Source organism: Podarcis bocagei, assembly GCF_964188305.1.
Source record: "Podarcis bocagei genome assembly, chromosome: 14".
Taxonomy (NCBI): domain Eukaryota; kingdom Metazoa; phylum Chordata; class Lepidosauria; order Squamata; family Lacertidae; genus Podarcis; species Podarcis bocagei.
Genome location: NC_138139.1, coordinates 42,743,900 through 43,030,545, shown reverse-complemented (window position 1 = coordinate 43,030,545; position 286,646 = coordinate 42,743,900). Strand labels below are relative to the sequence as shown.

Below are 286,646 nucleotides of genomic sequence, written 5' to 3'. Positions count from 1 at the left end.
GAAAACAAGTCCAGATCAAAATGTGGTTTAAACCAGGGATGGGGGAAGCTTTGTGGCTCCATGGACCAGATACTTATTCAGATCTAGCATTGTGGGTCAAATTTGCCAGGGGTGGAGCTACCCACCTGTCAATCACTTGGTGTCGCAATGACAACATCATGTCCGATCCAGCAGTTTACAGTCAAAGCTTGCTTTCTCTTGCCAATGCACGATTGGGAGAGCAATTTAAGGCTCATGGTTGTACATTGGTAGGTGGGCACGATTTGAGGAAAACAGCCTCAAAGTTTAAGCCAGGGTTTCCCAAACTTGGGTCTCCAACTGTTTTTGGACTACAATTCCCACCATCCCTAACCGCTATGGATGATGGGAGTTGTAGCCAAAAATCAGCTGGAGATCCAAGTCTGGGAAACCCTGGTTTAAACAAACCACATTTTCCTTGGGTTTTGAGGAAGTGTGACACCATGGGAAACTATGGCTTCCAGCCTCATTCTTTGGGGACTGAAAAAGGAGGGAGAGAGGAGGGGAGTGCATAAGCTAGATGCTTGCCAGTACTAATTTTTGTAGTCAGCACCATGGCTCCCCACTGCATCTGAACCAAGCCTTTAAACAAATTCCGCTAAATGATACCTTTGAACAATAAATAGAAACATTTTAACTCAGAAAACTTCGCCCAACTACCTGCAGAGTAAGGCTCCTGCTTCTCAATGTAAATGAACTCTTTCCTTTCATATTTGGCTCTGATCCATTGTTCCCGTAGCAGCCTGTGAAAAATGAAATAAAGGAAAAAGTGGGGGGGATCAGATATATGGTCGGGAATCAGCCAGGAATGTATTAATTCTGCGTCAAAAGCAGCACTGTACAGGAACAAGTTAAAACACAGACTGGAATCCTGGTTCCATTTCTGTTTCTTCTCTTAACATCTTGAGGGGGGAAATATAACAGATTCCCTCTCTGAATACACAATTGATTTTAAAAAAGAGAAATAAATAGAAGTCGGCTCCCCAGCTACAACAATAAAACTTTGCAAGCATCACACACTGTTTAGATTTTGAAACGCTGGCCCAGGAGGCAATGTCTTTCTCAGGCTTCAGATGTTTCCAGACTGGCGCTCATTTCGGGTAGGACTGAATCGCATGCTGGCAAATTCAGATTGGGCCATTATAGTCGCTTGACAGGCATTGCGCAACAAACCCACTTCCCCAAAAGACCGGACTTTGTGTGATAAGGAAGGTGACGGGAAAATTCTTTGGAAAGTGCAGGTTAAAGACAAGGATAATAATAATAATAATAATTTATTATTTATACCCCGCCCATCTGGCTGGGCTTCCCCAGCCACTCTGGGCGGCTTCCAAAAGAATATTAAAATACTATAATACATCAAACATTAAAAGCTTCCCGAAATAGGGCTGCCTTCAGATGTCTTCTAAAAGCCTGGTAGTTGTTGTTCTCTTTGACATCTGGTGGGAGGGTGTTCCACAGGGAAGGCGCCACTACCGAGAAGGCCCTCTGCCTGGTTCCCTGTAACTTGGCTTCTCGCAGTGAGGGAACCACCAGAAGGCCCTCGGTGCTGGACCTCAGTGTCCGGGTAGAACGATGGGGGTGGAGAAGCTCCTTCAGATATACTGGGATGGGCAAACCTGCCAGTTTCGGATGGGCAAACCTGCCAGTTTCGGTTTCTCTGAGTTTCTCATTTTTCCAATCGTTAGTTCAGTTCTCTACATTTCCACATCAGTTTGCTTAAAAAAACCCCAACCCAATTCTTCATGTAAAGACATCAGCATTTTAGTGAGAATTTCTCCTAGAACTGTAGAGTTGGAAGGGATCCCAGGGGCCATCCAGTCCAACCCCCTGCAATGCTGCTAAAGAAGAATGAGAGTCCACCATTTTCCAAGTGAGTCCCTTTTACTAAGGCAACATATTTTTTGTTCGCAATATTACCCGACATACACATCTTTGCGAGGCACTTTCTTTTAAAACGATGGATTTTTGTGTGGTATTTTCCCTTCTTTTATGCACACGTTACCCTACTACATTGGTTCTGGTACAAATTACTTGGCCGGGGAACCGCACTCAAAATTTGGAGGTGCACAAATTTCAAGGAACTGCTGAACGACAGTTCATGTGTTGTTTTGGAAACCGGGGTTGAGTAACTTCGCCTCGCAGAGCTACAATTCCCAGGGTTCCCTAGGAAAAGGGGTTGTTTATTAAACCACTCTGAGAACTGGTAGCTCTGTGAGGGAGCAGAGAAGTCTCTTAACAACTTTCAACACCTCAAAATAAAATAAAACCCTACAGCTCCCAGGATTCTTTGGAGGAAGCCATGACTGTTTAAAGAGGCACAGCACTGCTTTCCTCAGATAGTACAGATGGGGCCTAAGACAACTTCCTATGTTCAACATCTTCTTCTGCTCTGAATACGGTATACCTGAAGGCCTCGGTCAGTATACCTGAAGGAGCGTCTCCACCCCCATCGGTCCAATTGGACATTGAGGTCCAGTGCCGAGGCCCTTCTGGCGGTTCCCTCACTGCAAGAAGCCAAGTTACAGGGAACCAGGCAGAGGGCCTTCTCAGTGGTGGCACCTGCCCTGTGGAACGCCCTCCCATCAGGTGTCAAACTACCTGACATTTAGAAGACATCTGAAAGCAGCCTTATTTATAGAAGCTTTTAATGTTTAATAGGTTATTGTATTTTAATATTCTGTTGGAAGCCGCCCAGAGTGGCTGGGGAAACCCAGCCAGATGGGTGAGGTATAAATAATAAATTATTATTATTATTATTATTATTATTATTATTATTATTATGCAAAGGAAGGGCTCTGCCACTGAGCTATGCTAGTCAGTCTTGATCACAAAACATGGCTCCTTCCAGCTCCCCGGCTGCTAACACCCCAAGTTTTATGCAGTATATCCTCCACCCTGCTCTGCTTCCCTCTTTGGCTCACCACAGGCTTCCTGAAAAAGCCCTTTACGAGGGCTCCTGCAGCACAGCGAAATATTTCAACAAATATAATTTTAACTCGGCCGCTTCCTTTCACGCACGCCCTGAGAATGCAGCAGTCTGCAATTTTTTTACTTCATTTAACCCTGAGCAATCCACTGGAAACTCTGTGTGTGTGTGTGTGTGTGTGTGTGTGTGTGTGTGTGTGTGTGCGTGCATTCAAATCATCGCCTTGGAGCACATTGGTGTCTGTCCTCCCCACCCCCCTGTGTTTCACAGCCCCCCCCCCCGTCTGCTGCTGTTCACATCAACATGGCTTCATTAGTGTCAGATTCGTTTCTGTTTATGTATACACCAGCGGGCATTGATGGGGCAGGGATGTCTCTGCCCTATGCAAAGGCATTCACGCCTTGAGTAGAGACGAATTAGGAGCAGTTTAAAGGCTCTAGTCCGTCTTAAACTAGTTTGAGAACACGTGAAACAGAAGTATTCATTAATGAAGTACAGGATGTGTATGCTTTTGGATAATGCTGTATGAACGCAGATTAAAAAAACCCTGGGGGTCATCTAGTCCAACCCCCTGCAAAGCATCCATCCAACCTCTGCTTTAAAAACCTCCAATGAAGGAGAATCCAACACCTCCTGAGGGAGTCCGTTCCACTATCAAACAGCTCTTATTGCCAGAAAGTTCTTCCTGATGTTCAGTTGGATTCTCCTTCCTTGTAGCTTGAAGCCATTGGTTCGAATCCTACCCTCCAGAGCAACAGCCTTGCTCCATCTTCCATGTGGCAGCCTTTAGGCCATGGGTAGGCAAACTAAGGCCCGGGGGCAGGGTCACGCCCAATCGCCTTCTAAATCCGGCCCGCGGACAGTCCAGGAATCAGAATGTTTTTACATGAGTAGAATGTGTGCTTTTATTTAAAATGCATCTCTGGGTTATTTGTGGGCAGTGGCATAGCATGGGTTGTCAGCACCCGGGGCAAGGCAAATAATTTGCGCCCCCTAACCCGTGGATTTTAGTAGGGGCAGAGAGCTGCGAGTGCGAGCGCCCCCCCCCCCCAGATGTTGCGCCCGGTGCGGCCAGCCCCCCTGCACCCCCCACGCTACGCCACTGCTTGTGGGGCATAGGAATTTGTTCATTTCCCCCAAAAAATATAGTATGCCCCCCCAAGGTCTGAGGGACAGTGGACCGGCCCCCTGCTGAAACGGTTTGCTGACCCCTGCCTTAGGCTATTTGAACATGGCTATCATATCTCCTCTCCATCTATTTTCCAGGCCAAACATACCCAGCTCCTTCAACCATTCCTCATAAGGTTGCCCTCCTCCATGCATGTTCCAGCTTGTCAATATCCTTCTTAAATTGTGGTGCCCAGAACTGGACACAGCATTCTAGATGCGGTCTGACCAAGGCAGAATAGCTCCTCTCTCCCCTTCTCCATCCTTCGGCACCATTATCAGCTTTTTAAAATTTTCTTAAAGCATTTTTTAAAAATAGCGGCAAGTGCTGAGGAGGCAAGGCTGGGGGCTGGAAAGGAGACCCCAGGGGCCAGAGCCTTCCTACCTGTGTCAATCACTACATCACCATGATCAACAGCAAGCCCCATATTTATGCTGCTAACCAAATTGGCCCTACAAGCCACTAGACCTCAACAGAAGTGCCTGTTGACTCAAAGCTCAAGACGCAAGCAGCTTCAGCTGGGTATCAGTCCATTCCTCTCCCTCTCCTTTCTATCCCGGGAGAAGCTAAGTGGAGATGGGGGCGGGGTTAAGAAAGGAACATAAATAATGTTATGTCCGGAGGCTTCCAAGAAGCTACAAATAGCTCGCTGGGTTCAATCCAAAAGCGGGAAAGGAATTTTTGCTGTGTTTTCCACTCAGAGACTGACAGGGTTGTGCAAAGAGAGGGAAAACAGAGAACCAGAGAGGCTTGAGAAAGTCCCGTTGAAACCGAGAGGTGGCAAACTATGGCCCTGCAGGAATGAATGACATGGGGAAGCTCAGAAGCAAACCCTTGCTTACTCTCCTGCATGAATTCTTACTCAGGCCAGGCAACTAGACAGGTGTATTGCTAAGGAGGTGGTTGGAGGATGGATGGCAGCTAACAGATTGAGGTTGAATCCTGACAAGACAGAAGTACTTTTTTGGGGGGGACAGGGGGCGGGTGGGGGCAGAGGACTCCCTGGTCCTGAATGGGGTAACTGTGCCCCTGAAGGATCAGGTGCACAGTCTGGGAGTCATTTTGGACTCACAGCTGTCCATGGAGGCGCAGGTTAATTCTGTGTCCAGGGCAGCTGTCTACCAGCTCCATCTGGTACGCAGGCTACGACCCTACCTGTCCGCAGACTGTCTTGCCAGAGTGGTGCATGCTCTGGTTATCTCCCGCTTGGACTACTGCAATGCGCTCTACATGGGGCTACCTTCGAAGGTGACCTGGAAACTGCAACTAATCCAGAATGCAGCAGCTAGACTGGTGACCGGGAGTGGCTGCCGAGACCATATAACACCGGTCCTGAAAGAACTACATTGGTTCCCAGTATGTTTCTGAGCACAATTCAAAGTGCTGGTGCTGACCTTTAAAGTCCTAAACGGCCTTGGCCCAGTATACCTGAAGGAGCGTCTCCACCCCCATTGTTCAGCCCGGACACTCAGGCCTTCTGGCGGTTCCCTCACTGCAAGAAGCGAAGCTACTGGGAACCAGGCAGAGGGCCTTCTCGGTAGTGGCGCCCACCCTGTGGAACACCCTCCCATCAGATGTCAAAGAAATAAACAACTATCTGACTTTTAGAAGACATCTGAAGGCAGCACTGTTTAGGGAAGTTTTTAATGTTTGATGTGCTATTGTGTTTTTAATATTTTACTGGGAGCCGCCTAGAGTGGCTAGGGAAACCCAGCCAGATGGGCAAGGTATAGATAAATTATTATTATTAATAATAGGAGTAGTCAAAGGCAAAAGAGTCCTCCCCAATATCTAAATCAGCTCCTCTCTGTCCACTGGGTCCCTTCCCAGGATTCAGTTCTGCACTTCCATTCTATTCCTCCTGCCATTTTGACCAGCCCTGCCAAGACATCTCCATGGGGCTCATTGCAAAGTGTGGCTTGGTGTTATGTACAAACTGGGCCTTTGAGATTATTTTATGAAGTGGGATATATCTTTCTAAATAAATACAGTGGTACCTCGGGTTAAGTACTTAATTCGTTCTGGAGGTCTGTTCTTAACCTGACACTGTTCTTAACCTGAAGCACCACTTTAGCTAATGGGGCCTCCTGCTGCTGCCACGCCACGATTTCTGTTCTCATCCTGAAGCAAAGTTCTTAACCCGAGGTACTATTTCTGGGTTAGCGGAGTCTGTAACCTGAAGCGTATGTAACCCGAGGTACCACTGTAACTCAAAGTGGTGATTTAAAAAAAAAAAAAACAACCAGTGCTTTGTTTTGTTTTTAAACTTGCTCACAGCTGGCTTTTTCATAACCCAAGACAGTCCGAAATAAGGAAAGGAAAACAAAGCCATTGATTTCTCCTGAAACATCCAGGCATAAGAGAAGTTATTTGCTGAAGAGGCACTGCGATGTGCTGAGCTCCCCAAAGCATCTGCAGAGGCCAGGGATTCTCAGGGCCTTTTTATTAAATCAAGCCCCACCAAGGGATTAAAAATTCAGCAGAAACAAGCAAAATACAAATTGCAGATGGTGCAGCTGCACGCACGGCTTTTCCCACCGCTGCAAAATTATATTTGGGGGGGGGTACTTACAGGCAGTCCGAAAACGTTGGCTTGTAATAAAATGGTGGGATTTTCGATTCGTATTTTGCTTTCGACACGCTGTTTCCGCTAGAAGCCATCAGCTGTAAGAGAAAAGTTTGGTTTAAGAGAGAGAGATGAAAATTTGCCATCCAATTTCCTTAATTCTATAGCAGGGATGGGAAGCCTAGGACCATACAGGTGATGATGGAATCTACCTCCCCAGCCCAACATGGAGGGCTGCAGGTTCCCCGCCCTTGTTCCTTATCAGGGCTGCAGCAGCTTTGGCCCTCCAGATGTTACCGGACTACAACTCCCACCATCCCTAACCAGTCGGGCTGAGGATGATGGGAGTTGTAGTCCAACAAAAATCTGGGGGAACCAAAATTGCCCCAGTATTCCTCCCTCACTTTTAAGGGCTGCTATGTCAGAGATGGGCAGAAGGTCAACTGAGATCTATTTCCAAAGAATCAGCAAAGGTTTTTTACTGCCAAGTGTGTTCTTTTGAACAAAAAGCCCTCCTCACAACAAGATAGGTTGCTATAATTCTTGATCTGAATGAACACAGATGCAGAGTTTATTTTATAAAGTAGTTTACATATACTTAAGTATGTAAGTAAAAGGGAGGGGGACATTAGGGATATAAAACACCATACAAGCTTTCCCGTACAATGACTTTTGCAGCTTTTTACACACAATTACAGTGGTACCTCAGGGGTTAAGAACTTAATTCGTTCTGGAGGTCCGTTCTTAACCTGAAACTGTTCTTAACCTGAGGCACCACTTTAGCTAATGGGGCCTCCCACTGCCACCGCGCTGCTGCCGCACGATTTCTGTTCTCATCCTGAAGCAAAGTTCTTAACCCAAGGTACTATTTCTGGGTTAGTGGAGTCTGTAACCTGAAGCGACTGTAACCTGAAGCATCTGTAACCCGAGGTACCACTGCATATGAGAGTTCAGGATTACCCACAGCCAAACCATGGAGAAATTTGATTCAGTTTGCATATAAAGTTGAATCTATATGCTAGAAATTGCCAATACCTTATATGCAAACAATTAGAGAAGGGCTTTAATTTCAGCAATTAAAGAATGGTACAACAAAATAAGAGATTATATAGTAACAGCTAAATTAAGTTATTAAATCAGATTTAGAGAATATAATGACAGTTACAGAGATGTTGTTGTTAAAGTGGAATCTATTCACTGATTCTTGGAGTTTATATGAATTACCTCCAAGTGCGATATATGGATTTTCAGTGTTTTGATGAGAAGGCTATTGGAATATTGTGTTTGCAATGGCATAACCCTCACTGTTTTTTCAGCTGCTGTTGTAATGTAATATGAAAGCCAAATTTATGGAATCTGCACTTTCGGAAACAGTACAGCTCAAAATTCGCACTCATCTGAATTTTGCAAGGCAGATCTCCGCCCAAAGCTTCTAAAAATGTACATATTACATTAAAATTACTATGTTAATGAAATAACAAACAAAAATGTATGGTATTGGGGGAAATTCTTTGCACAAATCTGCACATCAGTCAAAACTGCGTGCAAAATGTGTATTTATTAGGAGAATTCACATTAAAATGCTGGTGAATTCTCATGATAAATTAAGTAGAAGAAAATCTTCAAAGTGCTGCAAAGTGTAGAGAACTGGATTTAAGAATGGGAAAATGAGAAACTAGGGCTGTCATAATTCAAGAAGTGATAATTTGGACACCGATAAATTGAGATATTTTTTTTTAAAGTTCCCAAAGTTGTTAAGCTTTTTTTTCTTGAAAAACACACACACATAAAAGTAATGTCCGGGAAAATCTCGGTGTATGGCAACCCAAGAGAAAATGAAACTGAGAGTACCTAAAGGGACAGATCCTTCCTTGCCTAGGGTTGTGGGAGATCTATGGTCAGATCTCGTGACATTTTATATTTACTTAAAAGCAGCATGGGATAGGGCCTCGAAAACTTAAACAAAAAAGTGGGTAGATAAGATAATCACTCCCCTGCCCCTAAATAAAGCAGCTTTGATGTGATCATAAGCATGATTAAACCAAGATTCTTGCGTGTGCTGTTTTAGCAATACAGTGGTACCTCGGGTTAAGTACTTAATTCATTCCGGAGGTCCGTTCTTAACCTGAAACTGTTCTTAACCTGAAGCACCACTTTAGCTAATGGGGCCTCCCGCTGCCACCACACCGCCGGAGCACGATTTCTGTTCTTATCCTGAAGCAAAGTTCTTAACCCAAGGTACTATTTCTGGGTTAGCGGAGTCTGTAACCCAAAGCGTATGTAACCCAAGGTACCACTGTAATGTGTAAACCAATGGAGAATCAGGTAGGAGGGGGAATGAAACCAAGTGGCTGGATTTCTAAAAAGAAACCATTTCAGTCCATTTTGTTACAAGTCCTGGTCTGTCCCCCACCCCTTAAAAGACACAACATCCTTTCCTTTGTACATACCTCAACTTGCACATTGTCCCATTCATCTAAACGGACAGATTTCACTTTGCTGACATGTGGGATGTTGCGGTGGATTCCCGAACAATTTAAGCAGATGAACACTCCTAAAGTATGAGATGCCCAGTCTGGATCTGGAAGATATAAAGGAAATAATAAGAATTTTAAAAACAAACAAACCCATACCTCAGCCCATAGGAGCTGATGCCTATGAACTAGTGCAAGATGCAGTGACTTGGCTTTTAAATGGAGCGGTTAGTCGGAGCCATATTGCACCTGTTCTTAAATATCTGCATGGGCTGCCAACTCAATGGGACTTACTTCCAAGTAAAGAAAGATATAATTGCACTGTTAGCCACTGTCTTGCTCTGGAAAAAGGCCCCAGCTGACAGAAACTGCTAAGGAATTTGGTTGTGCGCCAGCACATAGAGTTTTAAGTAAAATCTTTCTATACAAAATAAGGTAAAGGTAAAGGGACCCCTGACCATTAGGTCCAGTTGTGACCGACTCTGGGGTTGTGACACTCATTTCACTTTATTGGCCAAGGGAGCCGGGGTACAGCTTCCGGGTCATGTGGCCAGCATGACTAAACTGCTTTTGGTGAACCAGAGCAGCGCACAGAAACGCCGTTTGCCTTCCTGCCGGAGTGGTACCTATTTATCTACTTGCACTTTGACATGCTATCGAACGGCTAGGTTGGCAGGAACAGGGACCAAGCAACGGGAGCTCACCCCGGCGCAGGGATTCAAACTGCCCACCTTCTGATTGCCAAGTCCTGGGCTCTGTGGTTTAACCCACAGCGCCACCCGCATCCCGTATACAAAATAGACCTATCAAAAAGGCCATCCTATTGCATTTCCAGGTTGTCAAGAGTGTGTGTGGAAATTGCTGGTCCTTGTCACTTCTACACGTGGTTAATCAGCTTAATGGCACTTATTCCACCTCAAGATCACCATGCCAACATGATCATGTAGCTATGTGCCTAAAACATTTTCAAGTTCAGGACCCCAATTTTCCAGTGACTGTTTATGAAAAGGAGGCACTCAGCTCTTGAGGCTCCCGGTTAATGGGAGCCACCACCTCCCCCGGCAGAATTCAAGCAGTTTCAGAACACAGAAGATAATTAATACGCCGTAAAACATTATTATCCCTAAAAAACACGAATAAGCCAATGCAAGAGGAATCACCAACAGAGGTAATTAACTCAGAAGAACAGGCATCTGAACCAGGTTAGTTCCCACCACTGAACAGAATTCCAGCTTCGGAGCTTACAAATATCTGACTGGACAAGTGCCATTTTTGCTGTATACACAGCATACATTTAAAGCACATAGTTTCCCCCCAAAGAATCTTCCCAAAGAATCTTGGGAACGGGAGTTTTCCCCTCAGAGCTACAATTCCCAGCACCCTTAACAAACTACAGCTCTCAGGATTCTTGGGGCGGGGCATGATGTTCTTTAAATGCATCGTGCATACACAAACTTTGATTTCGTGGATCTCGAATCCCTGTTTTGGACTGGAATTTCAGAGTGCTGCAAAAGCGATACAGTGGTACCTTGGTTCTCAAACTTAATCTGTTCCAGGAGTCCATTCGACTCCTGAAACGATTTGAAAACCAAGGCGCGGCTTCCAATTGGCTGCAGGAGCTTCCTGCACTCAACTGGAATCTGTGGAAGCCACATTGGATGTTTGGCTTCCAAAAAATGTTCGCAAACCGGAACACTTACTGGAACATTTGTTTGACAACTAAACCGTTCAGGAACCAAGCCGTTCGGGAACCAAGGTACCACTGTATCCCACTTTAAGCCAGTGCATGACCCCCTTGGGTTCTCAATCACGGAGTCACCCATGGAGTGTTATTGCTGCTACTCACTAGGTAAGCCTCAGGGCTTTTTGCATTTTGCTCAAGCCTGGAGTTTGTGATAAAGGACTTAGGATTCAACTTGTTTCCTTTCCCTTCCCACCAAGGGGTTTCTAGTTCTGCTGTTTCTGACTCTTGAAAAGGTTACAAATGTGATGGCTCATTTTTTGTTGGGTCTTTGCTTTTCTCAAGCCACAGAAGTAATAAAGGAATGAAGCCAAAGTGATCTGAAATCACGGGGAGTGCCCATGGATTTCAGTGCATCATCTGCTGCCGAGCCTCTCCAGCAGCCTCCCTCAGCCTGTCCCCTTCCAGATGTTTTGGGTACAATTCCCAAAAAGTTCAAAACAGCTGGAAAGGCACCAGGTTGGGGAGAGTTGCTGTGTGGGCAAAGGCATTAAAAGCCATGCAGAATCTCAGACGCATTAAATTTTCTAGGAATGTATTGATAAGCAAGAGAACAGCAGAAAAAGGGAAAGTGGGGAAAGCCCTACAGTGGTAACTGACAGGGGAATGACTAATGGACAATTTGTTTTAAAATAAAAATAAAAAAGTGTTATTATACCATAGTCATTGTAAGGGGTGGTGTGGGGGACAGAAATGCATTGTGAGAATGGGAGGCAAAACACAGCAGGAGAGATCTGCTCTAATATCCCATTCTACCCTAATGTCAAGAGACGCGGGTAGCGCTGTGGGTTAAACCACAGAGCCTAGGACTTGCCAATCAGAAGGTTGGTGGTTCAAATCCCCACAATGGGTTGAGCTTCCGTTGCTCGGTCCCTGTTCCTGCCAACCTAGCAGTTCGAAAGCACGTAAAAAGTGCAAGTAGATAAATAGGTACTGCTCCAGCGGGAAGGTAAACGGCGTTTCCGTGCACTGCTCTGGTTCGCCAGAAGCGGCTTAGTCATGCTGACCACATGACCCGGAAGCTGTACGCCGGCTCCCTCGGCCAATAAAGCGAGATGAGCGCCGCAACCCCAGAGTCGGCCACGACTGGACCTGCTGGTATTCCCCCACCCCTCGTGTGTGTGTGTGTGTGTGCGCGCGCGCATGTGCGCACATGTGGTGTCCTTTTGGCTACATAAGCAACTACATCAGAGAAGGCGTTTACTATTTAGGGCCCCTCTGGACGGGTGGGTTTCGTTCGTTTGCTTTTTGTGGATATATGGCCACACCCACAACACCCACATAAAGCACTATGATATTGCTTTTACAGTCATGGAGAATCCTGGGAACTGTACTTTGTTTAGGGGGCTGGGAACTGCACCTCTGTGAGGTCAACACCCTCAGCAACCTACAGTTCCCAGGATCAGTGGTGTAGCATGGGTTGCCGGTGCCCGGGCAGCTGGGCGGATGTGGGATGGGAGGGAGGGAAACAGAAGGAGTACACATGTGTATTCAACTCCCTAATGGCATCTGCACCACCCAGGAGATCACAGCTGCAGAGATAAGAAAAGAAGAGTTGTTCCATTATCTGGAGTGGTCACTTCCTGGTTCACTTGGAGAAGCTGTTTTCATCGGAGCCCAGTGACAGAAGCATGCAGCTGTATTGAGGCAGCATCGGGTGCTGAAATTCTGCACCCCTAACAATTTTGCACCCGGGGCAACCATCCCACAGTGCGCCACTTTCCAGAACATTCCATCACAGTTAACGTCGTGCAATAGAGTGTTAAATATGGGGTGCAGACATGTGTGTATTCTGCACAATGTTACTGATACAATAATCGTGCATTTGAGGCCATCCACACAATGTTGTGTTTTCTTAGTTGTTCTGTGATGCTTCCCCAAGGTTACTGCAGGATGGAAAACAAGCAGGAGCACCCATTCTGCTGCACCTCCACATTCAGAGCAAGCCAATCGCCCACTACAGAGATGCAACAGAAGAAGCCTGTCCCTCAGCAACAGCTACATAGCTAGAAGGAGGCAGGGCTAGAACAGGTAGTCACAGAGACACAGCAGACAGGCCCCTATGTTGGCAGGCCTTTGGGGCTCAGGGGAGCCTCCTAAGCCTGGAGCCACATCACGTTTTCATGGCACGCAACCAGTTCTCTCACAGCACGTGGCTTGGGAATTGCACAAGTTCTTGATCAGGAAAGGAAAGGCAAAGCTCAACAAGGTCATCACTGCAGTCAGATTCAAGCCGGGCCCAGCAAGATGTCATTCGTGTCAGGTTAATAAGGTTACATGGAAGCATCAGCTGGCAGAAGCAGAGGGAGGCAGCAGGCTCATAGAGCCGCAATGCAAGAATTCAGGGGAAGTGGCTGGATGTATTTGCCAGGGCTCATCGGAGCTGACCAGCAGTGCCATCAAAAACAGAAGCCCAGGATCCCACTCAGCAGAATGGGCAGCAGGGTTGCAAATGCCACAGAATGAGCCTGACCACATCTGGGAGTGCGCCAAGCATTACTGCTACATTCATATCCTGCTTTTCCTCCCAGGAATTCAAAGCGGCTCACACAGTTCTCTCAAACTCCATTTTATGCTCACAACAACCCTGTGACAGGTAGGTAGCCGTGTTGGTCTGCCATAGTCAAAATAAAAAAATTCCTTCCAGTAGCACCTTAAAGACCAACTAAGTTAGTTCTTGGTATGAGCTTTCGTGTGCATGCACACTTCTTCAGATACACTGAAACAGAAGTTGCCAGATCCTTCTATATAGTGAGAAGGTGGGGAGGGGTATTACTCAGAAGGGTGGTGGGAATGGGAGATTGGCAGATAGCTGAGATGAGCCTGTTGACGACTCTTAACGACTGCAATAGGTCTTCCAGGAAAAGGCAAGGCAGTCGTTAAGAGTCGTCAACAGGCTCATCTCAGCTATCTGCCAATCTCCCATTCCCACCACCCTTCTGAGTAATACCCCTCCCCACCTTCTCACTATATAGAAGGATCTGGCAACTTCTGTTTCAGTGTATCTGAAGAAGTGTGCATGCACACGAAAGCTCATACCAAGAACTAACTTAGTTGGTCTTTAAGGTGCTACTGGAAGGAATTTTTTTATTTTAACAACCCTGTGAGGTAGGCTAGGCAGAGAAACAGTGTGACTGGCCTAAGGTCACCCACTGAGTTTCAAAACTGAGTCAGGATTTGAACCCTGGTCTCCTGGGACCTTTGCCACTACATCACACAGGTCCTACCATCTAGGCAAATCTAGAGAAGTCTACAATTGCCCAACGGAGAATGCAACATGTCAAGGTCAGGGATCCACAGTTGAGAGTGGTCCCAGAGATCTGGTTCACACACATATGTATTTCTCAATTGCTTTTTCATTTTCATTACACCTGTCCTCTAAGGGGTCCAGGATGAACACAACACTCTCCATCTCCCCAGGTAAATCATTCAGATCAGCTCCCAGCCTCGCAAAGCGGTGCAGGGCTGGTAGGGCAGCGTGGGAAGGATGCAAACCCAGCATCGGCCTCACTTTGCAAGGCTGGGGTCAAAGGGCACATGGCTGCTGCATCCTCCTCAGGGGTATTTGCCCACAAAGGCCATGTCATTCAGCCGGGCTTCCCCGGGCGCCGGCAAACCACATTACACCACTGCTGGGTTGCCCCAATTTATTCAAACAAACAAAACATCAAGCTAAAAGTAATTTTTTAAAGAAAAAAACAGCCGTAAAAGCAGGAAGAATAAAATCATCACCTTCTTTAAAAAGAATGAGTGGTGTAAAATATATCCCACAGCGGAATACAACGTTCATATTTGCAGCAAACATGCCAAATGATCACGAACATTGCCAAATAAAGTCATATTTAGTGGGATTGTGCCAAACACGAGATTGTTCAGTCATCTAAATCACAAACACCCCCAATCAGAAGCAAAGGCGGAGGAGTCCACATTCCCCCTGGTGGCACGTGTTGTATGAGTTAGGTGTTTGTAGCTCCCTGCTCTTCCTCATGCATGTGGTGCCTGAGGACGTTACCTCACTCTGCCTAATGATAGGGCTGGCCATGTTTTTGTCCTGCCCAGTGGCGTAGCGTGGGTTGTCAGCACCCGGGGCAAGGCAAGTAATTTGCGCCCCCTAACCCGTGGATTTTAGTAGGGGCAGAGAGCTGTGAGCGCGCCCCCCCCCAGATGTTGCGCCCGGTGCGCCCGGCCCCCCCGGCACCCCCCACGCTACGCCACTGGTCCTGCCTTTTCTCTAAGGATGGACAGACTGCCTTATAAAAAGTCAGCGCATTGGCCCACCTAGGTCTGTGCTATCTACACGGACTGGCAGGTTTTCAAGAAGGACGACTTTTGCAGCTCTCCCTGGAGATGCCAGGGAGCAAAGAACCTTCTGAACACAGAACTTCAGTCCTTTTCCTTGACTGGAATGGGGGAGCCTCAGGCTCTAGGGTCAAATGTGGCCCTCCAGTCATCCTTACCAGGCCCTTGGGACCCTCCCAAGGCCATGCCTCTCACCAGCCTCGCTTCACACCTTCCTCCAGGACTTTTGCCTGCCTGGAATGTGTCCTTGAACTCTGAGAATGACTCTTGTTTGCCCGGATGGAGGAAAAAGCCAGGTGCATTGTGTATGTGTAGGAACTAGCCTATACAATTAATTTGGTTGCTCCGCCCACTTTTGCTCTGGCCCCGCCCACCACTGAGAGGTGGCCCTCAGGAGGTTGCCCAGAACAAAAAGTGGCCCCCAGACTCAAAGCATCCCCTACTCCCTGCCCTAAAGAAACAAATTTGTGTTGTTCTACTGTTCATCAGAGTATATAATCCACATTTTTTTATAAATTGTGTTGTTTTAAAATCAGTGAGTTGCAGATTTTTTCTTATTTAAAAAAAGGCAACCCGGCAATGCAGTCAGGAGCAGATGGGTTCTTGTTTGCCTTTATTTTTAAAAAACACAGGTACACAGTCAAGTTGTGGAGCAAAGTTCAGCGTGCCGTGTGCCTCTCGGAGGTCTCTGCCAACAGTCGCAGAGCAGTGTTGTGTGTTTATTATCTTTGCTGGTGAAGGAGTGCCTGGCAGGAAAGTTGCAAGGGCAGGAGGCCTTCTCCTAGGCAGGGCATGGCAATGAAAAGACGGGAGCAGCCACACAGTGAAGGACCAGTAAAAAAGGGCTCCTAGGTTCAGTTCCCCAGACTTCCAGGTAAATGGGTGAGGCAGCTGAGCTGGAAAGTTTCCATCTCTGCCTGAAACCCTGCAGGTGCCGCTGCCAGTCAGAGTGGGCAGTGAATATTGCCTTCTACTGAGTCAGACCCATCTATTGTCTATGCTGGCTTGCAAGGGCTCTCCTGGGTTTCAGTCAAAGGTATATGGAGCCGTATATGGAGATGCCAGGGATTTAACCCAGTGGAGGCTGGTGCCAAGAGGGCAGAAGGCAGGGAGGACAACAAGGAGGACAGGCAGAGCAATCTAACTGCAGTTCGGTCCCCATCCACCTCCTCTCTGCTGAGTTCTGTGCTGGCAACACTGAGACTAAGGAGGAGGAAGCTGAAAACCAGTGTCACCCCCTGGACTGGGGTTAAGTAGGAAGGCAGACAGCTGAGGACTGGCTAAGGCTGTGTTCTCTGCTGCCTCCCATGCTATTTTTGCAGTGTTGGCAGCACTGAAGTGACCTCCTTGGAGCCCAGTCCTGGAGGTCCTGGGCTGCCCAGATGTCAAGACCACCCCTCTCAGCCTTGCAGGTATGGTCCAAAGGAAAGCAGGGCAATATGCTGGGCACCAGCTTAGCTGCAGGAGTTGCCAGAAGGAGGTGTACAAGATGTCTTAGGGACTCCACTCCAAATTTGTGTAGGGTTTGCTCCTACATTGGCTCCCAGTACATTTGCGGGCACAATTCAAAGTGTTAGTGTTGACCTTTAAAGCCCTAAACGGCCTTGGCCCAGTATACCTGAAGGAGTGTCTCCACCCCCATCGTTCTGCCCGGACGCTGAGGTCCAGCACCAAGGGCCTTCTGACGGTTCCCTCACTGCGAGAAGCAAAGCTACAGGGAACCAGGCAGAGGACCTTCTCGGTAGTGGCACCCGCCCTGTGGAACGCCCTCCCATCAGATGTCAAAGAGATAAACAACTATTTTACTTTTAAAAGACACCCTGTGTAGGGAAGCTTTTACTGTCTGACGCTGTATTGTTTTTAATATTTGGTTGGAAGCCACTCAGAGTGGCTGGGGAGACCCAGTCAGATGGGCGGGGTATGAATAATAAATTATTATCATTTTTATTATTATTATAAACAACTACCTGACATTTAGAAGACATCTGAAGGCAGCCCTGTTCAGGGAAGTTTTTAATGTGTGACATTTTAATGTATTTTTAATCTTTGTTGGAAGCCGCCAAGAGTGGCTGGGGAAACCCAGCTAGATGGGCGGGGTACAAATAATAAATTATTATTATTAGTATTATTATTTAGCCTTTTCTTCTCCCAAAGGTGTCCTCAAAGATAGCGGGTACAGATTGTTCCTCAGGGTTTACTCCCCAAGCCTTTCTCATGAATGAATGCAAGGCAGTGGAGGTTTAGGACCAGTTTTCCGTCTCCTGGACGGGCTCCCCTTCCAAGTTGATGGGCCCAATCTGCCCCTGTGTGCACCCTCCTGTTGATTGTGCACTCACTGAGTTTCAAGCGCCAGGTTTCAATCCATGCTGACACACAACAGTTCTCCAAAAGGGCCTATGGATCCTTGCAATAAAAGATTAGCAAAGGAGGTGGACTCTCCTTTGTTGGAGGTATGTAAACAGAGACTGGATGGCCACGATTCCTGCATTGCAGGGGGCTGGACTAGATGGCCCTGGGCTCCCTTCCAGCTCCATGAGTCTGTGACTACTGTTGGATGTGTTATTTCTCAAACAAGCTTTACAATGATTGGGAAGCCTTGATTTGTTTCCTGCCAAGGCATGAGCACTTCTGTGTAGGGTGAAGTCATCCCTGCCCATCTACGTCCCCCTAGTTTGTATGCAAACATACAGTGGTGCCTCGGGTTAAGAACTTAATTTGTTCTGGAGGTCCGTTCTTAACCTGAAAATCTTCTTAACCTGAGGTACCACTTTAGCTAATGGGGTCTCCCGCTGCTGCCGCGCGATTTCTGTTCTCATCCTGAAGCAAAGTTCTTAACCTGAGGTACTATTTTTGGGTTAACGGAGTCTGTAACCTGAAGTGTCTGTAACCTGAAGCATCTGTAACCCGAGGTACCACTGTATTTATTTATTTATTGGCCGCTGTATAAGCCAAGCTATATTTGTGGCCATCTTGCAGGGATTAAATGGAACAAAATTTACAGTAAATCAGTATAATGCAGTTTATACACAGTATAATACACATTGTAAAATAAGGTACAGTGGTACCTCTGGTTAGGAACTTAATGCGTTCCGGTGGTCCATTCTTAACCTGAAACTATTCTTAACCTGAGGTACCACTTTAGCTAACACTAACAAAGCCATGCTGATGTGAACAACCAAGGGGCAGAGGGAACCAGCAACTTCACTACACTCTAAGGTGTTAATCAAACACGCCCTAAGGTCAGTCTGAGGTTGCTGGGACAGTGCCCCTTGCATTCCCATCCACCAGGCTCCACAGATTGGAAGATATAAAATAAGCTTATTAGGTTTACTTGGGTCCATTTCTGTGCCCCCCTCCTGTCTTTTGTGCAACTCTCCACCCCTCCAGCCTATCAGCTCCTGCCTTGTCGCTGCCAGTTTAAACAGGCATGCTTGCCTCCTGCTTCTTTCAGGAATTGCAGCCTGCACTGCAGTTCGCAGCAGACGTACAGCTTGAGTCCCAAAGTAGCATTTGGTATGACATCAGCACTTCCAACTCAAGCCAGGGAGAAAGTGAGAGGATGGGGAGGGGTCGCCTGAGTCAAGAGAGACATCTCCCTGCCTCTTCTCATAGTATGTTGGGGGGGGGTGCCTGACCTCTTCCACAAGCTGTAAGGTTGCCACCAACACACACACACACACACACACACACACACACACACACACACACACACACTCCTGCAGCTTCCATGCAGACTTTGCTGTCAGTCCTCCACAGCCAATAAGGGCACCCTTTCTGTGCTGTGAGATGCCTATCCTGCCAATTTCAGCACATTCAGATCAATGACAGGCGCAGGATACCCTGGATAAGTTGGCATCCTTAGTTCACACCAAACACCCTCTTTAGGTGGGAAAACAGACTGCACCTCCCACCCCAATGAAGGTGGCTATTGACTCCCAACAAAACCAGAGAGAAAGAGATTGTTATGTAGGACTCCCAGCATATTTCAGATATCATCTCTCCACCCAATGCTTCGATTCCCTTTGTCATTTAAGTTGGCATTGGATCACACTCACACCAAAGCTATATCTATCATCTATATCTCCAGTGCAAATCCTACTCACTGAAATGAAAAGGGCATGGCTAACCTTATTTCTGCAATAGTAAGTCAAACTGCTTTTCATATTGTGTTTCAATTGCTGTAACTGGCTCAGGGTCATGAATTAAAGCAGCAAATTGGAGCCATTCATCTCAATAGGTCTACTCGGAGTAGGGCTAGCCTTGGACAGAGCACACACTTTCTCTAAGAATGAATAATGGGATGACTTGAGATTCCTCTCTGGAAGTTTTTTTTGGGGGGAGGGGGGGTTTCCATATACTCAGCTTACAGATATCCATCCCCCCCCCCCTTTCTCAGCGCAGCGAGGACGCTCTTCCCTTCCACCGGCTACCGGTTCCTCTTTCCTGAATCTTGCAACAGCCTAGCAGAGACCGAGAAGAGGAGGAGAAAGAGGATGGGGAAACCGGAGGGTGGCGGCGGCGGGGGGGGGGGCGGGTTAAGAAAGATAGGAAGGAGCTTCACCCAGTCATCTACCACCCTCCAAGATAAGGCTGAGGAACAGGGTCGGGAAGGGAGACCCATTTAGCGCCCCACCCTTAGCCGCGGGAGCAATTTGATTGGGAGGCTGGAGGGGGGCGGTTAAAGGAAAGTTGGGGTGCGGGAGGGGTAGGGGCTGGACTGCTGCGAGGAGCAGGTGCGTGCCCCCCCAAAAAACCACCTCCCTCCAGGGTGTCCCTCCCTCGTCCCCCACCTCGCAGCTCAGCCCAAGAAAGGACCCCCCCATCACCACCACGCGCCCCCACCCCACCTTTCTGTCTTACCGGGCGCATCGCAGTCCGCACACGCGTCGTTGCCCTCCCTCCGGAGCAGTTCCAGCAGAGCCTTCTTATATTTCTCCTTCGCCATGGGGGCGCTCGTTGCGGGTGGGGGGCAGGTGTTGGGGGGGGGGGGAGAAGCAGCGCCCACTCTGCCCTAAGCGATCTTCATAGAGCTCAGCTGCCAGCGAGGGAGAGGCTTACAAGCCGGGGTGGGGGGTGGCGGGAGGGAGGGAGGGAGGGAGAGGAGAGGGCAGGGTTGTCGATTTCGGGGAGGGGGCTGCTTCATGTAGGACCCCCCCCCGCGCTGCTGGCAGCAGCCCTTAGGGATGGGGGCGAGGGGAGCGCGGCGTCCCTCCCCGTCCCTCCTGCCCTTTCAGCATCACTCCTGCAAGCAGTAGCAGCCCGTCTGCTTTGCACGGGGGAAGGTTCCGCATTCCTCCAGCCGGAGAGAGCATTCTGCCTTTAATAAGGGAGGGAAAAGAGAAAATTAATCCAACTCTTCCCCCCACCCCACCCCACCCCGCGCTCCACCCCACCTCCCGCAAGGACAGAGCGTTGCCCGACGGCGACCCCTCGCGGCCGCGGCGCCTTCCTACACCCTGACCCTGAGAGAGAGAGAGAGAGAGAGAGAGAGAGAGAGAGAGAGAGAGAGAGAGATGGGGGTCCCCGATATAGCAAGGAGTTTTAGGCTTAAGGTTGCTCAGACTAGTTTTCTTCGTGTCTTTCTCTTCCGGCAAGGCTGCTGCGTGGTGACTTGAGCTGGGATGCGGGCATCGCAGGGGGTGGGACTAGATGACCCTTGGGTCCCTTACCAGTCTATTATTCTAGTACAGTGGTACCTTGGGTTAAGAACTTAATTTGTTCTGGAGGTCCGTTCTTAACCTGAAACTGTTCTTAACCTGAGGTACCACTATAGCTAATGGGGCCTCCAACTGCCGCCGCTCCGCCACTGTGCGATTTCTGTTCTCATCCTGAAGCAAAGTTCTTAACATGAGGTACTATTTCTGGGTTAGCAGAGTCTGTAACCTGAGGCGTTTGTAACCTGAAGCATCTGTAACCCGAGGTACCACTGTATGCTTTTTTAATTTAAAAAAAGGGATATAATTAAGCCCTGGTTTAATTGTGGGATTTTTTAACACACACACACACACACACACACACACACGAAGAATTATGCAATACAGTGGTACCTCTGGTGAAGAACTTAATTCATTCTGGAGGTCCGTTCTTAACCTGAAACTGTTCTTAACCTGAGGTACCACTTTAGCTAATGGGGCCTCCTGCTGCCGCCACACAATTTCTGTTCTCATCCTGAAGCAAAGTTCTTAACCTGAGGTACTATTTCTGGGTTAGTGGAGTCTGTAACCTGAAGCGTCTGTAACCTGAAGCGTCTGTAACCCGAGGTACCACTATAGCTGTCAACATTTCCCTTTTTTTAAGGGAAATTCCCTTATTCCAAATAGGATTCCTCGCAAGAAAGGGGGAAAGTTGACAGCTATGGGTACCACTGTAATTCAAACTTCCTTGGGAGAACAAAAGGGGATCACAGCCCAGTGTCGGCTGGGTTCCTTTGGTGGGATGGGAGGCCAACACTAGGTGGTGCAAGAAGCAATGACAGGCAGAGCCAACTCCTAGAATCCTAGAGTTGCTGAGTTGGAAGGCACCCTGAGGGTCATCTAGCCCAACCCTCTGCAATGCAAGGATCTCAATTAAAGCATAAACAGATGGCCATCTCCTCTAGGTCTAAGGAGGTGGAAGCTGGCAGCAAATGCCAGCCTGCTTGACTGGTTGAAAGTAGGGAAGTAGGTGGGGACTGGCTAAGGGCAGAGCTGATGTTGCTGGGGCCACACTCACCCTAATGGTCCAGGTTCAATTGATGGGCAGAGAAAACCACTGCTGCTAGAACGGCTCCTAAGCCTGCTGACGTTCACTGGAATGGCTATACCTGTTTCATCATAATGCAGCCCTGGGGGTTTTAAAATGCAAGTAATTTTAAATCAGCATAGCTTCACACGTGTGAATATGTGGTAAACCACTCCTGATTAAAAACACACTACATCAAAATGTTCTCGGTACTGTGAAACGGATGCAGTCTCATAAGAATGCGATGTGCCGAGTTCTCGTCAGGGAGGGCAACTAAGAGGAAAGGGCTTTTTAATATTAAATAAATAAGCACACAAATCAAATTTTGGCTTGTAGCTTTTCTGTGGAAGTTTATCGATTTTCTTTATTTTATTTTAAATCTGGTTGCTAAGCAATCCCTCTCTCCTCCCTCCGCAATGGGAACAGAGGAAGGATGGGGGGGGCAAGGAGAAATTTATATCTTGCAATAAAATCAAATAAGGAGATGGGAACATTTCCTACCTTCGGAAACCTGTCGGGGGGGGGAGGATGCAAAGATCAGTCAATATTAACAAGCATCATTTCAGCGAAAAGAACAATTCGGTTTATAGACAGCATTGTCCTTACATAGCATCAATGATTCACTCGGCAGCTGCTATCGCCGGGCCCAGAACCAGCAGGGCAGCTCAGATAAAACAAAGTCAGATGCTCAGCTTCCGCCTAACCAAAGTCTAACCTGGCCTTTGCCAACCTGGTGCCCGTCCAGACACGTTGGACTACAACTCCCATCAGCGTGTGGTGGCAGGGGCTGATGGGAGTTGTAGTCCAAAAAATCTGGAGGGCCCCGGGTTGGCAAAGGTGAGGCATAGATGCTAAAGAAGGCAATCAGGTTAGGTAGGAGGCCAGGGTCTCACTAAAAGCGATGGAATTCAATTCATTTCTCATTTAAAGGCAAGCCTACTTCATTCACACCTTCTGGAACAAATCTTCCCAGAGAGCTGCTGCCAGCCAGTGTAGACAATATTGGCCTAGATGGACCACTGGTCTGGTGACACAGCATAAGGCCTCTTGCTATGGTCCAATGTAATATGTGTACTGAAAAACAGCCATCCTTCCAAATTTACACTTTCTGAATATAGATTTGCAATGAGGTTCTCCGGCCAAGTCATGTGCAGAAAACACATTGCTGCTATTGTTGCTGTTACAGCATTTATTAATTTTTTATGCCGCTTGGATGCCCAAATGCAGATACTGTGTTAAAGGGTGCATAAGTGAGAGCTGGACCATAAAGAATGCTAATTGCTGAAGAATTGATGCTTTTGAATTATGGTGCTGGAGGAGACTCTTGAGAGTCCCATGGACTGCAAGAAGATCAAACCTATCCATTCGGAAGGAAATCAGCCCTGAGTGCTCACTGGAAGGACAGATCGTCAAGCTGAGGCTCCAATAATTTGGACACCTCATGAGAAGAGAAGACTCCCTGGAAAAGACCCTGATGCTGGGAAAGATGGAGGGCACAAGGAGAAGGGGATGACAGAGGACGAGATGGTTGGACAGTGTTCTCGAAGCTACTAACATGAGTTTGACCAACTGCGGGAGGCAGTGGAAGACAGGAGTGCCTGGCGTGCTCTGGTCCAGGGGGTCACAAAGAGTCGGACACGACTAAACAACAACAACAACACATTGATTTATTGAAATGATGCACCAAAATGCGTCCTATGGGGGAAACCTGCCTTGCAGAAATGCATTCGGTTAGGCAAAAATCACACACAAAAATGTGCATTAGAAGAAATCCACCCCAGTGGCGTAGCGTGGGTTGTCAGCACCCGGGGCAAGGCAAGTAATTTGCGCCCCCTAACCCTAACCCCCAGATGTTGCGCCCGGTGCGGCCGGCCCCCCCTACACCCCCCATGCTACGCCACTGATCCACCCTAAAAATGCTGATGACTTTTCATAAAGACCCTTTTTATTTTATAAAAAAAAAAAACGTGAAAAGTTGATGTGGAGATGTGCAGAACTGACAACTCTTCCTCCTAGCAGATTGTAGACACGACTTTAAGAAGATATTATCAAAAGATGACCAAGGCAGATCCTGATGTCTTTTTCTTCCAGCCACAATGCCTTCTGCTTTTTAAATTGCTTGCGTTAGACGATGGGCAAATTATTTTTTAGTCCTTATAGCTAAAGCTGATGGAGGCGGCATTTTCCACCCTGAAAGACTGCTTTCTGGCTCAGAATGGCCATAAAAAAACCTCTCCTTCTGTCTGCAGCCATCGACAGCTCAGTGAAGTTATTTTAAAAACCAGAAATCTATTTGCCTGTTGTCGGGAATAGCAGATGGAGAGAGATCAAAGCAGATTTCACAAAATGAAGGATGTCCAAAAAATATATAAATGGGGGTGGGGACCCAAAGTATTGCTTCAGTCTGCAGGAAATAGGATTGAAGTCAGCAGAACCTGGTGATATAATGGAAGGATACTAAAGGAGTGCGGCTTGGAGACGTTTTCAGGTGCAATGATGCCTGAGTGTCAGGGCTCTAGCAAATGAATGTGGGGATAATGAGTCTTTCAAGTCTGATCAAATTCACGGGAGAGAAGGCAATCAGCAGCTGCTGGCCACAAGAGCGATGTTCCACCTCCACTGTCAGGAAACACAGAGGAGCAGAATGCTGCTATGCTCACATCCAGCTTGGCGGCTTCCCACAGGTATCCAGTGGGCCACTGTGAAAACAGGGTGTTGGACTAGGTGGATTATTGGCCTGATCCAACGGGCTCAAATTATGCTCTTATGTTCTCATTGTCATTTGTGCCAGAGAAGCATAGAAGAAATCAGAAGTCAATTTGGGGGATGAAAGAATGTGGCATGTTGGACTCCTACAAGAAATTCACACAGACTACGTATTTAGCACCAATATACTTCTTTTTATGCTATTTTGCAAATACACACATTTTTGCAAAGCAAGCTTCCCTAATACAAGTGCTTACTGTATGTTATTTTCTCTAATATATGCATTTTTAACGCACATTTACCCTAGGATGTGCATTTCTGTCCATACCACTTGGCCAGAGAAGTGCATTGCAAAATTCAGAGAAGTAGGAGTTTAGAAGGATGGCTGTGTTATGGTCTGTGTATCATTCCTGAAAGTGTGAATTAAGTAGGGTGAAATGAATTGAATCTCTTGCCCATCTTCCCCATCCCTACTTAGAAGCAAACACTACTGTTAACAGCAACGACTGAATTATTCTCCTTGTGATACTTGTGCCGCTGCTGCTAAAGGTGACTCACAGACTAGGCTGCCTCTCCTCCTCCTCCTCCTCTTCCCCCTACTTCTCTCTCTGCCACACACACACTTTCTTGCTTGTGACAGAGCCAGATAAGAGACAAGCTGCACAAAGCACAGCGGCAAATCAGCCCTTTGTCCTGGAAATCACTTTCTCATTTTGCTCCGTTTCCAGTCATTTGAACTTTTCCCGTTCTGAGGTGGATCCTTCCAGGAACCGCTCCCGGAGTCATTCAAGCAGATCGATCCCGCTGCGTGGCGTCATGGCTTTGTATCAGGGAACCAGAGCGAAAGCAAGTGCCAAGGGGTCTGGAATGGCCTGTGCCATCTGCGGCAACAGCTTGCCAACTCACTGAAAAGCAAGGAAATGGAGCCATCAACTCGCAAAAGTTGTGAACACCACGGGGTCAGTCTGCCCTCCACACCAGGGATGAGCAGCCTTTTCTTCTGCTGAGGAACAGATTCCCTTGGGGGTAGTCTGTTGGGGTCATTTGCTGGTGATTGGCAAAGTCATAATTGTCAGGGAGTGGAGGCTGGTGGCATTGCCAGATGACCTGTTGATGGAGCATTCAGCTTGATTTGTTTTGCAAGGAATCAGATGATGCTGGCTATTTAATAATAATAAGTTATTATTTATACCCTGCCCATCTGGCTGGGCTTCCCCAGCCACTCTGGGCGGCTTCCAACAAAATATTAAAATACAGTAATGCATCAAACATTAAAAGCTTCCCTAAACAGGGCTGTCTTCAGATGTCTTCTAAAAGTCTGGTAGTTGTTGTTCTCTTTGACATCTGGTGGGAGGGCATTCCCCAGGGTGGGTGCCACTACTGAGAAGGCCCTCTGCCTGGTTCCCTGTAACTTGGCTTCTCGCAGTGAGGGAACCGCCAGAAGGCCCTCGGTACTGGACCTCAGTGTCCCTGCAGAACGATGGGGGTGGAGATGCTCTTTCAGGTATACGGGACCGAGGCCGTTTAGGGCTTTAAAGGTCAGCACCAACACTTTGAATTCATTCTGTTTCCCTCACAGGGAGATGAGATGGCATTGTGTTAGAACGAGTGTGGTTCCTGGGAATACAAAAAGGTCAGAAACTATTGGGAAATGATATATAATGGTTAAGAAACCAGAAGCATTCCTCCTAGGTATTTTAGATCAAGAAATAAGAAAAGACAACTGGAAATTATTTATGTATGCAACAACAGCGGCAAGAATTGTACTAGCACAAGCATGGAAGACAGAAGAAATCCCAACGAAAGAACAATGGCAACAGAAACTTATGGAATATGCAGAATTAGCAAAATTAACAGATAAATTACATGAAAGGGACAACAAAGACTTCAAAAGAGAATGGGAACCACTTACAATATATATTGTAAATGTATTAGGAATTAACTGGGGAAATAATACGCAGGATGAATAAATTGAAAGTAAAACAAAGTGGAAGTATGAGGGAAGTCCAGGGGAGGGGGGCAGGAAAAAAATGGAAAATTGTTAGAGAGGTATTTCATAAAGGATGTATTTATTGAAAAACCAATAAAAAATAATTTTAAGGGGGGGGGGGGAGAACGAGTGTTGTTCCACACCTTCCAGAGCATTGTAGGACCACTTTCTTTATTTCAAAACGTTCAGTCTTTTGGAGGAAATGCAAGACTTTCCCAATCAGTGAAAATGATGCAGCCTGAGTTGGCCAGTAAGTCACAGAGGCTGTGTATCCGCAGCAGCTTAAAGGGGATTCGGCATGTCCCATGTTTCCAAATTCTTCACATCGCCCATACAACATTGTCCCCCTCCAAGTGACAACATGCACTTTCCATTAAAAAGAAATCAAAACGCACGTCAACATCCTGCATTTCTAGAGAGGCTTGCCTATTGTTTATTTTGTTTATTCATTGCATTTATATCACACCATTTTTTTCTATGAAGGAGTTCAAGGTGACACACATCTCTCTCCCCCCTCTTCATTTAATCCCCACAACAACCCCATGAGGTAGGTTAGGCTGAAAGGCAGTGAGCTTCGTGGCTTTACTACTGTGGTGAAGCCTTTTCATTTTAATTTGCTTGATGTAGATGTTGCATTTACCATGGATCTCTGAACTGGACCCCTGTGCAGTTCCAAATATATATATATATATATATATATATATATATATATATATATGCAGGTTTTGGTGTTTTCGGGTATCTTCCCGTGTAAGAGTTGGGGTGTCTAGGCGACGTTTCGACGAGGTCTCACTCGTCATCTTCAGGCTGGTGCTTTCGGCTTCTTGTTACTAGAAGCCGAACAAGAAGCCGAAAGCACCAGCCTGAAGATGACGAGTGAGACCTCGTCGAAACGTCGCCTAGACACCCCAACTCTTACACGGGAAGATACCCGAAAACACCAAAACCTGCATTCCTGTACCCGTGAAAATCTACGAAAGCATATATATATATATATATATATATATATATATATATATATATATATATATAATTAACGCAGGTAAATGGAAGCAGCCAGCAGGTAAAAGCTCCATTACGTTCCCTAATTCATTTCCGCAACATCTCCTATTGCGATGCATTATTAATGGCATTCTGCATCCTGCTCAACGCATCCCTCATCCTCAGATTCTCTATGAGGATGTCTGCATTATTTGTGGTCACTGTTAAGTGAATACAGTATTGAGAGTATTGAGAACAGAGGCAAGAATTATTTTAGCCCCAAAATGGAAACAAGTACCAAGGAAAGAAGAGTGGCAGATGAAGACGATCGACTTTGCAGAACTGGCAAAGCTGACAGAAAAAATCTGAAACCAGCATGACCAAGTATTCCAAAAGGACTGGAGTAAATTTATAAGATCTCTGAAAGGTTAGTGTAAACAATTAACATCACTAGCAGGCTTGCCTGAAGTCTTGTAAGGAGAAATTTTCTACCTTTCTATGTTTATTTAAAATTTGAGCTATTTTGTAATGAATGCAACTAGAATTTGAAAACGGTCAAAATGCAATGATACAAAGGTTAGTTTTGAAAGCTATGAGGCGGGAGGGAAGTTGATAGGCTCTAAAGAGCCAGGGAGGTAAAGTGGATAATAATGATGTGAATGTATATTATTAAAAAGGAAAATAAATAAAAATTATATATATATATTAAAAAGATAGAGAATATTGAGAACAGCATTCTCTTTCAGGCATATTATATTGGAATTGGCTTGTTTGGATAGATGCTGGCGATGTCATGCCGAAAACGCCTCTCTGAGGCATATGATGCGGGCATTAACTTAGTTCTGGAAAGAAAATCCTTCATGTTTATGCACTTTGAAATTACTTTCCTGTGATGTGGGGACTAACAGATGGGCAAGGAAAGTGGACCCTTATGGTGGCAAAGAAACACCCACCACCTATGACTTACTCAGTGGTCTGCTCATCTTATGTCTCACTGCTCATCCTATTTCTGAAGATATAGCTTATACTCAACCATCTCATTTAGAAGCCTGTTATTTTTATTTTATTGCATCTATAGCCCGCCTCTTCTTCAAGGAGCTCAAGGAGGTATACGTGGCTCTTCCGATCCACATTTAACCCCCACAACAACCCTGTGAGGTAGGTTAGGCATACAAGCAGTGAATGCTCCCCACCCCCAAGTGAGCTTCATAGCTGAGTGGGGATTTGAACCCTGGCCCAACAATCTTCTAACCACTCTACACCACATATGGTCTGCTTATAGGAACTTATATGTTGAAGTCAGCATTGATGGGACATCGATCAGACATTCTTAAATGTCAACTGATGATGCTTCCATCTTTTCTTCCTGTTAAACCAACATTGTTGTTGTTGTTTTTAAAAAAGATTGGGTTGTACCCAAAGCTAGTCCTCCTTCAGTATGACCAAATGAAGTCCATTAATTTCAATGGGTTTGTTCTAAGTAGAATCATAGAGTTGGAAGAGGCCACAAGGGCCATCGAGTCCAACCCCCTGCCAAGCAGGAAACACCATCAGAGCACTCCTGACATATGGTTGTCAAGCCTCTGCTTAAAGACCTCCAAAGTAGGAGACTCCACCACACTCCTTGGCAGCAAATTCCACTGTCGAACAGCTCTTACTGTCAGGAAGTTCTTCCTAATGTTTAGGTGGAATCTTCTTTCATGTAGTTTGGATCCATTGCTCCGTGTCCGCTTCTCTGGAGCAGCAGAAAACAACCTTTCTCCCTCCTCTATATGGCGTCCTTTTATATATTTGAGCATGGCTATCATATCACCCCTTAACCTCCTCTTCTCCAGGCTAAACATGCCCAGCTCCCTTAGCCGTTCCTCATAAGGCATCGTTTCCAGGCCTTTGACCATTTTGGTTGCCCTCCTCTGGACACGTTCCAGTTTGTCAGTGTCCTTGTTGAACTGTGGTGCCCAGAACAGGACACAGTACTCCAGGTGAGGTCTGACCAGAGCAGAATACAGTGGCACTATTACTTCCTATTACACTATTATTATTACACTATTACAAAGTAAAGCTTTGTTGGATGCAGCCCATTTTTAAGAAAAACGGCAGCAACACACAATAACATAGAAACATGGGTGCCCCCTGGAAATGTCGGGTCAGAACCTGAACCCTCATTGGCCTTTCCCCTGAGCTTGAGGAACCAAATGCCTGCCCCAGGAGGTGGAGAGAAAGACAGACAGATAAAGATGTTGGCTATTTGCAGATTAGTTGCGCTGCAGAGAGCTTGCCGGGGAGACCACACATTACAAGGTACGCAAAATAACTTTAGCTAGATTTTAATAACAAAAACAAAAACTCCTTTTACATTAATTATAATATATGAATAAGCATGACCCAACCAGCAGCCCATCCACCAGGGAACTGAGAGAGCTAGGTGCTGCTCTCTATATACTATCCCAATTGCTGACACAGCTTAATCAACACAACTTAACAGCATATACTGCTTCACAGCTGTAAAACTAGGTAATGTTGTTTGCTCTGGCCCTTAAAGAAACACACATCTTGTGGAACAATAATGAACCTTCAAATTTAAAGAGACCATTCAACAAGACACACACACACACACACACACACACACACAGAGAGAGAGAGAGAGAGAGAGAGAGAGAGAGAGAGAGAGAGAGATGCTCTTGGAGCTATCCGTGGTTCTGAAACCCAACCAATGCTTTTCCCTTTCCAGGCTCCAGCATCAGACCAGGACATGACATTACAGTCCATGGTTCAAATTCCTGCTCAGCCATGAAGCTCACAGGATAGTCACAGACAAGACACTGTTTGCTGAGTCTTGCCAGGGTTTTTTTGAGGTTTTTAAAAAAGGGGGAGGATCTATGCCATCTCAAGGTAACCAGGATGTCAGGAAAATGAATAAACCCTGTATTAACTGAATCTAGCGGTTAACTTACTTTCTTGTTCTTTAGCTTTGTGATTTATGCATATTGTCAACTGGGCGAGGATTGCAGTGGTAATTAATAATAATAATAATAATAATAATAATAATAATAATAATAATAATTTATAACCCACCCATCTGGTGGGGTTTCCCCAGCCACTCTGGGCAGCGCCCAACAGAATATTAATAATAATAAAGTGATGAAGCATCAAACATTAAAAAACTTCCCTAAACAAGCACAGAGTACATTTCGTACTCCAGTCAGGAACGGCAACAAACACAGGCATATCACGTAACGTGGTGGTGGACAAGAATGGGGTTTCCCCACCCCAGTTAAATGTCCAACAATTCACAGACAAAAAAGACAAACAATTGAGCATGGTCAGGAAAGCAGATGAAAGATTAAATAAATGAAACTTGTGCAAAAGAGGCAATATGGCAGTATTTAAAGACAAGACAGAAACAACAGATAAAATACTCATGTAATCAAAAACAGTGCCAGATGAAATCATATTTGGATGGAACTTGCCATCTGTATGAATGTGTTGTTGAATAAGGTGTACTAAAAAAAACCAAGCCTCAGAAACCCCAAGTTGGTGAGTCAATTTCTCTGATGAAGTGTTTTCAGATCAGGGAGTCTGACTTCCAAACAGGTCTGAGTGACTGCCAAAACACCCTCTTCTTACTCCTTAAACCCTAGCTATGTCGCTTTAATATTTCACATGGAGGGTTCGAATACTGACCCATTCACAGGGCACAGAGAGGCTCTCTCTGAATTGCCAGAGACGACAGCGCATGGAAAAGCCGAAAGACATTAGCTGTGACCAGCAGCTGATCTGGCTCATTTTGGATTATGTCATCCGTTCCACCGAACCAGTGTGGGAGCTGATGAGCAAATGGAAAGCGATCTGCACATGAGCGCACCGTGAACCCTTGCTCCAGTTCTACTGCCAGTGAGAACATCTTCCCAAAGTGGAAGATTAATCATGCGCTATCTAGTGGGCTCGTGCAGCAGGGAGAGCGCATGAGAGAGGGCGGAAACAGGCCAGCAAGATCTACGAAAGCCCACGGTAAACAAAACTGCTTCTCCACTATCAAGAAAAGTGAGCAAAACAAATCATGGGGCCATTGTTAAAAGCGGGACCTGCAACAAAGAGTTGCAAAGTGCTCCTGGTTCATGGTCCCAGCCAGCCATGCCCTTTCAGAATTCTCCATTCCATCTCCCACCTCCTGTGTTCAATTTTCCTGCAACATTGCCAGTTCTGCACATTGAAGTGTTCAAGTGGGTATATATAGGACAAGGTGATATTGCAAGTAATTAATTACGAGTGATCTTCAATGGATCTCAAAGAAGGGAAATGTTTAAAAAAGAACCCTCATTTTCACCCCAATTCTTCCATAACTTCCCCACAAGGGGGAGTTTTCCTACTGTTTTGCAGTAAAATTAGAAACCACCAGCTCTGCAGCAAGTAGCAAGGGAGAAATTTGCTTCGATGCATGTTATAGGCAAAACAGTAGCAAAACAAATCACAGCTCTCTTTAGAGCTTCACTTTCCTGAATTTTTGCAGTTCCCCAGCCAAGTATACAAGAATGAAATGTGTGCAAGTTGTTGGAAATAACATACAAAGATTGGCTTATAGTATTTTTATTTTATTTATTTATTAAATTTGCATACCGCCCTTCACTTGAAGACCGCAGGGCAGTTCACAACGTAAAAATACAAAATGGAACATTTGCTTAGCAAAAAGAGAGAGGGGAAATTGGGCAAAATTGCAGTAAGAATGTGTTAGAAGAAATTTGCGCTAAAATGCTGGTGAATTTTCATGAGGACTATCTCTCTTCTCTCTATGCAGACTGATGCAGAAAAGTGCAGAACCAAACTTAAGATTTTTTTTGGCAGGGGGGAGAAAGAGAGAAATAAAAACGGACAGATTTGCTCATGCCTCTTTTGCAGCACAGTCGTAATCCTGTTATGAGGCTCTCTTTGCTCATTAGAGGCAATAAAGGGTTGTGTGTGAAAGTTTTAAAGAAAATATAAATAGCAGTCTTGAGGGTGTAGTTAAAAATGATGGAATTTGCCCCCCAAAGGAAGCAGTTATGGCTGCCATCTTGGATGGCGTTGAAAGAAGATTGGCCAAATTTCTAGAGGTAAAGGCTTATCAAAGGCTAAGAGTCATCATGGCTACGTTTTGTCTCCACTGTCAGAGGCAGCATGGCTCTGAATATGACCCAGAGTCCCAAGTGGGGAAGAAGAAGAAGAGTTTGGATTTGATATCCCGCCTTTCACTCCCCTTCAGGAGTCTCAAAGTGGCTAACATTCTCCTTTCCCTTCCTCCCCCACAACAAACACTCTGTGAGGTGAGTGGGGCTGAGAGACTTCAGAGAAGTGTGACTGGCCCAAGGTCACCCAGCAGCTGCATGTGGAGGAACGGGGAAGCGAACCCGGTTCCCCAGATTACGAGTCCACCACTCCTAACCACTACACCACACTGGCACACTGGGAGAGGGGTCTTGTGTTGGGGTCCCGCTTGTGGGTTTCCTGCAGGCATCTGGGCGGCCACTGTGAGATCAGGCTAGATGGGCCATTGGCCTGATCCAGCACACTCCTCTTCTCGGACCCAGCCAGCAAGGACAATGGTCAGGGATAATGGGAGTTGTATCAAAACAACATTTGGGGGGGTTGTTCCAGCTTGGGGGAGCTGGCACTGCACAAATGGTTTGCAGGGCGTGCAAAATGGGCCATCGCCGCCCAAGCAGCAAAGCACCACACCAGCCCTTCAAGAAGCAAGCAATGATCCTTCCATGAAACATTTTCCTCCACATTTGTCCTTGGGCTTTATCTTACGAATGCTGGAACTAATGTACCTCTCCCCCACCCCAGTGATTTACCTGGGTCCTCATAATAGCTGCTTCTTTCCATTTAACACACAGGATAAAAATCTAGCAGACACCCATTTAAGAATGGCCACCATTGTTTGTCAATTGCAGGCAGTGCCAGTAAGTGGCTTCCAGTCATAGCCTTGAGCAGATTCTCTTCATAATACCCAGACAGCACAGAGGCAAGAAATGCCATTTATCTTCTTGGAAGGTACTGGAGATTGTTTTCATACTTTCACAGCGTTCTTTGGAAAAGGGAGGGATGTCCCGTCCTCTGTTTTAGCACAAAACCTGTTTTGGCAATGAAAGCACACTACCGCTTTTATTACGTTATTAATCTGAAACGATCGTGCTGCCCTCAAAAATGGTAGGGTTAGAAAAGGTTCAGGAAAAAAAGAGCAACCAAAATGACCATAGGAATGGAACGAGGGGACTTCTTAGTTCAGAGAAAAGGCGAGAAGGAAGTGCATAAATTCATAAAAATCATTCATGGCAAGGAGACAGTGGAGAACATATTTTCTCCCTCTCTCGTAGCACTGGGCACCCAATGAAGCTGAACATTGAGAGGTTCAGGATAGATAAACGTTGAACTATGGAATTGTTGTTGTTGTTGTTTAGTCGTTTAGTCGTGTCCGACTCTTCGTGACCCCATGGTCCAGAGCACGCCAGGCACTCCTGTCTTCCACTGCCTCTCGCAGTTTGGTCAAACTCATGCTGGTAGCTTCGAGAACACTATCCAACCATCTCGTCCTCTGTCGTCCCCTTCTCCTTGTGCCCTCCATCTCTCCCAACATCAGGGTCTTTCCCAGGGAGTCTTCTCTTCTCATGAGGTGGCCAAAGTATTGGAGCCTCAGCTTCACGATCTGTCCTTCCAGTGAGCACTCAGGGTTGATTTCCTTAAGAATGGAGAGGTTTGATCTTCTTGCAGTCCAGGGGACTCTCAAGAGTCTCCTCCAGCACCGAACTATGGAATTAGCACCCACAATAGACAGGTATAGCCACCAGCTTCAATGGCTTCAAAAGAGGATCAGACAATTTCATGGAGGCATAGACTATCAATGGCTACTAACCACGATGGCTATGCTCAGTCTCCACTGTTGCAAGGCAGTCATGCTTCTGAATACCAATTGCTGGAAGCCATAGGAGGGGAGAGTGCTGAATTCAGGTCCTGCTTGCGGGCTTTCCCCCACCCCCAAGGCATTTGGTAGGCCACTGCGAGACCAAGATGCAGGACTAGATGGGCCAATGGCCTGATCCAGGAGCCTCTTCTTGTGTTTTCACGCATTCTTTAAATAACTGAAGGGCCATCACATCAACCTCCTGCAAGACTTGTTGTCTGCTGCCCCAGAGGGCAGAACTAGCACAAAGAGGCTCAAGTCACAGAAGGGTTAACTTCCTAACAGCAAAAGCAGTTTGACAATTGGTGCCAACAGGAACAGGAGGCTGTACCCAATGCTGTGCTTCTTATAGAGCAGACCAATTAGGCCCATCTGCACTATAAATTTATAGCAGTGTCGCAGCCAAAGAATCCTGGGAAGTGTAGTTTGTTAAAGATGTGAGTCATCCCCAGAACAGCTCGGTAATCAACCCCACTTCCCAGAGAACTGTGGACACTGTAGCTCTGTGAGGGGAGTGGGGTCTCCTTCAGCGCTCTTTTTCAAAATTAAAATATATTTTTCATTTTCACATTTTACAAGCATTTTTAACGAGAAAAACAAAATCTTTACAAATTTAATTTGCATTTCCCTCAACTCCCCTCCCCTCCTTTCTGTAGTTATTTAGTTTATATCTTTTTATTACTGTATATCCAATTCAAACCTATTTACCAATTTTCCTTTATCTTCCCCTTTAATTATCTCTTGCTGCATGTGTTTATATCAATGCTGCTAACATTTTAATTTATTTACAATGTATCTTCAAATATAATCAATTATTTCCCCCATTGTGTTTTTAAAGAATCTCTCATCTTGATTTCTAAGTCTTCCAGTAAGTTTTGCCAATTCTGCATACTCCATCAATTAAAACTGCCAGTCCTGTTTTGTTGGGACTGTTTCTTCTTTCCATCTTTGTGTGTAAATCATCTGGGAAGCCGTGGTAGCATACATAAAGTTTTTTTCCTGTTCATTGCGTACCTCTCCGCCAATTATACCTAGAAGAAAAACTTCTGGTTTTTTTACAAAAGTGATCTTCATTCCCCCCCCCCAACTCATTATAAATCATTTCACAGAAAGCTTTTGCTAACTCACATGACAGTTCTCAGCATTCTTAACCAATTATGCTTCCCACGATTCTTTGGGGTGAAGTCAAAGTGATATGATACTGCTTTAAATGTATGGTGCAGAAGGACCTTGGGTCCATTCATTTCAGGAGTTCTTACCACTGAATGAAGCTGAGTTGACTATACAGTGATACCTCAGGTCAAGAACTTAATTCATTCTGGAGGTTCGTTCTTAACCTGAAACTGTTCTTAACCTGAGGTACCACCTTAGCTAATGGGACCTCTCACTGCCGCCACATGATTTCTGTTCTCATGCTGAAGCAAAGTTCTTAACCCGAGGTACTATTTCTGGGTTAGCAGAGTCTGTAACCTGAAGCGTCTATAACCCGAGGTACCACTGTATTTATTTATTGGCCGCCGTAGAAACCAAGCTATATTTGTGGCAATCTTGAAGGGATTAAATGGAACAAAATTTACAGTAAATCAGTATAATGCAGTTTATACACTGTATAATACGCCTTGTAAAATAAGGTACAGTGGTACCTCTGGTTAGGAACTTAATGCGTTCCGGCGGTCCATTCTTAACCTGAAACTGTTCTTGACCTGAGGTACCACTTTAGCTCATGGGGCCTCCCACCACCACCGCGCAATTTCTGTTGTCATCCTGAGGTACATTTCTTAACCCAAAGTACTATATCTGGGTTATCAGAGTCTGTAACCCGAGGTACCACTGTAACCTGAAGAAGAATAGGAAGCTGCTTTTTATGGAGCCAGGCCATTAGCAGTGTAGTTATCAGCTACACTGATCGCAGTGGCTCTCCAGGGTTTCAGAGAGGGGTCTCTCCCAGCCTTCCTTGGCAGTTGCTGGGCTTTGAAGCTGGGACCCTTTGCATGCAAAGCAGACCCTCCATCACTACAGCCTGTCCCAAGAGCACTTTGACAATGGTACCAGGTGGCCCCAAAGGTGGCAATGGACTCTCCCTGGTTGGAGGCCATCTGTCAAGGATGCTCTTCTGCCTCTGGCGTTCCTGCATTGAGTAGAGGGTTAGACTATGAGACACCCCTCTCCAACTCCATGGTTCTCTGGCAATCTTAGTAAGGGCTGTTGAGATTATCGCGGTTGGTGGGAACAATGCGTTGGAATATTGGTTGCTGGAAACTGCAGGAGGGCAGAGGAATCAAGTCCTACTTCTTAAACAAGCTTGGTTGGCCACTGTGAGGACAGGATGCTGGACTAGATGGGCCATTGGCCTGATCCAGCCTGGTCCTACTTAAGGCATTCTTAGGGTTAACCCAGACAGCATCAGCTGAGGTGCCAGAGTGGGTGGGAAGATGACAAGGAAGACGTCCTGCCTCTCTTGCGAAGGCAGCTTCAAGTTGCAAAGGAAAGGGCAATGTGTGGGTTGTAGGTTTCAGTTAGGGTCCTTCCTGTCTCCCCACCCCACGCAGGATAGGGTCCTTCCTGTCTCCCCACCCCACGCAGGATACGAACGCAGGAGAATCACCTTCAAATCAAAGGGTATGCCGTTCCTCAAACAAGCTCTTCAAAACAATCACATATACACACCCCATTCAAAGTCATGCATATCGTGGCCACATTTCAGCACACAATTAGTTACATTTCTGCGCATTACGGGCTTAAGTGTGCCTCACTTTGCCCTGGATTGGGGCCTGTATTTCTCACTGCCTCATTTACCAATGTACTAGAACACACTGCATTTTCTTTCTGTTTTAAGACAGCAACAACAAAAAATCTCAAAACAGGCACATGCATTTCTGAAAGGGACAACAGAGTTACATTTTCAGAACTGAAACTGAAAGAAATGGAGAGGAGGGCTGGATTCAGGAATGAAATGATCAGAAACAATCTGATTCAAAAACAAATTATTTATTTACATGCCTATCCTAGAGGTCTTTCATTTGGATGCAAATCCCAGTGAATAATTTCAGCACACCTTACTTCTAACCAAGTACACTTAAGATCCTAGGAAGCATTTCTCTCAAATAATAATAATTTATAATAATAATTTATTATTTATACCAACTGTATGAAGAGAAGCTGAACCCAATGCACAGTGCAATGAGCAAGTACTGGGAGCTTGTAGTCCAAATCTGAATATCCAAGGAATATTTCCTTTCCCACACTAACAGCACATACATGTCCTCATATGGAAACACACTGAGTTCACTGGGACCAACTAGGTGGGGATAGCATCACAACAATCCGATCCCTTTACTTGGGCGTAAGCCCTATTAAACTCAGTGAGATTTACCGCTGAGTAGATAAGTGTACAAGATTGCACTGTAAATCTTCTACTTGGCAACAGCTTCTTCCAAGGAGCACTTCATAATAAGATAGGATCTGAAATGTACAATATGTACCACAGCAGATTTGCTCCTTTCTATAGGAGAAGGTTAGGATTCTCTTTATCTTCATCACAATGTCTCCTGTTGGGTTTCTGATTTTTCTTCTATTAGGTCTTTAAATCCCAATTTTGCCAGTGGTTCTTTGGCCATAAGTTGTCTAAACAAACAAGCAAACAAAAAACAATTTGAAAAGCATTAAACTTGAAATTGGCATGCTTAGCAATTTCATTTCCTGAATAATTTTGTGCCCCTTAAAATCAAATAAAAAATAAAAAACCCCAGAAGATTCACATGATTCTACAGGACTACAGAGGAACCCCTGGCAAATAATTTGTATAATTAAGGGTGTTGGTTTGCTTTCTTTTAAAGGAAGGTTCCTGGCTTATGGATATAAAAATATGCTTGAAAATTTGTGGGCAGTGGTTGCTTAAGAATGCACAGGAGTTCACAAACGGTAATTGCCAAGGATGTCAGTTTTCCTTTTAAAAACAACAAAAGGTTTCTAGTCCATTGGACCACTCAGCCGCCCTAGAAACACAGGGACATAGGAAGCTACTTTATACAAAGTCAGGTCAAAAACAACAAAGTGATTTAACAATCAATTGTTCTTCTCAGGAAACTGTAGCTCTGGGAGGGAAACAGGGGGTCTCCTAAAAACTCTTAAAACCCTTAACAAACTACAGTTCCCATGATTCCTTGGGGAAAGCAGTGACTGTTAAAGGGGTACAACAGTGCTTTAAATGTATGGGGTGGATGTGGACTCACTGTCAGCAAAAAAGAAGAAGAAGAGAAAAGAAAAGAGGGCAGGGGGAATTAAGTACTGTAATTTTACAGATTTCAAAAATGAAGCAGTGGTTTGCGGAGCCCAAAATCCACCATGCACTGACAGCCCAGCATAAGTTGTCTCTGGCAAATTGAGAGCAAACATCCATTAGCTTAAGTGAAGTGTTGCAAATAAGAATGCACTTGCCTCTCCATTCTGCATTCTAAATATTCCTTTGATTCCTGTCTGCACAATGCATTCTCAAAGCTGTTCTCCCTCAGACACTTCATGAATTTTTCTTTGAAAGCTGTACATTCACCTGTTCGACAGAAGGAAAGCACGTTTTTTGAAACGGGAGGCATGAAAAGAAACAGACATGGAATTAAGAGGAAGACAAAACAATAGTGCTATTCAAAGGACAGGCTGGCTGCTGTGGCTCAGCACGAGAACGTAATGCAGTAGGTGGGGGGACACCTTGAAACCACCGAGGCGCCAGCAAACCTCCAGGTCACTAAGCTCCAAGAAAAAAATAGTTTCAAAGGGGGAACTCAGTGTGAAGTTGCTGGTTTAGAATTCATTAGCAGTTCTCAGGATTCTTTGGGGGAAGCCATGACTATTTAAGTGGCGTGATGCTGCTTTAGATCTATAGTGGCATTGGCTCAATCTAGCAGGCTGTTCTTATGCTATTGCTTTATATGCACAGTGCAGATGATGCTTTACAGAGGGGGAGAATTACAAATGCCACCTTGAGCTCCTTGCCCCCCCCAAGGGAGATAGATATATATTTTTGTATGTTTTAAAATAGGCTTGTAATTTTTTTCTTGATTCTATTTTTGTAGACCGCTTTGAGCTTTGTCTATTTTATACAGTGGTACCTCAGGTTAAGAACTTAATTCGTTCTGATATGTGGTGTGAACACAACGCTAGTGGGATTTCAAGAGGCACTGTAAAAATGGAGAAGTATTGTTAGCAGTAAATACTGGGAGAAGGGAAGTGTAATGGCAATACGAAAGGAGGAATGTGTAATCTTAGTTATGAATACGGATGATTGTCAGAGACGCTGAGGGAAGTTCAAAAAATAATAAGAAGTAATCGGTTGTATTTTGGAAAATTGTATAATTGTTTGGAAAATTAATAAAATTTAATTTAATAAAAATAAAAAAAGAACTTAATTCGTTCTGGAGGTCTGTTCTTAACCTGAGGTACCACTTTAGCTAATGGGGCCTCCCGCTGCTGCCGCGCCACCAGAGCACGATTTCTGTTCTCAACCTGAAGCAAAGTTCTTAACCCGAGGTACTATTTCTGGGTTAGCGGAGTCTGTAACCTGAAGCGTATTTAACTTGAAGCGTATGTAACCCGAGGTACCACTGTACAATCAAATGGTGCATAAATTTTACAAAATAAGATAAATAAATAAAATGCAATAGAAATAAATAAAAAATGAATGAATGTTCTGCTGCCTCTCTTACTGGTCCCAGTGTCAATTCTTGTGCTGGAGGTGGAGCTTTAAAAAACATTGATTTGCAGCCCTCCTCTTCCATTTTTATGGCGGAAAATGCGCCCCCAGGTGTTGTGGGACTCCAACTCCCATCAGCCCTAGCCAGCACGGCCCCCACCAAGGATGATGGAAGTTATAGTCCATAAGCAACACGATAGTCAAAAGTTCCCCTCCCCTAGGGGGCCCATGACAGAAGTTCGGCTAACGAAAAGCTATCGTTTCTATGGGCACACAGCGGTACCGCTCTATCCCTTGCGCATCTATGGCAAGCGCCCTTATTGACTGTACTTGGGAGTTCGCTTTTAGGCCGGAAATGCCTGCCGTACTGTCTATCCCCCCACCCGACGTCCTCTCTATGGTCGGTGGACGAATCGCACATGCGCAATCGAAGGGATGGACGGTTGCGGGGGGGGGGGCTGAACCTTCTCACCGAAATGATCCAGAGGGAAAGCGCCTTTGTCCGGCGGTCTCGGCTTGAAGCTTTTCGTCCCGAAGTTCATAGCCGTAGACATGACGACGACTCTCCGAGGACGCGACGCAGCCGCTGCGCCTCTGACCGAACCTTCGCCTCACTTCCGGGATCTCCGTGTTGTCAAGTCCCAGGTTGTGGAGTGGAGCGCCGAGCCAGGCCAGAAGAAACGAGAGCAGAGCTGATCGGGCGGGGAGGAGCCGAGCAGTTAGCCCCGCCTCCTTCAGCCCCAGGTGGATGCCTGGCCGGGATGGAGCTGGCATTTTTAAATCTTATTTTATTTATTGATAAATAAATATGTCCTTTGCAGAAAGCAGAGGAGCCTTGCGATATTTCAGAGACTAACCAGTCTTAATTGCACCTTCAGATTGAAACTGGAAGGTGTGATTTCTTCAATTCCAGGAAATCTATATCGCTTTACTGTGTAATTCTTTAGAAAATAAATAAATCAATCTCCAAGCGGTTTGCAATCTACCTACATCAAAACATCAGATAAGACGATCCACACTAAAACATTACTGAAGAAAGTCAAATATAAAACTTGCATTCAAAGTAACACAATCAACAAGAAACTAAAACAGTGGTACCTCGGGTTAAGAACTTAATTCGTTCCGGAGGTCCGTTCTTAACCTGAAACTGTTCTTAACCCGAAGCACCACTTTAGCTAACGGGGCTGCCGCTGCACAATTTCTGTTCTCATCCTGAAGCAAAGTTCTTAATCTGAGGTAATATTTCTGGGTTAGCAGAGTCTGTAAACTGAAGCGTATTTAACCTGAAGCGTATGTAACCCGAGGTACCACTGTATCTTAAAGGAGGTCAGCTACACAGTGCGCATTTACCACAGCAAAGTTAACAACAAGAAAACATTATCTTAAACGTTTCAGAAGAAAGCATGCCCTACTTGAGCTTCAGCTAGTTCCAATCCTTCAGCTGGGATACTTGTTCAAGCAGAAGATGGCTTTTTCAGAAAATAAATAATAATAATAATAATAATAATAATAATAATAATAATAATAATAATAATAATAATTTATACCCTGCCCATCTGGCCGAGTTTCCCCAGCCATAGATTTAAGTGTTAGAAGCTTAAAACACAGGAAGTTCTCCCCTGTTGCATTTCAAGTCGCATTTACATGCTGCTGTACATGCCAGAAAGGAGGTGGAGCAGACCCTCCAAGTGCCCCTATTTTCCAGGGATGTCCCTGAGTTAGAGAATCCGTCCCAGTTTCTGCTTTGATCCTGGAATGTTCCACTTTTTCTTAGAATTTTCATTGGAGAAATGTTGGAGGGTATGGAGGTAACTGACCCCCGAGCCATCTGAAGTCAATCCTGTATAGGGAGGTGTGTTTTTTTAATGTTTAATGTTTTATTATGTGTTGGAAGTTGTCCAGAGTGGCTGGGGTAACACAGTCAGATGTGTGGGGTGTAAATAGTAAAATTCTCGTTATGGAATGGGACATCCCTATTTTTATCGAAGAAATGTTGGAGGGTATGGTGGAGGTGTCTTCACCTAATGAGCATTGCTTGTTTGATTTCTCTGTGGCTTCATTACCCCACACAACTTCTATTTAGTGAAACTCACACCTGTGCATGTGCCATCATCTGCGCATGGCTGCCTCAAATTTATGCACCTGAGGTTAATTGCAAAATGAGTGTGGTTTGCGTGTTCAAATCGGATGGGAGCTGGTTTAAGAGACAATGAATCCAATAGCAGGTTTTCTCAAGAAACTACAGGACAGATATGGATGTGGCTAACATCCTGTGTACACTGCTTCAAACACCAGCAGTGGGAGCACGCTGGAGCCAGATGACTTGGTAATGCCTTTTACTGGCTCTACCTTTGACCTCTCTCTGCCTTCTGTCCTTTCTGTCTCAAGGGGCACCGAACACCACTGGTTGTTGTGAGACACTGGTTGCCTGTAACTCCTGGGAAGCAGCGTTGAATATACATGGGATAAAACAGTTGCAGAAAAGCAGGTGTTTCGGCAGCTTTCCCTGCGAAGGTGTGAAATGCCATAACATCACCTGGGCATGCCTTTACTTTGTTCTGTTCATTGCATAATAAGCCCTGCGGTTGGTATACTCATACGGGAACTGTATTTGGTGATTTATTACCGCTGGCGTTTTGAACAAAATGTTCTTCCAAGAAAAACTTAAGTTCTGATTTGACTGGGTTTTTAAAAAAAGAAAAAGAAAAGATGGCCCAAGTTACTTAACAGACTGAAGAGTTCAGTGCCATGCAGTCCTGCGCATGTTTACTTCTGAGTCAGCCCCCACTATGTGTAGTGGAGCTTCATTTTCACAAACATGTGCACAGGATCCTTTTGCCCCATCTAAATTCTTAAGATCAACCCTACAAGTACCTAAACACATCTCCAATGCTACCATACATCTCGAAGCTGGATTCGTAAGAATCGAGGCCAGAGTATGGCTTGCCACACTGAATTATTGGCTGAGACTATCCTTCTTCCCACGTGGTCTTGCTCCCTTAACTATTAAGGATGGTTTCCAAACAACAGGGAAATGTGTTACATACTCAGTTGCTAGTTTTATGTGTTTTAAGTTTTATGTGTTCAGTTTATCTGTATGTTTTATCTTATGCTGGCCTGGGACCGAAATAAAGTTTGATACTGATACTACCTCATTTTAACTTGCTGGGATCTGTTGCAGGATGAGCCAGCTGCATACCGACACATTTCAGTTACAAGAAAGCCTGATAATTTATAGGCATATCCATGAGCTTCTTTCTTTTTCTTAATAGAGTCATACCTCAGGTTGAATTTGCTTTAGGTTGAGCACTTTCGGGTTGCTCTTTCATAGTTTATTAGCAGCCAGTCTTATGTTGTATCAACTTGTTTTTTTGAAGTGAGTAATATTGTTCTGATAGCTGTAATATTTATTTATTTCTCCTCATGTTTCCTAAAATTTAATATATATGTTAAGGACCTTGCTCCCATACGTTATGCGCAGCAGCTGAAAGTAGATCCAAACTTGGGGTATGTGGGTGGGGCAAACTGAACATGCCTGTTCCGCGGTGATTGTAAACTTAGTAGACATCAGATCCATCAAAAGATGGTCAGTAAGAGATCTCAATGAGCAGGGAAGTACTTAGATGCTCTCTCGCGCGTCCAGATCATAAGGTAATCGTTGCAAAAATATCACTGCCGCTCAAGGCGACCTGTTGTTTGTGCTCCTTAATCCTTTCCCACTCTAGAATTTGAAACTGTAAATGGAAAAGTACACCCAGTTTAGTTACATAACCATCGGATTAGGCATCTTGAAATCTGAGGTCTTAATTATGTTGTTCCTGCAAACCATGAGTAATGAATTTTTGGGGGGTTTCTAAGCAACTGATTGTTTTCTACAGTATATAATGCAATTAGCACTTTGAAATCTGGCTGGTTATTACTTTTGGCAATAACACAAGAAAGGAAACAAGCAGGAGGAAACACTAGGGTTGCCATTTTTTTTAAAAAAAAATATTTTTCCTTTCTGGCAAAAGCTGTTAACCTTCCCCCCCCCCCCCAAGTTTTCTCCAAACTTGTTGAGCTTTTTCAGCAAAAACAGGACTGCTGCTAGGGGCTGCTATTCGGCTGGATTTTTCCAAAAATTTTCCTGATTGCCACCCAGACACTGTTGCTGACTGCAGTATTCCGGATACTACATTCAAATAACCACACCTAAAATGCTGGTGAGCCCCTTGCCCAGTCACACACCCCTGCTTCTCTTTCCATAAGAATATCCCCTTCAACATTCCTCACATGAAAACATTTGTGAGTCAAGGACCCGCCGCCCACTTGAGGATAAGAAAGACACAAGGACACAGTATATTAGGTTAATGGGCTCAAAAAGGCCACAACTTTATTGATTACAGCATGTGAGTGGTACAGTGGTACCTCGGGTTACATACGCTTCAGGTTACACACTCTGCTAACCCAGAAATAGTGCTTCAGGTTAAGAACTTTGCTTCAAGATAAGAACAGAAATCGTGCTCCGGCGGCGCAGCAGCAGCAGGAGGCCCCATTAGCTAAAGTGGTGCTTCAGGTTAAGAACAGTTTCAGGTTAAGAATGGACCTCCGGAACGAATTAAGTACTTAACCTGAGGTACCACTGTATTGGCTTAGGCATTGGATAAAACAACAGAGCGTGAGTCCACCCCCTCAGGGAGGGGTGAGTCTATCAAGGGTTAACCACCAGTAGGAGGAGCTTGTTGATGCAAATACAACTGGAAGCTCCCCCTGATGTCACCGGGGGTCGTGCCATGGCCCTAGCCACCTAGCAAGGGCGTCAGACAGGATCCATGACCGCCGGATTCCTTTAACGGAATAACCAAAAGTGGAGGGGTAGGCGATGGCGACACCCTGCCCTCCAATACACAAACATATTCCAATGCCTAACCGCCACCCGAGCCAAAAAGGCTCGCCGCCAATGCCCTCACAGCTGCAACCAATCCCTAAGGCTTCTGATGATGTCGGCCAGCCAAATATCATTGCCGAGATCTGAAAGGTGAACACCATCTTCCCAGAACAGAGTCAACTCGCTGAACCGGATGTCAGCATGCACAATCACATAGCCATTCATAAAGCGCAATTTGCATGCCACCACACGATTTACAAGTTTTCTGGAGTTGTCGATGACCGTAGGGCTATGGGAGCCTCGCCAAAACCTCCTCTTCAGAAGGTTGGACCAAAACAGAATTGTCCTGGGGAATAGAGCAGCCGGATCATCATTCGACGAAACCCAGCAGCGCAATGAGAAGGCAATGCTGCCACAGCCGCATTTGAGTGGCTAAACCCCGCCTCCTCAGCTTCCGCCCGATTGCTTGGTTGCCAGGGGGCGTGGCACAGCAGCCGGGACAGCAGACGCAGGGGCCGGAACACCCCCTACCACGCGGGAAACGACTCCCGCTCACAACTCCTCCCCTCTAGAAGGAGGAGAGGCTTTCTCAACCCAACCCTTCTTGACCCATTTTTTTTGTCCTCCCTCCTCCTAGAGCACTTCCACCACCACTACCACAATGAGGCACAGCACACCCTCCCTCCACTGTCCCGGGAAAACCCCTTGATCCCAATTTTGTTGTTTTCTTGGGTTATTATTATTATTATTATTATTATTATTATTATTATTATTATTTATCATTTATACCCCGCCCATCTGGCTGGGCTTCCCCAGCCACTCTGGGTGGCTTCCAACAAAATATTAAAATACAGTAGTCCATCAAACATTAAAAGCTTCCCTAAACAGGGCTGCCTTCAGATGCCTTCTAAATGTCTGCTAGTTGTTGTTGGGTAGATTTACAAAAAGAAAAAAAAAACACAAAAATTTTTTTTAGAAAGGGGCACGATTAGATGCCCCCTCGCTCACCACTACATTAATTTGTCCAGTTCATAGAAATCATAGAATTGTAGACGATCATTCTAGTCCAAATGCCTGCAATGGAAGTGAGGAAATTGCTGTTTCCCACTAAGGCCTTTCACACAAACCAGATGCTGCAACAGCGCTGTAGTTACCCAAGTAAACAACTGCAGATAGAACTATGTTCTATCTCCAATGTTTAGAAAGATATATATTGTAAGCAAATAGTCACGAAATTAAGACGCCTGTTTCTTGGGAGAAAAGCAATGACAAACCTAGACAGCATCTTAAAAAGCAGGAAAATCACCTTGCCAACAAAAGTCCGTATAGTTAAAGCTATGGTTTTTCCAGTAGTGATGTATGGAAGTGAGAGCTGGACCATAAAGAAGGCTGATCGCCAAAGAATTGATGCTTTTGAATTATGGTGCTGGAGGAGACTCTTGAGAGTCCCATGGACTGCAAAAAGATCAAACCTCTCCATTCTTAAGGAAATCAGCCCTGAGTGCTCACTGGAAGGACAGATCCTGAAGCTGAGGCTCCAATACTTTGGCCACCTCATGAGAAGAGAAGACTCCCTGGAAAAGACCCAGATGTTGGGAAAGATTGAGGGCACAAGGAGAAGGGGACAACAGAGGACGAGATGGCTGAACAGTGTTCTTGAAGCTACCAGCATGAGTTTGACCAAACTGCGGGAGGCAGTGGAAGACAGGAGTGCCTGGCGTGCTCTGGTCCATGGAATCATGAAGAGTCAGACACGACTAAACAACTAAACAACAACAAATACACACACACACATATTTATATTCAAATATCCATCCATTTTATTTTATTGTTTTACAGTTATATATTTGTTTTGTTTAACAGGATTTATATAGCACATACACAGAGTGCACATTGCTGTCAGAGTGGAATGGACTTATAAATGTTGAAAATAACTTTTGTTAAAAAAAACCAGAAGCTTATCTTTTAGGTATATTTGAGGAAGAGGTGCCCAAGGATAAGAAAAAAAGCTATTTGTGTATGCTACCACAGCTGCCCAAATGGTATATGCCTAAAGATGGAAAGAAGTTTCAACGAAAGTCCATCATCAGCATTTGAGACAGATGGAATACACAGAGATGGCGAAACTTGCCGGGAAGAACAAGAGATCAAGATGAGAGACTTTTCTTAACGGTATGGGGAAAATTTGTCAAATATATGAAAACAAATTGTAAATGATAAAAACATTAGCAGACATGAGCAGTAAGAAATAAAGGGAGTGAAAAGGTAACATTTGTAAATAGGTTTGAATTGGTTATGTAGTAAGATTGTGATATATAAAGAAGAAAAAGCAGGTTGAATTTGTTTAGATTTAATTTTTGTTGTTAAAATATTGTAAAATGCAAAAATAAAACATATATTTTTTAAAATTGATATGTGAACCTGACATGAACCAGAAATAGATTAACCCATCCATCCTTCATCTGAGAAAACCTTGTTAGGATGTTTGAGACAAACAAGTAAGACCAAATCATGCTTCTGGACTGCAGAGCTGCATCCACAGACTCATAATCTTTCAATTTATTTGCTGTTGCGACCATTATGGTAATTTCAACCATCACTAAAAAAGGAAATATATGTCCTATCCATACTATACAGAATGTGCATAGATGCACCATTAAAAGACCATAGACTCACAGTGCACGTGGTTGGTTTGCCGCTAGTTACATGCATTGAGTATCCCTCGATGTTTCTAGACAATGGAGTGACTTGTATCGGAAAAATGCCCTTGTATCGGAAAAAGGGGCCCTAGTTTGTTCTCTGGTATTTTCTGGTTCTTGAGCACAAAGGCAAGCTGAGTATAGATTAACTTAGTTGTTCTTTACCAAGGGATAGTTTGCCAGGCTGCGCATGTAACCAGCTAATTGCTGATCATCCATATCAGCCTGCAAATACAATTCTGTATCAGAAACCCAGGAAGTGGAGGAATGATAAAATTCTCATCACTTGGCCGGATGATACAGGAGATTAGATTATCACATGGTTGCATACGCAGTCGTGTAATGCATAACCACTGGGTAAATGATTGTCTGCATTCGCCCAGTGAGATCAAGATTTCCAGAAATATCACATTCAAACTAAACCAACAAACACTTGCATTTCAGTTTCAGCCTAAAGCATATTAGTTAGTCTTAGCCTTTTTCCTTCTGCATTTGAAAGTATTGTAGAAATCAAATATGAGATCAGCTGTGATGAGTGCATATATTATGCTTTGCGGTATTTCAGTTTTATTTTGTGGCTTTCAGTTGTTGGACTTCTTAGTTATATATAAGTATTATTTCTTTGGCTGCCTGGATTACAGCGGATGAGCATTAGGATTTAAAATGTATAAATTGTAACATTGGACATGCTTATCTCATTCATCCAGATGATAAGAAATCTTCTAAACCAGGGTAGGTAACCTCCACCACATGGACTCACCTTGCCCCACCAAGGGTTCCAATTAAAAATACACCCACTTGTCAATCATGTGACATCACATCAATAGGCTAGCGACATCACTTTGATAGAATGTCCTTCCACTGGCAGGTGAAGACATTTTTTTACTCCAGTAGGCTTTTTGGGAGCTGGTTTTTTTGTTTTTAAGGAATGGGCTCTTAATAGTGGTTGTTTTGTATTCTAAGCTATCTGCATTTTAATAGGTATGCTTTTGTATTGTTTTCATCCCAAAGTTAGTATATTTAAAAGGTAAAGGGACCTCTGACCATTAGGTCCAGTCGTGACCGACTCTGGGGTTGCGGCGCTCATCTCACTTTATTGGCCGAGGGAGCCGGTGTACAGCTTCCGGGTCATGTGGCCAGCATGACTAAGCTGCTTCAAGCGAACCAGAGCAGCACACGGAAACGCCGTTTACCTTCCCGCCAAAGTGGTACCTATTTATCTACTTGCACTTTGACGTGCTTTCAAACTGTTAGGTGGGCAGGAGCAGGGACCGAGCAACGGGAGCTCACCCCGTCACAGGGATTCGAACCGCCGACCTTCTGATCGGCAAGTCCTAGGCTCTGTGGTTTAACCCACAGCACCACCCGTGTCCCTCTAATTTATTTAGTTTATTTAGTGGTGTGCATTTTAGCTGTATTTGTTTTGAGTTTTGTGAGCTGCTTGGATCTGGGAAAAAGACAGGATATAAATAAAACAACAATAATAATGTATTTTGGAATTGTTAAAATTTAGTGTCTGTTTCAAGAGGTACAACTAAGGCCAAGGGCAAAGCAAAGCTCACCTGGTGTCTTTGCCCAGCTTCGTTGAACAGCCTCAGGGACACCCCAGAGCCACCAGAATCCCTTCCTCTTCTAGAGCCAGCTGTAACTTGTGAATAATCACTAGGTAACCACTTTTGTTGCCGTAATCCTGAATCACTTTGAGGACATAAAGCTTCCAACCATAGCTGGCAGATGTGGGGGATGGAATGTGGCTAAGAAACTTTGCCTGAAGTACTCTTGACTGTAAGAATCGGGCGGGGGGGGGCTCTTAGAATTCCTGCTCTATGATTGCAGTCATGGGATTGTTGTCTATCATATGACTGTATATGTTTTGACTCCACAGAGTGGGAAGTGACAGAGACAGGATGTTTGTGTTACTGTGTTCCATGAAGTGAGACTATTGTCTTTTGTTCTTTTTCTCTTTGCTGTCTGATGCTAGAGAGAGAGGGAGCCATGTTGCAGTGCTCTGTGTGTGTTTATATGTAAATAAAGTAGATTAGCCAAAATGCTGAGTTGCTGAGGTCTGTCACACAAGGTGCGCAAACTCTGCAGATCCCTAAGTGTGCCGGTGTCGGTTAGCATCAGTCGCTGTGATGCTCAGGCTGAAGAAAGCTTATGAAACTCCCGAACGATCGACCAGGAGGGAGGGAACATGTCAGTCAGGCATGTGTCCCTGCCAGTGGCGTAGCGTGGGGGGTGCAGGGGGGGCCGGCCGCACCGGGCGCAACATCTGGGGTTAGGGCAAATCCACGGGTTAGGGGGCGCAAATCCACGGGTTAGGGGGCGCAAATTACTTGCCTTGCCCCGGGTGCTGACAACCCACGCTACGCCACTGGTCCCTGCCAGGGTCCTACTTGAGTGTAGGCTGAACTCCTGACAGAAACCTCCATACAACTTCATATGGACATATGGCCTCCAGAAAGTTGCCCTGAAGAGATGGTGACCTTCAAGCTGAAAAGCATTCCCCATTCCTTTTATAAAGCAATGGCAATCCATTACTTTAATTTGAAAATTTCATGTCTGGGAAGCAGGGACCCAAAAGATAATTGTAATTAGGAGCCAGATTGAGAAGAGCAGGGGTAACCTTACAAGGATAAACTTTACTTTTTTCCAGAGTTGCTCCAAGCTAATAGTAACCTTTCTGATGACAGGAATCTCTTGCAAGACATCTGATCACAAATACTTTTACCGTAACCAGTGAAAAGAACATACCAGGAAAGCAAAAGACAGCAACTTGTTGGGCCACACCTGCAATTTTGCAAAAGGTAAGTGTATTCCATTTAGTCCAGCTGTCATCTGATGGAAAAACAATGTCTAATCAGTTTTGTTTAACAATGTTAACCTCTTCTGCCTTAAAGAAACAGCTTACAGCAAACATGTAATCCGCCCAAACTTTTATCAGCTAGAGTAGGCTTAAACCAAAAGCATAAATCATTGAGTGAGCGAATCTATTGTCAAAGTTGTTCTTACACTTAGTGCACAAGCCTCGTACTTAGCTTGCCTTAAAAGCATTGAGCTAATGGACAGGTTGATCTGCCTTCAGGCTGGACCCTTGTCCCTGACAGACAGTGGTTAATCCATCATTTGACAAGCACAATCTTCCTTGCCATGACGGGGAGAACCAGTGTCAGAAAATGAGAAAGACATGCTCTATAAAAACCCTTCAAGTTTTCTTTGACGTTCAGCACTGTCCTGTATCTCTTGCATGGCCCACTGATTTCTATATGGCTTACTCTCTTGTAAAGTGTACTCTGCATTTCTTGCCAGTTTGTTTTTGGGCCCAATTCAAGCTGCTCACATTTGTTTAAAACAAAACCTGCTTGGTTCCAAGTATTGGAAATACTGCCTCCTTCCCTAAAGACCTTCTCAGGTATTTGCATCAGCTGTTTATTTATTATATATATTAGTCAATTATGTTTTCCCTCACTTTTGCATTTTTCTAGTCTTAAATTCAGTTCTCCATATTTTCACATCACTTCACTGTTTTATTTTTCTAGTCATCATGAAGATTCATTGATGAATTTATCCTAATATATACTCTTTTATCTGCCTAATTTGCCTAAAACACACCTTTCCCCCCGCAAAGCAATTTTCTATATTTTGATGCATTTTTGTATGTGACTGTCACATTTCTATACGTTCTACACACACAATGCCCTTGTAAATGCTTTTTGGAAAACATGACTCGGCTGGAGAACTGCAGTGCATAATTCAGAGAGGTGCGAATTGGAAAGGATGGCCACGTTTCGGTTTGTGTATCGTGGGCATAGGCAAACTTGGCCCTCCAGATGTTTTGGGACTACAACTCCCATCATCCCTGACCACTGGTCCTGTTAGCTAGGGATGGCGGGAGTTGTAGTCCCAAAACATCTGGAGGGCTGAGTTTTCCTGTGCCTGGTGTATCGTTTCGGGAACTGTGAATTAGGCAAGTTCGCCTTTAAATGCAAACTGAACCCAATTTCGCCCATCCTCCATTCCCAGTTCACAAATAATTGCTCCTTGTCCCCTGGCAATGAGCCTCCACCGCCTGCATTCTCCGCAGTAGATAAACCCCCTACTCTGTTTCTGCTCAACCTGGGAGGCACGTAGACTAGCTGTGCAATAAACAGACAGAAAACAGAGGCACTTTCTGGCCAGGAATTTCCTTTCAGCGCAGCAGCCTTGCATAACCTTGTCATTTAAACTGCTCCTCTCTACATCTCTTGACCTTTGTACAAGACAATCCCAGCTTGTGAAGGAGAACATTCCCTCTATCAAGGCATGGGCAAGGGGCCAAAGTAGTGGGTAGGGGCACATACCTCTTGGGTGGGGGGTGAGGGGTGTGTCTCAGCAAGCAAAAATCCTCCCCGATGATACATGTCAAGCTCGTTCGGGATTTATTTATTTTTCAACACGTAGCCACCTGGGCCTTGAACAAATATCACCATGCGTAGTATTCTGCTGGTTCTGACTTTGGCATTAACACACCACCCCCAGTCCCTCATTCTTTCTCCCCTCTCTGTGCAGTGTGGGAAAGGGCCATGGTTCAGTGCCAGAGCCTCTGTTTCACACTTGGAGATGGTCTTAGGTTCGGTCTCTGCCATCTCCAAGGAGAGATGGGGAAAACTTGAGTCTGTCACCACGGAGAGCTACTGTCAGTGCAGGCAGGACTGAGATAGATGAAACTCTGGTTTGGCTCAGCTCCTTAAGGCAGCTCCCTATACACAATTTTTGGTCGGGCACCTGATAAACGATACGGCCCTTGCTGTTCCATCAAATGAAAAGCAAAGACCTTCTGATTCCTGATTTTAGCTCAGTGGTCAGCAACCTTTTTCAGCCACGGGCCAGTCCACCGTCCCTCAGACCATGTGGTGAGCCAGACTATTTTTTTGGGGGGGGGGGAATGAACGAATTCCTATGCCCCACAAATAACCCAGAGATGCATTTTAAATAAAAGCACAGCTTCTACTCATGTAAAAACACCAGGCAAGCCCCACAAATAACCCAGAGATGCATTTTGAATAAAAGGACACTTTCTACTCATGTAAAAACACGCTGATTCCTGGACCATCCGTGGGCCGGATTGAGAAGGCGATTGGGCCGCATCCAGCCCACGGGCCTTAGGTTGCCTACCCCTGTTTTATCTAAATCATACTGTCTTCTCTCCATAGTCTTCAAATACTGGACCCCAGGACCCCTTCTGCAATTTCCAGTTCTTTTTTTCAATCTGCAAACAGAACGTAATTGATTATATTGTTTCCAACCCATTTACACTGCGTTTCCTTTACATTGAAATGAATGGTGCGGAATGATGTCGTGATAACGTTATCAGTTACGTAAAATTCCACCTCAGCAGACAGTGAGGGGAGTAATGTAGTTTGGGCGAAATGTGAACTGCAGCAGAATGGAAACAGCCCTGCGTGCGATGGATGTGAGTCGGAATGAAAATTGAAGACCTTTGACAGCCCTACAAAATTTGCAAAGGTTATTTTGTTTTATTTGTTTTCTTTACAGACTTTATTGAAAATTTCAAAAACAATGACCCAACACAAAGGTGGTCTTCTAAGACAAACACATGCAGTGCTTTTTTGGGGGGGGGGGACTTTTGTCCATATACTGTATTTATTTTCCCCGATTTGAACTATAAAATGGTGGTTTCCTTGAGTCAAAATGAGAGTACCCCGAAACATTTTTTAAGGGGGGGGGAAAGCACTGAATACATGTACGTGTCCTTTCTGTCTCCGTTGCAGAAATTATGAAGAAATTATCTGAACGCTTTAGATTGAAGTATATCCCATGGATGTGAGCTGAATTTGTACTGCAAAATAATTTCCCAAGTTTTAATGCCATGTGAATGACTACGTATGATGACTGCTAATTTATATGTCTGTTTATAATTTAATGTGGCTGTTGTTGTTTTAACAAAGGGGAGAGAAATGAGTAGGCTCTCTGAGGCTCGGCTCAAAAGAGCCAGGTCTCCGGTCTCTTGGGTTACTCCCTAACAACGCCCTTGAATTTGGCCAATGCGCCTGCCACTTATTACCACCATCCCTTGCAATGCTGGCTGCCACTGGCTTTTTGAGGAAGATGCCTTTGCAGGGTTTCAGGTCATTGGAGCACAGGGACACAGGAAGGTGTCTTATGCTGAGCAAGAGCATTTGCCCATCTAGCTCAGTAATCAATCAATCAAATATCCTTGATTAGGCATAGCAAACCACACAAACACCATATACAAATTGTGCAAAATACAAGCTCAACATAACAAGCTTTGTCCCAGTCAGATCTTTAACTCCAGAGAAAATCAACTTGCATAAATAATACAATACAGCCACTAAATCTCTTTCTAATGGCCCAGTCTTTCTACAGGGACAGCACTCAAGAATTCAGCCACTATTAAAGTAATCTGATCATTACTGTCCGAAAGCTATCTAGCTCAGTATTGTCTACACCGACTGGTAGCGACTCTCCAGGAGTTTTAAGGAAGGAGCCTTTCCAAAGCCCGACAGGAGTTGAACCTGCGACCTTCTGCATGCAAAGCAGATGCTCTCCTACTGAGCTAAGGAGAAAAGGCAGACCTGAACCCCAAAGCTCTTTTTTAAAAGAGAGGGAGGGAGGGAAAAGAAATTCGCAGCCATGCAGATTTTTAGATTGCCCCCAGTTGCCAGAGAGTTGTGCAAACCTTTGCACTTTGTTTTGCACCGTTTCCCTGTGGGATTCAATCATGTCGCCAGCAAATTCAGGTTGAACCATTCAGCTTGATTTAGAGCTCTTGTGCAACAAACTCGCTTCCACCTCCAAAACCAGACCTTCTTTTGGGTTGGGTGGAGAATATAGAAAAACGGAGTGGAAAGTGTGGCATAGCATTTGCTTGGTGCAACTTCATCTCCAAACAAATCAGAATGAATGCCGTCCAACTTCCTTGCAAATTTGGTGTAAGCAAATCAGAATGAATGCTCAGTTATGAGGTCACATGGAAGCAACCTTTGTAACCTTCCCTTCTGCTTTTGCGTTCCTGTAAAAGTGGGATTTAACCTTCACAGCACTTTTTTTTTGGGGGGGGGACACAGTGTTTTCCATGACCATCACAGCCAGCTCTTTGTGTTCCAGGCTTACAAGGGTCATGAAAATGCCAGGAATTTGGTCTGTCTGCATTCTTTAGGGAACTGCCTATGCGGGAGATAGAAGGCCATCCATCTGCCTCACTTACGGTAAATGCTTGATGAAACCTTCCAAGTCAAGCATGGCAAAAATTAATAATAATTGCAACATACCCAGCTGAAGTGCCAACTGCAGAGACAAATCAGCAGGGCATGACGTACTTATTAAGAAATCAAATGGAAAAGTTAAATAAGAAGAACTGAAACATGATCATTAGCAATTAAATATGTTTGGCTGTTCTGAAATCGCCCAGGGCATGGAGCTGAGTAACTTCATTCTGCTTCTTCTTGCCCAAGTCCCAAGTTGTGTTCCCCTCGGTTGCTTGACAAGAAGTAAGAGGTTGCACGTGTTCAGGATCCCAGCCAGCCAGCTAAGCCATTTCCCAGAATATTCCATTGCGTTCCTCTCCCCTCTGGTTTTCCAACTCCCCCCCCTCCCTCCCAAAATAATAAAAAGCTACCCCACCCTCAGTAAATCAGCATTCTGTGAACACTAAGCATGCTCAGTCTCCCCGCAGAGCTGTTTTTGGTGTTCTCCTCCACTTTAGGGGTCAGCCCTGATCACAAAGCCTTTGTTGCATTTCTGCAAACCTTGGGGGTTCCGCTGAGCCTGGTGAGATCCTCTACTCCCCCTCCCCCCCCCAGGGTGGTGCCAAGTTCGCTATTTGGATACAATGAAATTGAGTGACAGGTGACATGTTGCGGCTGCCCTGTGGAGGTTCTCTGGTTCATCACAGAGGTGAAAAGCTGAGGATCGGTGGGAGGCAAGAAGCCATCACCGAAGGAAAGGTTGCTCTCGGGCAGCCATGCCCTCCGGATGTTTTGGACTACAACTCCCATCAGCCCCAGGCAGCGTGCTGATGGGAGTTGTAGTCCATCCCTACATACAGTGGTTACATATGCTTCAGGTTACAGAAGCTTCAGGTTACAGACTCTGCTAACCCAGAAATAGTACCTCGGGTTAAGAACTTTGCTTCAGGATGAGAACAGAAATCGTGCGACGGCAACAGGAGGCCCCATTAGCTAAAGTGGTACCTCCGGCTAAGAACAGTTTCAGGTTAAGAATGGACCTCCGGAACGAATTAAGTACTTAACCCGAGGTACCACTGTACATCCACTTTCAAATCAGCCTGTGCACACTTCATGCAAACCCATGCGTTCTTTGTGATGGTGGCTAAGCAGTCACCCACACCAGATTCAGGGTTCACTCTGTGAACCTCCTTCCTTGCCCCACTTGCTCTGAAGAAGCTGTTAGCCCCCAATTCCTGCCGCAATTCAGTTTAAAAGGAAATGAGGGTGATCCAGCAGTTTGGCCCCAAGTCACACACCCAGAAGGCTAGAAGGGTGTGTGAAGCCCCATGGTGCCATACAATGTTTGTATCTAATCCTGTACCCACAGGCAGGGCCCGTAACTCAAAACCGACTTCTTTCTTTCCAATCAGAAACTGCTTAGACCACATTCTCCAGAAGTGTTTAAAAAGGGTGGGGTTACTGCATTTACACAAGCTCTGCTAGATTGTGTGTGTGTGTGTGTGTGTGTGTGTGTGGTAATTGCAAAGCAGAAATATAAAGCTCAGAACCAGTGGACAGATCGGGGCAACTGAATATTTTCTCCCATTCTTTCTGGAGAAACAACTTTAAACATTTTTTTTTTTAAAAAAATGCCTCTGTTAAATTTCCTCCTCTCTTCTCCTGCATGCATCTGTCTGCTGTGCCTGGTCTTCTTCTTGGCATCGCTCTATTTTCCAAGGAGCTTCGGAAAACCGAATTTTAAATTCCCGCCTGGTCCGACGCCTCTCCCAATCATTGGGAACCTACATCTGCTGGATATGAAAAGGCAGGACAAATCCATATTGAAGGTAGGGAATAAAATCGCTTCACATAAGTTGTGCTTTTGGTCCCTTTGTGCAAATTCAAGAAAGAGTTAGGGAAGAGGGAGAAGTCTGATTTGGTTCACAGGCAAACTTAACCAAATCCACACATTCCAAAAGAATGTGCGAACTGAAATCCACACTTTTCTACTTTTATATTTTTTGCAATGCAGTTCTCTAACTAAGCTACTGTTAAGGTAAAATGTACCTATTCATGCATATATTACTGAAAACATAAAGGAAAGTATTGTATTTGGCTGAATCGCTTATTTGCAAAAATATGTATATCTGTCAAAACTGCATCCAAAAAAATGTGTTTATTAGGAGAATTTTTTACTAAAATGCTGCTGAAATTGTGTAAGGATCTTTTTTAAGTCGCAAATTGCTACAGAAATGCGCAGAACTGAATTTAAAATTGGGAAACCGAGAGACTGAGAGAACTGCAAATTGACAGATTTGCCCATCCCTAGTAAAGATTTATATTTCTGGCATACATTTGTTTTAAATCAGTTGAGTAAGATAATGCTGTGCTGCAGGAGAACCACGAATGCAATCACATGTTGGTTCGAGTTTAACACAGTTGTTATCTCTTTATGTGCACATCCTCTACGTATTTCATCCATCTTATTTATTTTTTACTTTTGTGGAATTACTCTAGAGTAAACAAGGAGTGGGATGCAGTTGTGCACTTTGAAATGGGTCTTCCTGCATTGCTTCCACCAGCCCCTATTCAATAATCAATTAAATTTGCTGTAACTGTGGGGGCTTTATATATTAATTTGACAGCTCCCATCCCCTGCTTTAGCAAACAACTGGTGTAAAGAGAACTCACAGTACAATTATGTAACATGCATTTGGCTCTAAAGAGGCAAAGTGTTTGTTTAGATAATCTTTTTTGAATAGGGATGGGTTGAAGGGAGAGTTTGCATTTAAAGGCAAACTTACATAACTGGCATTTTCCAAAAGTGTATGAGAGCCAAAACACAGCCACTCTTCAAAATTTGCAGTTCTCCAGATTTTGCAGTGGACTTCACCAGCCAAATAATGTGCAGTTGTCAGGGGCCCAGCAGAGCTTTCTGTTTATACCTGCATTAAGTCATGTCTAGGCACTTAAGCATTCAAGAATGTACATACCTTGGTTCTCTAACGCCTTGGTACTCGTACGTTTTGGCTCCCAAATGCCGAAAACCCGGAAGTGTGTGTTCCGGTTTTCAAATGTTCTTTGGAAGCCAAACGTCCAACACGGCTACCACGGCTTCCGATTGAGTGCAGGAAGCTCCTGCAGCCAACCAGAAGTTGCGCCTTGGTTTTCGAACAGTTCCGGAAGTCAAACGGACTCCCGGAACGGATTAAGTTTGACAACCAAGGTACCACTGTCTTATTTGTACTAAAATGCTGATAAGTTTTCATGAGGACTTTTTTATAATAATTGCAATGTAATATGGAAATGTGAAGAGCTGAAGATCAGAAAAATGTGAAACTAAGAGAAACTGAAACTGACAAGACTCTCTGGTCCCTAATGACAAGGCTGAGCAATTGGTTATTCACTCCATCCTTCCTGGGCACAAAGTCTCCTCCAAATATGTAAATGTCAAAGAACAGTGAAATATACTCGGAGTCCTGTAGTGATTTCATGCTCTTTATTGCAGCTTGTAAAACAGTGATTGAATTGCCCCCCAAACCTCAGGCTTTTATATACATTATTTACACAACGAGTCCCATTTGATTGGTTGATTCTGCTTCCCTCCTGGAGCCTGATTGGTCTTTTCCTGCAGGCCAATCAGTTGTTGCATTCTACGATCCTACCAGCCTAATAGGCTGATTAACTTCCTCCTGGAGCCTGATTGGTCTTTTCCGGCAAGCCAATCAGTTGTTGCATTCTTGGATCCTACTTGCCTATTGTTCTAGGATCCAAGCTTAGTACATAACAAATAGCTATTCATCAGAAGCAGAGTTCTCTACTGCCTTCCACTCCAACAGGCTGCCATGCAGCCTGTTTTATCCAGATCTCCAAGAACTCTTCAGATACCCTGAAAACAAGATCCATCTTCAGGGAAGAAGGAGCTGATGATGTTATTCAAGTCATTCTCGTTTGCCTCCGTTAAGGTGTAGGGAATTGAGGGAGATTCGATTCAGTTCTCATTTAAAGACAAACCAAGCAATCCCTACTTTCTGAACCAATATGTGAACTGAAAAACAGTTACCCTTCAGAATTTGAACTTCTCCAAATTTTTCAGACAAGGAATGGGTACCAAAATGCATGTATATTGGGTGTGCATAAGAATACATGCATTAACAAGCAGAAATACAAAAAAAATATATGCATTATATGGGAGGAAAATGCTTTGCCAAAGTGTAAATTATTGGGCAAAACTGTATACTAGGAGAAATTTGCAGCCACAACAAGACCATTTGAAGGTACTTTGTTATAACCCCTAATTACCTTTCAGCTTGCTGAGAAATATGGCCCGGTGTTCACCCTCCATTTTGGATTCCAAAAGGTAGTAGTGCTGACTGGCTACGAAGCTGTGAGAGATGCCCTTGTGACCTTTACGGAGGACTTTGTGGACAGGCCGCCAATCCCAATATTTGAAGAGATTCAGCGTGGAAATGGTAACGAACTGTCATGGACTGGCTGGATACAGAGGAAAGGGAGGAAGCACCAGCTGGGGAACCCCAAGGAAACCCCCAAAGGTTCAGAGCCAGAGGATTGTTGGTGGGATGACAATGAGGGAAAAGAGGGAGCAGAATGGGGGGAGGAGGTGTCAGAAACGGCAACAGGGTTTAGTGAGCAGGAAGAGGTTGTGGCAGAGAGCAGTCCAGACTCAGAGGCAGGAGAGGAGGGTGGCAGATGAGTCAGGCTGCTGAAGAAGCCAGGGAATCTCCCGCTCCTGCTGTGACCGGCTCCCCTCTCCCCCAGTGTCCCAGAACATGCAGAGAAATGAAGAGGGTGGAGTACAGAGAGACAAGACGAATGAGCCTTAGGCTGCTGGGGAATGAACCTTAGAGAGTGATGGGAAGGCAGGGACCTTCAGTCCTTGCAACTGCTTCATTGGGGCAAGAGTTGCTGTGGTCACTAGGCCTGTGCTGTTTTGGTTTCTTTGACTAAAGAGTTAACTTTGCTGACAGTAGTGTTTTTTTAATTCCTGACTCCTCCTCCAGACATTGACTAAACACAATTGCCTTAATTCCTGCTTTTCTGCAAGTCCCTTTAAAGTTTTGGCATGCTTTTGTAAGGCAATCAGCAGCTTGTGAGGAGGGGGGCTTTGATGTCAGGATGCTTGGAACTGCTGAGGGAACTCAGGGTTTGGGAATGTCAGGTTGCAGAGGAACCAACCCCCATGGCAGGTTGACAGGAACAGATAAGACAAGAAAAAGGCCTTACCACCTATTCAACATTTACAGAGAGAGGCTTGGGAATGCAGCCTCTCAGAATAATGGTGTTGTCCCGAGTGACTCTCCACCCCCCCTTCTCTCTCACTTCCTCATTCGTCAATAGTAGCACCCCCTCTACAGTTGACCCTTAGGGCCATCTGTCTTCAAGCTCTTTGCTCTCCTACTTTTAAGGCTCGCCGGGTTCTGGGTGATGGTGGGTCTGGAATGCTTTCTAGTGATAATGTGTCAGCCAGCTGCTCCTCTCCCATTATTTCCCAGCTTTCCCCCTCATCTTCCTCTGAGCTGTGACCTCCCTCAAACTCCTGTTGTAATTTTGAACCGTCATCTTCTTCTCTGGAAGGCTCAGGCTGGGGAGGCAGTCTCCAACATTCCTCCTCTGCCCAGTCCCTGACAGGGGAATGGGGAAGATGAGAAGAACAGTAGTTCTGGTGATATATATATATTTTAAAGGAAGTCTGATGTATGATGTATCTTTTTAAAAAAAAGCATTTCACAGAACTCTTCCCTAATTCAAATGAACAAGACCATGTCTTATGTCTACCCCTACAGGGGTGTTTTTTTCCACCGGAGAGCTGTGGAGGACTACCCGAAGATTCACCATGGCCAGCATGCGCAATCTTGGCGTGGGGAAGAAGCTCATAGAGCAGCAGATTAATGAAGAACTTGGTTTCCTTGTAGAGGACATTAAATCCTTTGAAGGTGAGTTTGGGAAATTTAGGAGGTTAGGACAGAACTAGCTGCACAGATATAAGATGGTGGACACCTGGCTTGCCAGTAGTACATGTAAAAGGGATCTGGGGGTCTTAGTAGACCACAAGCTTAGCATGAGTCCACAGTGTGATGCAGCAGCAAAAAGAAAAAAAAGCTAATGGTATTCTGTGCTGCATCAACAGAAGTATAGTGTCGCAATCAGGAAAGTCTTAGTCCCACTCTATTCTGTCTTGGTCAGACCTATACTGGAGCCCTGTGTCCATTTCTGGTCAGCACAATTTAAGAAGGATATTGAAAACCTGGAACATGTGCAAAGGACGGAAATGAAGATGATAAAGGGTCTGGAAACCAAGGCTTATGGGGTAATTGGGTATGTTTGGCCTGGTAAAGAGAAGATTAAGAGGATATATGATTGTTGTTGTTTAGTCATTTAGTCGTGTCCGACTCTTCGTGACCCCCTGGACCAGAGCACGCCAGGCACTCCTGTCTTCCACTGCCTTCTGCAGTTTGGTCAAACTTACGTTCGTAGCTTTAAGAACACTGTCCAACCATCTCGTCCTCTGTCATCCCCTTCTCCTTCTGCCCTCAGTCTTTCCCACCATCAGGGTCTTTTCCAGGGAGTCTTCTCTTATGAGGTGGCCAAAGTCTTGGAGCCTCAGCTTCAGGATCTGTCCTTCCAGTGAGCACTCAGGGCTGATTTCCTTCAGAATGGATAGGTTTGATCTTCTTGCAGTCCATGGGACTCTCAAGAGTCTCCCTCAGCACCATAATTCAAAAGCATCAATTCTTCGGCGATCAGCCTTCTTTATGGTCCAGCTCTCACTTCCATACATCACTACTGGGAAAACCATAGCTTTAACTATACAGACCTTGGTCAGCAAGGTGATACCTCTGCTTTTTTAAGATGCTGTCTAGATTTGGCCTGCTAAAGAGAAGATTAAGAGGAGATATGATAGCCATCTTCAAATAAAGGGCTGTCACATGGAAGATGGAACATGCTTGCTTATCCTGCTCCAGTGACTAGGACCCCGTTAATGGCTTCAAGCTACAAGAAAGGAGATTCTGACTAAACATTAGGAAGAATTTTCTGACAGTAAGGGCTGTTTGACAGTGGGACAGACAAGAGGTGGTGGACACTCCTTCCTGGGGGGGGGGGTGTTAAGCAGAGGTTGGATGGCCACCGGTCATGTATGATCTAGTTGAGATTCCTTCCTTGCAGGGGGTTGGACTTGATGACCCTCAAGGTCCCTCCCAGCTCTACAATCCTATGATTCTAAGTCAGAGTGACTGCTCAAAATAGCCAACGTTGTCCAATCTTCTTGTAAACAAGTGAGGATAAATGCTCAATGAACAGATTGTCCCAAGTCTCCAAGGTGTGGGTGTCCCTAGCGCACATGGGCATGAGCATTAACACACCAAGCTGTGCCCAGCTTACCATTTCACACCCTGCAGCTACTGAGGGATATTTTGAACCACTGGCATTGATCCAAGACAGGAGGTGGTGATAATGGGAAAACTGTTGAAATGCAGAGGGCCGGGAGACCAGCTGACTAGCCCCAGCTGGGCTGTCTCCTTCCAGTCTTCCTGCTGCAAAGACCATCGGCCTCTGCTCCGACGTAAATCAGCGACCCAAGCTTTCAAGCCAGAGCACACTATCAGCAGAGCGAACTGCACACACAGAATAGGTGTGAGGCTTGTGGAAGCATACTACAACTACAGATTTATTAATCATAAAGCAGGACAAAGAAACATGTCGTCTCTCTCTCTCATCTTCTCAGAGAGAGCCGGAAAAGCAAAAGTTATACACAATGGAAGTTCCCAGCAAGCTGTGCTGGAATGTAAACAGACATGTGACATGCAACAGTTCCACACATCTGCTCCTTAAGGTGGAATGGAAATCTCAACAAAAACTGGGTCATTTTGTGGCAAGGATCGTTGCACTAATTGGGTTCTTTATCACTTCCAACTCTATAATTTCCCTTATGTGCATAGTGAGCAACTGGTTTTATAGGAAAACCATACTGGAGAAATTATGGACCCCACAGTTATCACTCCCTCCCTCCATGAACTTTTCTTACCTCTTGACTTCTATGATTCTATGATTGACTTGGCAAGTGGCTGCTGTTTTACTTCAGAATCTCTAGCTACTGATCTTCATTTATTGTTGATTCCACCAGGACTTGTCCCTGTTTTATTCTCGGTTTCATCCATTTAGGTGAACCTTTCGTTCTCAGAACCTTTAACACTGCCCCAACCAACATTACTTTCGCTCTGCTGTTTGGAGAGAGGTTCGACTACAAAGATCCAGTATTCACCACTCTGCTAAGACTCATAGACGAAGTTATGTGCCTTCTTGGATCTCCATTCTTGCATGTAAGAAAACTTTGTAGCTGCTACTTGGTACACTTATGGGGTAATAAACTGAAAGGAATTCCAAACTAGATGTGCTGAGCTGAGGGTCCAGGATTTGTCTTCCCCATTCAATAGAAAGTAAGAATGATGGGTTTGTTTATTTATTACATGAAGAAGAGTGAAATTTCCCCTGGGAGCTGTAGTTTGCTAAGGGAGCTGATCTCACAGTTACCTGCACCCTTAAAATGGTGTCTCAGTGCCTTAAATATGTGGTGCGGATGTGACCATAGTCTAATACTCAGTTTCCCCCTGTTCTAAGTCCAATTTGCTAGCCACTATACCACATTAGTTCTCTTTAGCATGTAAGATTCTCAACCTTGAGTGTAAGACACATTCACACAATTTTAGGTCCCATCTACATCATACATTGAAATCACTCCTATGGCAGCTTTCAGTTTTTGTGTGAGAGAGATTAGATTTCCTCTCAACTGCTTATTGTGTTACAAAGCTGAAGGTTAATAGAAAGTCCATGCAAAATCAGAATGCAACACGCATTCACTTTGACCTATAGATACCTGATCCAAGGGAGGGGAATCCAAGACTATTATAACCCCAGTCTGGGTTAATTTTCATTTTACTCCAGGGGGCTCTGACCTCTTTTCGTCACAAACAGTGCTGTTTCCATTCCGCTGCAGTTCAGTTCACACCAAATACTATTTTATTAATCTCACTGTCTACTATTTAACACAACTGATATATATACTCTGTCTGTGTGTGTGTGTGTGTGTATACACACACATATATATAAACTTCATTACAGTTACAGATCAGCATATACAACTGACATAAATTTTCTCTGTGTGGTGTTAGTTACAAATTTAAGCTAATTGATGACATTTCCCCCCTATATCATTCGTTTCAATGCAAAGGCCATTTATTTTGATGCTGAGGAAACACAATTCAAGTCGGGCGGGGGTGCAGAGTGACCGTCATCAATTACATACCCTTTGCAGACTGAAAACAGCAACAACAGCAAATACCAATTAGTATTCACTGGATTGATCTCCATTTCATGCGTGGGTTGAGTAAGCAGACATCAACAATTTCTGCTTCCTGAAGACTCTGGGGAGGGGTAATACAGTCACGGGAATACCTATTTCCTTGGACAATCCTTTCCCCAAGCACAATCCTAGTGAATGACTTTTGTCTACATTACTTTTCAAGGTAACTAACACTTATTTCACCCCCTCCCCAATGTTTCCCCCTTAATTTCCTCCTGACTAGCTGTTTAATTTCTACCCGTTCCTTGGATTTCTTTTCAACGCTCACAAAATTCTACTGAAGAGGATCGAAGACGTCCGTATCATTATAAGGGAATACATCAAGACTAGCAAGCAAGACATCAACGCCAACAGCCTCAAAAGCTACACAGATGCATTGGTCTTCAAGCAACGAGAGGTATTTTGATGATTCAGGTTTCAGGACCTCAGAAGTACCCTACTGCAGGGGTTAGGAATCTCAAACCCAGGGGCCAAACGCATCCTTCTGTCTGGCCCTTGGCACTCTCGCCAGGCTACACCTCCTCCTAGGACCACCTCACACTTTTCACCAGCCCAATTATGCACCATCTTTGAGTGGTTTTGCCTAGTTGGAAGATAGAACAGAGTCTGTGTACAAACTAGCCTACTGTACAAAGACAAGCAATGCAGCTTTTGCCTCTGGCCCCATCCACTATGGGGAGCCAGTGTGGCCCAGTGGTTAGAGCAGCCTTCCTTCCTCAGACTTGGCCCTTCAGATGTTTTTGGCCTACAACTCCCATGATCCCTAGCTAGCAGGACCAGTGGTCAGGGATGATGGGAATCGTAGTCTCCAAACATCTGGAGGGCCAAGTTTGAGGAAGCTTGGGTTAGAGTATTGGGCTAGGAGCTGGGTGACCAGGGTTCGAATCCCCACTCAGCCATGAAGCTCACTGGGTGACTTTGGGCCAGTCACCACCTCTCAGCATTATTGTGGGGACTAAATGTGTATGCCACCCTGAGTTACTTGGAGGAAGATGGGATAGAAATGTAACAAATAATGCAATAATAAATAGATAATGTGGCCCTTGAAAGGTTTCTCCAGAAATGAATGCGGCCTTCAGACTGAAGTCCCAACTTTGGGACTTCAAAGCGCCCAATCACCTGTCATCCTTGCCCCCGATCCCCACACCTGTTGGATTTGGCCTGAGGCTGGATCTAGACACATCGAAAAAGCATTTCAGGAAAACACATTGTAAAAGCAGGAAATCGTGTCAGTGAAAGACGCAACTCCACAGCGCCATCTAGTGTCACGGTGTTATAACACATATGAAACACTTTTCCTTTACTAATTTAGCTGAGTCCTGAGAGGCTATGATCCAATTAAGAATTGGGCTCGTTGAGCCAAAAAGGTCCCTCACCCCTGGCCTGCCTAGTCCAGCATCTTGGCCAACAAGATGAGTCTATGTGTCAGAAGTCCACAAGCAAGATGTGATGCTTGTGTTCCTTAGCAATTGGGTGCCAGAGGCATATATTTCCACCAATACCTGTGTACAGTGGTACCTCAGGTTACAGACGCTTCAGGTTACAGACTCCGCTCACCCAGAAATAGTACCTCAGGTTAAGAACTTTGCTTCAGAATGAGAACAGAAATCGCGCAGCAACAGTGCGGTGGCAGCGGGAGGCCCCATTAGCTAAAGTGGTACCTCAGGTTAAGAGCAGTTTCAGGTTAAGAACGGACCTCCGGAACGAATTAAGTTCTTAACCCGAGGTACCAATGTATTAAATAGAGTGAGAGTATTTTTGTCTTCAATTTCAATCGTGTGTTCTGCCACCTCCTCAGGATACGACTAAGCGAGAGAACCTTTTTAATGATGACAACCTCATCGCTTCCATCCTGGATCTTGTCATGGCTGGAACAGAGACCACGGCAACGACATTGCAATGGGCCGTTCTGCTGATGATGAAGTACCCAAAGATTCAAAGTGAGTGGCCAGTTCATTCACAGTCTCCTCCTCCTGCTACTGCTTCTAGAGGATATGAGCTTCTAGGCAAAAGAAGCCCCATGGCTGAATTAGGCCCCATGCCCATCTAGTCCAGCATCTGTTTCTCACAGCAACCAATCCGATGCCTCTGGGAAGCCCACAGCTTGAACCTAAGGGCAATAGCTCTCCCTGAACTAGGGAGGGAGGAGAAATTCAAGTCAGTATGCATTTAAAGCCAAATTTATCAAATTTGCACTTCCTGAAACAATACACGCAAGTCCCACTATCCAAACACAACGTGTTATCACGAAATTGTTTGTTTGACAAGCGTTTGCATAATGAGTCAACGATTTCCACTTATTCCTATGGGGTAATCTCTAATGTGTTTCTGACCAAGGAATTTTGACCCCAAAAGGATAAAAGAAACCTGGGAAAACCTGTGGATCAGAAAAAGCACAACAAATTAAGATTCTTATGAAGGCTGCTTATTTGTTTACAGTGCTACACGCAAGTCCAGCTGTTTGGATATCTGAATCTGCGGTGTGTACTAATTCCTCGTGTTTGGATAAATGAATTATCCAAGCCAGGAGTATCTGGAGGTGCAAGGAATTTAATTGCACCCTGTTCTTCGGTTTTGTTCCAGAAAAGGTTCAAGAGGAGATTGGGCGGGTTGTGAAACCAGGCCACTGGGCCACATACGATGACCGGAAAGACATGCCCTATACCAATGCAGTGATCCACGAGGTGCAGAGATTCATCACGCTGTTGCCGCATGTTCCACGCAGCACATCAGCTGACACGCATTTCAGGGGCTACTTTCTCCCAAAGGTACCTTCTCCAAAGGTGCATGCCTGATTTTGCATGCTGAGAATACTTCATTGTACTTTAGCATTGTTCTGTTAACTCTAGTCAATTTTAACAGCTGAGCTGCTCTTGAGCATGACTTGTGTTCTGTTCTCCCTTCACACCTGCAGGTTCCTCACTTGATGGCAATGTAATGCCATGCTGACTCTGACATGTATGTGTGAATGAAACACATGCTTTCTTGTGGGTCCATTCACACATGCAGCTCATCAGGGGTTGATACCATAGAACACTGGTCCCGAAAGACCTACATAGATGATCTTCGTAGACAGCTGGATCGAGGCGGGTCGGGGCTGCTGATTCTTCTAGATCTGTCAGCAGCTTTCGACATGGTCGATCACGAACTTCTGGACCACCGCCTCGCCGACGTGGGGATCCAGGGCACAGTCCTTCAATGGCTGCGCTCGTTTCTCTCTGGTCGGGGACAGAGGGTGGCGCTTGGGGGGGAACTGTCATCCCGCCACTCCTTGGTGTGTGGAGTGCCTCAGGGTGCGATTCTCTCCCCGATGCTTTTTAACATCTTTATGTGCCCCCTCGCCCAGCTTGTCCGGAGTTTTGGGCTGGGCTGCCATCAGTATGCTGATGGCACCCAACTCTATCTCTTGATGGATGGCCATCCTGACTCGGCCCCAGACACACTGATCAGATGCTTGGAAGCTGTGGCTGGATGGTTACGTGGGAGCCGGTTGAAGTTAAATCCTTCGAAGACAGAGGTCCTCTGGCTGGGACGGGACGATATGGGATTGAGGGGGCAACTCCCATCTCTTGCGGGGGTGCAATTAGTGCCAGCACCGTCCGTTAAGAGTTTGGGTGTAATCTTCGATACCTCCCTCTCCATGGAGGCGCAGATTGCAGCTATAACAAAGGCGGCATTTTTTCATCTCCGCCAAGCTAAGCAGTTGGCTCCTTACCTCTCTCGACCTGACCTAGCCACTGTGATCCATGCGACGGTCACCTCCAGACTGGATTATTGTAACTCGCTCTACGTGGGGCTGCCCTTGAGACTGACCCAGAAACTCCAGCGGGTGCAGAATGCCGCAGCGAGACTCCTTACGGGGTCTTCGCTGCGGGATCACATTCATCCGGTGCTATACCAGCTGCACTGGCTCCCGGTGGAGTACAGGATCAGGTTTAAGGTGCTGGTTTTAACCTTCAAAGCCCTACACGGCCTAGGACCCTCGTATCTACGGGACCGCCTCTCCTGGTATGCCCCACAGAGGAACTTACGGTCCTCAAATAAAAACATCTTGAAGGTCCCAGGCCACAGAGAGGTTAGGCTGGCCTCAACTAGAGCCAGGGCTTTTTCAGCTGCGGCTCCAACCTGGTGGAACGCTCTGTCACAAGAGACTAGGGCCCTGCAGGACTTGACATCTTTCCGCAGGGCCTGCAAGACAGAGCTGTTCCACCAGGCCTTTGGTTAGGGCACAGCCTGACTCCCTCCTTTGGCAATCTTTACAATACTTTAGTTTATGGTTGCCATCAATTTTGATTTTAATTAATTCTTATGATGTTTTTATAATGTTGCACTATTTTAGTGTTGTTAGCCGCCCTGAGCCCGGCTTCGGCTGGGGAGGGCGGGATATAAATAAAATTTATTATTATTATTATTATTACATTGGCTCCCAGTACGTTTCCGAGCACAATTCAAAGTGTTGGTGCTGAACTTTAAAGCCCTAAACAGCCTTGGCCCAGTATACCTGAAAGAGCATCTCCACCTCCATCACTCAGCTCAGACACTGAGGTCCAGCTCTGAGGGCCTTCTGGCGGTTCCCTCACTGAGAGGAATGAAGTTACAAGGAACCAGGCAGAGGGCCTTCTCGGTAGTGGCACCCGCCCTATGGAACGCCCTCCCATCAGATGTCAAGGAAATAAATAACTATCTGACTTTTAAAAGACATCTGAAGGCAGCCCTGTTTAGGGAAGCTTTTAATGTTTGATGTTTTATTCTGTTTAATATTCTGTTGGGAGCTGCCCAGAGTGGCTGGGGAAACCCAGCCAGATGGGCGAGGTGTAAATAAATAAATTTTATTTTTATTTTTAATAAATGAAGGTAACATTCACATGGGAGTTAGCCCTTGGTCAAGTCACGTTTCATAGAATCAGAGAACTGTAGTGTTGGGAGGGACGAGGGTTGTCTATGCAATTTCTGCAATGCAGAAATTTTTTACCCAGTGTAAGGCTCGAACCCACGACATTGATATTAAGAGTCTCATGCTCTACCGACTGAGCTATCCCAAGCTGCCATCCCAAGGTGCTGCTCCTAAGAAAGGCACCATAGGTGACTAGCAGAAGGCCTCTGAAGGGGAAACTGCAGTCTGCCTTCTGTATATCCGTTCTCTGCTGAGTGCATTTGTGAATGTTTGTGTTTGCCTGCCCGTCTTTACATCCTCAAGTTGGAAGATTCAGGACAGATAAAAGGAAGTACATCTTCATGCAACATATAGTTAAACTATGAAACTCGTTCCCCAGGAGGCAGGGATGGCTACCAACAAGTGTGTTAAGAAAGCTGGGAATAGTAGCTCGGTGGGGGACGACTACAGTTCCCAGGATTATTTCAGTGGAAGTGAGTGTGCTTTAAATGTATGGTGTGTGTGCAGCCTTGGCTTGTAAATTGCAAACTGGGTAGGTTCCCGTTAAAAATGCAGCATGAACAAAACCCTTCAAGGCTAAAGTACTGTATTTTTCGCTCTATAGGACGCACCGGACCGCTCCCCGGGCTTCGGGCTGCAGGCAGCTATCCGCAAGCCTGCGGAGCCCAGAGGGAGTTCCCGCCAGGCTTCGCAGGCTTGCAGATAGCTTCCTGAAGCCTGCATTCACTCCATAGGACGCACACACTTTTCCCCTTCATTTTTTGAGGGGGAAAAGTGCATCCTATACAGCGAAAAATACGGTATTTTCCATTGCCTTATTGCATCAATGCAGGAGCAGTCCTGGTAAATGAGATAGCAGTTTTCAGACTCTAAACCTGATTTTCTCTCATCCCTGCTTACAATTTCCATCACCTCCCCCCCCATGCTGTCTGATTCAGGGAACGATGGTGATTCCTTCACTCACTTCAGTGCTTCTGGATCAAAATCACTGGGAGACCCCTCACGAGTTCAATCCTAACCACTTCATTGACGCCGATGGGAAGTTTGTCAAGAAAGAAGCCTTCATGCCTTTCTCCTTAGGTACTTATTTTTTTCCAAATACATATTTATTAAATTTCCACTTTAAACAAAGAAAAAAACAATAAACTTCAACAATCATTCACACAACTTCTTTTCCACCGCTCTGTCAAGCAAAGACTTCCTTCCCTTCCTCCAACAGGTTTTCCTATTCCAATCTGCGCCTCACGGTTTCCTCATATTTTGTCAAGTCCACATTGTAAGACTTATTTCAATCCTGCTAGTCTCTTCAAACTTCTACAGTTATTATTTATGTAGTCTATAAATTTACTCCAGTCTCTTTGGAATTTTGATTCCTCCTGATCTTAGATCCTGCAGGTCAGTTTTGCCAATTCCGCGTAATCCATCATTTTCGTCTGCCACTCCTCCAATGTTGGTAACTCCTGTAATTTCCACTTTGGGGCTAATAACGTTCTGGCAGCGGTTGTTGCATACATAAATAGTCTTTGGTCCACCTTTGCAATTTCCTCTCCCATCAAGCCCAGCAAAAAACCTTCTGGCTTTTTGGGAAAGGTATATTTAAACATCTTTTTCAGTTCATTAAAAAACCCTTGTTTTCTCGCATGTCCACCACATATGATAAAAGTCTCCATCCTTCTCTTTACATTTCCAGCATACTTTATTACTTCTCCTTAGGTACTTAAAGGGGTTCGTTCGTCTTGGCGGTATAAATCTGTTGAAAAATTATCATCCCCCCTGTGCAGTGTTGTGATGGGGCAGGAGCTTTATCTTGAGAAATTCTCCCTTCTCTGCAGCTCTTAAGATGGAGCCCCCTCACGTGGTCTGGAACAAGTAACTCCCTTGCATTGGGAGCAAGGTGTGTGGTTATTGGCAAAGTATTTCTATGGCCCTGTAGGCTGTTCCAAGTGTGAACTGTTTGTCTCTTTTATAATTCTTCCAACAGCCTTGTAAGGTAAACCCCATATTGCAGATGAGGCCGAGGTGAGGGGTGACTGGGTCACTCTATTGCTAGCCAATGCCAGTTTTGCATGTACATTCACAAAGGGCCTTCCTATCCTGTTTCCACACTATAATGAGATTTTGAAAACTGCATTGTAAATGTATTTTTTCCACAAACATAGTCAGGTGTGCGTTTTACCCTAAAATGTTCGTTTTGTTTTTTGTTTTTTATTTTATTGACTTAAAAAAAATATACAGACAGCAAAACAAAGAAGTCTAAATTAACATTGCCTTCTACCGATAAGAAATAATAATAACTATTACAATAATGAAAATACTAAAAGTACATTTACTTCCGCTTTTAAACTTCTATTCTGGTTACAATATATTACTATTCTATAAGAATCTATTATAGCCTTTGCTGTCCCATATATTATTTCCCAAATTCAACCTAACCCTCCCCTCCTCCCCACTGCTTACCTTCACCTGTGTGAAATCTTCCCATCATAATATATTTTTTCTAGTTGCTTTGATAAAATAGAGTAACTTGAAAACTGTTAAATTATAATTACTTCTTTTGTCCTTACACGCTTAACAATTTGTTAAGCAATTGCTAAAATGTTCTTTTTGCAGGCATTTCCCCCACCCTGTAATATACCCATTTTTGAACACATTTCTGCTTCTTTTTAACAGTGCCTTTTGGTACATTTTCTAAGCTACGGCACGCGATTCAGAGAAGTGCAAAGGGCGGGAGGGCTCTTTTCAACTCCCAATTCTTTTTCGGTTTTGCAGGGCGCCGAAATTGCATCGGCGAAAGCTTGGCCAAGATGGAACTTTTCTTGTTCTTCACGGGACTGCTGCAGAAATTCACTTTTCAGCCGCCACCAGGGCTTACGGAAACTGACTTGGACTTGACCGTTCCCAAGACGACCTTCACTTTGAGGCCACAACCTCAGCTGACTTGCGCCATTCCCCAGGAGTGAAGAGAGGACATTGCGATGAGATAATCCACACACCATGAGGGGGAACTCAAGTAGGGCATTCCTTTTGGCGGAGCAGGAACTGATGGATCAGTACCTTAGCAAAGCTAGAGTTGACATGGGGTGTATGCTTGAGAGGCAAATGCAACTGGTCCCAACAAACTTGACTTTTTCCATGCTTGTCATACTTTTAAATATATGCGTAACAGCTAAAGTATGTGGGAAAGCAAACGTCCTATACTTGGACTTTCAGAAAGCTTTTGCTAAAAGGATGAGTTTGATATTGGAGATCATTACGAAAAGGATTGTGGGGAAAAAAATTATAGGTACCATCATGCCTTTATAGAAACCTATAGTGTGCCCACACTTGGAATACTCTGTGGAATTAGGATTGTTGCACCTCAAAAAGGATATTGTAGAGCTGGGTAAAGGGCAGGAAAGCACAACCAGAATGATTAGAGAGTACAGGAGCTCCCCTGTAGAGAAAGAGGCATGATGTTTGGGGCTTTTTAGTTTTTTTGGGGGGGGAAGAGAGTATTCAAAAGATCTTAGGTTTTGTTTCCCTTAATCGTTGCTGCTTCCCAGAGGCGGGATAATTAATAGCAAGTACTCAACACCAAAACCCTTCTCAATTCCCAATTCAGAGACTCTGCTGCCTCCCTGCTGCTAGTCGAGGTCACAGCAAGCACTTTCCCAAAACCTTTTCTGCTAATAAATTTACACTTGGGGTTCTAAAATCCACAATTACTGACTCCATTTTGTTCTCATATTCTGCTGTCCCAGGACTATACTTCCTGCCTATTTTGGATCTAGAGTCACATTAAAATTTATTAATGGAAAATAGACTAAGGAGAGGTATTCCAGCCCCTTGTTTGCAGGTTCACAGCAGATTCAATAATACTGAAGATGCTTTGAAAAAACAAGGAACAAAGATTATGACGGTTATAAGAAGCCACGTGGAGAAGAAAGGTTTATCGTACTCTCAATGTCTTGTTTTCAGATCATGATCTATGGTTTCAGCCAGGGAAAACCACTCACCTCACAGAGTGTTTGTTGTGGGGGAGGAAGGGAAAGGAGAATGTTAGCCGCTTTGAGACTCCTTAAAGGGAGTGAAAGGCGAGATATCAAATCCAAACTCCTCCTCCTCCTCCTCCTCCTCCTCCTCCTCCTCCTCCTCTTCTTCTTCTTCTTCTTCTTCTTTGGGTGGTAACCCAGATGCTTGTGTGCTTTGTCTATTCAGAAAGTGTGGGTGATAATCAGATTCCTCATCTGTGGAAGCAAAATAACTGGGACATAAGCAGACAACACCCTTACCCTAACCAAACCAGGGTGGCAATAGTGAAAATGAGTGAAAAAGGAACCCTTCTGTCAGGGGCAAAATTCAAAAACAATATTATATAAAAAAGAGGCTGGATTGCTATCTGTCAGGTTGTTTTGTTGCTGCATGCCTGTGAAGTGTTTAATGACGGGAAGAGGCACTTCACAGAGCGGTTTGCCATTAAAAAGTTATCCTGGGATGCCTACCACCTAAGCTGCTCACTCACCCACCTGACATTGTTTTCACACTGGAGTTAGCATGACGACAACCTTACATTTTTATGTATATAGGCAGATAAATAAATATGCTAAACAAAAGTTTGACATTGGCATAGTTTGCATCTGTTGCGCCAAGTATCAGGTGAAGCCATGACAATGTAATGGTTCAAACCGCCAGCTTGCTTCAAAATGGCAGCCAGCATCCCAACATTGACAAAACTTGCCACTCCCACCTCAGGAATCCTTGTGCCAAATTTGACAACGATCTCTTAAGAAGTGTTGAAACGCATAGAGAACAAATAGACAAACTGTTCCCCAAAATATAGAGTAGATAATAATTTATTATTATCATTATTATTATTATTATTATTATTATTATTATTATTATTATTACCATTATGCAAATTAATACACACCACCCTTTTAACCACCACCCTTTCCCTAATTGGATGACCAACAGAGACATTCAACAGTCAGAAAAATACAATGGTTTATTGAGTTTGGAGACTCCAGTTTGTTCATGACACTATGGAGACTTTGTTCCTCTCCTTTGCAAAACGCTAATGTGGGTAAAATATATGTTCAACCAGAAACAGGAGATGATATCCAACCAAGTCACACTCAGAAAAGCCCCACACAAATCAGTGGACTTCTATAACTGAATTGATTTTAATGGGACTATGCCGGCCAGCATTGGATCCCATCCACAGCTTTACAAGATATTGACAGAATGTGGGCTTCTATTAATGCAGAGCACTTAATCAAAATCACAAACTAGCTGGGTTCATCTTATCAAGGACTAGAGGTAGTGTTCTTTTAAAAAGATGAATGGCAAAACCTTCCCAATCTTTGGAAGAGAGGAATAAAGGGAGAAAGAAGGGGAGAGGGGGACGCCCCATATGAAGAAATTTTTCACATGGCAGTTAGCAAACAGTACAGCTGGTTCTCATCAGCATATGTCACATTGCCTTGGTCCCATTTCTAGTGCCAATTTCACACGACTGAAAGTTCACCTCTGTTTTAAAGCCACATGATGCATCTGTGTCAGCAATCATGGGTTCTGTGATTCCAGTTTGCTCCTTGGCTAAGAGCCTAGGAGGAGGACAGCTAGCATCTCCATTTGATATGGCACCCAGGCTACAATGTTTCGTCCTTCTTTATGAGAGACGGTGCTGGTTTGCAGCAAGCGTTTGAATTGCATTTCCTTGAAAGGCTCCTGAGATCAGCCCCAAGCTTTCGCAATGCACTCAATTCTTTGCAGACCTCTGGGCAAGCTGCTGCTGAAACAAGCAATTGAAGAACACGGTGCAACTCTCATTCAGATGCTGTCTGATCATACTCAAGTGTCTAACTGAATTTTTCTAGATCAAACGGGGGGATCAATCAGGCACGTGTCTGCTGGATTTTGGAGCCACTCGCACTGCCCCCCCCATTTTGGATGGCACAAATGTTTGAGGAAAAGCAAACAAATCAGAATGAAAACCCAGCTGAAAGGTGCACTCGTTTTCATTGAAGGATGTGTGGATTCATGAAGACGCATTTGCCATCCCAGATATGGAGCTGATAAAGTTCCATTAAGTCCTCCTTTGCTGTCTCCGTGTCCTGTTAAAAAACAACATCCCTTAATAATAATAATAATAATAATAATAATAATAATAAATTTTATTTATATCCCACCCTCCCCAGCCGAAGCCGGGCTCAGGGCGGCTAACAACAATCAAATAATCAAACAGTCAAATAGTCACACAATCTAAAAATATTTCATTATAAAAATTAATTAAATCAAATTGATGGCAACCAATTAAGCAAAATTCTGTGCAGGTTGCCAGAGGAGGGAGTCAGGCTGCGCCCTGACCAAAGGCCTGGCGGAACAACTCTGTCTTGCAGGCCCTGTGGAAAGATGTCAGGTCCCGCAGGGCCCTAGTCTTTTGTGACAGAGCATTCCACCAGATTGGAGCCGCAGCCGAGAAGGCCCTGGCTCTAGTTAATAAAAACTGGTCAGGTGATGGGAGCAAACTTTCTGCCTAAGACCCTGGTGCAAAAAGCAACTAAAATCTGAGTGAGGTTTTGCCTATATTCATGGTTACACACCCAGCTCCTTAAGCCCAGAAGAACTAATTACTCCTATGAGGAAATGGCCCCCTGATACAGGACCTAAGTGAGGAGCAAAGCATCCTTTGAGTTAATTCGGCCTTTGATTTTCTTAGTGTTGGGTGTCTGATAGGGAATTTGTGCAGTTAGAAAACCTGCTTTTTTAAGAAAAACACCAGGCAGCCATCTTGCTCTGTCTAATGGTATGGCCCATAGGTGTGGACAGCCCCTTGATACATTTGTTTCAGTGAAAGAAGGAGCGCAAATGACTAGACAAACAAATAAGGACAAGGGAGAGGTAAGTAGGCAAAATGCTAACAAAATAACCACAACAAGAGTAGTCAAGAAGTCAAAACAGAAGATTTTTCCTGTGAAGTTTTTGATGTGTGACATTTTAATGTATTTTTAATCTTTGTTGGAAGCTGCCCAGAGTGGCTGGGGAAGCCCAGCCAGATGGGCAGGGTACAAATTATTATTATTATTATTATTATTATTATTATTATTATTATTATTATTATGTCAAGCAGATTTGGAGGGCAGAGGGCAGGGTGGCTCCTCTTCCTCCTTGCTTGCAAGCTGCAAAAGCAGCCCCTCACTCTCACAGATTTCTTTCCACAAAAGATGGAAAGTGGAGCTTGGACAGAGACTGAGCAATGAGACAAGAGATAGATGCAGAAAAAGGCCTCTATCTGTGGAGGAGGAGGGAGAAGGAGTCCTTCTTTCTCCCTTACTGCAATTGCTGGAGCCAACCACCCCCCGAGACAGATCCAGTCAGAAGCTGCACCTCAATTCCGGCCTTTTTATTCTGCCTGCATCTCTTTCTCTCTGCATTCCTTGATATCCACTTTCTTGAAACTTTAGCGGGTGCCTGAGCACCCTCAGCACACCCCTTGAGCACATCTGTAGTAAGGTCGCCATTGTTGCTAATCCAAAGCCTGAGTGTACTTAGCAATGTCATTTGGAAAGCACATATACAGTAGACATTTTGTCAGTTGGTAGAGCATGAGACTCTTAATCTCAGGGTCATGCCCCACAGTGGGCAAAAGATTCTTGCATAGCAAGGGGTTGGACTACATGACCCTCGTGGTCCCTTCCAACTCTCCAATTCTATGATTTCAGAGGATTTTAAAAAAAGTATTATACCTGAAGGCAACTGTTTCATGGGCAGCGGTCCTTCTGGTTTATGTTCTTTTTTTCTAATAGCGATCTAATAAAAGAAATACGAGACAATTTATTTATTTCAACTAAGTAGATTTATATTTGATATAAGTATCAAAATATGAAAAGCTGAAAAGAATGGTGCACATAAAAAAGCACACTTAAGGATGAATACATTTTGCAAAATTAGAATAGGAAGAAGTAAACTTAAAACAGGGAGCCCAGGTTCCATAGTTTAATTATGAAAGAAGTACATTAACTATGAAGAAGTATATTCTTTTGTCTGTCCTGGATCTCCCAATATTCAGCTTCATTGAATACCCACATGTTCCAGCAGTATGAGAGAGGGAGAAAATCTTTTATCTACCCACTTTATCCGTGCAATGCATGAATTCCTTGATCAGCAGGGAATTAGTGGCCATTGTAACAAAGAGTCAAGTTTTCAGAAAATTCGCCATTACCGAAAGCCGACAGATAGCCACTCACTTAAAGAACTTGGCCTGTGTTAAATAGCTCCTAGCTTTTGCGATTTCATCAACAAGTTTCTTTAAATCATCTCCTTCAAACAAGGGGAAAGCTGGATCCTGAAGAAAGAAATAAGAATTCATGTCTTTGGATGGATGGAAATTTATCGGTAAAGAAAATAAAACGTTTTTACAAAATGATGTAGAAATGTAGAGAGAGAACTGAAGAGCAGAAAAATGAGGAAGTGAGAGAAACCAAATTGGACAGATCTGACTAGCTCTAATCCCATCTCACTTTTCATAGGCACAACTATGAACCAGAAAATTAGAGAACTGATACGTCTGTCTATCTGCAGATATGCCCTGTGCTTGCCTTGCCCTCTTAAATTGGTTCATCTATGTGTACAGGAAGCATACAAACAGGTAGTGCCCCAGGTGCAGGCTGCTTAAATGGGCAAGGGATGGATCCAAGGGAAGCCTATCCCGCCCTGTTGGCTCCGCCCCCTGACACAGCCCAAGTCCCCAGCCTGCATCCCCATTGGCCAAAGCAGGGTTCAGGCTAGGATCCGGTTCCTGATAGGCGGAATAAATAAAAAGGTTAAGTGGAATAGAGATTGAGAAATGACTGTTCCTGAAGAGCTATGGGAATGTTTATGATATTTATTTTTCTTGTTTTTCTATTGCAACCAGGGAAAACTGTTTTAAGGGGGCATATGGCAGCATAGAGAATTCATAAAATATATAATATAGGAGAAGGTAATGCTGAATTTGTCAGGAGGAAAGGGGAGACTTTGCTCATGTATGGTGATGGAAAAATCAGAAAGCAAAATGTTTTTGAAGTCTGGTGATAAAGTTGATTAAGGACACTTTTCCAGTTAAACCTTAAACCCAAACCCAATTGCAAAATTTACTGGATGCAGTAAAAATAGTTATTAGCCTGGATAAACACAAGGCAGTTTTATATGTAATTACAAATGCAAGAAACGTATTTGCTATATTATGGAAGGGTATTTAAAAAACCACTAGTAAAACAGAGTTGATTAAGAAAATATGGGATCAATCTGAAATGGCTAAGCTTACAGCACTTGAACGCATCAATAAAATAGGCATTGGCATTAGAGAGATGAGAACCTGTGATTAAATATTTTTAAAAGGAGTTGCCTATAAATGACTTGGAGTGACTTGGAGTCATTTACAGAAGTCTATAAAGGTTAGGTTTTTTAAGTGACTCCACTGGAATGGATTACTTGTGGCAGAGACAAACCACACATACAGGAGTCTCCCCACTTAAGTGTGAGCGCATCGAACACGACTGTGTACATGTGCGGTGCCGGGAAATAAATCATTCAGACTCAGAAATGGAGGGGGAAAGCTGGCGAGTCCTCGTCGCTCACAAGGAGACCCTCCCTGGAACCTGAAGAGGATGTCAGTGAGGGCGGAGGAAGCCCCAAAGAAACCAGTCATATTCCCATGTCAATTTGTTTGTGGTTGGCAAAGCCAGAAGGGAATCCTCTTCTTCCACAAATGACTCGTCATGTGAAACTGCTCAAAAAAGCAGAATGAGCTATGACCCAAAAGGCACTCTCCAGAGATTTTCTTTTTGGAATAACAGGGAGGGAAAAACCTGTTATTTGTTGATGGATGGGGGTACATATCAAGATTCCCATGCTTGCCTTAGCAGCTCAAAGTTCCAGACAGACTTTCATGGTACTACATGGGATCCCATGTGCTGGGATCCAGAGTGCAAAATACAGCAGGAGATGCTACATCAACTCAACATACATCTTCGTCCTTAAAGCCTTCCGACAGTAGCCGGTGTGCTGCCATCTGTCCGTCCACATCCCCGTGGCACCGATGGTAGCGCCCACCTGTCTGGAAGGCCAGTTTCTTAAGAAAGTCATTAGCTGCTCTGTGGAAGACAAGAGGGACGGGGGAGGGGAGGAGTTCTTTGTACTATCTTTCAAATAGGTTTGGGTGTTATCATCACATCTCTTCTAAGAATGTCATTTCAATGTGGGTGACATCACTGCTATGTTGCATCAATCCTGCCCAGAGAAATAATTCACATTTGCTTGTAACTTCTGGTTTCAGATCAAACCAAGTCCCTGGGACTGTTAAGAGTGAGGTTCGTTCTTGGTTTTTGTTTATTAAGCACAAAAGCTGTTAAACATTAAATGAATGCACTTTATTAAAATAATATTGGACCCCTCTGGTTTTCTATTCACCCATCTCTCACTGTTAGCGAGCATTCTGAGCATGTTCAAACTGCCTGAGTTTCTCCCCAACCCTGTAAAGGTATGCCTCTCTCTTTTTGCTAGTTCTGTGAACCTTGAATTGTCTCAAAGCCTGCTGATAAGAGAGAGAGAAGAAGAATATCTTTATTGTCATTGCCCCCTTCGGGGACAACGAAATTACTTGACTGCTCCATAAAAACACTAATTAAACAATACAATATAATACAGCAGGGAGATTAGATGACTTTCAAAGTCCGGGCTCCCCATTCAGGGCCGAGATCGCTCTGGAGAAGAAGCTGTTCTTAAGACGACTCATTCTTGTCTTCATCAACCTGTATCTCCGTCCCGACAGCAAGAGCTCGAAGAGACAGTGACCAGGATGCGATGGATCTTTTACTATGTCCAATGCCTTCCTATGGCACCTTGTGGCATAAATCTGCTCTAAGGTGGAGAGTGGGCAGCCAACAATGCTCTCTGCTGCCTTAACAACCCTGCACAACCCCATCCTGTCCTGGGCAGTACAGCTTCCGTACCACACACATAAGCCATAAGTGAGTACGCTCTCAATGGCACAGTGATAGAAGGCAAGCAGCAGTTTCTGCGGAAGATGGTTTTTCCTTAGTATTCTCAGAAAGTACAGTCTCTGCTGTGCCTTCTTCACAAGCCCTCTTGTGCATGAACAATGCAATTTGAGGAAACTTTCGGAACCAGTGCAGCTCCAGCCCTAACCTTACGGATCATGCAGTTTTAAGTGGAAGACCTTGTGGAAATGGAGAACACTCTGTTCAGTTGCCAGTTTCATCCATGTTTTCCCTCATGTCAACCAAAAAAAAGATTAGAAAGCCAACTTTTCCCCCAGCAAAGCAAAACATACCTGTCTGAGCAATTAAACGAAATAGTGTGGATTATAATTGCTCGCTTCTTCAAAAGCATTTCAATTTCTTTCAGGACCAAACTGCAGCTGGTGTCAGGTTTTCCATCAGTCAGAACGTACAAAGCCTCAACGTCCGGAAGGCTGAAAGCTCTCTGAAAGAGCAGAATGGCATAATCTATATAATAATCAGGCTGTGCAGAAGCACACTATGGTGAAATATAGTTCACCCCACAGGCAATCAGGGGGAATAATTGGCTCTTTCTAACTGTCTATGCTTCGCAGCTTTGTTTGCACAATGCTAAACCTAACTCTTCAAATGGCTTAGTCCCTGCCCTTCCTCCAAGCTCAACAAGTCACAAACAAAATGGTGGACCCTCATTTGGAATTTTCTAGGAGGCAGAAACTTCCAGCAGAACAGAGATGGAGCCACAGTATGCCAGCTAGAGGTCTTCAGTAGGGAGACACCCACTCTCTGCCACAGGGACCCTGGTGCACACAAAACGCTCTGCCCTGCTTAACAAACCCGTAAAGCCTTGAGAATGGATGTATTCCCATGAGCGTGAAATGTTGACAGCCACTGCACAGCGTCATGGCATGTTTCGTTTGTGGCCTCCACAAGGCACTCCTGCCAAACGTCAACATCTTCGGCAAAGCTGATGAGACTGAACCTGATGAGAAAGAGGTGTGTCTGTCAAAACATTAAGCCAGCTAAGCCTGCCATATCAACTACGGAGCTGAGAAAAGCCCAGCTTTCAACATTCAACTGGCATGCAAAATCTGTTGGGCAAAAGAAAACATTTAGCTCCACCCACAAGCTTTTTGCCGTGAAATGTGCCTCTTTGTATTATCTAAGCTGGTTGCCTAATGCCCAGGCAGGCATTCCTGAGGCTGTAGTTAATTTTCTGCTAGAAACAAAACCACTGGGTTTGGTCTGGACATAAAGACAGAGGTTACCATTAAACATGGCTGATGACACCCAGCTGTCTCTCTCTCTCTCCTTTCCATCTAACACAGGAGAAGCACCAGGGGCCTAGTCCACTTCTTCATCCAGTTTGTCGCAGGATCTTCCTCTGCCCTTTGTGTGGTGGCTATTGTGTGGTGCTGGACCTTGCTATGGTTAACTGTTGGTTGCTGTATTCAGGGCCCGGTAGGAATTTGCCCAAGGGACATATTGGCTCTGTCCTTTGCTTTCACCTACCTCATAGCAATTGTTACAACTCTGGTGGTTAAGGCATTGGGTAAGTCTTTGGTGGAGGGGAGGTTGTAGCCTGCAGGTATATCTTATTAAAGGGATCCAGGAGAAACTGCTTCTGTCCAGAAGCCCAGGTGGGGGCTAGGGCCATAGCACTCCTTGAGATGGCAAGCCTGCAAGGGGTACCTATTTGATGTGTGCCATTAGGTCCTCTTTGCCTTGGGTTGACCCCAAACAGTAAACCTCAGTAGGCTGCCTAACGCTCAAACGGTTTCCCAATGCCTTGCCAAACCTTTCCTATGTAATCAATAAAGTCGTGGCCTGATTTGACCTAAGCTACATGTCCTATGTAATCACTGGCATTGGTCCTGGGGGGTGGGGGCGCCTGATTTCTGCAATGATGCTTACCTCACTAAGGCTTGCACAAGAGTGTTAAAAGGATATTGCGCAAGATGCCTGCACTGATTAAAAACCGAAAAAGAAAAAGAAGGATTATTTATGTCGTGAAATTATAATCTCCTATGGGAATCTCCCACGCGTTCTGGGTGGAGAATTGGAGATAACAATCCCTCCGAACTGAGTTACTGAAATTGAAACATGCCATTGTGCGGTAGCTGGTGGAAACAGGCATGCTTGTATCATTTGGGCTGCCAGAAACAAAATAAAAAAATTCCTTCCAGTAGCACCTTAGAGACCAACTAAGTTTGTTATTGGTATGAGCTTTCTTCAGATACATCTTAGAAGGACCAAAACACAAGCCAGTCACTACATGTAATTAAATCAACATTTTATCCTTTCTGAGAAGAAACACTTGAGGAAAGCCATATGAGAGCATTTGAATATCCATAAGGAGGCTACTTTGGTGGGAAAGCAAGTTCATACCCCAAAGCAGGATCCTCTCAACGACTCCTTTTTTCTAATATTAAATTCAGTTCTCCACATTTCCGCAGCAATTTGCGGATTCTTAAAAATAATATTTTTTTTAAAAAACCTCATGAAAATTCTTCAGCATCTTAGTGCAAATTTCACCTTATAAACACATTTTTTTGTATATAGTCTTGATTTATGCACATATTTTTGTAAGCAATTTCTCCTACTATAATGCATGCTATTTTCACAAATATAATCATTTTTGTGCAGGTTCCCCCCTAATATATGTATTTTGGTAAACAATGGATGGGGAACTGCTTTGCAAAATTTGGATACGTGTGAATTTATAAGCATGGCTATGTTTCGGTTTTCAAATTGTTTTGGAAAGTGCAAATTCGATAAGTTCGCCATTAAATCTGAACTGACTTGCGTTTCTCCCTCATCTTAAGGTCACCTCTGCACCTTCCTTACTTCACATTATTCTTCCTCAGCTGTTCCCAGATAAGGGAGGTGAGCTCTTTTGTGACCTCCTGCAAAGAACGGTCCATGGAACCAGACGTATCAATCAGGATGCAAACATTCGCTTCCAAAACGACACCAAACAATCGACGACTACCTATTTTTTTTTTTAAAAAAAAAGAAATAAAATGAGCAGGTAGGCTGAACATTCAGATGGGGTGGAGTGTTACTGCATTTGTTTTCATGGTTATAATGCCACTGCTTCTGTCCCGATTTGTAAGGTTCCTTTCACTCCGCAACACCCTTAGTTTTTGTAACACAGGGGAATTGAAGGCCATTATGGGCTGCACTGACATGCATTTTACAAAACACAAAATTCAACTGAGTGTGTTTGCGCATAGATGATGTGGGGCTGGGTGGAACTGAACAGCTACAGGACAGTGAATCCCATCCCTAGTCACCACCACATCTAGCTTGTTTCTCAGCTCAGTAATTAAACTCAAGTGGCCTTGCACTAGTTACCATCTTTAGGTCTTTATTCTCACTCACAGTTTTTTAAAAAATGACAGTGATGATATTAACTAATAATAAACTTCATGTGAGCTATGGGCTATTCAAATGTTGGAAGCCGACTGGCAAATAATTATCACCTCTCCTTTGTAATTTCTGTCTCAAAACTATCGCAATGGCAAAATGTTAGCTGTTCTCATGCAGTGTCTTAAGAAAGGGGCAATGTTGGTCTTGTCTTTTGGTCAAACTCTGCTTCCTATGAACACCCCTGGAATGTTAAGTGTGCTTTCTCCATGAATCCTTTGGCTGGCCACTCCATACTGGAAGAGTCAGTTCTAGGGGCTGGCTGCAAGACCAGCTGCTGCTGCTGCCACCACACACAAAACAAAGCCTTCTCTCCGTTGGGTTTAGAGCAGAGATGTGTCCTTTAGGGCTAGTGGGTCAAGGAGATCAACAGTTGGAGGAGACACAGTCAATGACAGGCAGAGGCAACTAATTCTAGTTTTGTTCCCGTCCTCCTCCCTGCTGAATTCTACAACAGACAACCCTGAGATTACAGAGAAGAAAACTGAGGGCGGATCTACACTCATCGTTTATAACATTAAAAATGTGCTATTAAAATGTGACACCAGAGGGCGCTGCAGAGCAGCGAGCCCCCGGCAAAGGAAACTGCCATTAAACATTATAGAACATTATATTTTATAGCGTTTAGAAGATCAATGTAGATCCAGCCTGAGAGGCAGTGCTGCCTCCTGGAGTGAATCAAGGTTGGCTGGGGAGGTAATATATACCCATCCAATTCTGTCAAAATATCTATTATCTTCTTTATACATGAAGAATTACTGGGGGAACTGTAGAAGGCAATTTGTGGGTGAGATGGAGATAAAGTTTAGTACACTGAATAGAGCTCTGGCTTTGAGCAGGACAACACTGAGTTCAAAACCTTGCTTAATCACAAACACCTTGGATTATCTTGGACAACTTAATTCTCTCTCAGCCTCAATCCATTATCTAGTGAAAGGAAACTTCCCTCCCAAGGCTGTGTGAATTAGCTTTGTATCCTAGGGCAATAAACAGATATTATCAACACTGCAGCGACTTCTCCTTCTTAGAGGTGGTACACACCTGACAGAAGCCACTGGACTCTTCGAGCATAGCACCGCAACACTCTCTCCATCTGTTCAATGTACACTTCCAGGTCCTTGGGCTGAATCTGCAGATGTTTGACAATACCCTAAAAACACAGATTGCATTTTGTCACTACAGATGTGCAGGTGTACAGTGGTACCTCTGTTTACGAACTTAATTCATTCCGGAGGTCTGTTCTTAACCTGGAACCGTTCCTATCCTGAGGCGCGCTTTCACTAATGGGGCCTCCCACTGCTGCCACACTGCTAGCACGTGACTTCCGCTCGCATCCTGGGGCAAAGTTCGCTACTTGGAACACCTACTTCCGGGTTAGCGAAGCTCGTTACCCAAAGGGTTTGTAAGGAGGACAGTACGTAACCTGAGGTTCCACTGTAATGTTAAATTAAGGTCATGTCAGATATTTATAGGTTAGACAGGGTAGAAGTTCCTAGACTTGGGTGATCACGTTAAATAATTACCTGGGTGCATTTGGGGAAAGGGAGCAGGCAAACTTGAGGGAGGGTGGCTGGTGGTGGGAGTTGAGGGTCATAGGCCTGACCATGTTCTTTATTAACAGATTGGGTGAAAAATCTATTTTCAATCGTTCACTGGGCCATCTTGAAAATAATTCATTTGGGAGCCAAGCTATACACAGGAATATTAATTAATAACTCTTCTTTTAAGAGCATAGGGATAAAGAACACTTTTGTTTGGTCCCATGGCCAAGAGAAATAGGTCCCAAATCTTGCATATTGGCTCCTTCTACATCTCATACCCTCCAACAGTTCACCGATGAAAATAGGGACGTCTTAAGAAAAAGCGGGACATTATGGGATCAAATCAGAAACCGGGATAGCTTCTCTAAATCAGGGACGTCCCTGGAAAATAGGGACATTTTGCAGGGTCTGACATCCAAATTCTTCCTCCTATTTCCTTTCAGTAGCTTTGCAAGGGTCACAATGGGGTCTCCCGTTTCTTGAAAAATTCAGCCATATCTTTGGAGCCAGAAAGAAGGCGGCTCAAGTATTTCATGAAAAAAAATTGTTTTTATATACGACAACAGCTTATTTTATGATTTCAAAAAGGCCAGTGTAAATTTGACTGGAACACAGGAAACCACATTGAAAGATGTTGGCGTCAAAGCAGAAGTCTAGGTAACTGGCCAGAATAAGACATTTTTTGTACTACAATAGGAGGAAAAGCCAAAAGACTTACGTGAATCTCTACGCTCGGGAAGATGTCACAGTATTTTGCTGAGACTTGCTTGTGCAAAGATGCCACCATTTCCTTCTGATGCACACACTCAGGTCCAAAAACAAGGCTGGGCAAGTCTAACTTCAATTTCTTTATACTGAATCTGCTCAGCCACTTTTTGAGAGAAAGGAGGACAAAATAATAACTATGCTCAACCACCTTATTTATTCAGAAAGTTATTCCCCCCTCCACAAGGCAGATGCAGCTTACAGATATAAATTGAAACATACAAACAACCATAATGCCACCAATAAAACACAAATGTATCAAACTAAAGATGATATGTTTATCAGTCAAAGACATACTGCCGCCCTAGGCTTCTTTGGGGAGAAGGGCAGGATATAAAATGAGTGAATGAATAAAATGAAGAACACTCAATGCTTCCACAGCAATTCATATCAAAGCGGTAAAATCAATAAAGAATCTAGTGGCGTTTTAAGGCCCAACAGAGCTATCTTTTCATACCGCTTTACTGGAGCATATCTCTTCTTCAAATGGCAAAACAGGAACAGGAATCTGCTTCTTCACATTTTTCGTGTTTGAATATTTTTTATAAACTGCACCTAGGAAAAAAAGAAGCTGCAGTGTTCCACTCTGGGCAAAAATATGCTTCATACCTAAAAAATATGGCATGCCATATGCTGGTGGAGGCATATATAACTTGCATTACAGTGGTACCTCTGGATGCGAACCGGATCCATTCCGGAGCCCTGTTCGCATCCTGAAGCGAACGTAACATGTGACTGCACATCTGCGCGTGGTCGCGTTTTGCTGCTTCCGTGCATGCACGTGATGTCATTTTGAGTGTCTGCGCATGCACGAGCAGCAAAACCCGGAAGTAACGCACTCCGTTACTTCTGGGTTGCCGCGGAGCGCAATCCAAAAATATTCACCCCGAAGCTACTTCAACCCGAGGTATGACTGTATCTACTTCCTACCTAATATAAGAGCTCTACCAGCGGGTGGCGCTGTGGGTTAAACCACAGAGCCTAGGACTTGCCGATCAGAAGGTTGGCGGTTCGAACCCCCGCGATGGGGTGAGCTCCCATTGCTCGGTCCCTGCTCCTGCCTACCTAGCAGTTCGAAAGCACGTCAAAGTGCAAGTAGATAAATAGGTACCGCTCCAGTGGGAAGGTAAACGACGTTTCCGTGCGCTGCTCTGTTTTGCCAGAAGCGTCTTAGTCATGCTGGCCACATGACCTGGAAGCTGTACGCCGGCTCCTTTGGCCAATAAAGCGAGATGATCGCCACAACCCCAGAGTCGTTCACGACTGGACCTAATGGTCAGGGGTCCCTTTACCCCTTTACCTTTACCATAGCACACCAAGGATCCATCCAGTGCCCCACTTCCCCAAATGGCCAGCTGGATGCTTCTTGAAAGCACTTAAGCATGAAGGCAACAACCTTCCCCCATGTCCCATGTCTGGAACAGAAATCAATGCAACTAACACAATTGGCGTTTGCTGTTGCTTTCAGTCCGCAAACAATGTCATTGACTGCTTCCTCTGCACTGAAATGAATGGGGTGGAATAACGTAATGACTTGTGTAATTTACAAAATTAATTGCATAAATGGCTTAATGTCGCCACATCAGACAGCAAGAGAAATAATCTAGGTTTTGGCAGAAGACAAACTGCAGGGGAATGGAAACAGTGCTGCCTGTGACAAATACATGATAGAATGGAAGATGATGTCTTCCATCTTCCCAGTTTGGCTCTACTAGAGGTGAGTCAAGCATTCTTAGGTGAAAAGCTGCACTCAAAACTGGATGTTGAAATCACTGATAGGCTCCACCCCTAGTTTCACGGGAGTAGAACAAGGACAGCTGCCAGTCCCATTGAGATGGGCTCTCCTTGTTCTCCTTCAAGTCATCTGAGAATCACCACCACCACCAAAATTCCCTCTTAGTCATTGTGTAACGTTATTTCAGATTACTTTTAGGGGTGACAACAGTCACCAGGAAGAGCTGTTTGCCACCTCTCCCCCCTCCCATAGTTTTGTCCACCTCCCTCCCTGAATAATAGCTGAAATTCTCCCCTCTGTTGCCATTCCACCACTTGCAAATAGGGCTCAGCCAAAGAATTTCCCGTGATAAATCTCATTTGATTTAAAGTCATAGCACTTTAAGTGGCGTCAAAAAGCAACGTACGTGTAGGCTGTAAACAGGACCTAGTGTGGTACTGAAGACATAACCCAACAAATGCTTCTAAAACACTAACCCAGCAGTCCTCAGATGTTGTTGGACTACAACTCCCATCATCCCTAGCTAGCAAGGCCAGAGCTCAGGGATGATGGGAGTTGTAGTCCAACAATATCTGGGGACCCACATGTTGAGAACCACTGCACTAACCCCTCTTCTCACTCCTCCGACCCCTGAAATGCCTCCCCTCTAACACACTCAATCGCTATTGGAACAAGTCAGAGAAAAGGAGAAAATCTGCAGTGAAACTCCTCATTATCCAAGTTTTAAAACTCTGCTGGTTTAGTAAGAAAAAGACTGCACACCCTGGGGATACCCACCTACTTTTTTTCCTTTGTCAGCATAAAATAACAAGAGAGAAACCTCTGGACGCTTCTTTGACTTGAAGTTGTGTTTCTTTTTTCCGCTTGTCAGATAAATTTCCTTTGAAGGTACTGCAACACAAGGGCAAAAAAATAATTATTATTATTCTATTGAACCTAAGAATGCAATGCTTATCAGAATATTTATCATCATAATCTCTGGCAGGGTTTAAATCATGGGGCTATGGAGAGGGGGTCCCCCAAGCTACAGTGTTAGCAAACTATGGAGAAGGTCATGATTTGGCACTGAAGCCCAGCTCCCAAAGTTCAGACACTGCCCTGATTTGGCTGCTTTAAGCAGTGCATTTTTCCTGGGGGGACGCAGGAGTATGCATACCCCTAAACATTTTGTGAATCTAAGTTTGGCCTCATTGAGCGGCAGTATTTCAATATGAGTAGGAAAATGAGAGTACCCCTAAACATTTTTTTAAAGAAAAAAGGCACTGACTTTAAATATCAAGATTCCCTTTTAGGAAACAAAGATGAAAAGGGGAAATAGGCAAGGCTCAGATGGCTCCACAAAGGAATACTGCAGAAAACTTGTATTGTGGAACTTGTGGACAGTGTGAGATAAATATGTTATTAATATGAGGAACACTGTTGCCCTGAACTCTTCCCTTAGCCACAGTTATAACCTGCCTTTTCAGCCCTTTGTGAGACCCTCGACTCACAAACATCAGTCAAAGAAATATGCAGTCAAATGTTTTCTTTAACTGTTAATGACAGTAGGACCACCAGTAATTATGAAACAGTTTTCCTAAACGCAGCAAGCCTTGAAACAATTTTTTAGCTTTCATTCCTTCTTCTCCTACTGGAGCTGGTTACTAGGGCTTATGCACTGGATCCAGGATCATTGGGGAGGGGATTCTGGCTTCAGCTGAGTTGAGTGCAATCAGCCCCAGATCACCACAGGCTCTGTTGGGCCACAGAGATGGTCCTTAAAGCATCCTGGGCCTAAGTTATTCAGGAAATGGTACAGTGGGATAGACGCCTATGAGAGGTGATCGACTCTCCTTCCTTGGGAGGTTTTTAAGCAGAGCTTGGATGGCCATCTGTCATGGATGATCCAGCTGAGATTCTTGCATTGCAGAGGGTTGGACTAGATGACCCAAGGGGTCCCTTCCAACAATCCTATGGTTCTAAGAATGGCCCAGTTGCAGATGGGAAGCCAGTGCAAATCTTTCGACACTGGTAGCTTGTGTTCCCAGTCTAGTTGCAGCATTCTGCAATACCTGAAGCTTCTGGACCAGACCCAAGGATAACCCCACATACAGCCTATTGAAGTAATGCAGTCTTGAGGTTCCCAGCGCATCAATGTCAGCAGTCAGATTATCCGCATCCAGGAATGGCCATAGCTGATGTATCAGCCAAAACTGATAAAAGGCACTCCCAGGCACAAGAGGTCAAGCAACAGTGAAGGTTCAAGGAGTATCCCCAAAGTGCATACCTGCTCCTTCAGAACGAGTGCAACCCCACCCGAGGCAGACAATTGGCTTATTCCCTGGATCCGAGAGCCCCCACCCACAAGGCCTCTGTCTTTGCAGTGTATTGTCCCTCATCCAGTCTACCACTGCATGCAGGCACTTGTCCTAGTCTTTCAAAGCTTATCTTGAATCAGATGTCATGGAGAAACAGAAATGGGTAACATTAGCATGCTGAACCATCCATCAGATGCATTAGCCACCCAGAAAGGAAGAAGCCTCTTATTTTAAAAATTGAGAGATTATTCAAGACTGCAGGTACGGATCTAGCAACCTGGAGATTCTGCAGCTGCAGTTCCTTGTGGCAGAAGAAGTCTGGGCATGCCTACATCTTGGGTTTACCCAACTCAGTACTACTCAGAGTAGATCCATTGAAATTAATGAACCTAAGTTAGTCATGCCCATTAACTTGAATGGTACCACTGTTGAGTTGGACTAGCACTGGATGCAAACCATACATAATCAAGACCCAATTCTTCTCCAGACGCCTCGCCCACTTCATCCAGCCTTAGCAGGCTTTGCTATTTCATCAAGCTGGTAGTAAAGAAAGCTTGTGACAACAAATATATCTATTTGTAATCATGCAAGCAATACCAATTCAAATCCATGAGCTTAATTTACACACACCTGGAGGAATTTCCGCTTTGGCACTTGGTGGACGCCATAGGAGAGCTTTCATCGTGCCATTTCTGGCCCCATCGGGCTGGTCTCTGAAGTTCTAAAAAGGTACAGTCAACATCTGAGAAAACCTTCTGCCGCTTTGCCCCTGCCTACCAGCATGCTACGTGGTTCTTATTTTCAAAACCGCTTTTGGGATACCACAATGGCAACAATTATGCAACCAGATTGCTGAGTGGAGCGCCTGGACTCACAGGTCACACCTGTGCTGAGTGAGCTGCTCTGGTTGCCAGCCAGCTGCCAGGTCATGTTCAAGGTCTTGTTGTTTACTTGGCCCTGATCATCTTGGGACCAGGCTACCTGAAAGACTGCCTGGCCCTGTATAGACCTGTATGATCTGCACTCAACCCCATCACAGAGCAGCAACCCCCAGGCATTTTCAGCTTTCGTCCCTGTATTGTAGAATCATAGAAGCCAACTCCTTGGGACATGGTTAGTGGCATTGATGAAGGCAGTTTTCATCTTAAAATACCAAACAGTGTCATACCATTCTGGCAAGAGTGAGAGCAGTTGGCTTTGGAAATGGCAGCCTCTGTGGTCTACTCTTCTTCTGTGTTTCTAGCATTGTTAGGTCTCCTTCAGGCATCAGCTGATTAGTCAAATGACTTCCTGAACGTTGCCTTAAGGATCCCACTAGTAAGGCACACTGAAAAACAGAAGGAATAGGAAAGGTTTAGACTTTCCCTGGAAAGCAAATGCAATGGGGGTGGGGGAAGACTTATTAGTTTCTATGAGGACTGAACTCAAAAGAAAATAGCTAATGTATTGCCTTCAGATGGGCAAAATGGGGGTGGTCCCCATTCCACAACACTTGGAGAAATACAACAGAGAACCACACATACACATCCTCTTCTGATGTGCCTTATGCATCGATTAAAAAAAATATTTCTTGTTCTCTCTTCTGATATGATCTATGTATTATTATTTTGATCACAGTCTCTTTGAATTTGTGTTGGAACACTGAACATAGTTTGTTCTTGTTTCAATCTGGTTGTTAGCTTTCTTGGAGGGCCAAACCTGACAATGGAATGTAAGATAAGAATTTGAAAAATCATCATCATTGTCATCAACATTAGATGCTGTTCCCAAGCCATCAATTATCATCAACACAGTATGATGTTGTCGTTCCCAAGTCATCCATCATCATTGTCCATGAACCTAAGAGGATGCAGTTCCTATGTCATTGCAAATTTGGAAATTCACCTTTCCATTTCACGTTTTATGGGTTTAACAATGGAACACCAGCCTATTCAGGCTGTCACCAAACTGATGGCTACCAACGTGGATAGATTTACAAGGGGATGAGACAATGGCCACATCCACACCATACATTTAAAGCACTCTTATACCAATTTAATAGCCATGCCTTCCCCCAAAAGGATTTTGGGAAGTGTAGTTTGCTAAGGGTTCTGAGCATTGTTAGAAGACCCCCCCCATTACCACCCAGCACCCAAATGTTACAGTTCCCTGGGAAGATTGCTAAACCACTCTGGGAACTGTAGCTCTGTGAGGGGAGTAGAGGTCTTCTAACAACTCACAGTATCTTTAAGAAATCACAACTACCATGGTTCTCCAGGAGGGGGGAGCCATGACTATTAAAGTGGTATAAGCACCTGGTGAGGATATGGCCAAATTAATGGAAGATATTAATGGCTACTCATCATGACAACTATGTACTACCTTCAATATAGGAGGCAGTATGCCCCCAAGTCCCAGTTGAGGGAACACAAGTGGGAGAGGTCTATTGCATTCATGTTGTGCTTCCCATAGATGTCTGGTTGGTCAATGTGGGTAACAGAATGCTGGACCAACTAGGGTTTGATGTGGTCCAGAATAGGCCTTCTTAAGTTCTTAAATGTGAAGCAGATCCTGTACATGACTGAACAGATGCATCCCGTTCAACCTAACAAACACAGCACCCATTTCAGAAGAAGAATATCTGAATGTATACCTTGTGAGAATAGTTGACAGCTTTTTCCATTTCAGATAGGATAATGCTGATATCGTCACTTTCATAGATGCCTAACAGGAGGAGAGAAAAGTAGAGGAAAAAAGGCCAGCAGAAGGACCGTCCTTAAACTCCCTAGTGCTTAAATTTTTTTTAATAGATCATTAAGCAACTGGAACACGGCGAAGCATATTGATCATTGATTGTCCCAGAACTGTTTCTGTTGAAACATTGTAGGGTTGAGTTGTTGTTGTCCGTTTCATTTCTATACCACTTTATATTTTTAAGAAAAAATAATCTCGAAGCGGCTTACAACCTACATTAAAACGTCAAATAAAACAACCCAAAATAAAACTTTACTGAAGAAAGTTAAGTGCACGATCAAGGCAACTAAAATATCATCTTTTTAAAAAATCTCAAAATAAAACATGGTGAAAGGAAGTCAAATATAAAACAGCATAATTAGTAAAAGAATAAAATATTATCAGAAGCATAGGACATATCTGCTGCTGTTGCTGCCAATCCTGCCTATGGTGGTTCATGGTGGGCGGTGGCTGTGGAAGCTCAGGCTCAGTGACCTGGGTCTGCACTAAGAGACAGCCAAGAGGGTCTCTTGCCTCTTCAGCAGACTCAGCTTTTGTAGCTGGAGCTGAATAAGGATGGGAGCGTGAGCAAGTAAAGGAAAAGTTTTTCTAAAAGTAAAAGGAGGTCCCAATAGGGTTGCAGAAGATTCCCAGTTCAAGTTCAAAACCACGTGTACAGTTTGTGAGCAAGTGGAGAACCGCAACAACCTGCCCTTCACCCTAAGGTCTCAAGGTGGGTCACAACAATTTAATGTAATCTATTTGATAATATTTCTATATCGCTTACATTAAAAGTAATCTCACAGAAGTTTACAATATACATTGAATCAGTGTTACAGATAACTGGGCAGAAGGTACAGGGCTATCATTTCAGGGAAGCCCAAGTAAACAAGTTTTTACTAAATGCTGGGCTGCAAACACCCAACAGTCACTATCTTCTGAATAAAACTACACCATCTGTACTGCTGCAGGTTGCAGCTTTATTAGCAAGGTTTCCTCCTTTGATCTTAGCAAAGGTAGTCAGTCCTTTAGCATCCCAGGCACTGGAGACCCTGAGAAATACACTGTGTGTCCCAGGGCTCCTTGGGCCAGGGATACATGCCATTTAAAACACAGCCTTAAAAACAGTTTAAAACAAATTGCAATCCTTAAAATGCATGTCACAAACAAACAAAACATCTGAACATCATATACCTGTCTCTCCAAACCAATGAAACCGACCGTTGGCAGTCTGGGCAATTTCTTTACAAATCGCAGCCGTTTCATTCAGACTTGCATAACGCGGCGGGATATCATCAAGGGAGAAGCCGTCGACGCTGAACAGACAGACATGCAGCTTCAAGTCACAGCCGCCACAGACCTCAGCCAGGTAAGAACAGATGGCATGCTGGAAGGCAAGAATATAAGCCATTGGAACCACTTGGGAGTATTGTTTGATGATACTAATTCAACAATTTTAGCATTTGTATAGCGCTCGCAGTCATCACAGTCTGTAAGGCAAGGTGGGAATCCTTTTCCAAACTGAGGGCTATATTTCCTCATGTGCAACTTTCTGGAAGCTGGTTGCCGTGAGAGGCAAGGTGGGCAGAGCAGCCAGAATGACTCTGTACAGTAGTCAACCTTCCAGCCAGGCAATAGCCAGTGGTTGACGCACACATCTCTCTGCCCTGGCAAGTAAGAGTCATTGCACCACTCAAAGACACATTCCCGCCAGGCAAAAAAGTATTGAAGGAATGCACAGAGAAAGGGCAGCGAGGGGCGTGGCCTGAGAAGAATTGCAGAGTCTGCATATAGAAGCCTGGAGGTTGTTACTGGCCCCTGGGTCAAACTTAACATAATAATAATAATAATAATAATAATAATAATAATAATAATAATAATTTTTATTTATATCCCGCCCTCCCCAGCCGAAGCCGGGCTCAGGGCGGCTAACAACAATAAAATAGTACAGCATTCTAAAATCGTTCAGTCCCAGCTCCTGCCCACCTAGCAGTTTGAAAGCACTCTTAAGTGCAAGTAGATAAATAGGGACTGCTTTATAGCGGGAAGGTAAATGGCGTTTCCGTGTGCTGCGCTGGTGCAGGTTCGCCAGAGCAGCTTCGTCACGCTGGCCACATGACCCGGAAGTGTCTCCGGACAGCGCTGGCCCCCGGCCTCTTAAGCGAGATGGGCGCGCAACCCCAGAGTCGGTCACGACTGGCCTGTACGGGCAGGGGTACCTTTACCTTTACTAAAATCATTTCATTATAAAATTAATTCAACTCAAATTGATGGCAACCATTAGGCTAAAGTTCTGTGAATATTGCCAAAGGAGGGGGTCAGGCTGTGCCCTGGCCAAAGGCCTGGTGGAACAGCTCTGTGTTGCACGCCCTGCGGAAAGATGTCAAGTCCTGCAGGGCCCTAGTCTCTTGTGACAGAGCATTCCACCAGATTATATAGAGCACATGGCACAAGCCCTGTGAGCCAGAACCACCTTAGAGTCCAGGGGGCCATCTCACCCACAGCATTGTGGGTGCCCAAGCACCCACAGCCACCTGGAGTTGGCTCCTATGCTTAGAATCAGCGGTGTAGCGTGGGTTGTCAGCACCCGGGGCAAGGCAAGTAATTTGCGCCCCCTAACCCGGGGCAAGGCAAGTAATTTGCGCCCCCTAACCCGGGGCAAGGCAAGTAATTTGCGCCCCCCAACCCCTAACCTGCTGCCGCTGCCAGCTTCTTCTTGCTGCTGCCTGGTCTGGTCTGGTGTGGTTCTCTCCCGTGCTCAGCGCTGCGCTGGGTGGCCGCTGCACTGTCCCTCCCCCAGATAGTCCCTCGCTCTCTCTCCGCACCGCACACCTGGCACCCCCCCCTCCACAGTGGGCGGCGACCCAGCGGCTTAGATCGGATTTGCACAGCCAGCACTGCAGTGAGAGAGAGAGAGTGAGCCAGGTAGGGGCAGAGAGCTGAGAGTGCGCCCCCCCAGATGTTGCGCCCGGTGCGGCCGGCACCCCCTGCACCCCCCACACTACGCCACTGCTTAGAATGCATGTAGGAGAACACATGTTTGAATACATACAGGTGTCAAAGTCTCTCTGCAAGTGCAAAGCTAGCATGCAATAGTTCAGACAATCTAGCAAGCAGCTCTGGGCAGATGGTAAGCTGGTTTGGGGATTTTACCCACCTTTTCTTGGTCAGGGACTCCAGTCGTAAGCAGGTAAATGCTCTGAGACTTACGCTTGTCTTTATCTTTAAAGTCTATCTCCACAGCTCTTCTAAGTGCGGTCATAAGATTTCTAGTGCCTTCACACTGAAGGGTCAGTACCCAGCTAGAAGAGGTGTTGAACAGTTTTTTTATTTTATTTTTAAATGCCCAAGTATCATCAAAACACTAACCATGGCTTCCAAACATTTTATGACTGCCATGCTGGCTCATGCTAACAATCCTAGGGCAAACTCAGGTAGGGATAAAAGAAAACATTGATTTCTGCTCCGGCCCACATTTGTCGCACTGCTGTTTCCATTCAGCTGCAATTCGGCTTCTGAGGGAAATGATGCTATATGTCACAGATATTGACATAATTAATTATGTAAATAATTATGTAATTATTATGCAATCCCACACCGTTCATTTCAACGCAAAGGAAACACAATGCAAATGGTGGGAAAAGTCATTGGTTACGTATCGTTTGCACAATACAAACCACAGAAGGAAATACCAATCGTATTTGCTGCATTGGTTTCCCTCCCTGACATGGTAGAAATAAGCGTACATTGGCAATTTCTGCCCCCATTTGCATTAGAACTCTTCAACATACTTAGGCATGGGAAACCTGTGGCCCTCCAGATGTTGTTAAACTGCAGATCCCATCAGCACCAGCCAGAATGATGCATGGTCAGGGATGAAGCTAAACTTGTGGGAGGCCACAATTTGTGGGTGGCCACAAGTCCCCAAATCCTATCCTATAAACAGTTCCAGGCATAGCCTGAAAGCAGGGAAATAGGAAGATGGAGTAAATCCCACTTCCTGTTTTTGAGTGGTGGCAAGGGCAGACTTGTATGGGAGAGATGTGCAAACTGATTCCATTTCTGGGATAAGCATATCTCCCCTAAATGAGTCCCTTCTCTAATTTTATACCAGCTGTGTAAAAATAAGGAGCTAAACTCATTCATGACTCCCATTGGTCCACAACTAGGTACCGTATTTTTTGCTCTATAAGACGCACCAGACCACAAGACGCACCTAGTTTTTGGAGGAGGAAAACAAGAAAAAAAATATTCTGAATCTCAGAAGCCAGAACATCAAGAGGGATCGCTGCGCAGTGAAAGCAGCAATCCCTCTTGCTTTCTGGCTTCTGGGATAGTTGCGCAGCCTGCATTCGCTCCATAAGACGCACACACATTTCTCCTTACTTTTTAGGAGGGAAAAAGTGAGTCTTATAGAGCAAAAAATACGGTAATCTTAAATGCATGTGAAAATTGGATTGAACAGAGATCACTAACCTAGGGGTTTCGCCAGTGAGGCTTCCCTTAAAAGGTGTTTTACTTACCTCCAGGCCCTTTGTAGGTTGTCTAGGTGCGAAGGAACCATTTCTGCCTGCCAGGCCTTAATGTCATTTCCAAAGCTGCAAGAAACACAGAGCAAATAACTAAATGCTGCTTTACAGCATATCAGCCTGCAACAGAAGATGCTTGAGCAGTTCAGGTTCCAAAAACAGTAGCAATTCTACACCTATTGACCTGGGAGTAAGTTGCATTGCACTCAGTGAGACTTACTTCTGAGTAGGCATGTGTAGGATTGCGCTCTCGGACACTGAGCTGCAATGGGTACTTTCTGCTAGTTTAAGCCTAAACATTCAGAGGAATAAAAATATAAGAAGAGGCCTGCTGGGTGAAGTCAATGGCCCAAATAGTCCAGCATCCTGTTCTCACAGTTGCCAACCAGATGCTTTTGAGAATCCTGCAAGCAAGAACCAAGCCCAAGAGCACTTTCCACTCCAGCAACTGTTTTTATTCAGAAGCATTCCTGCCTTGGAGGCAAAGCAATAGCTATCATGGCTAAAGGTAAAGGTAAAGGGACCCCTGACCATTAGGTCCAGTCGCAGCCAACTCTGGGGTTGCGGCGCTCATCTCGCTTTACTGGCCGAGGGAGCCGGCGTACAGCTTCCGGGTCATGTGGCCAGCACGACTAAGCCGCTTCTGGCGAACCAGAGCAGCGCACGGAAATGCGGTTTGCCTTCCCGCTGGAGTGGTACCTATTTATCTACTTGCACTTTGACATGCTTTCGAACTGCTAGGTGGGCAGGAGCAGGGACCGAGTAATGGGAGCTCACCCCGTCTCGGGGATTCGAACCGCCGAGCTTCTGACTGGCAAGTCCTAGGCTCTGTGGTTTAACCCACAGCGCCACCCGCGTCCCAGCTATCATGGCTAGTAGCCCATTAATCAAAAGGTTAATTTAGCAAGGATGCCAAATGCTCATGGACAGACCTACCCCCAAGAAATGGTTGCAACCATTGCATGGCAGTTACTTACGCTATGATATTGAAGAAATCCTTGCTCGACATCTGCTCCTCGAGTAAAAGTCGCAGGGAATGTTGGATATGAATGATGTACATGGCATTTGTTTTGGAGACATCAATAAGAATGACAATCCTGTGTGATAGACCACCAGCATTAGAGACACAACTTTTAGATCAACGTTTCCCCATTTTTATTGTCTAGAAATTTTGAAGGGAAACTATACTGGTGTCAAAGGCTTTTGGGGTAACAGCTCAGTAGCTCAATTTCTTGAAGATGGGAGTGGAATTGTGTTCAAGGAGCATTCTACGTCTACATGTGTGTGAAGCTCTGCTGGAGGGGAAAGGGTAGGGAGACCCTTAATGAAGACTAACTTTTTCTGATCCCTAACTATTTTAGGCAATTTGTGCCCTGCTTCCAGTTGCTTTAAAAAAGCTAAGGAGACAGAGCTTTTAAAAAAGCAGATTCTGAGCATGCATACTCACCAAATGCATGGAAGCATCCATATTTCAAGATAGAGATTGGGAACCTGTGGCTCTCCAGATGCTGTTGGACTACAATTCCCATAAGCCCTGGTGCCATTCTATTGGCTATACTGGGACATTAGAGTGAAGGGCAGGCAACAAATTTATTAATAATATTTGTTTTTCATTATTTATTGTACACTGTCATGTGTAGGGTGGCATGGAAATGTTCAGAATACATCTCTCTCTCTCTCTCTCTCTCTCTCTCTCACACACACACACACACACACACACACACACGAGGGGCAATTTAGGGCATCATTTTACAAAACTGGATGCGGATAAGCAAAACACTGATACCTCTTCTCACAAACAGTCCCCCAAATTCTCCTACTAGCTGTGGAGAGCCAGTCTACCCGTCTCTCATACATCCTCACCAGTCTGCCAAGCCGTTTCTGTAGATGCAATTCAAAACATAGTTGATGAGAACGATCACTTGCACCTTTCAAACAACTGCTTCAGCAACCGTTCCATTCTTTGAGTACGTTCTTGGCTTCCACTATATTTCTCACCACTCTTCGTGGGCAACATACACCTTTCCCCCCTCCATTCTTAACTGCCTCAAATAAATTAAAAACTCCCAGAACCAAAATGTAATTAAGATAGCCTTCACGCTAAGCATGATGCCTTGATAATAACTGCTTCCCTTTTCTTTGGGTGCCTCTTCCTATAGCAGTCCTGATGTGTCTTCTGATTCTGTGGTCACTTCCTGACAACCTGCTTACTGAGAGTTCACAGGAACATAGGAAGCTGTCTTATACCAAGCCATGCCATTGGTCAATCTTGCTCAGTATTGCCTCCATTGATTGGCAGCAGCTCTCCATGGTTTCACAAAGGAGACATTCCCAGTCCTGCCTGGAGATGTTAGGGAGTGGATCCTGGACCTTCTGCATACAAGGCATGTGATCTGATGTTGAGTCTTACCCTATACTAGTGAGGAGAGTACTGAGCTAGATAGGCCAATGCAGTATAAGGTAGCTCCCTACGTTCATCTTCAACCTGTGCACAAAGTTCACAGAGAGATTAGATGACAACAACTGTTTGTCAAGCCTTCATTCTGATTTCTTTGTGGGGAGGTTAGATGACATGTGCATCTTAGTCAAAACTACACACAAAAAGAGCGGTTGGCTTAGATTAAACTGGAATGCCATTAACTCTGGCCGTGGGGATTCATGTCTAGGTCCTTCAGTCACCTGATAGTCATACAGTATGGGTGGATCAACGTGAATATTTTTAATCGTCCCATCATGCCATTCAAACTGGGTCATTGCTTTCTGAAACAAGGAGTGAGAGAGAGAGGCAGAGAGAGATAAAATTAATCATATGTTCCGGTAACAAGTCTGACAACCAAATCATCATTCCGGTGACAGTTTGCTTCAGGGTGGGCAAAGAATGGTACCTGATGGATGCCAACAACCAACAGAGCATGGGTGGCTAACCTGTGACCCTCTACAGCTGTTGTTGGACTACAACGCCCTTCATCTCTGGGCTGTTGGCCATGTGGGGTACAGGGTGTTGGACCACATGGCCTCCAGATTCTAATCTAAAACTCCTCTTTACTTACCTCATGTAATGTGGACGATACCATTTTCCGAAGGACGGGCACAAATTCTTCCACAGGGGAGAAAGCATTGGGTGCCAAAACTTGATAAAGGCTTAATTTCCTGGCTGTAGCAAACAAGGAACCAAAAGGTAAACGAAAGGCCTCTTTTCAGGTGGATCAAGCAGGCTTCATTTCACATGGAACCTTTTGGCCAGGGATGGGGAAATCTCTGGTCCTGAGGCCAAATGCTTCTCTATTTGCCACTTGGAACTTCCCACAGCCCTCACAGGCCTTACTTCACAGCCTAAGTATTTTTGCCTGGCTGGGATGTGTCACTGAACTCTAGTCGTGCCTCTTTCTTGCTTGGATGGAAAGGGGCAGGTGAGTGTATACGGAAACTAGTCTACTGTACAAAGGTAACATCTTCATCTGTTGTGCCATCTATCTTTATTTCCCCGTGACCTTGCCCCACTAATTAATCCACGTGGAAACAGGCAGTGGCAACTAAAATCTCATCCCTGGGCTTCTCTCCAGGTCTTCTACTTAACATGGGATAAGATCAGGCTAAAGCGTTCACTAAATAACGTGTAGTAGACACAGAGTGCCAATTGGATCCACCAGGTACCCTGCCTCCTCTATGGCATATCTAACTAAAATCAAAGTCCCTAAACACTGAAGGGCTTTTACCCTGGCTCAATGTCACGCCCTTCCCTTGGTCGTTATTGAAGGCCAGTACAGGAAGATTGACTACCCGGAGAGACAATGCCCCTGTGCATGTCCTTCTCCAGTGCCTGTATTACAGAGACATCCACACTAGCCTGATTTTCCCATTACTTCATAAGCACCCAGGGCAAACAGGACAATTTTACATCTCCCTGCTGCTCTCGGATACTGATCCTGCTACAACGTATAGTGTTGCTAGGTTCTGCACAGCAGAACTCGAAATTTGTAGGTGGACGACCTGTGCCACAAATCAGCATATCAGAGTGCTCTGTAAATGATAGTTAAAGCCTTTATATATCAGCCTTTTGTGCTCCTCCACACCTGCCCAATGTTCCAGACCCTTCTTTTGGATTCTTTTAGCTTGTTTAAAATTCTTTTAGACTTTTACATTCACCTTGTGTTTTAATACCTTTTAGCTTTCTAAAGAGCTTTTTAGATTTTTAAATGCCGGTCTATGACTGTAATAAAGATTTGTTGTTGTTGTTGTTGTTGTTGTTGTTGTTGTTGTGCCATCCATGTTTGCCTTTGGCTCCTCCACCACTGGCAAATGGACCTCAGAACATTGCCCAGAAGGGAATACAATTCTCAAGCTGAAGAAGGTTTCCCACACCCAACCCTTGCCCTTCCAGTCTACTTTACCTTTTAGTCCATTCGATTTTAACCATTCAGCTGAGGTTTGGGCCGAAAAGCTTGGGATTTGTATTGCAAGAGGACAATCATGTTTTGGCGGCTTTGGCAGGGAGGTCTCAGAGGGAAGCTTCAAACACTCCATGGAACCCTAAATAAAGATATTTAAAATCTCATCTACAAAATCCTGCATTTGCATTTTGTCTCCTACAAACGCCCAAAAGCTGGGAACATATTAATGGAACATTTAAAAAGGCATTCCAATCCTACAATCCTATCTCTTTCCTACATTTTTTCTATTGTCCACTCCCTAAGATCAAGGGTAGACAACACAGTGCCTTCCAGATATTGTAGAAATGTAGTCCCAATAAAGAACCACACTCATTAAAAATATGTAGCATTGATCAAAACATCCACATTCAGGGGCAATATGCCTTTTGGTTATTGCAAGTTGCTGAGCCACAACAGCAGAAAAGGACTATTGTCTTTAGGTGTTCTGGGGGTGACAGACTGGCTTCTGTAAGCCGATGGATTCTGACCTAGACATGTCTTTGGTCTGATCCTGCAGAGTTCTTATGTTCCTAGGCACCAGCATAATTTCCAAAGTTGCACCCCAGCCTCTCTCATTGGAAAGAGAAAAAAAAGATTGTCACAATACATACAGCAAACACATCAAGGCTTTTCTTTTTTATATGTAAAAAAAGTGCAGACCGCTTGGTCTCAACTGTGTGGAATATTTTTTAAAGGCACTAACAACCTCTCCTCAGCCTCTCAAAATCCCAAGCTGACACCTTCCACAAAACTTTGAAACAAAAGAACTTTTTTTAAAGGCTTTAAAAATATAGGTAAAAGAAAGGTTTAGATTGTGAGGCTGAGGACAGAGACTGTCTTATCACTGACAATCGTAAGCCGCCATTCGTGAGACTTTTTTGGCTGAAGTGAGGGATATGCCTGCTGTTTTTAAGATAATAAAATAAAATGAGTAGAGAGCTCTAATTTGACTCAGGACTCATCAGAACTATTTACATAATAGTATCACTACAATACGTTTCTCTGTGGCTGAACACTAATTAGATGTCCAGCAGCTTTTTTAGGTCTACTGGTCTTTTTAAAATAAAACAGCCGATTAAATGAGATCAGGTACTTACTTGTTTCATTACGTTAAAAAGTGTGTCACCCATCCTTCCCTGGTAGATTTCATTTATGATGTTGAGCAACTCCTTGGCCTTTTGGCGTTCAAGAAGGATCAGTTGAATATCAGTGCTGTCACAATTCTGATCACGCAACAGAATTAAAAAGCCAATCAGATTTATTCTTCATTGCTTGCGGGTATACTGTCTTAGCGACCTTTTATTATTATTTATTTAAAGCATTTTTCTTTTCTTTTTTGTTGATACAATCCACTAGCAGTTAACAGACACAGGAAACTCTGACTAAGAGGTTAATTTTAAAATGGCAACATATAAAGTGACGAATGCTAAAACAGACGCTAAAATTCTGCAAGCAGCAGCAGCTTCAAAATAAAGGTGGAGGAAAGAGTGAGTGAACCAAAAATGAATTACCAAAAGCCTGGCAGGCTTTAATGCAATCAGCCCCCAATTATCTGAAAGAGCACCTCCTTCCTTATAGACAAACCCAGAGATTAAGATCAGTAAAAGAGATCCTCTTAGAGATTGGGTGGGGATGGTGGCTCATGAAGTAGCCTCAGACTCCACAAATTGTATTTAGTTATACATTAAAGGTAAAGGTAAAGGGACCCCTGACCATTAGGATCCTTGGTGACCGACTCTGGAGTTGTGGCGCTCATCTCGCTTTACTGGCCGAGGGAGCTGGCATACAGCTTCCAGGTCATGTTGCCAGCATAAATAAGCCGCTTCTGGCGAACCAGAGCAGCACACGGAAACGCCGTTTACCTTCCCGCCAGAGTGGTACCTATTTATCTACTTGCACTTTGACGTGCTTTCGAACTGCTAGGTTGGCAGGAGCAGGGACCGAGCAACGGGAGCTCACCCTGTCACAGGGATTCGAACTGTCGACCTTCTGATCGGCAAGTCCTAGGCTCAGTGGTTTAACCCACAGCGCCACCCATAGTCAGTTACACATTAACACTTATTTATATAGCACCATCAACGTACTTGTCTCAACCGCTTTTCAAGCCATCCAAGTTGGTTGTCATCACGGCCCCCCGTGGGAGCATCTGCTCACCTGGCACTCTGTACGGGTGGCCATTGCTGCACGACATATCTGTGGTGGGTTCAGGGAATATGCTATGTTCCAGAGCAGTTGGGGAAGCTGATGGTCACCTGGCACTGCCCTCCTCCAGCCATGTTGGGCTCTCAGGTAAGAGCAGGCAGTGCCCGCTTAGCCCATCAGAGGCAGGGGCGTGGGGGCTGCGACCCCTAGCCTATTTAAGAGGATAGCCAGGTACAGGCCACCCTCTTGGCACTCTTATGAGCTCATAAAGAAGTTTCCTGTCCACTTCTATAAGCTTATGAGCGGGGTAGGCAATCACCAAGCACTTTGCTACAACAATGTTTTAAAATAGTGCCGTTGTCCAAATGAGGAGTGACCTACCTCTCTCTTTGAGGAGTAACAGTGATAATCGCCTCCCACATCTTCTGCTATGCTTCTTACCACACCCTGCATAGATCGCATCAAAGAAAATGGTTGAGCACAGAACGGCTGCATAAATCCCCATGTTCACTAAACCTAGGGTTGCCATATGTCTGGACATAGCCGGTATTCGGCCCACTTAAACAGTGTCTGGGCGGAAAGCACTGAAAGGTCTGGGAAATGGCAGCCCCCAAAAACAGACAATGAGAAGGGGGGGAGGGCGTTTCTTTGTTGTAGCTCACCTAACTATGGCATCAGAAACAGCCCTGCACTTGTAGGCATAACCACATAACGAACATAATGTGTAGCTGGGTCCTTAGTGTGTTTCAGTAAGACTCAAGTAGTGAAATATTTTTACCAAGCACAAAGAAAGAACATAGAAAGTTGTCTTATACTAGATGAAATTTGCCGCCTAGCTCAGTCTTGTCTCCAGGCTAGGGATGGGCAAATCTATGCAATTTTGCCTAACAGACACATTTTTTGCAAAGCAATTTCCCCTTATGCAATGGTTTTTTAACACAATATCCACCGATATGTGCATTTTCCAGCACACTAGTATATGCATTTTTGTACACATTTCTTGGTTGAAGAAATGCATTGAACTGTGCTTTGATTTGCATATTGCTTTGGGAAGTGTGAATTAAGGAGGTTGGCCTATAAAAACGAACTGACTCGAATTTCTCCCTCCTTCGCAGCTGGAGAGCTTCTACCACGTCAGCTGCACTTGCCTGGTCCTTTTAACTAGAGACAGACCGACCAGAGGCTGAACCCGAGACCGTCTTGACTCAAAGCATACGTGTAGCCCTAGAGCTACGCTACCCTCCCCAGACAAACTTACAGGAGGAACTTGATTGCTACAGTCATATGTGACAGTGTGGACCAACAGCTTTCTCCCCACGGTACATTCCTGGATATACTCAGACAATATTTCCGAGGCTTGATCTGGGCTGGTTTGGGAAGGGTGGGGGGAGGAAAAACACACACATAAATATCAAACACAGGATGGATCCCTACAAAAGGGATGAAGAACCTGTGGCCCTCCAGATACAGATACTGCTACAATTCACATCATCACCCCTGAGACCACTGGCCATGTTGGCTGGGGCTTATGGAAGCTGCGTACACTGTGTACCAGGCATCCCCAAACTCGGCCCTCCAGAAGTTTTGGGACTACAATTCCCAGCTTCCCTGACCACTGGTCCTGTTAGCTGGGGATGATGGGAGTTGTAGTCCTCAAATGTCTGGAGGGCTGAGTTTGGGGGTGCCTACCATAAAAATGTAAAGCTCCCCCGCAAAGGATTCTGGGACCTGTAATTTGAGTGAGGAATAAATGACAGTTCCCAAGATTCTTGGGGATGTGCAGATATATGCTATAAAACAGGGGTCAGCAAACTTTTTCAGCAAGGGGCTGGTCCACTGTCCCTCAGACCTTGTGGGGGGCCGGACTATATTTTTTTGGGGGGGGGATGAACGAATTCCTATGCCCCACAGATAACCCAGAGATGCATTTTAAATAAAAGCACACATTCTACTCAGGTGAAAACATGCTGATTCCTGGTCCGTCCGTGGGCTGGATTTAGAAGGCGAATGAGCCGGATCTGGCCCCCAGGCCTTAGTTTGCCTACCCATGCTATAAAAGGTAAAAATGTACTTTTAAGCTTTAAGTGTATGGCATGTGTGTCCATCAACAGCTGGAGAACCACATTCTCTATCCCAGTCCTGCAATATTTGGGGCTTTTAGACTTAAGAAGAAGAGGAGGAGGAGAGTGGGAAAAGTGATAAACTTGTGCATGATGTGGGGACAGTGTAAAGATAGACATGTTCCTCCCTTACTTATACTAGAACTGAGTATAGGAATTTAAATAATACAGGTGAAAAAGCAAAGTGGTGCTAAGGAAATTGCTCTACCAGAGCAAGCATTTCTGCCTGGTGGAATGATCTTCCCTCCCCACCCACCCCTGAAATGAATGCAACAAATTCATTCATTTCAATGGGTCTACTCTGAACAGGACTCACAGTGGATACAGCCAAAAAGACAGTGTCTTGCCATGTATTCAGACAGATGACTTACCAGCTTCCTACCACAATCACCAGTGAATTCAGTTCTTTTACTGTAAGGGCTTTCTTCAGTGCTTTGAGCAAATTGCAGCCACCGCTGGGTTTGAGATTTAGCACCCATTGCCTTGCTTCATCTAAACTAAAGGGGGAAAACAATAATTTGAAAGTGGAATCTATTGTACATCAATTAGATACTAGCAAAAGAGGTATGATAGGCAGGCAAAATGAAATAAATGGGCAACACGCAATGCCCCCAGGGTGCACATCACACCCCCAGGACAGGCACCAGCCACGCCCCCGCCTGTTCTCCACTCCGGGGGTTGCAGCATGTTGTTCTGCCACTGTTGTGAATGACCACTTCAGAGGCCTTTCTGGCTAAAAGGCAGCCTAGAAATAAACTCTAATAATAACAGTGTTGGTCTTCGAAAGGCCTTTCAATTAGGAAGGACAAAACTCTCCCCCCTCCCAACATAAACTTATGGAATTTTCAGCCACAAAGAATGTTGCTGACCAATGGTCTGTACGGCTTGAAAGTGGAATTAGAAAAATTCATGGAAGTGATGTCTTCTCTAAAGCTGGAACCTTCATGTCATGTAGCTCAGTGGCAGAGGATATCTGCCTTGTGTGCAGAAGATTCCAGGTTCTATTCCTTGCTAAATATAATTGTTTAATTGTACACTGAAATGGAGAATGCCAGTATGCATGTTGCCGAAAGGGTTTTACATTGGAAAATTTCACTGAAGCATACTGAAGCTCTCTCAGCTTCTGATATTTAACTGTTGGTGTTCTCTGCTAGCTCTCATGTGAGTGTTTAACCCAGGGGTGGGCAAGGTTTACCTCGCCTGGGTCAGTTCACTCCAGCGGAGATCCCTCCGTGGGCCGGATCATGCTTGTGCGCCCGTTATTTCCGGCATCTGCGCAGACACGGTTCCCAGTGCCATGGAAGTGAGTCCCCAAGCCGCACCACACTGGTTTAGCACAGCACGTGGGGACTCACCGAGCAGGCGGCTCAGTTCGGGGGCGGCCCGTGGGCCGCTTGTGGCCCATGGGTCTTAGGTTGCTGACCCCTGGTTTAACCTTAGAACAGGCGATTAAGGTACAGTGGTACCTTGGGTTATAGACGCTTCAGGCTACAGGCGCTTCAGGTTACAGACTCAGCTAACCCAGAAATAGTACCTCAGGTTAAGAACTTTGCTTCAGGATGAGAACACAAATTGTGCAGTGGCGGCACAGCAGGAGGAGGAGGCCCCATTAGCTAAAGTGGTACCTCAGGTTAAGAATAGTTTCAGGTTAAGAACGGACCTCCAGAATGAATTAAGTTCTTAACCCGAGGTACCACTGTATTCAATTGCACATCTCCATTTTGAAAGGGAGTTGCCTTTACCTTTTGTTCCCAGGCACAGGGAGAGGAAAGATGTGATAATGAAGCCTCTCCAAGAGCTGCGTAGCCTTAGGCTGAATGCAGGCTAATGTAAGCTATGGGAGAGACAGAGCTTTGATTTCTGCTCTGATCGTAATTATGCTATCTAAGAAGAAGAATCTATGTTTGGACAAGTATATGCTCTATACAACTTTCTGGCTGTATCATTGATGTTTTTGTACCTGTTTTGAAGAAGTTCTGGTTAGTAAAGCTTTGAATCATAATTATGGGTCTGGACAACTTTTATTTCAAAAGGAGTCAGCTTTTATGCATCCATTTGCTTCATGCTGCACCATATTAATATCTGCAATATCCCTGGCAGTTAGTGGAGATAGCTTTAGAAGAGGATTAGACATGGAGGCTAAAAGGCTATTAATGGCTATGAGCCACAATATTCTCCCTCCACTGCTTTTGAATGCCAATTTCTGGGTATCATAAATGGGGAGAGGGTGCTGTTGTACGCAGGCTTCCTATGGGTATCTGGTGCAAGATGCTAGACTAGATGGGCCTCTGGCAGGATCTAATAGGACTCTTTTTATGTTCCTACTAAAGGAACCCAGAGTGGCATACAGCACAATCATAAACTCATACACTATAAGAAGAACAACTAGCAACCATTGTCCGAAAAAAGCAATATATAATATAACCAAGACCAACGCAAATACTTTAGAACTAAGCAACTCACTTACACCTTCTCGTCGATAAATCTTGGCTTCTCCCAAAGCAATGAAATATTGGTACCAAATGAAAGGAAGTATAACTTCTTCATGTAAAGCAGCTGCTCATCTATTACAGACTTAAGCAGAAAACAAAAGGTGGCAATTAGCTGCTTGCCAAGCTATATGGCAAGCCTAAATCAAGCTCTACACTGAGTGTTAGAGTTGTCTTCTTTCTTTTCCTACATTCATATCCTGCCATCGCAGAACCCAAGAGAGCATCCATGTGGCTCTGAAATGGTCACCCACCCATACACAGACCAAACAGACTTTCATATTGATGGTAGGTTACATGCCTTCAGGCCAGCTCTCTCCAACATAGTGCCTTCCAGATGTTCCAGGCTACAAGTCCATCAACCCCAGCCAGCACTAGGGCCGGTGGAATTTTTAAGCCAAAACATCTGGAGAGCACCAGGTTGGTGAAGACCATACCCTGGCACTAGTATAATTTGTTTATGACATCGCCATACACTGAAAATGAATAAAATGTATAAACAGTGACCAATGCTAAGCCCTTTTTCCTCTCCTCCCTCTGCTAGCTTTTCTGCTCTGCTTTAGTTTGCCCTTTTTGTTTTTATGGTTGCATTTGATATAAAAAGGACAAAGTCAAGAAAAATATTAGTACTTAAAACCAAAAAGATTATCAGGGAGGCCCCCTGAAGAAGACTTTGAATTCTTAACTCCAACCCTTCTTCCCCACAGATCAGCTTGTCATGTTGTCATTTTCTAGTTGGGAAAATAAAAAAAAATCAACCCCATCTTGGTGTTAAGCCTGAATGAAATTAATCACTGTCTACTCCCAAACACAACAGCTACAGTTGCTGAACAGAATTTTGTATCCTAGAAGAAGCTGCCTGCTGCCTGACAACAAGAAATGAACTAATAAATATATCAACTGAAGATTGGAAATACTGAATGAAAATTAAACATACTGCATTCGAGAAGTTCGTTAACGAAGCCATACACAACTACAACCAGAAAATAAGAAAGATGCTAAATTTAAATTCATGTTAAATTTGTCTGATCATGATTGTGAAACTTTTTTTTTTTTACTACAGGAGTTATATAGATTGTGTCTCGCCTCTCAAAAAATTCACCGCCACCCATTTCAATTCCCAGGGGAAAGAAATTGCCAGAAAGGAAATGTGGCAGTTGGTTAAATAATTATATGCAACTGCAGCATATAAACATCACCTGTCCATCGATAGAGCAAGGTAGCTCACATTATCTAAATCCAGTTACAGACAGGTAGCCGTGTTGGTCTGCCATAGTCAAAATAAAAAAATTCCTTCCAGTAGCACCTTAAATACCAACTAAGTAGGAGAACACTTCAAACTCCCAGGACATTCTATACAAGATCTCAAAGTAGCTGTTTTACTACAAAGGAATTTCAGAAATAGACTGGAAAGAGAAGCTGCTGAATTGCAACTCATTACCAAACTTAAAACCATGGAGAGACCTGGTCTGAACAAAGACATTGGATTCTTATCTCATTATACATGACTAAGCCATTTTTCACCTTCTCACCCCTTGCCTTTTCCTGTAAGACCTATTGCAGTCGTTAAGAGTCGTCAACAGGCTCATTTCAGCTACCTGCCAATCTCCCATTCCCACCACCCTTCTGAGTAATACCCCTCCCCACCTTCTCACTATATAGAAGGATCTGGCAACTTCTGTTTCAGTGTATCTGAAGAAGTGTGCATGCACACGAAAGCTCATACCAAGAACTAACTTAGTTGGTCTTTAAGGTGCTACTGGAAGGATTTTTTTTATTTTATCTAAATCCAGTGAGGCATGACATAAAAAGGCCAATACTCAGAGCTATATCCAGTGTTTGTCCTACTTAAGTATAGGCCTTTCAAAATTAATTGTCATGACTAGTTTGGGTTGATTAATTTCAATGGTTATATAAAACTAAGTTCTCCTCATCCATTAGGATTAATGAACATAAGTTAGTAATGTCCATTTATTTCAATGGGTCTACTAAAACTCATTTGAATACAGTACAACCATATATTTCCCTACTCAGGCCTCAAAGATACAGGCTGATAAAAATGTGAAGGAAATTAGACGAAAAGGCAGTGACTTGCCCAAGGCTTCCTACAGAGCATCATAGCCAATAAAACCTACATTTCGCCAGCCCAAAATGCTACCCACAAGTACATCATCATCTCTGATATTAAGAGTTAGCGAGTGCTTCAATAACATTTACCAGAAGATCTCTTTGGAAATCCTGCAGTCTGGGTCCACAGTTTACATCTGATGTGTCAATCAGAACTCCAACTTTATCCCCACGGATCATACCAAATATCTGGAAGGGGGAGAAAAAACAAAACAAAAGGAATGTTAAGGGGTGGCTCCAGTGCCAGGAGTGAACCAACAGAGTGCAACCTGCTCCCAAACGAAGGATGCTCCCATTGGGATAGTGCATTTTTGGGATCACATGGGTTGAGGTTTCACACACAAGGGGTTCCCAAACACACATGTCTATTAGACCCCATGTTAACAGGGTACTGTTTTGAAGGGAAATATAATAAGAATGGAAACCGTTAACAGTTTTTAGGAGAGAGGAAATTGCTCAAAAGACTTCGAGACTGTGAGAAGCCAAGTTACAGGGAACCAGGCAGAGGGCCTTTTCGGTAGTGGCACCCGCCCTGTGGAACACCCTCCCACCAGATGTCAAAGAGAAAAACAACTACCAGACTTTTAGAAGACATCTGAAGGCAGCCCTGTTTAGGGAAGCTTTTAATGATTAATAGGTTATTGTATTTTAATATTCCATTGGAAGCCATCCAGAGTGGCTGGGGAAACCCAGCCAGATGGGCAGGGTATAAATAATATATTATTATTATTATTATTATTATTATTATTATTATTATTATTATTATTATTATCATCATCATCATCATCATCATCATTATTATTATCATTATTATTGTTATGTACTGATGTTCTCACCCTGGGCCAGCAGGGGGATACTGTAGATAGTTATGCAAATGAAGGCTCGAAAGTAACGTTCAGTGATTGGATAGTTTGTATGCAAATGAAGGATTGAAAAGTGACGTTCTGTGATTGGATAGTTTTAGAAAGTTGCAACAGTTACAATTGTTCTGGAGCTCTATATAAGCAGGCTGACTGAGCTCCTCAGTTAGTTCTGTTCCAGCTTACAAATAAAGAGCTGCTTGGAAGAATCGCTGTGTCGTCTGATATGTTCGCCCACAACTTAACAATTATCATTATTATCATTATCATTATTATTATTCCAATGATGTACAAATGCCTCTAGTCAAACAGGTGCAAAGTTGTCAAGATCCAGGCTGAAATCCCAAATCACGCTCTTCTTTCGCTTTGCATTTCCTCTTAGCTGAAGCTGCAGAGACCAAAATGATGTACAGGAGCTGCTGCTCCTCCTCCCTGCCCCTTGCTGGTCAGACTACAAATTTGCTAGTGCCACTTGCCACAACTTCATTTTTGTGATGCATAAACAGTGTCCTTTAGGTTAGGGGTAAGGAACCTGTTCCCCATCAGATATTGCCGGTTCTTCTCTTTCTTCATGACCATCGGCCGTGTTGTCGGAGGCTCATGGGAGCTGGAGTCCAGCAAGGCCTGTGGTCATGGACGATGGGCGATAGAGATCAGCAATATCTGGAGAGCCACAAGACCCTCACCACAGCTTTACGTGAACAAATTGTGCACAGTACCTTCCTGCTATCCTGCAGCAGCCACTCAATGCGTCTGTCATAGAGAGCAATAGTTCTGTGGGTGGGAAACAGAAGAAATGCAGTTAGTGCAATAAAAATTGTAAGATATTGCAATGGTGTTAAGAGATGAAGTTCTGCCTTTCTTATTCTAAATTCAAGTGGGAGAACATAAGATAGGGTTACCAGACGTCCCCGGATTGGCAAATCTGTCCCCGGACAAATTCCATCCCCGGAATGTCCCCAGATTTGCAAATCTGTCCCCGGGAAACATGGCAGCGGCAGCCTCAGCAACTTCAGCAGCCCGGAGCCAGCCTGGTAGCTGGCTGCGGACTGCTGTCTGCTGCTACCGCCACCACTGCCGAAGGGGAACCAGGGATGTCAGGCAGTACAGATCTCCTGCCCCCTTCCCCCTTTGTTTTGACTGATGGGGAGGCTCGGGAGTTGCGGGCAGGTGGCTGTTGCCCAGGAGGGGCGCAAGGCGCATGGTTACTCTGCCAGGCAAGGTGCAAAGCCCTTCTTTCGCACCCTGTGAAACATAAATGCACAGTTTTTTAAAAAACTGGGCAACAGTACACCACGCGCCCATGACTCCCGAGCCTCCCCCAATCTCCTGCCCCCTTCCCCCTTTGTTTTGACAGATTGGGGAAGGCTCAGGAGCCATGGGCGGGCAGCCATTGCCCAGTTTTTTAAAACCTCTGCACATTTGTGTTTCACAGGGTGCGAAAGGAGGTCTTTGCACCTTTATACAATACGCATGTGTGCTTGGGCCCAGGGTCTTTGCCTCACCATCCCCACTACTGACTCCCTGTTGCTACTCAGCTTCCCCCCCCCCCAAAAAAAAGTGTCACCGGATTCATTGAAAAAAATCTGGTAACCATAACATAAGAGGTCGTAGCTTCTTCACTGGTGGTGCTAGTGGAATGCCCTCCCTTGCTGAAATGCGAGAGGCTGTATCCATATTGGCATTCCACCAGTTTCTGCACACACACAGAGGAAACATGGAAACGTGGGTAAGCTGCCCTGTATCAGATCAGACCACTGGGTCCATCTAGCTCAGTATTGTCTATAATGACTACCAGCAACTCTTCAGTGTTTCAGACAAGTCATCACCAGCCCTACCTGGAGAGGCTGGGGATTGAACCTGCAACCTTTCCCATGCAAGGCAGATGCTCTGTCACTGAGCTACAGCCCTTCCCCAGCTGCAATCCTTCCCCTGAACTTGAACTTCCTGACCTAATTTTTTGAATTGTATTTTAACTGTTTTAATAGTGATGCTTTCTAACTGGCTTGCCTTAGCGTATATTTTAGGTACAGGTGTTTTCAGATGCTCTGACTGGTTTGTTTTATTGTGCGACCTTATTATATTTGGGTTTTATAAATTGATTCTGTACTTGTAAATCACCCAGGCTGTGTACACACTAAGCCTTTAAAGCATATTCAAAACACTTCCTTTCTCTCAAAGGAAACTGTGGTTTCTCCCTCACAGAGTTACAATTCCCAGCAAGCCTTAACAAACTACAGTGCCCAGAATTCTTTCCCAGAAACCTTCTTTTGTATGCACTGTTGAGATTTCATTTCCTTCCCACCTTTCCTGTTATCGGTGCCTTCTGTCTGGTTGCTTTAGTTGTCCATCTAGCCCAATATTGTCAATTGGCAACAGCTCTCACATTGTTTTCATTTGTGACACAAGACCAGAGGCCATATTATTATCTTTCTTTTTTAAAAAATCCCACAGTTGGCTGGCAAAAAAGCTGCTTAATTAATTAAAGACACCAGCCCTCCACAAAAGGGATCGGCAATGTATGCAAATGGATTTTAATTAATGGCTATTTGGAAATAAAGCATAATGAAATGAATAGAGAGGCAGAGGGGTCAGCTGCAAAAGCAAGGCAGGTCATCTCGCTCAATTTACTCACTGAGGATAAATTTAATTCCATCTTGGCAGGGTCACTGTTTGAAAATAAAGACATATTGACACCAAAAGAAAGATAGCGCTTAGTAAAATGTTTTAGAGATCAGGGCCATTCTGATTTCATCCTTGCAAATAATAATTTTACAACCATTTCTAGGATGGTTGGAGAAAACACAGCATTCTTTCATGAGCCTCACAAGGTTGTCAAGACTGGACTTGAGTTGGCAGGCTCTGATGGAAGAGGAGGAGGAAGAAGAAGAAACAGGGCTGAATTGTGAGAGTCTATGGTAGGAGGGTGGCACTGTGGGTTAAACCACAGAGCCTAGGACTTGCCGATCAGAAGGTCAGCGGTTCGAATCCCCATGACGGGGTGAGCTCCTGTTGCTCGGTCCCTGCTCCTGCCAACCTAGCAGTCCAAAAGCACGTCAAAGTGCAAGTAGATAAATAGGTACCGCTCCGGCGGGAAGGTAAACGTAAATGAAGGTACCTTCCAGTGGGAAGGTAAACGAAGGTAAACATTTCCGTGTGCTGCTCTGGTTCTCCAGAAGCGGCTTAGTCATGCTGGCCACATGACCAGCTCCCTTGGCCAATAAAGCGAGATGAGCGCCACAACCCCAGAGTCGGCCATGACTGGACCTAATGGTCAGGGGTCCCTTTACCTTTACCTAAGGTAGGAGGACAGGGTTAATGCCCTTTCCACCTTGACTTCAGTCACTTCAGGGATGCTGGCTCTCCCCCTGACCTTCCTGAGGAGTGGGAAGCCTCAGCGAAGGATCGGGAGGGCTCTGATCAGCCAATGAGGGAGACCAAATAGGAGGCAGCAGTGAGTGATCAGGAGTCTGTGCAGGAGAGTGCGGTCTTGACACCTAGAACTGCCACTGCAGATGAGAGCAGACCCACCCACCCTAACAGAGTGCACACTTACAATCCTGATATTCCCATAAGGCACGAGAAACTCACGAGTGAGTGCACTATGCCTTGTCTGTAAAAGCTTGGCAGGAGGGGGGAGAGGTTTGCTGGGACATCTTCGATGCTTCTGCCCAGTTCTGAACTTCTTGCCCAGGTCCTAAACTCCTGGATCATGACTCTCGAGTACTGTATCTGCTGCTGAGCCTGTACCATTACTTGCCTAAATAAATATCTATTTCTTACTTCCAGTTAAGAGCTTCTGTCTGCATGCGCTGGGCTCATTCACCAGAAACTAGTCTGAAACGAGCTTTTTGTTTTATTCAAAGCTAACTGCGGCCCTCAAAGTTTATCATTATGACTTGTTAAAATGTAATTGTTTAGAAAACAGAACACTCTCCCTTCCTGCGGTTTCTAGCCACAGGAATTCAACAGCATACTGCTTCTGATCATGGAGGGAGAGTCTAGGCATTGTGGCTAGTAGCCACTGATCGTCTTTCCCCCCTATGAATATTTCTAATCTTCTTTTTAAAGCCATCCAAATTAAGACCATCACTGCCTCTGGTGGAAGCTCAGAGAACAACAACACGTTCCCCTTGCTCAGAGAAAGGTCTGTAAAGGGGAAGGAAACTGGATCAGACTCCTTGCCCATTTAATCTTGTGTTCTCTGCTCTGAATGGGCACCAGCTCTCTGGGTTCTCAGTCAGAGAATGCCTTTCCTGCTATCTGATTCTTTTATCTGGAAATGCCTGGGGATTGGAGCTGGGACCTTCTGCCAGAAGCAGATTTAGGGGAGAACTGTTGAGAATTTCCATTCCACCTTAAGGAGCAGACGTGTGGAACTATTGCGTGTCACATGTCTGTTTACATTCCAGCACAGCTTGCTGGGAACTTCCGTTGTGTCTATTGCTTTTGTTTTTCCCCAGTCTCTCTGAGAAGTTGAAGAGAGACATGTTTCCTTGTCCTGATTTATGATTAATAAATCTGTAGTTGTAGTATGCTTTCACAAGCCTCACGCCTATTCTGTGTGCACAGTTTGATCTGCTGATAGTGTGCCCTGGCTTTGAAGCCTGGGTCGCTGATTTACGTTGGAACAGAGGCCGATGGGTCTTTGCAGCAGGACAGCTGGAAGGAGATGGCCCAGCTGGGGCTAGCCAGCTGGCCTTTCAGCCCTCTGCATGTCGACAAGAACAACTGGTTTGGTCACACCGGGCACAGAGCCTTGAGGGTGCTGCAACAATGATTCAGAATGGAAGGTGAGAGGGTGAGGGGGCTAAATTTCAGCATTGCACATTGCATAGGTAAAATTTGAGGCCTCAGGGTCTGCCACTGCTTCTACATTCCAGTCGGAGGACTTAGCACTATCCCAATATGGATGTTGCATGGGATGGAAGGTTATGTTGATTTCAGGTCTCTGTTCCTCATTTTTCCAATCTTAAATTCAGTTCTCCACATTTTCTGCAGCAATTTGCATTAAAAAAAATAATACACACAATATTCAGTTTTTATGGACACTTTCCCCTAATGTTGTTTGATTGGAGAACCACACTGCAAAATCTGGATACATGTGCATCTCACAGAATGGCTGTGTTTAGGTTCTCATATTGTTTTGGAAAACGTGGATTTGATTGATTTGGCTTTAGATGCAAACTGAACTGGATTTCTCTCCCATTCCTAGATTTGACCATAAACAGATGCAAACCAGAGAGGGGACATGTTTCTGGGGATACTTACTTACGCAACTCAGATTCAAAATAGTTAACAGACTCCTTAGTAAATTCAATACTCTCTGTTGGATCATCTGGATTTCTAAAAAGGAAACATCGAAAAATGGATGAAAAGAGCAGAGATGACCAGCTTGGAACAACATGACCTCATACTTACATCACAATGCTGCCCTTCTTCATTAGATCGTCGAATGAGAGTTGCAAGGGTTTTAAACCATAGACCTGAATCCAGTCATCTGTGCACTTCAACCCAGCAAACAGCATTGCTGTATCCTTAAGTCTCTGTTGACCAAATGAGAAAAACAGGAGTCTAGAAAAAGCCATTCAGGGACAAAAAGCATGCACTTCAAGTTGTCAGAGCACATGGCTGTAGCAAGAATTTATTTTGCACCACTTGTTTGTTACCCAGGGGAGGGATCACCTTTTAAATAAAAACAAGGAAGCAAGAGAATGACAGTAAGCCCAACAGATCCAGCAGGAACCTGGGTTATTAAAGACTTCACTTATTGCCTAAAAACAATGATGGGTGGGAGCGGTCAGTCCAACTCCCACCCTTCTTCTCAAAGGAGCCCAAGGCAGGAAACAGTAAGTGATTAAAAAATGAAACAATTCCAATACAGATTGGGAAAGATCTCAATTTAAAAGAGTTGTTGGAAGAGCAAGGTCTTTAGTAGACACCAAAAAGACAACAGAGATGGGACCTTTCTCATATTCCAGAAGAGGGTGTTTCAGTCGGTTGGTGCCACCACATGAAAGGCCCTGTTCCTATGTTGTTTGCTACAGACCTCTACTGTTTCTACGATCCATGAAGAGCAGGCGATGAGTGCACATAATACAGATATTGACTTACCAATAAATCCTGTGTCTGGTTGATATTGGTAACCAATAATCCATCATCAGAGACTGCTGCAGAAACATTCCACAAAGATGGGCTTCCTTTTTGTAAAGTGGCATTTGATACTGAATGTACACTGGAGGGTAAAAGGGGTTCTTATGCAGCATTACAAAGCTTGTCTTTTCTTTTCTTTTCAGACATTATACACATCCGGCAATGTAATTGCTAAAGCAGTCCACTTTAAGTCAAAACCACTTTAATGCAGTAAAATGGGAAATCTGGGGGAATTTTCATGGAAGATCTTGCCTAGCCTCTTCGGTGTATATTTAGTAAGCCTAAAGAGCTGTGCACAAGTATATGTGTTTCTGAGGGATAGGCACCCCAAAAAACTTAATTATAACTTTGATTTCAGATTTGACTTGTACTGCATTGATTCAAAATAGACAATATGACTTGCCTTCATTCATTATGCTGCTAATAAATTTTATGAAATGATGTGTTTCTAAAAGTGGAAATTTTCCATGGAGAAATATAGCAGTAGCAAGTTTTCCACAATATGCAACTGCTTTAATAGAGATGTAGCCAGATAAGAGTGTGCTCACCATGCGAGGACACCTTTTCTCATACATAACAGGCAAGTAGCAGATGGGTATTTTAACATGGTTTCCTAGGAAAACTTGGGAAAAACTGTACTTTAAAAAGTGTGTGTTTATTTAAATTGTTTAATATATAAGCCACCCACCATTTAAAAATTACCATGGCAGTGTATTTAAACAGATATAATAATTCAAAATATGAAGCTAAAAACAGTGAATACAGTGGTACCTTGGTTTAAGAACAGCTAAGTTTATGAACAACTTGGGTTAAGAACGCTGAAAACACGGAAGTAGGTGTTTTGGTTTGTGAACTTTGCCTTGGAATAAGAACATGTTTCACTTCCTGTTGAGTGTGTTCCATTTGTAAATTGAGTCCCCCACTGCTCTGGGAAGCACGCCTTGGTTTGAGAACGCTTTGGTTCTTCTGGAACGGATTAAGTTCATAAACCAAGGTACCACTGTATGCATTAAATTCATATTTAATATCAACAGGAACAATATCCAACATTGCTACCCTGAAAAGGCCTGGTTGCACCTAGACTATTTCTGGTGGAACAGACAAAAAAGCACAAATCATGAGCACAAATCACCCCGTGCATGAGATAAGCCAACAGGTGCAAGGTCAGCCAAGCCATTGCTGTGACAACAGCCCATTGCTGTCTATATCAGTGAGTATGGCATGTCAGATCATTAGTCAGTCTGTGAGTCTGAGCTATGGATGGACTCCCTGCCTTCCACCCACTGTGCAAAGTTCTTATACCAAACCCTTGGTGATGAAATGAGATAGCTACAAAAGCAGCGGCTGAACCTAGGCAGAACCTTCCAGCTGTAAAGAGTCTGCCCACCATATCCAACTTGTTCAAAAGCTACAAGTCGCTTACCCAACTTTTTCCAAGAACTGCGCATCGTCCAGGAAACTTGCCACCTTCTTCTGCTTCGACATACTGTCGGATCTTTTATTTTTTTATTTTTTTAAAAGAAGAAAGAAAGAAAAGAGTGCCTTTGAAAAACGTAGCACACTTTATTTTATTTTATTTGTATTGCCCCACAGTCCTTCTAGTACCCAGGGACGGAGGAAGCGGGGTGCAGTAGGAGCAGGCTGCCCCAGTGTCACCACTGGGGTGTGTGTGACAAAATGCCGAGCAGTACTCACCGTGGCGCCTGCAGCGAGCCCGAGCCATGAGTCTCTCCCGGCAGAGATGTGGTGGCTTGCAAGCGTGCAGGCTCCACGCTGCCCAAACAGTCTGCCCACTGCCTCCCCACCCCCCAGCTGTAGGGCAGCTGAGTGGGAGGAGGCAGGCAGACTCCGAAGGCCCTGAGGTGAGCCCCACCCCTATGGGCACGCCACCCATAGGGCGCTCAAGTGGCTTCCTCCACCGCTGCTAGTATCACAAAGCAGCAGCAATTGCATTCTAATATTGTAATATGTAGGAGTCTGCCCACCATATCCAACTTGTCCAAAAGCTACAAGTAGCTTACCCCACTTTTCCCAAGAACTGTGCATTGTCCAGGAAACTTGCCGCCTTCTTCTGCTTCAACATATTGCTGGATCTTTTTTGAAAGAAAGAAAGAAAGAAAGGAAGGAAGGAAGGAAGGAAGGAAGGAAGGAAGGAAGGAAGGAAGGAGTGCCTTTGAAACAATTTGCACACTATTTTATTTTATTTTATTTGTTTTGTCCTACAGTCCTTCTAGTATCACAAAGCAGCAGCAATTGCATTTCAATATTGTAACATGTAGAGTCTGCACACCATATCCAACTTCTTCAAAAGCTACAAGTCGCTTACCCCACTTTTTCCAAGAATTGTGCAGTGTCCAAGAAACTTGCCACTTTCTTCTCCTTCGACATACTGTTGGATCTTCTATTTTGAATTTTTTTAAAGAAAATAAGAGAAAGGGAATAGCCGCTTTGAAACAATTAGCACACCATTTAATATTATTATCATTTGACCTACAGTCCTTCGAGTATCACAAAGCAGCAGCAATTGCATTTTAATATTGTAACATGTAGGGGACAGAACCTAATGCCCCCCCCCCCTTTTAGCTTTCTCATTACAAAATTGGCATGCATTTTTGTTGCATGGCTGAATTGGTCCTTCCCTTTTGCCATATTATTTAAATATAGTCTCTGCTGCTACAGGCCTCCTAGTGAGTTCTGTGCTATTTGAAAGCTTAAAAGGTAAAGGTAAAGGGACCCCTGACCATTAGGTCCAGTCGTGGCCGACTCTGGGGTTGTGGCGCTCATCTCGCTTTATTGGCTGAGGGAGCCGGCGTACAGTTTCCGGGTCATGTGGCCAGCATGACTAAGCCTCTTCTGGCTAACCAGAGCAGCGCACGGAAACACTGTTTACCTTCCTGCCAGAACGGTACCTATTTATCTACTTGCACTTTGACGTGCTTTTGAACTGCTAGGTTGGCAGGAGCAGGGACTGAGCAACGGGAGCTCACCCCGTCGCGGGGATTCGAACCACTGACCTTCTGATTGGCAAGTCCTAGGCTCTGTGGTTTAACCCACAGCGCCACCCATGTCCCATTTGAAAGCTTACATCTCAGGGGGGGGGGGATATATTTGAGCTGCCATCTTCTTTTCAGCCACTTGGTAGATGCTAAGATTGCCTTTGCCCGTCGCTGAAGAGCTCAAGTTATACCATCCATGAAAGAATGACTGATAAGATTGCCAAAACAAGCAAGTCAACTCAGTGTTATGTGAGGGAGCAATTGATAGACTGTTTTCATTAACACGTCAGCTGGATACCACTTATAGCGGAGTGGAATGAATGGGTCTGTTTTATTACTGAACAGAAACTTGATTTTGTAGGGCAGGAATGAGGAGCCTGGGGGCCAAATGTGGCTTACCATGCCCCTCTCTGTTTAGCCTTCGGGAATCACTCTAACCTAGCCACATTCCTTGCCATAGAATCATAGAATGTGAAGAGTTGGAAGGGACACAAAGGTCATCTAGTCCAACCCCCTAAAATGCAGGAATATTTTGCCCAATGTGGGGATCAAACCCACAACCCTGAGATTAAACGAGTTTCATGGGCTATAAGCTCAGTACCCCCAGGATGCACCACTCCTTGAACGAAAAGGGCCTCCATCTTGCCTGGATGGAGGAGGGAGGGAGAGAGGGAGGTGCTACTGTGCAAAGATAAAAATTACATTTGTTGCTCTGCCCACTTTTGCCTTTGGCGCCACCCACAACTGGCATGTGGCCCTCAGAAGGCTGCCCAGAAGGAAATGTGGCCCTCAGACTGTAAAGCAGGCTTCTTCAACCTTGGCCCTCCAGATGTTTTTGGCCTACAACTCCCATGATCCCTAGCTAGCAGGATCAGTGGTCAGGGATGATGGGAATTGTAGTCTCAAAACATCTGGAGGGCTGAGGTTGAGGAAGCCTGCTGTAAAGGTTCCCCACCCCTGTTGTAATCAAAATCAAGGTAAAAAGCTTAAAAATTGGCTGTACAGAAGATGACCTGCTTTAGGAAGGTGTGGTGCAGTGGTTAGACAGTTGGTCTAGGACCTACAGTAGGTTAGAGCATGGTGCTGATAATACCAAGGTTGCAGGTTCGATCCCCTTAGGGATAGCTGCATATTCCTTCATTGCAATTTGTTGTGGGGGCTCTTAATTTTGGAGGGACTTTGAAACAGGTTCTTAAATACCACATGGAGTTCAGTGTGGACTATGGAAAAGGGGCTGATTTGTCGAGAAGGGTCAAAAACACTGTTAAGCTGGAGTTCCCACAAGTGAAAGGAGCAGGACACAAAGGAAAATATAGCTATAAATATAAAGAAGAGCTGCGGAAGGGACATGGAAGGGACTTAAGGGCCTCGGATATAAGATTACCAGGTTAATGCGCTAGATTGATGGGATAGAAAGGACTGACAAAACCCGGTACCAGGAGGAAGAGACGCTGGATGAAGATTGGATTGTGTGTTTTTTTCTATTAGGATTGTTTTACAAAATTGATGAATGTTAGAAAAATGTTGGAACGAAATTATTTGGCTTTAGTAAAAATATTTAAAGAATTATGTAAGAATATTATGGTTATGAGAAATTGGTAAAAGACTTAAGTTTTAAGCTTTAAGGTTTTTTATAGTAAGATAAGATTAAAATAGATTATGGTAATGTAATGACAGAATATTATGAAATATGGAAAGGATTTGCTGCGACAATTAACAACTAGGATACAAAAAAAGGGAGGGGGAGGAGGTCAAAGAAAAAAGGTAATGACAGTTAAGGTTTTGAGAATATTGGATTTGTTTTTAAATGTTTGTGGTATATTTTTGTCTTTTGATTGTGTTGTGTTATTTTTTGATTTTGATTAATCTGTATTGTTTGATGTGGTTTGTTTTTTCTTGGTTTTTTCTTTTTCTTTTTCTACCTTGTTTTCTTTTGTAATTCTAAAAAATTTTCAATAAATATCAATATTTTTTTTTAAAAAAAGGGATAGCTGCATATTCCTTCATTGCAAGGGGTTGGACTAGATGATCCTCAGAGTCCCTTTCAACTCTACAATTCTACAATTCTATTATTCTACAGTAGGGCAACCTACTGTGGAACCAGGTAAAACTTATAACTGCAAACAAAATGGGAGATGAATATCTAAATGACATAAAACGGAATAATATAAAATGTTATACAGTGGTGCCTCGCAAGACGAAAAGAATCCGTTCCGCGAGTCTCTTCGTCTTGCGGTTTTTTCGTCTTGCGAAGCAAGCCCATTAGCGGCTTAGTGGATTAGCGCTATTCGCGGCTTAGCGGATCAGCTGATAAGCGGCTTAGCGGCTTGGGAAAAAGGGGGGGGGACCCGCAGGAACTCACAAGACATTTTCGTCTTGCGAAGCAAGCCCATAGGAAATTTGTTTTGCGAAGCACCTCCAAAACGGAAAACCCTTTCGTCTAGCGGGTTTTCCGTCTTGCGAGGCATTCGTCTTGCGGGGCACCACTGTATTATAAAACACCAACATGTTTCTTCTTCAGTGGTCTCTGGCACCCACCCGTCTGTACGGTATGTAGCAAACACACACACAAATGTAAATTCAGAATACTTCCATACCGATGAAAAAGACAGGGAAAATATATGCATAAACCCAAATAATTTAGGGCTTGTTGATATAGTTCCGATCAGACCATGGAATAATTTGAAATGCAGCACTTGTAGATGTGGATTGAAATGCATTAGTTGCTTTATAACACACAATATTTCACTTTGTTTCATTTGGACACCCAGAGTACATTTTGTCCAGAACCAGCCAAAGATGACACAGAATAATGAAGCTATTCGAGTTCTCCAGAACTCCTAATCAGGCCGGATTTTGACACTGATTTTTTTTTTTTTTTACTGAGAAGTGACAACTAAAAATTCACAGTCCTAAGTATTTGTCACACTTGACAGGAAGAAACTTAAAAAGCAAGTCATTTTAAGGTGTAAGCTGGTATCCCACTCCAAACAAGGTTTTTAAAATAGAAAACGTACCTGAGGTACATTTTTTACAGTTGCATTCTCAAAAATTAGTAAACATACAATAAAATGGAAAATGTGTATACTGCTTTTTTTTTTTTACCTCAGTGGGAAATTATCAAAGCCATTCACATCATAAAACCTACAACAACATGCAGTAAAATTTAAAAAGTTCTACAACGCAGCAAAGTTTTTTTATGACAGATTTTCGGTGCATATGATGGATATATACTGTTTGGAAATCACACTAGATAAAACAAATCAGTTACAAGTATTCCCTCCATACCAGAGACACGGTGGATATCAGGTGTGAGACAAGAGCCCTGGGTAGTGACTGGAGAAAGGCACTTTGCACATACTCAGGGGCACAGTTTACCACTACCGTACACACGATGCTCTTCCAAAGCAGTTTTGGAGCTAAGCACATCATCCCACAGGTCGGAACACCATTGCTTCTTCACATCCCAACAGCCCTTCCTCTGCTTAGGACCACCACAAAGCCGTGCAGCCTTGGGACTCACCAGCGATCGCTCACTCTGCCTTGCATCTTCCCCTGTGCATGTAAAGCCAGGCTTTATCCAGGAGCAAACACTCCCCTGGCCTGAGCTGTGTTTTCGTTGCCAACGGCAACAGAAGCAACCATTCTCCATAGCGGATGGAGGGAGATGAAAGATCTGCAAGGGAAACAGGGCTGCGTCTCAAGAGGCGCACAGCAAATTAATCTGCCTGAAAAGCAAATCATGTTTCTGTCTGGGGGCTTTTTATATACCCAGCCAAAAGAGAAAACCATGTGTAGGACCAAAAAAGAGAGTATTTTGACACCTTTTAGAAGGAATGAGGAAGCTTTGGCCTTCCAGATGTGGCAGAACTACAACTCCCAGCAGCCTCAGCAAGAACGACCAATGGGCGAGGGGTGATGGGAGTTGCAGTTCGGCAACAACTGGAGGGCCAAATGTTCCCCACAGCCGCATTAAAACAAGGGAGGCAAACCCTTGTCACTGTGCCATATCTCAGTGACGTGTGGGGCCACAAATGCGGGTTTCCGTCTTTGTACAAAAGCCTAGTTTCTACACATAAGACTCCCCTCTCTATCCTTCATCCAGGCAAGCAAGAAGCCTGATCAGAGTTCAAGGATGCATTTCCGCTGGGCAAAATACTTTCAGAGAAAGCGTGAAGCAGAATCAGTGAAGTGTGTGTGCGGCTTCAGAGGGTGCGACACCTGAGATTTCGGAGGGCCGGATTGAGAGGATTGGAGCGCCACAATCGGCCCCTGGGCACGAGGTTCCCAATTTTTGCCTTTGTAACTGACAGGATTTTTTGCATCAGAATTTTGGCAGATGCGCCGAGAACAGTAAATACATCTTCCCAGTGTGGTTCAGTGTGTCAGATTAAGACCCGAGACACCAGGGTTCAAATCCCCACTCAGACATGAAGATCACTGGTTGACCTCAGGCCAGTCACTCAGTCTCAGCCTAACCTAACTCACAGGGTTTTTGTGGGGATAAAACGGGAAGAACTCTGTATGCCACCTTAAGCTCCTGGGAGGAAATGCAATAAACACAAATAAAAAATGGGTTTTCTGTTGTCCCATTTGAAGATAAAGGGGTACCACACCCCGCCCCAAGCATGCTGCTATACTTCCCCTCTTGTGTAATGTGGGCTCCTGTCCTGCCAGCATGAGGGCACTGAGTTTCCTCTCTGAAGGAGGGAGAATTTAACAAAAAATGACATTTCCAAGCGAATCCTTACAGCGCAAACAGGTCATAAAAATCAGATTTTTCTCTCTGCTTGGCAAGTCATTCCTCATTGTTGCCTTCGCATCCACCCAGTCATGGGTAGGTATTTCAAATGTGTTTGCTGTTTTTTAACTGTTTTTAAATCATTCGGGGCGCTTTCAACTCTATCTTTATCTTGAGATGATTCTTTAAAAGGAGATAAATAAATAAAACCCCTGGCTATTCCGCTGGCTTCAAGTCCTGGAAGACCTGCTAGCCTGGAAGACCCTTGCTGGCCTTTTCCCACCTGGCCTGACCAGCTCCAGTTACAAAAGTTGAGGCTGCTGAACAGATTTTCCGGGCTGGGGTATGTTGCCGTTGCTGTTACTGATATATTACTTCGTGTCTTTATTTTCAGACCTTTTTATGTGGATTTATTCTTCAGTGTGGTTGTGTACTTTTCCAATGAGTTTTCTTTAGTTTATGACTTTTGTTATGCTTCTAATTGTGTAATTTTTTTCATGTTGTATGGCGCCTCAAGGATGGTTTTAACCAGTGCTTTTCCCCCGGGTGGGTGGGTGGGTGTGGACGGGACGCAGGGGTACGCATACCTCTAAACATTCCCGAAATAAAATAAAATAAAATAAAATAAAATAAAATAAAATAAATAAATAAATAATTCCTTCCAATAGCACCTTAGAGACCAACTAACTTAGATGGTCTCTAAGGTGCTACTAGAAGGAATTTATTTTATTTTATTTATTTTGTTTTGTTTCGACTACAGCAGACCAACACAGACTTGTAACCTAAACATTTTGTGAATCCAAGCTTGGCCTCATTGAGGGGCAGTATTTCAATATGAGTAGGAAAATGAGAGTATCCCTAAACATTTTTTTAGAGGAAAAAAGGCACTGGTTTTAACTATGGAAAGGTGGCATGCAAATAAAATGAGGTTTATGACAATGACATGCTGACAGTGTCTTCAGCACCAGGCAAAATTTTAACCATCCCAGCCTTTCAAATAATTCAAAGTTTCCCAGTTCTGTTTCTAAATCTGTTTTAACTTTTGTGGTGAGTTTTTGTTTTCTTGTCATATTTATGTCCCGTTTGCCTCTTTATTTGGTATTTAAATTGCTTTTACTTTATTTAAGGCTGTCAGAACACTTTGTGTTAGGAGGTTGTACACACACACACACACACACACACACACACACACAGTAAATAAATTGTATGCAAGAAAATGTTTCAGTTATATACCACCCTAAAAAAACAAAAACAAAATCAAACCAGATTTCTTTAAGTAGACAATTTATTTTGATAAACTTGCTCAATAACAAAAATACAAGTGAAGAAAATTATGTTCATTTTATACAGTTTGTATTAACAATTTGTTTGGAAATTAAATTGGGGCGGGGGAGAGAAATGTCCTAACCAATTAGAAAATAATCCTTAACAGTTGGAAGAGGATATGGTTGCAGTGGAAAGGGGGAAGACCACCACAAAGACCTTGAGCCCAAACATTTATGGTCTCTTGGAGTAGCAGAAACAGAACTAGCAACTCCAAGGCAGGAAAACCTATCTGAAAATGCCATTTCCTTCATCTTTTTGCTTTGGGATCCTTCACACAACTTTATATTTTTTAAACAGCAGGTCAAAACAGCAACTGAAATAACACACTGGAGAAAGGAGAGGGGTGTGAAAGTGAGCTTTAGCAGTGCACCGAAGTCGTTAAAACAGAAATGCTTGGAAACAGATCTCTAAACTCTACAATTTTATCTCAGGCGTGACTCCAGTGACTGTAAATTTGAAAAATAAGGCCTAAGCTTCAAGATTCCCGTCTCCCCACCCTCAACCCTGAAAAGAAGGCTTTAAAATGGCAACAGGATAGTAAAAAAATGATATTGTAACAGACACAAATTCAGGTTTGGTTTTTTTCAGAGATATCTCACAAAAGACTCCAAAAAAAGCAGGGTGGGGAGGAAGAGTTGCTGCTGTGAAGTTTATTGGTCACAATAGAAATAGAGACCGTACAAGTTTACCATAAGCCTGTCAAAATGACTGTAGAATGAACTTCATTTCACCAGAACCAGGATGTTAAAAGCATTCGGAGTCGTGTGAATAATTTGGGGCATTCACGAAATAGCAGCAAAGTAAGTGTGACTGGACTAATACAAATAATTTGCTCTTAAAAGTAAAGCTGGCAGAATTTCAAAAGGCTTTATGTGAATGCTCACCCCACCAATGCAGATTTTGCTGGGCAAAAAAGTTGCACACACTGAACTGAATTAAAGGACAGGCATTTATTAAAAAGCCTGTAACAGGTTTTCCCAAAAAAGAGGAAAAAAATCCTTGTGCAAATACAAGCGACAAATATTTCTTTGCAGATTTTAGCATGATGCTCTTAGGTATGGGGAGGGGGGGGGACACAATGCTGACCCCCAAAAAAAGTAACAGACAGAAGGTTGACAAACAATTGCACCATAAAACTGTGTTTTATATACAGTTTACAAGATATGGTCTTTCTGCTATAAATTAATACTGCATTCCATGTGATCTTATTAAAAGCAACTGCTGATCCTCTCTGTCCCTCCCATTCCTTTTTATAGTTAGAAGGATTATCCACACCCCCCCAAATGACTGAAATTAAAGTTATACAAACATAACACACCAATTATTTATGCATTCTGCAGCTATATTGGTTTTCACAAATACCTGTAGACAGGCCAGGCTCCCGCTCACAATATACATACTGGACACATTCCATGATCACAGAAGGTCATCGGCAGATGCTCTTCTTCTGAACTTTCCCAACCTGTTTTTAGTTAAGCCAGGAAAATGTCACCATGTGGTGATCTACAGGAAGGGGACAGTGGGGTGAGGTTGTTCTGGCAAATATGCCCCCCATGTCTTGACTAGGGCTGGGTGATGTATCAATACACCGTCCAAAATCAGTTTGAAGTCCGCATCGTGGGAACAGTTTCATAATGTTTGACATGGTGATATATCGTGAATCACGATGTCTGGCTATGTAAAAAGAAAATCACAATGTGGAAAAAACCGTGAAGCCGGTCATCGCTGTTCTCATGATTCCTGCCACCCCTGTTGCTCTGCACTATAAAAACAGTTGTAACAGTATGTTAATGTTAAGAAAAAAACGTATCAGTTTTAGACCCCTAGATGCCAGGACATTATGCCATTTGCCTCTGCATAGTTCCATCCTTATTTCAGACATATATTTCATATATATCGGTATATCATGATGTTTAGCTTGTGATATATCGTGATGCTGAAAAGCAGACGTCGCTCTGCCCTAGTCTTGACGCTGCCCCTACTAAGGCTCCCATGATGCATTCTGGATACATGTGACCCATCTCCCAATACCCTTTGACCTCCTGTTTAGCAGAGAACACAAAGCCATCAGCTTAGGTTGCTAATCTATGTTCTCAGGACAGTTTCAAACTCAAGTCAAGGCCAGCTTATATTAAACCCTTCCATTTAATAGCTTAAGGATGGGAGCTAGGGAGCATTCCTGGCTCTTCCAAACTAATAATAATAAATGGCCATTTAGTGAGCTTCCATGGTCTTCCTATTTCTCAACCAAGAGCTCTAAAGTAATGCCATTTGCACATGTTTCCAAACAGGGGAGTTGAGGTTTAATTCAGCTTCCTAATGTAGAAAGGCAGGCTGAGCTTTGGATATGGGTGCAAGATCCCACATCTGAAAGATGGTGCCAACGGAGACGGGTGATGGCGGTATGAATTTCGGGTAGGGTGGGGAGATACACACTAAGAAAGAATAGAGGAAGGGCAGGGAGGGCTGCAAGAGATTTGGCCCAGCCATAACTCACTCTGCCTTCTTAGGCAGAGATTGTGCGAGGTTAAATGCTCCGATTCCTGTTCTCAAAATAGCACCTGCAGCAAACAAGGTATGAAAAGAGGACCATACAGTTATTCAGATAATTGTAGGGTACTTATGTCGTTAACTATGGCAAGACATAGAATGTAGTAAAAGGGCAAGAGTTTGCAGTTTTTGTTTTTTTAAAAAAAAGCTCTGCTCCTGTGTCTTACAACAGCAGTCTGATATGTAGAAATTAAAGAGGTGAAGGTTTCTAATATAATTTCATTTCCATGGCAGGAAAAGAGTTCATTAGCTGTATTTCTGGATGTCATGCTGCACAAGAGAAGAGGCAGTAACAATACTGGCAGCCCTAGAAAGAACCCAGGCAGGTAACAAACCAGGGATAAAACTTCTAGGAAAATGCACCACCTCCATATTATTCCATGGAACTATTTACAATAATCCTTTGGAGAAGGTGTCATTTTTACCCTTAATAGAACAGGTTATAGCTGCCAGGCCTTTTATCAGCTTGCTCATCCCTTTTAAGTACCAATTCATAAATGTGAACAAATTAACCCCATTAAACTATGAAGATCTCCTCAGAGCTCTGCATGGGATTTCCTGTTGCAATCCAGTTTTCTCCAACATTGCGCATTTTAAAAAGAACTTTCACATCCAAAACCAGCAAGCCCACATAGGGTGTCATTTTAGGAAAGCTGACAGAATTCAACAGCGCTCACAATTTCTTTTGTGAAGAACCCCTCAGCCAGCTGAGTGAACAGGTTAATTTTTTAAAAAACAAATACTCCAGGCAAAATATATATATATCACAATCATCCATAAACTCTACAGAGAAAGGAATCTGATACATCCAAGTCAGCCTCTGGCAACAATACTGTGATGGGAAAGTTTGCATGATTGGAAGGTTGCTCTGAAAATCATACATGATTTTTCTACCAGAGAATCCTTGTTTTTACAGCAAATTTTGCATACACAAATGAAAATTGGTCAGGATCTTTCTCTTGAAGCCGGAAGCAATTCCCCTCAGTGCCTGATTGTAGCATGAGATGCTGCCGGCCTGGTAACCTTACATTTCCCCACTGCTACGACGATTCCTCGTGGTCCCTTCCAACGCTACAATTCTATGACATCTTTGCAGTGATCAGTTGTACCCGTGAATAGAGAGCAACACCATGTGTTATGCTGAAAGTACAACAGCTTTGACTCCCTAAACAACTTGCATTAAAGGACCAGCAGCTAGCATTCAACACTATTTCATAGGTTACCAACTTCTTCCAAAATAGTGTGGGGTTTCATTGTTGCTGCTGTTCCAGCTCGACTCAGTTGCCGTCACTTAAGTGAGCAGGGCTGGCGCCTAGGGTCAAAACCATCAGGCATCTGCCAAAGCCCACATCCTGGCAAAGGGCCTGCTGATGAATGGAGCTACAAAAACCAGACCGCTGCTGCTGGGCCTGATGACGTGAATTAAGGAGCTTTAATGGGGGCTGCTCATGCCCAGAATGGCAGGCAGGTGCTGCTGCTCAGAAACACTCTGGCAAAAGACTGTTGCTCAGATCTTCCGTTTTGGCTATTGCAGGTCGTTCTTCACTTCTGGTGGGCCCATAAGTGCTCTCTTGGCCGGAGAGCAGAGAAAACAGGAGCTGCCTCCATTACTGAAGGAGGTTGGCAATGGCAGACTCTCTTAAGAGACCAGGATGAGAGGGGAGACGATGCTACAAACTGCAAAGGCCCCTTGGATGTGGGCAAGCCCTACGTTAAGCGTCAGAACAAGGCAAAGCATGGGGACGTCAAGTGACCATATGGCTCTCTTTTTTTGTACCAGTGGATTTAACTTAATACTCGCACATGAAAGAAGAGTACGTCCCTCTTTGTAGCTTTTACGGCCCAACCACCCGGTTCATGTTATGTAGCCAACTTGAGATGATATCTCACGGTAGATTTTCTGTGGAGAAATTCATATTAATAAGTGAAGCCAGAAAGAGCTGGCAAGGTGGAAAGAGGGTTGTGGAGGGGAGGAGAGAGACAGAGAGAGGTGGAGAGAAATCAACCCACTTCGGTTGCCCATAATTTAAGTAGTGTAACTTCCCAATACTGGGATCGGACCTTTGCAAAGTATGACACAAACTTGCCTTCTATCCCCAATATACAAATAAATTACCATATAAAGAACAAAACCCTCTTAGCTTAACTTAGAATTGCACCTAGAAAGGTATGGAGTTGTTTGTACCTATAACAAAACATCTGTTAAAACCAAGGGCTGCTACAAAGAATGAGGTAAACTGAAGACTTTCCCAGCTATGCAGCCTTCAGAGAAATGGCTTTGTGTTGTTTTTTTTCTATTTCACTTTCCCCCCTCTCCTATCGAGTTCTAGTTTTACACACCACAGTGTTTTGCTAGCAAAGCGCTCAAGAGCTCTCTTCCAGAAACATGTGTCTGTGTGTATATATATGTATGTGTGTATATACACACACACACATATACACACACAAACATATATATACATATTCTGTATACTGCATCAGCAATATATATATATATATATATATATATTTATATAAATATAATGAAGAATTCCTAGCCACCCTGACGTTCCACGGTGTTTCTAGAGCTCACTGGGGTTGGCGAGAGAGATGGCAGGCAGACGTTTTTGTTGTAACAGATTTCCGAGAACATCTTTTGATCAATTGGCTTCAGGATGCAGTTAGTGTAATGTTGAGCTGTTGGTTGGTTGTTGTTTTTTGGCGGCAAATGCTTCTTGCCTATCACAGAAGGAAGATGCTTATCTCCTAAAGAGAGTGAGGCCAGCCCCACTTCCAACTCCCTTGGCAAACCTCTGGTCGACCAAAGTTCATAAATACTTTTGAGATTTTTCAAAATTGTCAAGTTATCTAAAATGGGTCCAGTACAGTGATGTGGGGGGTGGGGGGGGCAATAACGCTGCTCAGTGTAGAAAAGAATTATTCCACTACACTAGTTTCTATCACAGTGCACACCTGACCGCATCCAGACGCTCAGGAGATGAGTCAAGGCTGTCTGTCTGTATTTGGTTGTAGGAAAGGCTCTCCGTTCAAAAACAAAAATAAATCCAAAGTGCATAGTGAGAACGCATCAGAGACCTCCTTGTTCCGGTAAGACTGCAGCAGCCCAACGCAGGCATCCTTCCGAGATAGCGACAGGCGTCCTACTCTCCTTCATGACCGAGTGAAGCAGTAACTAGACCTTTGTCAGCCAGGTAAACAGACTTTGCCAGCAAATAGAAGTCCCACTATTGTAAAGAAAATGGATAAAACAAACAGTACATACGACGACCCAACCACTGTGTTGTTCGGCAGTTTATAAGGTTGGCCGCCCACTTCGTTGATATAAAATCCTATGGGAAATATTAGGGCCGCCATGCAGAATAGGATCACTGGAAGAAAATAAAAACAAAACAGGGATTAGTCCTTGGGGTGTGTGAGAGAGGGAGAGTCATGTTGATAGCTCATAGCATTAAACAACCACCACCAGAGATTGCAGGCCTTGGAAGTTTCATCCCACTACATCTCAAAAGGACAAGAAAGAGGATTGGGGTTTAGAGGGATGTGGCATTCAAACCAACAGATGTTGCTCTTTGTTTTCTGAGTATCTCCCAAGTTGCAAGGCACTACTTGTCTGCATATATACCTTTCTGTAACTTAAGAACCTCAGATTTCCTGCATCAGTAAAGGATTAAACTAGAGAACCTCACAGGTCTCTTCCAACCCTACAATTCTCTGGCAGAGGGACTTCCTTGGGTGCCTCACCAGCTGCCATGTGGCAAACGGCTACCAAGTAGAGAGCCTTCTCAGTGGTGGCACCTCAATTACAGAATGCCTCATGGAAAGCCTCTGTTGGTACCTGTATGCCCATCAGCGCTATGTTGGCAACCTCTGTACTACCCAATCATTCCCACCACCATCATTAGAGATCAGGCAAGGAATGGCTCAAGCGAAAGCCATTGTAACAGTATAATCCAGCAATAAATACCCTCCTTAAGGCCACTTACCCAACACTGTCCTGAGTTTTAGATGCCAGCTGAAGATTTTCTTATTAAACCAAGCTCAAAAAAACAAACAGTAAATCATGATACCTTCAGTTGATCTCCATTTTAGATGGCTGGACTCTTAGTGTGATGTTCTGTCCCGGTTTTATCAACAGGGGCTTTTTAAAGCATTTTCATGGATTCCTGATTTAACTGTAAGCCATCTTGGAAATGTTCAATGAAAGATGGGGTACTGATGTGTAAAAATGTGTAAGTAGGTTGAAGACAGCACGGTACACATTCAACGCAAAACACACATATGCCGTACCTCAAGGGGGGCAGTATGCTAACTGGAACGAATATTTTGTGGTCTCACCCTAGGCACAAGCTAGGAGACCGATGGCTTCTCATGTCAAAGAAAGAACGCTATAGTAGCCATGGGGACACCTACCTGAAACAGACAGTCTACCAATCCAATCTTAATTCAGTTTATCAGGACTCCAGCTGAAAAACCACTAGAGGGAGCTTAAAGCTTTCTGTTAATTCGGCACCCAAATGAACACTGCTAAGAGAACAGGATAGGGGTGTGCGCTGACCAGGAGGTTTGGAAAACAGCCCACTTGGCTTCTGCTTGATTTGGCTCGGGTCAGAGGCACAGCACACTCTGGAATAAACAAGCCTTCAGCCTATTCTACTACCCTATCCCACTGCTGTGTGAGTCCCAGATGTGAGGTAAGGAGGGGACACCTGCTCTTGGGAATTTCATGTTCCCAAGGGATCACACAGGATAAAATTCTAGGCTTGCTGACCCAGTGTAGATAGCCTTCAACCTTGGCCAGGCTCTTCCTCCCGATACAGTTGCATCACCCCCCTCCCGCTGTAGAGCACAAAAGGAGCATTATGCCCATCGTATGGCTTATCAGAAGTGGACATGCACCTGGTCAGACCACCTACCCATCTAGCTTGGTACAACTGTCCATTCCAAATGGCAATAGCTCACCAGGGTCTCAGGTAGAGGTTTTCCCCCATCACTTGATACCTAAACCTTTTAACTGGGGGATACGAGAGACTGAGTAGGGGACCTTCTGCATGCAAAGTAGAGAATCAGAGTTGGCTGGCTCTACCATTGAACCAGAGTGCCTCCCAGAAGTCACGACGTTTCTGGCATGGCAACCATGGGGCAATAGGGAAAAGGAGCCCCTCTCTCAGCAAATAGAATTCAGAGAAAGGCCGACTCTGCACCTGAGCTCTGCACCACCATCAAGTACCCACTGACAGTAGTGCCCTCTCCTCCAACATTTCTACTCCATTTCTGATGTTCCTTTAGAAGGAGGTCTCAGCAAACTCAGGCTTGCAGAAGTATATTATTTAAGAAAAAAGGGTATGAACCCCCAAAACTCCACAATGCCGCATTCCCCCTTTTATCCATTTTTCTATTTACGCTAGCTCTCAGTGATACTGTATGCAGCTGCCCAGGGCATTCTGAGTCTGTCTTTTAGATAATGTAGTGTTTTTACTTGGGGATATTCAAAATCCTGCAGCAGATTAGGCTCAGACACTTGCAGAAAATTGGTTTCTGGTATAGGTGAAACTGTTGTTGACTAGAACAAAAAGCAGGGAATAAAGCAATCCTATTAAAACATGCATGTGCACCTACTCCATTTTTCAAAACGGATCCTATCTGTTATAATTAGTCTGCGTAAAGAGATAAGTTTCCAATTACCCACCCCCAAACATGTGCAATAGTTTGGAGAAGGGTGCTTCATGGAAAGCAGTATTTCTGATCTTCCTGGGTGGGTAAATATTTGTGAAAGGAGATCGGTCCAGCTCAAATTTCCCAACCTGCACTGCTAGCCCACAGTGACTGATGGCTTGTGAATATGGGTAAGTTCTAACTTGTAGAGTGAGAAATAGGTTTGATCAAAGACAGCTTGCATATGCTCAGTGGAGGCTGGTCCATAAGGACAAATGCCCAACCACCTTCAGTGTGCCCTCAAACAGCCCATTATTATTATTATTATTATTATTATTATTATTATTATTATTTATGATACCCCACCTTTTCCTTAATGGGACTCAAGTGGCTTACAGATAAAACAAGAACTGCTAAGCAACCAGTTCAAGAGGGGGCACAGGCTGTAAACTTCCTCCTCTTCAGTTTCAGCATTGCTCCTTGTAGAACTCAGCAGGGAGAAGGACAAGGGCAAAACCAGAAGTAATTGGCTCTGCTTATCATTGGCACTGACTCCACCTACCACTGGCCTCCCTGCCTTATGCCCCACCAGCTCCAACAGTCACCAGCCACCAGTGCAAGTACTGTGTAACTCAGCAGCCATTGCTATTAATCTGCATTCATACTTAACAGGTGCCACTTTAAAAAAAAAAAAGGTTGACAGATGAGCCTGACTTGTAGACAGTTAAAACTAAGTGAATATTGCAAACAAGGACTGCAAGTCTTTTTGGATCCTGTGTGGACAGTGAGTTTCATGTTCAGCAGCATTCAATGAAGTAGCCAATATTTGGTTTATGGGGCTTGAAGAAGGACCTGCACTAGAGCAGGGGAAATCTGCTTCTGCTTTGGATATGAAGGAGTTTGATGAGGGAAACAGCGCCATCTCTGCCTCAAGACCTTTTGATCTGAGCAGCAGGGGCTTGCAGACTTCCCTTGTATACCTTCATGGGTTGCACAAAGCTGTACCTAAAGGCTGGCTGTGTGGGAGGCCTAATTAATGTATTGAATTCACTGCCACAAGATGTTGTGGTTGATCATGGGCTCAGGTGGCTCTGAAAAGGGAGTGGACAAATTCTGAACTATTGCCCGGTGGAATGCTCCTTTTCACTTTGTTCCACTCAGCCAGCCATGCCCTCCACTGTTAGCGTGCTGACCTTTGACAGAGGAACCCAAATTAGGCTTAGCAGTAGGGACGAAACTAGTATACTGCAACCTAGTTGTGTATGAGAGAAAAGAGCCTTACCCCTCACCCCCCAAACTCAGAATGTATCCTACCTAGACCTCCTTGGGGGGGAATATAAAATCTAATAAACCCTTCCTTCTTTCATATCACAGAAACCAATGGCAGATGCTATAGGTTTGCCATTGGCCTTTTCTATGCTGGAGGAGGAGTCAGTACATGCAGGTTTCTTGCAAACAGGGAAGCGTTTTCAGCTTCCTGCCAGGGAAGGGAGGGTCCACATGGGGTTTCAGGTTATGAGGAAGGTGTTTGGAAGCATCTCAGACACAGGTGCTCCCCTCTGCTGACTTCCCAAAAGACAAGGTGACTCCGAGAGGTTTGGCCTGCAGCCACATCTACTCCAGAGCCCAGAAGGCAGACTTACTTCCAGTGAATGCTATCCAGCGTGCGTATTTAGTTGCTTCTCTTCGCCAGTGGGAAGCCACTAGCAAGCCACATGTGACAGTCAGTGAAATGATTCCCATGATGATGAAAAACAAGGTGGTGACCCACTCAGGAGGCAACCGTGGAGGAATACAGGTCCTGTCACGTCCATGAATGGTTTGACACTGTCGCACAAGGCCAACTGTGAGAGCACCTGAAACGACACACACGACAAGACAAGAACCCATTAACCGGTGTGCCTTTTACTCTCTCTGCCCATCCCCACCTGCTTCCTCAAAACAAGGAGTTAGGAGCAGCCCTGGCTTGTCACACCAAAAGTCAATCCTGTCTCCCCCTACAATGGCCACCCAGGTATTTCTGGGGGGAATTAAGCTAACAGCCCTTCTGGCCATTGTTGCGACCTGGCAGCTGACATTGTGTGGCACATGGCCTCTGAACCAAGAGACTAGTAGCCATTTTGTAGAAAGTTTATATCAGTGGTTCCCAACGTTTCCCCCTCCATGGACCACCTGAAAATTCCTGAGCACCTCAGTGGGCCACCTGATGATTTTTCTGTCCTTTGTAGCAACTGTACTGTGCTAGATGCTGTATGATTTTCAATCTCACTTTATTGCTTCATTTGCATTTTACTGTATTGCAATTTGAATTCCACAGAATGCAGCGAATACAATGCAATAAATAAAAAGAATAAAAAATACAGGTAAAAATCACTATGAACATTTAATGTGATGGTTGTGCCATTTCCCATCCTCAACCACCAATCCAGAGGCATGCCGCGGACCACTTGAATAAAGCTTGCAGATAGCAAGAGTGACCCAAGACAGAGAAAAAAAAAGAATCAGTGCATCTAGACAGCATGGTTAGCCCAGGAAACTGATGCATTTCAAAGCAGAGGACGTTTTCTTCTCAGCTCCAACTTGCTGCCCACTCACCTTCGGGCATGAAGTTAAAAGGTTTAGCACTGAAGGGGAGAAAAAAAAGCCTTGTGATCTGTACAGTTTAATGACTCCTCCCTTAAGACTAACTATAACACAATTGGATTAAAAGCACCTGCAGGCAGAGTCATTGTCTGTTTGTGGGAAATGCACACAGGCAAACACTGTTCAGATGTCACAGTTGCAGTGTTAAGGAATTCTCTTGAGAATGGGCTCAGCCAAGTCTGTAACAGAGGCCACCAAATTGCGAATGCATCAACACGGACAATCCTCACGCTCATCTGCTTGTTCACCACAGGGCAGATGTTGCCTCCCTGCAACCAAAGCTAGCAGTTTGGAATTGTTGTCAGATTCCACATATCCCTGCCCTTTTTTGCCACTAGCATCTCTAACAACAACTTGTCCACAGTAGGAATTTGGGTATGGCTGGCTATAAACTGCAATGCAAGGTCTATAGGCTGGCAGCCTGGGGTCTCCTGTTCTAGACACCACCTGCAGGTAGAAAATTAGTGGAATTTTCCAAGCTGCGCATTTTCCATTCAAACCAGAAGCTTTCCAAAAAGAGCTGCACAGATTGTGGGCAAATGAAAAGGTCAGTTGACACAGCTCTAAATGCCTCACATAACAGCCAAGGCTACTCTTGATTGTTACAAATGTCCTAATGATTTGCCACAGCGCACAGCCTTCATTTTCCGGAAAATTAGGCCAAAGATAATAGAATAAGGCTGTGCAATTAATACGCCTCGCTTGGCGCTGGGAGATCCATTTCAATTTAGCCGCCTTCACGAAAGGAGCAGGCCAGCATGACACGACTGCATGTGTTTACAGCACAGAATTCAGGTGCTTCTTGTTAGCTAAGAGCAAAGCATTCTCGTTTGAACAAATCTCACTTAGTGTACTCCAGATGCAAATGGTTTAACAAGTTGAAACCAATTACCTTGCAAATCCTACTTAGCTCCTGTGCACCCACAGATATGAGCATTCTCACTATTTCCAGCCCTATCTTCTGCAGTGTGAGAAGTTTCAGTATTCAATAAAATGGTTTGGGGTTATCGTCCCAGATGAGGAATGAGCATGTTCTGTTGGGGCTACCAATGGCTGCTAGCCATGACCGCTATGTCGGTTGTTGGGTATGACCAGTTGCTGGAAACTATGGCAGGGGCTGCATGGAGGGAAATGTTCTTGGGCTGGAATCCTGCCTACTGGTTTCCCACCGTCATTTGGTTGGCCACTGTGAGAACAGGGTACTGAACCAAAAAGGCTACTGGCCTGATCCACCGGGGCTTTTCTTATGTTTTTGGCCTGAGGAATGGCAATATTGCCAACCAGGGGCCTGGGCAAGAAATAGGTAGAGGGAGGGGGAAAGGGGAAAAGACCCTTGGTGGGCCTGGGAGGGGGAATGCATGAGGTTGTGGGCCAGGGTTAGAGTAGGTTTAGATTGGGTGGAATCAGTTTTGCCAAGTTCTTATTTTGTAGGAAAGGGACAGATCCTCTCTACCCACTTTCTCAGTATCACACATATTTTACAAGTCCCACTTGCAGGGAAAGAGTGTCCGTCTCCCTCTGGACACTGCTGGATTCCAACTTGACTGCCTGACTACTGGGGTTGATGGGAAATGGGGCTCCCCCATCCCTCCCTTATTGTGTGTCTTCATCCCCCACCCACCGCCATGACTTGAAATGAACTAAGAAATGTTGAACACTTTAATCTTTTATCAGAGGGAAGATGCTCCAATTGTCTGATCGTTTGAATCACTTTTCCAGATCCACAAGATCCTTTTTGAATTCTGAACCCACCTACGTACGCTATATAATCTCCGCTGAGCACAGGTATTATGTAGCGTGTATCTGAGCACGTCTCGTTCCAATATACTTTTATCAAACTGAATAAAAGCCATCAACAGCTACACTCCCCTCCTCAGAAGAGATCAAAAGAAGCCAGTAAACCTGCTTTTGTAAGACACGAATTTGGACTTCTTTGGCAATCCAAGACAGGATATCTGGAGGGGTCTGGAACTGCTGGGTCACAGCTGCTGTGCAGGATTACTCTTGGGGGGGGGGGAGGTCTGCTTTATAGGGAAACCTGCAAATGTCATATACACCCCAAGCTACAGCCTATGCAAGGAAACTAAAAACAACATGCCTGTAATTGCTATTAAATTAATGCAAATGTTACCAACTAGCTTTATAATAATAATAATAAATTTTCAGGGTTTATGGGAAGAATCAACAAAAAGAACCCCCTCAAAGGGAATAATGCCTGCAAACCACTTGTGACAAATTATTTCCCTGTCATTTGAAGAGAAAGAGGCCCATTCACTGCCCTGCCATAGATCTCTGTATGGGAAACTGAATCCCAACCATTCTTGTAAAAGGTAGGGTAGTGACAACTCAACCTCTGTTTCAAGACAACGATTCTCAAAAGACAACATTGTCCGGGCTACGGTATAACTGAGCAACTGCGTGAGAGGGCAGCCTTTCCTTCCTAGAAAGAGCTGGATGAATTCACAGCAGAAAAAAACAACAGTGTTCTCTGTTTTCCATTTAACTCTGCAAAGAACGGAGGTTGGTGGAATCTCTTCCATAGGGAGCATCAAAAGGACGGCTTGTTTACTTCCACTCAGTTAAACATGTGGAGACCTAAGCAGCCAGCAGAGTCTCCATGGACCCTATGCTGGCCAGCAGGAGTGTTATTGCAGGTGAGAATTTGCGTGGAGGAATGAACCTAGCTTAACTTTAAAGGCTCAGGCTGTAGCAACAGACAAGCCACCCATCGTCACCTAAAATTGGTAGTATCTAATGTCCACCACCCAGGTGCCAGGAGGAAGACGTGGAAGTAAATGGCAAAGGAAGTCGTGCCTACTGAACATCCTCAAATGGGCAGCTGCTGAGCCAAAGTAAACTCTCTCTTTTGGTTCCAGTTACAGATAGGTAGCCGTGTTGGTCTGAAGAAGTGTGCATGCACACGAAAGCTCATACCAAGAACTAACTTAGTTGGTCTTTAAGGTGCTACTGGAAGGATTTTTTTCTCTCTCTCTTTTGGGTTAAAGCCAACACTTCTTATTGCCCCTCAATTCATAATGTAACTATTATTAATTAAGTTCTCCCTGAATTATTTGCACGCACAGACCTTCCTTGCAAACATCAATGCACATTTCCAGGAACATGATTTGAGGGGGTATCTGGGATAACAACTCATTAACCTGTTTCAACTCCCATTTTTTTACACAGTTTGAGGACTGACTCAGCAACTAAATCAAAGGGGTGTGGTAAGGTCAACAATCTCTGCTAAGACCAGGATCTCTTTGAAATATACCTTTCACACAGTGGTAACACTGTGTTATTTTGGTGGATTTCAGAATTCCATAAAAACAAAAAATAGCACCTGTGTGTGATGCTGGGGCTCACTAGAAGGCTAAGAGAATCGAAGGGAAAGTCAGCTAGAGGATAATCTTAACAAACAGGGTCGGCTATAAGACAGAATGGCTGTATTAACCATGCGAACACCACCGAGTTAAGAGATGTGCATAATGCCAGGACTCCTCAAACACATCTGTCATTGGCACCACGTCGTTTTAAAAGACTGAAAGAGATTAAAGACAATCTTTCAGGAGCCCAATGGAAAAGATTGACCAAGAATATTCTAGATCAGGCATCCCCAAACTCGGCCCTCCAGATGTTTTGGGGCTACAATTCCCATCATCCCTGACCACTGGTCCTGTTAGCTAGGGATGATGGGAGTTGTAGTCCCAAAACATCTGGAGGGCCGAGTTTGGGGATGCCTGTTCTAGATGATCCCAAGACTCCAAGAGATGTTGACAAGAGGACAGTGAAAGTCATCCCCATCCCTTCTTGGTGGAGACAGTCGGAGATGAACTCTTGATTGTAAGAATGAGCCAAGGGAGTCAGCGAATATGACTTCCTACAGCCCAGCATTTCTAAATTTCTTGTTCATGTGAACAGGGATTATCATGTCTGCATAACACCTTTAGAGGGCCATCAATGCTTTTCTTCATGTCTTAGAACTCCGATTATGACACATTGCTGGACCCGTTAACATCGGACACTATTTCAAAGAGATAATTATATACATGCATTTGGACTGCAGATTTAGGCCAAAACTTAGAAAGGAGGAGTGGAGCTAGAGGGAAGGTGTCCATAACTTAGCAAAGGCGATAAAAACCTGGGCTATTCAATTGATCAGCAGAGATAATTTCACAGAGGTGGAATATACCTTTGACAGCTGAAGCTACTTTGGATTCCACCTGATCATCAACATGCCAGCCGACGCTGGTTTCCTAGGCAACAACAAAAAAAAGGAAATGCCTACAATAAAAAGGAAGGAAAAACACAGACAGTGGCACCTGCCTCTTCTCCCACTTCTTAACACCTTTGAATTATTCAGACGGGCTCAGGGCTGAGAGCACAGCATTAACAGTGCCACCCCTCCTACCCCCCCAAAGGCAGAACAAAAATCGTGATGAATAATTTGTAATGCAGCAGCCTCTGAAGACAGTCTTATCCCTTGTTCTGAAGAGTATACAAATAGGAAAGAGGGAAGGGAACTTCAGGGGGTCCAAGAATGCTAGGAGGCAAAGGTGAACGCATAAAACAGCTCCCTTGGAGTGGGGGGGGGGGAGGGATATAGTTCAGTGGTGAAGCACCTGCAGGTTCAACTCGCAACATCTCCAGATAGGGCTGGGGAGAAGAGTCGTCTGGAACCCTGGAGCGCTGCTGCCAGTCAGTGTGGCCAATACTGATGTAGATGGGCCCTAAACAAGAGTCATTCGTCAAGTAAGAGTCATTCTTACAGTTGGTGGTAACGTGGGTGGCGCTGTGGTCTAAACCACTGAGCCTGTTGGGCTTGCTGATCAGGAGGTCGGCGGTTCGAATCCCCACAACGGGGTGAGCTCTCGTTGCTCTGTCCCAGCTCCTGCCAACCTAGCAGTTAGAAAGCATGCCAGTGCAAGTAGATAAATAGGTACCACTGCAGTAGGAAGGTAAATGGCGTTTCCGTGTGCTCTGGCACTCATCATGGTCCTCCGTGCATCAGTAGTGGTTTAGTCATGCTGGCCACATGACCCGGAAAACTGTTTGTGGACAAAGACCGTCTCCCTCGGCCTGAAAGCGAGATGAGCACCACAACCCCATAGTTACCTTTGACTGGACTTAACCGTCCAGGGGTCCTTTACCTTACTTATTGACTCCATACATATACAGTTCAAGCTGGCTGCCAATTAGTTTCTGGGCCCAATTCAAAGTGCTGGTGCTGACCTATAAAGCCTTACATGGCTCAGGACCGCATTACCTTAAGGACTGACTTACAAACTGACTCAAACCCTGCGCTTGTCATCTGAGGCCCTTCTCCATGTCCTTGCTCCCCAAGAGGTTTGGAGGGTGGCAGCATGAGAACCGGCTTCTACTGTGGTGGCTCCCCAACTGTCAGACACCAGGCTGAGGAGTACAACTCTGGTGAGGAACGGTGGGAGCCTCCCCCTCCTGCTGCTCACGGCCAGGATCCTGAAACTCCACAGGAGCAGTGGAGTAGTGTTGATTTGGAACAATGGTTTGTGGACGGGCACAGATTGCAAGACAACAGTTGGGCAGAACTGGGAGGTGAACAGCAAGAAGAAGAATGGGAAGAGAGTGAGCTATCAGACTCTCTATCACTGGAAGATGTGCAGCCTCTCAGTCCCAAGGCTAGGAGATTAGCTAAGGTAACTGCGCAAAAGGCTCAATGGTTAAGAGATCAGGTGGCTAGGAGATGAGAGGGCGGAAATGACTAGAGGGAAGTGGGTGGAACTGGAATTGGGAGCACCTGCACTCTGAGAAGGGGTGCTTGTTCTTTTGCTGTGTTCATTAAACAGTTCTGTTACTAGTAAGAGACTGCTTTCTCTTTATAGTGCTTATCTATGGCCAAGGGAGGAGGAAGCAGAGCCCCCAAAGCCGACTGTGGAATGCTCTCCCCGGAGAAGTTCACCCAGCGCCATCGATATATGACTTTAGGCACCAGGCAAAGCCATTGCTCTTTACCCAGGCCTTTGGCCATTAAATAATCTACGGCCTATTAAATGTGGGCGGGGGACTGTTATTATGATTATTTTATTATGCTGTGTATTATGTTTTTTTATTATGCTCCATCTATTGTGTTCTGAATGTTGTACACCAGCCTGGGATCTTTGGATAAAGGGTGGTACAGTGGTACCTCGGGTTACAGACGCTTCAGGTTACAGACTCCGCTAACCCAGAAATAGTACCTCGGGTTAAGAACTTTGCTTCAGAATGAGAACAGAAATCACACGGCGGTGGCACGGCAGCAGCAGGAGGCCCCATTAGCTAAAGTGGTACCTCAGGTTAAGAACAGTTTCAGGTTAAGAACAGACCTCCAGAACGAATTAAGTTCTTAACCCAAGGTACCACTGTACATAAATAAAAATAAAATAAAATAAAATAAATAAATAAGTATATCCCATGGAGCCATACCAAGAGTCACAAGAAGCTGCCTTATAATTAGGGGAACATATGCAGTACTTAAATCACCATGATACCAATTTAACAGCCAGGGCTTCCCCCAAGGAATCCTGGGAAGTGTTAAGGGTGCTGAGAGTTGTTAGGAAACCCCTATTTCCTCTCCCAGAGAAATAGTTCCCTGAGTGATTTAATCAATCCATCACTCTTCCCAGGGAACTCTGGGATGCTTTGCGCTTAGTACTCAGTGGACCAACCTAGAGTAGACCTATTGAAATTAATGGATCTGAGTAAAAGTTAGCTGGCTACAACCCAATGTCTTGGATGCCTGGTTTGCCCAATCTCCAAGAAGCAGGTGCCTTAGAGCTGGAAGAGGTGTATGGCAAAGGCACCAGAAAATGATCAACAGGTTGCAGGATCTCCCCTGCAGGGAAAGGTGGCAGTGTCTGGGGATTTTCAGTTGAGGTGGGGGGGAGAGGAACTAAAGGCTAGACTTTATAAAATACTTCATAATGCTGGAAATTGCAAGCATCCAATGAGAATCAATGAAAGGCAGCAGGTTCAAGAGAGACAAAGTCAAAGACAGTTTATGTGCATTAACCAAAAGGTCACTGCAAGTTCTTCCAGTAACACACAATTACATACAGCAGTTAAAGTTCAGTAGAATGTCAACAGCATTACATCAGTTAGTCTCCAGCAGCCACATTCACCAACTTATCTGTACGATTCTCAGCAGTTTTGGGGATTACTGCTGTCCTGCAAGTTACAAATCTATCTACAGCCACAAAAAAGAGGCAGTACGGTGCAATGGTTAGGATGCTGGTCGAGATCCACACATCCACTGGGTGATATTGAACCAATTCCTAGCTCTCAGCCTAACCTGCCTCACAGAGTTGTCAAATACGAATGCTAAAGATCCAGTTTTAAATCCTCCTCCACTAATTTGGAAAAGAGGATTTCTATGAGGTGGCTTTTGAACACAACATTGGAGGAAAAAGCATTTCAGATCTTCTACGCCAGTTGTGAAGAAGCTTTGGCTCTCCACTTGTCACTGGACTACAACTCCCATCAGCCCCAGCAGGCATGGCCAATGGCCAGGGATGATGGGAGTTTCAGTTCAGCAACTTCTAGAGCACCAAATGTTCCCCCACACCTGCACTGCATCCAAAGGATGCAACTAACCTCTGCCTTATTCTAGTCCCTAGGAAAGACTGGGCAGCTTTGTCCCTCAGCTTGATTTAAGAGGTGAACCACTGCCTAAAGATGCTTCAGAAGATGTTTGTGAGAGAACAAATCCTTTGATTTAAAAACAAATAGGCAATAAGGTACAACTGTTCCTGGCCTGCACCCTTTCAGACAGCTGACTGGAGGTCTCATGATGGAATGCTGTAAAGAAAAACCAATGATTATTCATAGACACTTAGAATGTCAGGGAGGCTATGAAAGAAACATTCTCCTTGACGTATGAGTTTTCCATGTACAGTCGTACCTTGGAAGTTGAATGGAATCTGTTCCAGAAGTCTGTTCGACTTCCAAAACATTTGGAAACCAAAGTGCGGCTTCTGATTGGCTGCAGGAAGATCCTGCAGCCAATCGGAAGCCACAGAAGCCGCGCCAGACGTTTGGCTTCCGAAAATCATTCATAAACCAGAAAACAAACTTCCAGGTTTTGATAGTTTGGGAGCCAATTTGTTCAGGAGCCAAGGCGTCCAAGATTCAAGGTACGACTGTATAGGGAATGTATGAGATTTGTGCATTGCAGGGGGTTGGACTAGATGATCCTCAGAGTCCCTTCCAACTCTACAATTCAATGATTCTATGTTTTCTCTAGGTACAGAGAGTAAGTGCCATCCATCCATTCATAAGAGACCCCCCATGCCCCGCCCCATCCATCTGAAGTGGCACAGGCCAGATACAAGCTGATGTCCTCACCTGTTTGAGATAACTAAGCCTCATACACATTTATCTTAGTTAACTTTCTCAATACTGCTTCACTTTACTCAATATTGCTTTATCTTACAACATATCCCCTCCCCCCCTTTTTTAAAAAGCATCATGAACAGGCATGTGGGAAACAGTTGGCAATAAAAATGATGTGTGACAAGGGAAATATGGACTCCATTCAAAACACACACACACACAGTCTGAAAATGTAATAATATTGTCTGAGTAACCATTAGGTTACATTTAGATCGGATGCTTTAAAAAGCCCTCCACGTTAATAATACTAAGGAGGAAATGTATATCCATATCCGGAGTCAGAGAGGTGCAGGTATTCCCTATATCTGTACCTTACTAGTATTGCTCTGAATAGAGCCAATTTCTGTTGAGACTTCTTAAGATGTAATTTGAGAATGTATATTCAGAACACAGCATGATAGATGGAGGCTTTATTTCAAATGGGCTTCGGGCAGGTTGTTCTGTTTACAGATTAAGAGGCAAGCATATTCAGACTTTTGTGTCCTGAACTCATAAATCTTACCTCCACAACCTTCAGCTCTTGCCAGACATGGTGTAAAGCACATTATCACTTGCTTAAGAGGAAAATCAAGGCACAGAATGCACCGGTCAGAGATTGACTTATTATTCCATCAATGAGGAGAACATTTCTAATGTATCTGAATACTCTTTGGCCTTTCCCCCTCTTTAACTAGCAGCTATTTACTGAGGATGCATCAAGGAACATCACATTTGGAAGTTACTAGTATCTCAGAATGGGAAATCATCACACTCCTTTAGCACTTGCACCGTAAAAGCATATCAGTCTCTAGAGATGCTCTGACATGGAAATATCACAGCCATTACAGACTGTGCCTTTCCAGAGATCCACAAATGCAGGCAAAAAAGCATAGGAGGCCATAGACAAGGAGCACTGTTGGGAAGAGTGTCTCAATGTGGCCACACACGCAGGCCAGCTCCAGCCCAATTCCCCTGTTCCGATTGGCAGTGTGTGGGAGGTGTGAAGGAATAATCTTCATGCATTTGGCCAAATGGTCTTAAGGGACAGGCCCATTATTCAGCTGAAAGCATAAAGACTCCTCCACCAGATCTTCCTTCTCAACACACAAAGCTCACCGCTGGCAGAGACCCTGGAAACAGGACAGTTCAGCAAACACCTGAACAGAGCTATTATTTCTGCAATAATCACTGTGTGCATTACTAAATTAGTGTGGTCCTGCAACTATGCTCACAAAAAGAGTTGACCGCTGTTGTCATGTGTGAGTTCCTGGAGAGAAGAGAACTTGCCCAGTTTGCTTATACATATGAAACTTTGTAAGGTGCCATGGGGAACACCAAAACTTCCTCCAGGAACACAGCCCACAATGCAAACCGCCCTACAACTGCTATTAGTTGCACCAGCTGCCAATTAGATAGGCTAGGTATATGGTGTACAAAACCCTACGCAGCTTGGGACCAGGATACCTCCAAGATCAGCTCACTGCCTGCATGCCCAAGCAATCATTGCATTCTACAGGAGAGGGCATCCTGCAGGTACCATCATATCAGGAGGTCCATTCTGCATGCTCTTGGAAACACCGGCCCTTTGGATCCTCCCAATGAATAGCAGACAGATGCCTTCTCTATTGCGTTTTGGCACCTGCTAAAGACGTTCCACTTTCAACAAACCTTCTAAAACCTTTATCCCGGTTGGTATCTGTCTTCAAACTGAATTGATTTTACATATGCAATTGTTTTATGTACTGTACTTTCCCATCTATAAGATGCCCCCCATGTATAAGAACCAACCATTTTGGGGGGCTCAGTTTTAAGAAAATAAGGGGAGATGGCCCAAAGTTGTTGAGCTTCTCCCCGCACACAGCTGCATGCAGGAAACTCTCGTTAGATCGTTTCCCGCGTGCAGTGGCATAGGGGGAAGTTGCGCTCCCGCCAGGCAGCCGGTTGGCTGGAGCACAACTTCCCCCAGTACCGCTGCGTGCGGGAAATGATCTAGGGAGTGTTTCCTGCATGCAGCGGCATCAGGGGAAGCCAGCCAGCCGGTTGACTGGAGTGCAATTTCTCCCAATGCCGCTACGCATGGGAAATGATCTAGGGAGTGTTTCCCGCACACAGCGGCATCAGGGGAAGCCAGCCAGCTGGCTAGCAGTGCACAGCTTCTCCCCGCACACAGCTGCGTGCAGGAAACACTCCCTAGATCGTTTCCCACTCCGGCAGCATTGGGGGAAGTTGCACTCCCGCCAACCGGCTGGCTGACGGGCACACCGCTTCTAACCCCCCCCCCCCATGCCACTACCCATGTATTGGACAACCCCTCGTCTAATACACGGAAAAATACGGTATGTTATACTGTAAATCGCTTTGGGGTGCCTTGTGAGAAGTGATTCAGAAATGAAATAAATAAATCAAACTTTAAAACAAAATAAAATAAAGGCAACCCGGCACATTGATCTTTCAAGTTACAAGAGGAGGGGGGAAAATGGCCAGCTGGGCTTTAACACAATGACATTTAAAGCTACTCCAGCCCCTCTACCACTTAGGGGCATCTAGCACATTTCCCCAAAAGTTTGCTTCCAGACAAGATAGAACTGGCAGGCACTGAAAAAAGTCACTCTCGGGCAGCACTCTGGAAAGCATAAAGACGACTTTGTTGAGCTCTTGCATACCGAAGCGTAGCATTTGGACTCAAGCCGAAGGGTATTCTTGCCTAGCACAAAGTTTAATTAAGTGCCTGTCCCGTAGCTAATATACTGAACTGAGCTAGAAATGATTTACACACACACACACACACACACACACACACACCAGCACTGTGGCAAATCACAACTGCCACTGAAATCTGGAACGTTGGGTTTTCGTAATGGCAAGAGGCTGCAAGGGGGAGAACACACACCGAGAAAGGGAGAGAAAGAGAGAGATGTCAAGTAACTTTAAAGACACCGTTGACGTAGGCCAGCAACCAGCCTGTTGCATGAACCAACAGTGTGTTCTCCAATCTCCACCTTTCCAGTTATACGAGTTCTGGCCCTCGCTCTGGAGCATCGGAGCCAGAAGCTACAATGACCACACAGCTGTTCTGCTCCTGCGTAAGGCAGCTATATTTAGCTTCACGCAGATATGTAAAGTGATCCCTGTCATGCACAAGCTCCCAAACTACATAAAACCCACATCTCACAAAGTGGGAGGTACCTGCCCTGGGGGCTGGGGGCACGGATAGGTGAGGAGCAAGCTTGCCCCTAAACCCCATGCAAACGGATTCTCGCTTTGTCACTAACATTGGCAGGAGAGCATTTTTCAGCTGCTTAGCCATCAGTTACTGCAGACACTACTAAAAATGATTAGTCCATTTCCCTCTTTTCCTCCCACCCTGGTTTTGTCCCGACATGCTTCTCACTGGTCTTTGCTGGTTTCTCTGTTCTCGTCTTCATTTTAAGTTTGGTTGTGTTCAGACATTTCCACTGACTTGATCCTCTGCAATTGTTTTTTCTTCTTTCTAGCTCTTCCCTGAACATTTTTCCTCTACAGCTACCAATGTCCAAAGGACACCTAACTAATTCCCTTGCCCCCCTCCAGCTGCCCCTCATGTGAATGCCCTTTCATCCGATACTCTAGTCTTCCCCTGTGTTTATATTTACAGTGCAATTCTACACTCAGACACCACCCGCATTGTGTTCAAAGAAGCTTACTCATAGGTAAGGAGTATAATATTACAGCTTTAAGCAGTCACCTTGACATATCTCCAACTCAACCCCTTTCCTCCAAAATCTGTCTGGCCTATACCTTTCCTCTTGAGTTGCTTCATGTTTGAAAAACATCTAACAATTTCACATGGTGGTAGTAGCAGTAGCATTTATTAAAGTTTTATACTGCTGTTCATCCAAGGATCATAAGGCAGTTTACAATATAAAAGCTCAAAAATAAATATCATAATAGCAAAAACAATGAGCCTTCTTCCAACAATTAGCTTCACAAAATAGCCCAGAGTTTCGGGATACCTCAAAGTGTATTGTACCAAAGCAGAGTACAAATTGGTATCTCCCAGTGAATACTCTTCTGCAGGGAATGAGACTATCTAACACAGGGATCTGCTATAGACACACATCAGAACACTGAGTTGGTTGTTTTTCAAACCAGGCACCCAACACACTCTTCCTGCTCACACCTTATGGTGTTTATTACAGTCATGGACAGTATACATGCATGCAAGTACTCGTAAATCTGAAAGTCACCTTCAGTTAGGCTACCAAGGAGAACCCCAGACACGAACACCAGGTAGTGCTCTGTGCAACTCAGAAAGATGCTATGTTAGTTGTCCCAGCAAGGGGAGTCCATCGACATGATTCCATTTTTAATACACACATACACAAATATACAGGCAGGGTCTCAAGATTCATAGCTGCTCAGAGCTCTTTCATCAGAACAGGAGCTCTGTGGAACAAGGACACAGGCTTCCTGACCAACACAAGTGGGTCAAAAGTCGTTTGAACCAAGCTTGCAAGGCTTCTCTGAAGGCTTGCCCTCTTCAAAATGCACGTGCCAGGTGGCTAGTAACAGCAAGCAACAGCACAGAAAAGACACAGGACCCCCTCTGCCCCTATAAGAACAAGAAGCACCAGTCCACCCCCTGCCTATGCACTTGGAAAACGGATGCAGAACCTCAGGCCGAGGGGCCAAACAAGACTCCTAAGGTCTTTCTATCTGCCCCTTGTGGGTCTCCCCAGAGACCACAAGTCAAGAGTGGGTGTCAGGAGCAGGTCAGCAATAATGCATCCCTTGGGCTGAGAAAGGTACCCCAACGCTGCCTCAGAACAAAAACCCTGCTCTGTGTATTCTGCCCATCTTACATTTGGCAAAACAAGCACAAGAGACAGAGCCTTTTCGGTCATGGCACCCAGACCCTGAAATGCCCTTTTGGAGGAGGACTGACTGCCGGGCTTCCCATCTGCTTGGCTTCTGGCAAGCTGTGAAACCTGGCTGTTTCAGCAGTCAACATCATTTATACTCAACTGACTGTGTATCTGAAGAAGTGTGCATGCACACGAAAGCTCATACCAAGAACTAACTTAGTTGGTCTTTAAGGTGCTACTGGAAGGAATTTTTTTATTTTGACTCAACTGACTGACATACTTATCAGGTTCTGGGTGGTTCCATATTTTGTGGCTTTCTTTATCCTGTTCCTTTTAAACCGTTTTATGACAGGATCCAAAAGGCAGGCTAGAAATGTCATCTGAGTCTCCCACAGGTAGTAATGAGAGAATTAGAAACAAAGTCACATCTACACATGTAAAGCAGATTTAAAGCACATGGCTTCCCCTCAAAGAATCTCAGGAACTGTAATTTAAGAGTGCTAGAAATTGTAGCTCTGTGGGAGATGAAACTACAGTTCCCACCATTCTTTGGGGAAGCCATGTGCTTTAGATCTATGGTGTGGATGTGACCCAAGACAGGATCCACTCTCAAAATAAGAGAGCCAAGAAAGAAAAATATTAAAAACATAAAAGCAAGGCAATATTGAGTGAGAACATCTAGACTCTACACTTTTGTGGGAACTAGCTCCTGCATCCCATTTTAAAAAAAAGTGGGTCAGAAAGTAGTCAATTTACAAAACTCAAACAAAACCTTGGCCTTCTCCCCCTTTTTCTGAATGGGTCTCCCTGCACACATAACGCCTCAACAAGATCCAATTTCGGTCAAGGAAAGTTCCTATAAATCCTTTCTGTGCAAAATGCGGACAGATTTTGAGCCAACATTAATAAAACTGCCTAAAGAGAACCAATTAACCTGAATGGGAGAAAGGAAACCCTGGAAATTTAAAGAGATGTGTGTGAAGAACTTCGAACAAAATGCAAGATTCAGTGTTTTCACACTTTGTAACCGGGACTCCATTTCTATTCCAGAAACTTGCTAAGTTGGACTATTTTTGAGAAAGCCAAAAATAAAAAAATAAAAAACCCACCCATAAGTACAGTGGTGCCTCGCAAGACAAAATTAATTCGTTCCGCAAGTTTTTTCTTCTTGCGAGTTTTTCGTCTTGCGAAGCACCGTTTCCCATAGGAATGCATTGAAAATCAATTAATGCGTTCCTATGGAAACCGCTTCCCAGGCTGGTGGTGCGGAGAAGGGCTTTTCTCCCCACCGCAAGCCTTCAGGACAGGTACGGGAACAGAGGGGAAGGGGCGCAGCGCTTCTCCTCTGTTCCCGGGGCTTGCGGTGGGAGGAGGGTTTTTCCTCCCCACCGCCAACATTCAGAACAGCATTCTGAATGTTGGCGGTGGGAAGGAAAACCCTCCTCCCACCGCAAGTCTTCAGGACAGCCATCCGAAGGCTGGCGTGGGGAGAAGGTCTCTCCGCCCCACCGCCAGCCTTCGGAGGAGCCTTCCGAAGCCTGGCGGCGGGAGGAGGTCTCTCCGCCCCACCGCCAGGCTTCGGAGCAGCCTTCCGAAGGCTGGCGGTGGGGCGGAGAGACCTCCTCCCGCCGCCAGGCTTCGGAGCAGCCTTCCGAAGGCTGGCAGTGGGGCGGAGAGACTTCCTCCCGCCGCCAGGCTTCGGAGCAGCCTTCCGAAGGCTGGCGGTGGGGCGGAGAGCCCTCCTTCCGCCGCCAGCCTTCGGAGCATCCTTCCGAAGCCTGGCGGCGGGAGGAGGTCTCTCCGCCCCACCGCCAGCCTTCGGAGGAGGTCCGAGGACAGTGGGGAAGACGCGCTGCGCTTCCCCGCTGTCCCGGAGATTTCCCTATGGGCTTTCGTCTTGCAAAGGAAGCCCATAGGGAAATTCGTTTTGCGAAGCGCCTCCAAAACGAAAAACCCTTTCGTCTAGCGGGTTTTCCGTCTTGCGAGGCGTTCGTCTTGCGGGGCACCACTGTACTTAACTACAGATCACAGATTTATTTTGGAGTGAAAGCAAGGCTATAGACTGAAAATAATTGGCATACCAAAATGTAAGGGATACATTGCCCCAATCCCCAGAAACTGTTAATGGCATTGTGAGCAGTAGTGGAATTTTACTGAACACAATCCTTGGCCCCAGTATAGCCCTTCTGTAGCTCTGTTCCACTTGATCTGCTCGTAAACTTAGACTTTCATAATGTTATAAAAACATCTGTTGCCAATTTTGCTGCTGGGTGCTGGATTTTTTTTTTTCTTGTTTGATCTGCATTTTAATTTTAACAGTCCAACAAACTACTGTAAACAACTCTTTGTCGCCAAGAGTCACTAAAACGCCTGATAAGCCACGCAAAAAAATTGCCAGCAAAGACCATCCAGGGAGAGGTAAATAAACTGGGGCGTTAGTAGCGTTACAATAGCAAGCCTGCATTTGGTGCTAACACGTTATATTTGGACACAACAAAGAATGGATGGAGAACCTGTCTCCTTCCAGATGTTGCTTGACTCCCATTCCAAATGAGCACCAGTCACCATGGTCAGGGATGATGGGAACTGTAGTTCAACATCTGGAGGACCACAGGTCTTCCACCCCTGCAGTGAAGATATGGCAATGCACAGGGAAAGGGAAAGCTGTTCACATGGGAGACAATCTCAAGATGGTCCTCTGTCGGATTCTGACACACCCAGACCTGAACAGCGTTGATGCCAAACCAACACGATTTTTGAGAACACCACCTGAAAAGTGTTTCAAAAGGGGGAGGGAGACTGTTGGAGGATGACAGAGAGGCGAACTAAATGCACACCTTAAAGGAGAATCCAATACATGTAGGCACATTAAGACACTTGAGAAGGCAAATAAGGTATGCAAGAACAGGAGCTGCAAGAACTGAAATATAGCTGGGAGATTTTGCAGTGCAATCGACAGCCAGCGTGGCACAGCCATTAAAAGTATGGAATATATACCTTTTAAATAAAAGTTTTGGAAATTGGAGGGGGTGGGAGAGACGCATTTCAATGTCTGTTTCTCACAACATCTTTAATATAGGTGAATACAGTCAGGAAGCTTGCTGGCCAGGCCAGGCAAGTGGCCAGTTTACCAGGTCAGTGGCCCACGGCCACCTACCTTGTACATCTTCTCAGGGAAGCAGGAACCTGTAACCTTCCAGATGTTAGACTACAATTCTCATCATCCCTGACTGTGCTGGCTGGGGCTGGTGAGAGCTGAAATCCAACAACATCTGGAAGGCTTCAGGCTCCTCATCTCTGACATATCTGGGCAGGGATTGGTAGCCAGCTGCCTTGGAAAATGAAGCAACATACTATGGCTGTTAAAAGTGCTAAACTGTTCAAGTTCCCTTTCTTAGACGATGTCCACTGCATTTCCTTGGCCACAGGAAAGGGCAGAAGGCTCTGCCAGATGCATCCTTTTTTGCATCTGGAGCTAGAAAGGGTTCACAAAGGAAAACAGCAGTACCAGCAAGCCTGGGTAGACAGTGCGGGGAGAACAGGACTAAAAGCAATGCCCCACTCTCAACACTTCTGCTTCTGTTTTTTTGTGGAATGAAGAACTGTCAAGAAACTGACATGGAAGCATGCTGCAAAACGTAGTTTCAACGATAAAATGTACTGAAGTCTGGTAGCGTCTGCAGTCCTGAAAATGCCTTTTGAAATGGATACGAAAGGCAAACTTCTAGCTCTTGTTGCAATAGGCAAGAATAGGCAAGAAAAAGCCCATTAGCGCTGCCCACATTTCCAGAAGGATGAGGTCCTGTATGCTTCTGCTGTATCACAGGGCTCCACTGTCGTCTTGCTACTTCTGGCACCACACGTGCCAATGACGCAGGCTCCACTCCATCTGCACATAATTTTCACAGGCATTGCTCTGCAGAACACCCCAAGAGTATTCTGCTCATTCCACCCACTGCCGCCGATAGCAAGCACTCTATGGGAATCTGTGAATGATATTTCAGCAGCCTTCTTCATATGGGAGTTGGAAAGGGCTTTGCCAAACTGCTGTAAAAGCCTAGATTCTTCTTGCTGTCATTCGCAGGGCAAAGCTGGGGGGAAACAAGAGGCAGGCAAGGATTGCATAATGTCTCCTTGCTTGCGAAGGGGACGGAAGCAATGCACTGGCCTGCATCAGATGTAAAAAGCCCCTCCAACAAACCATGATACGCTAAAGCATCAATAAGCATTAACAGCGACAGGTTTTGTGTACGCTCAACTCTCTCACTCCACCTCCTGTACACCTGGCCATAGAGACCTTCTGGTTTCTTAAACGGCACTTTCCTCCAGTGTCTGAACCAGGAAATCATAGTTTAAGAACTCCCTACAAATCGAGATTGTAAAACCAGGACCTGATCCTGATTTGAAGATTACATTTTAACCACAGTTTCCTTGTCTGGGCTTCAAGGAAAATGTGGTTTAGAAACTAGTAAGTTTCCTCTGCAGGGAAGGACTTCAGAAGGAAAAGAATGGAGCAAGACCACTATAGCTCACGGGTCTTTTATGCTTCAACAAACCACGGAGTAACTCTGTGATGTCTGAACCAGGCAACCACCTCCACCATAGGCTTTAGCCCATCATTAATCTGGGCAAATTCTCATGGATCTACTCCTTTCAACCCAACACGAGATTGTGGAGAAGTCCAGGCTTTTGGCTTCTCACACACTTTGGCTGTCTTCTGCTATCCTAGGTGCAGTTCCTCTTGAACCTTCTAGTTTTGCTTGCCACAGCCTCTCTCTTTGGTAACGAGTTGCGCTGGGGCCATGGATGTCATCAGCAGCTTGACAACATGTTTTAATCATGTCTGAACTCTCATCTTCAGGATTGTTCTGCATTCCACTCTGTTGAGCACCACCTGAAAATAGAAAGCAGCATTATTAAAAATGTTTTCCTAATTATCACCAAAATACACTGTCCACCCCAAACCAACAAAATCTAGGTGGGAGGCCATGATGAAGCTGGTAGCCATACAGTAAGGGGAGAAACCTGAACTAGGACTGGAGGAACACTACAGCAGTCCAGCCTTGAGTTTGGACTGGAGGACCCGGGCTCAAATACCCAACTCAGCCATGAAGCTATTTGGGTAATGTGGGCCAGTCACAACCCCACAGAGTTCTTGCGAGGTTAAAATCTGGAAGTTGAAATAGAACCATGACTGTTCAAAGTGGCAAGATATTGATCTAAATGCTTTGTGCAGATGGGGCCCAGGCACACCAGTGACCTTGCCTCATAGCCTCTTGTAAAGGTGCTGAACAACAGGACAGACATTAAGGAACACAGTCGTATCTTGGAAGTTGAATGGAATCTGTTCTGGAAGTCCATTCGACTTCCAAAATGTTCGGAAACAAAGGGTGGCTTCTGATTGGCTGACGGAAGCTCCTGCAGCCAATCGGAAGCCGCAGAAGCTCCGTTGGACATTCGGGTTCCAAAGAACGTTCGCAAACAGGAACACTCCCTACAGGGTTTGTGGCATTTGGGATAAAAAACGTCAGAGTACCAAGGCATTCGGGATCCAAAGTACAACTGTATACATAATGGAGCCCACAGGTGGAACTCTCCAAAGATAGCAACTGTCCATCCTCAGGGGCCATAGCTCAGTAGTAGAGAAATGCTTTGAATACAAAATGTCCCAGATCTCACACCTAACATCTCCCACCAGGTAGCAGATGATGGGAAAGGCAATCAATACTGAATCTGATGAATCAAGGGCCTGCTAGCATGAGGAAATCTGACAGTGGTTCTGCATGAACAACCTCACTGTACAGAACCAATATAAACCCAGCATCCCCTGAGCGTTAAGTCTCAAGTCAACTGAAATATCTAAGGTGGAAAAGATGGGCAAATAGTAAACAGCAGACTATCCCAAGCTGCTGGTTTCTCAGAAGTTGTTGGACTACAACTCCCATCATTTCCAACCATTAGCCATGCTGACAAGGCCTGATGGGGGTTGTAGTCCAAAACATATGGAAGGTACCTTGTTCAGAAAGGTTGTAAGGAAGATTGAAATGAACTTACCAGTGGCTGACATCTCCAATGCAGACATGTGTTGTGGTTGACGTGTGACCTACTTCCCAGAGAAGGGGATGCAGGAGTTGGGAAGCTCTCCAGAAAAGGGTGAAAGATGGAGCTCCTGCTGCATCTTCATATGATGCTTTATTTATGGTACGGCAACTCTCATTCTGCACTGTGAAGCCTGCCCAATTTCAGGTACATTATCCAGAAAAGAATAGAATGCTAGTAACTCTGACCCAGCTATACAGCCAAGAATCAGAAGTAAATGCCCCTCTAATTTCTGAACTCAGAATAAAATCACGCAGATTGAATAAAGTATGCCAATAAAGCAATTCCATTCCAGCTTTCTATTTTAACATATGAAAATAATACAAATATTAAAAAATAAACCTGTCTCACAACTTCTCTGTGTGCATTCTCCAACACAACTAGGAAATGCAACCAAAGACTGGACTAAATTATGAAGAGCTGCATCTATCACCAACCTCTGTGGCTCAGTTGTCAGACTGAATTTTATGGGATAAATACAAGCTGCCACTGGCAGATTTAGCCTTTTTGCCCTGTTTATAGACTATGAGTACATCTTCACCTTATCTGACATAAATGAAAAATAGCCATGCACCTCTATGGGGAAAATGACCATACTTCTGTAGAAAACCCAAACCACTACCTTGCACTTTATGGTAAAGCCAAAACATCTACTGAGTGGAGCTAGCTGGAGGAAGAATTCATTGCATCGCTGAGCACAGAAACCCACCAGCTTCCTTATCATGTGTCCTTGCAAAATTTGAAATTGCTAGTAGCATATCTACCCTCCTCCAGGAAGCTCAGAACAGGTTCTCCTGTCCCTCTTTGTGTACACAACCACTCTGCTAGGCAGGTGCCTTCTCTTTTTTACAGTGAAGTTGTTTATTATCATCATTATCATCACCATCACCACCATCATCTCTATATCACTTTATATATTAAATAACAAATCTCAAAGCAGTTTACAACACATTAAAACGTCAAATAAAACAATCCAGGTAAAAACCTAATTCAAGCTTCAAGAAAAATATTTCAGATCCTTCTCCATGCGGTCTTTTGCTTTCCCCAATTACCAACCTGGCAGCCAGAGATCTCCACATGGTCACAACTGGACCCATGTTGGTCGCAAAATGTGCCTGGAGCCTGGTTAACTTCTAACACAAGGTATGGACTGGGATGGTAGAGGGAGAAATGAACTGAAGGATGATAGGGAAGCTGTAGAGAGGGGACTGATGTTCTGCCCCTCCAACACTTAACTAAAGATGAAAAAATGCTAAAAAGAGGTGGGGGTAAAGCAAGCAGAGATCCTCAGGCTGCCAAATCTATTCCACAAATTCTTCAAAATATAACCATCACAGCTGACTGTTGTTGTTGTTGTTTAGTCGTTTAGTCGTGTCCGACTCTTCGTGACCCCATGGACCAGAGCACGCCAGGCACTTCTGTCTTCCACTGCCTCCCGCAGTTTGGTCAGACTCATGCTGGTAGCTTCAAAGACACTATCCAACCATCTCATCCTCTGTCGTCCCCTTCTCCTTGTGCCCTCCATCTTTCCCAACATCAGGGTCTTTTCCAGGGAATCTTCTCTTCTCATGAGGTGGCCAAAGTATTGGAGCCTCAGCTTCACGATCTGTCCTTCCAGTGAGCACTCAGGGCTGATTTCCTTAAGAATAGATAGGTTTGATCTTCTTGCAGTCCATGGGACTCTCAAGAGTCTCCTCCAGCACCATAATTCAAAAGCATCAATTCTTCGGCGATCAGCCTTCTTTATGGTCCAACTCTCACTTCCATACATCACTACTGGAAAAACCATTGCTTTTACTATACGGACCTTGGTTGGCAAGGTGATGTCTCTACTTTTTAAGATGCTGTCTAGGTTTGTCATTGCTTTCCTCCCAAGAAGCAGGCGTCTCTTAATTTCGTGGCTGCTGTCACCATCTGCAGTGATCATGGAGCCCAAGAAAGTAAAATCTCTCACTGCCTCCATTTCTTCCCCTTCTATTTGCCAGGAGGTGATGGGATCAGTGGCCATGATCTTCGTTTTTTTTATGTTGAGCTTCAGACCATATTTTGCGCTCTCCTCTTTCACCCTCAATAAAAGGTTCTTTAATTCCTCCTCACTTTCTGCCATCAAGGTTGTGTCATCTGCATATCTGAGGTTGTTGATATTAGCTGACCGTTAGTCACTGGCAATATGTAATTTCTGCAGAATATCTTGCATACCATCAGCCATCCCTTTGAACAGACTACACATCCTTGTACGTGCACAGATAACACTTGACAGCTACTCATCTTTAGAACTATCAAAATTCAAGTTGCACTTTGACCTCGAGTCAAGAATTTTGTTCAGATGGAGGATTTCTTCCAATGAACCTTGGGCAACATTCAACAGGACGGTGGCATGCATAGGTCAAACAGTTCATGAAAATGTTGACATGTATGCGGCAAGAGTTCCTGAGTCCACAAAGAGCTATTTAAAATATGAATGGGATTCTCTTCCCTTGTTATTTCATTCATTTGTATTCAAGCTTTTGATCACTATGGCCATTTTTCTCTGACTCAGATTATCATAGCCCAACTCTTCAAATACAACACTTACACAGGAGGGATTAAGCCCCAGCCATTGCAATAGAAGTCAGAATTATGTGCAACTTTTGCCTCAAAGCACTGAAGCTCAGTTGGCCAGCTAGTGCAAACCACAGCAGAAGAAAAGAACTACATCTAGCTACTTTTGTTACAAGACTGTCAAAGGGAAAGAAATTAAAAAGGGAGGAAAACTTGAACAGTTCCTCTGCTACCTATTTTAAAGAAGGAAAGTAGGCCAAGTTGAAAAGTGTGACCCAGAGTTCTTCCTAACTCTGGCAGAAATGCAAGTCAATGTTTTATATAATCCTATTCATGTGCAAGTACTGACTCCAAGGGAAACTGCTTTTAATAAGCCAGGAGTCATTAACAGATCACATTTTTCCAATGAGGTTTACTTGGCAATTGGATGAAGTGTGGCTTCTTTTAAGCTAATTACGTAGTAACAACAAACAACTTGTATAGGTTTACGCCACCTTTTTTATATTCTGGGGAACAAATGCATAGACTGGGAAACATAGCGAGAGAGAGAAAGAAACGGGTCTATGTCTTGACCACTAAAATTCCCCTCCAAGTCCTTTTCGTTCCTAAACATCTAAGCCAAGATTCTTTCGTTCACTCATCAGGTTGATGCTCATCAATTCTGCATCAGACTACATATGATTTGCAGAAAAATCTGAAAGTCACTGCCCAGTGGTAAGCAGTCATGGTGGCTTAGACAAGAATAATAATTTTAAAAATCATCTTTCTTGGAAGCGATCTTTCCAATCGCTTGAATCTGGTGCAATTATTGGGTTTACATTATGATCGGCTGTGTTGACCCCTCAACAAGGAATTGACAATGGTACTTTCTGGACACCTTCCAGTAAGAAGAAGAGTGACCACTGGGGTTGGGAGAGGGGAAGAACCATACAGTGAGTCACATACAATGCCCATGGCCTAGGGCCAAACTAGGCATTGATTGCACGGATGAAATTAATACACAAGCTTTAATTTTATGAAAACTGCAGTCCCTGGAAAAACTGAGCATGCTTGGGGTGTGTGGGGTGTGTGTGTGTGTGTGTGTGTGTGTGAAACAGAAGCTGACCTCTCCCTCTCCTTCCTGCCTCAGACCTGACAAAAATCATCTCTTTGAAGCTGCTACATACATTTCAAGGGAAACCTCCGAGGACATAAAGTGGAAGCTTCTCTTGAAATGCAAACAGTCGCTCCAAGGAGATGGTTTTTTGTCCAGATCCCTACAGTCACGAGGCTACTCAGACTTCCTCTTGGCTGCTATTTACATTTCAAGATACAGTAATATGTTCATGAGTTTGGTCCTTAATATAGATGCAAAATCACTTCCCTGTCAACAAGGGGGTGGGGTATAACTGAACTACACCTTAGTTGTGGCCAGGCTTAACATACCTATCACTGGCAGTACAGTATAGGGTAGGTGGGTGGGATTATGCACCTTCAGATTCCTAGGTGCTAGTCTCACATTTTTAATCCACTAGACAACCAGGCACCTCTGCAGACCTGGATATATGGAGAAGGCTGTTAAAACCCACAATTAGATCTTGTTTCCAGGCTAAGAAACACTGACATTCCATTTGATTTATCAAATATTATGAGTGAGCATATGGGATTAGGAGATGGCCACCCTATTTAAAAAGGGGGGGAACCATTCATACCCAACGGGAAGGACTGAATCCATACTAAAGCAATAAAATCTCTCAACAGTATTGCAATAAAATCAGTCTGCAATTTTCTGCATTTATGAGAATCAGCCAACGCCAAAGGCTACATATGATTTGCTTTCCTTTATTCCAATACTTTTGATGTATGTAATGATGACAGAAAAAGGAGAGAAACAGGACTTAAATTGCTACTTTTCAGGCACTTTATTTATTATATGAAAATTGCCTAAATGTTTCAACTATGCATCCTCCTCGGAGACACCGAAACAATATTTTATTTTATTTTAGTGGGCATTAAAATGCAAGCACCATGCTGGAACATTTTATTACTAAATCTGGGTGCCTCCCCCACCCCACCAGCTGAATCAAAGCTTTCAATCAAAAGTTAAAATATATTATTGTACAAACAGCTTTTTAAAACAGGAGAATATACAAATTAAACCTTCCATCTCAAAATGAAAAAGAGGAACTCGGTTACCTCCTATAGAGGTTTGGCAAAATCTATGACCTCAGAAGACATGTGCTGCAGCTGGTACGCCAAGAAATTAAGTGCAAGTTTTATTTTGTGCTTTCAGTACAAATCAAAGGGCAATCCCGTTATCTTCCTTACATCTCCAGGCCTCCTATGTATATGCCCTCATCAAAGAGAACTCAGGAAAAATGCAAATCATTTCACCTAGGACAATGTAATACAGTGGTGCCCCGCAAGACGAAATTAATTCGTTCCGCAAGTTTTGTCGCCTAGCGAATTTTTCGTCTTGCGAATCACGAAATCCCATAGGAATGCATTGAAAATCAATTAATGCGTTCCTATGGTCAAAAAAAGTCCAAACAAAGCCAAATTTGGTACAACAACAGTTTATTAACTGCTCTTTAAAGTCACACATACTGTAAAGAGCAGTTCAAAAATTGAAGGGAAAATAAATTAACTTTATAAACAAAACATGTCTTTGTTTTTAGACAAAGGAAACAAAGTCGCGAGACGTTTTCGTCTTGCGAAACAAGCCCATAGGGAAATTCGTCTTGCGAGGCAAATCGAAAACGGAAAAACCTTTCATCTAGCGAGTTTTTTGTCTTGCGAGGCATTCGTCTTGCGAGGTACCACTGTACCCAGAAAATTTTACATTTCTTCAGCTACAAAGAAGGGCTACAAAGCAAACACCACTGAAGAAGGTTTTGTGCACTATATAAAGCACATCAGGGTGAGCTATGTTATAGACTGCAGATCATGCCAGCAAATAAGAGTTCTGAGAGCCTTCACTGTAATGCCACCCACCAGTATATGTTACCAGCGCATTACAGAACATTTTGAAGTGCGTAACGATAAATGCTTAATTTCAAAGGCATATTAGTTTAGAAGAACCAAGCAAAATTAAGTTTTTATGCCAAATATTAACCCTAACCTGATTATCAGGCAACAGCTATATTAAATGTTTTATTCAGCTGCTCTTGTTACAGATGGAGGAACCAATATCATCAACTTAATGTCTTCTCTTTATTACTCCTATTTATTTGGCAGTACCACGTAAATGTGGAAGACAGATTTCATTAGAGCCACGTTTCCTCAAGGGTGAGGCAGAAACCATCTAGCTGACTGTAAAGAGTTTAATAAATCTGCTGTGAGGATGTCAACCATGCATTCGGGCAGGGAAGAGATCACACAACTGGACTTCAACTGTTACCTCCTCGCTGGCTATAAGAAGCATTTGTCCCAGTCTCTGATCTGCATGAGCTTGAAAAAGCAGGGACTGAACCTTTCTGGATCTGCTGATAACTCTGAAGAGGAAAGGATGAAACTGGTCTCCAGCTGGTGCTTAAATATTGTAATTTAATTTAGTAAAGATTGCCCAATGCTTACAGACCAAGGTCTTCCTCAAGGGCAAAGACTCTTCAGGGAAAAGGTGGGATAAAAATATAATAAATGATTGATTTTAATAAACATGATTCCTGGTTTGGGCAAAACGGGAAGCTACTATCTCATTGGCAACATAGGAGGAGTGAATTTGAAGCAAATGCAGCTCATTCATAATAAACCACGACTTGCTGTTATTTATGTATTTAATAAAATTTGCATGCTGTTGGATTGCAAGGAAACCTGCATTAAAGCTGTTTACAAAAAGAAGAAGAAGAGTTTGGATTTGATATCCCGCTTTATCACTACCCGAAGGAGTCTCAAAGCGGCTAACATTCTCCTTTCCCTTTCTCCCCCACAACAAACACTCTGTAAGGTGAGTGGGGCTGAGAGACTTCAGAGAAGTGTGACTAGCCCAAGGTCACCCAGCAGCTGCATGTGGAGGAGCAGGGAATCAAACCCAGTTCACCAGATTACGAGTCCACCGCTCTTAACCACTACACCACACTGGTAATAAAATATATATGTAAAAACAGTTAAGAACAACTATTTCACAAGAGAAGACCACGAGGGTCATCCAGTCCAATCCCCTGCAATGCAGGAATGTTTTGCCCAAGGTGGGGCGCGAACCCACAACCCTGAGATTAAGAGTCTCATGCTCTACCAACTGAGCTATCCACAGTTAAAACATTCAAAAATTTAAACCAGCAAAAACCTAAAAACACATTAAAGCACACGTCAACATTCCAGATTTCTGAGTAGGCTTATCTAAACAAAAATGGTGCTAAAAAGTTGCTAAGGGCTTTATATGCTAATAGCGACACACTGAACTTGGACCAGTAGACAACTGACAAGCAGTACAGATCTTGGAGCACAGGGGTTATATGCTGACAAGGTCTCACTCCTATCAGCAATCATGCTGCAGGATTCTGTACTAACTGCAGCTTCCAGATCAAGCTCAAGGGGAGCCCCATATAAAGTTCATTGCAGTAATTGACTCTCGAAATAACTAATGCATGATGCGCTGTGGCCAGGCTTTCCCATTTAATGCAGCCAATGCTGAAGTGAATAGCACAAATGTAGATTTTTCATTCTGTTCCTTACTACATTCCATTTATAGACTTGAGAAGTTTGAGAATATCCCCAGTTGTAATGCCGTAAGTAAGGAAACACAACTGCTGTTTTGCACCTACTTGTAAAGCGCAAATGTGCAAAATGCAAGGTGCAATGCTGAGGAAGGGTCATAGCTCAGCTGCAGAGCATCTTCTTTGCATGCAAAAGGTCCCAAGTTCAATCCCCAGCATCTCTGGGAAATGCTCCCTGTTTGAAGCCCTAGAGCAGGGGTCAGCAAACTTTTTCAGCAGGGGGCTGGTCCACTGTCCCTGACCTTGTGGGGGGCTGGACTATATTCTGAAAAGAAAAGAAAAACGAACAAATTCCTATGCCCCACAAACACCCTAGAGATGCATTTTAAATAAAAGGACACATTCTACTCATGTAAAAACACGCTGATTCCTGGGCCGTCCGTGGGCTGGATCTAGAAGGCGATTGCAGAACTATGCAGAACTGGCAAAAATGACAGAAAGACTAAGAGAAAAAGACAACAGAGACTTTGAAAAAGATTGGGAACTATTCATATTATATTTGCAGAAACAAAGAAAGGCAATCAACTTGATGGCAGGATTTAAACAAACATTCACATTATTCGCATCAGAAAATGTTTGGAAGACTGTGAAATAAGATGATGTATTTAATTTTATTTCTGTTTTCAAGGTTTGATGTTATGTTATTAATAACTTTTTCTGTTAAGAGATAGCAAAGTGGGTGAAAATAGAAAAAAACCAGAAACACAAGTTGGGGAAGTCTTGGAGGGGAGGGAGGGAGGAATATATAGCAAATGTTAAGAATTTGAGATGTATGTAATGAACGAAAATAAAAAATGAATACAAAATTTTAAAAAAGGCAATTGGGCCACATCTGGCCCCGGGACCTTAGTTTGCCTACCCATGCCCTAGAGATCTGCTGCCAGTCCGTGTGGCCAATACGGAGCGAAATGGTCCAATGGTCTAACTCAGAGGAAGGCAACTTTTTACTGTAATAGACCTGTTTTAAGTATGCAGCACAGCAACCAATCCCCAGACCGTATTCTTTGATTAACAGCTTGATAAACTACCAACTGTCCATATGGAAAATGCTCTAGGAAAGCTGGAAGATGCCAGTGTAAGTAAACTAGTTTGGCAGTTAAAATACATCATTAAAATTCATAACTTATTACTGTCACAGTATCTCAGCTTACAGGGCTGTTTAAATGAGAAGAGGAGCAAGGTCACTTGTAAAAAAATATATATTACATTTCACAGTTGCACAGCCAACTGAAGTTTACTATTTAACAGTAGCTGCACACAAGTCAACACGGCGGCATGCCTGAAATATCAATTGCAGCCAATATGGCCATATGTGAAAATATGTATCAGTCTAAGTGGTTGCGAGCGTTCCTCATTTTGCTGAGTTACCCGCAGGGATTTAGCATCTAAATTTCACGACAGGTATAACGCAGTTACTTTCTGTGTTGCACGCTGACACTGAACAGATGCTCCCAAGGCAGCTGCTTGACTACTGCTTGAAATATAATTGAAGGCACAGGCATTCATTATGAGCTTTCATAAACACACAAGCTTCCCTTCTGATACATTGAAAAGCGGTTTGCTTTGGGGCGGGGACAGGCAATTAGAACTCACAAGTGCTTCCAGTTTCCAGCAATCAAGTTACAGCTTTAAAATGTCAAACATCTCTTCTGCACAACTTCCCTCTCCCCTAAATAAAGGCACCTACAGATGGGAAAGCCGTGGCCCTCCAGATGTTGTTGGAATACAACTTCTCCAGTGTAGGAAACTGGGATAGAAAAGCTAGGAGCTAAACGGCTTCTGGGACCTGGGTGCAGGGCACCAAAACAGAATGTCGACTCCAGTCGCCACTGCGGGGGGGGGGGGAGAGAGAGGTTGGCAACACTTTTTATTTATTATTTTGATAAGCAGAACTAATACGCAATTCACATAAGTGACACATTGTTAAAATCACATTTTTAGCAGAAACTGTCAATACATGTTTCATTTGGTGTTTACAATAAAAATATTGGTACCATACTTCAGTTTTCAAAACACACTACTCTTTATTGTTAAACTCCTTAACATATTGTCTATCCTTAACATACACTCTGAGGCTTCAAAGCACATACATTTCAGTAATCCTTGAGTGTCAGCCAGGCGCAAAAAATGACACCCAGTCTTTTTGAGGTGCTTGCAAATGGAGAATCTTTAGGCACAAAATGCGCTAATTTTGAACCCTGCAACTCCCATTAACTGCCCACTGGCTAGTGTCAATAGAAATTGGAGTCCAACATCTGGGGGGGGGGGCAAAGGATCCCAATTCTATTATTTATATCATGGTGGTCCAACACAACTTAAGTGAAGCTCACAGGTAGAGCACATTCTTCAATTTAATTCCTGGTAAGGTTCAAAAGATCTCCAGGAAAAAGTGCTGAGAAAGGAACCCCCTTTGCGTTCAGTGGAGCTTAGGTCAAAGATAAATGCACATCAGATTGCAGCCTAAATACTTTCATATAGTTCAGAAATAACAAAGAAACTAGATCTTGCGTTCCATGAGCTATCTTTTCCATAGCGGCAGTTTGCATTATTTAAGCTACTTGTCTCATTCCCTGCAGTTTTGCTGAGCTTCAGAAGCAACACACTTCTTTAAAGTATGTTGAAAGCCTAGTCAAAAGCAAGCCCTTGCCCATTTTGTCAGTCTGCACTGAGGCAAACTCTCCTCGGATTAAAAGGAAATGTAATCCGATGACGCAGGGAGCATGTCTAAGAGCCCTGTTCATGCTCCAATCTGTGGCCCTTCAGGTGCTTTTGGACTCCTGCCCCCATCAGCTCCTGCCTGCATTGCCAATTGTCTGGGATTGTTTGAGATTGTGGGAGCATCTGGTAGACCACAAGATCCCCATCCTTTGTTTACAGGATCCAAAAAAGCTAAAAGTTTCAATCCACTGTTTTTAATTGCTGTTCTTACTGCATTTTTTTTTATTCAGAGTTTGTGTTGCTTATCCACCCAACTGGGAACCAACTGGTAGAAGAGCCACATGCAAATACAAACACAATTTGTTAACAGAGTATTAAAACCACACATTTTACGCCCAGGCGCAACAGTATTTACCACTGGAACAAAGACACACTTTAAAATCTTTATTGTGCCACTTTAGCATAAACATACCAGATGTCCACTCAGTATCAAAGCAATAGTATGAAGTGTTCTTTTCATACGCTGCGGTGTCTTCTGCTGTTAAAACTATTAATTTTCTCTCTCTTTAGGACTGAAAGAGGGAAATAGCAAACTAAACCAAAGTTCACCAAAATGCCTACTAAACAGTACAGAGCTTGAGAAAAATCAGTGGAAGCTTAAGATTTGCTAAGGTTACAAAGGATATTTAGCAGCTTTCCAACATGTTTTAAAAACACAAGGTTCATGAAGTGCAGCCAAAGCATCAAATTAATTGATATTTAATGACTAGCAAAGAAGTACAGTACAAATAAGGGAGAATGTTTAACCTGAAAAACTTGCTTTCTTTTACAATGTCTATTTAGCAGACCCTCCTCTGGCTGATGTGGGGGGCGGAATAACCCGTGGTGCTCCAAATGCTATTGGACCAGAACTTCCATAAACTGTAATGATTGGTCAGGCCAGCAGATAGTGAGAGTTGGGATTCCAATAACATTTGGAGGACCACAGGTTCCTCATCCCTGATCTGACTAACAGCAGCCGGAAGGAGTAGAGAGAGGACTCAGGTGAACATTAGCCTCCCAGGACCATGAACAGATTCCGTTACTCCCAAGAAAATCAGTTAAAGAACAGGCTAATCTCTCTCTTCTTGGGAATTCTCTCTGGGCAGCAGAACAACAATATTCACAAACAACTTGGACATACTTCTTGGATACACTTCATGGGAACAGTCATTGTGAGGACCTCATAAACACATTTGTTTGTAGTTACAGGTAAGTAGCCGTGTTGGTCTGCCATAGTCAAAACAAAATAAAAAAAAATTCATTCCAGTAGCACCTTAGAAACCAACTAAGTTTGTTATTGTTGTGAGCTTTCGTGTGCATGCATGGTATCTGAAGAAGTGTGCATGCACACGAAAGCTCATACCAATAACAAACTTAGTTGGTCTCTAAGGTGCTACTGGAAGGAATTTTTTTATTTTGTTTCGACATTTGGTTGTGTTACTGTGAACCACTATGAAGAGCCATTAAAGGCATTCGTTTCATCTAAATAAAGAACAGGGATCTCAGGGAATTCCCCAGAGAGGGCCACTTTTCGGGTGCCCTCAATTTCACTGGAAGTAGCCCAGTTTTAGGTTGCTATGAAATTAAATCATGCTGCTGTTTGCATGCATTCTATCCAATGGCTGAACAGTGCCCAGTGGAAATGTATACGTCAAAAGCAGCGTGTGACGACTGTTACACAGAAACAGAACAAGATACCTGACTTTTGCAGGCTCCACAAAAACTTACCCAACCAGTGATTTATTTATTTATTTATTTGCCAAGAAAAACAATGGCTGGTTGTTTAGGACAGTCATGTCAAATAATGATACAAACGTTACCAAGTTTTTATCTACCGCATCCTTGCGAGCAAGAAAAGGAGTAGAAAGCAACTGCTGTTGCCACAGGGAGGCCTCAAAGAAAGCGGAAAAACTATATACAGTACTATTGAAATGTGACTAAATGAAAATATTTAAATAAACAATCACGTCTACAGTGAAGTCTACTGGCATTAAACTTCAGGAAAAAGATGAAGGCCAATAACATCACATTAGCACACAATGTAAGAGACATCCTTGATGCATTTTAAAAAATGCAATCCAGCTCCTGCAGAGAGTGAATTATTCTGCCTGCGGCCATACATGCTCCAGTCCCCAATGACTGCCTCACTGCTAACCATCTTGCTTTGCAACGCCCATCCTCAAAAGGTAAGGAGACCTTCAAATCCTTGAATTCCATTCCATAAAGATGGAATGGTCTTTGTGCTTTCACAGCACTTTTGAGGACCGGAAGGTCACTGTATGTTGTGGTCCGTTTATTTAGGCCCTGATGGAACTGACAAATCGAATGATGAAAATATGAAAATGATAACAGAGATTTGGAGGACAGGGGACGATGTAACTTGAACAACAAACACACGATAAGATTGCAACAATCTACTTTAGAGACTCACTGTCTTCTAAAGAATGTGTGAAGCATAACCCTACACTGAAATTTTGCAGTTCCAAAGCAGAGATCAGAAGAAAACGTAAGCAAAGGGAGGAAAAATAACAGCTATATTGTCCAGATTTACTAAATGGCTGCAGTAGTTCCCAGCTTCTGTCATCTCCATTTCCTAGTGCCTTTTCCCATGGATCAAATATAAGATTCTAAGCTGATCAGAGTAAATTTGTTAATCATCCCATACACATTGATCACACGGGCACATACATCCGTGTATGTCGTCCGTCTTTGTCAGAAGGCTACTTCCGGCTTCCAAATAACACACAATCATTGGAAGGCCTTCCACTTTCCCACAAGCCCAACCCTTAAAAGGAACTGACTAATGGGGGGGGGTGCTTAACACTTTCATTAGCTGATTGTTGGAATTAAAAAACCTTTTCTCAGCACTTCCCAAGATTCACAAACATCAGCACGCCAAGGAAATAGTGCTACTTGCTATCATAAAACTAAGACTGTCAGAAATAAGACAAAAGGAGGATAAAATGTCCCAGAGGACTACAGTAAGCCTCTGGTATCAGGTAGACTTAACTGCATGTCAACGCGGTGAACTCCATGGCATTAATTAAATCTATTCTGGTTGTTGTACCCTCTAGCACTGCAATTTACGTCCTTATTTCAGGAAGTTCACCCACACACAAAAAGGTTAGCATTTACAGTTGCATCAGAAAAACTAAACACCAGCACCAATGAAACCTATGCTGACATCCCAGTATAGCCTCAAGTGGCTGCTACTCATTATCACATTTACAAAGCAAATAGTGATCCAATTCAGATTCATCAAGCTGAAAGGGGGGGGGGTCAATTCCTTCAGCAATATATCTCACCATAACAATGTATCTGCTTTAGTACAATTAAGAGATGGCAGACTAGCCCTTATTTCTTCAGGGTCAAATATGCAAGTACATGTCTAAAGATGACACAGATGTTGTCTGACCACAGTTGAGACAGTTTTTGGTATCCAACACACACACACACACACACACACACACACAAAACCTTTATTTCAGGTTCAACTTCTCTTTCTCTAGTAATGCATTTCCCTTGTCTATTCCCCTCTGACTTTCACTCCCTATCAGGGCAATATAATGAAAAAAAAAGGTTTCAAGAACTCTAAGCTCTCCAAACCCAGGTTACTCAAGCCAGAGTACCTCTTTTTAGGTAGAAGTAGTCAATGCAATACCCTCCAGACATTGTTGGGACTACAATTCCAATCATCTCTGGCCCTTGGCCACTCTTACTGTGGCAGATGGGAGTTATAGTCCAACAACATTGCCTATCTCTGTGCTTGTGCAGTCTCTGTCCAATTTTCTTCCCACACACCATACTCCAAAAATTTCAGGGCAGCCCAGCTGAACCTCAGGAAAGAACATTTTTCAGGGGATGCATAGTGAAGGAAACTTCTGTTGCCCAAGCAGTTTCCATTCACACAAACTCTGGATCCAAACCACTACTTTCAGCCCTGTTCACACTTGCCACATCTCAAGGAACAGCTTGGACTGACTGCCCTTTATGGATAAAGGAAGAATTGTTCCCCCACCCAGAGTGATGCTAGTTTGCAAATTTCATTCCCCTGATCCTTTAAAAATGATATTATCTGTGCAAGTCTAGTGTGCCATCATACGCAAGGAACATACACCAATTTTTGAAGGACTAAATAGCAAGCCTAAACACAATTTATACTCACATAATTCGCCAGTGTCATCTGCCTTTCATCGCTTATCTGATGCGCAGCCCTTCCAAGCTGTTAGGATAATTGTTTTCCTACTTTTCTGTAAATTATCACAGATGCCATGCCAGGATTGCACATTCATTTCTCAAACACATTATGAGGCAGAACCTCCCATTAACAACAAACAGTGGAACATTATATTTATTTTCAGTAAACTCACATTCTACACAATAACTGATTTTCAGCTGCAGCTGAATGCAGTCTAGATGTTGAATAACTGGAGAGGGCTAGTGTCATGATGGATCTATCTTCAGACAGAGGATTAGACTTGATAACCTCTGGGCCTTGCTAACTGACTTGCAGCCAAAGTTCTCAAAGCCACAAGGATGCAGTAGAAACTTTAACAATGAAATTGCTCCATCCTTCACCCATACATTCTCATTTTATGATCAAACCCCTCCCTCATATATTTGCCCACTCCATCATTGGTTTCCCCCAACAGGGTTTACCGCATCTCCTACCCTTCCAAGGAAATGGCTTGATGACTCTGTGTAGTAAGGGGTGAGGAGTTATTTCTCTGTTCCCAAATACAAGAGCTATGCTGGATCTGGCTAAAGGTTCAGCTAGTCCAATATCATTTGCTGCCAGATGCCCCTGGAAACCCAATAAGCAAGGTATGAAGGTAACAGACCACTTCTAAAGTTGACCCCAGTACTCTATATTCTCTGGCATACTGCCTCTGAACCTGGAAGTTCTATTTAACCACTGCAGCATCACTGATTCCCTCGACTTCCCAGCTAAAAGCCTCCAATCTCAGATTTTATTTGGTAGTGTTTCAACCCTCCTTTCCACGGGGATGATGAAAGTATTTAACAAAATCACCAAGAGGCAAGACAGCAAGCAGCAATTTTCTATGAAGAATCACCCTAGGCAAAGGTTATGTTTCTGAGAGCAAGATCTGGCCAAATGGACACCTTCTGCCCCTCCGCCTGCCCCAGTATTTCGCCTCCTGCTCTTCCTCTGCTTCCAAAACACAAACAAGCCAAATGCCCATCGAGTCCAGCACGTTGGTTCCTACCGTGGCCAACTGTTTGGGGAGCTGGAGTCCCCCGCCACGACCCTTGCCCCCAACCCCGAACTCCTCCTGTCCCCAAACACAGCAACAGTGTCGGGTCACGGTGAATGTCTAGATGCCCTGATTTCCACAACAACCGACCTCGTGGGGAGAGCTGGATCCAGCCCCCCCCCCCCGCTTCTTCCCAATGCACTTCGCCCCCCCTCTTCTTCCAAAACACAAACAGACCACGCAGCGCGCAGCACCTCGGTCCCTGCAGCAGCCAGCCGCTTAGCAGCCTTGGGTTCGACCCCACTTACCCCTCCGGCTCCCTGCAGAGCCACCCACCCCTCGCCACAGCGGCTGCAGCGTTTGTGCCTCCAGGCTGCCACCCCGTTGCCCCGAGAAGACCCGACCCGACCCCCTCCTGCCCTACCGCCGCCTCCCGCCGGCCGTCCTGCCTGGTCCTTCCGTGCTTTGACCCACCCGCGGACTCGCCGGTGTTGATCCAGTCCGGGTTCGCCAGGCTGGCGATAGCGAAGATGTCGGCGGCCAGAAAGAGGCATCCTGAGATGATGGTCAGTTTGTCCATGTCCTCCGGCTCCGGCCTCGGCCCGGCTTCCCAAGAGCGGGGCCCGGGCCGGGGGCTCCTCACAGCCGCGGCTCCATGGCTCGGCTCGCCTTCCGGCTCCGCAGCAGACGCGCTCGCCGTCACCCCGCCACCGCCGCCGCCCTCAGGGAGCCGCTGCCACAGGAGCGGGCTCGGGGCCCCCCCGCGTCCCGACTCGGGACGGCGCCGGAAGCAAAACCCGAGCAGCCGCCGCGCAACCCGGAAGCGAAAGCTCACGCCCTCGTCCTCATCTCTCCCCGCGCCTTTCACACTTTGTCCCAGACGGGGCGGGGCCTGCTAAGGAGACGGCGGCGGCGGCAGCAAGAACATTGGGCGGGGCTTAGAGCGGAGAGGGCAGGCTTCAAGGGCGGGGCTTCCTACAGGGTGAAGGGGCGGGGTTGTAGAGATGTAATACTGCGCGAGCACGTGAGGGGCGGTGCCAAAGGGCGGGGCGGGGCTGAGGCTCGCTTAGGGGCGGGGCTCGGCGACGGGGGGGAGCGTTGAGGAAGGGGGCGGGGCTAGCTATTTAAATAAATAAATATATTTATTTTTACTGAGGGGAATTTAATTGAGAAAAGGGAAAAGGAAAGTTGCGCTATTATTATACTACTGCTTACGTACTAAGGATTTATATGGGTGCTGGAGCAAGACTTTAGGAGAGCCGCGTTCAAATCCCCATTCGCTACCTCTTTTCCTGTCCTACCTCACAGGGCTGTTGTGAGGGTAGAACGGGGGGAGGGGTATGAGACTCTTGCCAGCTGCCACCTGAGCTTCCTGGACTCTCCTGGGCAAGGCAGGCCACCTAATACAGTCTGAAATGGTGCAGCCATATATTTTCCACCCCAGAGAGAGCAATACATAAGCTCAAGAGCGTGGTAATGAATTTGCTAACTACATTTTACTGCTCTTTTACAAGTAGCCAGAAATCTAAATCTGAACCACTTGCTACCAAGGGTGTAGGATGCTTGGCCAATGATTGGTATTCTAGACTGCCAAGTCTAGCAACTCCAAAGCCACAGAGTTGTATGGATTCTAAAAATATATTTAGCCATAGCAACACCCTTTCAATGGCCATCTAGAAATACACACCCATAACACTGGTGCAGGGAAACCTAATTGCCATGTGACATTTAAGCTGCAGACTGTCTATCCAGTTTATTTTTAGACCCTTCTACACAAATTGCAAGGTATAAAAGTGTCATATTCAAGCTGCAGTCCTGCACAGAATTACCTGGAAGTAAATGCAGTGGAACATAGGACAGAACAACACATTAGCAAACAGGAAGGAGAGGCGCTCACACAGGACGATCAGTAAAAGGGGTGCTCAACCCCTCCTGCACCCACTAATTTTTCCTCAGACATGCTCCGCTCTCCAAAGTTATTCTTGTCCACCCCATTCCAGCTCAAGTCACTTTCAGAGCCAGGCTATGGAAAGTACCATGGGGGAAAAACCCTTGCTCAGTAGCAGAAGACAGGTGTTAGTAGCTGAATACCCATAGTTCAGTTCTTGGCATCTTCATTTTTTAATCTAGTAGCAAATGATATGTCCTCTGCTAAAGGCCCTAAGTATTGTTGCTACTTAGGCTGTGTACACACAACATTTTATTCTAGAATCTATGGAGGCTGGTCCAGCATGCACACCTTTGAAGCACATTTCCCTGCACAAAGAATTCTAGGCACTATAGTCAGAGCTGTAATTCACAGCAACCCTTAACAAACTACAGTGCCCATAATTATTTGAGGGTGTGCTTCAAAGGTGCTTTAAAGGTGCAATGTATATGCAGCCTGAATACTTGATTTTTCTACGTAGTCCACACACAATCTATGATTATGATTTTTTGTTTTTCTATTGCATTGTTTTTGCTCCTGAAAAGCACATATTGACTAAGTGGCTTCATTCCAAAATAAAAGCTCATTTTGGATTGCTTCTGCATTACCCTGCAAGGTGTCTAGAACTTGTGGACATCCAATAAAGCTGAATGTTGGAAGATTCAGGACAGAGGAAAGAAAGTTCTTCTACATAGTAAAACTATGGACCTTGCTCTCTCAGAAGGCAGTGATGGCCACCAAACTATTTGACTTTAAAAGAGGATTGGACAAATTCATGGAGGAGAGGGCTATTGATGGCTACTATTCATGCTGACTATGCTCCACCTCCACAGGTGTTTCCGAATGCCAGTTGCTGGGAACCACAGGAGAGGAGAGTTCTTGTGTGCTCAGATCCTGCTTGTGGGTTTCCTGCAAGCATTTAGTTGGCCACTATGAGAACAGGATGCTGGACTAGATGGGTCTTTCGCCTGACCCCGCTTGCTCTTCTTATGTTCTTATGTTCATTGGAGATTCCAAGAATCTTGGAATTCCACAGTACTAGTATTCTAAACTGTTACTAGGCATCAATGTCACCTTGCCTACCGTAGTGTTATCCCTTCACATGACACTGTAGGCTGGTGGTCTCTTCCCAAAAGGCTTTCCAGAGGCATTTCTCTGACCGTCTTTGGCTACACAGAGAATCCACGGCGGCTTTGTCAACATGGACCACCAGAGGTTTTCTGGTAGAAGAGGTTCATCTTATGAAAGAAGGCCATCTATGCAACAAACGTCATATGAAAGAGGGATGTCATCTGACAGAAGAAGTTCAACTGCCAGAAGGAGATCATCTGCCAGAAGACAGCTGTCCGACATGGGAACTTCATTTGACAGAAGAAGGTCATCCGCCAGAAGAGCATCTGTCAGACGACCATCCTTCAGACGACCATCCATCAGACGACCATCCTTCAGACGACCATCCTTCAGAAGACCATCTCTCAGACGGCCATCTGTCGGAAGACCATCTGTCAAATGGTCATCCATCAGAAGACCATCTGTCAAAAAAAAATTGTCTTTCAAAAGTGCAACATATTTCCCACCAGGTAATCACAACACCAGAATTTGTTTAAGGTTCTTCTAAACATCTGTATACACAAAGCACATTTAAAACACCTGACCGCCCACAAAGAAATGTGGGAACTGTAGTTTGTTAAGTATGCTGGGCAATTTAGTTAAACATAGTTCCCAATATTCTTTGGGGGGAGCCATGTGCTTTAAATGTAAGGTGTGTATACATTCTGCTCTCATTAATGCCAGCAGTTCTTGGATGGGGACTGTTGAAATTGTCCCTGTGACACTGAGATGGCACTGGATTGTGACCACATTGTCCTATACAGTACTCTTGGCTCCATGAATTATGGATTTGCATCTCAACACAGGCCCTACCTGGGATCCTGTGTCCAGTTCTGGACACCATGGTTTAAGAAGGATATTGACAAGCTGCAACATGTGCAGAGGAGGGCAACCAAGATGATTAAGGGTCTGGAATGGGTGAGGGAGTTGAGTATGTTTAGTTTGGAGAAAAGAAGTGATAGGAAAGCCATCTTCAAATATCTGTAGGGCTATCACATGGAAGGTGAAGTAAGCTTGTTTGCTGCTGCTCCAGAGGATAGGACCTGAACCAATGTATTCAAATCTAAAGATAGGAGATTCCAACTAAACATTAGGAATAACATTGTGACAGTAAGAGCTGTGGGTCAATGGAATGGATAACCTTGGAGGTGGTGGACGCTCCTTCATTGGAGGTTTTTAAACAGTGGTTGGGTGGCCATGTGCCAGGGATTCTTTAGCTGTGACTCTTGCATTGCAGGTGGTTGAACTGGACAATCAGTCCTTGGGATCCCTTCCAGCTCAGTAGTTCCATGAACACTCCTTGTTTTCAAGACTCCTAAATGAACCTCTCAGATGCTGATAGACAGGTATCGTGGCCAGGATCCAAAGAACTGTGCAACTAATTCCAGTATGCCCAATGGGGCTTTTGGGGCTCACATTTCTCCAACAGCAGTCTCCAGTGCTTCCTGGGGAAAGTCTTTTGAAAGCTAGTATGTCTCACACAGTTCTTTGGGTCCTAACCCTTGGAAATAATACATCTGGAATGAAATTGATTTGCTCTATAACTCTGAGCTTAAGTTTTGGGAACTGGGTCTTGAAGCCCATTAAGCTAAGGAGAATTGTATGCTTGGAGAAGGTGCTCAGAGCAACCTTTGGTCCTTCAGGTGTTGCAGAGTAAAACTCTCATCCTCCCTGTCCCATTGGTCATGCTTGCTGGTACTGGTGCAAGCTGTGGTTCAGCAACTTCGGGAGGGCCAAATGTTCTCCCGCACCTGGCCGAGAGGGTTAGGCCACATGAGCTTTGCAACATGTCCAAATTCTCTTCCTTAGCAGATGAAGAAGAAACCTCATCGACAGACTCCGATGATTATTACAGCTGGGACACAGGTGAGTGTGGCAAATTCAATACAGGCAAAAGAAAGGATTTCTTCACACAGTGCAATATTAATTGCTGGAATTCACTGTCACCAGATGTTGGGGTGCTCAGTAGTTTCGATAGTTTAAAATGGGAATTAGACAAATTAATGGAGGATAGAGTTATCCACACCTGTTAGGCAGGATGCTCAAAAGTAATTGATATACTGAATCAGGCCAATGGTCCATCTATCACAGTTTAGTTAGCACTGATGGTTCTCATGGTTTTAGGGAGAGAATCTTTCCCAGCCCTACCTGGAGATGCCAGGGACTGAAACAAAGATCTTCTGTGTGAAATACAGATGCTCCACCCCTGAGCACCCTATGTCATGGACTGGTTAAAAGCAAAGGAATGGTGGGAGGAACCAGCTGGGGAACCACCAAAGAAAGAAGTCTCAGAGGCTGGGGAGTGGTGATGGAACAACAATGAGTGGTCAGAGGGAGAAAAGGGAGAAGACTGCGAGGAGGTGATATTGAAAGCTGAACAGGCAACAGGGTTTAGTGAGCTGGGAGAGTCTGTGGCAGAGAGAAGTTCAGAGACAGTAGCTGAAGCAGAAGGGTGGGAGGAGGGAGACCAAGATGCAGAGATTAGTCAGGTTGGTGAAGAGCCATGGGTATCTCCCCCTCCTGTTGCAACCAGCTCCCCTCCCCCCACCCCATTTCTCATAATCAGAAGAGGGTTGAAACAGGTGGAGCAGTGATATGCTGCATGCAAACACAGTCTCTGATTTCTTGGGGGAAAGCCCTGGGGAGGAGGGGATTTAGATGACTGTGGGGAGGGGGGCACTTTCAGCCACTGATTCATGGGGTAAGACCTACTGGAGATGAACTGCTGTGTTTATTTGGTCTGGCACTCAGCCAAGAGTTAACTCCAAATTTGAACAGTGTGATTTACTGCTGGCTCACTTTTTGACACCCTAGCACTGGATACCAGTTTCTAGTTGGGGGGGGGGGAGGCTGTTGCTAGCATGCTCCCTCCCTGTAAGCTTCCCAAATGTAAGGTTGCCATATTTCAAAAAGTGAAAACCTGGACACAGAGGTTGTTGGGCTTTATTAATGAAATTTGCCAAAATCCACACTTCTGACATGGATTGCCATACATTCAGATTTCCCCAGACATTTAAGCAATTTCCACCCAGACGCTGTTTACAAGGGCTGAATACCGGCTATGTCTGGGAAATTCCCAAAAGTATGACATCTGTTTGAGCATTGTGGAAAACTGGAGACTGGACTCAGTGGATCTTCCGTCTGATCCAACAGGGATTTTGTTCTTGGGTGTCACCAGATTCAAAGAGCTACAGCAGTGACTAGAGGCTCTGCCAGGCAACCAGTTTATTCAGCATTCATTCTGATTTGCTTGCATGAAACTTATACAGTGGTTAGACCAGGCTTCCTCCACCTCGGCCCTCCAGGTGTTTTGAGATTACAATTCCCATCATCCCTGACCGCTGTTCCTGCTAGTTAGGGATCATGGGAGTTGTAGGCCAAAAACATATGGTGGGCTGAGGTTGAGGAAGCCTGGGTTAGACTATAGACCCCTCCAGAATGATGGGGGGGGGGTTGGTGGGAGGAGAGTTGGGAGCGCATTGCACAACATGTCATTGACTAAATCACTAGTATTTAATCATTGACATGTTGCATTGCTAAGGGTTTTACACTGGACCATCTATCCACCAGGACGCGTGGATAGCAAGTTCGAAAGCACGTCAAAGTGCAAGTAGATAAATAGGTATCGCTCTGGCAGGAAGGTAAACGGCATTTCCGTGCACTGCTCTGGTTCGCCAGAAGCAGCTTAGTCATGCTGGCCACATGAGCCGGAAGCTGTACTCCGGCTCAGTAAAGCGAGATGAGCGCCACAACCCCAGAGTCGTCCACGACTGGACCTAATGGTCAGGGGTCCCTTTACCTTTACCTATCCACCATTCTGTTTTATTAGTTGTCCTTTAATGTTTCCCCAGGGTTACCACTTGGAGGGGCACATATGAACCAAAGTGCAACAAAAGCCGGGGGGGGGGCCACTCCAGAACATTTTTGGTATAAAAAGTCACAGGACTTCAGCAAGAAGCTAGGGGGCATGCACTAACAAAGCAGTATGTCCGCCCGGAAGCTTTTGCAGGCGCAAACAAGAGTGGATTGCTTTCTTTCTCATTTAGATGAAGATACCAGTTCAGATATGAGTGGATCTGAACATACTTTAAGTGCCACTGTGAAGACAAATATCCAAATGGGAGAGCAGGGATTAGGCTTAATCCTCATTCAGAACGGGCCCTACATCCAGATCTCAAGCCTGGTAGAGAAAAGTGCAGCAGTAAGAGATGGGAAACTCCAACCAGGTAAGCAGGTGGAAACAACCTCAAACCTGGGGGGTGCATGGCTGGTATGTAGTAGGAACAGAAAGAGCTTTTACAGCAGCAAAGGAAAACCTCTCTCTTGGAACTCCCTCTCTTCCACTGCTTGTTGCATTAGACCCAAATTAGTCGCAAGCATTAATTTCAACAAGTCTATACTGAGTGGGACCAGCACCACACATCAATGAGATGTAGGCAGTGTTTTATCTTATTAAAAAGAAAAAATGGTGACGGTACTCACCATGATGTTGTTACACTTAATATGGTGGGGATGGGGAGATGCTGGTACTGAGTACCCTTGAGTACCTCCATGGGCAGGCACTGGATGTAGGAACTACCAGGTTAAACAAGCCAAGAGTGCATTCTGCAAACAACTTCCCCCAAACTAATAGCTTTCCTTTCCTTCCAGGTGACATCCTGATTAAAATTGGGCATGCTAATGTCCTAGGGTGGACACTACGAGAGCTAAGGCAGCTTCTGCACACTACTCTCATTGGGACCGTTCTGCAGATCCAAGTTTACAGGGAATTTATGAAATTACCAGTCCGATGGGAAACTGCCATCGACAGCATTCCTGAAAGAAAGGGAGCCAAGCTAGGAGAGTAAGAAACCATACATTTCTAGTTCACTATTTGGGTAAAGGTCATGAGAGTGCTGGGAGGCGGGGGAGGGTTGGAAATCTAATGGTAACATTATTTGACCATGTCAACTTCCCGAAATGTGTTGTATCTCAGTGGAAGTGCATACACTTTGCATGCAGAAAACTCCAGGTTCAATCCCTGGGCTCTGTCTTCCAAGGGGTATAAAGACCCCATCAGAAACTCTGAAGAGCCACTGCCTGTCAATGTTGAGCAGGGAGGGATTAGGAACCTCAGGCCCTGGGGAGAAATGTGGCCCTTCAGGCTTCTCTATCTGGCCCTTGGGACTCTTCCCAGACCACCCGAGCACTGGTTGTGCTTCACATCCTAAATCTTTTTGCATGGCTGGCAGGTGCCTTTGAACTCTGCTAATACCTCTTGCTTGCCTGGACGGAGGATCGAGAAGGGTATGTGCACAGAGAACCTAGACAACTATGTGAAGGTGGAATCTGCATGTGTTGCTCCACCCATTCATGGAATGCTCTCCCCAGTGAGGCTCACCTGGTGCCTTCATTATATAGTTTAGGGGCCAGGCAAAAACATTCCTTTTCAACCAGGCCTTTGGCTGACTAATATCCTGCAGACTTTTAAATGTGTATATGGGAAGAGGGTATTATTTGGCTGTTTTGATTTACTTATTTACTTGTAAATCCTGTTTTCACCCTGTATTTTATACCCTGAGATCTTATGATGAAGGGCAGTATTAATAACAACAACAATAATAGCAGCAGCACCTCGGGCCCTGCTCCATCAGTAGCATGCAGCCCCCAGGTGTTTGGTTGCCCAGAAGGGAAGGTGGTCATCTGGCTCAAAAAAGGTCCCAAACCCCCACTTTGGAACAGCTAAAAATGAGCCAGTAGTTAAATGATGTAAGGGAAGCAGCAGCATTGCTCCCTTGCTCAGTTGTGAAAGTTTCATCTGGTAATTAGCAAAAGAAATTGGAAAACACATACCACACAATGGAGTGGTGTTTTGTAAAAATTAATATTCAGGATCACATGGAGCAAGAGTTATTCTATAAACTGGGATAACTCCGTTCAGTGAAACGAACAGAGTACCCAGTAGCATTTAGCAGAAGCTTCTTGTTCTTGCTCTTCCTCCCCCTAATTCCAGGACTTGGGGAAATAAGGGATAGAAGCATAGTTGTCAACGTTTCCCTTTTTTAAAGGGAAATTCCCTTATTCTGAATAGGATTCCTCACAAGAAAAGGGAAAAGTCAACAGCTATGGAAAGAAGAAAGGGGTGTTCTAACCCAAGCTGTTAGGATGAGAAAGAGGGGCCAGTGGTCATGGGAGCTACCGGAAGGATGAGCTGTAGTGTTTCATCTGATGGCTGTCACCAATGCAAGTCTTCTTTGCAGCCACCCACACCCTATAAAATTAAGCAGTAAAGAGGTCTCCACCACAACAGTTTGACATCAAAATCCACCTAAGCACTGTTCACAGACCTTGAAGTAGCAGAGCACTAGCTTTTCCCAAGCACATAATTTATATTTAATAGGCTGCTCTAGCCTAGTGACTTAATGCATACAATTATTATACACAATTTCCCTCATCTCCAAGGAGCTTGTAATGTTACGTTACAAAAGAGGTGGAGGAAACACAGCACGGAAGCCAGAAGTGCAGGGAGTAGAGGGTCAGCTGCTTTATTTTAAAAATACAGGAGGGTGTTGATAGTAGGCTATGTTGATTGGTAATATGATAGCAATAATCTAGGCCAAACCAGAAACGTATAGCAACAGGGGAAGCTGACATATACTGAGGCACGCCTCTGGTCTATACAAAAGGTGGGGAACCTTTTTTGGCCAGTGGGATAAATCCTTATCTCCCAACCCCCCAGCAGGCCATCCAATCAACTGACATCACAATGACATCAGGTAATGCTGCACTTTGAAGCCCCAATTGTTGGGACTTCAAAGTGCATCACAGGGGTTATCTGAAAGCTCTTTTGCAAGCAGACCCCCAGAAGAGGGAAGAGGTTTCCAATGAAACTACTGTTTAATTGAACCTGGGACTGTTCTGCTTGCAAAGCTATGTTCTGTCACTGAATTGCAACCCCTTCCCGAGTTACTAAATACCACAAGTGGCCAAAGTACTTCTTTAAGATCTGCCCTCTATGAATCAAATAGAAGCAATCCTTACAACATAACTGCTTTCCAAGACTCTCTGTGTTGTGTTCATTTCAGGACGTCAACTTACACCAGTGAAGAAGCTTGGTCGAGCAGCGAAGACTCTGAAGAGTATGATTGCGGCTGTCATGTTAGTGACGACGAGGAGCTTATTGGTGGGGGCCATGTCGTCAGCTTCGGTAGTGATGAGATCTATACTACAACCGAAGTCACTGAGGTTCCTGTTAACAGAACTGTACATGCCGATGCTTTTCCTAATGTCAAAGCTGTACCATCACTTTCTTTTGAAACTTCTAAGCAACCCAAGTGGATCTCTAAAGACTGGCACATCTTTGAAAGGAAAACCTACACATTTACCGTGGGCTCAGACATTGGTAACGACATTATCATTCATAAAGATTTTGAAGATGAAAGTGATGCTGACATTTCAAGTTTGTATTTAACGTCCTCGTCACCATATTGGACTATGCTAAAAGGTGTTGCGCCGCCATCATTGTCATCTTCCTCCTCTACTGTGTCGGATGCATTTTGGCTTGAAAACGTTTCTCAAGAAGTTGAATGAGGCAACTGGATCCAGTTTTGCACCGCCAGGAACTGGGTTTCTGAAACTGGATCCAGTTATAAGCTGGATTTTCACTCATACAACCTCTCTGCCAACTGATGGGCGAGCAGGGAACTTGGGTGTTTGAAAGAAGCGATGCTCCCTCTTTCGAGGGAGGGAGAGAATAATCTCAACAGTGGAGAAATAACTACAGTCAGTTTTCATATAGACATGTCTCTGGAAGTCTAGCAGCCAAGCTATGTAGCACAACTGCAAGAGCAGAACTTGGCCATCTTCTGCTTGTGAAGGTAAGAAACAGTATTACTTCAAAATGAATTATGCCAGACTCGAAATTAATCTAACCCTTGCCACTTTTTAGCCGAACCATTAGCAAAGATTAGGGAATTCTGTTATTAGCATTTTACTGCAACACACAGGCCCACACACATTTGGAAACTCATTATCTGTATGCAGGAATGGGTTCCCTGCACCCCACAATTCTGGTCCATGTAGCCTGATGGTATGGCATGCACCAATCAATGTACAATCCTCAAATTTGTCAAGGGCCCCTTGGATTATTGTAACAACCAAAGTTTCCCCAGTGGTGCCAAATTGATCCACGCCTACCGTATTTTTCGCTCTATAACATGCACCTGACCATAACACGCACATCGTTTTTAGAGGAGGAAAACAAGGGGAAAAACATTCTGAATGAAACAGTGGATGTATCATTTTTGTGCTTCATGCTGTGGCCACAGACATGTGATTTGACGGTGAATTTGGGGTGACCCAATGCAAAGATCCTGAGGATCCATGTGGATCCATGCTTTGTAACCACGTTTTTGCACCATTGCAGCCCCAGGCAACAGTGGGTGCGTGATTTTGGGGGGGCAGGCTGTAGCCATGGACATGTTATGTGCTCTGATGGTGAATTTGGGCTGACCCAATGCAAAGATCCTGAGGATCCATGTGGACCCATGCTTTGTAACCACGTTTTTGCACCATTGCAGCCCCAGGCAACAGTGGGTGCGTGATTTTTTTGGTGCAGGCTGTAGCTATGGACATGCTATGTGATCTGATGGTGAATTTGGGGTGACCCAATGCCAAGATCCTGAGGATCCATGTGGATCCATGCTTTGTAACCACATTTTAAGTGGGGAGGGAAGGAAAAACACAGAAGGGACAAGGGGCACGAGAGGGGTGTGCAGAGAAGCAGCTGGCTAAGAATGCAGGAGAGGGGTATAACGGGAGGGAGGAAAGGAAGGCAAAAGTTTTCCGCCACCCACCCACCCAAGCCAGCCAGCTCGCGCTCTCTCTCTCCCACCTGCATGTTTTCCGGCTGCCTGATATATATATATATTTTAATTGCCTTGACAGACGAAAGCATTTTAACTGCATTAAGAACTATTTAGCAGCGAAACCTAAGCTTTGCCATCCCTTAAGAGGTACAGACACTGTAATCTTCCAGATCGCATGAATTTACAGGCAAAACACTGTTTAAGGATTTCATCCTTTTAAATGGAAGAAAGCATATTTGAATGCTGTGTGTCCTCAAAAACAAAAGCAGGAAGTCAAATCAGAATTTTAAGCTGAACCTGTAATCTCTCTTCCCTTCACAAACATTGCTCCCTCCGGAGCATGGAGAGGAATTAGAAGGAAGGACGCTCTACTTTCCCCTCTGCTTGCCTGGAGGGGAAGGGCTTTCCCTGCTCTTTGTTCCGTTTGAGCAAACACAGCAACGAAACAGAGAAGGTGGGCAGTAAGACCCTGAGGCAGAATGCAGGAAAGCAGCCGCTTCCTCTTTTCAGGTTTCCCTTCTCCGAGACACGATTTGATTTTTGCCTGATTTTTGCCTCCACTCGCGCCATTCGGCTCCAGGAACCACACATTCGCTCAATAACACACACAGACATTTCCCCTTCCTTTTTAGGAGAAAAAATCTGCGTGTTATAGAGAGAAAAATACGGTACTTTATTTCTGACCCCTCCTTTAATTACTTATATCCTACCTTTTAAAGGGGGAAAGAAAACCATCCCAGTCCCGCTTTTTAACGCTTTATACAGTTCAATAAATTTGGTGTCAACACCAAGGAAGAATTTGGAATGTTGTGAATCCCCTCCATCACCACAAAGGGAGGGATTATATTTTGTACATATACACCCCATTTCAACTAGCTCTTTGTGTTCCTAAAGCAGGTTAAGTGTGCACGATTAATTAAGCACACTTACATACCCCATTGTTTTAAAATGCTTTAAGCATTTGAACTTTAGAAGAATTAAAGGCATTCAACAATTCTCTCTCGACTCTCACAAGGCCATCCAATGAACCCATTGGCTATGGTGAGGTTTTAACCTGGGCTTCCTCGATCCAAAACCAATTCACCAGCCACAAGACCAAACTGGCTCAGAACAAAAAAGCAGATACTCAGGGTTGTGCTCAACCTACACAATTCCATATTAAACACCAGATGCTGCTGTAAGAGCAATAGAAAATGCTTTAAGTGCATAACAATACAGAAGACACAAAGATACTGAGAATCCTGTTAAGAGGATGAGCTCTGCACTTTATTTGGTGTAAGTGTACTGAAAGTAACCTACAGCTCCAAAGCATTAGGAACTCATAAATAATACAGGACGATAATGACAGTCAACACAACTGTCTTAGAACAAAGTCCATTTTGAGGCTGTGCCTCGTGTTCAACTTCTTACAACTCATCCACAAAAGGGGTGTTTGCCAAATCCCCAGTAGCTGCCATTGACTTCTTCCCACTAACAAACTTCTTTGCGGCCTGAAAAATAAAGCAGAAAGATAGCAGAGGACAAAATGTTAGGCGACTGAGGCATCATCTGCTTTGGAATCAGCAAACAGAATCACTGTATTTGATGAGTGGCTATTTTTGAGCTTTAAAGGAACTACTGGATTAGAATTTGGCTTGCAGTGGGTGTAGGAAGAGCCATTTGTGGGGCAGAAAGCCAGTGTTGGTATTCATTTAATATATTTGTATTCTGCATTCTACCAAATCTAGGTCTCTGTGGCAGTTGGCAAAAGAGAAAAATGAGAAGCAAACCCAGACACAGAGGACTGCAAACTCCCCAAACGCAAAGGGTAACACCAGCAAAGTGCCATCGGAAGTGTGGGCGGATGGAAACATTTAGGGTCAACACTTCACAGATACAGCTCTGATTGGTATCCCAGAGACTGGGAGTCACCGGAGCAAAGTCCTGTCCCTCAGAATTAGGGTTATGAGGACTGCTGGCCAACTCAAGAAGCAGGTCATCTATTTTGTCAGCGCTACAGAAAACAGGAAGAGGGGAAACCATCCTAAATACAAAGCTGCTGATTATGTTGCAATCTACAGGCATCTTACTTACATTCACAATGTCAGCAGTGGCCACAGAATCAATCTTTTCGGCCGCAGCACTTGGTGATGTGTATGCCCCAGATGCCAGGGCCTGAGAGCCAATTTCATCAAGCAAGCCTTCTGAAGACTCCACAGACATCAAGTAAGCCGCCTTCAGCTGGTTTCTGTCAAGAATATTGAGGAAAATGAGCATAGCAGCCTGCTTAGGAATCTGTAAATATGATGGCAGACAATTGGCAGGAAAAGTATAATGTGGAGTGCATTTATTTACACTGTCTTACTTGCATTTGCAATGCACTTTGTAATTCTGACAAGTTACAGGATGCCTATTACTTTAAAACAGTCATCCGTTAGACTGGAAATCACAAGGCATTCTTGAAGGCAGGCATGAGAGAAAATCCAGCTTCATGGAGGAAAAACAACCCTCAGTTAAATAGGCCAAAAAAGTGTTGTAATCATGTATTTTAAGAAATCATGTAAAACCTAACAATTTATTCGATTTCCATAGTTTAAGAGTAAAGTAGATTTTCTATACATTTTAGTGTTCCGTTGCTGCTCCTTTTTTAAAAAAAGTAGTCCAATAATGTATATTTTACATAAGAAACAGCCATTTGCCAATTCAGAGTATTTGTCCACCTTATCAATATTGCTTACTCTGACTAGCAGCTGGCAGTTCTCTAGAATCTTAGGCTGCCCAAACCTTTTAACTGGGTGACAAGCAGGGTTTGAACCTGGGATCTTCTGCATGCAAACCATGTGCTCAACAACTGAGCTACGCCGCCTTCTCTGAATGCCTCAACCCTATCTCATTTGTCCTAGATGAGAGGCACGTTTCTTATTTAGATATAAAAACGAGAGCTTTTACTTTACTCAAAAATACATCAAATTAAAATGTACATCAACAATTCCCAAATATCAGAAATGTGTGCTGGGGCAGAAAGAGGGTTGAGTATAATATACGATTTGGGGCTGTGAACAGGTCATAAGAATAGCTCTGGTAAGCTAACTTACTTGGCTCTTGTGACTTCCGCATCAGTGACTCCACCCTGGGCAACTGCCTTCACTTGGTTCAAAGCAGCTTTGATTACCTTGATTCAAAAACATGAAAATATGTTGCTGCTGGCTACAAAAGTCAGAATTCAACCCCTGTCCCCCACTTTATTTACATATACCTAGAATTTTTATTAGACATATGCAGCCAGAGCTGTCCCTTGAGGTTTGTAGGGCTGAGGGAGAATCACTCTGTGTGGTCCTCACATTATTTGTATACAGGGAAAATCTGAGCCAGATCGGGCCTTCTGCATCTGCAATGTGCACTGGGGGGGAATATCCAACTGGAGTGAATGCAAGTCCCATCCCCTGAGCAAGCTGCAGGGGCATAGATGGGTGGATTGAAAGTGGGTGGGTGAGAAAGAATAGCAGGTCTCTGGGGCTTCTTTTCACCTGCTACTAGATCCCTTTCTCTTAACTGGAGACGCCAAGGACTGAATCTGGGTTCTTCCACTATGGTCTTTTCCAGAGCCAGATTACTTTGTTTGCCCACTTACAATCATATGAATTAAGGAGATTTTTAAAAAGAAGCTAATCCACAAGAGGTTTCATAAAGACATCTATCATAAAGTACATCTATCCCTCTGACAACAGGAACTTAAGGACACATTTTCTACTTTCAGCACATCCTTCCTGAAAGCAAAACACCCCTTGCAGTGTCAGGAATACACACATTTGTCATAAAACCCTACCAATTGTTAAAAAAAAAAATCCTTATTCAGAACTTGCAGACTGAACGTGCTTCCAATTAACTTGGTCTGAGAAAACCAACTGGTGACTTACCTCCCCAGCAGCTGAAGCCTGGGATACAGTGTAAACGCCAAAGAGTCCGGAATCAGAGTAATTCACATTAAATGCTGCTGCCTGCAAAAGAAATTTGATTTCAGTTAGCATATTCCAACAAGCTCTCTTCTTCATGCAGAAATATTTTTTGGCATTTTAAAGTAGTCCATGTTTAGAAAGGCTGAAATTCAAAATAGGAAACAGAGTTAAGAAATAGGCCTAGGAAATAGAGTTATCATTAGTATATTATCAATTGTTCATATTTTAGTTAATGTATGTAATTGTGCATAAATTTAAAACACTCAGAAGCCATAATCTCAAATGAAAAATTCTCCTTGTCTGAGAGAAGTGGAAAATGCCACTTCTTAGAGGGCATTTGCCATATGTAGGTTTTTTAATTATTTGTACAGTAGTATCTTGGTTCTCAAACTTAATCCGTTCCAGGAGTCTGTTTGACTCCACAAACCGTTCAAAAACCAAGGTGCAGCTTCCAACTGGCTGCAGGAGCTTCCTGCACTCAAGCAGAAGTCATGTCGGACATTTGGCTTCCAAAAAACGTTTGCAAACTGGAAGACTTACTTCCGGGTTTGCGGCGTTTGGGAGCTGATTTGTTCGGGAGCCAAGCCGTTCGAGTACCAAGGTACTTGTAAATTTGCTTGTATTACTTAAGAAAAGAAATCCGTAGATTAATTTAATCAAAGACACTTTATAAGTACCAAGGTACTTGTAAATTTACTTGTATTACTTAAGAAAAGAAATCCGTAGATTAATTTAATCAAAGACACTTTATAAAATTGCACTGAACACTGCAGCTCTGGTAGAAATCTTTGGCAAAAACCACTAGGAGCTTCTATCACAAGACCCCTTATAGAAATTCCATTCATTCCAAAGGGACTTCTGCCGCACGTCTGTTGTCATCGTTGCTGATAATAACTTAAATAATTTATATACCACTTATAAGCTAAAATTACTTCTAACTGGGTTTAACAACTATACAATCAAGTATGAAATCCATAATTAAAAACACACACAATTACAATTCCATTGGGACATTAAATCACCCTTAATTAAAACTAAAAAGAAACAAGCAAGTTAAAAAGTATAATTAATCCAGTAAGAGAAGTCCAAGGAAATGCTTGGCTAAACAGGTGTGTCCTCAGCAGTTGGCAGAATGCCAATACTGATGTGACCTCTCGTATTTCAGTAGGAGTGGCATTCCACACCACCAATCCCGCCAGTGAAAAAGCCACCCCACCCCCATGTTACCACAAGCCAATAATCATCAGGCTGTGGGAAAACTAACCAGGTTCCATTAGCGGATTGTAGCATCCTTACAAGGCACTGGAGATAAAAAGAATGGTTTTCAGGTAACTGGGTCCAGAGTTATTCAGGACACTGTATCTAAGCAGCAGGGCCTTAAAACTGGCTTGGTGGCTACTAGCCAGCCAGTGCATGTTTTTCCCAAATAATCATTTCCCAAAATATAAACAGTACAGGTTGCATCCAATGCTAGTCCTGCACAGAGTAGATCCATCCACTAAAATTACTGAACATAACTAACTTAGGTTCATTAATGTCAACAGTTCTACCCTGAGTAGGACTTACAATGGATACAACCCGACACTTCTCTGCTCTTTTTTTGCTCACATTAAAATCACAGGTGCAAGCCTACATACTTACATCAAAAGGTAGGGCAGTTGCCTTCGCAACACCTTGGATGAGCTTACTGGTAATGCTACTTCCTCTCTTAATGAGAGGCCCTGCCCCAAGAACATGCTGAAGGACACTAAAGGCGTTTGCTTCTGCACTTCCTACAGCAGCTCCTTCAGCAACTACGGCAGCATGGACAAGGCTATGGCTGTTCATCTCTCGGATTTCACCTTAGTGAGAGGCAAAAAGAGGCATTATATGCTCATCAAAGCATAACACATCAACAATCCCTGCAACAATAGCATTTTCTCTGTCAAATTGTCTACAGAGAAGCCTTCCTAAACCCACCATGAAACTGGTAGCGTTATCAAGCCACCTCCTAAGAAACTACAAAGTTCCCTAGAATGCAGTTTGAAAACTAACACAATCAAAACACAAATTCGGAGAGAAGCCAAAGTGACCTTCAGATAGGATGTTAATGCTACTGCCACGAAGCATGCTAGTGGGAGAGCTTAAAATTTCTCTAGATCTTTAAGGCCCAAGTCAACAACAGACACATGATGGCTACTGAATTATGAAACTGAATTTTCAAGGTGATCAAGTAGACAAGAAAATTCATTTTCTTCTGTACCCTGAAAAACTACAGCAGCCTTAGAATTTGGCCCTTGCCCAGCAGGCAGCAGGTCAAAGTGCACAGGCCAAAGTGGTGCGATGGCAATGGAATCCACTGAAAGGTAAGTCACATGCTCTCACCCTGCAGGACTGTTGTGAGGAGAACTAGGAACAGCACTGTGGGAGAACATCTGTTTTGCAGGGGGAAGGTCCCAGATTCATTTCCTGACATCTCCAGTTACATCAGCAAGTGTCTGGAAAGGCCTCTCCCCACTCAAGACTCTGGATGATCACTGCCAGCAAGAGCAGATGATAAAGGCCTAGATCAACTTTTCCCAACTGTTTTGGACTACAATCCCCATCAGCCATAGCCAGTGCGGTTAATGATCAGGGATGATGGGAGTTTGGAGAGCACCAGATTGATTGGGGAAGGATGGCCTTGATGGCAAAATAGCCCCAACCTGGCAGTTAGGAACACGGAGTCCTAGGAAGCTGCCTTATACTGAATCAGGCCACTGGGTCCATCCAGCTTAGTATTGTCTACGCTGATGGAAGTAGCTCTCCAGGGGTTCAGGAAAGGTTCTCTCCAGAGCAGATGTTCTACCATTCATCCCCCAAAGAAAAGATGCTGCTTTGTGCTGAATAAGACCATTGAACTGTCTGCACTGACTGGCAATGGCTCTCCAGTGTTTCATACAGGACATTCCCAGTTGTACTTGGGAATTACCGGGGATTGAACCTGTGACCTTCTGCATGCAAAGCAGATGTTCTAGCATTGAGCATTGGCCCCTATGTTCCTGTGAAGCATGTATGCCCCACCCTGAACATCTTGGAGGAAGGGTGTGATAAAAACGTAGCGAACTGTAATATGCCTATTGGGAACAGTAATCTACAAGCCATATAGCATGTGCTGGAATTCTCTGGTCTTTCTGAAAGGTTGTCCCTGGGTGTGGAGTAAGGCAACAATGCAGTGGCTGGGGCAGGGGTACAGCAGGTTTGAAGGCTGGATGATGGCCCCACAGCAAGATGTCAGAAGGCAGGATGGACTCACCCCATCAATCTAATTCAGCAGCACTGCTATAGAATTATCAAGAAATATGCAGGTACCAAAAGAGAGAGAGCACATTTACCTCCACGATACTTGGCCTTCTCACCAGCTGAGCCAGACCCGCTGCGGATGTTTAGGAAATGCTCTCCAACCTGCTTCAGGTCAGAATGGCTGACACCTGAAAGGCAGCGTTAGCATCAGAAGAACAACCCAGAGGTTTGCGGCAAAAGGTGTTTTTGTCTTTTAAAAGACCACAGTACAGCCACAAGACACAGATCTTGCCTTACATACCGAGCCCCACCAGAGCCATTCTGCCACTTGTGAAGTTGTTCTGTACGAACTGGTGCAGCTGTGATGAAAAGGAGGGTGTGCGTGTTAGTATTTCTGCCACATAACTAAAATAAGAACTTAAGAGTCCTTCTGAATCACACCAAAAGGTCTATCAAGTCAAGCAGCCTGCTTTTACAGTGGCCAACCAGATGCTTCCGAGAAGCTCATAAGCAAGACATGGTAATCACAGAAACATAGAATTGTAGAGCTGGAACTGACCCCGAGGATCATCTAATCCAACCCCCTGCAATGCAGGAATATGCAGCTGTCCCATAGGGGGATCGAACCTGCAACCTTTGCATTATCAGCGCCAAGCTCTAACCAACTGAGCTACCCAGGGCCATTTAAAAAAAAATTACCTTATACAGTGGTGCCTCGCAAGACGAAAAGAATCCGTTCTGTGATTCTCTTCGTCTAGCGGTTTTTTTCGTCTTGCGAAGCAAGCCCATTGACGGATTAGCGCTATTAGCGGCTTATCGGATCAGCTGATAAGCGGCTTAGCAAAAGGGGGGGAGGGAAAACCCCCCGCAGGAACTCGCAAGACATTTTCGTCTTGCAAAGCAAGCCCATAGGAAATTCGTTTTGCGAAGCACCTCCAAAACGTAAAACTCTTTCGTCTAGCGAGTTTTCCGTCTTGCGGGGCACCACTGTATAAGTTGTTTGCCTGGACTATAACTGTGGTTCACTTCCAAAAAAGCACATGGAGGAGCCTTAACGTTTGAGGCATTTCAGAACAGAACTGGTTTAAGTGACACCAGTTTTAAACATCTTCACAAATATTTTGATTAAGTGCAACAGCTTGTGGAAACAAGTGTTAAAACGCAACATGATGCTTTATAACTGCAGCCCAATACACTTACTCTAGGGGAAGTCCCCAATGAATTCACTGGGGCTTCTCAGTTGGCATGCATAGGATTACACTGTTGAAAAACCAACCAAAACAAAGTAAGGGGAAATGTTCCAGGTAGGATCAATACACTCAGATAGGGGAGGAAATTCGCCTCCAAACCACTACAGTGGAACCTTGTGTACTGTCCTCCTTGCAAACGCTGCAGGTTACAAGCTCCGCTAACCTAGAAGTAGATGGTCCCGGTTGCAAACTTTGCCCCGGGATGCAAGCAGAAGTACTGCGGTAGCAGCAGCGGGAGGCCCCATTAGCAAAAGCGTGCCTCAGGTTATGAATGGTTTAGGCTTAAGAATGGACCTCCAGAACGAATTAAGTTTGTAACCAGAGGTACCACTGTACTCAAAAAAGATGGCATCTTCCTTACAAATAAAAAGTTTCAAGGTAAATTTAAGTTGTTCTTTTACCACTGCTTCTTTGAAAAGAGACATCTCCAGAACCCAAAGTTGCATTCAAGCAGGCAAAGGATGGCTTGCATTAACCAGGATCAAACCCTGGTTTTCACTTATGGTTTGCTGAGCAAGTATAAATCATAGGACAGGGAACCTCTGGCCCTTCAGATGTTGCTAGACTACAACTCCTATCATCCCTAACCATAAGCTGTGCTGACCGGGGCTGATGAGAATTGGAAGCAAAACAGAAACAGGAGGGCAGGGAAGAGATGAACGCTGCAATTAAGTTGATGTCTTTAGTGCCAAGCTTCTCTTCATCTACAATAATTAAGTATAGTAAGTGCTGTTTAAACTCTTACTTGTTCCGAAGTAATCTTCCCAATAACGTAATCTGGACAGTACAAGGAGTTGGCAAGGGCATTACGATAAGCCGCTGCATGCAAGTTTTCAAGAACACCTATGCATAAGACAATGGAAGGTTTGTTTACTTATTGTAGGGAATCATTTGTACCCAAGCTGTGCTCTGCAGAAATGTGTTTTTCATCGATTGTGTGGAGCTTCCCCTTCAATACTAAGGGGAAGCCCCTGTTCATGCAGAATATGCAAATCAAATCCACCCTGGGGAAACAAACTGTCACTTAGCTCTGTCTAAACAATCTGCAAAATAGTTTGCTGGACCATGGATGTTGGGTAAGGATCGAAAAGATAGTTTTAGGCATATCCAAGGTCCTAGTGTGGGTCCACTCAGATTTAAATCACACATACCTTTGTTCCCTTAAAAAGCAGCCCTACATTTGTTTATTTATTTTTTTTAAAATGCTGCTCCTTAAATTCTGCTTGGCAGAGAATAATGTTTTTAAAGAAAGAACTCCATCACCCCCTTTATCCCTGCAAATGTCAGCAATAAAAGATTATGGAATCATTAATTTAAAGCTGTATCAGTTGTTGAGGGCACACAAGATATCCACCCATAGGCAGGGGGAAACTATTCCACTCAAAAGGATTGTTTCATACTTGTACAATCTTAAAAGAAATACTCCTTGTAGCCCCCAGCAGATTAGGAACACTCACCAACTTGAGGATTCTGAAAGGCAATCGCCTTGTCAATTCTTAAACGGGGATTGGCCTCAGCCACTTCCCAGTGCCTGAATTCTGGAGCCGTTGTGACATTTAATAAATACTCCAAAACGGTATCACTGGATAAAGGAAGAACATCATGTATCAAGAAAGGATCAAACAACTGAGGCTTCAAAATATTAGAGAGCAGATCAAGGGCAAGCTGATGTTAAAATATAAAAATGCAAAGGTAAGTGGGTTAGCACGAATTTCAATGGCATTCCTTCTGAGAATTTAAGACTGGGCTCAAAAGTTACCTAGTCTCTACATGGCACCTTAAGGAAAACACACACGGCTCCTGGACCAAGAAGCTTACAATCAATCAAAATACTGATGGGGGGCAGGGGGAGAGAGAGACAGGGAGTTAGGTAACGAACAAGGGCAGAATTAATAGATGTGTTTTCTTCCTAACAATCCTTTTAGGAACAGACCCACAGATAAACATGTGTCATGTTATTTATAGCTCAGAATAAAGTCAAACTGTGTATTTCAAGGGCAGGAACAAAAAATTACTTATGCAATGATGTTCTGTTGCATTATCAATGGGAATGCTTACAGAATGCGTTGAAAACTGATTTGCTACACATCTAGAGGCTTACATATAGTCACGCAGGCATTCAACGGAATAAACCATGTTCTCTCTGGTAGATGTCACACTAAAAAAAGAAAAAGTACATTGTTCAAAAGTTGATATGAGGTTACTGGTTCCTTCTGTTTACAGTCCTATTGTGGGCTTGCTTACAATTAAATGTTTTGTTATTAATGTTTTCTACCTTAAACCACAATACCCACATGCAGATTTAGTACACATGTATACTGCCTATTGTAAGAGTCCCCTTGAATAGTTATCTTTCAACCGTATAATAAACTACTAATTATGCAATGCTAATACTCTTCTGACTGAAAAACATAAAACAAGACACAAGAGTTGTAGCCGATCAAGTTCTACTCAGAGTAGACCCAATGAAATTAATGAACGCAAGTTACCCATGTTTATTATTTTCAATTGGTTTACTCCAAGTATGGTCAGCACCGGATACCAGCCATGTGATTCTGATTCACCAGAGTCTGCAATAACGCTATATTAAATAAGGAGATAAAAGCCGCTGTTACTGCTGCCTTGTCCAGTTGCCGCCACGAGGACTCTCAGGCCACCACTGATTGTGCCGCCACCACCAGGCCTTGCAGGTTGTCACCACTACTGCTAACACATACCACCATCATGGCCAGCTGCTTCTGCCTCCTAGCAGGTCTGCTGACAGTCCCACATTATTTGTATTCACTGACTCATCACCATACTTTGGATTGTCCTGAATATCACCATTTGGTAGGCAAGCCCAAAACCAAAAGTCCTACTGGGATTCATTTTGGCTTGCCTGCTGATGAAACTGAGTGTGTGATGATTGATAAGATTGTCATTTATCTGTTTTAGGCCCCTAAGCAGTAGCAGTTGCCCGGACATTGTCCTGTTCACCTCTGTATAGTTCCTTCCTTATTTTAGACATTGTGGTAGATTGCAACATTTAGCTGGTGATAACATTGAAACATTTAGCTGGTGATAACATTGCAGTGTTTAGCTGGTGAGTTATCATGATGTTGAAAACCAGATATCGCCTAGCTCAGTGATGGCCAAACTTGGCCCTCCAGGTGTTTTGGGACTACAGTTCCCATCATCCCTGACCACTGGTCCTGTTACCTAGGGATGATGGGAGTTGTAGTCCCAAAACAGCTGGAGGGCCAAGTTTGGCCATCACTGGCCTAGCCCTTACACACTTTGTGATTCACACAATATTGCCAGCTCAAATATTATGAAACAATTATCATGATGTGAACTTCGAAGCGGTTTTAGACAATATATCAATATATTGCCCAGCTCTATCTGCAACCCAGCTTCAGGTGCAGTAAAGGAGATGGAACACTGGAAGTTACCTCACACCATTGGTCTATTTAGCTCAGTATTGTTTACAAAGTCTGGCAAAATCTCCAAGATTTTTTACTAGACTTTTTCCAAGTCCTTCCTCGAGATGCCGGGAACTGAGCCAAAAACACTCTGCATGCAAAGCCTGCACTGTCCCACTGAGACACAGCCACTCCTGACTTCTCACTCTAAGCGAGAATCATGCCCCAAGCAAAGTCATATGTTTCTAGAGATATGACCCCTTTCCCCTGGTTTATATGAGCATATATGAAAAATACAGGACTCTCTTTCACTGTCATTACACTTCCTTTCTGCGCTGCTATCACCACTGTTGAACCGTGTGCTATGGTTCTACATACCAACATGCTTGAGGAAGCACATATAAAACAAAATAATTAAACTGCAGGATGAAACCGGGAATCATTTTTGAAAGAACTACTGCAGGGGGAAGTGCAATTAAAATTGGATAGTGGAGAGATGTTTAAGTGAAGCCTGCCTTGAGATTAAAACATGAAAAATCACTTTTTAAAAACCCACCCACCCTTATTTTTCAGTACTTCTGCCTTGGGCTATTCAAAGTCATCCAACTATGAACTGTCATAATCAGAGGAATACCATTTCCACGTAATTATTCAAAACACAGTTGAGCATTAAACAATTACAAACCTTAGGCTACCACCAACAGCTTCAATACCACGGGTGATTTTGAAGGCAGAAGCTCCTTTTGTAGTCTGTAGAAAAACCAACATTACACTTTCAACTGCAGGCCTCAAAACAAAACTTCAGTCATATCTAGCCCATGTTTTAACTTGGCCACTGGATATTGTAACCAAATACACACAGCTAATGCTTGCATCACTAAACTGTTCAGGTATAATGAATAAGCCAGAGCATGTTAAGTCAGTGTTAGGCTGCAAGATAAATGCCCTATGGAAATTCAGAAGGCTTATATACTTAATCCTTACGCTGGAACCAGACAAAACTGAAAGTAGCAAGACTGCACCTCCGGATACCAGTGATAGAATGTGGTGGTTTTAAAACAGGATCAGACAAAATCATGGAGGATAAGGGTATCAACAGCTACTAGTAAGAGCTGTCTTCCTGACAGTAAGAGCTGTCTTCCTGACAATAAGAGCTGTTCGACAGTGGAATTTGCTGCCAAGGAGTGTGGTGGAGTCTCCTTCCTTGGAGGTCTTTAAGCAGAGGCTTGACATCCATATGTCAGGAGTGCTCTGATGGTGTTTCCTGCTTGGCAGGGGGTTGGACTCGATGGCCCTTGTGGTCTCTTCCAACTCTAGGATTCTATGATTCTAGCCATGATGACTAAGTTCAACCTTCACGGTTGCTGGGAATCACAAGTGAGGAGAGTGCTCTTGCATTCTGTTCCTGCTTGCAGGACTAGGGCAAAGGAGCAGGCAAGCCAGCCTAGACTTTTTTGCTGCCGTGCACGTCAGGTGTGTAGTGGAAGGTGGTGGCTGCTGCTAATCAGCTGGTCAGCCTCCACTTTGCTCAGGGGACCCAGGAGCAGCTGTGCTAGAGCATGTTAATAGCCTTCTAGTGCTCTGGCCTCCTCATTAATAAAGGGAGGTCTTCCTCAAAGCCAGCTAAGCCTTTGGAATAATTAGAGACAAGGAGAATAAGGAGAAGAGTGACACATTTTTTGTGCTTGCAGGTCCTTTTAAGTTTCAGGTCCTTAGAAATATCTGCCAGCAGGGCCTCCTTAAGGGAAGAAATCATTTCTTTAGAAAACGAAGATGTTTACTTGGATACATTTGCAGGGTCTGCTGAGATTCAGAAAGGCTAATTTGCTGTTCCTTAAAACAAGAAAGCAGTTTTACATTGTTCTCCAAGGGCCTCTGGTGGTCATGGAAAGTGGTGCAGCCCAAAACTTTCAAATACAGTGGTGCCCCGCAAGACGAATGCCTCGCAAGACGGAAAACCCGCTAGACGAAAGGGTTTTCCGTTTTTGAGCTGCTTCGCAAGACGATTTTCCCTATGGGCTTGCTTTGCAAGACGAAAACGTCTTGCGAGTGTTCCGATTTTTTTCCACTCCCCCCCTATTTCTAAGCCGCTAATCCACTAATAGCCTTTTAGCCGCTAATCCGCTAAGCCTTTAATAGCCGCTAAACTGCTAATAGCACTAATCCGCTAATAGGGTTGCTTCGCAAGACGAAAAAACCGCTAGACGAAGAGACTCGCGGAACGGATTAATTTCGTCTTGCGAGGCACCACTGTAAACTGATGCTGCTCAAGCTGAGGAGGAAGAAACAGCAAAGGGACACAAACAGCTGTTCCAAACTCTTGGCACCTTGCACATTCAGGTGCTGAAGAGGAGGCAGCACTGCTGGTTCTCCAAGCCTTGTGCCAGTCGCTGGCATGGACCACTATGGCCACCTCCTTGACTTCTTGTGACACCGTGTTGAGTGCCCAAGAGGGGCCCTGCGATAGAAGCGTTCAGGGCTGGAGGCAATGGGACATTCAGTGATGGTAGAGGTATGCCACCCACCAGAGGCCCCTTGGTAAGGTATTCAGGGCAGGGTGGCTGAGAAACTTATTTCTGCTGCACTGCAATCTGCTTTGGGCATAGCCTGGGAAGGAGCCAATTTAGAAAAACAGCTTGAAGACAGCTCTGTCTTTGCCTGAAGATGTCATGGCAGCAGAGAAGAGGAAAGTAATAGCAGAAAATGAGGAATGGGAAGGAGATTTTTTTTTAGGGTGAGTGAGGAAAGGGCAAAAAAGGCTAGAGAAGGAGTAAAATAAAAAGAAAATAAGAGTAGACCAAAAGTCCTTCTAGTTCAGCATCCAGTTTCCTATAATGGCCAACCAGAGTCTCATGAGAAACAAAAAATCAAGGCATGAGTGCAGCATCCCTCTCGTTGTTTTTCAGAGACATGGTGCTTCTGATTCTAGGAGGCAGTACACAGGAATGAAGATGAACAGCCATTGATAGCCTTATCCTCAATGCATTTATCCACTTGCCTTTTAAAGCCAACTAACTGAAAAGCCTGGCTGAATTAGTTGAAAGGCCCACCTAGTCTAGCATCCTGTTCTCAAAGTGGCCAACCTCTGTGAGGCCTACAAGTAAGATCAGTGCAGAAGCAACAACAAATGGCCCATAAGGCAGAAGTGATAGGAGAGGATATACATTTGATTGGGTGGAGGCAGGGGGGGAAAAAAGAGGGATACCCAAGAGAGTGCAGTATAATGATACTCAAAATCACATGGTCACTGCCTGGGCAAATGGCAACCCATCATGTAGATGCTACACACAGGCCAGCCTGAGAATGATTTTACTTGCATTTGTATCGACACCATTTTTTTCCTCCTATGAAAATAACAAAAAGTATTCTCCTCTGTGGTTTTTAACACAGTAACAAAATCGTTTGTTTTTCCAGAATTTCAAAAGTACTCCACTCACCTCCCCACCCTTTTCAGCCTCCCAATTTCACTTTTAGGATACCAACACTAAATAAGCTGAATATAACACTTTGCTTTCTTAATCTAAAGTCAAAGAAGTTGAAGACGAAACCCACCAGGTTAGATGCAAGGCGGAGCAGGTGAGCAGTTCCCAAATTGGTGGTGGTCTCATACCTGCTGCCTGCTTTGATGAAGACACCAATCCTTGAAACTGGAGAATAATTTTCCAGAGAAGCAATCATCAAGCCATTTGGTAGTTTTGCAATCTGCATTTATAAAGAGGACACATCAGTATACGTGAAATCACACTGCTCCACTATGTGCTGCTCTAATTAGCAGAAATATCAAAATGCAAAATAACTTCCTCTTCAGACTAACCTCAAGATCCTGGGGGTGCAGCAGTACTTTTGACCGCTCTGCTCCTCCAGGGGCTTCAACTTTAGGCGCAGTCTTGAGAGAATAAAATCTCCTCTAATAAGAGAGAACAAACAATGGTAAGCTAGATCCATACACATTTCAACCAATTAAATTTGAAAGATAAGCAATGTGCTGTAGTGGTTAGTGTGTTGGGCTATGACCTATGAGACCAGGGTTCAAACTCATCCATGCTGTTCACTGGGTGACCTTGGGCCTAACACTGCCTCTCACCCTAAACTACCTCACAGGATTGTTGTGAGGATAAAACTGGGTAAGAGAAATATGTATGGCTCCTTGAGTTCCCTGGAGAATATATGTACTACATTATAAATAAATAACTGGCCCAAAGTAAACATGCCAGGAACAAGAATGTCCATGTTCCAAGTCTATGGATATCAAGCGGACATTCACTAAAAACCATCGTTTAAACCACCGAGCCTCTTGGATTTGCGGGTCAGAAGGTCAGCAGTTCGAATCTGCACAACGGGGTGTGCTCCTTTTGCTCTGACCCAGGAACCTGTCTGTGGACAAACGGCGGCTCCTTCGACCTGAAAAGTGAGATGAGCGGCGCAACCCATAGTCGCCTTTGACTGGACTTAACCGTCCAGGGGTCCTTTACCTTTCTACCTTAGACAACCCTACCCTGAAGCTTAGTTAGAAACGCTGATGTGAATTTTAATCTGCTTTTAGCTTCTTGTTCTTGCAATTTCTCCTGAATTTTCTGGTTTCCTCTTTTTGTGAAGCACTTGGATGTGTTGCCGTTGTTTGCAATAAGCGATGCGTATTTTTTTTTTACGAAATGAATAAATAGCTTAGCCGTTCTCCCTAGAGACTAATTTGTGGCCGGTGGGGGGGGGGGTGTTTCCGTGCGGGGATTTCTTTCCTTCGTTTTCAACGGTCATTTCTCCCCCTGCCGGAGCGAAGAGCATTCTGTCCTGCGTACGTCAAAAGGGGAAAGGCCGACTGACCGCTTCCGATGGTGCTGGGGCTCCGGGGGCAGGCCGACCTCGGGGCTCCTGCAGCGACCTTCAGCCTCCCGGCAGAAGAGGGGTCTGCCACCACCCTCTTCTCTCCCCAAAGCGGCTGCTGAGAAGGAGCAGCGGCGCCCGGAGATGGATGAGGCGCCGGCCTTCCCTTTCCCCTCCTTCCCCAGTCGAAGGCCCGAGTCAAGGTCGCTCCCGGGAAGCGGGCGCTGCGCTTCCTCCATCGGGCCTTCACCGGCCCAGGCGCCTCTCTCGCTCCGGGTTCCCGCCCCTTCACCGCCGCCGCCGCCTCCAGGGCGCTGCTACTCACCGAGAGGCACCGCGCTGCCGCTGGAATGGGCTTCATGGTCTCCGACCGCCACAGAGCCCTCCGGAGCCACCCCGGGGAAGAAATCCAAGATGGCCGCCCAGGAAGCGGAAGGCTCTTCCGGTCCACGCCGCACTGCCACTCTTTCCGCGCCGCCCGAACCATAGAGAAAGCGGAGCCTTTCTATAATCTCGCGTCTATGCGCCCAGCGCCTGCGACTAGGGAAACGCCCCCGCCCCGTAGAGGTAGAGGAACGCTGTTCCAGCATGGAAACTAGGAGAGGAAAGCGGCTAGAGCGTCCCAGGCCAGTCCATCAAGGGGATAATCGTTCACCGCTAAGAATCATCATACACGTCCGGTTCTCATTTGCAGTTGGTAGACTCCTGGATGGCAAAGGACGAAAACAGAACCTGAGGACTATGAACACTGCTGTGCGCAGTTAGATCGCGGGCTGATTTTCTCTCTCCCCCCTCCCCCCTTGCATTTGAAGAAGAAAGGACATTAACCTTAATTCTGATAAATCTTCACATTGTTTTAATTCTCGAGGATCGGGAGCGAAAGCTGCAGCTGTTTTAAAGCATGCTCTATTCATTTCTTTTGCTCTCTCTGTAAAGGTGATTTGCAGTACTACCATCCAGAAACTGCCACCCACTTGTCAAGGAACAACCAGGAGCACACATTTTTAATTGCCTTTGCAGCCAAGTCTTGTACGTGCCCCACTGCAGTTTGGGGGGCGCAAGTTAAATTATGACCCTTGCAGGAGGAGTGGAGGTTCACCCCATGCATTTAAAGCACATGACTTCACCCGAAGAATCCTGGGAACTGTGTTTTCCGCTTAAGGTAAAGGTAAAGGGACCCCTAACCATTAGGTCCAGCCGTGGCCAACTCTGGGGTTGTGGTGCTCATCTCGCTTTATTGGCCGAAGGAGCCAGCGTACAGCTTCCGGGTCATGTGGCCAGCATGACTAAGCCGCTTCTGGCGAACCAGAGCAGCGCATGGAAATGCCGTTTACCTTCCCGCCGGAGCGGTACCTATTTATCTGCTTTCACTTTGACGTGCTTTCGAACTGCGAGGTGGGCAGGAGCAGGGACCGAGCAACAGGAGCTCACCCCGTCGTGGGGATTTGAACCACCAACCTTCTGATCGGCAAGCCCTAGGCTCTGTGGTTTAACCCACAGCGCCACCTGCATCTACAATTCTTGGAATCCTTAACAAAGTACATAAAGTTCCCAGGATTCCTTGGGGGGGGGGGAAGCTTGATGAGAGCACTTGTCCTGGGAGGTCTAAAAGCACCATAAGACAGTGGCTCTGAAGAAACCCAGGATGATCTACAAGTCATCCGTCAACAGAAGATTCACTCTTTCTCATGCACACTCTTGCACATAGTTTATATTTCAAAATTCATCCCCTGCTTTGCTTTTCTTTTCTTAAATAGTTTTTATTATTTTTTTCATTTTTATCTTCATCACAATACATTCCCTGCTTTTCTTAAGTTCATGAAGTACAGTAAAGAAAAATGACAGGAAAACACACAAACCCCATTGGAATGACCGAAGTCTGATTTGCACAACAGGACCTAAAGCATAGACCAAACATCTGAGCATAAAAACAGGGAGCTGGACATTAATCCACAGTTTAAGTCTGGCAGAGTCAAAAGGTTTTAGGATCTTCCTTTAGCTTAAGAGTGCAAGAGTCAAGGGAACCCATCTGGGAAGGGAGTTTCACAGCCTGGAATGCCTAATAAAAAAAGCCTTTGGGCTGTATGCACTGTTGGACCTACTCAGAGCAGAGCCATTGAAATTAAGATATGATTAACTTAGCTCTATTAATATCAACAGGTCAACTATGAGTAAAAGTTAACTATGGGCAACCCATTGAAATCAATAGGCATGACTAACCTTCACAACTAACAACAAGGTCTTGGTAACCACTCTTGCCTTCTTCAATGGGGTTGTTCCTTGAGAGATCACCACACCTTTACAACACCTGTGCTGCTGACTTTGGGACTTTTGAAATATATACAATAAAAATAATAATCAATTTGAGTCGTGCGACTCCAGTTGGGTCTAGTAGACCCCAAAAGGTTAAGCAATGTGGACTAAAGTCGCTTCTGGGGCTCCTCCAGGATTAGGTGCCCTGAAGCTTAAGCTTCATTTGATTCATAGTAGATCTATTCCAAGCAGGGTTGCCACCTGTCCTGTATAATACAGGATTGTCCCGTATTGTAGTGTAAAATGCTATGTCCTGTAATGATACAGTTTTGTCCTTTATTTCAGGTCTTCTCTGTCTGTCTGTCTCTCTGCCAAGTTAGGGATCCTCTCCAAACGCATGTGTTCGAAAGGGTGCGTGGAATAACAACAACAACAACAACAACAACAACAATTTATTATTTGTACCCCACCCATCTGGCTGGGCTTCCCCAGCCACTCTGGGCAACTTCCAACAATGGAAGTCATGCATAAGCTCCGGGCATGGGTCTAGCCAGGATTTTTGTTGTGGGGGGCGAACCTCAGTTTGCTATGTATTTTTATTGAATTTGATTGATTTAATGGGTTGCAGTTGCCCCTCCCTGCTCCCCTTGGCTACGCCGAGAGCTCTAGGTAGCCAAGTGCAGACAGATTTACAAATTCAGGTATTTGTGTGTGTGACAAATTCCAGAGGGCCACCCCGTTAGGTTGCAACAGATTGCAGTTTATTTGCTTTGAAGTCACTTCAGCATTGAAAAAAATGCTGAAATATACATTTATTAAGAAACCAGAGGCCTTTCTTCTTGGAATAATAGGTTTGGAATTGCCCAAGAAAGATGTTAGATTGTTTTTGTATGCCACAACTGCTGCTAAGATTTTGCTGGCTAAAAATTGGAAAACATAAGAAGTGCCAGCAATGGATGAATGGCAGATGAAGATGATGGACTTTTGGGAGCTAGCCGACCTGACCGGAAGAGTCCGCAACCAGAAGGAGGAGGAGTACCAGGAGGAATGGATGAAATTTAAAGACTATTTAGCTAAATATGCCAAGATAACTTAAATAGAAATACTTGCAAGTACCAGATTGGCTTAGGATTTAAATATGTGATCTTATAGAATAATATATCTAAAGTTAAAATAAAAAAAGAAAGAGGTTAATTGACTAGTAAATTTTATGAGAAATTAGTTGTGGAAAACTGTTACAATGATATACGTAGAAACTCAGCCAGGGGGATTTGAGGAAGTCACCTAACAATGTTAACAAAAGTGGAACTATTATAGTTAGGATTTTTGTTTGTTTGTTATTTGTTTTCTGATGTTTGTGATAAATTTGGAAAATCAATTAAAAAAAATGGGGGGGATGAAGTCACTTCAGCACCGGGTGCGGGGGGGGGAACGCTTCCCCCAACCGGTACTGTATTTTGCCAGATCGAAGCTGGCAACCCTCCGAAGACCTTCCTGGGGGTTCCCTGCTCAGAGGTCCAGGAGCAGCTCCGTCGGGAGCAGCAGGCGTCTCGTCCGCCAGGGGGTGCTGGGCGCCGCTGCCTCTCGGGCGGCGAGACGGGGCGGGTGGGGGCGCCTGGCAGCGGGCGGCTCTCACTCGAGGGGCACCGGGCGCCGTCGCCTCTGCTCTCCGCAGTCCCCACCATGAGCCACGCCGTGCCGCCTCCCGTTTTCCTGGCGGCCGGAGAAGTGGAGAAGCATTTCCCGGCCGCCAGCCGGCTCATCCCCGCCCTGGCCACGGCCCTGGCCAACTTCTCCAGCGGCGCCGAGGGAGGCGTCGTGCAGCCGGTGCGCACCGTGGTGCCGATCCAGAAGTACAGCGGGTGAGGACTCGGGATCGGGATGGGGATTTCCTGCTAAGTATATCCCCAGGTCATGTGGGTTTTTTTTGGGGGGGGTCGGTTTGTAGGGATGTCCCCCCGCCCGCCATGACATGCAATAAATATAATGAGTTTGATTCAAGCATAGGGACTAATTCTTTGGGGCTCTGGGTGCCCCAGCACCCACAAAATTCCCCACGAAGGGGCCGGGCACCCACATATTTCGGTACAGCGTGCCTGGCACCCACGACCCAGGGTATCCACGGTCGCGGGAGCTGGATTCAAGTTACTGCTACTCAGAGTAGACCCATTGGATCTAATGGACCCCACTTATTCACGCTTATTAACTGGTCCGCTCTGAGTACAAGTTATTCACGCTTATTAACTGGTCCGCTCTGAGTACAAGTTATTCACGCTTATTAACTGGTCCGCTCTGAGTACAAGTTAGTTGAATGCAATCCAACTAAGGCTTACATAAGAGGAGACCCGGCGGAATTCGTTCCAAGAATTTCAGCCGCGGGTCAGCTCCCAGCACGACTAAAGTTGGTTGACGTTTCCTACGGATGTAAGCTGACGAAATTAACCTGGAGAAACTGGGATCTTTCTGTGCCCGCAGCACTCTGTGGGCTTCCCTGAGAGTAAATCCATGGGATCTGGTTATAGGTTGGATCCAAACATAGTCAGCTATCCTAGACCCACTTTTCCTGGGAATGAGCTCCCTATGCATTCAGTAACGCTTCCTTTTGAGTTGTTGTTGTTTAGTCGTTTAGTCGTGTCCAACTCTTCGTGACCCCATGGACCTTGAGTAGACATGGTTAAAAATTGTGGTGTTAGTCATGCTTTGAGTAGATGTGTTGAGATCGATGGGGCAACTTAGCAATTTAAAAAGACAAACAACGAAGAAGAAATAACTATTCTTACACACACACAATTTACAAGTTTTAAACCATATATATTTAAAATTGGCACAGGTTAATGTTCAGTAAACTAAATACAACAAAATAAGGAATCCAGTTGGGCATGTACAAACCAGTTTCAAGCATAGTCCTATAATTGTTGGGTTTTATTTTGCTGAATTTCATAATGTGTTCATAATAAAAGCAATTGCTGTTTTCACTGCACAGGGAAGAAAGGGAGTGAGCAGTGCTGAGTTGCGCTCTCAGCGGATACTAACTTTTAAGTTCAAGTGATGTCATGGGGTCCGCTCTAAGCACGACTAACGCCTGCATCCAACTTTGTGAATGAACATGCATAGAATTGTGCTGTCTGTCTAGTACCCATTGCAAAGGGTCGCTTTTGCTTTATAGAAAATCTTTACCTACAGTCATCAAAGGCTGTACTTTCCCCATTTTGTTCCCTTTTGGACCCTAGAGTCCATGAACGCACATTTGAGTGCATGCCTGCACATGTAATTCCAGCACTGGGGACTAGTTGACCCTTTAGGTATGTTCCAACTCTACAATTCTATGCCTCTGTGTGCTCTCTGAAGTAAGCCCTGTTCAATGGGGCTTACTCCTAGGAAAGTGGGCATAGGATTGTAGATGGGCAGAGAATTCTTGGAAGGGGACCTGGGAAGCTTCATTAACTGCAAGCCCCAAAACAACGAAACCCTACAACACAGCTATAAAACTTTGGCACCAGTTTGGAGTGAATTGGACAAGGCTGGATTTCTGGGTGTTAACTTTGAACCGCAGCTTGATGTATCAATTACTCAGTTGGGGACGTGGCACGCTACAAAACGCAGGGTTTGCGCTACAAAGCGGCTGCAAAACTTTGGCACCTGTATGATTGTTTATGAAACTTTAATAAATATTATTATATATATATAAAAAAACTTTGGCACCTGTATGGAGGGGACCCAAAATTCAAGGTTCGTAATTAATGAAGCCAGCCTAGGAAGCATCCACAGCCTGCTGACCAAGTTGGAAGATGTAGGAACATTTTTTTTGTAATCTTTCAAGGTGGTGTAATTGAGCCCTTCTCTGGGGAACTGATTTGCTTAGGATCCTGCAGATCTGTGGCTGACCGAGCTCTGCTGCACACCCCATAATGCCCATTTTTGGGACTCTCCGCGCCAGCTTCTTGACTGCCTGTGCTTTTGACATTAATCAGGGTGTTATGGTTGTACTCTGAGTCTTTAGGGTGTCCCCAAAATCCTTGTTGTGCCCAGATGCTGCTGTCATGAAGGCTCATTGTGCTGATGGCACACAGGTTTCTGGTTTGATTGTAGAGTTCCAAACGGTTGTTCTTTCCAAGTAGAACTCAGTCACCCAAGCACTTTGCACATAAAAATGATCTAACCAAATTGTGAACTGTTGATAATGACAGTCAAGAGCCTTGTGGTCTGCTAGAACATGAGAACAGATTGATTGTGGCAACATTGTGTGTGTGTGTGTGTGTGTGTGTGTGTGTGTGTGTGTGTGTGTGTGTGGACTGTCTCCCGGAAAATGCTGCTCTCCAAATTCACACACCCACAGCAGACCTGCCAACCTGCTTTGCTGAACTTTAATTAAATTGTTGTAAAAGCTTAGCCTGCGATTTTAGAAGACTTCTTTTGTGGGGGGAAAGAGAAAACAAGTTCCTGAACGCTTGCATCTGTGGCGATTTGCTTGAGGTTTGCCACCCTGGGGTTTTTTGGGAGGAATTCACAGAATGCTGTGTGAGATAGTAAGTCTGCAGGCTTGAGTTTGCTAGTTGATGCAACTGGCTGATGCGATCAGCCTACAATACTTCCTATGGAAGTGCTGAGTCAGAAAGACTCAGCAGTTATGTGCTGTCAGTTGACTGGCTGTCATCAGTTTAAAAGGGAAACCTGTCCAGCAGTAACAGTGTGTGTAGAAGAGTGTGGTCAGAGAGAGAGAGAGAGAGAGAGAGAGAGAGAGAGAGAGAGAGAGCGAGAGAGAGAGAGAGCTAGAAAGGTCTTCCTATTTGCCTTAAGGTGCAGTCAGGTACTCTGTTTGACTGTATGAACTGCTCGTGTATTACAGCCTGTAGATTATTGTATATATTTGTGTATACTGTATATAGCTCACAATAAATATACTGCACTGCACTGAAGAACCTGGAACTCTGAGCATTTCTGCTAAAGCACCACAGAGAATTCACGACAAGGCAGGGTAAAAATTCAATAAAGAAATGAACATAGAAATAATCTGCACGGTCTTTCGCTGACACCTGCCTTGGGCTGCCTATAAAACAGGGGTAGGAAATCTCTGGTCCTCCCTGTGCCAGGCATTGGCTTGGCAGTGTGTGTCAATGAAGGCATTGGCAGGGGAAAACTGTTAGCCCCTGGAGCTGCTGGCACCATGAAAATAAGCTTTCTAGGACTCCTCCCGGATGGGCGCCACTAAAAGCAGATGGCCACACTGGCCAGCACTTATGAAAGAGCCCTCGAACTTTCTTCCAACCCTGGTGGCTTAAGTTATTCATTACACTTTCTTTAAAGTTTTAGATTAACTTGCTAGCTTAGTTGCTGAGGGAAGAGACCACACTTGAATGATCATCGCGCCACCTCTGTCTTCTGCTTGTAAGCTTTTTAGGGATCATGCCTGCCTACAGCGAGAAAGATGACGCTTTGACAACCAAGCTGGTGACCTTTTATGAGCACGTGACGGATCCTGCAGTTCCTTCCCATCAAGCAACAGTGCTCCTGTTTGAGCCAAGCAACGGCACTCTCAAAGCTGTAAGTCTCCCAAGGCAACAGTGAGCACAATTTGAACCGCTTTAGCCCCACCAGCCTCAGGCTGCCCTCAGCCACCTGACCTCATGCCTGCCTTTTTCCTTGCATTCAGTCCATGAGGCGGCCCCGGCTGTCAGTTTTCTCCTCCTCCTCCTCCCTAATCTCAGAGTTGTGCTTGCAGAACCCATCAGGTAGGAGATGGGGACAAAACTAGGGGATAGACAGGCTCTGTCTGTCATTATCTCTGGCGCCACCTACTGTTGGACTCCTTGCCTCCCTCCCAATCAGTCCCAAAGGGCCCTAGTCACCACTGCCTGTCACATGTATGGCGGAGAAGAGCATGGGCCTCACCTCTATCAATGTGTGAGGGGCATTCGCTTGGAGGAGGGATTGTTTGTCAATCCAATCTGGGAATTGTAGCTCTCTGCAGGGAACAGGGATCTCCTAATGCCTCTCAGCTTAACAAGCCACACTTCCCAGGATCCTTTGGGAGAAAGTCATGACTGTTTAAAGTGGCATGATACAACTTGAAGGTGTTGGATGGATGGGCCTTGTCTGCCTGAGGAAAAGCATTTTGTATTTAACTTCGATCTTGCCGTTTTACTTTTCGTTCTGTTTGATGTTCTCCTTTGGAAAGGTCATGGATGGTAGCGTCATAACAGCCAAACGGACAGCGGCTGTTTCTGCGATAGCCACCAAGGTGGGTGCTTTTTATTAAGTGGGACGAAGAAAGGGACTGTGGTTTGGGGAATACGGCAGCACTGTCTTTAGCAAAAATCCACACAGAGCCCCCAAATTTAGTTTAGCCCCCAAATTAACTTTTATTATGCTTATGTCAGACACCACACTTACTCCTTATTTATTGTTTACGAAAGAAGGGAGGAGAAAGAAACAAACTTTTTTATTTGCTCATTTATTTACAATACACTTATACAGTACATTTATATACAATACACCACACTAAACAAGTATTGTTTAGGCACCTAACATAATATTTTTATGTAAGAGTTGATTTCAAGAGTTAATGTCAAGAGCCATTGTTGAGTCTGACAAGCGCTGCCGTTGTGAATGACAAGCGCCGCCGCTGCCACGGCGCATCTTTGATAAATGAGCGCACAAAGTCGAAAGTCCTTTAGTGAAATAGTAGGTATGCATTTCGGTAATACCTAGGTATATATGTATTTTGTTTTTCCAGCTTGATCAAAATTATTTATTATTTCATAACAGGTAGATAGTTAAGAGTTTAGGTGGGTTCAGCAGTGGACACCTGGCACCTCCCAGAATTCAGCACCCAGGTGTCTCGCACCCCTTGCACCCCCCGGTAAAGACGGCCCTGGAAAATGGCATGGTGGGCCAAATTGGAAACACAGGATTGACCAGCAGACTGGGTGTTCCCTACCCGATAGAAGGCCATGGACTTTAGGGTTGGCAAAAGTTGTTAATATGAAAGGTGCCATATGAACAAGTAATTTCGTTGTCCCCGAGAGGGGGCAATGACAATAAAGATATTATTATTATTATTATTATTATTATTATTATTATTATTATTATTATTATTATTATTATTTTACCTTCCCCTGTTGGATATATTTTCAGTACTTAATGCCGGTGGATTCTGAAGTGCTGTGTATCCTAGGAGCTGGTGTTCAAGCCTACAGCCACTATGAGATTTTCACAGAGATGTTCTCGTTTAAGGAGGTAGGAAGTTCAATTAAACCAACTGATTTTTATTTATTTTCTAACAAATTTACCACTCAACAATAGCCTCTGCCTTAGGCATTTCTAGCACATACAGAGCACCTGTTGGTTTGTCAGGCACCTTTTGGCCCCTCCCCCCTTAATCTCTTAATCAGGGGTGGGCATACTTCAAGATTGTGGGATCTGCTTTGTTTCTTAAAGGTAAAGGGACCCCTGGCCATTAGGTCCAGTCGTGACCGACTCTGGGGTTGCGGCGCTAATCTTGATTTATTGGCCGAGGGAGCCAGCATACAGCTTCCGGGTCATGTGGCCAGCATGACTAAGCCACTTCTGGCGAACCAGGGCAGCACACGGAAACGCCGTTTACCTTCCCGCTGGAGCGGTACCTATTTATCTACTTGCACTTTGATGTGCTTTCGAACTGCTAGGTTGGCAGGAGCAGGGACCGAGCAACGGGCGCTTACCCTGTGGTGGGGATTCGAACCGCCGACCTTCTGATCGGCAAGTCCTAGGCTCTGTGGTTTAACCCACAGCACTACCCACGTCCCACTTTGTTTCTTAGGACCCTGAAATTCACCAGCTGGAGCCAAGTGTAAATCATGGCATAGAGTTAAGGAAGAAGATATCTCTGAGGGCATCTCAGCCTCTCAGGGATTTGTTCCTCCCGCCCCCAGTTTTGCAAAGAAAGAATAAGACATTTTAGCAGAGGCTGCAGCATTGATAAAATCAAACCAATTATCAAGGGTTCTTAGGTATACTACAATATTGTATAAGTTTCTCTTTCAACAGTCTAGCTTACAGAGTTAATTACTATTTTCTTCTTTCATTTCTCCTCATCCTGCGGAGAAAATCAGATAGAGAACAAAGTCAGCATCAGCATTACAGGGATCAAAAAAGAAACCGTTGCCAGCAAATTGACTTCCATGATTTCCATGTTTTTCAAAGCTGCTGAAGATGTGGCCTGGGGATTTGTTTTCCGTTCCAGAAATGAACTCTCTGTTGTTTTTGATGGGAACAGGGATCCTGTGCCGGATTAGTGCCTGGTGGGGGTGGCAAGGCCTGGCCTGGTGCTACAAGGGAGGAGAGAGTAAGGAAAGGTTGGGATTACTTTGTAGACATTCTGGCCTGGCTACCTTAGAGTGTGTGCACAGATTGTTGACTCCTGCTTATCTCCTTGGCTAGCCAGGCCCACTTGAGATTATAGCAATTACAAGAATGCCATTCAACTGCAGAGGCAATAATAAAATTCAGCTGTGGAGGCAAGAGACCACCCACCTTTCTTTGCACCTCTTGGAGCAAAAAAATAGACCTCTAAGAAGCCTAGGATTGGCTGATTTGAAGTCTGAGTGGACATATGAGAGCCGTCTTCAAACATCTCAAGGGCTGGCACATGGAAGATGGAGTAAGCTTGTTTTCTGCTGCTCCAGAGGTTAGGATCTGAACCAATGGATTCAAGTGACAAGAAAGGAGAGTCTAACTAAATATTAGGAAAAACTCACTGACAGTAAGAGCTGTTTGATAGTGGAAAGGACTACAGTCGTACCTTGGAATCTGAACGGAATCCGTTCCGGAAGTCCATTCAACTTCCAAAACGTTTGGAAACCAAGGTGCAGCTTCTGATTGGCTGCAGGAAGTTCCTGCAGCCAATCAGAAGCTGTGGAAGCCACAGCGGATGTTCGGGTTCCGAAAGAACATTTGCAAACCAGAACACTCACTTCCAGGTTTGTGGCGTTCGGGAGCCAAAACGTTTGACTCCCAAGGCATTCATCAACCGAGGTAAGACTGTACCTGAGCAGGTGGTGGACTCTCCTTCATTGGAGGTTTTCAAACAGGGGTTGGGTGGCCATCTGCATGATTCCTCCACTGCAAGGGATTGGACTAGATGACCCTTGGGGTACCTTCCAGTTTCCTTCCAGATCTATGATTCTATGATCCTAGGGTTATAAAATACCCTGTTATAACACCTGAAGCCACTGTCCATCTTCTGATTGCATGTTGCTGCTTCTTTTGCCTGGTCCCGGACCTCACTGCCATTGTATGGGGCCAAGCATGGCTGAGGAATGCATTAGGGACTGGCAAATTAATTTTATGCATTTTCTTGTGTTTACACTGTCCTGGAAAAGTGTCCACAGGTCCCCTGTCCACATTGTAGGACTTCCTTGAGGCCAAGATTTTATGTAGTTCCCGAGAGGGTCAAAGACCAGCCGCTCCATTTCCCTTGTAGGTGAAGATCTGGAATCGGACCAAGGAGAAGGCAGAGAAGTTTGCACACTCGGTTCATGGGCCAGTCCAAGTCTGCTCTTCTGCTCAGGAGGCTGTCACCGGGGCGGATGTGATCGTAACAGTCACGATGGCAACAAAGCCAATTTTGCACGGAGAATGGGTGAAGCCCGGGGCCCATATCAACGGTAATGTATGCTTTCTGCATGGATTTCTCCCTCTCTGGATACTCAAAGGGGTGGTTGACTTTGTTGGAACCAGGGAGCGTGATGTGGCCCAAATACTAGGGGGGATGGGACCTGTTTTCTGGTGTTCCCAAACAGCTCCTTAAAGTGATAAGGGAGGTGTAATGGGAATTGGGGTTGCTTGTGCGTAAACTGCAAACTGCTCCAAGCTAGCCATGTAGCTAAAACTTTCCCCGGTTGACAGCCCTTGAAACACGACTGTCTTAGTCACTGGCAGAATCCGTCAGTGGGCGGGACCTAAATTTGCGCCAACATAGGAGTTGTTTGACTCCAAGTCTCCGCCTAGATTCCCTGCGTGGTAGCCTTCTGCGCAGCGTGGGCGTGCCAAGCAGAGGTCCTGTGCTCTCTCCGCTGATTTCACTGGAAGAGTCTCTGAGCCTCCCCTCCGCCTTGCTCTCGGCTTCCCCTTTCTCCCTGGTGTCCCCTGGATTTCTTTCCCCCGTGGGAACCCTCTCTCGCTCCTTGCTAGTTCCCTCCCCTGCATCACTGGAGCGACTTTCCTCTCCTCTTCCCTCTGATGGCAGTTCCCTGACAGGAGGGTTTTTGGGCTAAACGTTAGGAAGATCTTCCAAATAATTTGGGCTGTTCAACACAGAAGCAGGTTCCTTTGGAAGTGATGGACTCTCCTTTACTGAAGGATTTAAAGCAAGGGGTCAGGATCCTTGATTCCCCCTCCCTGGCCAACATCTCAGCTGGGCAAAGCCACTCACTTGTCCATCTCCTGCTGTCACCATGATGGAGGAGGGGGAAATTGATGCCTGTTGGCCTTGGGGGCTATACTCTGCCTCCATGGACAGAGGTAGCAACGCTTTTGCATACCATTTGCTGGCAACCACAGGAAGGGGAGAGAGAGCTGTGGCTTCAGGTCCCGCTTGGGGACTTTGCCACAGACATCTGGTTGGCCACCGTGAGAACAGGAGAACAGCTGGACTAGATGGGCCATCAACCTGATCCACCAGACTCTTAGGTACATATGCTTTGTTGTCAGCTGGTTGGAGGTGACAACAAGCCTTTCTTCCCAAGAAACAGTCGGAAGCAGTAGCATAAGTGGAGTAGTGAGACTGTTGTCCTAACCTTGAGCAGAAGGATCTAGGTGTGGTGCAAGATTGGCCGTCAACATTCAACAAAAGTGTTAGCACTGCTCCCAGAAATAGGCTTAGTTGGAAAAGGAAAAAAGAAAAGCACCTTGCTTTAATGAGCTTTAGCTAAAGCATCTTGCAAAGGATTAGCTGATCCAGATTAACTGGTTTTAAAGAGGGGGTGCTAATCTGTTTACAATATCGATGCGAGGCACACTAACATTGTACTGCAGTCTGTTAAAATCGGTAGGATTCGCTTCTACACAATGTAGAAAACATAAAAACATTCCTGAGGCTCACCTGTATTCCACATTCACGAATTACTCAGTACAGAATTTCATGATAGGCACATCAATTTGAATATAATATTGGGGGGCCCTAGGTAGGAACCACCCCACCCTGCCCTGTCAATCACAAGACACAGCGTGCACATCCCATTTGAACAGCAATGCTCATGAACTTTGAGGGGCAGCCAGTGGCGTAGCGTGGGTTGTCAGCACCCGGGGCAAGTAATTTGCGCCCCCTAACCCGTGGATTTGCGCCCCCTAACCCTAACCCCCAGATGTTGCGCCCGGTGCGGCCGGCCCCCCCTGCACCCCCACGCTACGCCACTGGGGGCAGCCCCCTCAAGTATATTATTGGGGGGGAGACCTCGGCTTCTAGGAGTTGGCTCCTCCTTCCATTGTGAGTTCTCTGAGTAGGGACCAATCACATCTCTTTTCAGGGTTTGACTCTATTCTCTGATTAATACCTTCACAGCAAATGAAGAACCCGCCGGTTCTTTATTGGAAAATTTCTTTGAACTCTGGTTTATTCTCATTTTACTTCCTGGAGTGACCTCCCAGGGTTAAAAGGTCCCTGCAGATGTCTCCTTTCTTTATATTACACCCATTGAGATTAATGAACCTCAGTTAATCGTGTGCATTAATTTCTTCTCTGCGTAGAATCTAGTTGCATCATATCGCCCTCTCCACTTCTGCCCTGCGTTGTCTGCAAAGGACATAGAAAGGGATTCATGGAAGCGAATGGGAGGTGCAATTCGAGATTTCATCACTGTCTGACCGATTTCCACCCACCCCTTCATAATCAATGCTTTGTGTGATGGATTCTTCATATTGTGTAGAGGCACACCACGAAGGGTCAGGGGACAATTGGTGTCCTCGTTCACCACCGCAACACATAAACAAAGCACTGCTTCTCCTTGCGTCACCCCAGAGAACTCATTCCTAACGGTTGAGCAGGTTTTCAGAAAAATATGTGAGTCTTTCTCTGTTTGTATAGCCACTTTCTGTTACATTTTTTATATCCTCTTAAAAGAAGGCTGATGGTGGCTCATTCTCCTTAATTATAGGTTTTGGATGAAAACAAAAAACAACAGCCCTACAGCAAAATCTCTCCTAAAATTTCAAGTGATGCAATCAAATATTGTCGCATGTGTCAGGGCTTTCAACTAGATGATGGGCTGAAAGTGCACCACATTGGTACATTAAAACAAAACAAAACACTTTGCCAAATAGCTAAGCCTGCCCTGATCCAGTAGTGTAGGATTCTATCGCCTCTTGTGAGGATTCTGACTAACATCATGCCAGTTGTCTGAAGGAAGAACTGTATGGCAGGATCTTATCTGAGGGGAAAGAGTGCTTCTGGGGAAGGACTGCTCTTTATTTATTTTATTTTTGATTTTTGCTGTCAGCTGATGGGAGCTCTTTTCATTGGAATTAATTTTGGTCAATTTCATTTACGACTCATTTGCAACAAGACACCCTGAAGCAGTTCACAAACATATGTAAAGCAGTCATATGTTCTTTATGGAGGGCAAGACAGCCAGAACCACCAGTGGCATCAGCTGTAAGTTGAAGAACTGTTAAGCAGAAGAATGTGCAAATTTGCTCCCCCCCCCCCCGTTTCCCCATTTCCCTTTAGAGCTATGTCTTCGTAAGGCACCCTGGAAGCCTCACTAGCTGAATGGGTGGGATCTAAATGCTAGGGGTATTCTTACTGCAGAGGTGTCCCCCTCCACACGGCATATGGCTCAAAATCTGTGGGTCTGGGATTGCACATGAGAAGTCTGGCTTCCTCGTTGTGAGGAGAAGACTTGGGGCTGGGAGATCTTGTGCTGCCAAGTAGACCCTGCCTCCATTTTGGTATGCTTGCCACTTCCGCTCTTGGGTGAATTTGAAGTGGCAGGAGCTGGGGAGCCTAAAACCATAGAATTATAGAGTTTTGTGACAAAATTAAGGGTTTCTGGCATATGGTATATGAAGAGTTAAATAAAATATTTAAATAAACTTTTGTAAAAAGAAAAAGAAAAAAGGAAGAAGCTTTTTTATTGGGTATACTAGATTCAGATATCATTAGGGAAAACAGGAAAATAATTCCTATATGCAACAGTGGCAGTGAGAACCCTAATTGTAAAAAATTGGAAAAATGAGACAGCACCAACAAAAAAAGAATGGCAAGAAAAATTATTTGACTACATTGAGTTGGTTAGAATGACAGATGCAATTAGGGGTCAGTCTAAACAAATTTTAAAAAAAGAATGGGGAAAATACAGAGATTATCTTAAAAAGCAGTGCCCTCAAATTAATACCTGGACTTGTTTGATTAAGTTTTGCAAAACAAATTATGGTATAAAAGCTTAAAAAAGAAAGAAGGGGGGGGGGAACGAAGTGCAAAGGAAACAGTTTACTAAATATAAAAGCAGACCTGTGTTGAGGATGAAGGAAGTCAGCTAGAAGAAAAGAAGAACTGAACTATGGTTACATGTTCATTACTTTTTCATATTGGTTTTTGTATTTTCTTTTTAAGTTTTCTTTTTCAATGTTATGTGTGTTTGTGTTGCAAAGTAAAATACCGTATTTTTCTCTCTATAAGACGCACCAGACCACAAGGCGCACCTAGTTTTTAGAGGAGGAAAACAAGGGGGGAAATATTCTGAATCTCAGAAGCCAGAACAGGAAGAGGGATCGCTGCGCAGTGAAAGCAGCAATCTCTCTTGCTGTTCTGGCTTCTGGGATAGCCGTGGAGCCTGCATTCACTCCATAAGACGCACACACATTTCCCCTTACTTTTTAGGAGGGAAAAAGTGAGTCTTATAGAGCAAAAAATACGGTAAATGTGAAATGAATTGTAGGTCTGTGAGGAGAACAGGGATCTCATAACCACTTTAAATAAACTATAGCACCCAGGGTTCTTTGGGGGAAGCCATCTCTGTTTAAAGTGGTATGATACTGCTTTCCGTATATGGTGTATATGTGGCTACTGTAAATGATACAAGAGCATGAATGAAGCCCATGGTTCAGCCTGGAGTCATTCAGCAACCTTTGCGTGTTAAGCATTAATATCGCTCCTGCTCTGCAAAAGTAATTCAAAGGCAATTGTCAATTGTGAACAAATTGTACCCATGAGGTTGGGGTGATTGTATTAACCCTTTTCATCTTGGGAGATAAATCTTCAGTTTGTTTGATTCTGACTTTTAGCCGTTGGAGCAAGCAGGCCTGACTGGCGCGAGCTGGATGACGATGCGATGAGGAACTCTGTATTGTACGTCGATTCGAGAGAGGCTGCTATCCGTGAATCGGGAGATGTCATTTTATCGGGGGTAAGCAAGCAGAGCAGGGGGTGGAGAGTTGTGTGTCTCCTTCTTTTACCAATAAACTTTGAGTGAAGTTCCTGACACCTTTGCCCAAGGTAGCCACAAGTACTTTTGGAGATTTCTGTGGGGATGACCCCAAGTTTGAGGGGAAATTTTGGCAAAGGACCCTCTGAAGGACTCTTATATTTTGTGGGGTGCTGGCCACAGGTTTACCTCACCGTTCCATCAAATTAAATTTCCCACAATCCCCCTGTGTAGCATTGTTACTTCCATTGGAGCTGTCATTTTAATCTCCCACAATCCCCAGGAGTGACTCTACACCAGGGGGGATTGTGGGGAAGTTAAAATGGTGGTTTACACAGACTGAGCCATTCAGGGCAGATGTCTTGACCCTCAGCCTCTGCTAGCTGCCTGAGGGTGCCAAGTGCTGGTGCACTTGGTTTTCTGTGGGGACTGAAATCTTAAGAACCCTTAGGAACTTGTAACTGTGTTTAAAGGCAGGACCAGAGCTCAGCGTGGGGAGAACCCAAAGCTCTTCCCCCACCCCACAGGATTTCCTGCAAAATCTCAGGTTCCCCAAAGTCTTTCTATACCTTCCACTTGTGGTGCTGTTTTGGCTTTGAAAGCCATGCCGCGCTCAGTGTGAACCTCAGAAAAAGGTGGCACCGGAAGATGACAAAAGGTCTGTGTTTGTTTTGCAGGCAGAGATTTCTGCAGAGCTGGGTGAGGTGGTGCTGGGAACAAAACCAGCTTTGCGTGAGGAAACCACTGTGTTCAAGTCCCTGGGTAAGAATGGTCCCCTGCTGTGCTTGAATAAGAGTGCAAGACAACGCTTTATTATTTAACACCCCCCCCCTTGCGTGAGAATACTGGCGATTATCTTCAAACTGACAACGGATTCCCCCCATTTAACAAAGGCAGACATGCCTCTTTCCCTCCTCGAAGACACAAGACAGAAGCCATTAGCATCAACAGGGAAGCGAAGATGAATGAATGTATTGTTCGTCTTTGTACACTACTTGAGCTCTGATCATAACTATTCCCCCCCCCCACTGCAAAGACTTAAGAACTTAACAAGAGTCCTACTGGATCAGGCCAATAGACCATCGAGTCCAGCATCCTGTTCTCACAGAGGCCAACCAGATGCCTCTGGGAAGCCCTAGAGCAGGGCATGAGTGACACAGCACTCATGAGAGCCAGTGTGGTGTAGTGGTTAAGAGCGGTAGTCTCGTAATCTGGTGAACCGGGTTCGCATCTCCGCTCCTCCACATGCAGCTGCTGGGTGACCTTGGGCTAGTCACACTTCTCTGAAGTCTCTCAGCCTCACTCACCTCACAGAGTGTTTGTTGTGGGGGATGAAGGGAAAGGAGAATGTTAGCTGCTTTGAGACTCCTTTGGGTAGTGATAAAGCGGGATATCAAATCCAAACTCCTCTTCTTCTTCTTCTTCTCCTCCCCATTTGCAATTCCCAGCAACAGAAGCATACAGTCTCCAACAGTGAAGGGAGAACAAGACCATCATGCCTAGTAGCCGATAGCCCTGTCTTCCGGGCAAGATGTCACATTAAGCATTTATCCATTCCTTTGCCTCATTAAAAAAAAAAAAGTGCAAAACCTTTCCAGGAACTGGGTGGGAGGTTTTTTGTGACATCAAGGGGGGCATCAGCCAATCGGCACCAGGCACAACTTGAATGATAACAATTGGAAGGGACCACAAGGATCATCTAGTCCAGGGTTTCCCAAAGTTGGGTTTTCAGCTGTTTGGGGACTACAACTCCCATCGTCCCTAGCTAGCAGGACCGGTGGACAGGGATGATGGGAATTGTAGTCCACAAACAGCTGGAGACCCAAGTTAGGGAAACCCTGATCTATACCAACCCCCTGCAATGCAGGAACGTTTCGTCCAATGTGGGGCTCAAACCCACGACCCTGAGATTAAGAGACTTGTGCTCTACCAACTGATCTGTCCCCTTTCTGTTGTCTTTTGGAACTCTGCAGGACCAGCTTTAGAGCTGTGACTCAGAGGAAGTAGTTCCCTTTGAAGTGAGTTCTTAAATGGATGAAAGTACTTCTGGAACAGCCTTGGTGCTAAATAATAGTTGTGCGTGTGCCTTTCTTCCCTGAGAACAGCTGGCAGTCTAGATGGACTTTGTGCCTGTAGGGTGTGGAGCTGGCAACCCTTTGATCACAGGGCAGGGCCATGCTGCCTTTATTCTTGCTCCATGGAGGGCAAATTCCTGAAAATGGGACGTGGGTTGGTTGCAATTGTTGGTCAGCAGGCCAATTAATTAGGTGAGGGTCTTTGGGGTCTTGTCATCTTTTTTGCCACTCTGGAGTAATTGAGGCTGCTTACACAAGGGACGCGGGTGGCACTGTGGGTTAAACCACAGAACCTAGGACTTGCCAATCAGAAGGTCGGAGGTTCGAAACCCCGCAACGGGGTGAGCTCCCGTTGTTCGGTCCCAGCTCCTGCCTACCAAGCAGTTCGAAAGCATGTCAAGTGCAAGTAGATAGATTTGGTACAGCTCCAGCGGGAAGGTAAATGGCGTTTCCATGTGCTGCTCTGGTTCGCCAGAAGCAGCTTAGTCATGCTGGCCACATGACCTGGATGCTGTCTGAGGACAAATGCCGGCTCCCTTAGCCAATAAAGCGAGATGAGCGCCGCAACCCCAGAGTCGGCCACAACTGGACCTAATGGTCAGGGGTCTCTTTACCTTTACACACTGTACACTTAAAGCAGGGTTTCCCAAACTTGGTTCCCCAGCTGTTGTTGGACTACAACTCCCACCCTCCCTAGCTAGCAGGATCAGTGGTCAGTCCCCTCCCTCCCCGAAAACAGCTGGAGACCCAAGTTTGGGAAACCCTGATTTAAAGCACACGGCTTCCTCCAAAGAACGCTGGGAGCTACAGTTCCTAGCCCTCTTAACAAACTACAGTTCCCAGGATTATTTGGGAGAAGTTATGTGCTTCAAATGCGTGGTGGCACTGGTGGAAGTGGCACTAGGGCAGCCTACTGGAGAAGGTTGGTGTAGATAGTATTAGAGCCTTGGGTCTTCCAGCTGTTGCTAAACTACAACTCCCATCAGCCCCAGCAAGCATGGTCGGAGTTCAACATCTGGAGGATTAATGGTTCCCCACACCTGTATCAGATGGACCAATTTATGTGCACATTTGCTTAATATGCAGACTCTTAGGGGTATTTTAGAATGCAGTAGAAGTGACAGATTTTAAAATTCTTGTATATGATCTGATCAGTCTTTTCCTCCAGAAAATACTGTGGGGTTCCCCTCATCCTTGTTGACTGTGATGTCAATTGTTGTTTATTTTAGGAATGGCGATTGAAGACACAGTCCCGGCGAAAATGATATTTGATTCCTGGTCGGCTGGCAGCTAAAATGAAGATCTTCCAATAATCTAAGCACCAAAACAATATTGAGAATGAAGTAGCATTTAGGGTTGCATTCCCACTTTTAGCAGGAGCTGTTTTTAAAAAAATAAAAATGATAACATTTTCAATCTTATGCCCACTTACAATGGGAGAAAATCTCATTGAATTTGGGGGTGCTTTCTTTTGAGTCAATATGCATAGGATTGCAATATAACTTTTTATTTTTTTATAGTATTTCTGTTGAGGACAAAGTAGTTAAAATAGAAGAATAGAATAAACCAAACTTTTGTGACATGCATAACCAGTATGTTTTTCTGTCCACTTTGGTTTTGATTTACACTATTCAATTCTGTTTTGTGCTCACTGTGAGGTAAACAGGCACAGGGTTCACCCCCCCCAAAAAAAAATCTTTAGAAGGTTATATAATTTCTTGCTGTAAAGCATTAGGTTGAAAATTACTATCAATAATAATAATAGGCTCCAACCACATTTTCGAGTCCCATTTGGCAGCTTAATTTCATATCTTCTCAAGGATGAGAAATAGTTCAAGAAACTCATCTATGATTAAGCTTTCCGCAGTTGTAAAATAATAACTGGAATTTGCAGTTCTCTCCTACCTTCCCTGCCTTTTGTTGACACTGAGTGGATCAAGGGGGATTGCAAAAAATCATAATAGTGATGTGGGTCAAATCCTTTTGAGCGCTATTTGTTTAAAAAACAGAGTAACAGAACACTACATTTTGTATTGCTTTAATACATACTGACTTTCCCCTCTTACACTTTATTTTCTTTTTTAATTGAAGTGAGTCTGTGTTGGTTGAAAATCTCTGGTAATGGGTATCTACTGAATTTTGCTACCAGATAAAATGGTTATTTGCATTTTGATCAGAAGATAATTCATGGTGTTTAAGAAGTGGATAGAGCGAGGTTGCTCTCACCTCAGAATACTAGAACCCAGGGTCATCCAATTAAACTAATTGGCAGGATATTCAGGACAAACAAAAAGCCCTTCTTTGCAGAACAGTTAATTTATATGTGGCATTCACTGCCATAGGTTGCAAGGATGACCTCTGGCACATATGGCTTTGAGAGGAGAGAGGACCATTTTCATGGAAGTCTTATCAGTAGGCCTTAGGGTCTCCCTCTGCAGGGTGCTTGTTTTGTTCTAAAATTTCAGACCCAGTTTGACTTTTATTTCCCATGTGTGCATGGGATGTCTTTTAGCCAGCCTGATCTTTACAGCCTTACTAACAGCCTGAAGAAGCCAACTGATCTCAAACAGCAATGTTATGCTGATGCAGATATGCTCTAATGGCTGGTGGGCAGTGGTAGCTGCTGAAGGATGCCAGTTGCCAACTAGGGGCTCAAGCATATGGCTGGGTGGCAAGAGAGTGGTTACCCCTGACAGTGATGGGGGATCTGGTGCCTGTCCAGCCAGCATGGGTAATGGTCAGGGGTGAAATGAATTGTTGTTTGGCAACAACTGGAGGACAAAGGGCCTCCAGTCGTGGAGTTCACTTCATCAATCCTGGAGGGCGTAATCTCTGACCAATCAATGGATACAAGCAAGTAAATGAAGTCAAGGTCTAAATCCATGATGGCCAAACTTGGCCCTCTAGCTGTTTTGGGACTACAACTCCCATCATCCCTAGCTAACAGGACCAGTGGTCAGAGATGATGGGAATTGTAGTCCCAGAACAGCTGGCGGGCCAAGTTTGGCCACCACTAGAAATGAACACAATATATTTCTATCATGTAGGTCTATAAGAATTTGAAAACTTTGCAAAAAAAGAAAAGGTCTATGCCTGGAAGCCAATAGAATGTATACCAACAACCCCTCCCAAAATCCTTATGTACTTCACAATGCAAACACAGTATGTAATATCACTAAATTGTAACATACTGACGATGCAGAGTAAATTTGTGTCTCAAATACTAATTACCCTACAGCAATGAACAAAGGCAGGTTATTCAAAATACATCTCTGGTAACTGTCTTTCATCATCTGGACTTCAAGTTTGTCCCTTTGCATTTGATTGCATCGCAGAGACCTTGACTTTATTCATTCATTTGTACATTTCATCAAGTCTAAGGCTGATCACCTTGACTTCCTCATCCTGGGGCGTCTGGGCTACAGCCAACTTGCAGAAGACCTACAGTTCAGGTGCAGAGCATATGCTCGGCATCTAGAAGGCTCCATATTAAGTTCTTGGCTCACCTGGCTACTATATCTGAGGCAGCAGAGCTGGGAAAAGCTTCTGCCTGAGTCCAGGGATCCTGGCCCAGATACCTTTTGTGACAGCTGTCTTAGCTATTGTTTCAAAAGGCTATAGGGGCCTGAGAATTCATCCCCATGGCTCCCTGCCTCTATGTCCCTCTGTAATTTTATACTTGCTGAAGAAGGCAGTCTGGCCTTCATCTCTGCAATGCTTTGTTTTCCGAGGTTGTCTGTTGTGATCCCAGGGTCTGACTCTCCATCTTTGGGAAGACCCTGTTAAGTGAAGAGACTTCTCTCATCAGAGGCGGTGCCAGCCTTCCAGCCTGAGGTACAGCTCTACTTATGAGGCTGCTTGTTGCTGAAGCAACATTTGAGCCTTGCTGCTCTGAGTCTCCAGCTTGAATTCCTCATGGAGCTCTCCAAGGTGCTATCTGCAACCTGAACTTCCATGCTCTCTTGGGCTATATACACACTATAAATTTAAAGCACCTGTCTTCCTCCCAAAGAATCATGAGAACTGTTGTTTGCTAAGAGTCCTGGGAATTGTAACTGAGGAGCAAACTTCAACTCCCAGGATTCTGGAAGGGGAAGCCAGGCACTTTCAATGCATTACATGTATGGTAGGGATGTGTCTTTGTTTTCCTTTCTCTTACCTTTTTTTGCATCACCAGAAGCAAGTATCTGTTTGTTTGCTTCTGCTTTGCATTGCTGGAAGCTGGACTCTGCCCTGCTTTGCCTTTTCTGCTTACCCATACCTGGAACATTTACAGTGGATGCTCAGGTTGCAAACGTGATCTGTGTGGGATGTACGTTCGCAACCCATGTCTGCGCACGCGCGGGTTGCGATCCGGCGCTTCTGAGCATGTGCAAAGCACGATTTAGCGCTTCTGCGCATGCACAACTGCCGAAACCCAGAAGTAACCCGTCCTGGTACTTCCGGGTTTCGGCAGTCCGCAACCCGAAAAAACGCAACCTGAAGCGGCTGTAACCTGAGGTATGACTGTACTGTGATCTCACACCTGTTAGAATACTTCTGCTTCTGAAGACATTACTTGGACCAGAACATCAATCCTTTGCCACTCACATTCAGTGCTTGAATTAAACGGGGGCAGTGGGGGCCTATGTTCAGCGGTGAAGCAAGCCGATCAGGCACCATGGGTGGTGGGCATGCCCTGTGCCCAGGGGCGGGGCCTCCAAGGAGTCTGCCTGCCTCCTCCCACTCAGCTGCCCTACAGCTGAGGGGGAGGTGGCGGGTGAACCGTTTGGGGCAGTGCAGAGCCTACGGGTGCTCAAACCCCCACTTCACTCCCAGGAGAGAAGCGTGGCTCGGGTGTGCTGCAGGCCCTGTGGTGAGTGCCGCCCGCCATTTTGTCACCCCCTCAGTGCTGACCCCCAGGGCGGCCTGCCCCCCTTCCTCTGCCCCTGCCTGTGTTTTTGATTAAAATTAAGAAGTGTCATGGAGGGGGGGTCTGTGAATTTCATTAAGCCTCCCTCCCTCCCTAATAATCAGAGCAACACCTGAGACCTCTGAGTGTTGATAGCATCGGAGTAAACAGACCAACTAGACAGACCAAAGGCAGCTTTGTAACTTCCAATTTTATTTGCCTGATATAAATCAGCGGTGGTTTCACCATCTTAAATATACTGCATGAGAACAAAGGCTGGTTATTACAGTGGCTGTCACATGGAATGACATCTCATTTTCATGTACTGGGAAGATATATGCTTGCTTTGTTTTAAAATGGGCTTCCCTAGGGAAGCTGTGCGCACTTGCTCAAAGAAGCATATAACCTGAAACCTGCCAGCACACATCAATCGACCTACCTTTACCCTCTCTGTGTTGACTGAAATTATTTTAGCGGCTGCATGGATGGTGTCATTTTAGAGTTTCATCACTAGGATTTGGAGAATACATAGATGTGCATGTTAACAAACACATTCACATTAGAATAGTCTGCATGGGAATGTGAGGACCCACCAGCACTAGACATTTAAAACAGTATCATACCACTTGAAACCGTCATGGCTTCCCCCAAAGAATTATGGGGAGTGTAATCTGTTAAGTTAACAGCTGTTAGAAGATCCCCCTTCCTCTCACAGAGCTACAATTCCCTGATTTCCCTTGGAAGAAAGACTGAGTGTTAAACCACTCTGGAACTTGTACCACAAACATTCCTCTTCTCCCAGGTCTTTGGCTAATTAAACAATCTACAGCCTTTTATTTTTGTTTGTTACTATGCTATGTAGCTTTGTGTTTTTGTGTTGTAAACCACCCTCTGATCCTCGGATGAAGGGCAGCATAGAAATTTAATAAATAATAATATTAGCAATAATAATATGGGGTTCATTCGCATATATGACCTCCTTCTGCTCCTGTCTCTTCACGCGACGCTTTTCCATATAAAGATCACCTGTAGAAACCTTAATTGCTATTATGATCACAGAAGTGGCGGTACTCTGTCCCCTTGTAGAAACCAGTCCTATGCATGTATCTGAGCCACTAAAACAATCACCATGCAGACTGCAGTTGAACCTGTTAAGTTGCACCACGGCTTCAAAAAGCTCCAATCCCCTGCCGTCTAGAATCTAAACACACTGAATGAGGAAGCTGTGTCCCTTCAAACTGTTGCTGGACTGCAACTCCCTGGCCATGCTGAAGGGAGTTTGAGTCCAACAGATGAATGGTTACTGGTTCCTCACCCCTGATCTAACACCCTGCAGGGCGCAGTACCATTGCAACAGCTGCACCCTGCAGCGGTTTTGGTGGAGCTATTGCAACGCAGGAACTTCATGGTTTATAACAGCGTATCCCCAGCCTTGCCCGGGTTTGCTAGAGCCTGAATTCGTCTGTCAACTGCATGAAGGATTTTCTTTCTTGGGCCCAGCTGCATCTGAATGCTCCGCAGGTCTTCATCCGAGCAAAGCACGAGGGCCTCTAAATCAATGTTTTCCCTCATCAAGATGGGAAGGAATTCATTCAGGTTCTGGGACGCCAAAAACACCTCCAGGGGGGTGGTCTCCACTTTCTCATCATCCCACCTGATTTCCTCTTCGATCCAAGATTCTTCTGGATTGTTCTCCGCATCTGCGTCACCACCATCATCTTCAGGCTCTTTGAACTGAAGCAACTCATCGGGCATTTTGAAGCTGATGCCTTCTTTCTCGAGCATCACCGCGTCAAAGTTTTTGCCCATGGTGGGCAAGTTGTTTTTAAATACAATGTTGCCAAGACCTGGCCGGTGGAAGATGGACCTTTGGCCCAACTCGTCTTCATCTTCAGAAATGCCATTTTTTCTTTGGAAGTCCTTGGTCAGGTCTTCCTCGTCTTCTTCATTGAACACATCCATCACAGCAGTTCGTCCGGCTGGGGTACCTCCCTCTTGGGGATTTGCTTCTTGACCATCGAGATTCTCCTCTTTGTTTTTCATCCTTCGTGTGAAGGTGTCTTTCATCTTTTGGGGCAGCGTGCCCAGTGAAGTGGATGCAAAGAAACTGGAGACTTTCGTCCTGGTGGCTGTCCCCCTCTTCGAATGCATGGATCCTTTGCTGAAATTCCTGGCCATTTCGTGTTGATGTTTCTCCTGACGCAGTTCGCATTCGTGGATTTGCCTTTCTGCATTGCGCCGAGCCTGGGTCTTGAGCTGAGAGACTCTCTTGGGATTCTTGAGGTTCTGCTCAGTAGCGGCAGCGTCGAGGATCCGGACGCATTCGTATTGGTTCCTGCTGGCAGCCACGTCCAGAGGAGAACGCATGTCATTATCCAGGGCAAAGATATTGGCGCCAAAATTGATTAAGAATGTTATGCAATGGATGTGGCCATTCGCAGCAGCGTGGTGGAGGGGAGTGTTCCCCCAAATGTCACACTTATCTGGGTTACCTCTGGAAAGAAACAAAACATGAAGGACTCAGACAATTGAACTCAACTCTGGAGTTTTCCAAAGGCAACATGATAAGGTAGAATGGATGGTACTACTTCAAACTATAGCTGGGAGCACCATTTTTGAATTCTTCCCTGCAAGGCGAAAATTAGTACACCTAAGGAGACAGCTTCTAGGCCAGCATATTCCTAGCTGAACTACTTTTCTAAGTGTGGGGATTTTTTGCCACTTTATTCCCATTTTATTTTGTTGCAGAGCTGAAATTCCCAGAGTTTCCTGGGAAGAGGGCTGGTTAAACCATTCTGGTCATTGCTTGGGAACAGCCCAGAAATATTTTGAAATAAAATTTTAAATAGCTAGTTCAACACTACAATCAGCAGGTTCAACTCTACAATCACTGAGGGTTGTGTGGTTGTCATTGACTTGTGACAAGGCCTTTTTGGTGGTGGTTCCCTGTTTGTGAAATGCCCACCCTGGTGAGAGGAGTCTTGCTACTGACTTTCAGGAGGAAGGGGAAAGCATTCCTGTTTGCCCAGGCATTTGATGGCTGAAGATGATTGATCCTGAGAACCCTGAGATCACAGGGTGACCAAATGTTTTTAACTCCTTTTAGAATGTTTTGACTGTAACTCTTTCAGCTGTTTTTAGAATGCTTGTTTTTAAAGTAGTTTTGCTGTGGGTGTGTTTGCTCCTTGAAGAGGAAGGGCAAAGACTCTCCTCCCTGAAAGAGAGGGGAGGGGTTGTGGTCGGGAGCCTGAGCCCCGCCTAGCAGGGGGCGTAGCCCCCTGCCTCCAGCTCACCTGGCTGGCGCTCACGCCCCCTCGGAGGGCCACCCAACCAGGTGCCACTGAGGGGGCGTGTTCAGCAGCTTTTGCTGCAGCGACAGCCTATCCCCGGCCTCATTCTCCGTCGTCGCCTCTTCGGGAAGTCCCTCAGCGAGTCATCAGCTAGGAGTCATCTCAGTTATCACAGGGAAGAGCCATGAGGTTTGGAGTCGGGGGAGGGGTCTGTGTGTGTGGAGGCTGCCTGGTTCCTGGCTTGCCTTTTAACTTTAAAAACCCAGGCAGCCAGGTTTGCCTTGCTGTGTCTTCTTTTCCGGGTAAAAACCTACATTTAACCTTCTATTTCCCCCCCACTCCTGGTGCCTGATTTGTTTGTGCAGCCTGAGTGCGAATTAACCTTTCTTAAGCTGCAGCTTGTTCCCTTGCCCAGCACATGCCCCCAGCGAGGTCTGAGTGTGAGTGTGGCTCCGTCTTTCTTTCTTCCTCGTATCCTCGCTTTCCTTACCCTGCCTCTGCCTTGGTGGCAGTGCGTTTTTATTTAATTTTTGGCCAGGGTGCTTGTACGTTTTCCCCTCTATTGCCCTTACCTGTCCAATTGCATGGCTGGTCTGGGTGACTGAGTGGGTTTGCCTTACATTTTAATTTGTTGGCCAGTGTGCTGGCGCGTTTTCCCTCTCCATTGTCCTTGAGAGCCTGGATAGCTCAGTTGGTTAGAGCATGGCACTGACAATGCCTAGGTTGCAAGTTCGATCCCTGTTTGGGACAGCTGAATATTTCTGCATTGCTTGGGTTGGACTAGATGATCCTCAGGGTTCCCTTTCCTCTTCCTCTCTAATTTTAAGTTGTGTGTGTGTGTGTGTGCTTGCAGCGTGTGTTTGTGCTTGCTGTTTATTGTGCCTGCCGTTTATTTATTTATTACTCTTCTAGTGTGGGTTTAATTTACCCTGCCATCCCTTCCATTGGTAGCACTTGAAGCGGGAGCCCCCTGAAAAATTTTAAAGGCTGCCGGGGCTTGGAATAGACTGTGCGCTTAAACCTCACCCCTCTTGGTTTCTCTAAGTCACCCCCCCTTCGCTTGATGTTTGGGGGAAGAAATAGGGCAGGGCTTGGGGTAGACAACTCAGGGTTTTCTGATCAGGGAACCATTCCTCAGCACTCCATGTCTATACGTTTAAAACCTTTGAGGGTGTGCCTTTGCCTGGTTCTTGTCACTGGCTTCACTTGCCAGTACAGGCTCCCTAAAGAAAACCACTTTTACACAACAACAACAAAAGTTTTCGGCTTATAGTACCTTACTGAAAAGTCCAGGTTAACCCACGGTTTATATTTCCATTTCTTTTTGGCTCACTGTAAAGGACAGCTATTTTCCTTTTCTTCAAAAACTTCCTTGCCCAGCATGTTCATTTTACTCCCCCCACCCCTCACCCCTCCCAACTCCCCCCCACGCTTTCCTCCTCCCTCCACCCATCCTCCCTCCCTCCCCCCCACCCTTTCAGGAGATACATCGGGGTCTTGGGAGTTCCCTTTGCTTCTTGCCAGAGTCATCACAGTTGCCAGACAGGTTTTTCAACTCTCTGCTCTTTCAGCAGCTCTAGTTGCATTGTCAGTTTAACTATCCAGCAGTTTGACCAATTGCAGTCTTTTGTCTGTTTAAGTACCCTTATTTCAATCAACTGATATTGAGCCGACCTTGTGGGCAAAGATTTATTTTTCTTTGTTTGGCAAAGTTTCCTTTGTTTCAAAGAAGTTTCCCCAGCAGTGGGATATTAAGAGCAACCCCACCCCTCCTTTTCTGAGGGCCGCTGGTGTGGGCCTGGAATCTCATTGATTTCCTTTTCTCTTAATTTGGCTGCAGCTTCTGAGCATCTCCTTGTAAGCAGTTATTTTCAATTCTGTTTGATTACTTGGCAATGCTTTGTGCCTAGATTTGCCTATCATTTAAAAGGGGCAACTCTTATTATAGGCAACTATCTTCTAATTCTGGCTGACTGCAGTTGGGGTTGCTCTGTGTATGGTATTGTTCCTTGGAGCCAGGTGCTAATATGTAGTTGAGCGCTGCTGCAGTGCAGTTAAGTGACGTATAGCTTGTTCATTTTGTCAGCAGTTACGCAGAGCAACTGATAATAGTAATTCCTACTCATAGCTATAAATCCATTGGCTATTAATTGAGATACTATCGATTAATAATTAATCCCTCAACAGTACTCTGAACTTTATTGATGCACAATAATTGTATACTAGCATTTAATTACAGTTAAGTTATTAATCGAGTGATGATATTAATACTAATTAAAAAATAACAACAATAATAAAATAAAGTAATAAAATAAAATAAATTCAAAATATAAATAATTAATAATAACAATAAATAAATAATTATAATTATAAATAATAAATAAAATAATAATAATAATTAATATTAAAATATAAATAAATGAATAAAAATTAAATAAAATAATAATAATAATAATAATAATAATAATAATAATAATAATAAGTGACAAAATAAATAGTAGGCACATTTTTCTAGTGCACAGAGCAGGCACGGGTGCAGTACCAGCACACACTGCAGTTGTCAACCGTCATAATAATAAACCCAAACCCATTTCGCAGTTCCTTAATGCCTTCAGATCATTCATTGTTGACTATGAATAGCGCTTTCTCTTAGCTATTCTTTAGTTCAATTTGCCTTGCGTTTCTTACTTCCTTGTTTTGCAAACCAGTGGCCAGCCTTTAAACTACCCAGGTGCAGGCCCAAGCCCTCAGACAGGAACGGCGGCTGTGCAAACTAGGTCTCAGGCTTGCTCGCCGACTTTGAGAACTGCACCAGGGCGCCTGCATGGAGACTGCCGGCCCGTATCAATAACCCGGTTGCTTCCAGTTCTTCTAGTTCTTTGCAGAATAAGCAGCCCAGGGTCCAGCTTCCAGAATCAGGCACCTCATCAGCCAGTGATGATGAGTCAGAATGGCTTACGCCCTTTCTGGGGAGGCCGCCGCTATTAGCATCTGGCAGTTAGCCCGTATGTCGAGAAGAAGCCATCAGAGGTGTATCGCACTGGAAAGCTGGGCCTTAGAAAGGATTTAAAACGTAAGGTGTGCTGGTAATTCAATAAAGGGCAATGCCAAAGGCAGTCTTGTAAGTACCCGCATGAGTGTGAGAGATGTGTGGGGGCTCACCCAGCCACAGCGTGTTACAAAGGGAAGCGGCCCTTTTGGGGAGGTCAGGGCTTCCACCACTCTAGTTCCAGACGAGCCCCCACAGCAGGGAACCATCGATAAAGTCCTTCTGGGTCTAGCATTTTCTTCAATTCAGCTTTCTCCTCTCCTCAACCTCTTGTCTATCCATCCGGACGGAAGTGCAGCATCCTATCTTTGGAAGGGTTTCTCAGAGGGTTGCAGAATCCCAGTAGTGGCTCCTTAACCGCGAAGGACTCTCCTAATCAGAAGTCAGTAAGGGGAAGGACGCTCGCCTCACCCAACGGGCAGCTACAAAATGTATCATTCCATAACACCTCATACAGGAATTATTTTTTATTTATTTATTTATTTATTTATTTATTTATTTATTTATTTATTTTTTCCCCTGGGTAACCTGCCTTTTTCTCCCAGATCAACTACAAGAGCAAGACCACAGCTTTAACAAAATGACAGCTCAAACAGGAAGACACATGGGAGCAATGATACTGCTTTGAAGTGTTCCAGATCCATTTCCTGTTCTCCCAATTAGCAGGGCAGCTGTGGGCAAAATTGCAAAGAAGTACAATAATGATTTAGTCCTTAGTCCTATAATCTAGTAAGCCTTTAAGCCCAACAGGCGAAATCACATAATTTCAATGCTTTAACTATATTAGGGAACATGTATAGTTAGTAAACAAATTGCTAGTTTGGTGAGAAATAACACTTCACTGAAGTGGTTAACGCTTTGGCCAAGAGCTCACCTTTGGCAATCTTCTAGAACATGTTGCATATGTAGCAGTTTTTTCTAGCTTGAGTGAAACTCAAACCTGACATTTACAGTACCAGATAGAAGTGTTCTGGAATGTCCTGGCTGTGTCTGTAGTACAACAGTTTTGGGAAATCTGTAGGAGAGCATCCCACCAATCTCTTGTCATACTAACAACCGTGTTATCAGCTAACAATCAAAAGTGCTAAAATTTTAGCTACATTGGCAACAGGATGTTGGATAGAAGCAACTGGTTTTCTGAAGCAAAAACTTACAATTTTGTTCTAGGAGTTACTTGATCACAATATAGAACTATTTGTTTATTCATTATGAGTTTTACACATGATGAAAACATATACTCAAGCAGATATTCTATAATCACTGTACTATACTATGATACAGTGCAGAATGGACATCCACATTCAACTAGTCTGTGTGTCAGCCCCCTTCAGATTCAGCACAGAGAGCACCAAGTGACTCAGAAACAAATCAGAAGTTTAAAAGTCATGATACAAAATGAGGCTTGGGGCCTATGTGCATATCTAACCTTAAAAATAAAATAAAATAACAAAAACAAACAAACAAACCGCACCACAGGGTAAGACTCCCAAAATCAGTTAAGACAGACCTTGAGATTTGGATCACGTTTCTGCAACGCTTCAATGTAGTCTCCTTATGGCAGGAAATCCTCAACCTGTCCTCAAATTGCCAGGTTCACTGATGCCGCTGGGTCCTTGGGCTTCAGTTTATTCTTTAGGGGACGCTGATGATTAAGGGAGTATTAGCGTCTGTCGCACCCTCCACCCTCAGGTCTTACAAGAAGGCCTGGTGCGATTTCTTGGGCTTCAGGTTTGGATCTTCGGGGCTTTCTGCTAGCGCACCTCCCACCACCAATGACGTTTTTGCAATACCTTTCACACCTTGATGAACTAGGGCGCACACCTAAAACATTAAAAATACATGTAGCCGCCATTAGCTTCTTTGCTACGGTCACGTTCTCCGATCCATGCAGTGACTTCCTGGCCTTCCTAGAAAATTACAATGGGGTATCTCTATGGCAGGACGTTTTAAATCTGTCCTCAGACTTCCAGGTACAATCGGACGCGGCCGGATCCATAGGCTTCGGCCTGTACTTCAAGGGGCGTTGGTGTGCTCAGCGTTGGCCGATGGCTTGGTTAGGCCAGGCCATCACACGGGATCTCACCTTTCTTGAGTTCTTTCCTATAGTGGTGGCCGTTCACATTTGGACGGAGGAGTTCCGGGACCACCGTGTGTGCTTCAGGACCGACAACCTGGCGGTGGTGAACATTCTTGCCAGACAGTCATCTCGGTCTGAGAGGGTTTCCTCCCTTTTGTGGGCCTTCGTCCTCCGTTGCCTTGAGTACAATATAATATTTTCAGCCAAATTTGTACCTGGAGCCAATAATGATATAGCCGATGCCTTGTCTCGATTCCAGATTCCTCGCTTCCGGTCGCTTGCACCTGGAGCACAACAGTTGCCCGAACCCTTTCCGGAGTACCTGTGGAACGTTGGAGACGCAAAGTGATACAGGGAGTATTAGCGTCCGTAGCACCTTCTACGCTCAGGTCATACAAGAAGGCCTGGAGTGATTTCATGGGTTTCAGGTTTAGGTTATCCGGGCTCTCATATAATGTGCCTCCCACCACAGACGACGTTTTACAGTATCTTTCGCATCTCGACGACTTGGGACGTGCCCCAAAAACTTTAAAGATTCATGTAGCAGCTATCAGTTTCTTTTCAAAAGCTACATTTGCTCATGACCCGTGTAGCGACTTCATGATACGTAGGGCTATTGAGGGTTGGAGCAGGTTACAGCCTCCCAGGGACGAAGGCCGTAAGCCGATTTCCTACGGGTTGTTGTCCCAAATTCGCAAAAAACTCAGGTTGATTTGCTGGTCCAGGTTCGAAGCACGCCTTTTTTCTGCGGCATATTCTATCGCCTTTTTCGGCGCACTAAGGGTTGGGGAGGTTGTGTTTGAAGTTAGTGCACGGGGTTCAAACCGCGGACTCCAGTGCGAGGATGTGCAGCTGTCTAGCTCTTCTGTGTCAGTGCTCATACGACAGTCCAAGACCGATCAGGCTGGCAAGGGTGTCCTGGTCAAACTCTCAGCGTCAACACAGCAGGGCCCATGTCCGGTAAAGGACACTAGGCGGTATCTCGACCTTAGGCCACCTGGCCCAGGTCCGTTTTTGATTCACGAGGATGGGTCGCCCATGTCGAGATACCAATTCACCAGGGTGCTGCGCAAGGCGATTGAGGCCTGTGGGCTATCTGCCCAGGAGTACGCTGCTCACTCTTTTAGGATTGGTGCCGCAACCACGGCTGCGCACTTAGGGCTACCGGCGGATAGGATCAAAGAAATGGGCCGTTGGAGATCAAATGCTTATAAGTCTTACATTCGCTAGTACGCCTCCAGTCGCTGGGCCCCACTCACCTGCCGTCTTTCTGTCTTTACTCCTAGTGTTGCTCAGAAGAAATGTGTGGATCTGCGGCCACAGTATTGTTCATTGGGCCCGCGTACGTGCAGCAAGTTGCGGCCTGGCACTTAACCTTGGCCTCCCAAATGATGTCCGAGTTTCCTGGTTTGCGAGAAGAGGCATGCGATGGGAGGAGCTGATGCCCTTGCTCCGGGAGAAAGTAGCCAATTGTGGCCCTCCCGACGCCATCGTGATACAGTTGGGAGAGAATGACCTAACCAGCAGAAAGAGTGTGGACTTATTGGGGAGCATTAAAAGAGACTTGAATACTTTGGCAGCCTTGTGCCCCAGAACGATGGTGTTCTGGTCCTCCTTCCTGAAAAGACTCGAGTGGCGCGGAGCGCAAAATTGTTTGGCCATTGAAAGAACCAGGAAACTCGTAAATCGGGCGGTAGCCCGTTGGGTGCGCTTTATGTCTGGCCGTGTCATCCGGCATGATCGTATTCGTATTAGCGACCAAGCGCTATACCAGGAAACTCGTAAATCGGGCGGTAGCCCGTTGGGTGCGCTTTATGTCTGGCCGTGTCATCCGGCATGATCGTATTCGTATTAGCGACCAAGCGCTATACCGGAATGATGGTGTCCACTTATCGGACTTGGGGAGCGACATTTGGCTAGCTAGTGTCAGCAAAAGCATCTGGGATTGGTTGCAGCAGTGAGGGTATTGGCGGCGAGCCTTTGGCTCGGGTGGCGGTTAGGCATTGGAATAATGTGTTGTGGTGTGTCGAAGTGCTAGGTGTGGCCATCGCCTATGCCTTCAATTTTTTAGGGGTATTCCGTTAAAGGAATCTGGGGGTCGTGTATCCGTCCGATGCCTGCTTGGCGGGAGGCCTTCGCACGACCCTCGGTGACAACAGGGGTGAGCCTAGAGTCGGATCAGCATCGACAGGCTCCACCTACTGGTTGAATAACCCATCGTCCAATGCCTAAGCCAATACCTTTTCCATTGCTGTAACCAATAAAGTTGTGGCCTTTTCTTGCCCATTAACCATATATCACGTGTCCTTGTGTCTTTATTTCACCACACGGGGGTCGGATCCTCGAACCACAAAGACTCTCCTCCCTGAAAGAGAGGGGAGGGGTTGTGGTCGGGAGCCTGAGCCCCGCCTAGCAGGGGGCGTAGCCCCCTGCCTCCAGCTCACCTGGCTGGCGCTCACGCCCCCTCGGAGGGCCACCCAACCAGGTGCCACTGAGGGGGCGTGTTCAGCAGCTTTTGCTGCAGCGACAGCCTATCCCCGGCCTCATTCTCCGTCGTCGCCTCTTCGGGAAGTCACCCACCCTCCACTCCCTATTAGTCAGGGCTTAGGTTTTTTGGCCTTGCTATGGACCTTAGGTTGGTCGCCCCGGTTGCTTGGGGGGCCTGGTAGGAGTTTTTCCACTTGGCACTAGGCTATTTGGTTTTTTCGCCTACCTCGTAGCAATCGTCACAACTTTTTGCGGTATTGGTGGGTAGGTTAGGCATTGGAATAATGTGTTGTGGTGTGTCGAAGTGCTAGGTGTGGCCATCGCCTATGCCTTCAATTTTTTAGGGGTATTCCGTTAAAGGAATCTGGGGGTCGTGTATCCGTCCGATGCCTGCTTGGCGGGAGGCCTTCGCACGACCCTCGGTGACAACAGGGGTGAGCCTAGAGTCGGATCAGCATCGACAGGCTCCACCTACTGGTTGAATAACCCATCGTCCAATGCCTAAGCCAATACCTTTTCCATTGCTGTAACCAATAAAGTTGTGGCCTTTTCTTGCCCATTAACCATATATCACGTGTCCTTGTGTCTTTATTTCACCACACGGGGGTCGGGTCCTCGAACCACAAGCTATACATTCAATTACAATCTCTGTTTCCCCGACTTTGGCACAATGGGCAACCTTATCTGCAGGTTTCCCTCTCTGAATATAAATTGTTGAGACTTACATTCAGTGGCTGTATCCATGGCAGCCTCTTGTAAATTCAGTAAGATGAAGCACATCCTGCCTCTATATACTTAACTTTAATGCTTTGCTATTGAATTCTGATAGAACTCATCTATTTCCCCCGAGCTCTTTGTTCTCCCAACTGTATTTGCTCTTGAGAAGTTTTTCAAACATTTGCACAGAAGGCATTACTTGTCTTCAACTGGAGCTGAATATATACCACATATTCAGAGCGTATCCCAGACCCCTCAACTGTCCCGATAAAATCAGAACGTCCCGTTTTGGGGTGCCACAGCAAAAGTAGTTTCTTTCCCAAATAGGTTTTATCTTAATAGCAAACACAATAAATAAAGAGTTCACTTGTAATACATCAGTGGTTCAGTGCTCATTTCTTCTCTTTCCAAAATAGATTTTATCTTGAACAATTGCAAACATAGTAATAGAGAATCCACTTGTGATATACCAGTGGTTCCGTGTTTGGATGTAGTTCCGGTAATCCGATGTTTTGTTGCTAAAGAGCTTAGTCATCAAACCTTGTAGTAAGTAATATACAATATGTAAATGACTTAAAGCAGGGGTATATCTATCCCCATCGGCATGTTTCCATCAGGAGGACCATAAAAAGAGAATGATGTCCTTCAGTTTGTTAAAGGAGGTTTAACAAACTAAAGGACATCATCCTCTTTCTGTTTTGGGAAAGAAACTATTTGCCATTTTTATGGATGTTTATTGTTTGTTTACAGATAGTTGCCTTGGTGATATTATCTTGTGTCAATTGCAGTAGTCATTGTATCACCATCCTGTTCATTGTTTTATTGTAAATACTCAGGCAGGCAGGCAGGCAGGCAGACAGACAGACAGCATCAGTAAATACTGTTTGTCCCAAAGCTTCATCTCTCTGCCTATCCTCAGCCTGGCTCAAGATCCCCTGTGCTTTACACACACACACACCCCGGTCTGAAACATCCTCTGCTTGGATGCAGGGGAAGATCTCCCCCTTGTCAGGAATTTTCCAGTCATTCAAAAGGCAGCTATTGATAGCAATCTGACAATCTTCTGGACAAAGGAGACACGTGCAACTATTTGGGTAAACTCCTGTCCAACTGCTTTAGCAGACTCTTGCCTGGACCCCAATCTTGCAATCATACAATTACAGAGTCACCGAACTGGAAAGAACACTCAATGCCATCACATCTACCTTCCCTAGCTCACCACGGGGGATTACATCCTGCCAAGTTCTGCTCAGTGCAACCCACTTATATTAATAGGCCTCAGTTGGTCATTCTCATTCATTTTAATGGGTTTCTCTGAGTAGAATTTAGTGGGATGCCACCTATAATCGGGGGTCAGGCAACATAGGTATGTATACTAGTTTAACTGTCCTTCCCTCTTATGGGGTGGTGTTATTGGTTTGTTTTGCTTTCGTTCTTGATTTTATAATGCATTTTGTGTTTATGTTCTGGAACCATAGTGTGCAAGTTATGTGCTAATTTCAGTGTTATTTGCTTCCAAACCCCCCCCCCCACACACACCCCACCTGCAAATAATATGGAAATGGTTGCTAAACTTGTGCAGGTATTCCACTATAGTTTCAGAAGTGCCTTTTATGTTGTGTTTGTGCTCAAATGCAATGAGCACAAGTGTTTGTGCTCAAATGTAATGTGGAATTAACAGTTAGGGAAAGGTCGTGAAAGTGCCATGTGGATGCTGCCTAAGCAACTCAGGGCAAAGTACATTGTTATTGCAATACAATATAATACAATTCAAGAAACAGAAGCAATAAAAATGCAATTGCAAATCACCTAGCGCAGAGTACTGCAGTTGCTACAACAGGCAGAAAAATGATTAAGTGCTCCACCAAAACTCTCAACAACGTTCAAGTGCTCTGTAGAGGAAAGCAGTTGGGGAATTGCTGAACTAAATCGTTTTAGGAGGACTGATCTTGTGTAAGGCATCAGAGTCACAGTCACACTTGGCTGGGAAGAAAGTTTCATAGAACTCAGTGGGATTAACTTCTGAGTAGATTTATACTGGATCATGTTGTAAGCTACAAATACCACAACCAACGGTTTGGATCTTGCTTCTGCCATGAACTCACTAGGCAAGCCACTCTCTGAGCAATATGGGTGACAATAATGCTACCTGACAGGGTTGTTGTAAGGATTGCAGATAGATAATGCACATGAAGCATGTGAACACTTGAAAGCGCTACACAGATGCTAAGTATTATTTCTAATGAGCTTTGATTGCTTTGTATGCAGGCATAGGCCTACTATATAGCTTCTCATGAGTTTACCCATAACTGGGTTAAGCTAAACTGTTAAAATCTCATTTTACACCTATTGACGTCAGTGAAATTAAGGGCCTTTCTGTGCAAATAGGTTTCCCTGCAGTCCAGGTCACGGTGATTCAATGTTCTCCAACATAAGCTGCAGGGCATCTGTTGTCTTATACCAAAGGGTTTTATATAAAATCCAGACCAGGCACAAACTTTTATTGAGTTTGTCTCTTAGATAATTTAATGTGATCAGTCACAAGTCAGGAAGATGACCCATTTTTTAAATGATAGTTTCGCTCGTTGAGATTTAGGATTTGCCTTTGTGATGGAGAACAAAGGCTTTGGGGGTGCCAGATTCCCCATAATTCCTGGATTTAGTAAGTGTTAGAATTTAATCAAGCCCCCAGAATCCCCAGCTCCAGCTGGGATTCAATTGCCGGAACAGCCAGCTCAGCATGAAAATGGCCACTAAGTATGAGTCACTAATTTAACAAAAGCAAGGTGATAAGACATTAAGAAAGCAGGGACTCTGCGTCGGATGGCTCTAGGGAGCGTAATGGCTGGTTTCTGCTGGCATCCAAGACTGTGGCCATGGAAGAAGCAAAACCACCTTGGTGTGTTAATGCTGTGAGCCCCTCCATCATAGGCTCAGGTTGTATGTGTGTGTGTGTGTGTGTGTGTGTGTGTGTGTGTGTATGTATGTATATGTGCAAATAAACCATACATCCTAAAGACAGCACAGTCTCCGCTGTGCCTCATTTCCAAAAGGAAACATGAGCCATGGGTGAACGCCTGGAGCCCCTGGAATCTTGCACTGCTCTGAGATTGAAGTGGCATGCAACATTATTTTGAAAATCTAGCTCATTGCTGTCTACACTAAGGGCTCATCCAGACTTCCTTTTGTGCCACTTTTCTTAGGCTTTAAAGCTCCATGTCTGAGCAGTGGCTTTTTTTTTTGGTTTTTGTCCTGCGGTTTTCCCCGGGGAAACCCACCTTTTACCATTGAATCGGAGCAAATGCAACTGGGCTTTTGCTGTGATTCAGGGGCAAAAGATGTGTTTTCCTGGGGAAAGCACTGAGACCAAAGCAAAAAACAAAACCACTCCAACACGCAGCTTTAAAGCACAGAGTTGTGCCTGGAACATGCTGTGCAAAAGGAAGTCTGGATGAGTGCTGAGTTACAGTGGCTCTTCAGGTTTTGAGGGAGTCTTTCCCAGCCCTACCTGGAGATACTGGGGATGGTACCTGGGACCTTCTGCATGCAAAGCATGCTCTGCCACTTGGCGATGGCCTTTCCTCAAAATGTTATTTTGCACTGAAGAGTGGATTCCAATTCCTGCTGCTCTCCAATGGACCACTTGACATTTGCTGACCACGTCATGATCTTTCCGCCTCTTGCAGTCATTATAATGCACTGTGCTAGACACTACATGGTTTTAAACTGCATTTTAACAGGCTCACCATGGACCACCTGAATGACGTTTGCAGACCACTGGTGGTCCATAGACCGCAGTTTGGGAATCCCTGGCATAGGGGAACATTTCATCATGTGACATCCCGCCCAACCAGTTCAAAGTGGTATAGCCCAAGCAGGCTATATAGTTTGACCACCTCAGTAATGACAAGCCTTGGTTCCTTTTTTCATTAGTGAAGTCTGTGGAGTAATAATTCATTTTACTAGGCTGTAAATTTAGGATAAGCAATTGTACTGTTTAAAGGTTGCTTTTATGGGCAATAAAACATAGCATATGAAAGAGCAAGCCACACCCCAAACCAGGAACTAAGAAATGCTTTATCTTTCTATACTTGAAGTTTGCCTTCTGTTCTAACACTCTAAGCCAGCAGTGAGGAATTGAGGGCCACATTCTGTTGTGAACAACTTTCTGGGGCCAACATGCCAAATGAGCTTTTACTGATAAGCATAACAGGAGTTGGACTTCCTGGGATTTGTATTCTGCTCCTAATATCATCTGTTTAGGAACTGGGAAGGAGACAAGTTCCCTCCCCATATAAAAAAGAGGAATTGAACCTATTAGAAGCTTACCGTAGTTTTTATCTGACCCTGATGCTGTAGAGAATGTTTTCCTGTAAGTATACCTGCTTTCCATCAGAGAATTTGGAGTTCTCTTTTTCTGAGACTCTCCAGTGATCACTGATTGTATGTGCACAAATAAAGCTTACATGCAGCTGAAGATGTATTTTCCTGCATACACTTTAAAATGCACAACAGCACTGACCGGTGGATTCAGAGGCAAAAAGCAGGTGGATCTACACATGTAAGGGCATACCATACATTTAAAGCACATTCAACACACAAGATTCTCCCCCCCCCCCCAAATCTTGGGAACTGAATTTTGTCAGAGGGGCTGGGAACTGGAGCTCTGTGAGAGCAAAACTACAGTTCTTGTGATTCTTTCTTTTTTTTCCAGAGGAGGGATCATGTTCTTTAAATGCGCATCTGATGTCCTTTAAATGGATCTGCCGTTGCTTTTGCATTGTGAACTGCATTGCGGATGAGCAAGAGTCATATTTCTAACTAGGCAAGCAAGAGGCACTGTTACAATTCAAGGGCACATTCCAGCCCGACAAAATTACGTCAGGAGGACGCAAAGCAGGACAAGTGAGGCTTGTGGTTGGGTGGGGAAGTTGTGGCCTGAGGACAGTCCCAAGTGCTGGACAGAGGGGTACATTTGTCCCCAGTGGGCTGTCAAATTTCAGTGACACAATGTGCAACATTTGGTGCCTCCCACCTCTCATCCTCTGTTCTACACTGCACTGTTGTGGCGCCCCCTCAGCACAACACCCCTCAGCACAACACTGCAGGTGAACCAGTCACACTACCCTAAAACTGCCTCTGTTGCCTCCTAGGCTTGAGCCTCCCTCGCTTTATGCATTATTTCAGCATAGCTCAAAGCAGTCTTTTATTCTACACAGACACCCCCCCCCCCCCAGTACTACGGCCCTCAGTCAATATCCTTATTGGATTTGAAATTGTTTTTATACATGTAACTTCTTAATCTGTTTTTGTATGCATAACAGTTTTTAACTGTTTTATACAGTGGTACCTCGGGTTAAGTACTTAATTCGTTCCGGAGGTCCGTACTTAACCTGAAACTGTTCTTAACCTGAAGCACCACTTTAGCTAATGGGGCCTCCCGCTGCTGCTGCGCCGCCGGAGCATGATTTCTGTTCTCATCCTGAAGCAAAGTTCTTAACCTGAAGCACTATTTCTGGGTTAGCAGAGTCTGTAACCTGAAGCGTATGTAACCTGAAGCGTATGTAACCCGAGGTACCACTGTATATGCAATTGTTTCATACAGATTTTTATTGGGTTGTGAAATCGCTTTGAGATGCCTCATAGGAGGCAATTCATAAATGAAATAAATAACAATAATGTATTTTACGAGTATTTTAAAAACTGGGGCTAACACATAAAAAGGAAGCTGGAGGGTTCCGTTCTTGGTGATGCAGCAATAAAACTGTTAGCACATTTGCAAAGCTAAGCAGGGTGTGGTATGGTTTCAAATGGGATGGGAGACCATGTGTTGAGATTCCTGCATTGCTGGGGGTTGGACTACATGACCCTTGGGGTCCACGCCAACTCATACTATCATTGCCTCCTTGTTGATACTTATCCTCCTCATTGGGCCCGTTGAACAATTCAACATGTGTCCAAAAATCCATATTCATCTCCCCCGTTCAGACAGCCCTTCATTGTGGAAGTTCAAGACAGCAGTTTAACGCACTGACGCAGATTCCAACCCTAGCAGATTGAAAGAGATGAATACAGGCTACAAAGCAGTGGTTGAGGTACCTTTGTGTGAATCTAATTAGAAGAAGATTGCTTCTTAACTGGATTTCGATCACCTATGTCTCCCACAAACACATGTCAGTGCTAAAGGCATTATTGCAGGTATTCTCTCTCTCTCTCTCTCTCTCTCTCTCTCTCTCTCTCTCTCTCTCTCTGTATATTTGTTGTTGTTTAGTCGTTTAGTCGTGTCCGACTCTTCGTGACCCCATGGACCAGAGCACGCCAGGCACTTCTGTCCTCCACTGCCTCCCGCAGTTTGATCAAACTCATGCTGGTAGCTTCACGAACACCATCCAACCATCTCGTTCTCTGTCGTCCCCTTCTCCTTGTGCCCTCCATCTTTCCCAACATCAGGGTCTTTTCCAGGGAGTCTTCTCTTCTCATGAGGTGGCCAAAGTATTGGAGCCTCAGCTTCACGATCTGTCCTTCCAGTGAGCGCTCAGGGCTGATTTCCTTCAGAATGGAGAGGTTTGATCTTCTTGCAGTCCATGGGACTCTCAAGAGTCTCCTCCAGCACCATAATTCAAAAGCATCAATTCTTCGGCGATCAGCCTTCTTTATGGTCCAGCTCTCACTTCCATACATCACTACTGGGAAAACCATGGCTTTTACTATACGGACCTTTGTTGGCAAGGTGATGTCTCTGCTTTTTAAGATGTTGTCTAGGTTTGCCATCGCCTTTCTCCCAAGGAGCAGGCGTCTTTTAATTTCGTGACTGCTGTCACCATCTGCACTGATCATGGAGCCCAAGAATGTAAAATCTCTCACTGCCTCCATTTCTTCCCCTTCTATTTGCCAGGAGGTGATGGGCCCAGTGGCCATGATCTTCGTTTTTTTGATGTTGAGCTTCAGACCATATTTTGCGCTCTCCTCTTTCACCCTCATTAAAAGGTTCTTTAATTCCTCTTCACTTTCTGCCATCAAGGTTGTGTCATCTGCATATCTGAGGTTGTTGATATTTCTTCCGGCAATCTTAATTCCGGCCTTGGATTCATCCAGCCCAGCCTTTCGCATGATGAATTCTGCATATAAGTTAAATAAGCAGGGAGACAATATACATCCTTGCCGTACTCCTTTCCCAATTTGGAACCAATCAGTTGTTCCATATCCAGTTCTAACTGTAGCTTCTTGTCCCACATAGAGATTTCTCAGGAGACAGATGAGGTGATCAGGCACTCCCATTTCTTTAAGAACTTGCCATAGTTTGCTGTGGTCAACACAGTCAAAGGCTTTTGCATAGTCAATGAAGCAGAAGTAGATGTCTTTCTGGAACTCTCTAGCTTTCTCCATAATCCAGCGCATGTTTGCAATTTGGTCTCTGGTTCCTCTGCCTCTTCTAAATCCAGCTTGCACTTCTGGGAGTTCTCGGTCCACATACTGCTTGAGCCTTCCTTGTAGAATTTTAAGCATAACCTTGCTAGCATGTGAAATGAGTGAAATTGTGCGGTAGTTGGAGCATTCTTTGGCACTGCCTTTCTTTGGGATTGGGATGTAGACTGATCTTCTCCAATCCTCTGGCCACTGCTGAGTTTTCCAAACTTGCTGGCATATTGAGTGTAGCACCTTAACAGCATCATCTTTTAAAATTTTAAACAGTTCAGCTGGAATACCATCACTTCCACTGGCCTTGTTATTTGCAGTGCTTTCTAAGGCCCATTTGACTTCACTCTCCAGGATGTCTGGCTCAAGGTCAGCAACCACACTACCTGGGGTGTACGAGACATCCATATCATTCTGGTATAATTCCTCTGTGTATTCTTGCCACCTCTTCTTGATGTCTTCTGCTTCAGTTAGGTCTTTACCACTTTTGTCCTTTATTATGGTAATCTTTGTACGGAATGTTCCTTTCATATTTCCGATTTTCTTGAACAGATCTCTGGTTCTTCCCATTCTGTTGCTCTCCTCTATTTCTTTGCATTGCTCGTTTAAGAAGGCCTTCTTGTCTCTCCTTGCTATTCTTTGGAAATCTGCATTCAATTTCCTGTATCTTTCACTATCTCCTTCGCATTTTGCTTGCCTTCTCTCCCCCGCTATTTGTAAGGCCTCGTTGGACAGCCACTTTGCTTTCTTGCATTTCTTTTTCATTGGGATGGTTTTAGTTGCTGCCTCCTGTATAATGTTGCGAGCCTCCACCCATAGTTCTTCAGGCACTCTGTCCAGCAAATCTAAATCCTTAAACCTGTTCCTCACTTCCACTGTGTATTCATAAGGGATTTGGTTTAGATTGTATCTTACCTGTCCAGTGGTTTTTCCTACTTTCTTCAGTTTAAGCTTGAATTTTGCTATAAGAAGCTGATGATCTGAGCCACAGTCAGCTCCAGGTCTTGTTTTTGCTGACTGTATAGAGCTTCTCCATCTTTGGCTGCAGAGAATATAATCAATCTGATTTCGATGTTGCCCATCTGGGGATGTCCATGTGTAGAGTCGTCTCTTGTGTTGTTGGAAAAGCGTGTTTGTGATGACCAGCTTGTTCTCTTGACAGAACTCTATTAGCCTTTGCCCTGCTTCGTTTTGATCTCCAAGGCCAAACTTGCCAGTTGTTCCTTTTATCTCTTGATTCCCTACTTTAGCATTCCAATCCCCTATAATGAGCAGAACATCCTTCTTTGGTGTCACTTCTATAAGGTCTTGTAAGTCTTCATAGAATTGGTCAATTTCAGTTTCTTCAGCACCAGTAGTTGGTGCATAAACTTGGATTACTGTGATGTTAAAAGGTCTGCCTTGGATTCGTATCGAGATCATTCTATCATTTTTGAGACTGCATCCCAGTACAGCTTTCGCCACTCTTTTGTTGACTATGAGGGCCACTCCATTTCTTTTACGGGTTTCTTGCCCACAGTAGTAGATATGATAGTCATCCGAACTGAATTTGCCCATTCCCGTCCATTTTAGCTCACTGATGCCCAGGATGTCAATATTTATTCTTGCCATCTCATTTTTGACCACATCCAACTTACCCAGGTTCATGGTTCTTACATTCCAGGTTCCTATGCAATATTTTTCTTTACAGCATTGGACTTTCCTTTCGCTTCCATGCATATCCACAACTGAGCGTCCTTTCGGCTTTGGCCCAGCCGCTTCATCAGCTCTGGATCTACTTGTACTTGTCCTCCGCTCTTCCCCAGTAGCATGTTGGACACCTTCCGACCTGAGGGGCTCATCTTCCAGCGTCATAACTTTTATATGTCTGTTGTCTTTGTCCATGGAGTTTTCTTGGCAGGGATACTGGAGTGGCTTGCCAGTTCCTACTCCAGGTGGATCACGTTTGGTCAAAACTCTCCACTATGGCCTGTTCATCTTGGGTGCCCTGCTCGGCATAGTTCATAGCTTCTCTGAGTTCTTCAAGCCCCTTCGCCACGGCAAGGCAGTGATCCATGAAGGGGTCTCTGTATATATGTATATATATATATATATATATATATATATATATATATATATATATAATAAGCCTGGTTCAATTCTGTTCAATCCATTTGGTATATATATATATATATATATATGTAGGTTTTGGTGTCTTCGGGTGTCTTCCCGTGTAAGAGTTGGGGTGTCTAGGCGACGTTTCGACGAGGTCTCACTCGTCATCTTCAGGCTGGTGCTTTCGGCTTCTTGTTACTAGAACAGAGCAGGATCTCAGTGTTTGAGTTCCTATAAATACTGTTGAGGGGGTGTGGTGTATGGCCTCCAACGTTCTGGGCAGATAGGAAGTTCCTAGGTTAATGTGCCTTTTCTTCTTTTGTTCATTAATTACTTGAGGGATATCTTGAGTGATTACTTGAGTGATATTCTGAGTACCACTTAGGAGGGTCATTAGGTGTGGATTAGTTGCTAAAGCTTTCGTGTCTTGACCTCTTGACCTTGTGAAGAGTTTTTCTGAGAAGTTGGCTGTACTGCACTTAGTTGTGCTCTGGCTTGGCTTCGTGTATAGGGGCGAGCTGTGGTTTTGTGCCCTGTGCCAGCCAGATCTGTGTAGGGATTGCAGGGGGGTGCAGCATCCGGAGGTGCCACTATGGTTTGGCTACTGGATGGTGTCTGTAATTTATCTGTGGAGAGGGTCTGGGTTTGGGTCTGGTGTGGTTGATTGGAGATTGTGTTCTGTGTGCCTCTGGTTCTGGTGTCGGTTTTTGTGGGGAGGGCTAATTTCCAGATGTCTGGCAGGCGGGACGTGTCGTCACGCTTGTTCATGTTGTGAGGGTGTTTCTCTATCTCGATGGCTTCCATGATTATTCTCTTGTGGTGATGTTCCATGTTAAAGAGCAATTTGGAATCTGCAAAATTAATTTCGTGTCCTGTTTCTTTCATGTGTTGGTAAAGAGAGGAAGTTTTTTTCTTCTTTTTTGACGGCATTCTTGTGTTCTGCGATACGTGCATTTATTCGTCTGTTTGTTTGTCCAATGTACGTGGCTGGGCAGACTTTGCAGGGTATTTCATAGACCCCTTGGTTTTCTAACTGGATTTTATCTTTTGGGTTTCTGAGGATATTGGCTATTTTTTGGTTGGTGCAAAAGGCTGTTTTGATATTGTGTTTATGGAATCAACCACACCAGACCCAAACCCAGACCCTCTCCACAGATAAATTACAGACACCATCCAGTAGCCAAACCATAGTGGCACCTCCGGATGCTGCACCCCCCTGCAATCCCTACACAGATCTGGCTGGCACAGGGCACAAAACCACAGCTCGCCCCTATACACGAAGCCAAGCCAGAGCACAACTAAGTGCAGTACAGCCAACTTCTCAGAAAAACTCTTCACAAGGTCAAGAGGTCAAGACACGAAAGCTTTAGCAACTAATCCACACCTAATGACCCTCCTAAGTGGTACTCAGAATATCACTCAAGTAATCACTCAAGATATCCCTCAAGTAATTAATGAACAAAAGAAGAAAAGGCACATTAACCTAGGAACTTCCTATCTGCCCAGAACGTTGGAGGCCATACACCACACCCCCTCAACAGTATTTATAGGAACTCAAACACTGAGATCCTGCTCTGTTCTAGTAACAAGAAGCCGAAAGCACCAGCCTGAAGATGACGAGTGAGACCTCGTCGAAACGTCGCCTAGACACCCCAACTCTTACACGGGAAGACACCCGAAGACACCAAAACCTACATTCCTGTACCCGTGAAAATCTACGAAAGCAAATATATATATATATATATATATATATATTATATGCTTTCGTAGATTTTCACGGGTACAGGAATGTAGGTTTTGGTGTCTTCGGGTGTCTTCCCGTGTAAGAGTTGGGGTGTCTAGGCGACGTTTCGACGAGGTCTCACTCGTCATCTTCAGGCTGGTGCTTTCGGCTTCTTATTACTTTTGCACCAACCAAAAAATAGCCAATATCCTCAGAAACCCAAAAGATAAAATCCAGTTAGAAAACCAAGGGGTCTATGAAATACCCTGCAAAGTCTGCCCAGCCACGTACATTGGACAAACAAACAGACGAATAAATGCACGTATCGCAGAACACAAGAATGCCGTCAAAAAAGAAGAAAAAACTTCCTCTCTTTACCAACACATGAAAGAAACAGGACACGAAATTAATTTTGCAGATTCCAAATTGCTCTTTAACATGGAACATCACCACAAGAGAATAATCATGGAAGCCATCGAGATAGAGAAACACCCTCACAACATGAACAAGCGTGACGACACGTCCCGCCTGCCAGACATCTGGAAATTAGCCCTCCCCACAAAAACCGACACCAGAACCAGAGGCACACAGAACGCCATCTCCAATCAACCACACCAGACCCAAACCCAGACCCTCTCCACAGATAAATTACAGACACCATCCAGTAGCCAAACCATAGTGGCACCTCCGGATGCTGCACCCCCCTGCAATCCCTACACAGATCTGGCTGGCACAGGGCACAAAACCACAGCTCGCCCCTATACACGAAGCCAAGCCAGAGCACAACTAAATGCAGTACAGCCATCTTCTCAGAAAAACTCTTCACAAGGTCAAGAGGTCAAGACACGAAAGCTTTAGCAACTAATCCACACCTAATGACCCTCCTAAGTGGTACTCAGAATATCACTCAAGTAATCACTCAAGATATCCCTCAAGTAATTAATGAACAAAAGAAGAAAAGGCACATTAACCTAGGAACTTCCTCTCTGCCCAGAACGTTGGAGGCTATACACCACACCCCCTCAACAGTATTTATAGGAACTCAAACACTGAGATCCTGCTCTGTTCTAGTAACAAGAAGCCGAAAGCACCAGCCTGAAGATGACGAGTGAGACCTCGTCGAAACGTCGCCTAGACACCCCAACTCTTACACGGGAAGACACCCGAAGACACCAAAACCTACATATATATTATATATATATATATAATATATATATATATAATAAGCCTGGTTCAATTCTGTTCAATCCATTTCGAAGTCTACAAGCAATTTTGAGTCTACAGAAATTATTGTCTTCCATGTTCTGAATTCTTTGGGCTGGAAACCTCTGAGTTAAACAGGTTTCCTTGTTGGGAGCATTCCTTTCAGTGTTCAGGAAGAACGCTCACCACATACACCCCACTTTCTCCTAGCCATGGTTCTGGTGTGGCCCAGGTTACCTCAGTTGCTTAGAGCTTGGTGCTGATAACGGCAAGGTCACAGGTTTGATCCCCGGATGGTTGCAGATTCCTGCATTGCAGGGGATTGTACTAGATGAGTCTTAGGGTCCTTTCCAACTCTATGATTCTAGGAACCTGACCTTTAAAGCCCTAAACGGCCTCGGTCCAGTATATCTGAAGGAGCGTCTCCACCCCCATCGTTCTGCAGGGACACTGAGGTCCAGCACCAAGGGCCTGCTGGCGGTTCCCTCACTGCGAGAAGCCAAGTTACAGGGAACCAGGCAGAGGGCCTTCTTGGTAGTGGCACCCGTCCTGTGGAACGCCCTGCCACCAGATGTCAAAGAGAACAACAACTACCAGACTTTTAGAAGACGTCTGAAGGCAGTCCTGTTTAGGGAAGCTTTTAATGTTTGATGCATTACTGTATTTTAATATTTTGTTGAAATCTGCCCAGAGTGGCTGTGGAAGACCAGCCAGATGGGCAGGGTATAAATAATAAATTATTATTTATCATTATTATTATTTCTGAGTCAGATCATGGGACCATCTAGCAGAGTTTTGTCTACATAGACTGTGCGCAGGGTTCTCCAGGGTTCCAGGTAGGGTTGAACTGGTGTCAGGGACATGGCCGGCAGAGAGGAGTCTGCAGGGGGGAAGGAAGAGGCAGAGGAAAACAGGAACTTGATTCTTTCACACAACGCAAGTGAGAGAAGCCCTTCTCGCTTTGGAATGCTGCCTGTAAGTTTTCGCAGCAAACTTACATTAGATGCAGAAGTAGGAGGCAGGTGGTAGGAGGGGGTTGGATTCAGCTCCTGAGAAGGAGAAATTGGCTGCACCTGAGTCTCCAAGAAGCAGGAGGCAGAGCAAGCGATTAGAACAAAGGAAGACCAGCAGGAAGCGGAGGAGGACCTTGGGAGGAGCTAGAAGCCAGTCGAGTCAACTGACTCCAACAGTGAGGAATGAGCTGTGGGATCTTGGACCTCTGAAAGCCTGTTATTGCTAAATATTCCTCAATTAGTAAAACTGTCAGCTTTCCATGTCTTGTGTGACAGAAGTGCTAAACCTGACAACTGGAGAACTGCACCAGAGACCTTCTGGATGCAAAGCAGATGTGTTACCACTGAGCTATGGCCCTTTCTTCTAACCTTCTTCAGTATTTCTGCATGCACCCTGGCTCTACAAAATGATGCCTTCTTTCCTCAAGGGTCAGGATGGTTAGGCATGTGTTGAGTGCCCACACCCCTGCAGGAAGTCCACTGAGAACCTGGGACCTGCTCTGGTTATTGTGGAGTTGGAAAAGGTTCAGGAAAAAAGGGCAACCAAAATGATCAAGAGGGTGGAGCGAATCCATCTATAAGCAAAGCTTACAGTGTTTGGGGCTTTTAAGCTTAGAGAAAAGGGGAATAAGAGGTGACCTGAAGGAAGCTTATAAAATTATGCATGAAATGGGAGAAAGTGGATGGAGAAAAGTTTTTCTCCCTGTCTCCTAACCCCAGACTTCATGGACCTCTCATGAAGCCAAACATTGGAAGATCCAGGACAGATGAACAGAAGTCCTTATTCACACAGTGACAAGTTAAACACAGAATTCAAACCCACAGGAGGCCCATGATGGCCACCAACTTGGATTGCTTTATAAGAGAATTAGAGAAATTAATGGAGCACACAAATATCAGTGGCCACTAGTCATGGTGGCTATGGTCTGCTTCCACGATCAGAAATAGTAATGCCTTTGAATCAGTGGCATAGCGTGGGTTGTCAGCACCCGGGGCAAGGCAAGTAATTTGGATTTGCATGGATTTGCGCCCCCTAACCCGTGGATTTGCGCCCCCTAACCCTAACCCCCAGATGTTGCGCCCGGTGCGGCCGGCCCCCCCTGCACCCCCCACGCTACGCCACTGCTTTGAATACCAGCAAATAGAAACCACTGAAGGAGGGAGTGTTATTGACATCTGGTTGGCCACTGTGAGAACAGGATGCTGGACTCAATGGGTCATTGGCCTTACCCAGCAGGCTTTACTTAGGTTGCTGCTGCTGTTATTATTTATTATTTCCAAAGGAGCCCACAGTGGCAAACATGTAAATGATGAAAGAATACAATTAAACACTCCTAAAGACAGTTTACCTTCTAAAAGGATCACCAGCTCTCAGAACTGATAATTCCAAGGTTGCCAAGAATCTTTCATCCATCAAATGCCTGGGCAGAGACGCGGACTTAGAAAAAATATTGGGGGGGGGGGCCCGGGAAAGCTCATGAATAATAAATAAGCTCATGAATATGCAAATAAAGTGGCTCCGGCCCTAAATAGGGCAAGCCACGCCCCCCAGCCAGCCGATTGGCTGGCTGGGAGGTGTGGCCAGTCGGGATTCCCCTGTTCTCACGGGATTTCCGGCCGGGGCTCTCCGATTAGGGCGCGCGGCTGGCTGGCTGGCGAAGGAGCAGGTGGGGAGGAGGCGGGGGACGGCGGCGGCGCTCTGCTGGAAGGGCGCCCGCCCGAGATTATTGGGGGGGCTGAGCCCCCCCAAAAATTTTTTTGAGGGGGCTCGAGCCCCCTCAAACCCCATGGAGTCGGCGCCTATGTGCCTGGGTAAATAGGATTTTTGTTTAAAAAAAGAAATTCCCCCTAGAAGTGCTAAATGAGGGAAACAGACACACCTCAGTAGAGAGGGCGTTCCACAAATGAGGAACCACCACTAAAAAGGCTCTGCCATGGCTTCCACCACCAAGCAGGTAGCTCAAACTGACAGCACCACCAACAGACTCCTTTATGTCTTAAACACAAGGCAAAAAGTTGTATCTAACTAGGTTCGACTCACACTAGAATCACTGAAATCAAGGCCCATTAATTTCAATAGGTCTGCTCTGTGTAGGACTAGCATGGGATACAACTTCAGGGTGGGGTTTCTTTCTTCCCCTCCTCATCCCCTGAAATCTGATCAGCTCTAAAACAAAGAACCTATTGCCTGTTATCCCATCCCTCTCCCTGCAGGTTTTAGGATTTTAAAAAAACAAACAAACCACACACATTGTGGCATCTATGAAAGCCTTCTGAATTTACCCTCTTCGGCAGATTATTTCCATAGCCTCCAGGTTGCCATGGTAAGCCACCAGCAAAGTCGGTGTCATCCCATCCGCGTCTGAGGTGTTCAGGTCTTTTCTGGTGGCTTCTCTGAGTAGGTCCAGATTGCCGTCGGCAGCTGCCTGGTGGTACCGGGTGGACATCTTCCCCGCTGGTAGGATCCGTCTGAGGCAGAATCCCCCTCACACAGTGTAGCCGTTGGATTCAATGGCTGAATGCTTCCGGAAACACAGCTAGTTAATTAATAGCCACAGGCAGCAGGGCGGTGAGATAAAAAAATGAGGAAGCAAAGGTCACTCCTGTTTGCATCGTTCTTGAAAATGTCATCTCCTCAGTCATAACCTTGAGGGACGTTCACTGTAGTTCTCACAATGCCCAAATGCCTGTGCAGAGTAAGGGCACCCCATCCAACTCCATTTTATTCAGCATTTGACAAGGGGAAATAGGCCTATTTGTGTTATAAATGAAGGCCTCTCCTAACAAAGGACGCTGCCTTATACTGAGGCTACGTACATCCACACTGCACATTTAAAACGGTATTTAAACGCTCACGGCTTCCCCCAAAGCTGTGAGGAGACCCCTCCTCTCCTCCCAGAGTTACAGTTCTCTGAGCGGTTCAACAGTATAACTGTCAACTGTTCTGGGGGGAAGCGGGACATCCCGTTTTTAAACACAAGATCGTGTCAGCCATTTTGGGTGCTGTGATCTCCCCCAAAGTTGAGGGGAATATCCATTCAAATGGTTGTGTGTGCCACATCATGTGATTAATTATACAGGGTGGGGCTTACCTGCTATTCCCCCCACCACCAATATTTTATTCAAGTTGGCACCCTTGGCTAGGAGGGCTGTGTTGCAACATCCTGTGTTACAACTGAATATATTGAGCGACCAGCAGCGGGGTGGGGGGGGTGTATCATTTTTTTGGCCCTTTATAAGGAAACCAGCCAGAAGAAGAAGAAGAGGAGGAGGAGGAGGAAGAGGAGGAGGAGACTTAATGCCTAAAGAGTCACACTGTCGGTTCTGTCAAGCAGTTTGGAAAAGATCCAATGAGACTCACTGCAAATTTGCAAATTTCCTCTTGGGAATTTATTAGCCCTCCCATTCTAGACCCTTGCAAAGCTCTTAAAGAATGAGCTTCATTTGAGTGGGAGTCTTTCTTCTTCCTCTTTTTGTAAATGTTGAATCAACATTGAATGGTGTTTTGAGCTAGCAGAACGATTCTTTCCCCTTTCATCCTCAGAAAATATATTCCAAGGCCCAAATGATTTCGCTCTGAAATGGGGAAATGAAGCCTCTGTGTGTGGGACTGATTAGGAGGAACTTGACAGTTGTTTGAAAGGATTATTTTAAACTTCTTATAGTTGTTTGATACCTTATCCTTGTAGTGCAAGCAAGTTTCCTGAAAGGAAGTACATTTCAGTGTGTTGTGGGTCTTACTCCCTTGTAAGCACTAAGCACTGCAGCCTTGGGGTTGGGTGGGGAGTTGGGGGAGAGGACTGTGATTGTTTTATACAAAAAGGTTTGTATCAAAACAATTTAGAGCTGCTGAGAGCACCATCCTACAAAAACAGACACAAATATGTTTTTTTCTGCATTGTGTTGAGCCAAGCATTCCAGATTTCTCTGTTTACCTGGGAGAGTTTGTTTTCTTATCCCTGCTCTATATAAATTATTGCCCCTATTTATAGCTTTTGGAAATGGATTGTTAAAATTTTGTTAATTTGGCCTACTGGGTGTAGTTAGGTCTACATGGCCGAGCTTTCCCACCACTGTTGTATTTTATTCAATGATTGTATTTATTTATAGACCTATTTATATACCACCATCTCATCAAGAAGTTGGGTGGTACAGTATGTAACAATATATGTACCATAAAACATTAAACATCAGTAACAATACAGGACAAAATAATCATTAACATAACTGGCTGAACAATAATAGTTTAAACCAGTGGTTTTTCAACCAGTGTACTGGGGCACCCTGGGGTGCCTTGAATGCTGGTCAGGGGTGCCGCGGGCAACACTGGCCTCTGTCCCTCTTTCCTTCCTTCCCTCCTCTGATGCCCTCTTGCATTTTCTGCCTCTCAAAGGCTTGCAGGGCTGTTTGTTGCAGCAGCCCCAACTACAAGCTCCGCAGGCGAATGGTGCCTCTGGGATTGGCCAGGGGGCACTGGTAGAGGAAGAGGAGTGCGGGGGGAGCACACCGCCCCCGGCAGCACGATCCCAGTGGGGTGCCATCGTGGTTGACCCCTTCGTGCTGGGCACCACACCCCCACAGGCGGCGTACCATGCCCCCAGAATGCAAGCCACGCCCCTGGGATGCACCCCAGCCCCGCCCCGCCTGCTCTCCACCTCCCGGTGCCAGAGCATGAAGCTCCACCACTGCCAGGGGTTGATGGTTGCCAGGAGCTTAGGTGGCCTCGGAGTAAGCAAGCAAGCAGGCAGGGGAGCCCAGCCAGCCAGTCCGCCAGCCCTTGCTGTAGTCCCATGCCCCTGAGGCAGGGGGGCAGCTCAAAGACCAGGGGCAGCAGCAGCGGCTGCCCAGAGGACTCCCAAGGAGAGGGCAGAGGAGGCTGAAGGAACAAGGGAGGGTGTTCAAAAAAGGGTGAGGGGCTGCCAGCTCTGCATGCAAAGGGGTGACATAACTGGGCTCCTGAGCCCCACAGGAGTGCCGCAGAAAGAATGCAGTTGTTCAAGGGAGCTGTGGACTCAAAAAGATTGAAAACCTCTGGTTTAAACAAGTACATAGGCCTGTCAACATGAAAAGGTATTTGAGAAACGCCTGAAAGTCAAAAGCGAGGATGCCTGTTGCATCTCTGCTGGAAGAATGCTCCATAACATGGGACTGGCAGCTCCAAATGCCCAACTTTTAGTTGAGGCTAGACCCTTCAAGTGTCCCTATTCTCCAGGGACATTCCTGGATTTACAGAAGCCGCCCCGGTTTCTGATTTGATCCTGGAATGTCCCACTTTTCCTTAGGACGTTCGTATTTTCATCAGAGAAATGTTGGAGGGTATGGAGTTATGCAACTCCTGAGCCAAGGAAATCTGAAGACATCTGAAGGCAGTCCTGTAAAGGGAAATTTTTGAATGTTTGATTATGTTTTCATATATGTTGGAAGCCGCCCACAGTGGCTGCGGCAACCCAGTCAGCTGAGCAGTGAATAATAATAATAATAATAATAATAATAATAATAAAAATAATAATAATAATAATAATAATAATAATAATAATAATGGACATCCCTAGTTTCATCGGAGAAATGTTGGCGGGTAAGAACTCTTGGTTGAATTGATAGCATTTTGTGTACTCGTTAATTGCTATTAGGCTCTTAACAAGCCAGACGCTTCTGACGCTTTTGAAGTGACAAAACAGGCTCTGCTCCCTGAGAGTTTATGGCACTCTCAGGCGGCCAACTTCGCTGCCCTTTCATCCCGAAACAAAAATGCAGATTGTGTAATTGGAAACAGTTCCCTGGGAGAACCAGAGCCACTTGCTGCGATTTGCTTGTTAGAGCTGCTGGCGGCATCGAGATCAAAGCTCTGGTGCGGACAAAGCAGCAGACAGCTCCAAAAGCAGAAAGCAACTTGAGGCTCGATGAGAAGAGATGGTTGGCAGAGAAATCTTGGTAACTGCCTGCAGCCCTCATCTGGCTGTGCTTTTTCCTGCTACTACACCTTTTTATGTAACGTAGAAAAAAAGCGCTTTCTCTTAGCTTCTGGCTCATGTCTGTTCTGAGAACACAGATAACAGCCCTGCTTTGCCCTCTCCCTGGAGTGTCTTTGCCTGGCTGGAAAGTGCCCTTGAACTCCTCAAAATGCCTCTTGCTTGCCTGGAAGGGAGAGATAAAAGAGATGTGTTTGTGGATAGAACTAGACAAAGGGGAAATTTGTGTTCTCTGCTCCTCCCACTTTAGCCTCTGGCCCCACCCACCACTGACCTGTGGCCCTTGGGACATTAGGTAAAGGTAAAGGGACCCCTGACCATTGGGTCCAGTCGTGACCGACTCTGGGGTTGCGGCGCTCATCTCGCTTTATTGGCCGAGGGAGCCGGCGTACAGCTTCCGGGTCATGTGGCCAGCATGACTAAGCCGCTTCTGGCGAACCAGAGCAGCGCATGGAAACGCTGTTTACCTTCCCGCCGGAGCAGTACCTATTTATCTACTTGCACTTTGATGTGCTTTCGAACTGCTAGGTTGGCAGGAGCTGAGACCGAGCAACGGGAGCTCACCCTGTTGCGGGGATTCGAACCTCCAACCTTCTGATTGGCAAGTCCTAGGCTCTGTGGTTTAACCCACAGCACCATTGCCCAGGCATTAATGCGGCTCTCAGGCTGTGAAAGGTCTCCCATCCTGGTGTAATGCTTTGTATTGGGTGATGTGGTGTTACCGTTTGCCCTAAAATGTTGATGAGTTCTCATGCGGACTTTTTGGGTGTGTGTGTTGTTGTTTTTTTAAAAACTGCAGACTGATGTGGAAATGTGGAGAACCGAACTCAAGGGTGGAAAAATGAGAAACTGAAAGAAACCGAAAACGACAGATTCTCGTATGAGAACCAGTGTGGTGTAACAAAGGCCATGTTCACACCATTCATTTAAAGCGCTATGATGCCACTTTAAACAATCATGGCTTCCCTCCAATAATTCTGGGAGAACGAGTTTGTGATGGTTGCTGAGAGTGGTTAGGAGACCCCTGTTCCCCTCACAGAGCCACAGTTTCCAGAGTGGTTTGACAAGCAGACCCTCTTCACAGGGAACTTGGGGAATTATAGCTCTGGGAGGGAAATAGGGAGTCTTTAGGGAAGATATTAGCTTTTCTGTGTAGGGGTATGTGGATGGATGGTTCTATATAAAAGCATGCAGCCACATTCAGAACTCTGAAGTGGGTAGCAAATAAAGTGTTTGTTATACTATAAGCCACTCAGAAAGACCGGCTTATATCTCCCTTGTTGAATTGGACATTGTCAACTATGCCATTGGGTGGAAGTATTCAGTTGGCTGATGAGTAACTCTGCTCAATTCTCCAGAAAATACTGTAAATGTGTGGAAACTTAAAAGTAAAGGGACCCCTGACCATTAGGTCCAGTCATGACCGACCCCGGGGTTGCAGTGCTCATCTCGCTTTATTGGCCGGCGTACAGCTTCCGGGTCATGTGGCCAGCATGACTAAGCCGCTTCTGGTGAACCAGAGCAGTGCACGGAAACGCCGTTTACCTTCCCGCCGGAGCGGTACCTATTTATCTGCTTGCACTTTGATGTGCTTTCGAACTGCTAGGTGGGCAGGAGCAGGGACCAAGCAATGGGAGCTCACCCCATCACGGGGATTCAAATCGCCAACCTTCTGATTGGCAAGTCCTAAGCTCTGTGGTTTAACCCACAACGCCACCCGCATCCCTGTGTGGAAACTTACTGCACATTTATTTATTTAGCCCCTGAAAATGACTTCTTGACAAACTGCTTGCATTCCAAAAATAAAAAGGGCATTGCAGTTTGAGTCTGCATTGCCCTGCAGAGTAAATCCAATTGAAAACAGAATGTGTGTGTATACTAGGGTGGCCATATTCCACAAAGTGAGCTGGTGGATACTCCATGTTATTTTGCTTTGGGGAGTCTGTGTAGGAAGAAGGCTGGCCTACATATGAGGCAAGGTAAGGTGACCGCCTCAGGCAGCAGGATTCACAGGTGCAGCAGATTCTGATGCAGATCTTTATTCCCCCTTGCTCCCAATGTAGATCCTCGCTCACCCCTTCTTCCCTGGCAGGGCATTTTGTGGATCACCTCAGATGCCAAAATGTATTGGGCCAGCCTTATAGGAATCAACAAGACCGTACAGGGTTGCTGTTTTTAACAGTCATGGTGGTGGTGGTGGGGGGGGGGAGTTGATGGCCTACTATCAGATTCAGGTTACACAGTTGAAGCTGAGTTGTAGCTCTTGCCCAACAAAGCTATTTCCCCCAAAGATTGGACCTGTTAAAAACGTGAAGGGAAAATGCACTGGGAAGTGTGGCACAACCCTTTTGATGCAATGTCATTTAACCTCCCTGCAAACTGTTCAGAATGAATGCTTGTTAAATAGTTGACACCCCTTTTGGGATGAATATGCCTTAAACAGGCCAGCTTGAAATGCCCTGGAAATAATTGCATGCCCTCCAACATTTCTCCAATGAAAATAGGGAGGCTCTATTCCATAATAATAATTTCACTATTTATTCCCCCCACACACATCTGACTGGGTTGCCCCAGCCGCTCTGGGTGGCTTGCAACATATATAAACACATAATAAAACATTAAACATTTTAAAACTTCCCTATACAGTGGTACCTCAGGTTAAGTACTTAATTCTTTCCGGAGGTCCGTACTTAACCTGAAACTGTTCTTAACCTGAAGCACCACTTTAGCTAATGGGGCCTCCTGCTGCTGCTGCGCTGCCAGACCACGATTTCTTTTCTCATCCTGAAGCAAAGTTCTTAACCTGAAGCACTATTTCTGGTTTGGCGGAGTCTGTAACCTGAAGCGTGTGTAACCTGAAGCGTATGTAACCCGAGTACCACTGTACAGAGAAACCTTTAGCTAGCTTGGGGGTCAGATAACTCCATAACCCCTTCCCCAACACTGATGAAATTAGGGACATCCTACCATACCCTCCAACATTTATCCGATGAAAAAAGGGACGTCATAAGGAAAAGTGGAACATTCCAGGATCAAATCAGAAACTGCGACAGCTTCTATAAATCTGGGCCTGTCCCTGGAAAATAGGGACACTTGGATGTTCTGTAATTGCATTAAACAGAGCGGGACTTGTACCTTTTCAAGGAATAGGGATGAGGGGTCCATATAACTCAGTGAAATGTGGGCTGAGGTTCTATACTCGCTTACATGCGTGCAAGGCCCATTAGTTGCATGGGGTGTACTTCTGAGCAAAGGATTGTGCCATTCCTTACAGGTGTCACCTGTAAGTTGATAGAGCCATTTCCATCCTTGGTTCACACTTAAGATGTAAAAAAAACACCACAAATGACAATGACAATAAAATTATTAATTTATAAGAGATCACGTTTCATATTCCTCTGTGTTTTGATGTTTTCCTATTACATTAAGGCCCCACCCTTTCGTCCTTGAGGAGCCTAGGAGTGCCTTCACTTACATTTTGTATTTCAGCATAGCAGATTTTGCCAAAGATCACTCGAATGAACCAAATTAGTTCATTTTGTAAAGGGACAAACATGAACTGAAATTAGTTCCTTTTTGGACATCTTAAACTTGTTCCTTTTTAAAATTAACTTCCCGTGCTCTGCCATGCCCACAAGCGCAATCACAACCCAGAACGGGTCTAGGCAACCTTTGACCAGACCTGTTTGAGACTCTACCAATTTAGGAAGTTTAAAAACAACTGAAGCCTTATTTACCTAGGGATCCATTAGCCACGCCATCCCCGGACCTCGGAGGGAACAAAAGTACCAGGAAAGCAAAATCTTCTTTGGAGAAAAAGAGTTTATTGAAAATCTGTGCACAGAGATATTCTGTACTCAGAGACAGCCAGCTGGATCTCTCCTGAAAATATACTGGCTGTAAAGCAAGACACTTCAGCAGACTTTCTTATACCCCCAGACTTCCCCAATCGGCTAGCAAATATTGCTTGCTAAACACATTTTATTGCTTGCTAAACATTCCTGTCTTTCTGCTTAGCCAAGCACTCCCTCCCACCTCCTTGTACACGTGTCTTCTTTTGCTAACTAAGCATTCCCTTCGTATCTCTTCTTATTCTTGCATTACTAAGCAGAAGTAAAGCAGGAAACATCTTGCTAGTGGTTTTCGGTTAACAGCAGTTTCTGGCTAGGCAGGAAACGACCTCCTGACCTGTAGCTAACATCAGCAGTTTCAAGTAGCTGGTTAGGCAGAAAACGACCTCCCGACCTGTCTGATTTAGACTTTTGCAAGCAACTGCAATTTTGGGCTGTTTAACCATCCTAGCAGAGTGCAGGAATTTACTATGTGTAGATAGTATTTGAGAACAACAGAATACAAAGCACAGAAAATATTGAGAGAAACCTTTCCCATCTCCCTTTACTCCGTCCTCTTCTTTTGAACAATCTATTACTTAGATTCGTTCTGGGGTAGGGGTCTATATTCTCTCATTACAGCAATCACGCGAGGTCTCATCATGCGAGACATCATCTTTCCCATCATATGTTGCAAGCATTGCATTAAGCAGGGTATACAGAAGCAGAAAAGCAATAGAAGCATTATTGGGCCTATTCTTCCCACAAATACGATACCGTTCATGCCAACAGAAATACGAGAACATCCATATGACAAGGGCGGTACATATCACTCCTACCCACCAAACCCAATATCTCCATGGTTCCTCCCACCAATATTCAGGGGGTGTGCTCATTGTTGAAGAGCCCACTGATATTTGTGCCCGACTACCTGTTGAGCCTCAAGGATGAGAGCCCCCCGGGAGCTGATGCTTCCACTATGTGGGTCAATTTTTCTACTAACCCTGTTGGGTGGATTGAACTCTTGTGCTGCCTCCCTAGTGACCAGAGGTGGCAATTCTTACTGGCACTTGCTTAGCAATTTCAATGCCCACCTGGTTAAGGCTCCCACCCCTGCAATACTTGCATCAAGATAGGTTCCGCCCCATCTATCACCTGGATTAAGAGTAGGACCTGGTCTATCAAATGAGGTTTGGTACAGTGCTCTACCTCCCAGATCACAGTTGACTACCCTCCCACAACAGCAAGAGCGGTCCAGAACTTGATAGATTTCGATCGTCTCTGCAACTTCCCGTATGAGCACTATCCACGCGTGCTGGACAGTGGTGTGGGAGAGGAGCCACAACGGGGCCGTGGGGTGTCTCAATACGGTAATCTCATCAAACCCCAGTTTCCAATAGCCAAAGAGCACGCCATCTCTTACCACCGGCAAGACGAACCAGTCGTAGCAGAGGCCAGCAGGCCAATAGGGTTGGTATGGTTCGGTAGGGTCAGGGCAATAAGACATAGAGCAAGTCAATAAAGAAAATAAGAGAGAAAAGAGAAAGTCTTTGTAACTGTCCTTGTGATGATTAGTCGCAGGATCTCGTTGCCCGTGGCCTAACGCTTTTTCCCTGGTAGCGTCAGACACAAGGTGATGATCAACTTCAGAGGGTCAGCAGGATTTCTCTTGCAAGTCCAGACACCCTTCTTCAGATGCGTGTGATGTACCCAGGGGATCACCTCGACTACTTTCACTGCAGTTGGGGATGAGGGGGTCGCCAGACGCTGTCACCCAGAGGAACTGGTGAACCGGCTCAGCGAGACTGCCGCGGGACTGCAGGTGTACGCTCGAGGGAATACCTGGAAAGGAAGCAAACACACACAACAAACACAGGGATTGCACTTGTTCTTGGGTGATGTGATCTCCCATCTGCCCCAAACTGGCGGGGATGTCTCGGACGAAAGGGGTTGGCCTGCCATATAGAAGTTCAAAGGGTGATAGTTCTCAGTCTCTTGGTTGGCGCACAGGGCACATTTTGGGATATAGCAGCAGTTAGTTATAGCAGCAGGTAGTTGAGGTAGAATATTCTCCCAAGGCGTGCTTTAGCAGCTGGGCCTCCCAAATGGGTGGACTCGTGGTAATTCTTTACAATTGTGCTGGCCAGATGTTGGGGCACAAAAACACGGCTGTCTGGTCCTTCCTGGAGCGTTGCTCCTTCTTGGCTGGTCCACTGCTGTTCATCAAGGGTGTAACGTGGTTCCACATCGTCTGGAGTGAGTTCTGGTACCAATATCAAAAGTCCTGGTGGTGCCTCTAAAGTGGCTGGAGAACAAATGTCTACGTTGGGGGCGCTGCCTGCGGGCGCCCCTCCCATCCAATTATTCAGCCGCGCGTAGAGATATCAGCAAGGCGGTCGTCACTGGAGGGGATCTTCAGGATGCTGAGACACAGTCCAATCTGAAGCAGCTTTTCCCACTTGAATGTGGTGGACCCAAGGGGTGGTGCCAGCGATCTTCACAGCTGTGGGTGTGGAGAGCAGATGGGCCCTTCCAGCACGGTTGCAGTGGTGCCTGGGACCAGTCTTATCCACACCTCGTCACCTGGCTCAAACTGGTCACGCAAGGAGTTCGGGCCTGGGTTGAGAGAGAAAATCTCGAGAGAGAGAGACTGTACATAAGTGTTCAATTCCACATCTTGAGCAGGGATAGGTGAAAGCATGCACACATAAGGAACCGGTCTCCCAAACATCACTTCAAAAGGGTGACAAGTGAATACGTTTCAATGGGAGGCTACAAACTCTAAGCAAAGCCAAGGGCAACATGGACACCCAATCAGACCCTGTTTCTTGGGTCAATGGTTTTTCAAAGTCCTGTTCATCCTTCCCTCTTTTCCGAACTTTGGGGCCTATATGCGGCACCCACCATCTTCCTTCTTCACTGGCAACAGTGGGGTGTTTCACTGTGATTGGCATTGTTTCAAGATTCCATGTTGAAGCAATCGCTTCAAATGCACCCACACTCCTTCAGCTGCCTGTCGTGGGATGGGGTATTGGTTTTTATCCTCCACCCATAGTCCAGGGTCAACATCATGAAGTAGGCTAACAGGGAGGATTCCCTCCTCTTCTTTTACCATCATCAAGCACCAATGGTCTCTCAGGGGCATTTCTAAAGAAAACTCTCCTGCTGGTCCAGTTGTCATCATTACTTTCCCCATTGGTTGGAAGGAAATCTGGGCTTGTAATTTTGTTAACAAGTCTCGGCCCAATAAAGGAATGGGACACTCTGGTATATACAAAAATTTGTGCTGGACTACTTGGCCACCTAGGCAGCAGGTAACAGACTGCAAAAACGGGGCCTTTTGTGATTTACCTGTGGCCACAATTATATTAACCACTTGGTTTGTGGGTTTTGTTACAGGCACAGGTAAGACTGAGTGGGCAGCTCCCTTGTTCACCTTCTCCTACCTGTAATAAGGTAGCTGGGTTAAGGGCTGTGGTAACCTGAAACTTCAGGCGTGAATGTAATAACAGCATCTGGCACTTCCTCATTTTCGCTTGTGATAGGAAATAGGTGCCTTTCGTGTCAAGTAAGGCTGGGACTGCGTGTGGAGTCACACAGGTGGTGTCCTGTCCAAACGTGAATTTATCTGCCTTTGTGAGTAGGGTGGCCACTGCCACAATCGCTCTCATACAGGGGGGGGGCAACCTCTGTTCTGTTGGGGTTAGCTTCTCTGACAAGTATGCGACAGGTTGCTGCCAATTTTCCAGTTTCTGGCATGAGACTCCCTTGGCTACCCCCTGGTCTTCATCTATGAACAGGGTAAAAGGCTTCTCGGGGTTTGGATGCCAAGCACTGGGGCTTGTTGTAATGTCACTTTGAGATCCTGAAAAGCCTGCTGCTGTTTCCTGCCCCATATAAAAGGATCCTTCTCTATTCCCCTAGCTGACTCATGCAGTGGCCAAACAATGCTTCTGTAGTTAGTAGTGAGTCCAGGGGATATTGTTCATCATCATAAGTGGGATTATAGGTTTAAAAAAAAATCCCTTCAAACAATTTTACGATCTTCGCTGGGTTCTCCTCAAAAGAGGGGTTCTGATTTCTCCAATTACAAACATCTGCACTTGAAAAGGGTATATGCTGTCTGTGGTGCCTTCGTTTGTCCAGCTGGGACAGAGGCTGGTGGATCATAAACCCTCTGAAGGGGCATTTCTCCGGCTGCCTGATCCTTCCTGGTTTTCTCATACTGTCTGTGAGACATAACTCTCTTCGCCGCCTGTCCCCACTTACGTTGCCATCTCTTCCTCTTTTCAGGGGTGCAGCATTCTGCTGCCTCAGCTAACAAGGGGCTTACATCCAACTTCTTCCTCAAATGGCTTTGCAAACTCCTTTAGTCTCTTTTTCTGTCTTTCTGTCCACATTTTCTTTCCTTGATTCATATCATCTAGTGTCTTCCTAAACTCCTCGTTATCTTCCTCTTCTTCCGTCTCACTATCCTCCTTCGCAGGTCCTCCTCCCCCTACACCAGCACCTCCCTGTGCTTCTTGATTTTGGCCTGGGGGGGGTTGTTGGTGGAGTGTAAGGTGGTGGCTTAATCACTCCCCTCTTCTCATCTTCTGGGTCTTCTAACACCAGAGGCTTCACTGTACAAATCCTGTTCTGTGTGTTGCTGTCACAGCAAGACTTTAGCCATGGTAGATTCTTTTTTTACATTGGTCTTCCATGTAGAAATATAGGGGATCTGGTCTGGGTGGACATTTAATATATTTTGCCACAGGGGGTTGATTTGCCACAGGGGGTTGATTAATTGCAAATCAAAGCCACGCAGTTCCCTGGGTCAGCAAGTCCACCTCACATAAAGTTCTGAGTCTCTGTTTTTTGTTTTTTGTTTTTCAATTTGAATCCCCAAATCATCACTCTTCGTGGCTGTTTTCCAGTTATTTAAAAAGCATTCAGATACTCTGCTCCTAACAGGGTTTCAAAATTCTCTCACACTCCACATGCTACAGTTTGTCAGAAAATGCACAACCCTACAATCGCTCGGCCAAGGGGACACTAAGCCTTAGCCCTCATTCAACAATTCATCCACTAGAGTATCTGACACACAACATGCCAACAAAACACTCAATTCCCTCTGCCCCATTCCCTTTCCCAAACCTTACCAATTCCTTTCCTGGTGGCATTCTTACTGCACGGGCACTCTACTGCCAACTACCAGGTGAGGCTGATCAGGCCTCTGGCCCTTTCCCTCGGGCCCCTAGCCCTTTCCTTCGAGCTTACCTTTTTCCGCTGCGGACCTGTCCCCTCGGCGCCGTCCTGTCCTCTTGTTCTCCCTCAACTAGATGTCTCCACTCCAGAACAGTGTGGCTGGCTCCCCCCACGAAACAGGCGGGGTGCGCACGGGAGCCTGCAAACGCTGCTGAGCTGTTCACCTTGGTTGAGCCTGGCCCTCCGGTCCGTATTGGGGAGGGGGCTTATCCCGGACGAGCCCCCAGAGAGATGAAGCCTTATTTACCTAGGGATCCATTAGCCACGCCATCCCCGGACCTCGGAGGGAACAAAAGTACCAGGAAAGCAAAATCTTCTTTGGAGAAAAAGAGTTTATTGAAAATCTGTGCACAGAGATATTCTGTACTCAGAGACAGCCAGCTGGATCTCTCCTGAAAATATACTGGCTGTAAAGCAAGACACTTCAGCAGACTTTCTTATACCCCCAGACTTCCCCAATCGGCTAGCAAATATTGCTTGCTAAACACATTTTATTGCTTGCTAAACATTCCTGTCTTTCTGCTTAGCCAAGCACTCCCTCCCACCTCCTTGTACACGTGTCTTCTTTTGCTAACTAAGCATTCCCTTCGTATCTCTTCTTATTCTTGCATTACTAAGCAGAAGTAAAGCAGGAAACATCTTGCTAGTGGTTTTCGGTTAACAGCAGTTTCTGGCTAGGCAGGAAACGACCTCCTGACCTGTAGCTAACATCAGCAGTTTCAAGTAGCTGGTTAGGCAGAAAACGACCTCCCGACCTGTCTGATTTAGACTTTTGCAAGCAACTGCAATTTTGGGCTGTTTAACCATCCTAGCAGAGTGCAGGAATTTACTATGTGTTAAACTTGTTCCTTTTTAAAATTAACTTCCCGTGCTCTGCCATGCCCACAAGCGCAATCACAACCCAGAACGGGTCTAGGCAACCTTTGACCAGACCTGTTTGAGACTCTACCAATTTAGGAAGTTTAAAAACAACAACAGGGAGTATTGCAACCTTCGTTATGTTCGCCCCAGGCATCTGCTTAATGAAGGGTACAACTGAAAGTTATATTCTGCAAAGCTGAAGGGGGGGGCTTTGTTAATGGATAAGCAAATATTCAAAGCCTCCATTCTGAGCAACCGCAGTTTAGAGTCCCCCCTCTCTCTCTCTCTCTCTCTCTCTCTCATCATACAGTCTCCTAATCCTCCCTTCTGTCTCTTACAATGAAAAGCTACAGGCAAGCCACAAATTGGAAGACTAATTAAGAACTTGAAGGAAGAATGACTGTGTGTGCCGAATCTCGGAACTGGAGAAAAGTATAAGCAATTTAATAAACTATCTGGACTGATTAAAGCGCTCAGCACTGTATTCCACAGTTGTTCTGCTTCCTGGCATTCAAGCAGGACTGGAAATAGATGCAAAGGAGCAGCTTTTGACTGGAAGAATTGAGCTAGAAGACTGTGCTCACAAATCCGGTCTGGCAAGTGAGAAATGGAAGGTATTTTTGCTGAGGGCTGCTGTGCCAGAGTCACAATGCAAAGGAAGCAAATTTGATGTTAATGAAGCGGTTATTTCAGTAGAGAGACCCTCAAGTCTTCTTTGTGAATGGTGTGCTACTTTTCGAGTTTTTGTGGATTATTGTCCCAGTCCAGGGAAGTTTAAGGGTTTGACACACAGTGACCTGACCCATGTCACCCAGGGAGCTTCAGGGATGAGATTTGAACCCTGCTCTCACAGGTCCTGGGTAGGCAAACTAAGGTCCGGGGGCCGGATCTGGCTCAATATCCTTCTAAATCCAGCCTGCAGATGATCCGGGAATCAGCGTGTTTTTACATGAGTAGAATGTGTGCTTTTATTTAAAATGCATCTCTGGGTTATTCATGGGGCATAGGAATTCGTTCATTTCCCCCCCCCCCCAAAATATAGTCCAGCCCCCCACAAGGTCTGAGGTACAGTGGACCGGCCCCCTGCTGAAAATGTTTGCTGACCCCCCTCCAACACACTAACCAATACACTATGTAGGGGAGACAGTGTGAACCACCTGGCACAATTGCATGAATGCAAAAATCCAGTTTTGAAAAATGTAAGTAGTGGCCACGGTGGGGGCAGGTGTAGATGGGGAGTCAGAATTTAACCCTTTCCAACTGTGTTATGGTCCTGAAGAAAATGGCCCACCAGTTGCTGCTATTGTCTATGCTGACTGGCAGCACCTACCTGGAGATGCCACGGACTGAACCTAGCTAGGACCTTCTGCATGCAAAGAAATGCTGTTATCACTGAGCTGCAACCCTTCCCCAAACAACAGAATATATATATAAAATGCAAAGTAGATACCCATGGTAGAGACTCATACATCCAGCTAGGACAGCCCATCAGAAAACAGTAGTTTCTGGAAAGTATAGATAATGAGCACCTGTAATAACTCGACAGGTGTGCTGTTCCACAGAACAGGGGCAGCCACATTGAAATGGATACACTGATAGAGTGTATATTTTCTTCTGTTCCCAGGATGAGTCAAACAACCCATCTCAGTGTCTCCAAATTCTCTTGCTGTCTAATTTAGTAGTCTGTAGTAGGAATGGGGTGACTGTGATTTCTCTAGATGTTGCTTGGCCAGGACTGATGGGAGCTGGAGTCCCAAAAGATTTGGAGGAAGGAACAGAGCTTCCCCCATCCTGGTCTTTTTTTGCAGACTGAAAACACAAGATTCTCGAATGACTGACATATTTGATTACTTATTACAGTACCATAAATGAAGGCAACGTGCGGTTTTTATTTCACCAACAGGTATCTCTGGGCATCAGCTGATAAGTCTCACTAAGATCAAATAGTGGCTTTTTCTAACACCCCATGGAGATCAATATGTCATGTGTCTGGTTTCTTGACTTTATACTCTTGTCCTGTTATTCACCCTCTCGGATACCTTTCCTCCAGCTAACCCTTGACTCAAGGCATGCTAAAATCAGCGAATGTGCTTGATGACACCCAAGGAAGATCACACAAAACAAGGCTGCCCTTGTGGTTTTCTACTAGTTATATTTTATTGTTATATTTGTTCACTATTCCAGCAGAAGAGGATTTCAGAAAACCTGTTTTGGTTTATGTCATTTTACTACCGATGTCCCATGCATGTGGAAAGGAGATTACTTGCATAAAGTGAAGCTAATGTAGAAAGATTTATTATTTATTATTATTATTTGAATATTTACTGGGAGGGAATTGAAAATATGGTCCAGGGCATTGTAACACCATGGATGGCTTTTTTAAAAGTCATTTTTATTTGATTTTACAAATAAAAGTTTATAATAATCCAAATACATATCTATATATAGATAGAGATTACCCCCTCCATGGGTCCTATTGTCAACATTTACAACTGCATTATTATTCCATATTCTATATTTTGCATCCAACCACATTACCCATAGTATTTGTTACATTACAAATGAGATTAAAATCCTGCTAATGTTTTCATCTGCTTGCAGAAGTCTCTTAAATAGATTATGATTTTTCTCCATTCTTTTTTTAAAGTTTTTGTCCTCTTGGTTCCTGAGCTTTCCGGTCAGCTTTGCCATTTTGGCATAGTCCATCAGCTTAGCTTGCCATTCCTCTCTGGTAGGGACAGGGATGGAGGAAAGGGGGGCGGTGGGGGTGGTACGCCCCGGGTGTCACCACTGAGGGGGGTGACAAAATGCCGGATGGCACTCACCGCGGGGCCTGCAGCGTCCCTGAGCCACACATCTTTCCTGGGAGAGCCACGGTGGCTTATGCGTGCAGGCTCTGTGCTGCCCCAAACAGTCCGCCCTCTGCCTCCCCCTCAGCTGTAGGGCGGCTGAATGGGAGGAGGCAGGCAGACTCCTTGGAGGCCCCACAGAGCGTCCTGCCCAGGCTGGCCCCGCCCCATGAGTGGCTGGCCCCGCCCCTGGGCGCAAGGCATGCGTGCCACCCCAGGTGCCCAATCGGCTTGCTCTGCCGCTGGGTAGGGACTCTTTCTTCTTTCCAGTAACCCCATGAAGGCTAACAGAATCTCAAGGTGCATACAGTGGTACTGTGGGTTACAGACGCTTCAGGTTACAGACTCCACTAACCCAGAAATAGTACCTCGGGTTAAGAACTTTGCTTCAGGATGAGAACAGAAATGGCGCAGCAGCAGCGTGGCGGCAGCAGGAGGCCCCATTAGCTAAAGTGGTACCTGAGGTTAAGAACAGTTTCAGGTTAAGAACGGACCTCTGGAACGAATTAAGTTCTTAATCCAAGGTACCACTGTACTTTGATGAGGGCATGAAATAGCAATTTACTTGGTATTTCATAAGCAGTTTCAAAAGAAGTCAACTTTCTTCACATCCCTAGCCAGGGGTAAGCGCTATTGAGTTCAATAGTGCTTATTACTAGGAAACCACATGCAGGTTGATTGCAGTTATGCTGGTCCTAATAAATTGTGTATTTTGCAATGGCCTGTTGCGCTTTGCTCGCTTACTCTCTGCCTGTCTGCATGAGTGTGATATACGAAGCACGATTGTGATGAGAGCTCCTGCAGTTCAAAATCTATCACTGGATCTAGCCAGCCTTGTGTTGCAATCAGTCTGCTGCCTGGAAGGCAAAATCCCTTTCAAATGCTTGCTGAGCCACAGCACGCCAGTCTCAGTTCTGTAGACCGAAATATATCGATTTATGCAGAGGAAACCATTTTTCCTTCACAGGACATATATGGGCTTGCTCTCCATCACTTTATCTAGTTTGGCTTCAAGTTCCTGATTGTGTGAATCATCGGAAGGTGCTTTAGAGCAGGGCAAACTGTTTATCCATCAAACTCAGCATGGTCTGCTCTGTTAGCGGTTCTTTAGACCTGCAAGCAGTGGTGGCTGGTGTCCATTGGGATGGGTAATAATAAATAATAATTTTTTATTTATACCCCGCCCTTCCCGGTTCAGAAAACCAGGCTCAGGGTGGCTAACAACAAATTTAAAACACTTAATTGATGCAACAAAAAACAGCATAAAATACAGTATAAAACATGAATAACGATAAATTCAGAACTCAAAAATCAGTTTATGGGGGAAATCCATCCAATAAACATTAGATGAGCACCAGGACTAGCTGGCTAAATTAGTCCTCTTTGGGCCAGCGAGGAGACCAGGGGAGAATTAGCTGTGGGATCCCATAGCGGGTAATCTTCATAAAAAGGGGAGGGGAAGGGAAGGAAGGGGAATAAAGGATCAGGCTAAGTTCAAATTGAAAGCCGGGCAGAATAGCTCTGTCTTCTAGGCCGTGCGGAAGGAAGTTAAATCCTGCAGGGCCCTGGTCTCATGGGACAGAGCATTCCACCAGGTTGGAGCCATCACTGAGAAGGCCCTGGCCTTAGTGGAGGATAATCTGACTTCCTTAGGACCCGGGACCTCTAAACTATTATTATACATGGACCTTAAGGTCCTCTGGGGGGCATACCAGGAGAGGCGGTCCCGTAAATACGAGGGCCCTAAGTAGAAGGCAAGGAGACTAACAACATGTGAAGCCACAGCCAATGACGGGCAATGGTTGTCTGTAACAGCTGGGATAGCACAGTTGGCAGAGCATGACATTCTCAATCTCAGGGTTGTGAGTTTGAGCCCCTCATTGGGCAAAAAGATTCCTGCATTGCCGGGGGTTGAACTAGGTGACCCTTGACTTAAAATTTACAGCATGCTGTGAGCTGAAGAACTATATGAAAATGATGTATCGGTGGTATTTAACACGTATAAAATTAGCAAAGATGTATAAAACTGCTTTAAATGTATGTTGGAAATGTAAGGAGAAGGAAGGCACGTTATACCAGATGTGCTGGACATGCAAGATAATAAAAGCATTCTGGGAGATGATATATAAATAGTTGAAAAAAATGTTTAAAATAACATTTGTGAAAAAACTGGAGGCTTTTTTTATTAGGAATTTTAGGTGCAGAGATACCAAAGGAGCAGAACGACTATTTATGTATGTGATGACAGCAGCACGGATACTACTAGTCCAGATATGGAAAGAAGATAAAGTCCTGACCAGAGATGAATGACTGATGAAGGCGATGGACTATGGTGAAATTGCAAAAATGACTGGGAAAATCAGAAACCAGGAAGAGAGGAACTTTATGAAGGAATGGGAAAAATTCACAATGTACTTAAAGAACACTGTAAACAACTAAAAACTTTGGCAGGATTTGAGTAACGCTTGTAATGTACTAGAAACCAAGGTAAAAATGGATTATCTAGGAAAAATAGAGAAAATATGTGAAGCAGTGGGAAAAGATTGAAAATGGTAACCATGGAAGCCTGGAGGGGAGTCTAAGGATTCAGGGAATCCTAAATGAGGATGAGGATGTTTAACGTTTGAATTTAAATGTGCAATGTAAAACATAAAAATGGGCATGAATTTTCAGATTTTTTTAAAATTGCAAACAGAGGTGGAAATGGTGCAAATTGAACTAAAAGGACTCAGCTATACAGCTGTAAATATAGCATTTTAAGTGTGTTCTAAGTGCATTATACAAATGGGACACTAGATGGTGCTGATGAGCTAATGGCAAATTCCATATATATTTTAAAACGGGTATTTTTTTTAAAAAAGCATTTTCACAGCATTTTTAATATCTGTGTAGATTCAGCCCAAAATTCATAGAGTTATCCTAAAGATTCAATGAGGCTGAAAAAAATGGCTGCATCCAGTGCTCACCCTATGCAAAGTAGACACCTTGAAACCAATGGACGTATTCACTTAGATTCATCAATTCCAGCATGTCTACACTGAGTAGAATGTAATCAGAGTGGCACCGCGGGGCTTGTCAGCACCTTGGCGTAATTCTGTGCTGCAAAATTCCCCATTCCTGCCTTACCTGACTCTCTCACTAATCACCCAGCTCCTTTCTCCTGTATATAGAAGTCCCTTTGAACCAGACAAGCATTTCATCTTGAGAAGGGGTGTGGGTGGAATGCGTGATGCCCTGCTACCTTCCTTGCACTTGTGATTAGGCACTTGAGTTCTCTGTCTTCTGTCGCGGGACTTTTATTCCCAGGTCTGCGGTTTGATGATGAAGTTATTTCTCTTTGCATAATTCAGAGGATCAGTCACTTTTGGTTTGGCTTTTGATGTTCCCCTGCAGGCTGAGCAGGGCTTCCTTTCCAAAGATAACACCGTTTCTGATAACCCTTTTAATGCGCATGTACACACATGCACTCCCATGGGTCGAGTCGCTATGATGCAGCCTCAAAATCCAAGAAAAGGCAGTGGTTTGGTGTAGGCAATAATCAAGTATGCTTCCTCCAAGGAACTCAGGGTGGTGTATCCTTGTCTCCCTTTTTTGTCTTCACAACTATCCTGAGAGATGTTAGTTTAGTGTTTCTAAACTGTCTTTGGACTACAATTCCCATCATCCATGACCACTGGACCTGCTAGCTAGGGATGATGGGAGTTGTAGTCCAAAAACTGCTGGGGACCCAAGTTTGGGAAACACTGGTTTAGCTTAAAGGTGAGTGAGGAACAAACTGATATGTGTTTATAAAATTATGGCAGGCTCTCCAGGTGTCCCTATTTTCCAGGGACATCCCTGATTTAGAAAAGCCATTCCGGTTTCTGATTTGATCCCAGAATGTCCCACTTTTCTTTAAAATGTCCCTACTTTCATTGGAGAAATGTCGGAGGGTATGGAGTTATCCAACCCCCCAAGCCGTCTGAAGGCATAGGGAGGTTTTTTTAAAAATGTTTAATGTTTTATTATGTTTTTTATATATGTTGGAAGCTGCCCAGAGTGGCTGGGGCAAGCTAGTAAAATGTGTGGGGCATAAATAGTAAAATTGCCATTATGTAAAGGGACCAGTGGCGTAGCGTGGGGGGTGCAGGGGGGGCCGGCCGCACCGGGCGCAACATCTGGGGGTTAGGGTTAGGGGGCGCAAATCCACGGGTTAGGGGGCGCAAATCCACGGGTTAGGGGGCGCAAATTACTTGCCTTGCCCCGGGTGCTGACAACCCACGCTATGCCACTGAAAGGGACGTCCCTATTTTCATGGGAGAAATGTCGGAGGGGATGTTATGGATGGCATGGAGAAAGGTTTTGTCCCTTTCTCATAACTCTATAATTTTTGGGCAGCAAAAGAAGCTGAATATGGAAATATTTGTGAAAGCTTGGAGGAAGGGGGCAGCCTCATTTTGCCTGTTAGAGTCAGCCCTGTCAAATCAGCCCTAATGCTGTCGCTATAGGTGTCCCCCAGTAATCCCATTCTCTCTATGCAACAAATAAAGATGTGATCCACCAGGATCCACTAAAGGAGCAGTGGTTCAAATCTGAGCAAATAAAAGTGATTCACAGCAAACAGAAACCTAACGCAGTGGCGTAGCGTGGGAGGTGCAGGGGGGGCCGGCAGCACCGGGCGCAACATCTGGGGGTTAGGGTTAGGGGGTGCAAATCCACGGGTTAGGGGGCACAAATCCACGGGTTAGGGGGCGCAAATTACTTGCCTTGCCCCGGGTGCTGACAACCCACGCTACGCCACTGACCCAACACCCTCAGCTTAGCTGAGGCCTCTAAGATTCTTAGCTCAGTGGCAACCACCAGCTCAATTTGAAACCAAAATGCTGCTGCTAAACTGTTGTTTTGGTTCTTGCAGAGAAGACATTCTGGCTTTGCAGAAGTTGATTTGACCTTCCTTGTGGTGTAACTTACCGTATTTTTCGCTCTATAACACGCACCCGACCATAACACGCACGTAGTTTTTAGAGGAGGAAAATCCATAGGCATGCCACCCGTAGGCATTCCCTCCATAACACGCACAGACATTTCCCCTTACTTTTTAGGAGGAAAAAAGTGAGTGTTATGGTGCAAAAAATACGGTAATTTCTCAGGGATTCTGTCTTTCTGGTGTATCAGAGCGGTGAATCTCAGGGGAGCAGAAGCGTCGGTCTGTGGCAACCAAACCAACAAAGAATATTGGGGCACCTTAAAGAACCACGTTATCAGAACCACCATGGTTAACTGCACAGGGTTACTCTCACCTGGTGAATTGAACATACAGAGAAGTGCAGGATGCAAATACTGGGGCCATTTATCTGAACTTTGACCTTTAATTTGTTTATCACAAATATTTGTATACCACAATTTCATAACATCAAAGCAGACTACAGCCGTGATAAGACAATGGAAAACACATAAAGATGAAAATAGATCACCAGCTGATTATAGAAATGTCACAGACTCACTGCCACCCCTTAATTTCATGGCCTTATGGCCTAACATTTTACAACTTTTAATCTGCCCCTCTACTTTTTGCAGGGTGTCAATCTTGCAGTTCCATTGACAGGTGCAAAAGACCCCTCTGCTTGTACATGCCTGTTCAACCACTGTCATATTTTCCCATTCCTGCAAACCCAGTGACAAGAAGTCTATAATGAAACGGCTGTTCCGTTTGCTTGTTAGGGCAGAGGATTAGGGTTGCTATAATGGGCTAATGGTCTTAGCGCTGGCATTATCTGCCCTTTCCTCTATAAGCCATTTAAACTGGCCTACCTGGATTTAAGCCAATTTATTTTTCACAGGCAAGTCAACAGCACCACACTGGACTGCAATCAAGTACTTTGGCTTAATCGGTTTTTGGAACAAGCTGTATGGAAAGATAGGAGAAGAAAGCTCCCTAGATTCTGTCAGGAATCAATCAATAGCTTTTAACGGCTCGTTGTCATTATCTAAGTGGAAGTTGTTAAGTTTTTGTTGTTGGAAAATCTGTTGGGGGAAATTGGAGTTTGATTCAGAGTTGTTATAGGCAAGCTAAGGAACAGAGCTTTTATACTATCGGTGCACCACTGGCACACATAAGAGGTTGGGATAGCATTGTCTGTTGATCAAAACTTTGGCTCTCTTGCGTCACAAGAACCCTATTGCACCAGGCCAATAGCCCATGTAGTCCAGCATCCTTTTCACACAATGACTGGTCAGATACCCATGGGAAGCCCGCAAGGAAGTCCTAAATGCAACAACACTCCACCTGCCTCAGATTGCCAGCAACTGGCATTCAGAGACATATTGCCTCTGATAGCGGAGGTAGGACATAGCCATTGTGGCTCGTGGCCTTGATACCAGTATTATCTGATGAATAGCAAAGAAAGACGTTGTAAAAGGGGTTCCGACTGGAGAAAATTCTGGTGCATATCCTATGCTGGAACAGTGTGCAGGAAACCTGTGGTATGAAAGAGTGTCTTCCTAAGAGCTGTTCGACAGTGGAACCGTCTCCCTTGGGAGGTTGCAGACTCTCCTTCCTTGGAGGTCTTTAACCTGTTGAAGGGTTTGTAAGTAAAGCATTTTAAACTTACTAAAGGTGTGGTCTCTTTCTCTGCTAAGGGAAGTGGGTAGCTTTGGAAGAAACTTAGAAGGGGTATCTTAAAGGTCTAGCAACCTATATTTCCATGCTTTACTTTGCTGCATGTTTTGTCATTCTAAATCTCTGCTAGGGCTCTCTCACTGACATGTAAGGTAAAGGGACCCCTGACCATTAGGTCCAGTCATGACCGACTCTGGGGTTGCGGCGCTCATCTCAGCTTTATTGGCCAAGGGAGCCGGCTTACAGCTTCCGGGTCATGTGGCCAGCATGGCTGGTGAACCAGAGCAGCGCATGGAAACGCTGTTTACCTTCCCGCTGGAGCAGTACCTATTTATCTACTTGCACGTTGACGTGCTTTCGAACTGCTAGGTTGGCAGGAGCATGGACTGAGCATCGGGAGCTCACTCCGTTGTGGGGATTTAAACCGCCGACCTTCTGATCGGCAAGTTCTAGGCTCTGTGTTTTAACCCACAGCGCCACCCGCGTCCCCACTGACATGTACCCCCCCCCAAAAAAACAGGGGTGCCAGCTCCTGGGGGCAGAGGTACTCCCCCCCCCAAGTTTTTAAGCATTGTTCCCTCAACATCATTTGGGGCTCAAGTCACAGCAAGACAAGATGTGAGACCACACCTTGGTTGGCACATACATAACATTCCTGGATATGCCAACGTTTACTGCCCAGATCTTAGGTGTCCTTCTGTATCCCTCAAAGCTGTTTCATCGCTTGGCTGGTGCATTCTGTCAAATATTTTGCAATTGAGTTTAGCACTGCAGGTGCTGTATGCTTAATCTTGGTGCGTTTCATGAAGGTTAGCATTCCGTTGACTGTGAAAGAAATTGTCCGTCGCAGCTTGCAAAGGCAGAGGTACGCCAGACATGATGGAAATAGCACAGAGATCACAGAGCTCATTTTCAGGAGCAAGAGCTGGATGAACCCTGACTGATATTATTTGTGATCTGTTGGCAGGCCATGATAAAACCTAGGTGCTTGTGTTTGCATTAGCAGCTCCAAAAAATTCCTGTGATTTTCTAAAGACTTCCATCGTGGACTGCAAAGAGGACCATCCACAATATAGTATAGTGATGTTGTGGTTAATTTCAGTTTCTCTTGACAGTTATCACTGCCATATATTATTAGTGTGATTATTAGTGATATATTTTGTCCCAACTTCCCTCGTGTTTTTCTTAGCAGGAATTTAGATTTCCTACCCATTTGTGATTGTAGGTGCTTGTTCTATGCGCATGCGTTGTTAGGGCCATTATGTCACAGATAAGTATAATCGTTCAATTCACCACAGTGGCATTTGAAGAAAAGCATTGGCTTTGGGAGTTTTCAATGAAAGTGTCTCTAAAATTAATCGCAGGCTGCAAGAATGAAAATGTTCAAAGTGCCCTTTTGCGCTTTTGTTTTGTTTTTTAGCAGCTGTGTCATATATATATATGGAAGTGAAAGGAATTTTTTTTAATGATTGTTATTCCAGTCAGGTCTGCAAAGAGATTTTCACAATTCTGCAGGCAATGGAAGATCTGGGTTTGCCTGTTTTAACAGGGTCCAGACAGGATGAGCTCATCTAGGTCTTTCCTCAAAGATCTTTAGACTTAACAGCCATCATGACTGGACATTGGGTGCTTAAGTGGTTCCAGTCTGGTGTGTAGGAAGAGAAGCTGATCAGTATAACTGCCTAAGACTGGGATGAGGGATCCTGTGACAGTAAATTGGCTGAGGGACTGACAAAGATTTATTTATTGATCACATTTACTGGTATGTCTCACCTTCCTTCTATTTGCTCAAGGTGGAACTCAGTGTTCTCCATCTCCTCATTTATTTCATTTCCTCTTCATTTCGTTTCACTTCAAATTTAGTTTGTATACCGCCTTTTTAATATCACTATACCCTAGGCTTTTACAAGCTGAAGAAACAACAAAGATCACACACACCTTACAACAATCGGATGCAATACAAAAATGTCATAATAAAAAACACACATAACTTTAAAATAAACAGCTCCTGTCAAATAAAGTACTGCTCAATAATCCACGAGAATATAATAGTACACTGAAAAAATAAATATCAGCAAATAATAAACAGAAATTCACTCTTAACAATTACAATAAATAATTTCTGAAATATGATCGATAAAAATAGCAGCAAGTCACAGTGCATAAAACAACACAGTGCAAACTGAGAAGCAAAGATGCACAACTTATAAAATTATTTTTTAAAAAAATTCCCTGAACTCTTCTTCTCTCTTCCCAGCTGCTTCTGACTGCTCTTCTCCCTGTCATGGTCTGGGAAAGGCTACTGGAGGTGGAAGAAGCCATTGCCTGGCGGCCAGCACAATGCCTCTCTTCCCATTGCCTTCCCCTCACCTTCATTGCTCTGTCCATTTTTTCCTCTGACCCTACCCATCTCGGGCATATGAGCTTTGGAAGTTTGACCAAAAACGAATGTGGTCATTATTCTGAAAAAGGTTTGCCATTTCTACTACAACTTATAAACTTATCTCCCGCTTGGACTACTGCTACGTGCTCTACGTGGGGCTACCTTTGAAGGTGACCCGGAAACTACAACTAATCCAGAATGCGGCAGCTAGACTGGGAGTGGGAGTGGCCTCCAGGACCACATAACACCGGTCCTGAAAGACCTACGGTACATTGGCTCCCAGTATGTTTCCGAGCACAATTCAAAGTGTTGGTGCTGACCTTTAAAGCCCTAAACGGGCCCAGTATACCTGAAGGAGCGTCTCCACCCCCATCGTTCAGCCCAGACACTGAGGTCCAGTGCTGAGGTGAGAAGTGAGATTACAGGGAACCGGGCAGAGGGCCTTTTCGGTAGTGGCACCTGCCCTGTGGAACGCCCTCCTATCAGATGTCAAGGAAATAAACAACTATCTGACATTTAGAAGACATCTGAAGGCAGCCCTGCTTAGGGAAGTTTTTAATGACTGATGTTTTAATGTATTTTTAATCTTTTGTTGGAAGCTACCCAGAGTAGCTGGGGAGACCCAGACGGATGGGTGAGGGTATAAATAAATTATTATTATTATTATTATTATTATTATTATTATTATTATTATTATTATTATTATTATTATTATCATCATCTTGTGGTGCTTACACACAGAGAGAGAAAGGGACAGAGAATATGCATTGCAATTTGTTTACTTTTCTATTCCTTCTAGGGAGGGAGGGATGAGAAATGCTTTTGGTTTCACTGATCTTATCACAATAACCCTGATATCAAAAAGGCTGCTGCATTTCATCCCAGAAACATTTTCTGCGGCAGCCTGCCATCCGCTGAACCAAGGATGTTTTGTGTTTCTTCCCCCGCTCCCTTCAATCTTTTAATAAAGAACCAAAGTTTAAAACACTTGAAAAAATAAAAAAGAACCTTCACAGAGAGTGCTGTGGGAATTAAATGAATGCTTTTATGTAGGCAGTGGATTAAAATAAACCCAATCTGTCTAGAAAAGGTTTAAATTAATATGTATGCATTGGCTCAGAACCAAAGACATGGCAAGTTCCTATATTCTTGGAAATTTAAGCTGCTCACACAATCCACACTGAATACTCTTTATTCAAGACTTTTCAAGGACACGGTTCAAATGAGCTGAAATACCGACTTCCGGGTTGGCGCCATCGCCGAATGGCGGACTCCCTCCGAGTTCCGGAGGGAGTCTGCTCGGCAGGGGTTGGGTCCTACCGCGCCGGCGACGCGGGGACCCTCAAAAACCACGGGCACGGAGCCCGTGGACATGGGGACTCGGCTGGTACCATCAGCGCCCTCCCGACTCGTGAAGGAGCCTTTTTAAAGGCTACGGATCGGGTGCCGGGGAGCGGCGTGGTACTGTGAGTCTATCGCTTCCCCTGCCGAGCGCAGCCGCATGCCATTCGTCGGAGAGCACTGGCTTCTTCCATTGGAAATTCGGACATTTAACAACAACCCCTGAGTAATTGGGTAACCGGGTATAAGAGGAGAAAAAAAGGAATTTTTTTCGGATTCGGCACGAGCGGGGGGGATCTAAAAAGGAAGTCAGTCCCCTACCTGATTGTAAACATGCTAAAACAAGGACTGAGAAACCAAGATTGATTCAGAAGTTTATTGCTGACAAAAAATATCAATTCCACAATGGGATATTACAAGAATTGTGCTGGAGGAGAAAAGTCGAGGGTGAGAGGGAAAAGGCAACCCCCCCTGGGAACCGGGGCGATTCGGAGAACCTGGCGGAGAGAGATGGAGAGTTTGACAGCTGTCAAAGTAGCTGTCAAATCCTGAGAATACAAAGAGGACTTTGTTACAAGTATTTTGCTGGTTAATTTTGTTACAATTGGACATAAATATGGATACAAAATGTCGGGGGGGAAAAGAAACAACAACTTGACTTTTGGATTAGAGGACACAAAGTTACTGCAACCCCCCTAGAGGGGCTTTGGGACATTACAAGTGGCGTATGTGGAAAACTACTCCGGGATGTGTACTGGTCTTAGCTCCTGGGAAAGTAGCAAAACTGAAATATTGTTTTGTCTACAGAGGTGACAACACAATAGAATCTTTCTATTGAAGTAAGGTAGGAACTGGACGTAAGTTTTTGTTCCTGAATAACAAACCTCTGTAGAGATACTAGATTTCAGAATAAGAATGGTTTTGCAGCTGAACAAGACAGAAACCTGAGAAAGTAAGAAACAAAAGAGCAAAGGACCAACTATGCCACGGAAAGAATAATGGGAGGAGCAACAATGACCAAGGGAAATTAAAGGCCTCTATTAGACTGGAATTTTGAAGTTAAACATTATCAAAACAAGCAAATTCAAAGAAAACCGGCAAGATGGATTGAGGAAAATTTGGTTGTGGACATGAGACCTCCAGGCCGACAACATACAGACTGATGGACATGGGGAATCCAAACCGGGGAAGGGAGGGGGAATTCTAGAATCCAAAGGCTATGTAACCAACTTTTGGAATCTTCTTCTATCTTCTATCTTTTATCTTTCTATATAACTTTGGTATTTTGATTTAACATGTTTTGGAAAAAAAAGGGGGAATTTGTGGAAGGAAACGGGGCAGATCTTGGGGGAAAAATCTTTGTTCTATTTTGTTAAAGATGAGGAGTGATGTTAAGATTGTAATTTAAATTGGCTAATAGGTATAACATATTAGGTTTAAATTGGGAATGAGAACTTGTGGAACCAACGTAGGGAAAGGGGAATACAGTCGGGAGGGGAAGGAGGGAGTCCCAGAAAGAAGGTTATGAAAATAAGGGTTTAAAATTGGTCTTTCTTTTTCTTTCTTTTCTTTATCTCTTCTATTTTTTCTATTCTGTTATTATTGGAAATTTTAATAAATATGATTATAAAAAAAAAAAAAAATCAAATGAGCTGAAATACCTCCAGCACATCACGCCAAGTCTGAAGCGAAACCAAACAAAATTAAATTGTTGCGTAGCAGGTTCAAGTTGCATCATTCAATTGGTCAAAACACCAGTACAGGTAAACTCATATACTTAGCGTTAAAGAATATATAACAGGATTCTCTAAATACATTGTTAATGAATGGCACACATCACAACCCACTTTAAAAAGAGAGAGAGATTTTCAGATTTAGCCAAATTTAGAGAGAGAGAGAGTTTACAAGTTGGAGTGTCACAAACTTTCAACAGCCTTGTGATAGAATCTATTCACAGGGAAGAAGGTCTTAGCATTTCCAGGTTGGGTTGGGAGAGAACCCTGGCTTGTGGCCAATCCTAGTAAAGGTAAAGGGTAAAGGGACCCTTAACCGTAAGGTCCAGTCACAGACGACTCTGGGGTTGTGGCGCTCATCTCACTTTACAGGCTGAGGGAGCCGACGTTTGTCCGCAGACAGTTTTTCCGGGTCATGTGGCCAGCATGACTAAACCGCTTTTGGCGAAACCAGAGCAGCGCATGGAAATGTCGTCTTCCTTCCCGCTGGAGTGGTACCTATTTATCTACTTGTACTCTGGCGTGCTTTCGAACTGCTAGGTTGGCAGGAGCAGGGACTGAGCAACAGGAGCTCACCCTGTCGCGGGGATTCGAACCGCTGACCTTCTGATCAGCAAGCCCTAGGCTCTGTGGTTTAGACCACAACGCCACCCACGTCCAGCCAATCCTAGTAGACCTGTTCAAATTAATGGGCATGCCTAGCCTAACTTAGGTTCATCCCAGTGGTTTCACTCTAATTTCAGTCCCCTGCTTGAAACCCTGGAGAGCTGCTGACCATAGGCACCAACTCTAAGAGACCCAGACCACTTTGCCCACCAAATTGACAGTTCCAAGCTGCCCCAGCCTCCTCCTCCACTGTGTGAAAGAACAGGTAAGATGCCCAATAGCCCAACCACCTCCCCTTCTCCTGGGGCGCCTCCCCTCCCCTCCGATGGCCTTGGCCCTGCTCAGCACCTTTAACAAACTACAGTTCCCAGAATTCTTTGGGGGGAAGCCATGACTGTTTAAAGTGGTATATGCTTCTTTAGATCTATAGCACAGATGGAACCTACGTCAGACGCCACCTCCACATCAGAGGGCAGAAAGCTAGGTTAGGGGTTCGTGCGGCTGGCGCACACTATAAGACGCACAGAGATTGTTCCTCCCACACTCCTCTCCCTTCACTCCTCAGAATCTGCTGTCTGAGGCAGCTACCTCACTTTACCTTATGGTTGCGCCGGCTCTGATCCCAATTCCACACAGATCAAAAGTATAGATTTGGTGTGTATGTTGTATGGTGGTGTTATTGTAACCCACCCTGGCACCTTATGGTGGCTAAGAAATCCTACAATAAATAAATAAATAAATAAATAAATAAATAAATAAATAAATCAGAAGCAAATCTATGTTGTCCAATAGCTTTCTAATCCCTTTCTCGCCTTGCAGAACCATAGATGATAGGCATCTATCATTAAAGTGTCTGCTTCCCACCCAGGTTTCTTTGGCTGTTCATTTTGTTTTGTCTTCCTGCTCATCAGACTTTGTTCAAACTCTGGCCATGTAATTCCAGATGACCATATGGAACTAAGGTCAACCTACAAAGGATGTAGCTCATGGCACTCAAGCCAAAAGCTTTGGGAGGGCACAGGAGAACACCATCTCTTTGAGGATGTGGGTTTGAATTCCACCACTGTAGGAAGCCACTGTTCAGGGGAAGAACTGCATCTTACCAGATTCAATCTCTGGTATCGCCAGAAAGGGCTGGGAACGTCCCCTGTCTGAAATGCCGAAGAGCTACTTCTAGTCTGTGGTGACTAGGCCTAGGAAATGTAGTACCTTCCAGATGTTGGCAAACATGGGAGACCAGGGTTCAAATCACCACTCAGCCATAAAGCTAACTGGGTGACGGTGAGCCAGTCAGTGCCTCTCGGTCTAACCAACCTCACAGAGTTGTTGTGAGGATTAAATTCAGAGTGGGGAGAACCATGTACACCACCTCAAGAATAATAATAATAATAATAATAATAATAATAATAATAATAATAATAATAATAATAATAAATGCCACCCATCTGACTGGGCTGCCCCAACCACTGGTCAGCTTCCAACAAATTATAAAACCACAGCAAAACATCAAGCAGATGTCTTCTAAAAGTCAGGTAGCTGTTTATTTCCTTGACATCTGATGGGAGGGTGTTCCACTACTGAGAAGGCCTTCTGCCTGGTTCCCTGGAACCTCACTTCTCGCAATGAGGGAACCACTAGAAGGCTCTTGGAGCTGGACCTCAGTGTCCGGGCTGAACGATGGAGGTGGACACGCTCCTTCAGGTATACAAATGCAATGAAACCAACCAACCAAATGAGTGAATGAAAACCCTGATCCTTGTCAGCTCCTTGCTGTGGCTGATGAGAGTTGCAGTCCAACAACATTTGCAGAGTGCCATGTTGGCTACTCCTGCTGCAGACCGTACTGAGCTACATGCATAAGGTGAATGTTCCTCTCTTCTTCCTATCAGCGGACTATCACCAGTCCCTGCGGCTAACTGGTCTAAGAATGGGAACAAGGCCGTAATATTCTCATCCCTACCTGGCTGAAACAGAGACCAAATGCAGCAGAGGCTGCCCAGACTCGCTGGGCTGTCCCCGTGCGCTTTTGACCTGGTTCTGGGTCACCTCCTCTCCGGCATCCGCAGGCCGGACGGAGATGACAAGGCGCCTGCGGAAGTTCTGCCCAAGCAAGATGTAGATGAAAGGGTTCAGGCAGCTGTTGGCGTAGCCCAGGCTGATGGCCACATTGTAGGCATAGTAGAAAGCGAGGGTGGGCTGGGGCACGGCCAGCTGGACCAACTGCAGGACGTGGAAAGGGGCCCAGCAGACAAAGAAGGCCAGGCAGATGGCGATGGCTACCCGAGTCACCTTCTTGGTACGGAGCCTGGTGCACCTCTGCCCGGTCAGGGCTTGCGAGGAGCTTGCCATCCTCAGCAGGATCCTTCTGTAGGCCACGGTGATGAGGGCGAAAGGGATGGCAAAAGCCAGGAAGAACTGGTACAGGGTGTACCAGTAGACATCCCGCTGAGGGTCCGGCAGGCAGATCCCACAGCCCAGCAAGCCTCCGCCCAAGGGAATGAGCCTTGCGTACATCCACACGGGAGTGATGCTGAGGAAGGAAAGAGCCCAAAGGATGCAGATGGCCGAGATGGCTACGGGGGGCTTCCGGAAGCGTGTGGAAGTGAAGGGGTAGACCGTGGCCAGGTAGCGGTCGATGGACATGGCGGTGAGGATGTAGGTGCTGGTGAACTGGCTGTTGGCGTCCAAGGCGGTGATGATGGTGCACATGGTTTCTCCAAAGTGCCAAGCGCCATTGCCCAGCAGCTGGTGGATGAGGAACGGCATGCCCAGAAGGAAGAGCAAGTCCACCATGGACAGGTTGATGATGAAGATGTCCGGGACGCTGCTGGTGGGGCTGGGTTTCTTGAAGACGGCGCAGATCACCATGCTGTTGCCGATGATGCCCAACAGGCAGATGATGCCGAACAAGGTGGGCATGATGAAGGTAGAGTAGCTTGCAGGGCTGATGTCGCCTTCCAACGGGGGAGCGGGGAAGGAGAGGAAAGACAGAATAACTTCAAATGGTGCTCACATGGCTGTCCACAAAGGATAAGGCTATCAATGGAGGCTAGGGTGGCTGTGCTCTACCCTTCACTGACTACCAGTTGCTGGGGAAGCACAAGCAAGGAGAGGGCTGTTGCACTCAGGTCCTGTTTGCCCATTGCCCACAAGTCCTTGGTTAGCCACTGGGACAACGGGCTGCTGTTCAAGACGGGCCATTGGCTTGATCCAGCAGTCTCTACTTACATTGTAGCATTATTTAATAATTTTATATCCCACCCTTCTTCCCAAAGGAGCCCAGAATGGCAAGCGTGTCAATAATAAAACAATACAGCTGCATGCTTCTAGAGACAGTGAAAACCTTCTTTTTAAAAATAATGATAATCAACCTATTCCTCTCTCTTTTTTTTAGGCAAAACATTCATTTTTATTACTGAAATTTTGTCCAGCAATGACAATTTTAACTTGTCCCATCTTGACATATCTTTTTAAATTTCAACCTATGTTTTGACATAATTATTTTGGAACAATGTACTGTTCATATTTACTTAACAGTATTTAGTAGATAGTGATTCAAGCAACAGGTGTCAGCTTACATCACAATCTTATATTAAGTTTCTATTGAGCTTATCTGGTGCACAGAGGACATTTCAGTTGTTGAAGAGGATTCTAAGACCATGTCCACCCTGGGCACCTTTGGGAATTCCTACAAATTCTTCATGAAGTTCACCATGTCCACCCTGTGGATTATTATTGATAATCGACCTATTCCTACAAAACAATGTCAAGGTTGTCCAGAATAGCATCTTTCAGACCATAGAATGTCTGAGTGAACAGGGATGTTTCAAAATTGCACCTGAAAGCTGTTAATGAGAGAGACAGGTGCACCTCACCTGGGAGGGCATTCCACAAATGGAATGTCAAGGGTCAGCAACACCTGGGCACACATACCCCGCCCACAGTGACAGCCCCACCAATAGGGCCTCCCCTGCTGATCTCAGGGCTCAAGGTGGTTGATACAAAGGGAGATGCTCTTGTGGTATCAAACAGCTTATGACATACATTTCCACTTGGTCAGATGCACAAAGTGTTATCCTCTAGCTTCATTCTGCCTTTGCCCCTCTGTGAATTAAGGGCTATTGCAGGGATGGAGGGGTGGATGTCCTGGACTCCAAGTTCTGTCCTCAGCCATACTGTTTGGGGCTGATGGGAACTGGAGTCCAATGGCATGTGAAGGACTACAGGTTCTCCATCCCTGGTTTACAACAAGCTCCCAGCAAAACAATGTTTTCAAAAGTTGAGAAGCACCTTATTGCAGGGAATTTCTTATTTTTGGTCAATAGAATGAAAAAGTATCCAATGTCCCATAAGCCCTCCAGATGTTTTTCTGACTCTGATGTCCATCAGCCCCAGCCAGCACAGACAGGGAGGATGGGAGTGGTATCCTGGCAACATCTGGAGGGCTACAGGTTCCCCGGCCTTGCTAATATCACCTGCCTCCTCTATTGAGCTTTTCTTTGGATATGTCTGGTTTGCACCGAGACCACTGCACCCATGTGCAGTTACACTAATCTTGCAAAATATGACTGGAGAGAAGCATCAGAAGAACTCAGAAGGGTCTATATGTGCTTTTTCCATGGAAAAGGCTTTGGAATAGACACATAGCACATCCTCCTTGCCTCTTATTTACCAAAGCGTTTGGAAGAAAACAGCACCATTTATGTTTGTTACAGCGGGAGAAAGAGCATTTCTCGTGGGCATATCAGAACATAACAGTGGTATAAATGCATGCAGAAGCCTCCAAATTAAAAGAGCTTTGCACACCTAACTCTACATGTTCCTATGCCACACAGTTCCAGAGCTGTGGCTGCCTATATAAATGCATACACTAGTTCCTGCACATAGACACACATAATGTTTAATGTGCAGCTATCACCTGCCCCAATTCCTTTTGCAATAAATCTAATGCACACAGATGTTGGTGGGTCTGACATGGAAAGAGATTCAGATGAGAATCCATATAAAGTTCCCATCGAAAAGAATCCCTTCCTCTTGTCTCAAAATACTACGGCTCCCTCCCCTTGACTTACCATTGTGGGAAAAGTTTTGTCCTGTCTTGGAGATATTTGGAGCGCTGTCATTCATGCTCACGGTGTGATTCACGTGGAAATCCATCCTTCAGGGAAGGGAAACGGGATCCCATCAGCGGTCGGAAGATGCCATGCTTTCATTGCTGTTTCATACGGAAGAATGACGGGAGGGAGGCTGGATCCCCAGGAGAGCCTGTAAAACCAACATTCTCCAAGCGATTCTTTTTGTGCAGCTGGAAGCAGCAGTTTCCCCTGCGGAGTGGATGCTCTAAAGCGACTGCAAAGGCAGGGAGCGGTGGCGAAAGCAGACTTTGCTTGCTCTCTGCTCCACCATCAGGACAAAACTGACACCAGAGTAGAAAGAAACAGAGTCTAGAATATCGTCACTGCAACAGCTTTGCAGCATGCAGATGAAAAGGGGGATCCTGGAAGTAGGAGAAATTTGCAGGTTCATTCCCTCTCCTATGGCATTTAAAGCTATATTTACATAGTGACGTTGGCATCAGGGAAGTGGGGAGATGTCTTCGACCAACCTGTATGGCTTTTTCTTGGTTTCCCACCCTTGCAACTAGGTTTGGAAACCAAGCCTTATGAGGAACGGTTGAGAGAGATGAGCATGTTTTCGCCTGGAGAAGACTGAGAGGTGATAAAATAGCCATCTTCAAATATCTGAAGGGTTGTCACATGGAAGCTGGAGCAAGCTTGTTTTTCTGCTGCTCCAGAGCAGAGGACCTGAACCAATGCCTTCAAATAACAATGAAGGAGATTCCGATGAAATGTTAGGAAGAACCTTCTGACCGTGAGAGCTGTTTGACAGTGGAGCAGACTGCCTTGGAGCGTGGTGGTTTTTAAAGAGAGGCTAGATGGCCATCTGTCAGGGATTCCTTAGCTGCAATTTCTGCATTGCAAGGGGTTGGACTAGAATACCCTTGGAGATCCCTTCCGGCCCTACAATTCTATTA

At 44.9% G+C, this 286,646-nt stretch overlaps 10 protein-coding genes and 1 long non-coding RNA gene across 19 annotated transcripts in view; 4 read left to right on the top strand and 7 right to left on the bottom strand.

Moving 5' to 3' along the window:
* The window catches only part of ADAP1 (ArfGAP with dual PH domains 1), a 63,687-nt gene extending 43,131 nt beyond the window's left edge, over window positions 1-20,556 (bottom strand). The window contains exons 1-4 of the mRNA XM_081169298.1: window positions 20,056-20,556; window positions 9,132-9,262; window positions 6,688-6,779; window positions 679-761 (exon numbers count right to left, since the gene is read on the bottom strand). Coding sequence (XP_081025424.1) covers window positions 679-761; window positions 6,688-6,779; window positions 9,132-9,262; window positions 20,056-20,140 — 391 coding nt within the window. The 5' untranslated portion in view covers window positions 20,141-20,556. The remainder of the gene's footprint in view (window positions 1-678; window positions 762-6,687; window positions 6,780-9,131; window positions 9,263-20,055) is intronic.
* A 16,942-nt stretch (window positions 20,557-37,498) lies between these two features.
* COX19 (cytochrome c oxidase assembly factor COX19) lies at window positions 37,499-40,877 on the bottom strand. Its single transcript, XM_081170368.1, has 3 exons — window positions 40,688-40,877; window positions 38,967-39,078; window positions 37,499-38,153 (listed from the first exon to the last, which is right to left on the bottom strand). The coding sequence occupies exons 1-3, from the start codon at window positions 40,767-40,769 to the stop codon at window positions 38,066-38,068; spliced, it is 282 nt and encodes a 93-aa protein (XP_081026494.1). The 5' UTR covers window positions 40,770-40,877; the 3' UTR covers window positions 37,499-38,065.
* Window positions 40,878-56,000: 15,123 nt separating this feature from the next.
* LOC308572978 (cytochrome P450 2W1-like) lies at window positions 56,001-72,945 on the top strand. Its single transcript, XM_081169590.1, has 9 exons — window positions 56,001-56,818; window positions 59,281-59,443; window positions 60,776-60,925; window positions 63,153-63,310; window positions 64,574-64,747; window positions 66,149-66,290; window positions 66,934-67,118; window positions 70,183-70,324; window positions 72,014-72,945. Exons 1-9 carry the CDS (start codon window positions 56,621-56,623, stop codon window positions 72,202-72,204), a joined length of 1,503 nt encoding a protein of 500 aa, XP_081025716.1. The 5' UTR covers window positions 56,001-56,620; the 3' UTR covers window positions 72,205-72,945.
* Window positions 72,946-75,227: 2,282 nt separating this feature from the next.
* Window positions 75,228-125,758, bottom strand: VWA3A (von Willebrand factor A domain containing 3A). Of its 6 annotated transcripts, XM_081169384.1 has the most exons (36): window positions 124,093-125,753; window positions 119,900-119,974; window positions 119,595-119,666; window positions 118,997-119,068; window positions 117,535-117,655; window positions 116,842-116,966; window positions 116,692-116,766; window positions 112,140-112,194; window positions 110,651-110,749; window positions 108,412-108,518; window positions 106,316-106,441; window positions 105,083-105,191; window positions 104,206-104,271; window positions 102,780-102,905; window positions 101,644-101,782; window positions 100,303-100,406; window positions 99,932-100,012; window positions 99,039-99,133; window positions 98,230-98,349; window positions 97,247-97,321; window positions 95,881-96,025; window positions 93,918-94,110; window positions 92,644-92,714; window positions 91,180-91,338; window positions 90,642-90,732; window positions 88,492-88,605; window positions 86,437-86,534; window positions 85,933-86,085; window positions 84,715-84,823; window positions 83,092-83,236; window positions 81,082-81,226; window positions 80,559-80,710; window positions 79,233-79,359; window positions 77,473-77,570; window positions 76,972-77,035; window positions 75,228-75,339 (listed from the first exon to the last, which is right to left on the bottom strand). In XM_081169384.1, exons 2-35 carry the CDS (start codon window positions 119,959-119,961, stop codon window positions 76,987-76,989), a joined length of 3,678 nt encoding a protein of 1,225 aa, XP_081025510.1. In that variant the 5' UTR covers window positions 119,962-119,974; window positions 124,093-125,753; the 3' UTR covers window positions 75,228-75,339; window positions 76,972-76,986. The 6 variants fall into 6 exon arrangements, with proteins under 6 accessions (XP_081025510.1, XP_081025515.1, XP_081025511.1 ...); XM_081169389.1 differs by lacking the exon at window positions 91,180-91,338 and having other exon boundaries at window positions 124,093-125,758; XM_081169385.1 differs by lacking the exon at window positions 104,206-104,271 and having other exon boundaries at window positions 124,093-125,754.
* Window positions 125,759-126,577: 819 nt separating this feature from the next.
* On the bottom strand, window positions 126,578-172,768 carry MOSMO (modulator of smoothened). Its single transcript, XM_081169783.1, has 3 exons — window positions 172,432-172,768; window positions 136,482-136,694; window positions 126,578-132,554 (listed from the first exon to the last, which is right to left on the bottom strand). Exons 1-3 carry the CDS (start codon window positions 172,535-172,537, stop codon window positions 132,370-132,372), a joined length of 504 nt encoding a protein of 167 aa, XP_081025909.1. The 5' UTR covers window positions 172,538-172,768; the 3' UTR covers window positions 126,578-132,369.
* Window positions 172,769-173,068: 300 nt separating this feature from the next.
* On the top strand, window positions 173,069-185,907 carry PDZD9 (PDZ domain containing 9). 3 transcript variants are annotated; one of them, XR_014001911.1, is made up of 6 exons: window positions 173,069-175,464; window positions 176,807-176,860; window positions 179,041-179,220; window positions 179,645-179,837; window positions 182,059-182,850; window positions 185,568-185,907. XR_014001911.1 is itself a non-coding variant. In XM_081169625.1 (5 exons), the coding sequence occupies exons 1-5, from the start codon at window positions 175,086-175,088 to the stop codon at window positions 182,561-182,563; spliced, it is 1,314 nt and encodes a 437-aa protein (XP_081025751.1). In that variant the 5' UTR covers window positions 173,069-175,085; the 3' UTR covers window positions 182,564-183,170. The 3 variants fall into 3 exon arrangements, 1 of the variants encoding a protein (XP_081025751.1); XR_014001912.1 differs by having other exon boundaries at window positions 176,804-176,860; XM_081169625.1 differs by lacking the exon at window positions 185,568-185,907 and having other exon boundaries at window positions 176,804-176,860; window positions 182,059-183,170.
* UQCRC2 (ubiquinol-cytochrome c reductase core protein 2) lies at window positions 185,085-201,010 on the bottom strand. Its single transcript, XM_081169591.1, has 14 exons — window positions 200,834-201,010; window positions 199,502-199,594; window positions 199,240-199,389; window positions 196,373-196,437; window positions 194,388-194,444; window positions 193,744-193,868; window positions 193,032-193,129; window positions 191,338-191,395; window positions 191,129-191,224; window positions 189,417-189,616; window positions 187,737-187,817; window positions 186,915-186,991; window positions 185,914-186,067; window positions 185,085-185,330 (listed from the first exon to the last, which is right to left on the bottom strand). The coding sequence occupies exons 1-14, from the start codon at window positions 200,993-200,995 to the stop codon at window positions 185,247-185,249; spliced, it is 1,500 nt and encodes a 499-aa protein (XP_081025717.1). The 5' UTR covers window positions 200,996-201,010; the 3' UTR covers window positions 185,085-185,246.
* A 3,352-nt stretch (window positions 201,011-204,362) lies between these two features.
* On the top strand, window positions 204,363-220,824 carry CRYM (crystallin mu). Its single transcript, XM_081169711.1, has 8 exons — window positions 204,363-204,623; window positions 208,152-208,302; window positions 208,937-208,999; window positions 209,896-209,997; window positions 212,222-212,405; window positions 217,021-217,142; window positions 217,838-217,922; window positions 220,465-220,824. Exons 1-8 carry the CDS (start codon window positions 204,445-204,447, stop codon window positions 220,527-220,529), a joined length of 951 nt encoding a protein of 316 aa, XP_081025837.1. The 5' UTR covers window positions 204,363-204,444; the 3' UTR covers window positions 220,530-220,824.
* Window positions 212,419-215,758, top strand: LOC308573121. The gene is made up of 3 exons (XR_014001933.1): window positions 212,419-212,561; window positions 213,001-214,016; window positions 214,163-215,758. It is a non-coding gene; the product is annotated as an uncharacterized lncRNA (long non-coding RNA).
* Window positions 220,825-224,322: 3,498 nt separating the features above from the next.
* ANKS4B (ankyrin repeat and sterile alpha motif domain containing 4B) lies at window positions 224,323-251,993 on the bottom strand. Its single transcript, XM_081169642.1, has 2 exons — window positions 251,479-251,993; window positions 224,323-226,620 (listed from the first exon to the last, which is right to left on the bottom strand). The coding sequence occupies exons 1-2, from the start codon at window positions 251,640-251,642 to the stop codon at window positions 225,537-225,539; spliced, it is 1,248 nt and encodes a 415-aa protein (XP_081025768.1). The 5' UTR covers window positions 251,643-251,993; the 3' UTR covers window positions 224,323-225,536.
* A 28,185-nt stretch (window positions 251,994-280,178) lies between these two features.
* LOC308573376 (melanin-concentrating hormone receptor 1-like) lies at window positions 280,179-286,320 on the bottom strand. 2 transcript variants are annotated; one of them, XM_081170243.1, is made up of 3 exons: window positions 286,218-286,320; window positions 285,685-286,109; window positions 280,179-283,566 (listed from the first exon to the last, which is right to left on the bottom strand). In XM_081170243.1, the coding sequence occupies exons 2-3, from the start codon at window positions 285,767-285,769 to the stop codon at window positions 282,569-282,571; spliced, it is 1,083 nt and encodes a 360-aa protein (XP_081026369.1). In that variant the 5' UTR covers window positions 285,770-286,109; window positions 286,218-286,320; the 3' UTR covers window positions 280,179-282,568. The 2 variants fall into 2 exon arrangements, with proteins under 2 accessions (XP_081026369.1, XP_081026370.1); XM_081170244.1 differs by lacking the exon at window positions 286,218-286,320 and having other exon boundaries at window positions 280,179-283,556; window positions 285,685-285,738.
* Between the last annotated feature and the right edge of the window lie 326 nt (window positions 286,321-286,646).

Excerpts from the sequence above, each read along its gene's own strand:
- LOC308572978 (XM_081169590.1), top strand. The coding sequence starts at position 56,621 with ATGCCTCTGTTAAATTTCCTCCTCTCTTCTCCTGCATGCATCTGTCTG. Across the intron at positions 56,819-59,280 it reads AGGACAAATCCATATTGAAG|CTTGCTGAGAAATATGGCCC; the intron begins GTAGGGAATAAA and ends ATTACCTTTCAG. Across the intron at positions 66,291-66,933 it reads GAAGTACCCAAAGATTCAAA|AAAAGGTTCAAGAGGAGATT; the intron begins GTGAGTGGCCAG and ends GTTTTGTTCCAG.
- LOC308573376 (XM_081170243.1), bottom strand. The coding sequence starts at position 285,769 with ATGGATTTCCACGTGAATCACACCGTGAGCATGAATGACAGCGCTCCA. Across the intron at positions 283,567-285,684 it reads ACAAAACTTTTCCCACAATG|GCGACATCAGCCCTGCAAGC; the intron begins GTAAGTCAAGGG and ends CCCCGTTGGAAG.
- PDZD9 (XM_081169625.1), top strand. The coding sequence starts at position 175,086 with ATGGACCACCAGAGGTTTTCTGGTAGAAGAGGTTCATCTTATGAAAGA. Across the intron at positions 176,861-179,040 it reads TTATTACAGCTGGGACACAG|ATGAAGATACCAGTTCAGAT; the intron begins GTGAGTGTGGCA and ends TTTCTCATTTAG. Across the intron at positions 179,221-179,644 it reads AGATGGGAAACTCCAACCAG|GTGACATCCTGATTAAAATT; the intron begins GTAAGCAGGTGG and ends CTTTCCTTCCAG.
- MOSMO (XM_081169783.1), bottom strand. The coding sequence starts at position 172,537 with ATGGACAAACTGACCATCATCTCAGGATGCCTCTTTCTGGCCGCCGAC. Across the intron at positions 136,695-172,431 it reads CAACACCGGCGAGTCCGCGG|GTGCTCTCACAGTTGGCCTT; the intron begins GTGGGTCAAAGC and ends GTGTCGTTTCAG. Across the intron at positions 132,555-136,481 it reads CTGGATAGCATTCACTGGAA|TGATCCTATTCTGCATGGCG; the intron begins GTAAGTCTGCCT and ends ATTTTCTTCCAG.
- CRYM (XM_081169711.1), top strand. The coding sequence starts at position 204,445 with ATGAGCCACGCCGTGCCGCCTCCCGTTTTCCTGGCGGCCGGAGAAGTG. Across the intron at positions 209,998-212,221 it reads AGATGTTCTCGTTTAAGGAG|GTGAAGATCTGGAATCGGAC; the intron begins GTAGGAAGTTCA and ends TTTCCCTTGTAG. Across the intron at positions 217,143-217,837 it reads GAGATGTCATTTTATCGGGG|GCAGAGATTTCTGCAGAGCT; the intron begins GTAAGCAAGCAG and ends TTTGTTTTGCAG.
- COX19 (XM_081170368.1), bottom strand. The coding sequence starts at position 40,769 with ATGTCTACGGCTATGAACTTCGGGACGAAAAGCTTCAAGCCGAGACCG. Across the intron at positions 39,079-40,687 it reads TTTCCCTCTGGATCATTTCG|GTGAATGTACAGCTTTCAAA; the intron begins GTGAGAAGGTTC and ends TCTGTCGAACAG. Across the intron at positions 38,154-38,966 it reads TTAGAATGCAGAATGGAGAG|ACAACTTATGGCCAAAGAAC; the intron begins GCAAGTGCATTC and ends TTGTTTGTTTAG.
- UQCRC2 (XM_081169591.1), bottom strand. The coding sequence starts at position 200,995 with ATGGTTCGGGCGGCGCGGAAAGAGTGGCAGTGCGGCGTGGACCGGAAG. Across the intron at positions 199,390-199,501 it reads TGCACCCCCAGGATCTTGAG|ATTGCAAAACTACCAAATGG; the intron begins GTTAGTCTGAAG and ends TTATAAATGCAG. Across the intron at positions 187,818-189,416 it reads CAACTGCCCTACCTTTTGAT|GCAGCAGCATTTAATGTGAA; the intron begins GTAAGTATGTAG and ends TTTCTTTTGCAG.
- ANKS4B (XM_081169642.1), bottom strand. The coding sequence starts at position 251,642 with ATGTCCACCCGGTACCACCAGGCAGCTGCCGACGGCAATCTGGACCTA. Across the intron at positions 226,621-251,478 it reads GAAATAATCTGCCGAAGAGG|AGGTAACCCAGATAAGTGTG; the intron begins GTAAATTCAGAA and ends GTTTCTTTCCAG.
- VWA3A (XM_081169384.1), bottom strand. The coding sequence starts at position 119,961 with ATGTCGAAGGAGAAGAAAGTGGCAAGTTTCTTGGACACTGCACAATTC. Across the intron at positions 105,192-106,315 it reads GTGATTGTGGTAGGAAGCTG|CCCAGATCAAGCCTCGGAAA; the intron begins GTAAGTCATCTG and ends TTCCCAAACCAG. Across the intron at positions 81,227-83,091 it reads CTGAGGAAGAATAATGTGAA|GTTCAGTCTCATCAGCTTTG; the intron begins GTAAGGAAGGTG and ends CTTTCTCATCAG.